This window comes from Solea senegalensis, linkage group LG8 (assembly GCF_019176455.1).
Source record: "Solea senegalensis isolate Sse05_10M linkage group LG8, IFAPA_SoseM_1, whole genome shotgun sequence".
In the NCBI taxonomy this organism is placed as follows: domain Eukaryota; kingdom Metazoa; phylum Chordata; class Actinopteri; order Pleuronectiformes; family Soleidae; genus Solea; species Solea senegalensis.
Window position 1 is genome coordinate 9,908,248 of NC_058028.1, and position 244,032 is coordinate 10,152,279.

General features: G+C 40.3%; 16 protein-coding genes and 1 long non-coding RNA gene across 37 annotated transcripts; 5 read left to right on the top strand and 12 right to left on the bottom strand.

The window, feature by feature from the left end:
• The first annotated feature begins 9,876 nt into the window (after window positions 1-9,876).
• On the top strand, window positions 9,877-14,566 carry ckmb (creatine kinase, muscle b). Its single transcript, XM_044032653.1, has 9 exons — window positions 9,877-9,959; window positions 11,157-11,269; window positions 11,513-11,609; window positions 11,779-11,933; window positions 12,347-12,479; window positions 12,573-12,744; window positions 13,106-13,229; window positions 13,341-13,530; window positions 14,011-14,566. The coding sequence occupies exons 2-9, from the start codon at window positions 11,177-11,179 to the stop codon at window positions 14,187-14,189; spliced, it is 1,143 nt and encodes a 380-aa protein (XP_043888588.1). The 5' UTR covers window positions 9,877-9,959; window positions 11,157-11,176; the 3' UTR covers window positions 14,190-14,566.
• A 143-nt stretch (window positions 14,567-14,709) lies between these two features.
• LOC122773747 (MAP/microtubule affinity-regulating kinase 4-like) lies at window positions 14,710-54,765 on the bottom strand. 11 transcript variants are annotated; one of them, XM_044032645.1, is made up of 19 exons: window positions 53,667-54,764; window positions 41,736-41,933; window positions 40,765-40,818; window positions 31,859-31,907; window positions 31,531-31,596; window positions 30,811-30,881; window positions 30,473-30,529; window positions 30,031-30,267; window positions 28,854-28,973; window positions 28,565-28,664; window positions 28,344-28,453; window positions 27,272-27,461; window positions 26,920-27,140; window positions 26,268-26,371; window positions 24,276-24,554; window positions 22,725-22,807; window positions 18,867-18,903; window positions 18,284-18,305; window positions 14,710-17,585 (listed from the first exon to the last, which is right to left on the bottom strand). In XM_044032645.1, exons 1-19 carry the CDS (start codon window positions 53,712-53,714, stop codon window positions 17,472-17,474), a joined length of 2,160 nt encoding a protein of 719 aa, XP_043888580.1. In that variant the 5' UTR covers window positions 53,715-54,764; the 3' UTR covers window positions 14,710-17,471. The 11 variants fall into 11 exon arrangements, with proteins under 11 accessions (XP_043888580.1, XP_043888576.1, XP_043888577.1 ...); XM_044032641.1 differs by having other exon boundaries at window positions 18,867-18,911; XM_044032642.1 differs by lacking the exon at window positions 18,284-18,305.
• A 2,679-nt stretch (window positions 54,766-57,444) lies between these two features.
• Window positions 57,445-60,910, top strand: si:dkey-182i3.11 (leucine-rich repeat-containing protein 15). Of its 2 annotated transcripts, none has more exons than XM_044032569.1 (3): window positions 57,445-57,646; window positions 57,849-58,070; window positions 58,467-60,910. In XM_044032569.1, the coding sequence occupies exons 2-3, from the start codon at window positions 57,855-57,857 to the stop codon at window positions 60,333-60,335; spliced, it is 2,085 nt and encodes a 694-aa protein (XP_043888504.1). In that variant the 5' UTR covers window positions 57,445-57,646; window positions 57,849-57,854; the 3' UTR covers window positions 60,336-60,910. The 2 variants fall into 2 exon arrangements, with proteins under 2 accessions (XP_043888504.1, XP_043888503.1); XM_044032568.1 differs by having other exon boundaries at window positions 57,446-57,646; window positions 57,831-58,070.
• Window positions 60,911-66,609, bottom strand: LOC122773703 (gastrula zinc finger protein XlCGF57.1-like). Of its 2 annotated transcripts, none has more exons than XM_044032570.1 (8): window positions 66,369-66,609; window positions 65,578-65,676; window positions 64,592-64,811; window positions 64,169-64,239; window positions 63,530-63,655; window positions 62,967-63,246; window positions 62,072-62,817; window positions 60,911-61,852 (listed from the first exon to the last, which is right to left on the bottom strand). In XM_044032570.1, exons 1-8 carry the CDS (start codon window positions 66,480-66,482, stop codon window positions 61,586-61,588), a joined length of 1,923 nt encoding a protein of 640 aa, XP_043888505.1. In that variant the 5' UTR covers window positions 66,483-66,609; the 3' UTR covers window positions 60,911-61,585. The 2 variants fall into 2 exon arrangements, with proteins under 2 accessions (XP_043888505.1, XP_043888506.1); XM_044032571.1 differs by lacking the exon at window positions 66,369-66,609 and adding an exon at window positions 65,881-65,939.
• Window positions 66,610-67,760: 1,151 nt separating this feature from the next.
• Window positions 67,761-71,249, bottom strand: LOC122773541 (oocyte zinc finger protein XlCOF6-like). Its single transcript, XM_044032302.1, has 4 exons — window positions 71,064-71,249; window positions 70,206-70,545; window positions 69,850-69,912; window positions 67,761-69,607 (listed from the first exon to the last, which is right to left on the bottom strand). The coding sequence occupies exons 1-4, from the start codon at window positions 71,247-71,249 to the stop codon at window positions 68,136-68,138; spliced, it is 2,061 nt and encodes a 686-aa protein (XP_043888237.1). The 3' UTR covers window positions 67,761-68,135.
• A 99-nt stretch (window positions 71,250-71,348) lies between these two features.
• Window positions 71,349-75,751, bottom strand: LOC122772960 (oocyte zinc finger protein XlCOF6-like). The gene is made up of 4 exons (XM_044031285.1): window positions 75,175-75,751; window positions 74,376-74,761; window positions 74,152-74,221; window positions 71,349-73,548 (listed from the first exon to the last, which is right to left on the bottom strand). Exons 1-4 carry the CDS (start codon window positions 75,578-75,580, stop codon window positions 71,930-71,932), a joined length of 2,481 nt encoding a protein of 826 aa, XP_043887220.1. The 5' UTR covers window positions 75,581-75,751; the 3' UTR covers window positions 71,349-71,929.
• Window positions 75,752-76,421: 670 nt separating this feature from the next.
• Window positions 76,422-134,685, bottom strand: LOC122773293 (spectrin beta chain, non-erythrocytic 4-like). Of its 5 annotated transcripts, none has more exons than XM_044031858.1 (44): window positions 134,595-134,685; window positions 132,747-133,130; window positions 124,240-124,398; window positions 123,869-124,020; window positions 123,336-123,509; window positions 119,463-119,554; window positions 119,237-119,317; window positions 118,972-119,087; window positions 118,717-118,829; window positions 118,191-118,378; window positions 116,993-117,110; window positions 116,759-116,917; window positions 116,320-116,622; window positions 115,901-116,051; window positions 115,157-115,293; window positions 114,540-114,689; window positions 113,227-113,595; window positions 112,900-113,114; window positions 112,664-112,801; window positions 111,118-111,358; window positions 110,823-110,981; window positions 110,309-110,439; window positions 109,988-110,213; window positions 109,438-109,640; window positions 108,301-108,391; window positions 103,781-103,927; window positions 93,262-93,525; window positions 90,845-91,069; window positions 90,504-90,593; window positions 89,959-90,237; window positions 89,262-89,392; window positions 88,968-89,172; window positions 88,620-88,865; window positions 88,146-88,280; window positions 87,329-87,573; window positions 86,783-86,921; window positions 86,541-86,625; window positions 86,246-86,442; window positions 85,084-86,096; window positions 84,885-84,945; window positions 84,447-84,703; window positions 80,520-80,687; window positions 79,985-80,027; window positions 76,422-79,847 (listed from the first exon to the last, which is right to left on the bottom strand). In XM_044031858.1, exons 3-44 carry the CDS (start codon window positions 124,382-124,384, stop codon window positions 79,512-79,514), a joined length of 8,118 nt encoding a protein of 2,705 aa, XP_043887793.1. In that variant the 5' UTR covers window positions 124,385-124,398; window positions 132,747-133,130; window positions 134,595-134,685; the 3' UTR covers window positions 76,422-79,511. The 5 variants fall into 5 exon arrangements, with proteins under 5 accessions (XP_043887793.1, XP_043887792.1, XP_043887797.1 ...); XM_044031857.1 differs by having other exon boundaries at window positions 80,520-80,690; XM_044031860.1 differs by lacking the exons at window positions 76,422-79,847; window positions 79,985-80,027 and having other exon boundaries at window positions 80,644-80,852.
• Window positions 134,686-134,742: 57 nt separating this feature from the next.
• blvrb (biliverdin reductase B) lies at window positions 134,743-140,091 on the top strand. Its single transcript, XM_044031867.1, is given in 6 exon segments — window positions 134,743-134,902; window positions 137,225-137,386; window positions 139,025-139,114; window positions 139,198-139,228; window positions 139,230-139,321; window positions 139,817-140,091. Coding segments are annotated over 6 exon segments (615 nt in total). The 5' UTR covers window positions 134,743-134,817; the 3' UTR covers window positions 139,972-140,091.
• Window positions 140,092-141,073: 982 nt separating this feature from the next.
• On the top strand, window positions 141,074-146,465 carry sertad3 (SERTA domain containing 3). Of its 3 annotated transcripts, XM_044031865.1 has the most exons (3): window positions 141,075-142,153; window positions 143,532-143,938; window positions 144,050-146,465. In XM_044031865.1, exons 2-3 carry the CDS (start codon window positions 143,539-143,541, stop codon window positions 144,598-144,600), a joined length of 951 nt encoding a protein of 316 aa, XP_043887800.1. In that variant the 5' UTR covers window positions 141,075-142,153; window positions 143,532-143,538; the 3' UTR covers window positions 144,601-146,465. The 3 variants fall into 3 exon arrangements, with proteins under 3 accessions (XP_043887798.1, XP_043887799.1, XP_043887800.1); XM_044031863.1 differs by having other exon boundaries at window positions 141,074-142,153; window positions 143,532-146,465; XM_044031864.1 differs by having other exon boundaries at window positions 141,074-141,326; window positions 143,532-146,465.
• A 1,599-nt stretch (window positions 146,466-148,064) lies between these two features.
• On the bottom strand, window positions 148,065-157,779 carry kcnk6 (potassium channel, subfamily K, member 6). Its single transcript, XM_044031866.1, has 3 exons — window positions 157,364-157,779; window positions 153,635-154,027; window positions 148,065-148,821 (listed from the first exon to the last, which is right to left on the bottom strand). Exons 1-3 carry the CDS (start codon window positions 157,677-157,679, stop codon window positions 148,580-148,582), a joined length of 951 nt encoding a protein of 316 aa, XP_043887801.1. The 5' UTR covers window positions 157,680-157,779; the 3' UTR covers window positions 148,065-148,579.
• Window positions 157,780-161,803: 4,024 nt separating this feature from the next.
• Window positions 161,804-176,799, bottom strand: si:ch211-14c7.2. The gene is made up of 6 exons (XM_044032680.1): window positions 176,437-176,799; window positions 172,977-175,863; window positions 168,655-168,854; window positions 166,711-166,832; window positions 165,064-165,178; window positions 161,804-164,327 (listed from the first exon to the last, which is right to left on the bottom strand). Exons 2-6 carry the CDS (start codon window positions 175,456-175,458, stop codon window positions 164,196-164,198), a joined length of 3,051 nt encoding a protein of 1,016 aa, XP_043888615.1. The 5' UTR covers window positions 175,459-175,863; window positions 176,437-176,799; the 3' UTR covers window positions 161,804-164,195.
• Window positions 176,800-184,434: 7,635 nt separating this feature from the next.
• LOC122773144 (tetratricopeptide repeat protein 12-like) lies at window positions 184,435-194,163 on the bottom strand. Of its 2 annotated transcripts, XM_044031556.1 has the most exons (12): window positions 193,976-194,163; window positions 192,985-193,139; window positions 192,749-192,770; window positions 190,829-190,906; window positions 190,628-190,749; window positions 189,997-190,056; window positions 189,419-189,490; window positions 189,014-189,074; window positions 188,502-188,690; window positions 185,778-185,847; window positions 184,944-185,032; window positions 184,435-184,592 (listed from the first exon to the last, which is right to left on the bottom strand). In XM_044031556.1, exons 1-12 carry the CDS (start codon window positions 194,025-194,027, stop codon window positions 184,444-184,446), a joined length of 1,119 nt encoding a protein of 372 aa, XP_043887491.1. In that variant the 5' UTR covers window positions 194,028-194,163; the 3' UTR covers window positions 184,435-184,443. The 2 variants fall into 2 exon arrangements, with proteins under 2 accessions (XP_043887491.1, XP_043887492.1); XM_044031557.1 differs by lacking the exons at window positions 184,435-184,592; window positions 184,944-185,032 and adding an exon at window positions 186,055-186,143 and having other exon boundaries at window positions 185,782-185,847.
• Window positions 194,164-199,975: 5,812 nt separating this feature from the next.
• si:dkey-103g5.4 lies at window positions 199,976-220,341 on the bottom strand. The gene is made up of 19 exons (XM_044031263.1): window positions 219,986-220,341; window positions 219,748-219,896; window positions 219,303-219,552; window positions 218,396-218,566; window positions 218,158-218,315; window positions 217,060-217,200; window positions 216,610-216,751; window positions 216,235-216,386; window positions 215,896-216,021; window positions 215,515-215,701; window positions 214,830-214,904; window positions 213,755-213,883; window positions 212,573-212,632; window positions 212,368-212,484; window positions 202,886-203,037; window positions 201,936-202,022; window positions 200,700-200,846; window positions 200,379-200,576; window positions 199,976-200,284 (listed from the first exon to the last, which is right to left on the bottom strand). Exons 1-19 carry the CDS (start codon window positions 220,188-220,190, stop codon window positions 200,168-200,170), a joined length of 2,763 nt encoding a protein of 920 aa, XP_043887198.1. The 5' UTR covers window positions 220,191-220,341; the 3' UTR covers window positions 199,976-200,167.
• Window positions 220,342-221,886: 1,545 nt separating this feature from the next.
• On the bottom strand, window positions 221,887-222,556 carry LOC122772948. The gene is made up of 3 exons (XR_006360841.1): window positions 222,474-222,556; window positions 222,074-222,204; window positions 221,887-221,992 (listed from the first exon to the last, which is right to left on the bottom strand). It is a non-coding gene; the product is annotated as an uncharacterized LOC122772948 (long non-coding RNA).
• Window positions 222,557-228,282: 5,726 nt separating this feature from the next.
• On the bottom strand, window positions 228,283-230,426 carry LOC122773542 (the record flags this gene model as incomplete). The annotated part of the gene is made up of 5 exons (XM_044032303.1): window positions 230,414-230,426; window positions 230,107-230,330; window positions 229,379-229,537; window positions 228,677-228,856; window positions 228,283-228,336 (listed from the first exon to the last, which is right to left on the bottom strand). Coding segments are annotated over exons 1-5 (630 nt in total), but the record flags the coding sequence as incomplete, so codon positions are not given.
• Window positions 230,427-233,066: 2,640 nt separating this feature from the next.
• Window positions 233,067-235,086, top strand: zgc:162608 (uncharacterized protein LOC100037332 homolog). Its single transcript, XM_044031541.1, has 4 exons — window positions 233,067-233,087; window positions 233,234-233,292; window positions 233,370-233,463; window positions 233,557-235,086. Exons 2-4 carry the CDS (start codon window positions 233,244-233,246, stop codon window positions 234,416-234,418), a joined length of 1,005 nt encoding a protein of 334 aa, XP_043887476.1. The 5' UTR covers window positions 233,067-233,087; window positions 233,234-233,243; the 3' UTR covers window positions 234,419-235,086.
• Window positions 234,575-239,369, bottom strand: LOC122773131 (zona pellucida-like domain-containing protein 1). 2 transcript variants are annotated; one of them, XM_044031539.1, is made up of 11 exons: window positions 239,351-239,369; window positions 238,950-239,060; window positions 238,565-238,791; window positions 238,192-238,382; window positions 237,976-238,048; window positions 237,040-237,137; window positions 236,827-236,910; window positions 236,546-236,717; window positions 235,196-235,295; window positions 235,083-235,106; window positions 234,575-234,978 (listed from the first exon to the last, which is right to left on the bottom strand). In XM_044031539.1, the coding sequence occupies exons 2-11, from the start codon at window positions 239,041-239,043 to the stop codon at window positions 234,890-234,892; spliced, it is 1,152 nt and encodes a 383-aa protein (XP_043887474.1). In that variant the 5' UTR covers window positions 239,044-239,060; window positions 239,351-239,369; the 3' UTR covers window positions 234,575-234,889. The 2 variants fall into 2 exon arrangements, with proteins under 2 accessions (XP_043887474.1, XP_043887475.1); XM_044031540.1 differs by lacking the exon at window positions 239,351-239,369 and having other exon boundaries at window positions 238,950-239,130.
• Window positions 239,370-244,032: the final 4,663 nt, after the last annotated feature.

The window sequence follows — 244,032 nt, forward strand, 5'->3', positions numbered from 1 at the left end:
ATAGACTACATGGGCGTGGGAAGTCGAAAATATAAGTATTAACCTTTTGGAGCAGACTGACTGTGCACCGCACATATAACAATTGACATCAAAGGATCGTAATATATGACATCGCTTTTTTAATGTTGACATCAAAGAAACATATTTGTCATTAAAAAAAGCAAACCTTACTAACATATAGAACAAACTAGAAGAGGTGAGAGGTGCAGTTATTTATGGAGTGGCACTGACAGCAAAGGCAGAAAACAAATTTACTCATATGACAAAAATGGCCTTCAAAGAGGTGGATCATGATGGATTTAAAGGGTTGGATTTTCAAGAACTTGCCTTAGACTGTTCGGATAATGAAAAACCCTTTCCAGAACCTTTCGCAATCATACCTGTGGATAACTACAAGGAAATTGTTAGACTGTTATTTATTCCCACTGAGGAGGACACAGAAAGTGATTGTGATACAGAGGTTTCAGAAGGAAAAATCAGGACATACAAGAAAGGTCAATACATCTCCATTAGCTCAGATGGTATGCTCATCTTCTGGTCTGACACCTTTGAGATTTCAAATACAATTGTATTACACAACCAAATTGATACACTTCCTTATTCGCACGACAAGAAGCTGTGTGTCAAAGATATGGTGTACATGAAAGAACTGAAACAGATGGCTATCGGCCTTGACAGGGAAGTGTTATTCTGTAAGTGCATCGAGGACCCTGATGAGTTTACACCCATTCATTCTTTAGTAGTAGAAGACAACAAAGTGACCGCGATGGACTACTGGTCCAATGGAAGTAAAGCAGTCTTTTCCTATGGTGATACGGGAGGTTATTTGTATGTGTTTGTCACGTATGTTATTCAGGTACACAGCCTCTTCCGCCCACAGATGTATGAGCAACCCCCCGGGCAGGAGTATCCAACTATTTATGTTTCAACCATGCTACAAAAGAGCTTTAGCAAATTTCTTTGTTTCAAAGTACCCATGTTTAATGACGAGTGCAGGCAGGTGGAATTCTTTCCAATGATTAACTCGTTTGCCGTTTGCAGTGCTTCACGCAAGATGATGGCCCTCATTAGCCTCCCTGCTTCACGCAGAATCAAACCTTCCAAAAAAATCTTTGAGAGCAAAGGAAATTATGAGTTTTTCAGGTGCTTTGAATACTGGCCTTTAGGATATCTATTGACTGGTGGCACTGATGGTGTGGTGCGGCTGTGGTTACCAAACAGAACCTTGTCCTGTGTCTATGAACTGACTGGACATGTCAAACCCATTACACACATTAAATACAATGTCAAGGACAAAATGTTCATCAGTTTATCCACTGACCTGAATGTGCGTGTGTGGTTTGAGGACTTGCTGTGTAGACAAAGCTTCATGGCTGATGGTATGGAACAAGCCCCAATCTCCAGTGTGTATTATAACATACTCAACAATGAGTTGGTGCTAGCTAACTCAAATATAGCTAAATGTCTTGGAAGAGGAACAGACTTTTGTAAAAGCCTGTTAAAAAAACATGCTGAGACAGCCTACCCACATGTCTTAGAACACTGCCTTCTTCAATTATATGTTGAGTGGCTTCAGGGTCTGCTCACCACAGGTTCTACTGAGTCACTGCAGGAACTGGATAGTGTAGCCAAGAAGGGGCCTGAACAACAAGGGACTACTTCCAAAATGAAACGTGTGATCAAGGTTCAGAGAAGAGATGCATTAAAGAGAAAGCAAGAAAAGGGCCAGCTCTCAGAAGATCAGACTGAATGTGAATCAGAATCACTTGAGACCTCAGAAACCACAGGTTGCACTCATTTTATTGATTATTGGTCCCTCGCTCCATACACGCTGGCATTGGTTAAAACAGTTAAGAAGAAGCCTAAACCAACTACAGAGAAAAACAAAGACTCATCCCATGTCAATACTTCAAGAACCCAGAGCACAGAGACATCCCAAACTTCAGACTCACTTATCAGAGAATCTGACCTTAAAGGAACAGCCCTTCTTGAATCAAAATCCCACCACCCTCAGGCCTCACATGAAGGTGATAGTGACCTTAAACAAAAATGTCAGTCAGCAGCACCATGTTTGAGATGGAGTAGAACCAAATATGGACCTGTGCTCAAAATTTACAAAAGACAGCCATTCAAGAACAATCTTCTCAAAGATCCACTTGACATCCTTCTTCAATTAAAACCACAAGCACCTGAGACTGAGCTCACCACAGGTTCTACTGAGTTAATAGAGTACTCCCTGACCATTCATAAATCGGATCATTCAGAAGAGAAAGAGTCTCAACAATCTTCAGAGGGTTTAGAATCCTCACCCTCTTCAGATGCACAATTGCCTGAGACCTCACAAATCGTAGTTGACAATGACCTTGAACAAACCACTCTGACAGCAGCACCATTGCTGAAATGGATTAGAACCAAATATGGCCTTGTACTCGAGAAACACGATAGAAAACCATCACAGAACAGCCTCCTCAAATATCGACTAGACACCCTTCTTCAACTAAAACCTGTGCCTGAGACCCTTGTCAAGGAGGAGCCTGATCAAACTTCAAAGCCAAGAGACTCACCAGTGACCTCAGAAACACACTCACACTCTCCCGAAGCCCTGCTGAGCAGAGCTTGTACTGAGTTTACAAAGGGCTCTCTGCACATTGGACCCGAGACAGTCTTTCCACCCGAAACACATCCATCTCAGAGTTCCCTACACAAGTATATCAGAGATATCACGGATCCTGAACAAAGCTCTTCTGCTGCAGGAGTTGATTTTGAGAGAGAAACTGAAACTGAAGAGCAGTCTGGACAAGCACACCCATCTGCAGCAAAAAAATCACTCAGAGACACTGACTCTCCTCGCTCAGCAGCACCACTGATGAAATGGACTAGAACCAAATATGGACCCGTGCTTGAGCTTCACGACAGAAAACCTGCACCGAGCAGTCAGGTCAAAGAGCCACCAGACACCCTCTTTCAATTAAAACCACATTTGCTTCAGACTCTGCTCACCAAAAGTCCTAAGTTTAGGATGAACTCCCTGTCCCCGCAGAAACTGGACAGTTCAGTCGAAAAGGGTTCTGAACAATCTTCAGAACACAGCTCACTCAGCTGAACTCTCCTCAGTCAGCAGCACCATTATTATTTGATTCTGACAAGAACCAATCAATCCTCTCAGCACAGATAATGCACATTATGACAGCATAGGCATGGTAAAACTGAACTGAAAGTAAAACGGCAGTGTTTCTCTGTGAGATCACAGTGGAATATTGCTGTTCCTCAATTAAATATAACTATATATGTATATATACATATACATCGCACATCCTATTAGCATTTCACTCTTTTGTGTTTTAGTTAATTTTTTTTCATCAAATATAAAAAATAAAATGCTGAAACACTGAAGATTACACCATTTATTGAAATGAAAACTTAACAATGGACTCATCTTTCTTTCTTTCTAAAGTTGACACACTAGGATGGAGCTGCATGTATCCATGTTTGTGTGTATGCGAGTGCATGTCAATTCCAAGATGTGAGTGCCGATGAGACTTCACACTGGCAAGGCAACTCTGCTGCAAGAAAACAACACACAGGCCATAGCAGGGACAGTTCAGGCTGGTGTAAGACTATGTGATTGTTTACATGCTTAATTATGACATGGATAAATATGCAAAAGAAAAAGAAGCTGCTGAGTTCAGGAGAACGAAGAGAAAACATTCCCCACCACATACTGTACAGGGAGAGTTTCGAACTTACACTGCCAACACCTCAAGCCTGTCAGAAAAGGCTTGGTTTACTCAATATTCATTTTTAGAACAAAATGCATTTGTCTAGAGCATCCTGACCAATTTCCCATATTGCACATTTCACATATTTTTGAGAGAAGAAATTTTGACAATTAAGTTCTTTCCAAAGTTGCAACAGCATGCATAGTCAAGTCGAATTTTATTTATATAGCCCAACATCACTAACACAATTTGCCTCAGGCCTTACAGTCTGCACAGACTCACATCTGTAAGGAAAAACTCCACAAAAACCCATGTACAGGGAAAAAATGGGAGAAACGTCAGGAAGAGCCACAGAGGAGGGATCTTCTCACAGGACGGACAGACGTCACATGTACAGAACAAGTTCAGCCGATTACAAACAAAACTTTACAAAATTTACAAAGAGAGGAAACATAAAATACACAATGGTTGCATAGGAACTACATTGGCATGTTATTATATTAACTTAGGTTATGAGTTCATATAATAACTTAGGTTATGAGTTAAACTCAACCCATATAGATCCAGTCATGTTTAAAAACCTCTGGTGTAATAAGGTGTGCGCTATACATTTAAAATGTACTCTTTACATTTATTTATGAAATATGAATTGAAACACGAATAGATGGAGGAATGGAGGGGAGGATAGACAGCTGACTATATGCAATTCAATAGGGAGAACTTGCACTGGAGACCCAGTTAGGTGGCACTAAAAATAGTATCACACTGGTCACCCCAAGGCCCTACAACCCCGGCTTGTCACTCACCCTATGACCCCCTCCTACTCACATGAGTTTCTCAAATAAATAAAGGCTTTCAACATTTTCTTCACTGGTGACACACAAAGAACACAAAAAAAAATGATGACCACTAAAAAAAAAAGTTTGTATGTCACATTTTTGTGTTTATGCATTCTTCTTGCTTGACAAAACCAAGATTTTGAGACATACAGTACAGTGCAAAAGTCTCAGGGCATCATCAAATGTGTTGTTTGTCCATTTCTGTCATTGTTGGCATTTGGATTGAAATGATGTGACTGAAAGATGGTCTGTGAGGTTTCAGTGAGTTTAACTCAACAACATGTGTATGTGATAGTCAAGCATGTTTGAATAAACCTGGTGTAACAGATCTTTTTGACATAAAATAGTAGGACAAACACAGGTTTTACCAGTAACATTAATTAGGGCTCCACTCCAGGTTTAACAGAGCCAGGGTCATGATATATTTCAAGTGTAAGGGTAGGTCACACTAAACACTTGACACTTTAACCTGTAGAAGTTTTTTTTTCTGAAAAATGTGTAATTTTAAAACTGCATACAAAAGTGATTGAGAAATAATTATACTGTATCGTCGTTATAACAAACCTTAGACTTTTGCACAATTCTGTACATATTCATTAAATAAACTGTCAGTACTTGGGGCCCACAGTCCCTGACCTCAACCACTTCTTACACATGTTCAGAATCACCAGCTGTTTCATCACAAATATATAGACTGTTGTGCATAACCACACTCAAAATGTCACATCTCATTGGCCCAAATGTTGTTACTCCTCTACATTTAGCCCTGCTCACTCCGTTCCAGCACTTTAACCATGCACACACGATGGAAGAGTCGTCTTACAAATATCTGTGTCTATTTCTGGGTTCCTCTAACTGTTAACATGCTGCAGTTCAAACATGAACTGTATGCTTCAAACAGGCTCGGTCAAATCTGCAGAGTTTAAAGAAAAAAAGAAACACCTCTCAAACACCGCCTCTCAAAATCCTTGATTTTAAGTATTGTGTCAATGTGACATTTTTTTGTTTTGTTTGTTTTTTGTTTTTAAACCAGCTCAGGTTTGAAACACTAAAGTTGAGACGTCAAGAGACAATGATGAATACAAATCAAAACAAAACACACATGAAACTCTGGTGAATATGTGCATCCTTTTCACATCACATCCTTTTTACTTTGAATACAGAAGTCACAGAGCAGAGAGAGGCTGTATAATGCAGATACACACAACATGAATGTGCATCATTGGCTAAGACTGCCAGTTGTTCCTGGCAACACCCATGTGTGAATGTGTGAATACATGTAACCTACAACTGCTCCCCCAGGCCTCTGCTGTGAATAAGAAACTGTTAAGAGAACAGGTGCCACTTGAAACAAAGCCTATAAAATAACTTGACTTGGAAAATGTGGTAATAAAATAGAGATACAGAAACAAACACACACTTACAAATGTTTATGCCACTTCTGACACACTCTATTTGGTTACAGCCAAGATGAAAGGAATTGGGCTTGGGTCCCATGAGCAAGGCACTCAATGGTCATTGTTCCCTGGGGCGCAGAAAAGTGCTGCCCACTGCCCCTGCACCCGGCTTGTGTGTTTACTACGGGTGTGTAAAAATGATGGGTTAAATGCAGAGGTCAAATTCACTATCACTAATGCAAAAATAACAAATTCTAATGTTTAGCTGCAGTAACAATACAATGTGAAAGAAAAACACAGGGCTGACATAATTAAATAATTTATAATCAGCTACTAAATTAATCGGCATGTTGATTGATCAGTTTGTGTGTTCACTGGTGAGAAGTTAACTATTCGTAACTTCTTGAATATATTCTGGTTTACTTGCTCCTCTACGACAGTAAACCGAGTTTCTTTGGTTTGTGAACAAAACAAGACATTTTAAGAAATTCACATACCTGGAGGTTTGAATCATATCCACTTTTATTTAAACAAGTACCACAATGTTGCATCACTGTTCAACAAAATGTATGAATTGTATAAACAACTGTGTGCCTGCACATCCAAACATGTTTGCACATGCACACTCCTACACTGCACCAACTCTGAGGTCTCATCCACAACTGTGAACAGCTCCCCTATCTGCATGTCATAATGCCAATTAAACATTTAAACTATCTGGATTATTTTTCCAGCAAATTTTGCCCATGAGATTTAAACAAGAATCATTATGAACATTTCACACAGTGTTCCGGGTTACATAACTGCCCTTGGTGCCAGTTTCCACAGGGCAGCTGCAGGGTTCCGGTGCTGTTTGGCTTTGTGTGTGCTGTGAGATTAGTGTGTGTGTGTGTGGGCTTGAGCACTGAGGGATTCAGTGACAGTCTAAACTGGGATTCTGGAACTGTGCCACAATGGCATTCAAGCTAAAGAACTAATGGTCTGAACGGGTAGAAGACACACACACAGCACATATCACACTTCAGTCAGTGTGACCTTTGAGTTTTCCACACCCCTTTTATGCATCATAGCAATTAACAGCTTAAGTACCTTATACCTGTGTTTGTGTTAATAATAATTTGACCTTTACGTCTGCGCCATTTAACTTTTTGTCTTACTTCTCAGTGATCGTTAACTTATTACGTTGGTTTACTAACCAATTATACATGGTCTCTACATTGACACTCTGTGGTTGGTCGTCATGGTAATGAGTGTGTTTATATGCACATAAGATCAAGCTCACAGTGGCTGGTCAACATAGAGGAAAAGTCATTTGGTCGTTCAGGTCTGTTAATGTCAGGCCATGGTAGTGAAACTGCAGCCCACATGTTGATTTAGAACATGTGTGTCAAACTCAAGGGCCGCGGGTCACATCCGGCCCGCCATACAATTGTGTTTGCCTTGCAAGATAATATGCTAAATCTTTATTGCACTTCTATTGACACACTAAGTCGTGGCACACATAAAGTTACCTGGGCCGTAAAATAAACAAACAAATTAAATGTGGAGTACAATAAATGATTGGATACACGTGACTACAGGCCTGTATGTATTGGAATATAGCAGAGAAAATCAGGTAAGACAGATGGAGATTGCATTACTATTATCCTGCTGATTTCATAATTAACACTCTACTACATTCATGTTATTCTGAGTGTGTATATGACTTTGAAACAGCCGTCCAGTGTTGATATTTAGCCTTTCTGGTGCTATTATGAGGGTAAATCAATTCATTTCACTTTATGAAAAATTTATCTTCACATCTTTCATTTCAAATTTGATCTCGCATTTGTTTCTTTGTTTCATCTACAAGTTTGCTTTTTACTCGACTTGGACACAGTTTTTAATTTCGGGCCCCACAGTAATTGAGTTTGACACTTCTGATTAAGAGTAAATGAAGTCAGGGCTCCTGAACATCACAGTCATCAGGCATGAAAGCTGAGAGAGTGATAACACGTAGACCTGTAGCACACCAGTGTGTGTGCAGTCTACTAGAGCACTTACTGTACATCTCATTCAATTAAATTTACATTGATTACATGGAGGACACTAATGGCCAGTTCATTTAGCATGTAGCTGGATTACTGGTTGTCTGAGAGGAAGACCACAGTTGATCAGTTTGGGGAACTGTGTCTTGGAGATGGTGGTATGTTGTACTGTGGCACCACAGGGGACTGTCCTGGCCCCTTTCCTGTTCACACCGTTCACACCATACACGTTGGGCTTTATGTACAAGTCTGAGTCATGCCACATCCAAAAATACTCAGATGATACAGTGATTGTGGCATGTATTAGGAATGGACAGAAAGGACAGTACAGGCAGTTGACGAGGGACTTCACTGAATGAAGCGACGGGAACTTCTTACTCCTGAATTCATCAAAAAACACAGAGATGCTGGTGGATTATCACAGGTCTCAACCAGTGAAAATCCATGACGTGGACATTAAGATGGTGCAGTAAATATCTCTGTGTTAGATTTGTTCAAGCATTATTGGGTATTTTACAAGGTTGTAATGTTTGAGAAAGCTTCACATATTGCTTTTCCTGTGTCTCAAGTCACAAGTTCTGTCATAAAGCAATAACATCGTTCTCTGTTTACACAAACACAAGCACTACCTGTCTTTGTTTGCCTTCTCCACCCAACTTTGAGTTTGACTTGAAGCATTTTTTCAATAATGTTCAAAGCACTTGTTAAAGGGGTTCAATCAAAGGGAACTAAAATAGTCAAGTACATTTGTGTCTTGGTGATCTTGATCTCAAGGTTAATTTAATAAAAAAAACAAAAAACTTTTCTCTGTTTACTTTTCAGTGTTTGCTGATGAACTTCTATGAAAAACTAGTGTATGTTTACACTTAATGAGGAGCTAAATAGTTAAATTGTATTCTGTTAATCCTTTAGTATCTTGTATAAATACAAAAAATATCAATTATATTTTGGAATATAATATGAATGGAAAAAAAGCAATTGTGAACTGTTATCAAACATGAAATGGGGATAAAACTGTCTTGTGTTCGAGGAAAACCTGGATTGTAAGTCAGATGGCTGCTCACGTCACCAAGAGTTCCACCCCACAGTTTCTACACTGTCACATGATGTGTGTGATTTAATATCTGTCTGCGGGTAGATTACATCTGAGATCTATCACGTTACCAATGGGGGTGGTGATGTTGGCACACAGTACAAGTTTGACTTTGACTGTAACTTTGAGCCCAGACAAGCTGTGCACCTACTAAGAGTTATAATTTTTGACACATACAAATAAAAATACGATAGAACTTAATGTTTTCCTGCATCTGATTTGTCAGATGTCAGACATTTGCACAAAACTGTCTCACTGTGTCATCTGACACCGTGACATGTAACACAACTCACACATGTAGGTATCTTCACTGAGAGGACAGATTCAATCTGTAATCCTGAACATTTACTATAATGCAGTGTAAGATAAAGTCATTAATTTAACAGCTGAATATGATGAAAGGCTCTATTACTGACTCACTGGGGAAGTGGACAAAAGAGAGAGGTGAGGTTTATGTGATACTGGAACAAAAATTTATGTTTTTTGTTTATTTGAAATTTGCATTAAATTCATTTTTACAATATAGAAGATAGTGGGCATATGTATTATATCTATGGTGTAATATTCATTTCCTGCATGCACCAAACGAGCAGGCAGAAGGTGAAGAGGTTGAACTGAGCAGCTGCAGCTGTTGCCTTGTCTCCTGTCTCATCTCTTGTCGAGTGTTGTGTGGCGTTGGTTTTTTCCTTTTAGAAACTCACGCAGGGACAGAAGTCCCTCTGCAACCAATCAAACGAGGGTCCCCCAAGTTCCGTCAGCCAATAGGGACAGGGTTTGTGGTATAAATACTAAAGTCCACCACCTGACAAAGTTGGGCAACCCCTACATTTGGTGGACAGGATCTGATCCCGGGATCTGTTACCTCTTTCTTTTCTCCTAAGCAGGTAAAAAGCCAAAAAAATCCTTCGGTCAGACTTTTTGATTATGGTGCATTCTTGACATACGTATGGACAAAAACATCCATGACAAAACCTCATGAACTAAAAAATTGCTCTAAGAAGGGGAAATTTTTTTTACCAAATATCTGTTATACAGAGTTCATCATAGCATTTTTGTCTTGGATTCCTCTAAAGCTTTGCACGTTTTTTTCCTTCATATGGAAACTACTTGAATCTACTTTGATCATTTTACCATCAGTGAACTCTGCATCTTGCTTTTTTTCTTTTGAAAGACCTGAAACTTGTTTCTTGGATGTGGGTCGCACCTGTCTGCTGTAGTAATGGGTAGTGTCAATGTCACTCAGCTGTTGCTGACGTTAGCAGGACAGGTTTGAGGTGTGTCTCTTGTGAATAGTTTAGAAGCACTTCATTTAGACATGAGACGTGTGGAGCCATCTGTTAGCCATGCAAGCATTGACCTTTCAGTGTACCACACATGTAAAGAATGATGGCTGCTGGTCGTAAATCTATTCTTGACCCCACAAATCTATTTTAGCTGACTGTGCAGCTACAGCTCTGTGGATTCCAGTTAGACATTTATCTTAAACTCATTTGACTGGATCATGAAGTCCTGAATGTATGTGTGTAAGATCATATGGAAAATTATTAAATAGAAAAATAAAATGTAATTAATTGAATATTATTGAAATAAAAGTAAGTCATGTAAATGCATGTTTTTCTTATATTTTCAGTCTTAAAAAACTTGATGAAAGGTTGTTTGCTTCTCATACAAAAGTAACCACACTACATTTAATATTGTCTAGAGCTTAAGAGAGAATAATTCACCATTATCTGCAAAAGACTGTAAAGTGGGGGCACTGTTACACTATTTATAAACTGTGCTGTGAAGGTGGGCTGGGGGTGGGGTTATGGCAGAGGGTCAGACAGAGATACATGTAGTGACAGCCAAAAGAAAGAAAGAAAGAAAGAAAGAAAGAAAGAAAATGAGGAAACAGTGTCTCCTCTTCACCAGAAGACTCATAGACAGACTCTTTGAAAAACTTGGTGAAATGCCAGATAAGACAAATGGTACACGTCATATGGCACTCAACAGATTACTATGTTGACATTTGATGAGATGTGAAAAATGTATTTTGTCCTCTAAATAACTCTACATGGTCTCTTTGTGTTGCCTCTTCTCAGACGGAGTAAGAATCGCAGCCATGGCAAAGAACTGTCATAACGACTACAAAATGAAGTTCACCCTGGACGAGGAGTTCCCCGACCTCTCCCTGCACAACAACCACATGTCCAAGGTATGAATCCTACTCAGATGTTGCCTATTCATTGCTGCACACATACCAAACCACAGGTGCCAGTGACATTTAGCAGTAGACATTATTATCATCCCTGCACTACATTTTACCTCAGCCAACTTTTTTGTTGACAAATTACAATAAAGCTCAGATCTGAGTGCTAAGATACACTGCGTTGTCATTCAGAAGTTTGGAGTCATGTGACTGTGAAAACACTGACCTGTACACTGTCATCTGCTCTAGGTGCTGACCAAGGACATCTATGGCAAGCTGAGGGGCAAATCCACCCCCAGTGGCTTTACCGTGGATGATGTCATCCAGACTGGTGTTGACAACCCTGGTAAGAACAAGAGAGTCAAAAGATTAGAGACAGCATGAGTTAGAGAGACTTCAAATAACTGAGTTATACACTGAGAAACACTACACTTACATCTATTTCAAGGCTACATTATGAGGTGGCATGTCAATCAAATGTAACCTTCTTCCGAATCTTCTCTCCTTTTTGCCAGGTCACCCCTTCATCATGACCGTGGGCTGCGTTGCTGGTGATGAGGAGTCCTATGAGTACTTCAAGGAGCTGCTGGACCCCATCATCTCCGACCGTCATGGTGGATACAAACCCACCGACAAGCACAAGACCGACCTGAACTTCGAGCACCTGAAGGTTAGGAGAGTACAAATGCATGATAGCGCTGTTTTAGAAGAACACTGGCACACTGGCCTGTTTACCCACATCACAAGTCTTCTATTGACAGAAGTAAGCGGGTTAAAAAACTCTAAACCAGAGTTTAAAACTATGGCTACATTACACACAATAATGAAGATGCTTTATTATTGTGTGTAATGTAGCCATTGTTTTGTGTTAGGGTTAGTATAAAATAAGGGCCTCTCCATCAGCCTGATTTTATGCACATTTTAGATTTGACCTGAACTTTTAATTTTGCTTATCGTAAACTAAACTGAATATTTGCTTAACAGCAAAGGATAGAAAAACACATAAATGGACACAGTCTTTTACTGAATTAGAGTTAAAATGTGCAATACACCTGGGATCACCTGTTTTTCATTCTCTTTCAGGGTGGTGATGACCTGGACCCCAACTATGTGTTGTCCAGCCGTGTCCGTACTGGCCGCAGCATCAAGGGATTCACCCTGCCCCCCCACAACAGCCGTGGCGAGCGCAGAGCCATTGAGAAGCTGTCCATTGAGGGTGATTATCTGACTAGTTTTTTTTACAAGTAGCACAAATGTAATGTACTATGCAAGTGTTGGAAGCTGACCTTCCTTTGGTCTTTCCTCTCAGCCTTGGCCAGCCTGGAGGGTGAGTTCAAGGGAAAGTACTACCCCCTGGATGGTATGACTGATGCTGAGCAGGAGCAGCTGATCGCTGACCACTTCCTGTTTGACAAGCCCGTGTCCCCCCTGCTGACCTGCGCTGGTATGGCCCGCGACTGGCCCGATGGCAGAGGCATCTGGTGAGGAGTACAGATACACATTGACAGTAAAATCTGATTTTGTGGTCCAAAAGTATGTAAACACATATGCACACATCATTTTGAAAAGAAAAAAACCACACACATAAAGGTAAAATGTTCCATCTGGCCTTTTAAGACTTTCAGTCTGCCATAGACATAACAGGAAAATCTAGATTATTCATGTTTTCCACCACCTGTCAAAATGTGTCATGACTACCACAGCTCCCTGCCCTTTAACCCACCCAACTGGGGAAAAGCATCCTGTTCATTTACTACTGTGCGGCTCAGTGGGTCATATCATTTACATCTCAAAGTTTATGTTTATTTGCTAATTATTTGTATACAACTTTGCCTCACCCAGGCACAACGACAACAAGAGCTTCCTGGTCTGGGTGAACGAGGAGGACCACCTGCGTGTCATCTCAATGCAGAAGGGAGGCAACATGAAGGAGGTCTTCAGACGCTTCTGCGTTGGCCTGCAGAAGGTAAAACATGGAAACACAAAATTCTACATGTGTCAACGCAAGTTTTCATTCTGTGACAGAACATTATTTTATTATTTATCATTTACATTTATTTCACCCTTTGGTGGACAGATTGAAGCGATCTTCAAGCAGCACGACCATGGTTTCATGTGGAACGAGCATTTGGGCTACATCCTGACCTGCCCCTCCAACTTGGGAACTGGTCTGCGTGGTGGTGTGCACGTCAAGCTTGCCAAGCTCAGCACACATGCCAAGTTCGAGGAGATCCTGACCAGGCTGCGTCTGCAGAAGCGTGGCACAGGTATCAGAAACAAGTCGATATCATGGATCAATCTCAGACTAATATTTTCAGAGAAGCTCTGAGAGATGTGGTGTTAGATTTTATGATATAAAGCAGATGGAAGTGAAGCATTATCTACAAACTCTGTCATTGAAATGTTTTACATTTTAGAAAAAATGTTTCCAGTCTAAAGACCAGATATAAACAGTGCAATCAAAATATCTCTCCAGTTATTCATAACACAAGGACATGTTTTTAAGATGAAAACAGGCAAAATATTAAGCCACTATAGTGAGAACTTGGATCAGCTTTTGTTACCAAGAAAGTTTCAAGAAAACACTATAACTTTTTTACAATGGAACATGTCTTACCCCCTGGTGTTAAGCTGAATCAATGTAGCAGGTCTGTCTCCAGAGATGATATTTACATTAAAGGATGTGAGTTATTTCTCCTCACACTGCCTGTCCTGACTCCGGATCTACTCTTCTCTTTCCCCTCTAGGTGGTGTGGACACAGCCTCCGTGGGTGGTGTGTTTGACATCTCCAATGCTGACCGTCTGGGCTCCTCTGAGGTGGAGCAGGTCCAGCTGGTGGTTGATGGTGTCAAGCTGATGGTTGAGATGGAGAAGAAGCTGGAGAAGGGAGAGTCCATTGATGACATGATCCCCGCCCAGAAGTAAAGTGGACAGACAACCAGTGACTGAATGACTGTCTGTGTTTATATTTTTATTTATACGTCATAAAAAAATGAACAGGTAGCCTTCAAACTGGCTACTTTCTGCTTATTTCTGTCAAGAAGACACTCCTCTTTTCTCTCCACTCCTTTCTTTCTTACTCACCTGTTGACCTCACTCATCTTTTCCTTTCCTGTTGTTTTTTTGACTCATCCTTCTGAGTTACTATCACTGTCATCATCTCTCACCCCATCTTCTTTGTAACATCCTGGGATCAATCCATGCATAGTCTGGTCGTGGCTATGTAGACACACCAAAATCATTTTTTTTTTGGTTGTAAACTATAACTGGACAATTAAAATCTGCCCCATGTAACAATCAAACCTCATTTCTCATGTTTTCTTTATGGGAAACAACAGTTTCTCTTCGTTTTGCAAACTTTCAATGGACACACAATTCAGCGATACACAATATCACTGTTGGGATACCACATTAAACACATATCTATAAAAGGTACACACATGAATTAAGAAAGAAGTTGAAAGTCTTTATTTTGAGTCACACATCACTTCCTTGGAGACATGCAGCATTGCAGGTCGATCATTTCTATCATTTCACCCCATAAGTTAAATTTTGTTGATAACAGCGACAGCTTCAAACACACTATACAAAGCAAGGCCTGAACTGTATCTAGAGACAGGTTCACAGAGTGAGGGCCCAGTTGTACACAAAAACTAGTCCTAATCACAGCTTCACATTTTCAGACAGTGGTGGTGGAAATCTCGCACGAGACAGATAAACGTGTATATCTTGCGGCCGTCACTGCTGCAACATTATTCTTTTAAATTCCCCACACTAGTGGTGCTGCATTCTTTGCAAACGCACGTTTTACTTGCTTGGTTTTCAAAGGTAATGACCTAAGTACAACAACCTAGTCAGTGTCAACGTAGCACTTGGTGGACACTTTTTTTTCACTCTTTTTTTTTTTTGCTTTTTTTGTTCTGTGCTGAACGGAAAATTATACTTTTTTTAGAAAAAAAACCAAAAAAAAAACCGGTAATAATTAAATTAAATTCCCAAATGTCACTCAAGGTTATATTCCTGTCACGAACAACTGCCTCACCACTGCACACCTTGCATACTTTTCAATAATACATGAGACAGAAGTCTGATTAACAGTCTTAAAACTCCTACAGTAATAATGGCATCCGATTGGTCAACAGTCATAAACCTATCATCAGTGCGGGTGAGGGTAAAAATCTACAGTTAATATATGCATATCAACAGTCGATCCTTTTTTACAACTTTGTGACATCAACAGAATTAAATGGTGCCTTTAATTGGAAACCATCAACTCAGCTGATTTTAACTTTTATTTAATGCTGTAGATTTGGTTTCTCTCTGGAGGGTGAACGATGCAAAGAGGCCATTATAGGCACATTCATGAAAATACAGGCATCCAGGGTCCGTTTTTAATTTAACTGGACACCTGGACTTTTAATGTGTGAAACAATGTGATTTTTAAAAATGTAATAAAAGAAAAATGCAGAACACTGCCACAATAGAACAATGTGATACAAACTAAAAAGCAAAAAAAAAAAAAAGAAGTGCAAAATGATTTTCAACATATTAGTAATATCAAAAATTAAAAAAAGCGCCATGTCAAATCTAAATCAAAGTTTTTCAAGTCTTAATTCTTGGCTTTAAATTTGTTTTGCACTTCACCTGAGGAAAGTGATGGCATTCAGACAGGCAAGGAGTGCAGGTACGCCACAGTGCTGCAATCAGAATTGTGAGAACATCAGAGAGAAGAAAATGTTTTACTTTTTGAAAATGAACCAAGTGGCCAACAATTTAAATCTTTATTTTCAAAGTGAATCAGTTTTTTTTTTGAAATGGCTTTGTTTTTTTTGTTTTAGTATTAGTGTTATAAATAACCATCACACCAGATAAAAATCTGTTATAAAAAAAAGCCATGCCATTTGACCAGTAATCACATGCACCAACTGCATTTGATGAGAAATTTAGATATTCAAACCTCAGTGGCAGAGAAAAATTACTTTTGATATGTGCTAAAAAATCTTTTTGTGATCAAGTTCAAATTATTGTTAATTTGAATAAACCATTCAAAAGGCAATTGTCTTATAATAATGGATCGTGATTGGCTGACAAAACTTGCATTTGAAATTTTGAAACTACTGAGTGAAGACTTTACTACGTAAAAAAGGTGGTGATTTGTTTGTGTACTTCCAGATAGAAATGCATGTAAAATTCACAGAGCTGAGACATTAGGTTGTAGTAATAATAATAATAATAATAATAATGATAAGACATTTTTTGTACTGTCTTGTTCAAAATATAGCAATGAACAAATCCTAGGACTAAGCTAGGCATAAATAATTGGGTTTTCACATTTTCTTTCATTTTGGGTTCTGCATCTTTTGGCAGCTCAAAGGCTAACCGGCAGAGAGGACATTTAACCCTCACTCATAAAATATGTGATGTCTGTTTCCAACAGATGTCAAACATCAGCCCAATTTAAGTATTAAAGAAAGAAAATAAACTTAATACACAAAATGAAAAAAGAATTAAATAGCAGCTCTTCAAAAAGGAATGATGACAAATGTGGTACAAGGAATAACAATGTCAAAAACAACAAATTTCAGTCTCCATCATTCTCAGCACCACCATCCTGATCATCGCCAATATGAAATCGAAGAATAGAAACAGACAGTTTGACTCCATGGGTTCATGTAATATGGAGGTGGGAACATGTTTAAGCAGGGGTTATAAGTGACTGACATCTCCAAGGTCAAGGGTCATGAAAAATCTGCCAATGGTTTTCTAAGAGTGTCTGTGCATCCGTTGTTTGGCTGCAATTGGTGGCATCAGAGGAAGAGGGTCTTTGGAGGAGGCGAGGCATCGCTAGCCTCATCAGATTAGGTGGAGCGGAGGGAGGAGGAGGAGGTAACAATGCTGTGTGATTCATTGTTCCTCCTCCTCCTCCTCCTTACTTTTTCATCAACGTTTCCTGACTGCCATTAATCCTGCCCCGCCTCCTGTCGCCCTCAGAGCTCCAGCTCCTTGGACACTTTGGTGGCAATATCTCTAAAGGCTAACGGTGCCCCCCACAGGCGCTTGAACCTCACACCGCTGCTCTGGCCCAGCCCGCTGGGCAGCTGGCAGACCTCGGCCTCAAAGGCCACCCGTGCCCCGGCTGCTCCATGAGTGCAGGACAGGAGGAAAGGCCCAGCAAGGTGGACCTGGCAGCCACAGCCCTGCGCCGCCTCACGCAGTGCTAGCACCACCTCGGCCGGGTCGCGGGCGCTCCGCACTCTCACATCCCATCCGCATCGGGGGGTCCGGGGCTCGGCCGCTTTCTGATGCCCAGATAGATGGCGACTGGATGAGGGGGGAAGGGAAGGAAGAGGCAAATAGGGAATGGAAAAAGTTGATTTGGATGATCATTTGTGATGTTTCCAAGATTAGATGAACAAAGGGGGATCATTTATATGTAGGAGCATGAATGAAGAGATTTAAGGACAAAAGAATTAATGTAAAGGTATTTGATTAAAATGGATGTGTGAAGAGACAAATATATGCAAGGTTATGTTTGGTTTGTATAGTTATAGTATATGAGTATGAGTGCGTAAATGATTAGAAGAAATGAAGAGGAAGAATATATCACACATCACTGGATTTTTACATATACATACCAATGTCCACATACATGTGATTATGTATTCTACTTGTCTATTGTCATACTACACAGTGTATTTACAAGGTCAAAAGGATTTGAACACCACCACAACACAACTGTTTATCTGCTGGGATTAATACTTTATGATGAAATATGTTCTATAAAATACCTCTCACTTTTGTAATGGGTAGTTTTTCTAACATAATCTGTTTGGGGAGGGGGGGTGTACACAACAACATAAGAATTATTACATACATATATATACATATATATATATCTATATCTATATATAGATATAGATATAGATATATATTTTAAGATAAGACATTACAGTATTGTCTACCACAGGGAGCAGTGACCAGCATCTACAGTCACAGCACCTAGTGTTACCCTGGTTTACCTGTGGACTGGAGAAGCTGAGGCTGAGAGAAAATACACAAGATGTTTAGTTACACACCGACGACCTCATACTAACCCTGAAATACTGTCATAAGATTACAATACATTATAGCTCCCCAAATGATGTTATCTACAGGCCATTGGCCTCACAAGGCTTGATGGATGAATTTGTTTATTTGTTGTATGTAGGTTAATGACTAAAAAGTGCTAAAGCTAATTAGTTCTTTGTGTATTTTTGCAGGTTTGCACCACGTGAGAGGGGAAAATGTAATTAAGTGTCCACATGTGAGTTGTATGCTTCAGGATCTGTGCCTGATAAGTATTCCGGTTCCTTCAGTGGCTCACAACGAACACTGAGACTCCATGAAGATGCCTGGACTGAAAACACTTCTTTATCTTTATAAATACATCATCATTTATACTTAAAGCGCATGTTGGCCAACATATACACAAACCCAAGTATTTCTGCTTCAATTGTTTTTGTCCAACTTTACAAAAAGCTGTTGACATATACATTTTTATATTCATCAAATTATTAAATTAGTGTGGTGGTCAAACTTCATAGGATGTAAATCATTACTCACCTTGTGACCGGAGATCTGCTGATTCGCTCAGGTTCGTCTGTGACCCTCAAGAAGGAGACAAACATGTGTGTGTTAGGAATCAACTGGCCAAGAATGTTCCCACACCAACCCCTCCCACCACACCCTCTTTTAATTCAACAGACATTTACATTAATGTAATCTAAATCTAAATCATAGATGGGTCCACCTACACTCATCACATTGGATGGACGCGAAACACAGAGTGAAAGCAAATCAACAAAACAAAAGAACACGGATCAACACATGTAAAAGGGAGTGATTCCAGAGCAAGTCTGGATAGACTTCATAAACAAATACAGTGTGTGTTGTTCATTCATGAGTCACACACACACACAAATGTATACAAAAAGACAACAAACAACACACAAAACAATCAGGACACAGCACAATGTCACAAGTGTAGTCTTTTACTGTACTTTTGCTGACAAATTTAAATTGTTAATTTCTCTGTTATTCTTTAACTTATTAACAATATCACACACAAACACAGTAAGTGGGCTCATGGCTGTTGTGGGGTGCTTTAAATGTAAAAGATAGTGGTTACATTTGAGGTTCATGATTGCACTTCCATTTCATGGTCACTAGGGGCTACTGTTGCCTTTTAATAAGTGTACCAAGGGCTTTGTTTCCACCAACCTGGCAACCTGATGTCTATTCCTGGAAGTGGAGGTGGCCTGGACAAGCTAGCAGTGACAGTTCATTGTGAAATTTTCTTTCTTTTTCCTGTAAATTAAACCTACTCCATCCATCACCACCCTGGCTCTGACACTGGAGCTGTTGCAGCACAGTGGCTTTAATTAGATCTAAATACATGTTAAGACTGAGTGACTCAGGTTTTTGACTGCATCACATTTCTAAAAGAGCAGGGAGAGATCACTGCTAATCCATGCTGAAATTCACTAAGATAAACATCAGCATTAATGTGTTAGTGCTATTCAGAAATATCTAGAGAGGAATTCCTGGTTCTGTTGGGAAACTTCTACTCTATTCTACTTGTAGACACCATTATATTGTTTAAAAAAACAAAACAAAAACAAAACTATGACACATAAAAACTGAGGGGAAAGTTTTTCCAAGGGCTCGTTAAATGAAGAGTTTTGAAGTGGATTGACTTAATTTGAGCCTCTGGCTGTCTATGAACTGCACATTATGTATGACAGTGTGGCATAAAGTCTGAAGTTTGAGAGCAGAGACAGGACAAGCTGTGACGAGCAGGAAGAAACAGAAGGAAAGAAGAGGAGGAGAAGAAGAACCAACAGACAGAAACAGGGTGAAAGACAGAGTGAAACAATAGCAGCATAACAAAACAATCGCTTTGTATCTTGAGGGAGAGCTGTGTAAGATCCTGGTCTAAGAGAAGGACAAATCCTGGTTACATAACTAATCCTGATTTAAAATGGCAGTGATGCTGGGTCAGTTAGTCAGGATGACTGGTGTAGTCTGAGGCGTTTCTTACAATCTTCTGTCTTTACTGAGGGCTCAGACATGCTGAGTGCCGAGTACTCTGAATGTCACAAGTTCAAGACTGTGGTGATGCAGATTCATATTGTTTAACACCTACACATAGTTCACTGAGACATGAGACCTTCCAAACTGAACTAGGCCTAGTTGTCAAGGGTGTTTTCCCAAAGTGACCTATGGTGTGCATCGACTGTTGTAACTTTAACTTTCTTTACTATTGATCATCATATTCCTGCTACTTTCACGCTGTGACACAATCTGACTCATTACTCATCAGTCAATATTTCCTATGAACAGAATATCTTTTACAGAGTTGGGAGTTTAACTGATAATGAAAAAACATTATCACTGCAACCTTCAAATGTACTTACAAAACAGTGAGAGAAGAACTATTTACTATTTTTTGCTGTCTTATGCAATCGAATCCTTCTTGAGCTATCAATTTCCTAACTTTTTCAGAAAGACATCTGGATACAGATCGTGGCTTCAAAGTAAAAGCTAATGTCACATGCCATGTACTTACACTACATTCTTTCATCATTTAATGGGGCCAATGCTGGCTTGAGAAACACATTCTCCTCTCTGAATTTGAAGGACTGATTTCAAAATCGACTTTTTTGTAGACTGTTGATATTTGGCCAAATAGGGAAAATAGTGGGAATATTTGCATTAAACATTATATAACAGTAGCAGTACTTTATTTTAACTGTGAGTTGTTTGTGCTCTCCCTCTCTTCTCTTCTTCACACAACCCCCACCCAACCCTTCCTGCTAGTCTTGGATCCTGTGCTCCCAGAGATCCCACAGTCCTTGTGCAGTGTCGCTGATGTGTTAACAGCATGGGCAAACATACGGTGATGATTACTTGACTCAGACTAGTACAGTTGAGCTGCAATAAATTCACATTCTCAAGGGAACAAACAAACACATTTTATCCTAAAAACTCACTGTGTGACTATGTGACTAATTTCTACAACACCTACATTAGCTAATAGGGAGCATTCCCATTATAGCCAAGACGTGCATTAATATCTGCTGCTGTACAATTGCGAAAAGATCTAAAATGGAGGAGGCGAGGCATCGCTAGAGATTGAGAGAAGCAGATAATGGTGCTATGCCCCCTACAACCTTTAATGAGAAGTAGAGCATGAAGCCCAGACACAAGCAGTGCAGACAGACAGATGGACAGACAGACAGACAGCTGATTAGAGACACGGTTGAGAGATAAAGCTGCTCTACAGGAAGAAACAAAGTGGAAATTCATTTGTAAATGAATTTGTAAACACAATCTGTGAGGTCTGACTTTGCGTAATAGATGTTTTATAGAGATGCTATCAATATCACAAAGAGGAGAAAGAAAACCTTGATTTGAAGACCGACTATTTTAACAGTAGCAGTTATTTGGTTCACTACAGACATTTTTATTTATTAATAGTTTCAAAATTCCACTGTGTAAAAAGTGATTTGCACGTCTACAAAAAGTAAGAAAATTGAATTATTTTGTATTACATTCAGCTTTGTTTAAGACATGGATTTGTGGGGGCATCATTTCAATAAGCATATGAAACATCACATTTATTTCAATCCACAGTTGGCTTCACTTCTGCCACAATCTAGTACTGTATTTATGATGGAGTTGGACTGTTGTGTTAAGTCTTCTCCAGCTAATCCCAGTCCAGGTTAATGTTTGGACTCTGTGCTGATCAACCCATATGTGAAAATGATGTCTCATGCTCCCTGAATCACACTTACACAATATGAGCATGATGCTTCCTGAAATATGCCTGAGAAATCCCTGGTCATTCAGAGTATCCAAGTTATCAGCTGACCAAATGAAGCAACCCAAGATCATAACACTGCCCCCTACAAGCTTGTACTGTAGGTACTAAGAGAAATATTAGATTATGTGGCGGCAATGTATATAGCAATAAATGATTGTGATGATATTAAATTATACATACTGCGATGGATCTTTCCCCCTCTCCTATTAATAAACAATATTAACAATATTTGAGCCCGAGTCTCTTCTAGATGGAAAAATGTTTTACTTTTTTAAGATAAACTACTGGAAAACACATTTTATGTGGAAAGTGTGGAGAAATAAAGGTTTTCCAATTCACAGTGGTTTCAGTACAGTTGCAGTTTTCCTGGAGCAAGATATCTGCAGGCTGTATTTAACTCAACCAGTGATTTAAATTTCTGCCTGTAGAGAAGCTTCACCTTAGATAAATGTTTGTATCACCAAACTCCAACGTTTAACAGACAGTGAGTGAGGAGTAGAGGGGATAACGGTGCACTGACAAGCAGGCAAGCAGGCAGGCAGACAGACAGACAGACAGACAGACACAGCCAGAAAACATGGGAAAGGAAGACTTACTAACTGTTTTTGTCCCCTGTGGGAGGGTGCAGCCCGACATGGACTTGTTTGAGCTCTGACGTTTAGTAGGGTCAAGATTGACCCTATAGGAGCACAGAGGAAGAAGAGAAGGAGATGAATAGAGGATGAGAGGAATGGTAAAATAACAGCAGAGAGTCAGAGACAATGAAAACAAATTTAAAAAAGCAAGTGAAGGGGTAAACATAACAGATAAGGGTCAGGAAGAAGCAAAGGTAGAGGAGGCAGATAAAATTGAACAGTGTACTGTAGTTCAGGAAAAGGGACAAAAATTGGCACATGACTGGCAAGGAAAAGCAAAACTTGTTATTGAATCAAACAATCAAACAAACAAAGAGGTAAAGCAACAATAAGCAGCCAAGAAGAACTGACTGTGAAAGACAGGCTTTAGGTCTCCTGACCAGCAGACCTGGGTCAAACAGGTTTTTATTAGTTTTCACCAAATTATACAATTGAGTCTTCATGACAGAAACAAAGTAGTACAGGTTACAGATGTGGATTAAAACTTCACAAAAGTTCAACTGCACAGATGTGATTGTTTTATTGAGACAGGACAGAAATTGACACAGCTTTGGAAATAAGCGGTCAGCAGCCAGCCATCACCACCCACTGAAGCTTTTGGTTTCCATTGCCAAAGGACCACTCAGGGCTCTATTTCAATGATATAGGTTTGTGTCTAAAACACACGGCACAAATGCGTTTAGGACATGGTCCAATACACTTTTGCTTGTTGGAAAAGAGACACATGTTTCAAAAGATTCGTACTTAGTCTCTTAATTACTCATGGGTTTGTTTTGGGCATAACGTTTATTAAACCAATCAGCGTGAGACCTCCCATTCTTTTTAGAAGCCAAGTTTGCACCTTAGCAGATTGCTGGAGGAAAGAAACCGATTAATTTCCCACACAGAGTCCTAAGGCCTCCATACATGGGGCTCCAAGTTCAACAATGCAAGATATCCAGCACCTCAGTGCAGACTGATTTCTAATAGCACATGTTGTCAGAAGAAGGTAGTGCAATGGAAATAAATCCTATAGCTGGTGGCAAATATGACAACAAAGAATTATGTCTAATAATAATGTCTAAATAATTAGACCCAGGTCTGAGATTCAGAAGGACAGAGTCTGATGGTTTCTGGAAAGCTTTATTATTAGAGAAGGTTGGTGTGTTAGTATTGTTAAGGAAGAGAAGGTGAGAAGCAGCACTGTTTGCTTAATGATCTTTGTGAACAGACTTATATTAGCAAAGGAGCTACATTGTCCAGTTAAAGGCCGGCTATAACTTGACAAAAATGTACAAGAACACAAACAACCCTTGAACACACTTGCACATTTCTGAATGAGCCACAAACCCACAAGTATAACTTTATCATCTGTTGTTTCTCAATTTTTATCAGTTATCTTCCATCCTCTTCATCATTCACCTCAATACGAAAAGCAAAAGGTATTTCTTTTTATGAAAATCTATCAGCTGAGGCGATATAGAAACGTTCCATTCTATCATTGCCTACTATTCTCCCAGCTTCTCCCCTTACCTGCGAGTCAACTTAGAGGTGATTTTGCTCAGCAGGTTGCTTGTGGCTCGGGTCCTGGCATGGGACAGTGGACTGGCATCATGGGATGGTGTGGGGGAAGCTGGAGGAGCATGGGAGGGAGGCCGGCGGTCCCTAATTTGCCCTCCATGGAAAGTGCTTCTTATTGTGGATCCCCTGGAGAGGCGGGACGTGGGTGTGGAGGATGAAGAGGAGGCCCCAGTGGCACCAGCAATGCTGTGGGTGGAGGGTGAGGCAGGGGGAAGGCGGTGGGATAAGGTACTAAAGGGAAGGAGGAGAAAAACAAAGGAAAGTTGTTCAGTTACTGTCAAAATAATTTTGATCAGACAATGCAAGAACTAAGCAGAAATCACAGAATAAAAATGTGCTGGGTGGAGTAACTTTACATTTTAGACTGTTCCAGTTTGTGTTACACTTTAGTTGCAGAAGGGGGGAAAGTTTTGTACATCAATACACACTTCTTCTGCTTCTGAGTTCAACAGAGTTCAGATTTAATAGGTTTGAAGACAGTGCTTTTCTAATAAATAATGCAACTTTAATATGCCCCTTAACTAATAAAAGGAAAAAGTATATTTACCACATGGCTAATGTAGAATGTATGTGTGTTAAGAATTGTGCCATTTGATTTTAAGATTACAAAGAAGAGTAAGACAAGTTAATAAGCACAGTGAACCACAGAGTGAAAGTGCAATAGTTGCTCCTCACATCACGATCACCAGTCTTTTCTTTCTAATCTTTGACAAACTAAGGTGAAATGCTCTCTCTTTCTCCACACTGAGCTCTTCCCATCTTTCTGCATGCCCTCCAACTTCTCATCCAGGTGTGATCTGTTCCTCCAGCACTTACGTTGTCGTTCCTCTGCATGCATGCATACAGACACACACCTCCATCCCTGACTTTCTGGCTGGTGGCCTCAGGCTGATTTTCATAATGCTCCAGATAACACCCACACACAGGGTTCAAGTGGGGCAGAACCATTACATGGGTTATGTTGCAGCACAGCTGTCGCAGAGCAAAATCATTTAATGTCAGTGTAAACTAGCTTCCTGCTGTTGTGCAACTAATAACCCCCCCAAACCTTCCAAACATTTTAGGCAAAAGCGCCTCCGCAGTACAGCGGTCGAAAACCGTTTGCCCTTCCGGGTCAAAAACCTAACAAGGACAGTGATAATTCCACCTATATACACCTGAGCTCCCCTTCTGTGAGCACAGCGACCCCACACACATTGAGTGAATTACACCAACCCTCATACCACAATCAAACACATTCGGCTCCTATACATAGCATGGATCAATGTAGTTAAATAAGTTTGTTCAATGCAAGAGAACCTGTACATTTCACATGATCATCAAATGGTTAACCATAGTAACACAGATAATCAGGTAATTAATGCTTGTAATGCTCTGACCACGACAAGCAAACAACCCTGTGTCATAACAACAGACAGTTGCTACTGGGTACAAGAACAACCACGCTCATACAAACATGAACCCACTCCTGCACAGTTTAAACCCTGTATCCTGTCTTGGGAAGATAAAATGTCTGAGTCACTCTCTGTGCAACAAAAGAGAGGGCAGGTGGAACCAGTCTTTATAAATCAACACCACATTATGAACTTATTAATACAAACTATATACTATGAATAAGAGAAGAAATGGGTTTGCACTGTGGTGTTTATATTATGGTTCAATAGTGGCCTTTCTGTTTGGATTGTGCATGTTCTCCACATGTGTTTGTGGATTTAGTGTGAGTTGATGTGGTATGTCCTTAATCATTGAATAAAGTGCATCTTGAGAAATTCAGCATACGTACAGAGCTGTGAGGACAATTGTGCCCTCAAAGCTCTGGCTCATAATAAGAATCACCATCACATCGGCCAAAACTATGCAAGATGTCCCACAACAGCATTGAGTGGGGATTTTTGTTATCATACATACAGTAAGACAATTGACAGACACATATGCGCATCTCACCTGTTTTCTTTGCCATTTTGCAGCAGTGGATGTCTATCAGTGCCGGATCGGTCTGTACAGACGTACGTGTTTCTTCGAGTCATGGCATTAGCAGGAATGTTATTCTGGAGAAAGAATTGTGCTAATGAATAAATTATGTCCTGAATATTTGACAAAGGTTCTGTTCTATCTTCATGTGGTGAATGATTGATGTTTACACTGTAACGTACACTCGATAGGTTAATCAGACCATCAGACAGTTTTTAATTCATGAAAGAAATTAATTTGACACAAACTGAAAACAAAAACGTTCCTGGCTTCACTGTTAGACCTCAAACAATCACAAGTTCCAATGCACAGAACATTTAAAGAGTTAATTTCAGGTTAATCTGACTTTGCGTTTTTAACTCTATAACTTCCATTAACTCTGACACGAATTACTGAACAACTACTGGAAGAATCAGTTATCATTTATTCATCTCATATAACATTTGTTTTATATTCAGCTCTTCTCTTATCTTTGGATGGTAACATTTGCAGGCTCTATACTATCTGTCAGTGTGGCCTCAGTGTGCTGTAATCTGAGGAAATGGGATTAGGAGGACTGTGAGGGTGTGTGCCATCTGTACATTGAATTGATAGGGGATTAAATGTACAGAATAGTTACACTTACTGTGGTTGAGTTAACTTCTTTGCGGCGGTCAGGTATCTCTGCCTTATTTGGGTTATGAGCGGAGCTAACCATGGGGCTAGAGGGGGTTGGGATGCTACGGGACCCAACGGTATTGGTGCTTGGTTTGCGGATTGACAATCGCTCTTCTTTGAGCCCTGCACCTTCACCTACACCACTAGGACTCCGTTTGGGGTACGTTGTCCCTGGAACAGCTGGACCACCTGAGAAGGAAGGAAGGAGATTTCTGTGACATGGCTTTTTGTCACCCTTTCAAGATTTTAGAATTAATCTAAACACTGTGACAAAACACACCAATTCTCACTGTGTCACTGATATCTGAAATTTGCCTTACAGAAGTCAGAATGTCGTCTCTGGCGATGGTATGTCGAGGCGCTGCGCTGTGCCTTATGACCAGTGGAGGAGGAAGGTGCAGCGGAAGAGGAAGAGGAAGTGGAGTGTTTGCTGGTACCATTGGTGATGGTGCTGGGCCGGACTCGAGCTAGACTCAGACTGCTGCCAGTCCGAGATTCACTGCCATCAGGCTGAGATCCAGACATACAGATAAAACAAATAGAAACAATATAAATGGATTAGTTTATCAAATCATACATTCACATTTGTAGATAAAAGTAGCAGCCAGGCAGTAAAAATACAGGGCAGAACTCATAAATCCTCACCTATGTACTTAATTTATGAAGGAGTGAAGAATAGACTAAGTATCTGCTTAAATATATGACAAAAAACAAATGAAAAATCAACATATCACAACCAGTCGAAGGCAGCTAATATATTCTCCTCCTTTTTCAGCTGTAAATTAATAAGAATCCCTGACAATGAACTCTTCAATATCTCTTCATATAGTCATAACTTTCCTTCCAAGAAAAGTCCCTCCAGGAATTTGCATATTAAACCAATTAGCCCAATCACCACAACTTTCCCGCAACTTTGACCAGTTTTCTGCAAGGCAAGTCATCATGACAGAGGCTGTTTCATCAGTCATCATTGATCAGCCTTTCTCAAATGGTGGGTCGGGACAAAAAGTGGGTCACAACATTGGACAATACAATGTTGCCTTCAGCTGCTCCTCTCTCCTCTTTTCAGACACAGTGAGCTGCAGGACAATCATCAAAGCCAGGGAGTTCACATTGATTTTATATTGTATGAGAAAAAAACCTCAACTTTCTTTGTTTAAATACACCACAACATGCACAGAACCTTTTTGAAAAAACTGCCACCAAATCAGGCATTTTTGGTCACAACAATCAGCCCAAAAAATCATGGAAAAACTGATTTAAGTACTGAGCTTACAGTATCTGGCCAAAATAACACCATCGAGTATGTAACCATGACATGCCATTTGCATAATTCACCTGATTACAAAGAGTCAAAAAACAAACCACCGAAAAGAAAGTTGCTTTATTCACCTCACTCTTGCGTCCCAGCAGAAGGTATGTGGCAGTGACCTCATTGTATTTCTGATTGACCAGAGAATCTCTGACCTCTTCTCTGGTGAAGCCCATTCCAACCATCACATCTGGAGCAAAAAAAATCATATCAGATAAGAAAATGGAATAGCTTTGGAAACTCGTTTCACTCAATATTATCACTGATTAAAAATGATCACTAGAAGGTTTGCATTTCTTACCAATGCGACTGGAATCATTCATGTCCTCTGCAGGCTCCGAGTGGGGCTTCAGATCATCGCCATCATAGCCGATATTTATCCACTTATCTTTCATAATTTGCTGGTGAAAAAAAAGGAGAGAAGCCTTGACAAATACAGTAAAGAAAAAAATAGTTTTTTCTTTGGGTAGAGGTAATGCAAGTGGATTTCTAGATTCAGTTGTTCACAGTTTGTGTACTTTTATACTATTACTCTACTGCATGTAACAAATCAGTACATGTTTGCGTTTTTTGTGAAGTTTCATGCTCACCTCCAGTGAGCAGCGCTTGGCAGGATTGAGAACCAGGAAGCGGCGAATAATTCCCTCACAGTCTGTGGACATGTAAAAAGGCACCCGATATTTTCCCCTCAAAACACGCTCCCGCAGCTCCTGAACACAACACACATTGATACACTGAGTTTCAACGAGAGGGACTCAGGCCTTGGCAATATTATTTAAATCATATGTGTGTGGGTGTGACCCCACCTATCGCCCTATGTCAGCTGAGATTGGCACGATAAGACCCTCATGAAGCTTATAACAGAAATGTATTTATATAAAATCATGGAATGATGATGTAGAGTCAACACAAAAAGTATATTTAAATTTAAAAACTGTTCTAAAGACTTTCTTTAAACTTAAAACACCGTTTCTCTCCTGTGAAGTATAAATTTGGCACAAAAAAAGGCATCTTGATGTTTTAAACATGTTAGTAAATATTTACAGAGAAACAGAAAAATACAAAAGAAAAAAAGGCACTATATGAATCAAAAGAAAAGAACAACTGACACAGATTGAAGTGGTGGGTGATGGATTAAAGATCAGACACGATGCTCTCTGTTCGGAGCGGTGAAAGAGAGAGGGAGGGGAGAGAGACACACACAGGGAGAGAGAGACAGAGAGAGAGAGACAGAGAGACACAGAAATACAACAAACACTGAAAGAGAGTTCACAAATGCACACAAGTCAGAGAGGGCAAGAGAGAAAACTCACATAGAGAGACAGAGGGAGAAACAGCGCATATGCGCGCTCACACACACACTTGTTTTAGCTTTTTAAAATTAAACATTCCGCCTAAAAGCCTGTCCTTAGCCATCGTTGCGCCGTAGACTGTCCTGTAACCAAGATGGTTTGGTTTGCCTGCACACGTGACCACGTCGCCACCGGAAGTACACAACCAATGTTAACTGAGTTCATTTTTTTTAAGGCCTTAAATTTATTCAATGAATCGCCAAAATTAACGTGTTAACGCCGATATATATATATATATATATATTCACTGAACTAATAGTGTTTAATAGAAGGAGAGAAAAGTTAGTTGATTGATTGATAACTTGATTTCCTTTCTATTCCCCAAAATGCATGGAAAATAATCAGGTTTATTTCTTTCTTCCTAACCCTTTCAGTAAGCTCACATGACTTTACACTAAAACATTATGTCACTCACCTTTAGGTTCTGTCCGTCAAAGGGCAATGACCCACTGACCAACGTGTACAGGATGACACCCAGGCTCCAGATGTCCACCTCTGGACCATCATACTTCTTACCCTGAAAGAGTTCTGGGGCAGCGTAGGGCGGGGAACCGCAGAAGGTGTCAAGTTTACTGCCTGCAGTGAACTCGTTACTAAAGCCAAAGTCAGCTATTTTAATGTTGGAGTCTGCATCTAGTAGCAAGTTTTCCGCCTGCAAGAGACATCAATAAGAAAACACATAAAATGCAAAGGAGGATTTAAACTGAACGTAGCTGGTGAAACTTCATTACAGTTCATCGTATGGTGGCAGAATTGATGTCCATTATCTTATTCCTTAAAATGTGAAAACTTAATGACTAAAAAGAAAGTTTATATGGACAATTTGTATTAATTCTATAATAATACTGTATAATCACCTTCAAGTCTCTGTGAACAATCTTCCTCTGATGACAGTAGTAAACCGCTGACACAATCTTAAAAAAAAAAAAACATTAGAAGAGAGAAATTGATTTTGAACCTACACTCATATATTTACAAATAGACAACGTTACAAATAAAAACGGACAATATTAATTTCTTGTTGTGTGATCACACATTTATTGTTTTAATTTGGTTTTAACCACGGTGGAAATTGAGTGCATGTCTGTGTTGGTTATCTTATAAATTTTATTTCATCTGACCAAATAAAATTCTTTGCTAAGCACTCATATAGTCAGATAGATGGATGGGCATATGGACAGGTGTGGGCTTTTACCTGTCTGAACTTAGCTCTGGCCTCTTTCTCCCTCATTCTGCCACGAGCCACGAGGTAGTCGAACACTTCGCCTTTAAAAAAAACAAACAACAAAAACAGTATAACATGGAAATTTCTTCTTAATCCAATGCTTCATACCTTCCGAACATTATTCTTCCATTTGTATGCATTCATGTTTGTTTCAATCTGGGCTGACACATGCTTTGAGGTTTCATCCATTACCATGGTAATCAAAATACTACATCAATATTCCTTTAATGTGTTTCTATGACTAATATTTATCCTTCACAAAAAAAGACACTAAATCTACAAGTTCTTTAAATCACCTGAAATCTATTATTAAGATGTATTGCACCTATAAAATTTTGTTGGGTAATAGTAGAAATACTGTTATGTGTATGTGCCCACCAGCCAAATGTTTGATGTCTTAAAAGGTAAAACAGGTTGAGGTTGAGCTGCTCAGAGCAGCATATCAGCTGGTGAGCTGCAGCCTCCTTATTAGGTATTGGAAGAAAGAGACTACACAACACACAGAGAGCAGCATAGAGGAAGAGATTAAAGGAGGAGTGAAAATGGTTTAGAGTTCATGGGAAACAGCCGAGTAATGTCAAAGAGCTGTTTGAATAGAAAGGCAGACAGAAAGGATGGATGGATGAGGTTTCACTACCATTTAAGTCTTATGTATGCAATACTGGTGAGGGTAATGTGAATGTTGCTGACCTCCACTGGCATACTCCATGATCAGGTACAGAGTCTTCTCCGTCTCAATCACCTCAAACAGCCGCACTGTAACATGTGGAGAGAGATATTAGCGCGCACACACACACACACACACACACACACACACACACACACACACACACACACACACACACACACACACACACACACACACACACACACACACACACACACACACACACACACACACACACACACACACACACACACACACACACACACACACACACACACACACACACACACACACACACACACACACACAACATCACACACACACAAAGTGATTGTTCCGGGTGACACTAACCTATGTTGGGGTGTTTGAGCGTTTTCATGATGCGTACCTCTCGAAACAACTGAAAAAAGAATAAGGCGTCAGGTTAGACTGCTATCAAGCCATCTTAAAATGACACATGGGTCTACACAGTACATTTCACAGAAAACTACTAAATAAAAATAAGTATATGCTAACTGTACTAAAGTAAAACACCACTATACTAAGAAACACAGAGAGAGTTGTGTAGCACTGATTCATTTTTATTTTTCTGGTGTGGCAGAATTATGCTTCTGTAACAATGCAATACACTGGTCTCATTTTAAAACAAAAAAAAAAGACTATGCTTAAGTACAGATTCTTTGTACTTCATCTTTTCTGTGTCTCATTCATTCATCAAATTAACTGTTCTTCAATTAATTCATACAGTGCACAGCTGGAATATGGACACATTACCCTTCATCCATGTCACGTAAACACACACACACACACACGTTCTCCATCACACTCATCTGTCGAACAACCTCTTGCCCACCCAAGGGAGTGTCTCATTGGCGCTAGGCTGAAAGGAGGCCCTCCCCTCCCCTGGGTGTGCACTCTCTTTTGCTCCCTTCTCTCCCCACCCATTCATCACTGAGTTGAACAGACTGCTGCCTCATCCTATTGCTCCGATGCCTATTTGCCAGTAAACTACATTTTAGCAGATTACAACAGCACAGATATGTGTGAAAACCAGAGAAAATCACTTGAATATGGATTCCAAATAGATACATGTAAATTTATTAAAGATTGTGGTTTGGCCACTTCTTTGCATACAGCCTCCAGAAAGTGTTAAACAAATTACAATCCTTATTTTTACCCTTCATTAGTTGTTATGGTTTGGTTCTTAGTAAAAAAAGTAAAAGTGAGCATGAGTCTGTGTCAGCAGGAACATTAAACAAAAATAGAAAGTTAGATAAACTAATTAGCTAACTAACTGGCAAGAAGAAGGACAAAGAAGAGATATGAAAAAGTGACGGTAAACAGGGTAAAAGACATGTAATAAGTATTGGGTATTTTTTAACTGTCAGTGTTGAGGTCATGTTTTGCTGTGTGAACCAGTGTAGCAATTTTCACTTGACTTTGGAATAAATTATTTACAAGTCAAGGATGACAAAAAAAGAGCAAAAGGACAACCAGAGAAAAGACAGCAAATACAAAAGAAGGAATGCACTGATGCCTTCATTCTTGTTGCCGACATTCAGCTTCCTTGGAAACACACTCCTCCCGTACCTATCTATGAGGTCTGGAGATTTGGGTCTGGTCGGTCTTTGGAGTTTGCAGTTCACATGTGATGAAAACAGCAGGACATTGTCAGGGTGAGATGCGTTTACAGCAGGTGGATCTCTGGAGGATCCAGGTGAGGGGGTGGTGGCTGGTTTGAGCATGCTTTCAAGTGGATCCTCCACAATATCAACTGCTACATTCTCACATGAGATCACTATGATATTAACATTAGAGGGGAGAATCTCTGAAGCAACTTCTGCGCAGTGTGCACATCTGCGTTCACACAGTTCCTCTGCACAATCTCTAGAAAGCCTCCAGAGTTTAGTCACTGTGTAAAAACAGTTTTATGATAACATTTACATATTGGTACAGTACAGTTTAAATCCCTCTGTATCTCAAGTAATAAACCAGTAATATTCTGGTTAATTATATAATTTAGAAACAGACATTTGATTATAATTTAGATTTGGCTGTGAAAACATTAGCATTACCACAAGTGTCTGCCTCATGAGTTTTCCTGCTGGCACTGCATCACAGACGGAGGTCACATGTCACTTTTGAATAATATGACAGTGAAAGTAATTCATCAACAATCATGTGCTCATGATGTCACAAGGTTCACAATCCAGCACATCTGATCTGCAGTTGGAGCAATCTATATATCCTCTAAACTATGTACCCAAACAAGCCTAGCGGAATGTCTGGAACGTCACGTGTCTACTCATCATTTACTGATATCATGTATGATCATGTAGACAAGGTTTATGGTGAGTAGAAGTTATGTCCATATTTGACAGCCTTCTTAACTATACACCGCACACAAAAATTTGATCCAATGTTGTTTTCTTAGAAGGAATATGTCACTTTCCCACAAGAATTTATTTTCATTTTCATTCATAGAGGGCTGAGTGTACCACATGTGTCAAGGAAGTAGCTTTCTTACAGTTAAGTAAAAACATTTCCACAATGACATAACTCAAAAAGTTGCCCAAGGCGGTGTATGTCTGACTGGGTGCGTGTTTTCATAAATGTCATAATAAACAGATTCCTGGTATGCAACTGACCCCGAGTTAAAACACAATTGTAGTTCACCTACGCAAGCACCCATCCTCCCACACAGACACAGACACACATTAATTCAACCACAGTATACAGACACTAACAGGTTTCGTGCTGAAAATGGTCTAATAAACCAAACATGGAAGAACTGATGTATAATTATGTGAGATGTTTTTTATTAATGGGTTTGCAATCGTCAGTTAAAATAATCCCATATTTCACCCTCTTTATAGGTCAAATTTGGGTTCTTTTAAATGTGCTCTATAAGTACTGTCAAGTCTGACTTCACTTATGATCAATTAATTAATTTAGATGTTATGTCATATGAATTCAGGTTCTGTGATAAAACAAATCATTTAAAGACTTCAGACACCATGGGCTGTTGAATTAATTACTTGAAAAAGGCAACTTGATTGGACAAAAAATAACTCATAAGCTGATTTGTATTAATGTTTATCAAAGAGACACAGCAGCAGTACATTGTAAATTAAAAAAAAAACCTAATATGGATTTATATAATCAAGATCAATATTGGAGAGGCATTCACACACAAGTGCCAAAGGGAATAATATTAGTTTTTATTCCTTTCTTTTACATTTACCTACTCATTGCTTTAAAAACAGGAAGTCACATCACATCAAGCACATATTGGCCCATTGGGAGCATGTGTAATTGAATTGCTCAGTGCATCAGCTGACGCCCTTTCACCTCTTTCTTTCTCTCCCCTATTCTGTCACTTTTGTACTCATTCACTGTTCTTACCCACTTTTTCCACCCTTTTCTGCATATGTGGCCCGCTAATTGATCAAATCAAGATATTGTCCACTGCAGGTCACTGGCCCAACATTACACAAAAATAAATAGTGGGTTGAATTTAAAAGCTGCAGAAAAGAGACATTTAAGAACCAGAAAACTCAGCAGCTGGCCAGGAAACTGTCGAGTCACTGGTATTGATCAACAGTCCAATCAATCTTCAGCTGATTGTAGAAATGATTATTGTGGTTGTGGTGTTCAGATCTATATCTAAATGGAACATTTGTCCTATGTGTGAACAGAATAACTTCACTCTCTGGACTTATGTTCAGTGGCTCTCAAATTACTTCTTATTTCTCTTACATGGCAATGGCCCCATGTCACATTGCCATGCCAACCCAGGTATTAATCCCAGGGCCTTAATCTCCTGCACCCCAGAGGGAAGGGGGAAGACATGGAACACCAAGTACATGGCCGGAGCTGTATATATACACACACACACATAACCAGACAGACAGATGGACACACCCAGAAAGACAGACAGACATATAGGCACAGGATTTCTCAGGTTTAGAAAATGCTTCTATTCTCAACTTTCAGGCAGCATGAATCAAAATATGAGTGTTTCTAGGAAGGTTTAACTCTGTAGGAGGGATCTGACTCTTTTTTTTTTAACATGGATTTACACAAAGACTTCACCAATTGTCATGTTGTGTTTTCTCCCACTTTGTGAGTGGTGTGTGGGTTTGATTCATGTGTCTGGCCTGCCAGTCTCTCGACCTTTGACCTCTCTATCCAGACCATATCCTCATTCACACATTCTGCGTACAGAAACAGACACAAAAGGAAAAATAGCACGAAGGCGACAAATATGTTGAGACTGAGAAATGAGAAAATGGTAATGCTAGCTCACATATTTAAAATCCTAGCCACTTCACATCACCACTGTACAACACAGTCTTGCACACTACAGTACTCAACACTACATGAACCACACTTCCACTTATCAGCTGCAGCCAATCACAAGACCAGAGAAATTCAAAAGACAAAAAAGGTAAAGAGAGAAAGACAAAGAACAGGAACATGAGAGGGATGAATGAATACACAGGCCTCTCTCTACTCTCACGTCAGAGTACCTCTTGTGAATAACCCTCTGTTCATGTGTATCGTGTACTCTATGAATGGGGCAGTCTAGATCTTAGTACATGCCGACAGTGGTTTAGATGAACCAATTTATCCTTCTTCAGTAAATCCATAAAAAGTATTCACTGCAAAACTGTTTTCCTGTGTTGTTCTACTTACAAGTCCTTGTGACCTTAACAGGCACCGTGCTCTGCATAATCACAGCCAACATAAAAACAAGAGATCAATATGTGTTGTACTGATAAAAGTTGGCTTTTCTAGGCTGTTTCAAGGTGAGAACTGTAAGGGTTATAGTGCAGCACTGTGACTTAGGCCTAAAAGTAGAACTCTGTAGCTCTTTCTGTGTCTTCATTGTGCTAACCCAGACTCAAAGTTCCATAGTGCCAATGTATTACATTACATTACATGTCATTTAGCAGACGCTTTTATCCAAAGCGACTTACAAGGCAATTGAGTACAACCTGCCGGGGATGGAGTTGAACTTGCGACCATGAAGTTTTTCGCACACAGGGTACCGGTCTTAACCACTGACCCACTCCATCCACAATGTAGGTGATGCAGACCCACTAAGACCTTTGACTTTAGATCTCTACATTATTTGATGTATTATATATAAAAAAAAAATAATAATACCTCATCACAAAATCTTGCCAGGCAAACATATCAGCAAGCATTCACTAAATAGCCCACTTCAGTGAGAGACCTTTGATGTGTGCATTTGGACAAAGATCAGAGCACGATCCACTTCAGCTCATGCTGATGCTTCTCTTTGGCAGTTAAAGGCAAACAGCAATGAACCTAACTGTCAGTGAGAGACTCTAATGAGTATCATTACTCAAGGCTTTGCCTCCAATCCTTTACTTGTCGCTGGGGAACATTCAAACAGACTTTTGACCCCAAATCCCCTTTTGTTGCCTGTTGCTGGGAGCACTGCCCCTCTATGTTATGCTAATACAACGACTACTAAAACATGAACAAATTTTCCAGACCCTCCATTGGCTTCATGTACAGCAGTAACTGGAGCCTGTCCATGCAATTAACTGAAACATGAATGAGGCTTGATTTTTTTTTTCTGAGCTTGATTAAATATGAAGACTTGTGTGCATACATAAAGTGCAGGTTAAACTAGAAACAGCAAGGGAGGGATAGAGACAGACTGAGACAGGGCATTGTCCTTCATCCTAATTTGCTTTTTTTGATTTTGTGGAAAAAAAAAACTTCTGCTCTCATTCTGTTCACCCTCTTGTCCCTTTATCGTTTTATTATTCCCTTTACATATGGGCTCATTCACAACAATTCATAGAATAATGTGATTATGCACAGACACCCACAAGGACAATAGCAATGCAGATAATGGCATTAGACAAGGTTTTAAGGTTATCTGCCCGATTCCACTCACACACACAGTTCTCTTCTGTTGTGGTATCTATCTTGTCTTTCTCAGGGTCCCTGCTCCTGTGCCAAGACCCCCATCACACCCCTCACTTCACCCCAACTTGGCCGACCCTTTTGTGTGCCTGTCTGGAATTCAGCTCCAGGCTGAGAGGCCTGGGTGAGGGGAAAAGACACACTTCATAGCATTAGATGGTGGCCCAAACACTGTCCTGCACACATGCACATGCACACACACTGGATGGCTGCCTACAAAATCCTTTTCTCAGAGTAACACCAGGCTTTGATGGGGCCCTGTATAGTCTGGTAGGATACCCAACAACACACACCACGGGGAAGAGAGTGCACAACAAGACCCTGCTTACTCCTGTTTGCTGCTGACTGATGAAAAAAAAAAGAGTAGAAAGTCCGATTTTTTTTTAAATGTTAAATGTTTTTTTGTAAATGTGAATAAAGTAACAGAACAAAGACCATTTTTTTCTGGTTTGTTTTTTAGACAATAGCAAGTTTTAACCTCTTAACAGAAGACATAATGAACTTTCACAATATAGAATGAAGACCAGTTCAGCTTGACTTCCATAAAAACAGTGGTATGATTTTTGTTCATGATTTGAAGTTATTATGTTATAGTGATGGATGTGAAATGTGTGGAGAGAGAGAGGATAGATGCATGTGAGACACACACATGCACACACACACACACACACACTTGTTCAAGGTCTTTTCTAGAGATACAAGAGATAAGCAAATGATGCTCTGAGAAAAAAGAGATGCTGTTCAGTGTAACCAGTGCCGTTTCCCACAATCACACAATGACACACACAACCATCCATCACCTCAGTTTCACCTCTGTTACACAGAATCAGTAGTTTATCAGGTGGTGATAACAGAAATGACACAATGTTTACTTTGCTGAATGAAGTTGACTTGAACTCAGATTGTTTTTAGTGGCTCTGGTTCTTCATAAAATGTGAGATATTATATCCAGGTAAAAGTCTGTAAAATGATACACAGCCTGTTAAATATGAACACATTCATTGTTTTTACACATCTACCGTCCTGAAAATAAAGTTTTAAGTTTATAATAGAATGGTTTTAAAAAGCTGATGCAATCGTTGAGTTCACACCAGAATCTTGAGCAGTGATCTCGTGCATTTCTTACAGCTCTGTAGTTGATACCCCTGCACCTAATTTAAAGTGTCTGCACACCTTCTACCATGTATGTTCTATGTATGTTTTGCCTTTGAAAATCATAAAACATATGTTTAAATGCTTCAAACACTCATTTGTATTCAACTAAATACCACAACTCTTCAGTATGAAGCGCGCACCCATCAGTCCTGCAAATATAAAGCTTTGTTTGTTTTTTTTAAATGGATGGAATCAGGGAAATAAAATGCTGAGGTGCTATAATACTTTGAAACAGGGACAGGATATGAATGTCTGATATTTGTGACAGTTGTGTGGTCACATAATGGAAATATACACTGCCTGGCCAAAAAAAAAGTTGCCACATCGTTGGACCGCCTTTAGCTTTGATTACGGCACTCATTCACTGTGGCATTGTTTCCATAAGTTACTGCAATGTCACAAGATTTATTTCCGTCCAGTGTTGCATTCATTTTTCACCAAGATCTTGTATTGATGATGGGAGAGTCGGGCCATTGAGCAAAGCCTTCTCCAGCACATCCCAAAGATTCTCAATGGGGTTAAGGTCTGGACTCTGTGGTGGCCAATCCATGTGTGAAAATGATGTCTCATGCTCTCTGAACCACTCTTTCACAATTTGAGCCTGATGAATCCTGGCATTGTCATCTTGGAATATGTCATCAGGGAAGAAGAAAATGCATTGATGGAATAATCTGGTCATTCATTATATTCAGGTAGTCAGCTGACCTCATTCTTTGGGCACATAATGTTGCTGAACCTAAACCTGACCAATGGCAGCAACCCCTTACCTATTTGCTCAGTTAAATCCTTTTTTTGGGCCAGGCAGTGTATCTGATCATGGACCACATAGTGAAGTGACACAGATATGATTGAAAATGTTTGTGTCCTCACAGCCCTGAAAAATCTGATTTGAGTCACATTAACCGAAAACATCTGATGAGTCACTTCAGCCTAAATGTAGCCATAGACAAAGAAACTGATCAAACATCCACTGTGTATTTTGTGCCATAAGAAGTGCAAGGCTCTCATGAAAAATGGGTGAGTGATTTGTTTCCAAAAAAGAGCCAAACCAACTGTGTCTCTTTTTTTCACTTGGTTTGTTTTGAGTTTGGGTCCATACGGTGGAGTAGTGGCTAACACTGTCGCCTTGCAGCAAAACAGCAGCGTTTACAACCTGATCTGACTGAAGGCCTTTCTGCATGAAGTTTGCACATGAGTTTACTTTGGGTACTCCGGTTCCCTCACACAGTCCAAAAACATGCAGAGGTTAATTGGACACAGAGTGTGACAGTGAATGGTTGTCGTCTCTGTATGTTGGCCCTGCAATGGACTGGTGCTACGTCAGCTGGGATTGGATCCAGCAGCCCCTGCGACCCTCACGTGGCAGACAATGAATTCATGTTATGGGTTTGGATTGAACAATGGCTGGCTGGCAAGTTGAGCCCAGTGTCATGATACAAACAATCAAACAGGAGTCCGCTTTAGTATTATAATATATATTATTAAGTCAATAAGTTACAGCTGTGGCTATACAGTGTAGTTCTATGCTGCATTGTTTATGCTGATGGCAAAAGCTGATAATTGTTAATAATCTGTGATATCAGTACAGTCAAATCCCAGCCTGGACTGGTTGGCTAACAGGATACTGTTAGTACTGATCAATAAGCTCTATTGAAAGTCCAGGTGTAGAGATTTAGACAGTCAACAAATACATATTAATGACAACATGCTAAATATTTGCAGACATCAACTTATTCAGATGTGATTAAACTAGACAAAGAAGGTCTTTTATCAAACAGCAGTGGGATAAAGTCTGACATCTTCAGCCTACTACTGAATTCCCTCTGCAGTGATGCAGTTTCCCCATTTTTATCCTGCAGCCAGTAACCACATCCAGATCAACAACTATAAAGTCAAAGTTCAGACTGCACCATGCATGCACCATAAAGATGTTATTGTGCTCAGTGACTGCTCCAGATGCAACACAACTGCAGACAAACACACTCAGGCTGATCATGCAGTTAAGGGTTTAATTAGATAAGAAGTGAAAAAAAAAGAGCACCTATTTTGTTGGTTTTATAATTAAAAGGTGAAAAGAGTGGGTGGTACATGTTTACTACACACAATGAAAACACATACAAAAACACATCACTCACCTTCTGTAGGCTTGTTGGGTTCAGTTGTGTTTTATCGATGATCTTTATTGCAACCTGAGGAGAAATGTTAAACGTAAAGTAAGTGACCAATAGATCAATAACAATCTTACAAAAAACTATTGATTCCTCACATATAGATAGTTTTTAATTCATCAAGATTTATCCCTGTGGTATTAATTTTACTGTACAATTGTTAACATTTTGGGGTTATTTTTGTAACTGTTTTTTGCTCCATAATTATTTTCTTAATGGCCTGACATGATATCCTTAGATGTCTTATATTATCCATCCAACAATCTAAAATCAAACCAACAAAATGCAGAACGTATCATCATAATGATTACGTCACTACTTCAATGTCTACACTGTATAATGACAGAGTAGCAAGTGCTGTGCAAGTTCAGTTTCTACTACTTTACCATGCTTAAAATTAAATTAGTTTTTGAACTAGTATTAATCAAAAGTTAAATAGGAAGAAAGTGGTAATTAAACTACCGTGTAGTGATGACTGTTTTACTGCATCACACTACCACTTTAAACCAGAAGTATTTTACTGTTTTCTGCTTCATGTGGGTGGAACCAACAGCTCTCACATGAGCGAGCCAGCGGCAGAACCATCAACCTTTTACTGAGCCTGATGGAGTTATGAGCTTGGATAATGTAGGTCATGGTTTTATGAGAAGAGAGACTATAATGTTTTAAAACGCACAGGAATTACACCAGACAATGTCTCTTCAAGGTGTCAAGGCTGTGAAACGAGACAGTACTGGCTGACTGTTAAAGTAAACAGAAGTCCACCAGTGGGTTGAGACAGAATTATATTCTACATCCCAAACCTGGAATTTGAAAAGCTGGGGTCTGCTTTGACTCATCACCTCATTATGCTTTGGCCTATTCCATTTTGACTGAGTGCAGTCTTGAGCAACTTTTGCAGGTAACCATCTTCACCTTTCAAGTTTCTTGGAACTCACCTCTATGCCAGTCAGTATGTGACGTGCCAGTTTGACCTTGGCGAAGTTGCCCTTGCCAATAGTTTTGAGCAGTCTGTAGTTTCCAATGTGTGGCTGCTCATCTGAACACAAGGCAATGGAGTTACGGCATCGGGCACCAAGTGAGCGGCTGGACCAGCCAGTACCCTTCTCTGAGCGGCTGGCCGACAGGGAGGCATGCTGTGAAGAGAGAAAGATGACTGGTCAGTATTACTTAACACTGTGCCTGTCATAGTCGATAAAAACTCAGTTTTGTAGCTGGTCTTCATACAAATGTATTCACATTTATTTCATGCTTTGCAAGTGCGGATGTGTTTTCTCTTATCGTAAATGACAGTAAATATATCAGACTGGTTAGACATAAGAAATAGTAAAGATGTCTCCAAGGATTTGAGTCTGAATCTGTAATAACCCAACAACACTTCTAAATAATTTACTCTAAAGACAAGCGCCTAAAACGTGAAAAGTGCATGGGAAAGCATGAGAATTATCATAATATTTGAATAATATATGATTTATTCAGGTAGAGAGGATATTATCCCACTATCAAGTTGGAATAGGGCATGTAAGACTGCTGAAATCAATTTCACAAAAATGACTTGATTACATAATCTGGTCAATTAATGGATGTGTATTTAAATTCAGATTTCATACTATATTGAGCAAAATATTATAATATATTTAATATTAATTAAATGATAGTGACTAAAATGATTTATTGATAAAGAGTGTTCATTGAGTCTGGGTGAGAACTGACCTGAACCTTTAGATCTCTGATTGATAGAGTGAGGTCTGATGTCTCACAGCATAAATGTCAAAATCTAATCCCTTCATCTTCACTGAGCACCAGGCAGAAAAAGAAATATCCAACAGACACAAACTAGCTTTATCTTTTCATCCATAAATAAAATGACACAAGGACCGACGAAGGAGACTCCTCTGCCTGCAGAGAGCAAGCTGCTGCTTTGGTGGAGAGATGTCATGACAAACTTGTGTTTCTATCAAATCAAAATCAATCAAATTTTATTTGTATGATGCAAAATCACAACAGTGAATATGAGAAATTAAGATTTATCGATTCTGAAAATAATCGTTAATTGAAGCCACGATTATGTTTCATTAAATTCCTGTCATTTTACCTCACACAGCCACATGAACACAGACCTGTACACCAGTATTTAGTGTAACCTGAGATGAACTAGCATTTTCTAATAGAACTAAGATAAGAATGTAAGCACAGAGAAAGATATCACCTGAAACCTGTCCAGTCATAGAATTCAGAAAAGGCCAATAGGTCAATGATGGGAAAGAATAAACACACAAAAACCACAGATGTATGACAGTGGGACAGATTTATCTTTCCATTTATCCAGCTTCTTCTTGCTTCAACCCAATAAACCAGTAAGTTAACAAACAACAAACAGCAACAGTGTTGCAGCTCTTTGTACAATGGTCCATATAGATTATTTGATTTTAAAACAGATGTATAAGCAAAACACGTAATAGGAAAGAAACTGCAACAGGATAAAAGGGAGAGAAAAGAGAAATAACTCACAGTGGTCTGTGAGAAACTGCACATTTCATCACATGCTAAAACAGTCCATGTAATGACAAATATCATGCGATGAGCCAAAGATATCAACTATTTCATAAGATAATCGCTTATTTGTTTTACAACTATCCCACAAATCCCTGCTAGACTATGTTCTTTAACCAACTGCACAAAGTCAGGTCAGACAGCACAGGGTTAGGGGAGTCTATAATCAATTCCTCAAGACAAACCCCAGACTTCTTCTTGCAACAAACATACTGCAAAAAGTCATGAAAATGAAACAAGAGAGCATCTGTTGTTACAACTTCACATCTGCTAAGACACAGTAACAATGCCTGTTACTGCATCTTCTCCTGCCTTTTATAACTTTATTTATACACAAGAAAGAAATCTGATTGGCATCCCGCGCATTCCTAGAATCCTCTGAGCATCAGTGCCAAAATTAACTTCGTTCTACTTACTTCCCTGGTCAAAAACGAGAGAAAATTCCATGTAGAAAGCGAAGCAAAATGTCAGACAGACAATGTTTTTGAGGATTTTAACCACTGGCTCCACCAAAATCACACCAAAATAGAACCTGAAAAACTAACCTCTTTCAAAGGTTTTAGGAGGAATAATTGAAGATTTTACAGAGGCCCTAAAAGGAATATGGTCACGTCAGAAAAGATAGATAGATGTTGCGTGTCCAATTTATCTCCTCACCAATTTTCACCATGTCCTCACCCTTCCCCCCATTTATTCCCCAGCTCATCTACCATCCCCCAGACAAATTAATTTGTCTCCCTTCGCTCCCTTTTCTCCTCTCTATTCCCCGACCTGTCCTCTCTTTTGTCTCATGCCACTATCGTTTTTTTCAGCAACCTCACATAAATTTAAGCTTCATGCTGTCTTCCTTCATCCCCCATCACGTTATAATCCCCCTCATTCTCCTTTCAAGGAGTGCAGTCCATCGATTTGTGCACTCCTTCTGATTACCACACAGTTTAATTCAAGAGGAGGCCCATGCAAGTGTGTGTGTGTGTGTGTGTGTGTGTGTGTGTGTGTGTGTGTGTGGGGTTGGCCAAAATGTGATGAGGGCTTTTGCTGGAAGATTGGGGAGGTCAAGGCATTTTGGTGAAAAGTGTGGGGTTGGAAGACCCCTCCCCACCATTACACATGTAGGGTGACATTTGGTATAGATGATAGATGGAAGGCTGGTGGATGGTTAAGTGCCTGCTTGTGTATGTGCAAGGAAGGGGATTGGGTTTGCACTCTTACTACGTAATTTGCACATTCAGCAAACAAGCTGCACCTTGTCCTTGTGAACTGAAAAAAATCTAATTTTCTGTCCGCACTGATGCCCTATACCTCTTATCTTGGCTAGCGGAGCTTATGGGGCAGACTGGAGAGCCAAGGATGTTACTGAGACTGAACAATGTTATTTTTTCAAAGAAGTACAACTGTCGTCTGAACTTCCATCCTTCTCAATCATTTGCCAATATTCACAATAATTTAATTTTTAGGTTGATATAATAATCCTGATCAATTTAAATTGTATTTTAAGAAAGCCAAGCTTCCTTAAAATAAGCCAATGTGAAAGATTTACTATCAAATCACTGTTTCTTTCAACTCTGTAAATGTTTGAAAAAAACTAACTTTGTCATCAGCAGCAGTAAAAACTGTCACTGTCATGTCTGCAGGGTGTTCATTAAGTGTAGGCAAAATAGAGACACAGGACAGACCGGTTATTTGACAAACAAGCTTACGGAGATCAGTTTAACCTTAAGTTTAAGGCTTTTTATATGACTTAATGTTCCTCAAAACATTAGACAGCACAAACAGGTATATAATGCTGGTTTATCTGCATCTTTTAATTACTTAATATTCATTTAGTGATATCACAGGGAGATCATGGAATAACTGTTAATGCTTACATCCTCCTTAAGATATAATATAGATAATAAGTATAAGCTAAAACATGTGGGGGGCACTATGGTGACATGCAAGTTTACATCTCTGGCATTCCATCAGCTTTTGTACAGTACAGCAGTTATCTTTCATCTGTGCTGTTCTGTGTGGGTGTAGAGCTGAATAAAATGCACACAAATGGATGAATGGAGACTCCAGACACTCTACTCTGAATATGAGCCTTATCTAAACTAACACAATTCCATTGTTTTTGTCTCACTAATGTGGATATTACTGCTTCCTTTGTTATTAAACTATTTATTAACTCTGTATGTGCTCATTGCCAATGGCTCTCGCAAAATACATATATGATCGTCTTCCTCTCTCTGTTATTAATGAGTTAAATGAAGCCAGAGGCGTGGCAAAAGGAGGGCAGATGACTGCTACGTCAAGACTCATGCTGTGACGAACACAAACATGTTTCCAAACAATGGCTCACACCCTGAAGGACATGTCAGTCCCCGACAGCCTGAATGTACTCTAGGTCTGAGAGTGTGCCTTAGTTGAGGGCTGTTAACTGAAGGCAGGATGTTTGATGTTGGTCCCCAGCAGAGGAATGGTGAAACTGTGAGCAATCCTCAACTTCTGCTAACGCACACACATACAGACCCACTATGTGTGCCCAGTTTCCTCTTCCTCTCTTGCTGCAGTGTGACTCTCGGCCTTGTGGTCTCAGTCTAGTTTGTTACTGGTCCTAAGCACACCAGCAGACACACATTGTCTCCATATCACAGATCACAACATAGAGATAACCCTCCTGAAAACAAAAAAATGGGTTAACCTGGTGGCTTCTTTGACTACACTACATATTAATATGTTACTATATAGAGTTCTACACACATCTGTAATACCCAAAAGTGCTTTTTTTATGAATAATCAAAACTCCTTTGGTTTGGCATATTGCTAGTTTATTGGTTTACAGTGGAACCACATTATCCACAGCTAAACAGAGACTTTTCTTTTGACATCCTCCTCCATCCAGCTACTCACCACAATCCTGCATATGTTGAATACAGCCAATACACATTTGAGATATGTGATTTTGGAAACCACACAAGAGAAATAAATTGTATCACACCCTTACATTGCAGGAGAATGTGACAAAAGCAGCAGGACATTGCATGAACATAACCCACGTCACTTCCTGTCCTGCTGACAGAAATGTCAATACGATGACAGCTGTGGTGTCACATGTTGCTCTGCTACACTCCACACGTTTCCTGTGAGGTCCCATGACGAACAGGGAGCTGCCAGAAAAACATGTACCGTGGCAGACAGATTGTCTGATACTGTGGAGTTGCTGAGGGATATATGTTACCTCTATTCTTTTTCTTGTTAAGAAGCACAAAGCAAGGGGAGAGTTGCTAGCTGGCTAGCTGGAAGAGTGCATTAAACAGATGAGAGTCACAATGAAATAAAATGTAAGTTGTAGTTAATTAACAGTGTGCAGTTACTAACAGAATTAGATTTCTTTGTTTAATTTCAGCTGTATTGGACAGGAGGAAGAGGGCAATGACATTTAGACCTGGTGCTGGATTCCTTTTGTTCAATTTCTTTTAAGGATGGAAATTAGCATGAGCTACATGTCTTCTTTTGTAATTATATGTAGTCATCTATTTTTGTAAAGATTTGTTTCCCTTTTAAATAAAATAACACCAGCTTTAGCTTTTCAGTGATTCAAATTCCTACCAATAACCATTAGAATGTGAGTCAGACCAGTTTTGCTGAAAGGCCACAGTGGCTCTTGTTTATTGATATATTTCCCCGGGGCATGCAGAATTGTGTTCTTATTGGAAGCTCAACCTTCACTCTTATGTGCCAAGTACAGTACCAGCAGCAATGATACATAAACATAACTCAATTTCTTGGGCTTCCTCTGCAAAGCATACTGACTCTAAAACACACAAACCTCCAGTTTATATAAATACATGGCAAATGCCAGGGTCAAGTTCAGTTCTTTTCCATGAGTTTTACTGACGGAGGTTTCTATCCTCAGCCTGTTGAGTGATTTTTTTAGAGCCTATTTAATAATTTAAGAAGCTGGAAACTTTAACTTACAGACAGTAAACACGATGTGGATGTTTCTGACTGCTGTTCAACATCCCAATTTAAAAAGTAACTAACAACATTGCTTTTTATGCGGCTGTTTTTACAACAATTATTCCTGTTGTTAAATAAGTAACCCTTCAAGCCACTTTTAAACTAAATGAGCATTTAGTAAAAAAGTAATAACACCATTACAAGGGGTTAATCTGCCCTGTGTTGTTTTTTTTCCTCTGTGTATGAATGGTGCCATCATGAATACACCACAAACAAAATGAGTTAGAGCATGTAGAAAACAACAACAGCTCCAGGGAGCTCAGTAATAATGTTACAGGGGTTACAATTATATCCCTTTAACCTTGGTCCCTCTTTCAATTGATTGTTCCGTTTTTTTTAATAGTGATATAAAAATGACAGTGCTGTCCCAAGTAGTAAAAAGAAAGGTTGCGAGGAATTGCGAGCGATATGACTCACAATATCAATAGGAATGGTAATATTTACATCATTATTCTCATTTTCATTCAAAAAACATATTTCAAAATTATTACTGTGTGATATTTGTAAATATATATATATATATGTGAGAAACAAAGATGTTCTCTTCAGTCTGTAGAATAAGATGTGTATAGATTAGAGAATTAATCTAAAATGATATTTTAACCAGTGTGGATGGTCTCTTTATGTGGCCCTGTGATGGACTGGCAAACTACGTCAGCTGAGATTGGCACAGCACCTCCGTGACCCTTATGTGGAGGATAAACATTTTGGCTTTAACTAATATTGTGCCCAAAAAAGTACTATATTCATCTATGTCTTACAAATCCACCAATACCAATCACAACTGAAGCCCATGAATAAAGCTTTGGAAGTGATTGTTGAAACCTGTTTTTACACTCAGCTTTAAGCAGATTTTTGACTACAGTGATGGATAATATTTAAATATTACTAAGAATATGAGCCTGAGGGCATGAAGCTGAAGGGGACAACCACCCAGCATCGTGGTTGAAAAGAGGCCTCCCTCCTCCAGTCTGATATTATCTGGCTTCAGTATGTAAAGTGTTACTGGATTCCTTAGTCTCAGCTCTGTATAAACATACACACGGACACACATGGAGACCTGCTACATTACTCAGCATATAATTCACCACTGGGCTGTGATCTTCAGACCTGTCTGAGGACAGGGCAGATTTATGCTGTTTGCATCAGCAACAGTGGAATAAAGCACTGAGTCACTCCTTGGCATTTGCGAAAGAATGATTCCCCTCCTTCCCCAAACTCTGTTACTACATGTTTAACATGCAAACATAAAAACACTTTCTTAGTTGTAAAACATTAAAAAAATTATCACAACAACCTATGCCTTAATGATAATGTCGTTGAGAAACATAACTACAATGTAGTCTAATAAAGCCAGACATTCACAGGTTGTATACATATGCTCACAGTGTAGACATTGTATCTAATAAATCTTATTTGAAGGTAAAAATCAATGTCCAAAATGTTGCCTCACTGCAGAGAAACTCTGTATAAGTGTGTAACATGTCTATTTACAGAATGTGTATTCATTTTATAGTTTACCTCATTTATGTATTCTATCTAAACTTTAACCGGTGGGTTGCTTTAAACCAATGTGTTCTTCAAATTCTCACAATTCTTTTTTTCTTTAACTTATCTTCCCAGACACCATCTCTGTATCCAAAAGCCTTGACTTAAATCCTCTCATTCACTGCAGACTATATGTTCCTTCTGTATCATTTCCCCAATGCACAGCCTTTGTTCTGCCAACTGTGTCACTTCAGTCTCACCCTAAAAAAACCTACTTCAAAAAGAGCCTACTATATTTACCTTCAATATCAACACTATTTTTAATGAAAGAATACATGATCTACTTGGTTAAAGTTCAAGTCTAGTCTAAAGATGTCCCTTTGTTAATGTAATTTAAATAACATAAAGAGGAATTATTGCTGAAGAAGACTTGAAACTATTAGACCACACTGTCAAAGAAAGTCGTGACACGTACTATTATCGCTATCATTACCCATTTAAATGAGCAAAACTGTGAGAAATGAAAATTATAGTATTTACAATAACATCACATGATCTGTGTATGTCTTGTTGCTGAGCTCCAGTCTGCAGCAGCTAATGGACAAAAACTGTGACCACTTTTTCTGATGTGATATTCCCAGTGGTTAACAAGAACATTGAGTGAGAGACAGATCACTAGTTGATACTGTCTTTGTTTCAGAAAGCCAAGAATTAAAGAGAGTGCACTGTAAGGAAACCAGCTTCATCTACAACAGTAAACAAAAACCCTAATGACACATGTAGATACCGTATGAATGTGTCCCCATTATCCAATCAAAGCAAAGGCTAAAAAAAAAAGGTGTGTAATTGAAAACACAATATGTAGCCAACAGACTACAAATGCAGAACTGTGTAGCTCAGACCCGAGAAAAGACAGGGACAGTAAGTTGACACCTGAGAGTGAGACATCAGAAGAGCACCATTACACAATGAACACAACTGGAGGACTGTGTGTTTGGACTGTTATCTAAGTGTCCTTTATGTTTGTTAGCTAGATCACTGTATTAAGTAAGTGTCTTTGAGATAATAAAGTTAATCTGCAGGGGGTGTGTGGGGGTCTGTGTTCAGCAATTAACAATGGGTCTGTGAATTCTTAGTCTTCACATGATAGCCTGATCTCCAGAAAATGTCATCTGGTGAACAAGTAAGGCATTGGGGAAAATCTGAATTAACAGCTTTAATTTGGAGTAAATACAGAACTAGTTAACATATAATGATAATAGTACTAATTCATTTTATCATCCTTAAGTAACTCAGATTTCACATTCTCCAAGTAAGAAGATGCCACACAGATTTAACAAGTGTGATGCCTGAAAAAACAATGCAGACGGGGGTGTTAGCAAATCCGACAAAATGCACTTAAACACTCTGCCAATGTCATGCTGTTGAGCAACTCATTTACTGAAAACTCAGCTAAATCTGTTAATCTTTTTTTCCCCCAACAATGCCCTGATTTATGTTCACTTGCATACTTTCACAGCAACCATGGTTTGCCCCTACTGCCCTGATATCGATCATCGTCAGACATGCCTTACTCATGGTCAGCTTTGATGGGAGCTGTGTTCTGAAAATGTCCCTGTATCTGGCCCTACGTCTCCAATCACGAGGAAACAAATGCTCATAAATAAAAATACATATTCAGTTACATATTCAGTTGGTTTAAGCTGCTTGACTGTACAATATGTATGTGAGCTATTTTACAGGTCATCTAACATGGCCCACCTGATTTCATACCAGTTGTGCACGGTTCCGTTGGCCCCCATGTAGACCCAAGGACTGAAAAAGATGCCTGTGAGTGTATCTAGGGAAAATGAATGCCATCAACTTCAGGGCAACATGTCAGGACAGCAAGCTTTTGAGTCTTGCTTGTCCATATCACACAAAAGCCTTGCTCTGCCCTCCAATGGCACAATGTAAGATATGTTGCCCTTTATATTAGTACACACAGCTGTACATGTACACACAAGCACTTACCCACACCTACTATATGACTTTCACTTCCCTCTCTCAAGCACAGATGAAAACCTCATGATTAGCCCCAAGCAAAATAGTGTCTATTCCCACAGCACAGAACAAACATACAGTGCATGTTAACTGTACTTGTGAGGACCTTCACCACCTCAATGCTAGCTCTAACTTAAACTGGGGTCTCCTATCTGTGGTCTAAAAATACTAGAACTAAAATACAAGAGCTAAACACAAACACTTGCAGATACACGTAGGATGTGTAAAGTAAAATTAAAGGACTTAAAGTAACGGGACAAAATGTGCTAAAAGCAACTAGGGTTCATCTGAGAAATGACAGGACTAAATAGACATGACACTAAGCTGGATGCTCAGAGGCTGATGGGAGACAGAGCTGGAGGGTAGCAAACATTGTCCTGCAGATCCTGGAGAACAAAATTGGCCAACATCCATTAAGCCACATTTCCTATCAACCACTTCTATTAACACCAATTTTGTCTTTTGTCTTCTTTGACATACCTCAAGCAATATCATCTATGCAAACCCGAAGGAAGAATATTCAACTGTAAAACCAACATGCATTAAATTTTACATTCAGTCCCAGGAAAAAAATCTGACAGCTGAAATTACAATGCTAATTATGTCTCAGAGTAAGGGCAAATCGTCTGCACCTCTTAATTGCACAGATCATCTGGCTTCTGCTACAAAACCACACAGAACAACATGAACACAAGCCATTATTCACCTGCCAAGGGGCTTTAACCTCGAGACAAGTTAACTTAGCAGAACGACTAAGAAGTAAAAGGAGTTGTTTTCACTGAAAAAAGGAGACAAGACTGAATAACTAACCAGAAACTGCTCATTTGGAGTGAATGAATTAAGGGAAGGTGGTGGTGGTGGTGGTGATGATGGGTTATATGGAGAAGCTTGGAAACACGTTGATTTGATAATTAATCTACTACATACACACATATATTTACATACACATATAATAAACCCCCATATATTATATTCAGTGAAGGCTGGAATAGATGATCTCACAGGAATGGTATCTTGATGTAATGACTTGGAAAAAGAAGGTGAGCAGAAAGCATTATGTTTCCTACAAGTGTTAACATGATTGTTGACTTACAGGATTTCAGTTATCCTACTGAAACTGGCACTCTCATTAGTTAATTGTACTGCTGTACAATTATTGTACTGTTGTTCAGAATGAAATCACCCCTGAAGTTATTTCTCCCAGTGATTATGTGATTGAAAAGGAAATAGGAAGATTATGTGGCTTCAATACTTCCAAGAAGGTTTCCTGCTGTTATGACTCAGTGTTTTAATCTAATTAAATGCTCTATCTGAAAAAGCTTTGTCATTCTCTGAAGTCCTATATTTGGGTGTGGCCACAAACTGTCCAAACCAACTACAAACTGGATTATTTTAAAAATATCCAAATACCTCATTGATTCTGCCATCTTCAAATGTGTCTCTGGGACCTGACAAGTTCAACAGGCAATAAACACCTAACTGTAACAATCCAGTGTGTGTGGGCTCAGTCAGAAAAATACCCGGACACATGACAGGTTGGTAAAGAGGGGTGCCAGTGTCTCTCTCATGACTACAATGTCATTCTCCCATAAGTGCCATTCAAATCTTCCACAACAGTCAGTAGCCAGAGCAGAAAATTATGTTTTATTCATGTCAGTCTTTAACCATTCAACAATTGATGTAGTAAAAAAGTTAAATGAGAACGCCTAAGAAACCAGCTAGCAGTAGTGACTGTAGTCAAGATTTAGCTGCTAGTAGTGGCCACAATCACTACGGTCATGAGATATTTTCATAATATCTGAGCAGCAGCCCCATGAGAATTGGTGAAGTGACATGCCCTTTAAATATCCTTTCAGGGAAGTACTCTGTATTTTGTTAGCTGCGGGCTGGTGGTGCCAAAGGAAGTAGCTCTTTGTTATAGCTTCAAATCTAGAAGGACTCTGTGATATTTCAGACTGCTGGCTTGGTGTAAGCTAGGTGCCCTTGAGACAAAGGTGGGGATTCCTTATACAGCTAGACTAGGGTTAGGACAACTATTTGCATAGCTTTACCAATATCTAAAAAAAAAGCAGATTAGTGTAAAAAAATCATGCAAAATCCAGCAAAAAAACTTAAATTCACAGTCCAATCTCCCCAAAACCCTGACACTGCCACATATAGAAAAACCTCAGCAGGACAAACGAGGCTAGCCTGACACAGCAGATTTCACAGCACTGAGATTGGACAGGTCAGACCGGGTGGAGTGAAGAGCTGGAAGTGAGGTGATGCAGCAGATATGGACTGGCAGAGGGATGGGTGCAGGCCTAGCTGGGTGTGGATAGGGTTGGGTGGCCTTGCGTCAGATGCATCAATTATTGATGGGGGGGTGGTAACATGCGCACTGACGGGTGCAGGAGGTGGAGGTGCAAGTCCGGAAAGATTTTATTGGGCAAGTCATTAACTGATTATATTTGCGTCTTGCGTGTATGTGTAATCAATAAAACACACACGACTCTGTACCCTGCCCTCCCCAACCTTCACCCCCATCTCCATCCTAGAATACAGTCCGTGACCAATTCCAACCCGTCCTGAATGAGCTGGGGGAGATTAGCGAGTCTGTCGCCTTTCTTGACTGCAGCTGCTCTTTGCACATGGGGCAGTTTAATCTCAGAGGTATTTGTATGTGTGCATAAATATATGACCTATGTGTACATGTATATGGGGTGGAAAATTACTTCAAAAGTACAACAAAACCGAATTGGAACCTGTCCCTGGAGGTGCCTGTGTTTTTGTTATCTACTTACATGGTCCGGTTTCCGCTCGTTTCCAGGCAGTGCCGTGCGTAAAGACATGTTCGTCCCTGAGTGGTCTCCGCCGTCCACGGGAAAAAAGGAGACAATAAGTGTGGCTGTGGGTTTGTGTTCACGCTGGGTAAAAAAAACACCCCACAGGTCCGCCTGGTTGTCACTCACACCAGGCTCTGTGTCAGAAAAAAAACAGCCTCGCTTCTCATACAACCCCCATTGTCATTGTCCGTGAAGGCAGCACGGATCACTAAAAGAGTGACCCTGCTTAAACTGATGCTTACAAACAAACGGCTGGGCTATAACCACCTCATGTCTGTCTGGGTTTGTTTGTACCAACCCAGTCTCACGGGAGGGGGAAAAAACACAGACTGAGACCCCACTGAAGCTTTTCACTTTCCACCAGATCCCCCACTGACGCTACCGTACCATGTCTATGGTCACTAGCTGCTACACAGTCAACAACAAAAAGTCACCGGTTTACTGTGAGCTGCATCGTCTTCTGGTGGAAAGGGCGAAGAAAACACGTCCACTCGGCACACTGGAGAGGGATAATCAAAGGGAAACACAGCCGTGGAGCTGGGGAAGAAAGGGGGAGTCTGTGTTTTCCTGTTCGCTCGTTAATATAATAATTACGGGTGGCAACGGTCAAACCGGAGGAGAAACCGTCCCGGAAACGAAACCAAGTACCATCTAAGAAAACACCCCGAACGCAGACAGATGCCCCGGGCCTTAGGGGAGCAAATGACGGCCAACAACAACTGTAGCATTAAAGAAAGCGGCGGATGTGCAGCCTCCTCCAAGCCAGTCCCCGACTGTTCCTCGGTTCAGTCCGCCCTCCTGTAAGTCCTCTCATTCGGTTTGACTGAATGAAAATTCCGCCAGCGTCAACGTGAAGACTTCCCTCGGGTCGGAAAGACCGTACTGTTTTCTGTTGAAGGAGGCGAAAGAAAACGGAAGTTCCCGTCACCACATCCACCTCATGAAAAACAGTGACAAGAGAAAGAGGGAGGAGAGGGACGTCAACAGGACGACGACGAAACCGGCTACTGCTACTGCTGCTGCCGCTGCCGCTGCTGTGTCGAGAGCGAGCTGCGCACACGTACGCGCGCACGCCCTCTCGCACGCGCGTCTTCTTCTCTGCGGTTTAACGGTAGCGTGTCTCCACGAGGATATACGACTGCCATCTTTTGGTGACAATTAATCACTGCAATGATACTCAAGAGTCAGTCTGCTCTTTTTTTTGACTAGTCTCTGAACTAATAATCTTGATATTATTATTTTTTTTTTACAAAACCATCCAAACGAATCCAAATGAAACATGGTCACAAGTTCAACTCCACCCGTGGCAGGTTATACTCAATTCCCTTGTAAGTCACTTTGAATAAAAGCATCTGCTAAAATTACATGGAATGGATTACTATTTGTTGTATTGTCATTTTCATGACATCACATAGAATGTGGTTTCTGTGATTTATTTACATTTGGATGCTTGGAAAGACCCAGTAAGAGAAAGTTTGCAGTTAGCAGATGTTATTTAAAACTGAGCTGAAAAAGTTATTAGTAACATTTGTAATGAAGTCCTGCAAATGTAATTTATGTGGTTTGGGCACTTTTGTGCATGACATTAAAAAAGAAAGATTCAATCATTCGAACCATTCATTTTATTAATAATAATATACAGATCTATATAATTATGTTACATTAAAAAATATTAAATCCACAATATTAAAGACACTCGAGGACAATTTACAAAGACAAAAATGGGTTAAGAGTGTCAATTTGAAGAGTAAATGCTACATCATTTGGTCTATATAAAGTTAATTGGGGTGGACAACTTTTTTCGAAATTCCAGTTTCATCAACACCTTTCTAAATGTGTTTCTTCAAGGCAGGAATAAATACAGCACAACAGTTGGGCTGGATTGTAATAGTTTCAACTCATGGGGGTACCTAATGAATTGGCAACTGAGGGTATATTTATTGCAGCTTTCATTGTAATTTGAAAGAACATGTCATCTCACGACTTAACATAACAATCAGAAAAAAATCTTACCTGGACTGATCTGGACCTGTTGGACCGAACCCAGGGCCTCATACTTCCTTCACACTCCTGCTCTTTGGTAATGATTGAGACCTTCTGTGACCCGAACCCTTGTAGAACAATGGAGTTATAGTGGATCAAGCGGATGAGCAGCAGACATACACTTTCATCATCATCTCTCAAAGAACAGAGGCAGAGACAAGAATTTACCAGGACAGCAGAGTTCTGCTGCTGCTGCTAAGAAATAATCAATCCTGGAAAGAACAGCAGCAGTCCATATTTCCATGGACTGCTGATTCTGTACTGAACACTGTGTTACAGAGAACACCAGCGTCATTAGCACCATTGCCCGGTCAGCTGTGTCTAAACCAATTAAAGGAAAAAAATACTAGATGTGGAATTGTCAATACATCTAATGGTCTATGGAAAAGAACGAGAGGGGTGGGAGTCTGCCTCTGTTGCTCTTTTGTGTGTGTGTGTGTGTGTGTGTGTGTGTGTGTGTGTGTGTGTGTGTGTGTGTGTGTGCGTGTCATCTAATGATTTGTGCTGCTCAGAGTACATCAGCAGGGACTGATCCAGCCACAACACTTAACAACACATATTTTATGTACTTTATGCATACAAGCACCTTCACTAACACACAATTATGCAGCAATTTTTTATTTTGACACATTTCATGATGAAAATTGCTTATTTAAATCATATTCCACTGTACTTTATAGTGTAGTTACATCCTCTTATCAAAATGACTCTGGTGTTTGTGTGTATAAGTATAAATATACAACAGTCTATTAAGTACTGAGGCTGGTAAGTGACTGGTATACAACCTGGCTCTCACATGAAAACCAAAATACAGACATGCTCATTTCCTTTTACAATGGACAGGAAGCCACTTGTGCTGAGTGTTGTCTTTGCCAGACTCTCACACTTCCTCTGCCGATGCCTTGAGCTATAATCTGGAGAGGATCACAGCCAGCCTGACCTACTGTTCAGCCCTGTGGCTGTTTTCAGCGAGCCATGCAGCAGACGTTCATGGTGTCAGGCAGCCCACAACCAGCTGAAAAATGCAAACACTGGCGTCATCAACAGAATTACAGTTGAAAGGAATCACACACCACAGAACGAGGAAAAAAATGTAGAAATGTAGAAAATTAGAAATCTTCATTTTCACTTATTAACTGTGAGTTGGACATGAAAATGGACTGTAAAGAGTGCAAGAACCTTGCTGTTTTTTTGTGAAAGGAAACTAGGAAAAAATGAAAATCTTTCTGTTTTTATCTGTCACAGAGTTGAAATGATGGGGATATCCAAAAAGTAGAGGAGACTGCCATCTATTGGTGCAGTAGTAGTAATAAGAAAGAATCTTGGTTGAATTTTAGTGTCATGGATTATACTGTAAATGTGCATAAATCTGATCCATGAGGATCAGCCTTCAGTAACTTTCCAGTCCTCAGGCACAAATATAATTCATGAAACCTTTGTATTAGAAAACTGTTTTTATCTTTATATTTTGTTGCTTCTCAAGGTCTTTAAAAGTGAATGTTGGTGCATCATTGACAGGTGTATCAATATTGTATCTTTAGACTTATTCTACAGGCTGCTGTATAATTAAAAAAAACATCTCTCATTAGGAAAGTAGGTACAAACTGCCACCAAATCTTGATTATTAGAATAAAGACATTGTTTGGCGATGACCATGCTGAATGTGCAGTGAGCAGATAACAGCGTTTGGTGTGACAGTAACTCTGATAAAGTCAGCAGTTGTGTGATGCTTCTGACAGACACATGAATCTGTTACCACATTAACCAAATGCACACCCGCTGCTCTGTCTAATGTTCTTCTAAGAAAAACCCCACCTTCCTCTGCAGCAGCATCCAGTGTGGAAACTCACTTTTCAGCAAAACCACCGTGCAACTTCACAGCCCACACATCAGTGGTAAGTTCTGATTTAAAACTAAATATTAGGGTTTGATAAAGCAATGATAACTCCTGAAAACATTTTAATGGATAGAGGTTGCAAAAAGTCTGAGGTTGCAAAAAGTCTGAATGTTCAAAAAGTCTGAATGCCGTCTTAAACACATAGAACAACACAGCACTATTCCTTTTTAACTGTGTTCTAGGTCTGTTTCCTGCTCTAGGCAGCCATGCTGGCAGCCTTAACGTTGGCCTCCGTGAGCCTCTTGGCCTGGGCATCAAACCTCTGCCCACCAAAATGTCATTGCCTGCACAACCTGACCTCCATTGCATGTCAGGAGAAAGGACTGTACCTGATGCCAAAGCTGCCAGAGGGGACAGAGGTGCTGTACATCTCATACAACAAGATACAGGAAATACCCCAACATGGACTGGAGAAGCTGCAGGTATGAACTAACTGAAAACGTTACATTGTCTGTGACACAAAAATTACCTTATAAAGGCAAGAAAGTCTCAAGTTCAATCTTCTATGTTCTCAAAAGAGAATTGTCTACAAAGAACCATACCATATCAAAGCTTTAGTCACTTCTTTCTCTTTACCCTAACTGAAAGTAAAAAAAGAAATAGTAGTGTTATTAGTTATTAGTATAGTATAGCTTTAAGTTTAAGCTCTACCAGAGCACAAACCACATTTGTGTCTGAAAGAAATACTTCCTTGACAAATACTGAAAATGTAACATATTTACAAATCAACTTTTCTCCCCCCTCTATGGTTTCTCTTTCTAAACCAGTAAACTCAAAAAATGATTCACAAGTTGATTCTTTACTCTGATATCCTGCAGGTTTTGGACCTGACTAGAAATCAGCTGAATGTCTTCCTGTCCCTCAATCCAGTCTGGCCCAACATGACAAAGCTGTCTAAGCTTTTTCTACGTGACAATGGCCTGAAGTCTCTACACTCTGGTCAGTTCCTAATGTGCACTGCTCTCACCATACTGGACCTGAGTGAGAACCTGCTCGAACATCTACCAGTCGGATTCCTCCATGGATTAACTAATCTGAAGAAACTGATTCTGAACTTTAATCTCATTCAAACGTTACAGGTTGGTGTGTTTGATGGAGCCCTCACTCTTTCTGACCTTCACGTCAGCCATAATAATATAACACAGATAGAGAGGGGGGTTTTTGAGAATGCCACTGCATTAAAAAAACTTGTTCTGTCACGTAACAGAATCAGAAGGTTGGATGAAAACAGTTTCAGGGGAGCGACTGTTCTCCAACAGCTTGACCTGAGTGGTAACCTGCTGATAACTATTCCAGCTGAGGCACTGCGTGATCTAAAAATACTCAAATCTCTGCATCTAAAGGTAAATAGCATTACCAACCTTGCAGAGGACTGCTTCAGTTCTCTAAAACTGCTGGTTGATCTGGACTTAAGAAACAACAAGCTGACCACAGTGTCTGAGGGGTCACTGAGAGGTCTGACTATGCTGCAAGTGCTGGACCTCAGCGTTAACCTCATAGACTCTCTTCCCTCAAAATTCTTTAATGACCTGACCAACCTTGAATCTCTTGATTTATACATGAACAGACTGACATCTCTTCCTCAGGACATATTCAGTAACATGTCCAACCTTCAGCAGCTGCATCTAGACAGTAATCAGATCTCTGCCCTCCCAGATGGTGTATTTGATTCACTCCCGAGACTCAAAGAGCTACAACTGTCGTACAACCGTATCGCGGAGCTCCACCCTGATCTGTTCACCGAGCTCAAGTCACTACAGAACCTGTACTTGGAGCACAATATACTGACACACCTTCCCAATGGACTTTTCCACAGGATGATGCAACTGGTAGAGATAGACCTCAATGACAACCACATCAGTTCTCTACATCCCTCAGTCTTCCATGGTTTGGTGAAAGTTAATTCACTGAGGCTCTCTCAAAACAATCTCTCCTATTTACACTCAGACCAGTTCAGAGACCTTATTAGTTTAAAAGAGTTAAAACTAAATGGAAACCACATCAGTAAACTTCCCACAAGCCTGCTCAAAAATTTAGCAAATCTTACAACACTGGATCTGACCAAAAACTGTCTCTCAGAGCTGTCTCCTGATGACTTTGTAGGGTTAACCCGACTTAAAGAGCTCCGGCTGAACTTCAATCAGCTGCAGGACATTCCCTTCAATACCTTCCATCTCCTCCGCAACCTCGGAAAGCTTCTACTAAAGAACAACAACCTGGCAACTTTACACTCTCATCTGTTTGCTAGGCTTTCAAAACTAACAGAACTAAACTTGGATGGAAACAAGCTGCATCACCTACAGTCTGACGTCTTCCAAGGACTTAAAAACCTGCACAAGCTGAGTTTGAAGTCCAACCAGCTTAGAGCAGTGGAGAGCAGGGCTTTGGAGCCTCTGAGAAAGCTTAATGTTGTCTGGCTGTCAGGTAATTTGTGGGACTGCACTTGTACTTGTATTCTCTACATCAGCTGCTGGGTCAACTTGCACATAGACAAGCTAGGAGATCAGCCTGTCTGCTACCTCTACTCCTCATCGCCACTTACTGAGGATACAAACTCTTCACAAGCAGCACAGCCTTCCTTATTGTTACAAGATTATTGCACGGCAAATGTTGCGAGCAGCTCAAAACCTTTGTTTCCTCTACAAATGCTTAGTCTGCTTATCATGTTCCTTATTGCTGTCAGATAATCATAACATCCTTTGAAGTGGTTCTACATCTCTGCAACCTATATTTCCTTTCTTTGCTCTGCTCTTGGTTTTTAAGTACAGTATATGCACCTAAATCTCTGTACCTTGTGTTAGTGTCAATAGATGATTTTCAAAGACTATGATAATCAGATTAGACTATATAGATTATTAATCAATGAATTGAGTTATGCTGAGGGTATTATGTTAAGACTGTGCATGTGTTCACATATACTGTTAAAACTGGCTCAGTGAATTTGTGGCCAGATTTAGTAGAGGTGTAAAATGATTGATAATGTAATGCAATGCAATGCCTTGCTCTCTTGCTGCCTCTCCTGGACATACCTAAAATATTGTTCCTTGTTCTAAATGTGTTTAAAAGGTTCATTAACTTCTAAAATTGTGGACTGCAAAAGACTGCAGCTGCTTTTTATATGCTTTGCATACAATTTCTTATTTATAGAGTGAGTTAAGCATTTGGTTTTGATACCATATTATTAGTCTGAAGGAAAAACTCTTAGGTCTCATCCTTCCTACAATGCATTATAAATGTCAATAAATAAGAAAACCAAACAAAATTAAAATTGCAGTGTTTATCCATTTCACTCACAGCCACAAAGCTGGTAAATACACACTTCACATTTTCACAGGAAAAGAAGAAACATCCTTGCTGCAAAATAACACTTAGCACTTACTTCTGTATCTTCTCAGTCAGAGCATCAGTTCTCACACAAGGCACCTTTTCCCCCAAATAAGTCACAGTTGTATTTCAGTGATTTAAAATCGAAAAAAATTGCAGGAGAAAAAAAACAAAACCATAACCAGTCTTACAATTTAAAAAAGTGGATTACAATCTCGAATCTGGAATGAAATTAAGACTATAATGGACTTTTAAGGCTAAAGTAGACTTTGTGAACGTTACCTCAGTAAACCAGATTATTGTATAATTGTATAAAAGTAATAGTAATGAAACTGTGTTGTTAACATTTAATCCATTTGTCACAATGTTCACTGGGCCAAAAACTCTTTAGAAAAAACAATCTCTCAGAAAGCATGAGGCTATTAGTGGTTATTCAGTTTAATTAACGGGGGAGTTTTCATTCTTCTTCTTTTTTTTTTTAATTCAGAGTGATGTCTGAATACCCACCACTTTCTCTACAAAGTCATTTCTTTCCAGTCACCCACTTATTTTTCCACAGTCACAAGGATGTGTCTGCCATCAGCTCTGCCACCAGGGATCACAGCTTTCTGCATTAGACGTAGAAACACTTGTGGTCCTTGAGGTTCCTCAGGTAGGCAAAACTCTTCCCACACTTGTCGCACATGAACTGTTTCTCCCCGGTGTGTATCTGCTGGTGGGCTTTCAGGCTGTTGCCCTGGTTGAAGCTGCGTCCACAAATGTCACAGCTGAACGGCTTCTCCCCCGTGTGGATACGCTGGTGTCTGTTCAGGTTGCCCGTGTTGCTGAAACATTTCCCACACGTGTCGCAGCTGAATGGTTTCTCTCCCGTGTGGACTACCTTTGGAGGAGATAGGATAGTCATTCATTGATTTAATTTAGTAGATGAAGTCACTCTGTTGCCATTTAAAAAAATTTGCTTGGTTGATGGAAATTATAAAGTAAAAAGGTGTCAATTTTAGTCAGTTTCCTATCTCTAACTAATAAAAACAGTTACCACATAATCAGGAAGTAGTTTATGATGTATCTGTGCCCAAATATTCAGTCAATGTAAACATACCTGATGTGATTTAAGGCTGCTGTGCTGTGTAAACATACGGCCACATATGTCGCAGGAAAATGGCCTCTCCCCACTGTGCGTCTTCAGGTGAATCTTCAGGTAACTTGACGACTTGAAACTCTTCCCACACAGCCCGCAGCTGTGAGGCCTGTCCACTGTGTGGTGCTGCTGGTGTGAGCGCAGTTCTGTGATGGAGCAGAGCTGTTGGCCACAGATCACACATGTGCATGGAATAGTTGCTGCGTGTGACTGGAGGTGTTTTCTGAGTGAGTCAACACAGGCCACCCCAGTTCCACATGCTACACAGGCCAGTGAATTCTCCCCTGAGTGTGAGGTCTTCTGGTGCATCTTCAAGGCACTCTTCTGGATGAAGCACTTGCCACAGGTCTCGCAGCTAAAGGGACGCTCACCGGTGTGTATACGCTGATGGCCCTTCAGAGTGTCAGCCTGGTTAAAGCTTTTGCCGCATGTCTCACATTTGAATGGCTTTTCGCCCGTGTGTATGCGTAGGTGGCGCTGCAGATTACCTGGTATTGTGAAGCTTTTGTTACAGTACTGGCAGTTGTGTGCCCGCTCTCCAGTGTGGACCATCTGATGTATTTTCAGGCCATGCGCTCGGTAGAAGCTCTTTCCGCACTGTTCACACCGAAACGGCCTGACCTCAGTGTGGAGGCGCTGGTGGTTCCTCAGCAGTTGCTTCAGAGTGAAACCCTTCCCACAAATGTCACAAGTGTGTGGTCTTTCCCCTGAATGTGGAGAATGTGATAGTATAGAGAGTAGAATTGTGATGAATCTTGCATCTGGCGGCTGAATGTTCACATCACACAACATGTGTTTCATCACAAGTTTTATCAAATGTGATATGATGTAAAGTCTGTCTGCTACATTATCTCACCTGTGTGGAGAAGCATATGTGCATTGAGGCTGCGCTGGAATGAAAAACCTCTGCCACACTGCGAACAATGGAAGGGCTTCTCAGCATTCACTCCATGGATGACCTGATGGGCTTTGAGCTGCAGCAGCTTACTAAAGGTTTTCCTGCAGTGTTTGCAGCTCAGAGGCTGCTGGTTTTGACTCTCTTTATTTGCTCGACCGCGGTGGAATTTGGGCTTTACAACACGTTTTGGTCTGGTGTTGTATCCTGGGGCACCATCATCTACATCTTCTGCCACTAACTAACAGAAAAAAAGACAACAACATTGTTTATTATTTTCATTTAACCCAGTATTTCTTAACTAAGGGGTAAAGAAAAGGGGTTGATGCATATTCCTTATTATGCTGGATAAAAGGCAGAAATCACATTTACAAAAGTGGCTTATTACATGCTTCACACAGACTTGCAATTTAAACCACTAATCAAAGTTATGAAAACACAGATAAAGTGTGTGAGTTAAACACATGACAGCAACTTAAAAATGATGAAAACATGAATGACAGAAATGGCACAAAAGAATCAACCTGATAGTCTGGGTCGTCGACATTGTCCTGGGTGGTTTCATCTCTGCACTGAATGGAATCAGCAGACGCCTGGTCAACGAACGCTTCCAAACCTTCTTCCTTAATTGTTACTAGTTGGACACTATCCTATGAGAGACATAATATTATACGATATGGACAAAGTTAATACAAACCATCATACTTAATAAAAAACAATCATAATTAAACACATATGGGCACATTTATTCAACATACTGTTTAACTTACAGTTGATTTTCAGGGTTCGGTTTAAGCCCCTGTGATTCCAAAACAATGGTAGTTTAAATGTTGATAAGAGAGTGGAGAATAGCGTTACATAAATATACTTACATACATTATATAGGACCAGATGTATACACCCATATTCAACAGTTTAACACGTATGAGTGGGTGCTTGGTTTCCACATACCTTTGGCAATATGGCTAACTAATTACACAAGAGATTTTATAACTTACAACCTTTTAATCCAATTGAATCCACCTGATCTGACTCTGTATCTGTTATTAAAGTAAAGTATACGTGTAAATGTAGTGGGAGTTAAAGAACCGGAAATGGGACAAAAATACATCACATTTCAGATTTGTTAAAGGATGGATCTGTGTGAAGCAGTGGACATTTACCTCGTAGGTTCTGCCTTTCCACAGATGAAGTATAGGGGACCTCTTCACTCCTGTATCACCTGTAGCCAAAGCTGTAAAAAAGAAAAATCATGAAGATATTTATTAGAACATTAGTCACAGCAGAGTACAAGACTGACAAAGAGCAAAAAGAGTGGAGATCTAAAGCACTTCACTCTTCAAATCTTTTTTTATTGTTTACTCCATCATTTCTTGCACATGTTGTCAGCCACAATTTCCTTAGATATACTGTATAATGTGTAAAAAGGAGAATTATTATATTTGCTTAACAAGGATGTTAAATCATTATGTTTTAGTTTGAACAAACTAAAAAATATAACTACTGCTCTTTACTTATTTTCAAATTTTGTTCCAACAAAAATGATAACATGTAGCCATAAGTTGAGAAAAATGACAAGTCATCACCTCTGCGACTCTTTCTCCCTGAGCGATGGCTGCTCTGGACGGTTTCTCCTTCTGTTCCACTAATCGAAGCCGTCCTACCATCGTTCTCTCCACTGCCCCCCTCTGTGAGCTCCTCTGCTCCCTTCTGACCTCTGCTGCCCTCCAACACCAGCATCAGCTCCGTCTCTGTCACTTCCAGCCTCCGCCTCAGGTCCTCAATCTCTGCCACACCCTGTGACACCTTCAGAGGAAAAAACAAACAGAAACCAATCAGTCAAGATAAATAGAGATGGTGTTTTGTTTGTATCTATACTGTTTAGAATTAGAATCAGAATCAGCTTTATTGGCCAAGAATGTGAACACATACAAGGAATTTGACTCCGGTCAAGCACACACACTGTACATGTAAGCGTAAAACATGAACATACCCAAACATAACATAACATAACATAACACAACATAACATAACATAACAGACATTCAACTGGAAAGAACAAGGACAACAAAGAACAATAATTGGTATATAAATCTGGTATATAAAATGAATAAATAAGGTGTCCAGAGGTCGTCTATTTTTAAATGTATATATTTAAGTGTACATATATACATATACACACACACATATATATATTACATAATTTACAGGGTAACAATATTGTACGTTTAACAACACACTTGGAAGATATGACAATAAATGCAGTGCATTTATATAAATAAAAGAGTTTTTTTCCCCAACATTGTTTGTACAATTACAGCGGTAGTCATCCCTTTAATTTGTTATAGTATATCAAACCTGTACTAAATAATTCATTACTGTTTTACTGATAACTTTCACATTTCTTTCAGACTTCATGTAACAAAATGTGAATTAAAAAGCAACTGACTGAGACATCCCATCACTCTTAGATAGACTGAAATACTGTAATCAGAGGAACTGATATCAATATTCTCAAAATGCTGCATCACGGTTTAATAGACAAACAGATCCCTACAGTTGAGAGACGTACCTCTAAATGCAGCAGAGAGGAACACTTGTGGAAAAGTTGGCAGATCTTCTCCACAGCTTCTCGTGCCAAAGACTTCATGAAGACACTAAACTGGATCACCTGATGTGGGAAATACATATATATGTATATATACTCCTGTTAGAGACATGTTACCAACCTGATAAATACAAAATACAGCCTGAAATCAGAAAACGGTGTCATATGATCAGGGAGAATAATAGACTCAGACTCAAATCATTTCCAACTTGAAATGTGAAAAACTTGTTTCATACAATGTAAAAGATTATTTACAATAGTTCTCACATATTTACTGTATTATCAGCTAACAACACCAAGGGCAATGCCCTGTCACAGCCGATAATCTCATTAAAAGATGTAAATATTACATCATTTTAAACAGAAAAAGTAGCTGACAGGTTGCAAACTGAAATTCTTCTAGACATACAGCAGATAGATAGGCTTGGGCCTGAGTCCAGCTCAAAATGGCGTCCAAATACGGATTCTACTCGGTTGTCGCGATGCCTCGATCAACCAGACTTTGGTGATTATGTTACTTTAATCATGATTTACGATCGACTCCTGATAATATCGCTGCGGTCAGTAACACACTGTGGACGCGCTGAAACGTGCGTTAAACAGCTCTAGCTAGCTTTTCTATTTCTATGATCAGCTGGTTGTCTACGAGGGAGCGTCAACACTGAGAGGACAAGCGACAAGACAATAACAACAATAAAAACAACAACAACAACATGGTTAACATGGCTAACATGGTTAACGGCATGTTAACGTACCTTTTCATCCGAGCAGTCGCGTGTGTTTTCAGCCGTTACTTTGCTCATTTCTGTGACAGTCGCATTAACCATTATCTCCACAATGGTGCCCACCTGAGTCTCCAAGTCTGACATGACGGATTAATGTGTCTACAAACAACCGCCGTTTCTCTATCACAGTCGATTTACAATTAAAATAATGCTGCACTGTTATCGTTGTTTGGCAAAACGTGCGATATTCACGCCTGACTCCACCTTCTACTTCCAGGTTGTGCTTTTCAAAATAAAAGCATGCACACTCTGCTTCTTCATTTCTGAGGTTTTACGGCGGTTGGCAATCAACGATTTGGTGCATTACCGCCACTATCTGGTATGGAGTGTGGATCGAAATGTTGATCTAACTGAACTATTACTTAAAAGCAAAAATAATAAAATAAATAATAATTATATATATCTATATATACTACAAAACACACACACACAAAAAAACTATATATGCATACATATACATACACCTATTCACACACACACACACACACACATCCATCCTCCCAATCAACTTTGTGGATTTAAGTAACTGGACTAATAACCCATGGTGTTTCTTGGAGTATAATCAGAAACACTGTTCTACTGTATATACTAGGGTATGTGATTGGAGTGGAGCTGAGGACTTTTGACCAGAGTGCGTAGACAATGACACAAATAACAAAATATTAATATTAATAATTAGTCACCTTATGTCTCTTTCCATCTTGAACTAAAGTAGTAGTGTGTGAAGTATTATGTGAGGAAGAGGAGGATGATGGGAGAGAAAATCATCTTATTGGGAATAAATCTGCCTCCTGTGAAAAGCCTGTAGCTGACTTTGCTCAGCCTATTGACACCACTGCATTTTGACATTGGCAATAAATATTTTCTCAGGTTGTACTATCACTTTATGCTCCACATAACTTTACTTTTATGATTACAAAAAAACATGGCTTCATTTGGTAAAGTTGGGACATTTCTATATTGTTTACTTTGTGTTTCATCATTTTGATTCAGCACATATGAAAGAACATTTACAAATAATTTACTCTTTCTGGCGAAATGTCATCATGATGCAAAACATCTGTCAACAGCTCAAAATGGCCTCAAGAGAAACTTATTACAGTGCAATAATGACAAAAAACAAAACAAAAATAAGGGTCCACTTGATGGAGTGATGGCTAGCTCCATTGCCTCAAAACATGAAGGTTTGGGTCTGCAACCCAAGCCCTACCAAGGGCATTTCTGTGAGGAGTTTGCTTATTTTCCTCATCTTCACATACATTATATCTGGTTAATTGGACACTCAACAGTGACTGCAGGTATGAATGTGAGAGTGAATAGTTGTTTGTCTCTGTGTTGGCCCTGTGATGGACTGGTGACCTTTCCAGGGTTTGACCCCGCCTTTTGCCCTGTGTCGGCTGGGATTGTGTCCAGCTCTCTGTGACCCTCATGTGGAGGTTAAAGCATAGACAATGAAGGAATGAATGAATATAATTTAAAGCAACCTTTAATTTATTGTCTGTATCTGCTGGTCTCATGACGACCTAGATTACATTTTCTTCAAGCAACAATTATCAGAAAATCCCATCTGACAAAACCAGAATCTTTTGTTACTGTGTATATGTTGACACATGTTTCATTTATTTTGGTTGTGAAACATGTTATGTTTCAGTTTAACATATACATATACATATATGTTTAACATATACATGTAAACAGAATAGCACTTCACTGGGGCACAACGTTAAGACTTACATTTCAGGTCGGTGTGAGTGTGTTCCCTAACATTTTCGGATACTTCTCAGCACAGTTATGTCTCTTGAGCAGCCTTGAATCTGAAAATCCAAGCCCACAGCTGCTACAGGAATAAGGTCTTTCTCCTGTGTGGACCTGCATGTGAAACTTCACATGGCCAAGCTGCCTGAACCTCCCTCCACAAACTCCACACTCGTATGGCTTCTCCCCAGTGTGAATCCGTAAATGTCTGCGGTAGTTTGAGTAGATCCTGAAGGTCTTGCCACACTGCTCACATGTATGTGGTCTCTCTCCCGAGTGCTGCAGTTTGTGGGATTTGAGAGCCTGATTGATGATAAACCTCTTCCCACATATGTCACAACTAAACGGCCGTTCTCCAGAGTGTATCCGCTGATGGTAGTCATATGTGGCTTTGTAGAAAAAAGACTTTCCACACGTGTGGCAGTTGTAGTGCGTCTGACCTGTGTGGATCAGCTCATGTCTTTTCAGTGAAGTCATAGTGTCAAAGCTCTTGTGACAGGTCTTGCAGGTAAATGGCGTCATGTCCACCGAGGTTCTGTCCTGTCGGTAGATAACTCTGCGGTTACCTCGCTCCTGACTTTGTCTCCTGATCACATGTCCATATTTTTCATTGTGAGTTGCTTTTTGGTGTTTCTGCAGCTGGCAGTTGTACAAAAAAGTCTTTCCACACAGATCACACATGAATGACTTTGAAGCACCGTGAAGAAGCATGTGTTTTTTCAGCTTGTTGTCCTGAATAAAACTCTCCCCACAGAGTTTACATTTGAAAGGTTTTTCACCGGTGTGAATACGGATGTGTCTCTTAAGGTTTTGCTGAAGGGTGAAACCTACTCCACATGTCTCGCATGTGAACATTTTACCTCTGTGTACCAACTGGTGCGACCTCAGGGATCTCCTCTTTGTAAATACCTTGTCACACTCTGTGCATTTGTAAGGATTTTCTCCAGTATGAATGCTTTTATGGCACTGCAGGGTGAATGCATACCTGAAACTTTCACCACACTCTGAACATTTGTGTGATTTATCATTGGTGTGGACGACCTGATGAGCCTGAAGGTTGCCTTTGGTTTTGAAGCCCTTCCCACAGGTGGAGCAGATAAACGGCCTTTTGTCTGTGTGAACAAGAAGATGAGACTTCAAGTTCTCTTTTGTTTTGAACATCCTCTCACAGATCTGGCACTGAAAGGAAACACATTTCTTCTCCTCATGGCGCAGCAGGTGGTGCTCCAAAGCTGCTGTATTTCTGAATTTTCTCGAACACTGGTTGCAGGCGAAAGGCCTCTGCTCTTTGTGAGTGTTCATGTGCTTCATCAGATGAAATTGCCGATTGAAGCTCTTGTTACAGACATAACATACAAACGCCCTCCGCTTCTTCTTGACATCTACTTCCTGTGTGTTTTGGCCGTCACTGGTTTTGGACGTCATGTTTACTGGAGTACAGTCGTCAGCAGTGTCTAGACATAAAAGCATAAAATAGAAGTTAACAACATGTCCACAGTAGCTGCATAAGGAGGAATGTTTTTTTGCTTTTACAATAAAAGCACAGGTTTTACACATAAAACCATTACTCTCATTCAAATTGTCTCTGTTAACTGAAGTTACTGTTAACTAATAATAAGTTGCCACATTTACCTTTATTCACATATGTGTACTACAGCCATTTTTTAATGTGGACAACACTTTATTAAAATTGCACCTTGACTATTTCCTGACGAGGCCTCAGCTTCAGAGTCCAGCTCCTTCATTGCGTCTCCACTTTCTGGACAAGAAATTAAAAGTAAAGAATACAAACAGTTACTTTACTCGTTGTTTAAATCAACTGAAGACACAAGTTAAAACATGGTATCATCATCAGTCCGAGCCTTTTTACATTTATAATGGTTTAACTGTTGTGAAACTTAAAATTGATTATGTTTCATAGTTTTATGTTTATTTAAATGAAAAGGGAGAACACCAATGAAAGAGGAGACACTGACGGTTTACTGAACTGTGTTGAACTTTTTTTCGTTTCACTAACCCAAACCCTTGTGATGTCATATAATGGAAACTTACCGCCATCTTGTCCTCCCTGCACTTGCACCTGAACAGGAGTAGGTGCTTTTATGATTTCCTCTGTCACATTATCCATTTGGTTTTTTATCTTTCCACATGGCTTCAAGTTGAAAATCAACCCACTTTCCTCAAACAGGACTGGGCAACCGTTCAGGACACTTTCTCTCCATAATCTGGCCTTTTCAAGGTTTTCAGTCATAATCTTCAATTCACTCTCCAGTTGTCCGACTTTGGTTTTTAGAGTCGTGTTTTCATTGTGCAGCACTAAGCACAGTTGGGAGAAAATGGCACTAATCTTTCTTGTAGCTTCACGTGCCAACATTTCCATGATGACTTCCGACTGTGAGGATGAAAAAAAGGTTGATGTTGTTATAAATATATACATTTAATACAGATCATCAGATCATGAGCCACAATGAAAAGACTCCACAGATTCACATTATTCAAACTCAACAAACCCACAACTGTAGATGTGTGATGCAAGAACCTTTTAATTTTAGATCAAATAACTATATAACACAAGCGGATTATTTCTATGACTGCAGCTACAGTAAATTAAGTGTTATGTACATAACTTTCTCAGCCAGTCCAAAACACGAAACGCTAATCATTTCAACATTTATCGAAAATAACTAAAATTTCAATGACGCAACATGTTCATCAGATGCTGTTAAAACAATTATATGATAAACTAACATACTAAAACGATTAATATTTAATTTTTAAATTTGAACCCCCAGATGTCAGATCTTTGTCACGTTAGCTAACAGACAACGTATGACGGCGCCATCTTTGTTTTTCTGCTTGATTTTACTCCCTCGGTCCAATCTTCTTCCAGAAAACGTCTCATTCACTCACCTTTCGTGTTGTGCGCGGGTCCTTCAAGATCTTTTCTTCGTTTGAATGCCCGACAACACGAACAACTGTTTTTAAGGCAGTCTCCAAGACGCATTTTGTCTCTAAATTAAAGTTTTCTGTCATTCTTCCTTCAAAAATCGCAGCTGACTCACCAGCGTTGACAAATGGCTGCAGATTGGCCGCCATCGGTTCAGTAAACGGAAGCAGTGCATCAGGCGAACATACCACTTTCAAAATAAGACTGAAAAATATTTCGTACATCGTGGAATGACGAAGGAAAACACATTTGTACTTTTGCATTTTTATTAACTCAAAAATAATTACACATTGATCCCATTCATTCAGCGAGGTCTCAGAAATTACCATAATAGTCAAGAAACCTTTTAAAGGAAGGGCAAAACAAACCCAACCTTTATTTTCATCAACCCAACCCAGCTGAAGCATTTATTTACAGCGAAATCTCATGTGTAACAGAGTGCAACTAAATGGCCACACAGTTCTATAAATGCAAACATTTGTTTTTGTTTAAAATAATGTTCCTAACAGTCAAGTCTCTAAAGCAAAAGGAAAAAAAGACAATTCAATGCCTTTAATAATGCAGTTAACTGCCATTTCTTTTGGTTCAAACAAACTTAATTAAATTCACTATTTTAATTTCTTATGTTTAATATGGTAATGACAATTGTGTTACCAGAGCCCTGTTTACATAAAATGAAAGTAAACAAGCAACAAAACAAGGACAACTACAAAGTACTTTCACTTTATCACTTGAAACTGGAAAAAATAGAAATGATGTCCTCTCAATAAGTTCATCTGTTCATTAAGTGACCTACACCAGGTCTCACCGCAGGTTATTAGGATGAAACTTAAGTTATTTGCGTACTGGTGGCCAACACACTGTGGCACGACCCATCACAGCTGTGTTTCTTCAGCTGCCTTGAATCAGAGAAGCCCTGACCACACTGCTGACACGTGTACAGCTTCTGTCCCGTGTGGATCTGCAGGTGGGACTTGAGTTGATTTGACTGGTGGAACCTCTTGTTACAGTGAAAACATTCAAATGGCTTCTCCCCCGTGTGGATCCGCAGGTGCCTGTAGTAGTTTCCGTCTGTTCTGAAGGCCTTGCCACACTGATCACACTTGTACGGTTTTTCACCAGTATGGATCCGCTCATGCTGCTTCAGACTACCAGTATGGAAAAATCTTTTTCCACAAACATCACAAACAAATGGCTTCTCCCCTGCGTGGCTTCTCTGATGATAGCCAAATGAGTATTTATTGTGGAAAGCCTTTCCACAAATGCCACAGTTGTACTCCTTCTGTTCATTGTGGCTTCGTTCATGAAGTTTGAGGGAATACGCGGCACTGAAACCCTTCAGACATATTTTGCAACTGAACGGTTTCACCAAAGACTTATTTCGCCGTTTAGACTGCATTAATCTTTGTGTGCACTCCGTCTCCTCATTCCCATCAACATGCACGTACCTCTGATGCATCTGCAGCCTGCAGTTGAAGAGGAAAGTCTTCCCACACAGATCACACATAAAAGGCTTTCTAGCACCATGGATAAGCATGTGTGACTTAAGCTTGGTGTTGTCGGAGAAGCTTTTGCCACAATCATTACAGGTGAACGGTTTCTCTCCTGTGTGAATGCGAATGTGCCTCTTGAGGTTGTTGTTCAGGTTGAATCTGGCCCCACAGATGTGACAGGTGAACGGTTTCTCTCCTGTATGGACTATACTGTGTCTCTTCAGAGCAGTGCCAGTCCTGTATGCCCTGTTGCACACCGTACATATGAAGGGGGTGACTCCTGTGTGTTTTCTCTTATGCACCGTCAGGGAGTGGGCGTATTTGAAAGACTCATCGCACATTGTGCATTTGTATTTTTTGGCATTTGTGTGAACCATCTGATGGAAGCGAAGAGTGTCTTTGCTCTTAAAATCTTTCCCACATTTGTCACAGGTGAACGGTCTCTCCTCCGAGTGCACAGCCATGTGACATCTCAGCTGGACTGAAGTCTTGCAAGTCTTGTCGCAAAGCTGGCACTTCAGTGGCTCCTTACTTTTCTCGTGGCGTAAGAGGTGGTTTTCCAGAGACTGTTTGATTCTGAATGTTTTCCCACATTGGTCGCAGACAAACGGCTTTGGTGGCTTCAGCCGCTGGTGACGCTTGAGATGATTCTGTAGTGACTGCTCTTTTCTGAATGTTCTTTTACAGCGAGGACAGGGGAAGGGCCTGGGGACTTTACTCGCCTCATGCCGCAAAATGTGATTCTCCAGTGACTTCTTCGTCAGGAAACTTCTGTCACACTGGTCACAAGGAAATGGCTTTGTGTGACTCTTCATGTGTTTGTTCAAGTCACCTTTCCAATGGAAACCAACATCACAATGCTCGCAGAAAAAACGCTCCTCCATCACCGAGTCTTTTTTTGTTAATTTTTCACCTGGCTTAATTTTCTTCTCTTCAGAGCTGTTTTCAGTGGAAACTGAGAATGGAAGGAGGATATTCAATTAAAATGTGTTTAACTTTGTATATCTACAGGGAATGCAAAGACAGAAACAAGTATCATCAAATTACTTAACCACCAGGACACCCAATAATGTTGAATGAACATTTGATGTAGGGCTGCAATACAGATTATTTTCATTATTGATTATTCTGTAGATAATTAATGGCTTTCCGACAGAATATTTTTTTTAAATCTGTTCGTCATCTCCAAATGTCTCGTTTTATCCACAAACTAAGGATATTCATCTCTTCTGAGTTCTGGCAAAGAAAACAGAAAATAGAGCTCCAGTAGCTGCCAGTGTAAAGCTGCAGGTCTGGAATAATGTCTGCTTTGCCCATTTTCTTTCACATGGAAAAACCACCCAGCAGCTTTATAAGGGTTGAATATATTCAGTCCGCCAAGTTCAGTAAAAGAGGCTGAAAAATTAAAGAATTTGTTTTCATTGAGAAAACACTCAATTAAATCAATTCAGGAATAAAAGAAGTTTCATAAATGAAATCCATGGACAAACTGGTGACCATGTCCTGTTGAGGTATACTGAGAGGTCAATAAAAGCTAGAGTGTGAAATCCAATCATACCATTTTGAACTTTATAAGTTGGTCTCCTCTTCCTCCTTGTTCTCCCCAAAGATGCCTCTTCCACCTGTTTCTGTGATACAAAAATTAACATTATTACACAATCTGAGTCCTAACAGTGACCATTTCCCCACGTTATACTGCATGTTATACAACCATGACACTAAACTAGACTAGGATTGTTCAATCTGAATGGCCATAATCTGAACAAAATTTTAATACCAGACCTTTTGCTCAGATAATGCAAGATCACTGGTGATACTGGAGTTTGGACTGGGGACATCTTGAGGTATAGACCCTGGCGAGGCTGCTGTTGTAAGGATGACTGGCTTTCCTGTTGTTTCACTCACATCCTGTGATGGTGCAGGGGACTGGGTCACAACTTGGTTGGTGCCCACGAAATGCACCGTAGGAGCAGAATCGACTCTGCCCACAAAAACCAGTGGCGTGACTGCAGGTTGACCAACAGTCACAGATTTAGCTGTGGAGCTGGGAACCATGAGCTCATTTTCTGCTGAAGCTGGCTGAGGGTTTGATGTGGATTCTGCCGCTTCATCCTGAGTGGCAGCAGGTTTTGGTGCAGCTTCTGTGGTGGCGAGAACCCAAGAGGATTCTTTACAGAAGGAAAGGAGGAAGACAAAAATGAGAACCAGTAAAAAGCAAAACCTCAAACGGAACAGCAAAGGCAGTAGTTATATCTTATATATTTCATTTTTTTTTTCAAATTTTTCTAGCATTTTGTTGACTGTAACTACATCATTTGACATGTTGTCAATGATCAGCTTTTGATGAGTTCACAAGGAGATAACCCGATAATGACAAAACCTTTGATTTCTAGTTTTCATAACGTCAAATCAATCATTACATTTTCAGTAGATATTTATTTGGATAGAGTAAATGGTCTATGGACAAGCTACTCCTTTAAATGGAATAAATTCCCATTTGCTCACCGTCTGAATGTGAATGACTGACCCTGTTTCATAATCCGATTACCATTGGAGCTTCATCATTTTGACTTATCCTCACCTATGAGTGAGTCGCTGTGTGTCGGTTCTTCCTCGGCCTTGTTGTCGCTTTGACCGATGCTCTTCAGCTCCTTCTCCAGCTTCTCCATGTCTCTGCCCAGCTGATCCACTCTGGCCTCCAGCTCCTGCTCCAGCTGCCCGGCTTTCCTCTGAAGCACATCTTCCAGCTGCTCCACTCTGGCCCGAAGAGTCTCGTTCTCCTCAAACAGCTCGGAGGAGAACTCCGTGAACACTCCGTGAATCTGAACTACCAGACACTTTTCTATCTCCTGGATTTCCCCGAGCTTCGCCTCGTCCCACTCCGTGTTTGGAACTTCTTTCGCCCATACATCTCTGAACACTGACATCGCCGCCTGGATGGCAACCTCCACGACAGACGCTACCTCGCTTCCGAACCGCGCCTCCATTTTTCGTCGAATCAAAAGTTTAGTCTACTATGTCATTCCGCTCGTAACGCATTTAGATTTAAAAAACGTAACTTGAGACCGAATCAATTGCGGTTTAAATGCAACAACAATATTCCCTTTTCCGTGTTGACCCAAAATGTACTTTCTTCTTAGACGGACAGTGCGTCTCTGAAAAACCTTCCGCGTCGTGCATCCGTTTCCGGCGTGACGTCAACATTTCACATTAAAAGCGCCAGGCATGGTGAATACGAAATATTCAATAGAATGTTTTAGTTGACATATGTTATAAACCAAAAACACCATCTTATTGTATCATAAGGAATAGTTGTAAATAATAAATATATAATAATATATAATAAAATAGAATCTTATGTGACAAATTTATTACCCAGAAACTTTACCATCAGCACTGACAGCAGTAGGTACTTTTTATTTGTTCAATATCTTTCATACATAAAAAAAACTGTGAAAAACTGAGTACGAACCAAGTATTTCAAAGAGGGAACCTTTACAAATGCTGATTTTATTTGGCAGGTCTGGGAGAAAAGGCACAGTATGTTCTTTAAAACCTAATTTATATGGTAATCTGTAGCTTTTTAAATGTAATTAAATGAACTGCTGCATGCAACTGTAATTATATATACATATATTATGTATGTATATATATGTATATATATATACATATATATATGTATATATATATATATATATATATATATATATATATATATATATATATATATATATATATATATATTTATACATATATAAAACCCCTACTGTTATCCAACAACATCCTGCAATGTCCAGCAAGGAAAGAAAAACACAGACTGCAGACACATTTTTGATAAATCAAAAGTTTTTTTTATTTGCCAGTTCATCTCGGCTGACAAACTGAGTTTGACGTGAACAGGACAGCAGACACACACAGATGAGCAGGGTACCTACCACCACCCAAACCAAGATGTTACCCAAGATACTTTTGGAATACCTGATTGTTTCTGCTGTCAGCAGCATAGTAATGGTTGCAACTACATACTTGACATTGACATATGTCATCTGTAAGCATATTAGCTGTACCCTGCACTTTCTGTCCTGTGCCTGTCGACGGCATCAAGGTGTGTCAGTTCATTAAGATGTTAGTCATAAAGACAGCAGAGGACTGTCCTGTGTCACTTTCATCTTCTTCAGATTTCACCTCTTTGAACTCTGACTGTTTGTTGTGTCCAACATGCATGTAAATGATTGCATTGATCTGGCTTTTACGCCTACTTTAGATGCATAAAAAGTGTTGAGACTAAAAGAATAAATAAAGTTACAAGTTCTCAAGACATGTTTTATGACAAACACAACCCAGTCTGACAGGTCAAGAGAGAATTTAAAATCCTGGTGTGAATTAAGAACTACTTCAAAATAAACAAATAAATAAAAAAAATCTAGAAGTTACAGATAATACTGTTAGCTCCTCACCTGAATATTTAGGTTTTCAAAAACAAAAACTTTACCCTGATAAACAGAGATTTCTAAAAAATAATAAAAAAACCAAATTTGGTTTAAAATAAAGCAACTTTATTGGTTGTATGAATATAATGGTAATTGACCAATTAATGCAAAACTAGTGGTCACCGTCGTCATTAATGATGTTTTCTAAAAGGAGTGCACAGGACATAACTTACAGAGCAGTAAAGATAAAAAAGACATGAATTTCAGTTGGACTTTAAACATTAAATCCATTATAACCAAAAATGAACACTACTCCCATACAGCTGATGGGCTATTGAAACCACATTTGTAATGACTGACTCAAGGATTTTAAATGCTATCTGACCTGGATGCTTCTTTTCTCTGCCCCTCAGCCTTGGGCTGATTTGAATAGCGAAATGGATGTTGACCGTTTCCTCCTCATTTGCCTGTGGTCTATGGCTTTGTGGTGATTTGACATGAAATGAACTGATGAGTGGATACAGAGTCAGTGGGTAGCAAAGACAAGCGTTTTTAGATGAGTGATTTCTCTCTAAGCAAAACATGCAATCTCACAACTTACAGACAGTTTAACCCTTTTTGATAAATATTTGGTCAGCGTGAAATCCTGGCTGTTACATGTGCATCACTTCATTCACTAATTAATTCATTTATTCAGGCATTCATTCCCTTCTAACGCTACACTGATGGGATGATGACCAAGACAGTTTCTCCATTCACGCTGTAGTGTGTGTGTGTGTGTGTGTGTGTATGTAGGTCTGTTATGAATTTAATTTCTCTGGAAGACTGACATGGCATCTGAGGGGACAAACATATTAACACAAAAAGCACACATAAGCACACACTAACATAAATAACCTGAGAGCTATGGAGACCCTGGGAGTGAAGAGCAGCAGTACACACGTATGTGCACACACAAAATCCACACACGCGCGCGCACAAACACGTTATCTTTTAATTCTGTATAAAAACGGATGCAACAGATGTAATTATTTCAGAGTAGATGAAGCCTGAGGCCTCACTCATTAAAAACATGCCAGGTGGAGATTTTGTGCTTATGACCAAAGCCAGCCATGAAAACCTGATCTTGATAATAAAATTTGTAGATCAAAATAAATTTCAGCAATGTTATTAAAGATATACACAGTGGCGAGATAGAGCCATTGACATTTTTCTTTTTTTAATATCAATTTAACAAAACTCAAACATCATTTTAATGAATGAGGCCCCTGGTAACCACAGGCTGTGTCTCTCTGACCACTCTGTGCATCTGTCTTTATTGTCTCTCTGAATCAGCCGCGTGGACGGCAGCGACTAAGCCCTCCTGTTGTCTTTATGTTGCAGGTCCAAACACCTGGTAACTTATCTGTCCTGCAGAAATGCTCACGAGAAAATCTTATATCCTAAATAAACTCTACATGAACAAAGGGAAGCTGATTCCATTTGCAGATCTCCAACTAAAGAACATTTTAGCAAATTTCAGTGGTGTGATCTTTTCTTATGAGCAGGATTTCAAGTGTTTTCTATTTCTATTCATGTCTCAAACACAAGGTGAAATTTCACTGTTTTCTCTTTTACACTCTTGTCCTCCACTGTCATCTCTTCATCAGCATTGTTGATTCATCCATGGTAGGTGTGGATGAATTGTGGTTATTGTTGTTTGCTTACAACACCAGTGTGAGTGAATTCTGTATTTTCTTCATGGACACACCTTGAGACAGATGAAACACAGTGAAGAGAAGACAGTTAACGGGAAAGGTTTCTCTCTGTTTGTTTGTCTGTATAACATTTTGGCATAATTTCATTATCTTTCCATTTCCGAGGAGTAGAAAACCTAGTGTCGGATGTCCCAGATTACAGACAGACAGATAGATAGATACAGTAGATAGAACAGACAGACGAGAAATACATACAGATAGAGCTCATCTCACAGAAAATAACAAACTGTCTGTCGAACAGTATGAGCTACGTTTTTAATCACACTATCAGTAACAGCCTTCAAGTTTACGTGATGCATGTCCAGCCTCTCTCTTAAATGAGCGCTGCTCGGGTTCAGCAGCACAAATCTATGCCCTCAGTGGTTCTCAGAAACGGCCACCAGAGGGCGTACAGTGACTCCGTGTGGTCTCACAGAGACACAGAAGAAAGAGAGGGAGAAAGATGTCTCCTGCTCCAAATTCATCCCGTCTGTCTTATGAGCGAGCCTGGGTCAGTCCCTCTGTCCAGTCACTCCCGATTCAACGCCTTTGGATAACTATGACCTGGATGAATGAGAATCTCCACACATATTCTGTCTTGTGTGCCACTTTCCATCCAAACACGACCTCTTCGTTGACAGTGTTGGAGGAAGAGAGAGGGAGGGGGGGGCGTTCACTACCAGTCTACAGCCCCGCCTCCCACATACACTTCAAGTTCATATGCTTCAATCCCGACCAATCAGGTGTGTGGCTCACTTCTTCTTACCAGACTTTTCTGAGCGCTTCATGTCCGACTTCCCGCCCCGATCTGACCTCTCTGACCTCTCGCCTCTCTCCCTCTCCTTTTCTCTCTCCTTCTCCTTATCTCTCTCCCTCTCTTTCTCCCTGTCTTTGTCTGCTCGCTCGATCCTGTCGCCCATGTCTGAGCGATCGCCTCCTCGCTCTGACCTGTTGTCCCCCTTGCTGCCGTCGGGGCGCGTACCCTCGTCAGTGGATGAGGTAGTTGGTTGGGGTAAACCCCATTTGGCAATCTCCTCGTGCTCCGTAATACTGGCGGTAATGTTGGACACCCATGCTTTGAGGTCATCCTGGAGGGAGAGAGGGGTGACACAGATCAGCTCACCTTTTATTTACACTTCATATTTGTGTAATATTAAGTCATATTAAGTGTAAGTGCTTGAGCTATGATGAGATGTGAACCAAAACAACACAGAATATGTCTCACCTCATCTTTAGCATGAAACAAAAACTCACTGCCGTCCTTTGTTCTGCGGTAAGAGAAGTGATCGGGTTAGAAGACAATTTTCAAAAAGTATTTACAGTTGAATCTGGGTCTCAACAATTTTAGTGCAGACAACACAGGCTGCAGTATCCCATCTTCAGTTGTGCCACCATTTCCCATGATGCCACCAACTATACATCTTTATTTCAAAATAAAAGCTTTGTGAAAAAGACCTGGAATGATATTTATGATTTCTTAATGGCTAAAGAAACATGAATTAGTTTCCTGTAAGTGATCGCTACATGCTAACCTCATCACTTTAAGCAAAGGGGAAACATAATCAGCCTTTAAAACTCAATAAAAACAATCCATACATATACAGTGCTCATGTAAAACATACTTAAACTGAAACATATAGATCACAACCCCATTTCTAATCAATATAAAACTACGAAAACCAAAAGTTAGGTTGGTTCTGGATAGATTCAAGAAATAACATTTGAAGAAATGTCTGCGTTAGAATGAAAAATCTCCTCACTTGAGCGTGAAGACGTTCTTCTTCTTTTTGTAGCCGTTGGTGACATCGCAGTGGCAGTGGGAGAGGCTGAGCAGTGGCTCGTTGTTGTAGGGTGTGTTGATGTTCTTGGCGTCCTTGTAGAAACCCATCTCGCCTTTGTTTAGCACGCAGTAAAGGTTGACCCATGACCTGCTGTGGTGTGGAGAAGCCAGAGGGGCAATGGGAGGAAGGGAAGAAGAGGGAGGGGGGGAAGGGGAGGAGTATGGGGAAGGTAGGGAGGTGGTGGTTGGGGGGAGATGCGAGGAGTCAGGCAGAGCTGCAGAGTTGCTCCTTTTAAGCTAACGCCTCACTCACCTGACCAGAGCAGACAGGTAGGTAGGCGGGATGAACCAGCGCCAAGAAAGGAGGAGGAAACACACTGCTGAACAAACACAAACCAACGCACTAACAGACGGATGGGGGGAGAGGAGGAGGGGGGAAGGACGAGTTTGGGTGTACACTGTGTGTGTGTGTGTGGTGGTGGGGGGGCTTATATAGGACTTACCTTGGAGGAGACGAGACGAGCCATCAGCAGCACCGAGGAGGACAGGGAAAAAAGGACAGAAGAGTTTGGTTAAATGGCATTTTGGTAACATGACATTTAAAGTGTGGTCATTCTTTTCCTGCTATGTGTGCACATGCACAAAGCATTCCGGTCAACAGCCTTTATAACCAGATAAAGGTATTATTCAGGGCACACTATACGTGTGCAGCTTCATATGCCATGTCAGATCCTGAAGTTTGTTGTTACAGTGTCTTTTTTTAATATATACTTTCACCAGTATTTCAAATATCAGCAAGCTTCCAATCACACACATTCAATCTCCACATTACAACCAGTGTGAAACCTTTATCCTCTTCTTAAGCATGTTTATTAATTCATTCACTGGGTCCTGTTTATAAGTCAGTCAGTCAGTCATCATCTACCGCTTTATCCTCCACCAGAGCGTCACGGGGGGTGCTGTGCCAATCTCAGCTACATCGGGCGATAGGCAGGTACACCCTGCACAGGTCGCCAGTCCATCACTGGGTCCTGTTTATAAGTAACGTTTAATAATTTATAACATTGTAGATGATTGTCCCTCTACAAAAGCAAAGTTTTCAATTTATGTCTAGACAAAAGTATTCAGTCTTTGTTGTGATAACCACACACTATCGTTCAGCAGGCTCATTCAGTATTGTATCACCTTGAGCGCTATATTCTATATTCCATTTTTATTTACGGTGAGGATTAGACGTTGTCAGTACTTGCTTCGTTGAACCAAACAGGAGAGCAACTGGGAAATAGTTTTAGGAGAAAACACTGCAAGGAGACAGTGACTGTGATGATATCACACAACTGAGTATAAATCAATCTTTACTTTGAAGCCTGCACTGGTTCTATTGCTAAAGTTCATTTATTGTTTAGTGACATTATCAAAACGTGTTAATGTTAGAGACTCTCCCAGGTTTAACCACAGCCTGACACACAGTGAACCGGACCACCACAGGAGCTGCAGTTGTTAAATCCCAATATAATATAATAAAACATAATAACTTCATCAGTGACATCTAATGGAGAGACTGCAACAAACAAGGGACCATCAAGGAACTACTGTGGCCTTTGGATATCAGAAATGATGTAAGTACTTTTTTTTCCACATTTACCTCACTTGTAGTCCTGAATAATACCAGAATAATAATGTGCACATAAACAAAATTGGTGTCTTGTTATGTTGCTACGTAACAGAGACAGGTTGAATCTCAGTGGCTCCTCACAGACTAACCTCTTTTTCTCACTAATGACTGGAGGAAATGTTCTGAGAGCCTGACCTGCAGATCTTCTCCTCCAGTCAAACTCAAGTCAAGGACAGTGAAGAGGAAGTCAGACGAGGAACTGTTTGGAGATTCACAGTCACAGTCACACACAGCTGATCAGCCATCCAGGATTCCGCTTTTACCTTGGCATGTACATAACAGGGCATGTACATGGGATATTCATCCACTGCCTTGAGTGGAGACATGCGTGGGATTCATCCTGAGCAGGAACAGGATGAGCTTTATAGCAGTGCGTGGTCAGTCCAGCCACTAGAGGGCAGTGCAGAGACTTTGCCATCTGTGTCTCTTGGAAGGAAGCAGGGCGGGCAGTCATCTGTGGAGGCCAGCATGTGTATGTGTGTGTGTATGTTTACTACTTGTATTTGTTACCTCTTTAGGACTTTTTGGCATAAAGACTGACTTTGTCAGCGCCAGCTGTTCTCATGGAGACCAAAATCTGGTCCTAATGTGGAAGAATTGTGAAACTTTTTTAAATACTGTTCACATACTCACCCATATTTATAAACATAGGCAGTTCAAATGAATGGAAATCAATAGATTCCTTAAATGGATAGTTGTGCAAGCATGTTTGTGTGTGTGTGTGCTTTCTCAGTCTTTCCTCCCACAGCTCTCATCAGCCAGCAGCTCAGTCTGCCATAGCCAGCCAGTCAAATCTGCTGTGTCTCACTCTGTGTTACATCGGGAGGCATCGTAAGCTTCATGCGTGTCATTTTCACATGCGGTGACGTTTCTAAGAGCTACTTTTTGAGTTCATGTAACATCACATCACAGATCACAGAAGACATATGACAATCTAATGTCGCCGCCTAATATGAGAATAACTCCTGCTGCCATTATCAATGCCTGTGTTTAGTTTCTGTGTAGACAAACTGACACAAAGCTAAGAAACTAAGGCAAGTATGATGTTCTACCACTGTCAACTTCACTGTTTTTTTTTAGGAAAAATATCTTGTGACTGAAGAGACAAATATCAAAAAAATACAGTATAATACAAAAAATACAGTGACATATTTGTTACTCATTCACTACCTAACTTTCCCACTGGATGTAAATCATTATCTGACTTAGTTACAATTGTCAAAAGCAGAAAGAAAGTAAAATGTGCTACAAGTTTCTAAGTATTCCGATTTGTTGGAAGCAAAATAATTCCTAGTTACAGTGAACTATGTAAACATCCAAACATCATTAAATTTAAACAGCTTAATGAATGCTTGATGCTTGGAAACAACAGAAACACACACACAGTTATGTCTCCAAAGAGGAACCAAGTGTCATGATCTGAGCTGGTGTCAGTCATGCATCTCTGTAAGCGGAGCGTGTTAGCCTTTTAGCTTAGCATGCTAAAGTCATGCTGCTGTCATTGTTTTTGAATCTGGAAATGGAGCAGAGGGAGGAAGAGGGATGTTGGTGTCACGAGTAACAGACGGCAGCAGGAACAGAGACATGTTCTGCAGCCAACATGAGTCCAACTGCTTGTTTTAGCCAGTTTACAATCAATCAACAGTTCAAACTATAGTGTGTGATTTCTAAATATATGCAAATTGTCCATTACATTCAAACCACTGTCAAATGAGTTCACATATTACTGATGAGGACTATCAGCCACACACTGCTCTGTTTCTCAGTGTAGTGGTGTTTAGATCTATGTGAAGACAAACAGAGGCAACAGCAACAGTGTGCTGGGAAAGTAAAACAGCTACAGGTTGGAGTACGACTGAAAACACATAGAAGTGCCCACAAAAGTGATGCTATTACTCAGAAAACACGGTCCTTCAGCAGTTTGATGAGAAAACACTTCTTGCCCCTGCCCAAACCTATGCTGCTACACAAAAACGCTCCCTCAGTCAGGTCTGATAGTATTGCTTGACAGAGACCATTTTCAGATGAAGGACGCATCTGAAAACACATCTTGAATTGTGATTAAACCCACCATTCCAGTTAGAAATAACCTTTCTTAAAAACCAGTCCTACAAGTACCACTTGACCATGCACAAGTCTGATTCTCATGACACCAGTGTCCATTCTCCTCCTCCATGACTCCTTTCACCTCCACTTCAGGTTGTGTTTATCATTATGACCCTGGACACCCACCTATTGGTGCTCTTCTTCAGACTCTCGATGTCCAGTTTGCGGAAAAGGAAGCCCTCGTGATGAGCGGTGTGCGATGGGGGCTGGGGGACTGCTGGGCTACTCTGAGCTGGAGCGGATCTGGACCGTCTCGTTGTCTCTCCCGCCTCTTTGGGTCGTGGTCGGCGCCGTGGTTTGGGTCTGTCCCGAGCTCGAGGCCGTTCGGGACGGGAAGACTTCTCTGGCACGCCGTTTGGGAGGCGGGGCACCTCGCCACGGGCCTGGAGTCAGACATGGGTAATGGAGTCAACATTAACTTAACAATAACTACAAGAAGAGTAGACTCTTAAGATTATGTTTTCTGAGATGACAACTTATGCATTGATGATGAGAGAAAATGAAAAAACTGTAAGTATTTCTAAACAATATCTGAATAAAATGTAAACCACATAAAAACTGGACCTGCGCTGCTTCTCTTTCTTGCAGCTGCTCTACAATTTCTGCCAGGGTGGATCTTTTTTCTCTGTGGAAACAAAAGCAAATTCAACAAACAAGTTGAATTAGAGCAAACAATATATTAGAAAATATAGAACATTCTGTTACAAGTGAACACAGGACAAGCCACACAGCTGTAAAGACCTCAGCACACACACAGTCTCACCCTCCTCCTGAGCGTCTGTCTGAATGCTCCTTCCCGGTGTCAATCTCACTGGACTCCTGTCTCTCTGGTCTGTGTCGGTCCCTCTCTCTCCTCCGACCCTCGTGGCCCCCGTGGTTCTCGTGCTCACTGGACGTTTGTCTCTCTAGTGTCCTTCTCTCCCGTCTCTCAGCCTGTTCCCTCCACACCTCCTGAGGCAGCTCGTCTCGTCGCGCCTGGATCAGCTGCTCACTGGACAGCTGCCGTTCTATCCTGTGGTCCCTGTGGTAGGTGTTTGTCTGAGGCTCAGCATGATCAATCCTGGATCCCCGGGGCCCTCTGGTGGGTTCGCTATGCAAACGCTCCCGACCCGGCTCCTGCAGCACCACCTCAGCCATCACCGCCACCTCTGCTTTCTCTTTCCCTATCTCTCCCATCATCATCTCTCTCTCCCTCCCTCTCTCCCTCACCTTCTCCAGTCGACTCGCAATGATCAGAGGTGTCACTATGTCATCCATGTGTTTGATTTTGGGTTGCCTTAGATACGGAGACACTTTTACCTCCACATCCTTTGCTGCCTGTACAGGCTGGAGGTGACTCACCGACTTGGATGCTTGGTCTCTCACCGTGCCAGCGCTTTCTCGCACCTGATTGGCTGAGACGAGCATGGCTGCCGTGGCTATTGAGGCGATTGAGGAGGGTGCGGGTTTAACTAGTCCTGCACCCACACCCACCACCCCAGCATGCTCCAGGCTTTGGCGATAGCTGGAGCCATTCATCACAGGAGTGTAATTAGCGACTGTTGATCCCAGCCGACGAACCACGGACGAAGGAGAGGGTGTGGGCGTGGCTGGCGAGGGTGAAGGAGGTGAGCTGGCTTCTGTCTGTTCATAGATAGTCTGTCTCATAACGGGGGAGATTTGGAGACGGGGGAGGGTGGATGAACTGGGTAAGGCATCTTGGGGGTCCAGGAAGACTTTGCGCCCCAGCAAAGGGGTTGGGGGCAGTTTACTCTGCTCTGCTTTCAACTTTTCCACCTGTAGAAAGCAGATGGCACCATGAGGGATTTTGACACATGTGGATGATTATTTAAAAAAACATCGTTCAGAGTACATCGCTCTAACACTGGTGGTACATGGAATGGTACATGGAATTTTCATATTAAATATAATGCTGGAAATATTACAGTAGTGAGTCGTCGCAGTGAGCTGAATCGCTCCTCCCAGGTAGCAGCTGCTTTGCGGAAGGCTTCGTGTCGACGAATTAGTTGCTCTACTTCGTCTACGCTGGTGCCCAGCTCTCTGCTGCTGATGAGTGGCTCCTGAGCAGTCAGCCACGCCTCTGCCACGGCTGCTTCCTGGGCGAACTGGTGAACCTCCAGCACTGAGGAGACACAAAAAAGAAAAATAAATAATTCTTAAACTACTTAAACTACGTGTTTGTCCATGTAAGTTTGTGTTTTGGAGTTTGTGTGAGCTCACATTGCTGTAGTACTTCCCAGTGCTTGTCCCACTTCTCAGACAGCTCATATTGCTTAGCAACCACCTTGTCCAGCTTCTCCTTGATCTGAGAATCAAAATCAATTCATCCATGCCATTAAAAAAATCAATAAAAAAACCTCTTGGCAGTTTGAACCACACGATTGTTTTGCAAATGTTCACTTTTTATTGTTTATTTTGAACCAGTTTCCTTTGACTTATTGTATAACTCATTTTCTCCTCACCTCTTCAGCTGCAGGGTTTCTGGCAGCCAGCAGGGTCTTTCCCATCTCGATACACTCAAGTGTGCTGCGGCTGCGAGCCTCCACTTCACTCTTCAGACTCTGGTGATAATTCATCAGCACCTCCACCGAGGACACATCCCTGCAGGAGACACATGAAAAACACACACACACTCAGTTCACAAAACCCAACGTGCTGCTTCGATTTAACATGAACCATAACAACTACCTTAGTGCAGCACAGTAAGCCACACCACTTTAGAATGGTGTTTTTACTGCAGTTTTAGAAACTGGCAGTTGTTCCTTGCATTTATAGATTGATGGTTGGTTTGGTGGAGTATTTAACGGCACTTGGCATCAATAATATTGGCATCCGTAATGTTGCATAGCTGTCGTCTTGTTTCTTCTTGATTCTTTTATAATAGTCATTTACTAATGCAAAATTAATACTGATAATGTTACAAGACTTATGCATTTATCCTGAGTAAACCCTACAATCACTGTAATTTAACCATGGAGTCAACACAGATCGTGTGTTGGAGAAAATACCTGGGCTTCTCTCCCGTCCCGATCTGACAGATGATTGAATCCATCCACATGAGCTGATCTCGGACCATGCCAAAGAACCTAAGCTTGTCCGTCTCTGTGGTGATTTGCACTCGACACTCCTCGCAGGACGTCAACAGCTCCTTCCAGCACTGCATCACTTCATGCTCACGGCATGCGATGGCTTCGGCCTTCTCGCCGGCATACACTGTCCTCAGCTGGGCTGCACTCTCCTGTAGCTGACGCACCTGGAAGTATGAGGGCAGCAGATTTTAAGGTAAAAAAGCAGAGCTGAACAAGGAAGAATCGGATATTAAAACATGGAAAAAGAAAGAGTTGTATTTTCCAAATGACGCAGATAACACAGCTGTCAGAGCAGCTGTGTTTAGCTGAGGCCAAGCGGCACAGGCTCTGTCACTGCGTTGATGCAGCAGCTGTGATTTTGCATCGCTCTTCAGGAAAATTCATCATTGTGTCTTTGCCCCAGGTGCATAACAAAGATTACACAAAGCACAAATTATATGCAACGTAAGAATATAGCATTTAAAGGCCACGAAAACAACAGTCATTATTGCTATTCATTGATTCAAAAATTATCACATGCACTTGATTGCTGTATGTGACTGTAATTCATCACGTGTAAAGAGAGCAGGGAGTTTGTGTGGTGTGTAAGTAAAAAAGGTGACAGAGGAAAAATAATAGCACTAGGAAAAGTCCCTATGACCATTAGAGTGATCATCACTGCGGGAAGTCCCGTGGCCACTGAATAATAAAAGCAGGTGATTTTGCTTGCTGTTTGCTCATGTGCATGTTGCTGTACCTGTGTGACCAGCAGCTGAATGTCTTGTTCAAAGCTGTTCAGGAGTCTCTGCAGGGTGCTGGTGTTGGCAGTGCTGCCCTGCCGAGCCCGAACTTCTGGCAGTCTTCGATGTTTGTCCTCAATCTGAGCCAAAACCTGATAAAAAGAATTTACTTCAGAATACACATCTGACTCTCACAACTCCAGTATCAAGATTTAGTCAAAATTGTAACAAACTTCACAAATGAATTTATACATACATCATAAGCAGGAAAAACAAACCCTTTGTATTGTGTACAGGCACACGTAACTAGAAATATGAAATGAGCACAAATAAAGTTGTCAGTCTGCCCCTGATACTTTAAACTACTTTAAAAGAACATGCACGGGAGAAAGCTACTTTAGGAAAAAGGAAAGTATTATAATTTCATTATAATTTTATAATTTCATGTCACTTTATCACTCCACTTGTGCTTTGTGTCACAGACACATTACCTCTCTGCAGTCAGAGAAAAACTTGTGCAGCTGGTGAGAGGCAGCCAGCATCTGCGTCCGGGTCTCCATGAGCTCCAGTAGGTCGGCCCAGGCCTCGTTCACTCCGTCCTTCCATTCTGCTATGGTGGCGGCCTCTGAGTGGCCGTAGTCGATGAGCTCGTCCACCATCTGGTTGATGGCCGTCACTCGCTCCTGCCCCACACTTCCAGTTTCTGACACAAACTCTGTGAACTTCTCCTGCAGGACCTGAATGAGCAGAGGGAATGTTTTCTTTGTAGTTTGTTATGTGAGTTGATATTTTGGTGAAATCATTGTTTATGTACATCCATCATCTGTTGACACACTTACTGTCACATGCTCAAAGTCTTGACCCAGTTCAGGAGAGCTGGCGACCACTTCCCTCTGAGCAATCCACTGCTCCAGCTCGTCCACCTCTCTGTTGAGCTGGTAGAGCCAGTACTGCTGCTCCAGGCGGCTCTTTCTTTCCTCCACCAGATCCTTCAGGGACACGTACAGACGGTCGATCTGTGACTGGCGCTTGCTGATTTGCTCACTGTGGAAACGAGCAGAGAAAGATAACCTACATCTCTGTTTTTACATTTTTCTGTGTATATATGTGTCTGTTTGTGTTTACACTCTCACAAGTCTGGATGTCCCATCTCCAGCAGCTGCCGGCACTGCTGTGATAACAGGCCGATGGTCTCTGCATAGTCTTCAATGGTCTGTTCTAAGACCAAGTGTTTCTTCAGGAGCTGCAGTGTGCTCGGCTCGTCCTGGTGGGAGGAGGAAACAACACAAGGAAGAGTTTTACTTACAACACATACACACACAGTGTAAATGCTCAGTCCTGCCTGTATGTAAAAGCAAAGACGAAAGAGTGAACAAAATGATGAAGGTCAAAGCTAGATATAAAAAACTACAACTGTAAATGCTTCAAAAAAAAAGTTCTGTCCACATCCTACATTCATTTACTTTAAGATATTTAAAACAGATAATTTAATTAACTTATAACTTGTTGTTAACATTAATAAAAGAAATACTTATGTTACCACAAAAAATGTTACAGAAACAAGTGAAAAGCAAGAATTATATTGAAGATTATTCAAAATCATGGAAGATGCAGGTGCCCCCTTGTGGCACTGTCATATATTCATATATTAATGATGTTCCCCATTTCCAGACAGAACACTGGAGGTCAATTTAATAAATGTTTGTCTTTTAATGTCTTGTGCATTCAAAGTCTCCTCGTGACTCAAAGGAAATTACTTTCTAATGATAACAGATAACATTCACTGATTTCTAACAGATAGTGAATAATTCATTTAGTTAAAATGCGCACCTTCCCCTTCTCCTCATTCATCATGTGCAGCTCCTGCTCACTCAGCCAGGCTTCCACTTCAGCTGTGTCAAAGTAGTACTGCTGGGCCTGGTACATGGCATCCAGAACCAGCTGCCTTCTCTCAGTCTCAGTCCAGAGCACAGCCCATAGCTGGGCCAGTTGGTTGTGGCCAGCCCTGACACAGTCAGCCTCGGGGCTGCGTATAGAGGCGATGATTCCTGCCCTCTCCAGGACGTCCTCAATCCTGCTCCTGTGGCCCTGCAGCTCCCTCTGCAGTGTCTGAGGCAAACGGGACATTTTAAAAGTAAATCACTGCACTTAAAATAAAACAGTGAAGCCTTATTCACTGTTGTATTACAGGAGTATGGTCAGTTCATCACGAGCTACAGTACATGAGAAGGTAAACTGAGACTTGAGGTCACAGAGGATTACCTGTTCATATTTTTGTGTCCTGAACACTGTGGGTTCAAGTTTGTTTTATAGTGGAGTATCAGAAGGGGAGGGAGACTTTATTGAGAGGCTCTGAGCCATTCTGGTTTCTTTACCTGATTCTTCTTCATGAGCTGCTGGACGGCCTGTAACGTGGAACCGTGCTCCTGAGACATGGCCATCGGGAGGCGCTCCTGAACCCACAACTACAACCACAACACAGTAGCAAACTGTTTGTAATCTATGAATACTGTGGATGTTTGGGCAGCACATACCTGTGCATTCATTAAATAAATATATGCATGTGAATGTTACTTTTTAAAAAATACAGTAAATACAGTACAGCCTGAAAAATAATTAAGAACACGGTTGTTACATGAAGGATTGTTTTTTGAATAACTTGTATATATGTATATGAGTGTATACTGTATATGTCAGTGAATGTCCTCCAACTCACAATCTCATCCTCCAGGTCTCGCCCAACTTGGTGGACTTCTTTAGATGCCAGCAGGATGCGCCGTCTTTCCTTCAGTGGCTCGATCAGACGCACCATCCTGGCCTCCACGGCTGCCTGACGCTCCGCGACCGTCTCTTTGACCTGTGTCTGCTGCGGTATGGATGACGACTGCACCTGCAGCTGCCCCACCTCCTTATACCACTCCTCCATCTGAACCTCCATGGTCTGAGGGGGGGGGGGAAGAGGAGGAGGAGGTGCATCGAGGAGGCGCAGAGCAAAAAGTTATCAAAACAGATGGAGGAAAGGAGGAAGTGTTAATTAGGAGAGAAAGAGGGAAGGAGATGGAGGGAGGTGAAAAGGTGGAGAGAATAAATTGGGTGGTGAATGATATTTATGTGATCATGGGAGAGAAGATATATATGGGAGAGACTGGGATGTAAAGTGTGGAACAGAAATGTGTAAATTAATATAATATTATATCACTTTATTTCTCCTTGTATGAGATTCAAGAGAAATTTTATGCCAGTTATTTTTTCAAAATGACGGAAAATGTTCAAGTATCAGACACTGACTTTATCGGTTTGGTGTATTCACAGAAAAAAAGGATGCCACAGTCATAATCCATTCATTAAATTAGTAAATAAATAAATGATTAAAGTACAAATTAAGTCAGAAATCTTCTATGATCTCCTGCGATCACTTTACTGAAAGTTCTTATAATAAAAGTTGGACATGAAAGCAAAGATTAGCCCAAAAACAACAAAAAGCAGCAAAAGAAGAGTGTAGTGAAGGTTACCGTACCCTTCATCAAGACGGATGCTGGGTAGTGCACTTTGGTTTGAAGTTAAGATGATGTGGAAAAGCAGTGCTAATGGCGGCCTGTTAAAGGAAGCTGTAAGCAGCATGCTGTGGGAGGAGAGTGAGAGATGTCTGGTGAAATGATGAGTTAATGAAAGGATGAACCTGCGTGTCAACCCAGCTCACACCTGCCTACTGTTCCAACTCCAAATCAGCATCGCTGCTCGACGGCAAGTGAAGTTACATCCCAACATCATGAGAACAGAGAGGGAACTTTTCTACCATGTGCTGGACGTGTATGAGTAGGTCAGGTGCAGTGGTGGTTGCTGTGGTCTTTGAAACAGGGGAAGCTCATTTCAGGCTCAGGTATTTATACAAGAATTCTGCAAATAAACAACTAGAACAAAGGAAATGTAAAAATTATGTAAAACAGAAATGTGTTTTTATTTACAGTGTATATGCTATTCAAAATGGACTATCACCATAGAGAATATGAAAATCACGTAAGACGATCTGTCATCCGTGATAAACAACGGATTCTGAACAAACTAGTGCACCAGAACTGAAATGAAAATACAACACAGTACATATTTGATGGCATCTTGCAATCGCCACTGGTCATGTATTCAAACACTTCTGTTTACTGTCTCTGTCAGCAGGTTTACACAAAAAGTGCAGAACTAGTTTGCTATCAAACTGATCTGCTTAAAGAGGCAAATCCAGGATTTAAGACTTTCAATAACACGGTGGTCAATTCTGTCTTCTGTCAGCTCCTTTAATTAAAATCCATGTTTAACAGCTCTAAATACAGACGGTGACACGAGTCTCTCAATCTCAGGGCTCTGACGGTCAACCTGGGAGAACACTTTATCCAATCAGGAGCCAAAACTCCACAAAGAGGCGTGTCTCTCTGCTCCAGAGGTTTAGCAGTTTGTCCGTGAAATACATGACATTACACAGAGGAGACGCTCTGTAAGTTATCTAAAAGTCAACAACACTAACAACAGCTTTAAATGAAACTCACATTTTACACAATTCAATACCTCAGTGCAACAACTAACATGCATCCAGTCAGGCACAGCGAGACCAGTCCTTTGTATCTGTGAAATGATGTTGGGATGAAACTTGAAAGAATGTGACTGGGTTGGCATGAAGGCCATTGGGGCAAATTAAAACGTAATGTTGGCATGAAAACAAAAAAGTTTGACTTCACTGAAATGAGATGAAAAAGCTTGACAAACAGTGAAAAAATGTTGTTTGCTGTGTGGTCATTGCAAGTGTAACGTCTTTCTGTGCAAAGAAAGAATGGCAGCTTTCACGATATAATTTATGGATAACACAAACATATTTGCCTAAGAATATGACCAAAAAGAACTCAAACTTGAACAAACCAAAAAAGGGCCAGAGCAATAAATTAAGAAGTAAGTAATCTGAAATCTGAACATGAACGAGTCTGCTTCTTATTGCTATTCTGTAAAATGATTTTACTTTGAGCTGTAAAATACGACATAGTTTTAAGACATCCTCCTAAAAAAGTGAAAAGAAAGTCTAATTATTATTTGTTTTAAATGGCTAAACCTAGAATAAGGTTTCACTATGTGTTTTTGAATCATATATACCTGTAGTTTTTTGAGCTGCTTGTTGACAGTGGTGAGGTCCTGTCCCTGGTCCACATAAACCAGTTGATCCTCCAGCTGACCCAGCCTCTGGTCCAGGCTTTCATAGCTCTGCACCAGCAGGTCAGCCTTGTTCGCCTCAAAGAGCTGGCGGGCCTTTGCCTGGGTGGTGCTCTCCAGATCCTGCCAGCATTCCCTGATCTCCTCCAGCTTCTTCCGGACGACAGGTCTGAGCTCCGGCTTCTCCTGGATCAGCTGTTGGCCCTCCTGGATGAACGGGACGAGGAAGGAAGTTGGTGGGAAACAGAGAGGGAGGTGAGACAGAGTGAAGACTTTTTCATTCAATAAGTAAGAACAAATTCAAACCATTTTCCTGAGCAACTCTATGGACAACTCTAAAGCAATGTCTTAAATAAGCAACTACATCTTCACACTGAAAATCTTTAATCTCATTGTTGTTGTTGCTGTAGTATTCAGTGTTTTTTACATGTTATACTGAAATGTAGAGCTGCAACAATTAAACATTTGACCTTTCACCTGGTCGGACAGTTGTTAGAAAATACTATATCAATGATTTCAACTTCTCAAAGAGAAAAATGCTCTGATTCTCTTCCTCTCTGCTGATCACACAAAACATCCCCTCAAGCTCTTGGACGGACATTTTATTAATGAAATAATTGGTCAATAAACTGTGGCTATCATAAGGACAGTCATCAATAACGACACATCTTTATCATCATCAACATAATCACAGCCAGTGTGAAAAACATGAAGGCGGCATAAATCTAACGATTTGCCACAAATATTCACTTGATCTTATGTTGGAATAATTATATGCACACACTGGAACTGGGTTAGGAGGCATGTGCATGCACGCGCACGTGTGTGTGTGTGTGTGTATTTTTGTGTGAAGAGATTAAACCTTGCTGTGTTAAAATGTCTCATAAATTACCTTTCACTCCCCTCCCCCTTCCCTCTCTCTATGTTCTATTTTACATATTTCTACCCCCGTTTGTACCCCTCTCTCTCACATGCACACACAATTCCTTATGTACACCTGCTCCTTTTCTGTTTTTTTCCCCTGATTTGGCCTCCCCCACAGGGAGATCCTTCCCCCATCCAATTGTAATTCGCATTGTGCAGTGTGTGTTAGTGCCATGCACATGTGTGTGTGTGTGTGTGTAACAGAAAGAAAGAGAGCTGCAGAAAAAAAGAAAACAAACAAAAAATGATAGAACCAACAATAAAAATGGGCTGATAGTTTTTTTAGGACACATCACAGATTACAGAGTAACTGATGACATTACAATGTTATTATTCATTCAGTGTCTGCAGTCAATAAAACAATAAATGAAGTAACTGATGGCTGTATATGGGAGAGTTGATAAACACGAGAATCGGAACACTTAAAGACTTAATGCTGCAGCGCAGAACTTTTAAATACAAATGAATGTCCATTACACTCAAGCCAGTTCCTAATGAGTTCACACATAATTAAACCTATCAACTATGGTATGTGACTCCCTCCATGTTTGTCAGAATAACAGTGTTTGACTCGTGTGTCACTCTGTGACATGTCCATGCTGCACACGGGAAGTGATGCGTGTTTGATGTCTCAAGGTGGAAGCATGACAGCAACATCAGTAAAGTAAGACGACTGAAAAAGTCAAGTAGCAGTAGATTCTGCTGCTACCATCAGCGGTTTGACTCAGTATGAATGCTAATTATAAGTGGGCAGCAGGGGGCGGGGTTTGATCATGTGGCGTCACTAGCAGTATTTTGTAATTACTCAGAATTTCTCAGAGGAACAACAGAGGTTTTACACTGAGACTTTAAACTAAGCAAAACTTAAACTCGTAATAACTAATATTAATAATATGTATTTAATACAAAGGTTGTGCAACACCTTAAACATTGATGCTACTGAGTCTACATCCCTGCTAGTGCTTTAATCTGAATACTAACATGTCAACATTTAAACTGACACGTCAGTGATTCCGGTTTCTCCTGAGGGACATTTGAACGTTACTCCCAAAGTCAAAATCATCCTGTGCAGGGAACTTACATGTGAATTTATTTGTTCATGGTTTAGACCGCTACACAATAAAGTCAACAAACGTTTAAGGGACTCACGTGTTAACAAATACACATTTACTAACTAGAAAAAGACAAACACAAATCTCCACAAAGGCTTCTCAGTTTCCCCCAGGGTTCCCACTTCAAAGTTAACAACTGTTAACCTCCACCTATAATAGTAATTTGATATATTCAATAGAGTTAGTCAGTAATAATTTAATTTAAAACTGTATTGTCATCAATTTATGTTATTGTGTGTTTGTATGCTGCCCAATGTACACTAAAAATAAAGAGATAAAAGTAATATTGGACAGAATTTAGTTCAGCCCATTGGTCCGACCCTCAACAATATTTTATGTTTCTCATGTGGCCCCTTGGGGAAAATAATTGCCCATCCCTGACCTACATACATAGAAGCTTTAATCAAAATCTGAACTTTAGGTTTTGCACTAAAGCACAGATCAAAACATCCCCCTCCTTGGCAGAGGTAATGATATTGAGACGTAATGATAATCAGAATCATGTAAAGTTTTTAAATGGAGTTTATGGCCTGTCTGATTTGACCCATTATTCTGACACATTTTTCTAAAAAAAATAAAAAAATAAAAATTCAGGCATGTGATAAATTCAGACTCTGCCAATGACAGTGAAGTCACTTTGAGCAGTCACTCATCTTGTGCAGAGGACAACATCCACCATCTGCCTGACTCTCAGGGTTATGATAAAATCTACAGACACAGAGAGCTGCCTGATGACTGGAAATAAGATGATAGTGATGCCATGAAAGGGTTTCCAGTCAAAGCCCACCCTCCACCACCTGCTGCCTCAGGAAATCTGCTAGTACCAGGCAAGGTGCAAACAAGGTGCAAATGTGAGCATTTTAACAGCATGAATGTTGTACACAAAAGTTCTAGATTGGCCAAAATCTCTAGTGTTAACGTCAATCCTTTGCATCACAAAGGAGGTGCTTCGTCATGTTCCATTTTCTTGCAAAATAAAAAACACCAAAGGCTCCAATTAGTGTGCTGAAGGTGTCAAGGAAAAAAAATAATAAACATATTTTTTTCCTCAGAGTCACATGAAATATCTTCTGTGAAGAGCGGCGGTTTGTTTGCAGTTGTCTCAGTGATGAGAGCTGCAGATGATGACAAGGGCTTTATAATGGACATCTCCAGGAGTAAATGTGGACACGTATATGCACAGGGAAAACGAGCCGTACTACACCACTCTCACTCCTGTGATTTCCTGTGTAGGTGTGTTACGTCAGCTTTCACTGTGTTGTGGTGTTTCTCTGGTCCTCTGCAGTGAATGAGTGGGCTGCATGGACTCAAGCAGCTTCACCCACAGGCTCAGAGCTGCTGCACACACTCAGTCTGCAGTCAAAGGAGGAGCAACCCAGTAAGAAACACGGCTTATACAAAGTTGTATAATGTCTCTTATCAGGACTTACTTGAGCTTGGACACAGATTATTCACAGGAAGGCTGAGTTTCAAACTGCACGCAATGTGTCTCAATATGTGAACGTCCTTATTAACAGTTAACATAAAACAACGCACTCTTCTCATCCTCAACCATCACTATTCAGCTTTATGGAGAATTTCAAATTATGGAGCTTGACTCATACCAGAGACAAAAATCATGACATCAGTATATATTTAAATTTACTTAAACATATAAATAGTCTTCAGAATGGATGAAATAAAACCTTTGAGCTAATAATAACAACAACAGCGTTATCAAAACTATGACTTCATTAAGTATTCTGGTGCATCTCAAATGTTTCAGGACATAACGTCTTCAGTTTGAATCCAGCTCTCCGTTGGAAATATGCTTATGTTAGCAAACATCACTTGTTTCCGATGCAGAGGTAAAGCACATGACGTCATTGAAAGGCGACCAGGATGAAACTGTTACCTTGAATATTATTGATTTCCATGGATTTAAGGAGCAATGAAAAAATTTTTTTACTAATGCAAGTACCACAAAATATGTCACTTTTTAGATATTTTACGGCAGGAATGTTACATATTATTTTGTTGAGTAATGGAAGTTGATTGAAAGAAGCCCACAGAGGGAGGACTGCTGACTGGACACTGGCAGTAACGGTGACAGATGGACCATCCTCACTCTGCTGTCTGCTCTGTTCATCACAACAGACATCTGCTCATGAGTGTCACTGTTGACACGCTGCTGGTCAGTGTCTGTCATGCTCAGACGACTGAGTCAATATTTACTCTGCATGTGAAAACTCGGCACACACGACCAAAGGGAGACACAAATCAGGTGGCGGCGTTCCTGTTTTTAATGAATGATTGTTGACGTGGTGCCATCTTTCAGTCAGTCTTTCCTGAGGGAAAACGTCTGCTGCTCAGGGAGCCACACAAACAACAGCAGGAACAAAGGCTTAAAAGACAACAAAAGGTGGCTCAAAATCCATGCTACATACTAACGTGTCCTTGAATTACTAAGAAACCTTTGTTGTCTTTTGCCACTGTAAAACAGATCCCTGTGTAGCAACAACATAGGTTTTGCCGGATTGTCACCTCTCAACAGTGGAAGAAAAACTAATGTCAAAATTATTATTTTAAATAAATAAATCAAGATCTCTGGGATTATCTGCTTTAATATTCATGCAGCATTGATACTAAAAATAATATGAGTTGACACCCAAAAATACAAGCAGCCCATGCTCAAGAGATAAGCACTTTATGTACACACAACCCTAAAACTACCAAAAAGCCCTTTAAAGAAGTGAGGGCCAGCCAAAATGTCCTCACTTTGCCAAAATGTCCTCACTCTGTATAGTTTATACGATTGTTGGCCCTCACAAAGCCACAAATACATCAACACACACAGACTTTCCAGAAGGTGCTGAGCTTGTGGTGGATATGATCACTGCAGTCTTATCTACCTACAAAGTGACCTCCTCTCTTCTGTGCTGCTGTAAGAGCATCCCTTTGTGGTAAAAAAGGGGCTGAACTGTTTTTTTTTTTATTATTCATTTGTTTACTTTCACAACCCTTAGAGAAAGCAGAGAATACGTTTAGTAGTGAGAAGTGAAACAAAGTGCACAAAGTAATGGGTTTAAGTTATTTAATTTTTTCAGAAATGTGTTTAATGGATTGCTGCGAGTCATATATTTTTTTTACTTTGGCTTTTTTAAGTGATAGAGACAGTAAAGGAAGGAAAGCTTGTAACCAGCATGAATCCTTGTAAGGGTCAAGGGTGGAATCCTGAGTGAAGTACCTAATCACCCACTACTCCCCAGGCGCAGATTTGCACTGCCCACTGCTCTGTGTGTGCACTCCCCACACAGAGCAGTGGGGTTGCTTTGGATAAAAGTGTCTGCCAAACCATTGAATGTAAATGATAGGACATGTAAAGGGGAGACAGGAAAAGTGGTGACCAGCTGTGAATGACTGGCTGAATTCAGGGACCTGATGGTAAATGATAGAAAAAAACTTTGTCTAAGTTTCAAAGTAGAAATAGGATCTTTATCTGTTCAGCTTTGTTTGTCTGGCTGTAAAGAAAGTCCAGACATCCTGCAGTGACGGCAGTTATCGATTAAACATTACATTACACATTCAGAACATTGCCAAACCTATACCTCATTAGATGTAGCCCTCTACAATACACTGCATTAACACCTTACACTGTGGGTTGAATCTCAATACTCAAAAGCAGCTTTCTTTGCCTCCATAGTCAGTGTCTCATATCACTTCCTGTTAAATCTCCACCGGCTTCCTGTTGCCTACAGTAGTTATAGGGGAGAGACCGACAAGAGGAGAGGGGGAGGAATGACCTTCAAGCAAGAGCTGTACGAAAAGAGGAGGGAAGACAAGGTGAAGGGAGAGGGGATTGGACAGTTGTTGCCTGGCAACCAGTGCAATCACAGGAAAAAGGAGACACGTTGTTCTAGCCTCTTTTTAACGTCACTACAACCTGACACAGCACATAAGAGGCCTCATAATCTTCTGCTGTGCCCGGGGTGTCCCATTTCACCAACACTCACCCACAGCTGAGGGAACAGAGTTTTATGAGCCACCGGAGTTTTTATGTACACAGAGTATTCATTTAACTTCCTGTTAAGACTTTTGAGATAATTCTTAAATAATTAAACATCAACCGGGGAGTACAACTAAGACCTAATACATCTGCCTGTGGATTGTTTTCTCAGTACTGTACTTCCCAGTGGCCCTCCAGTCCAGTTTGTTTTGTAGCATAAATAAAATTTGATAAATATTTCATTGTGAACTATATATCGTTCCGTGTCAACACTGACACTTTTATTTTGACATTCATGTATATATATTTATATATATATATATATATATATATATATATATGTCTCTCTCTCTCTCTCATATATATATATATATCAGGTATCTTTTGAAAAGTGTGGTTAAAAATATCAATTTTTAGTAAATTGTCTAACTTAACCAGCTGGATTATTTTCTATTCTATATATTTAATTTCTTGAAATGCAGTTAAAGTAGCTGAAGTATAACGCCAGCTTAATCCTCATGATAGCCTGACAGTAGCTGCACATTTTGGTAGCTCTGCAGTGTTTTCATCTCCTCAGGACTAAAGGAGGTCACTGATGAGGAAACGAGTGTGTGTGTGTGTGTGTTGGCACACTTAAAGCGACCGTCATATTAATGGTATAGGGTTTGCCAAAGTGGACTGGACAGTGAACTAGTAACTATTACCTGTAGCTATAAAGGACTATAGTGGATATTTAAGTTATTTAGTTCCCTCTAAAAAAGTTGAACTGTCCATTGTGCGGTTCTGTTCTTTAACAGAGAAACCCACAGAGATGGATGGTCCACAGTCACACTACCATAAAAACAGTCCTTCTGATACAAAGACACTGTAACAGAGACACAACTGCACCATGCAAAGCACAGAACAATGTGTCCAACACCAGTAGGCAGTTTGTGCAGATAACTATCAGTATGGTCATGATAAAATTCCAAATCCTATAAATGTCATCTAGCAAAGAAAATTCTAAGTTGCTAAGCAACGGCAACAGAGCAGGTTTGTGGGCTAAACATGGCTGCCACATATGATAACAGACGCTAAACAGTGTCTATCTGCCAACAGCTACGAGACCTGGTGAGACTCCAGACTGAGCTGGACACACACCAAATACACCAACTCTGACACATAATAACCTCTACTCTGCACCTATTTTGAAATATGTGTACAATGAACCAAAATGTCCCCAACTCCTTTCTGCAAGTCTCCTCATTGTCTCAAGTAAAAGACTGCTTGCATGTGGAGGACACCCACAAAAAGACACAAATATCTTTTTGGCACCTGTCTTTAAAATAATAATAAAAATATCATGGCATAAATAAGTATGCTTTGTGGGGGAAAAAGAAAATTTTCTGGATTCTAACAAACAACTAACATGTAATGCAATGCAATTGGTGAAATTAAACAAGCTGAGGTGGGTTAATAATTGAGTTTGCTATTAAACGTAAATTAATATTTTAGGGGAAATTTGTTTTTAATAAGAACTCATTTCTCTTTAACACCCACCACCCTTGGAGTTCTATTGTTCATCTTTAAAATGTAATTGTGCAAGCTTTTCATATGACCTTTCTATGTATGAGATTTTTAGGAATACAAAAAAAGTTAAATCTTATACCAATGTTTCAATCATTGGTATAGCCCTAAGTGTCAAGTCAACTATATAACATTCTGATATGTCAGTTTGAGGGTGTAAAAACTACAATGGACTCCTTTATACTTAAATGAAACAGCAGATTTAATAAATTATACTCGAGCACATTGTCAGAAACAGGCCAGTGCTTGAACATCAGATCTTACTGTGTTTTCTTAAAGTACATTGTGTGTTCAGACACCAACACGAATCGCAGTGTTGTGCCATGGCTCTGTTCACTCTGCTCCCACAGGGGAGTTCAGTTTCAGCCCTGCCCAGCACAACACTGCAGAGGACTGATCCATTATTATGCCACAGTCAAATGTAAACAAGTATAGAATCTTTTTGACTAAAACACACCACCAAAGATTTATTATAATAAATGTAGTTATATGTAGACAGAGGTACACTCAACACATCCGTCCATCGGCATCCGTGTGTCCTGTCGAACTGACGAAGACTCTTACTGTAAACTCTGCAAAAATCTAATGCCAACATGCATGCATATATGCAGATAGCGACACATATCATCTTGGGCCATCTGCGGTATCATAACACAAGCAAATGTCATTCAATTAGCGCCTTCGTTGCCAAACACACACACACTTCTGTGTGTAACAGAATCACAAATGAGTGATGAGATAGAGCGGCCTGAGGAAAATGTGTCACTATACAGCTCCACTGACCAGTAAAAATGCAACACGTCCAGATTCACGTCACAAGCAGCTAGTCAGACGTGTGAACACCACACACCAAAGTCGACCCGTTAAGACACAGAGATAACCCAATTACATGTGTGTTGATGAACGTCTGACCTGCCCTATAAATCACCTTGGTATGAAACCATTCTATCAGTGTGTAGAACAGTGGTGAAGTTAGAGCGACGCTCCACTCTCTATTTTAAACTCCTCTCCGATATATTATGTCCTTGCCACCGGCTTTGTTATGTTTCAGTTAAGTAGGTTTAACAGTGTGGCTTTAAAACAGAAGGACTATTATGTAAATCTAGCATTAATGAAAGGCCGTGTGAATATGATGATTGATGTCCGAGCTTTGTTTATGTCAGGGATGTTTGTCAGAAGAAAAACAGACAGACTAGGTTTTCCCCTCTCTTTAAAAATGGGAGGAGAGCTTCACACAGCTCTGCTTCTACGGGCAAACTGGATGCTTCAATTAAAGTCAGATGCTTAACATTCAGCAGGATTTGCCAGACACTTAATGTATCACCATAAAATATGTTTGTATAAGTGCACAACTGCTTTAAAATAGAATTATTTTTGTTTTTTGTAGGTTTACGACTGGTTCACACCAGATGTGTGGCGTGTGCGTCATTGCTTCCTGGCGTGACTGCTGCATCTCACTCTCATGTCAGTTCACACCACCAATATGTTTATGACTTCAGATTCTGATTAATCACAGAAAACCTCATGTAATATTTCATAAACAACTAATACATAAAACAAATTAGAATCTGAGCTTCACCTTCGAGCCCTTGTTACACTGAATGAGTTCAAAGCTATTATCCTTGTCTGCATGCGAGTGTTTTATGTACGCAAGTGTGAATGTATCTGTTGTTAATTGTTTTTAATGTCATTATGCTGCTGCCCTGTTGGCCAAGTCTCCCTTATATATATATTTATTTATTACAGCTGTTAATTAGTTTTTATGATATAATATTTATGTTTTTCCATGTATGTAGATTTAGTCTAGACACTAATACTACCGTGAAAGGTCAATATCATTATTAACAGATTTATGTGTGTTATGCATGAAAAATACGAGGCAACTTTAGGCAAAGGTCTCAATAGAGGCCGCCATCTTTGGCCATGTATCTACAGCAGCCTCAATGGACAAAACGTGTACTTTGTGCTTTGAATTGCAATTTAAATTAAATATAATGGCTCCACCCACATATACCAACGTATAAACAAATCAAGAGGAAGGACAAAATGGCAGGGAGACTAGAGAGTGGAAGGGACGTCCTGTCCTGATAGCTGAGGGGTGGTCAGTTCAACTTCATGCCAGAGTGGACCTTAATTGCCAGTCTCTCCCCTTCTCGTTCATCCTGTATTTTCTGTCTACATTTTACTTTCTCTGTCCAAAATAAAGGCCAAATGCCAAAGACAAAACATAAAACAAGTTTGTGCAAAAACGCTCATATGGGATCTTTAAAAATACAAATCTTAAACTACTTTACTGGCGTCAGTGTTTTCTCTCCCTGTCAGCAGAGTAGACTGGCAGGCATGTGCTGTACACGTCTGGATGATGCAATATAATATGCAAATGTACAGTACCGTTACATTTGTGCCACAACTTTATATCTATCTGAAGAGGTTTTTAAAGTGTATATTTAATTCTTCTAGTATAGGACAATGTTGGCAATTTAACTACAAGATATAATGAATGCTAATTCTGTGTTACAGATTGTATTCTGTACTTCTCTAAACACATAATAAACAAAGCTTCAAATATGCTAGATTATCTGCGTTAGATCAGATCATAGAATCATATATATAAAAAAACCTTAAAGTTTAAAAACGTTTATTATATTAATATTTTTTACAAAATGCCTACAATGCCATATATGTGTTTAGTACCTCAGTGGCACAGATAACAACTCCAAAGCTGAAACACACAACAACACAAACCACAGAGGCATCATTTTGTTCTGATCCACTCAGCACCAGAATGACCCAGGAAATATCAACTTAGACTTGAAAAACAAACAGCAAAATGATATAAACCATGTAGGGCGATGTTTTTTTTTAATCCCCTCACCTTTTCAATTTTGTCCAGCCATTCCTTGTTCTGGGCCAACTCCGCCATGAAGGCCTGATGCTTCAGCCATTTCTTATGAAGCTTCTGGGTCTCGTCTCGGCTGCTATCTCTCGCCATTAGCATCTTCTCACACACCCAGTCCCCCAGCTGTGTGACACACAGGGAGAGAATGAAAGAGAGAGAGAGAGAGGGTAAGATGTCAATATGGGACGAGTATAAATAATATAAATACCTTTTGGAGTTTTAGAAACTGATTTCTAATTTTTCATCACACACAAATGCTGAAATGTTTTCCATTAAAACCAATGTCATTCAATATATATATAAGATAAGCACTAGCAAAAAGTCTAAAGGATATGAAGCTGCATCTTGATGACGTAAATGAATAAAAAAAAAAAAAAATTGCATTAAGCTGAGGACTACTGTGGCTTGATTCTCTTCTCTTGCAGTGAGATGCAGAAACTGGAGTGATGCTTCAATCACATGACTGTTTTATTGACATCCTGTTTCCATTGCACTTTTTATTTGTATTTATTTTATTTAAATGTGTTTCCATTCAGGTTTTTTACACCCAACCGTTGAAACACACAAGCAACAATCATAGTGGGAAATGCGAGGTCAAACACACACAGGCATGAATATTTCACGATGCACAGCAGGCACATGTAGGCAGACACACGTGTACCAACAAGCATGGCGGCAGGAATTCACATGTACACACAACAGACCCCAGTGTCCACAGCAACAGCAACAGCACGCACCCACACACACACACACACACACCTCCACTCTCAGAGTAAAACCCTGCACACACACACACAGTCTGTGTGAGACCACGGCAAAAACACTTGCATTAACAGCATCACTGACATATCCAGGTCAGCATCAGCCCCTTTCTTCTCCATCCTCACACCTGCATGTGACACAACCACCTGCACCTCCATTACCACTAACCGGTCTCCACTAACCCTCTAACCGTGCAGTGAATAACTTGTTTACCGGCCGTGTTTAACAGGAACAGCCCACAGGATTTTGGCAGCTGCAGGCAGCCGTTGGAATCCGCATCCTCGCTGTTCTGCCGTCACACACGTGCAAAGATGCTCCTCACCGCAGAGCCAGATGAAGACAGAGAGAGCATGGACAGGGATGAAAGGAAGGAGTGGTGCCTGCTGAAGCGAGCGAGGAACTCAAAAAGGTGCGCTGGGAGGAAAACGCCAGCCATGAGGGTAAATAACAACAACAGTGAACGCTAAAGAGACAGAATGGAGACTTCAAAATAAGGCTGCTCTGCTATCTCTCCTCACTGTATGCTCACCCAGCAGAGAGAGAGAGCGAAAGAGGAGGGGCAGGAGCCGATCAGTGACGAGCGAGAGGGCAAGATTGAGAATGAATGACAGACGGAGGGGAAGAAAAAAAAATCCTCTTTCCCAAAACAATAAAATGGCAGGAAGCCGAGGCGATGCACGGGTGCTCCTCCCCTGCCTAAAACCTTCAGCGAGCAGGCGAGTGAGTGAGCGGGCTGGTTGGAGGAGAACTGGAGTGGAGGAGGAGGAGGGAAGAGGGAGGAGCAAAAGAGTGGGATTTAGATTTTGTGGGGGAGATGGAGGGGGGGATGCAGGTGGCGCCTCCAGGCTCACCGGTCATGGCTAATGATGCTGAGCTGGAGGAGGTGGAGGTGGGGGTGCACTTGAGCTTTAAATGGAGGGGAAGGATGGACAAGTGTGAGGGTAAGGTAAGAACAGTGCAAAGCTTTTTGTAGACTAAAACAAGCTGGTGTCCACTAACAGCCAAGCTCACGACTTCTCTGTAGCTGCTTTTGTTTTATTCTCTTCCTCCCACACTTAACACACCACCCCCATCCCTCCACCACCGCTCTCTTCATCTCTGCAGCAGTCCCAGGCAGCTGTACACTCAGTCTCCAGCATGCCTGACGCAGCTGCAGTGGTGAAGAGGAAAGAGAGGAGAGAGAGGAGAGAGAGGGAGGAAGTGGAGGTTTGGAGAGAGGAGAAGAGAATGGGGGTTGTTGATAGAGAGATGAGAGGGACATGGATGGACAGAGCAGTGATTTAACGTGAATGATGTATTTGCAGTTTGATAAATTTACTGCTCTTTTCTTTAAAGGAGCAGAACTGGATTTTTTGGACCGACGCCCCCTCTGTGTCAACTCCACCACAAACTATCACACAGTAAACATGACACACACGCGCACACACACACACATCCAAAAATAAAAAGACAGCGAGCGCACATGCACACACAAGGTTTTTACCAACACACACTTGCACACCTGCACACACACACACACACACACACAGAGGTCTCATGACTACAAAGGTCAAAGTAGGTCACAGCCTGATGCCCCCTTTGAGACTGTAAATGAATTCAATGAGGGAAGAGAAGGAGAGAGGAATTGTGTGTGTTTAGTAGGCTGTGTGGCCCAATTGTTGGAAAAAAAGCAAACCTATCATTGTGAGGACATTTAGTCTGGTCCACACAAGTTTAACAGGCTTTTTGAGGATTAAGACCTGGTTTTAGGGTTAGAATTTGATTATGGTTAGGGTTAGGCACTTAGTTGTGATGATGTGTGTGTGTGTGTACCTGGTATAACCTATGTTGTGGGGACCTAAGTCTATTTACACTGTCACATTACAGGGACTAAATGACTACATTTTAAAATGAAGACACGTTTTAAAGTCAGGATTAGGAGTAGACCAGTAGTGTCCTCTGAAGTCATGGAAACCTGTGTGTGTGTGCATGCGCACATGTGTTGGGGGAGACAAACAGACTAAATGAGAATGAATGGGTGATGGGGAGCAGGGGAAGGAGGAGGAAATGGGGGAGTATGTGTGACGAAAGAGGGAGAAAAGGGAACAGAGGAGAAGAAGGAGGGGAAAAGAGGCCAAGCACAGAGGAAGAAGGATTTATAGACTTGTAATCATCATCATCACTTCAACAAATTGCTCAACACCACTTTTTCATATCTAATACCAACATCAGTCCGATACAGTCGTTTAACATCCTTTCAACTACCAAACTCTGAGCTGATACCATTTATACCTGGAAATATCCGGCCGTTTCCAAAACATGATGCTCCAACTGAGTAACAAATATTCTAGATGACACAAAAGCCCACAACGTGACTCAGTTAAAACTGAAGTGGAGAATTGTGCTGCAACAATAGAATTCCTCAGTGGACTGCCAAGACCAATAAGTGAGAAAATGATTCCAAAAACATAACGTTTATGTGTTTCAACAGATAATTGTCACCAGAACATTTACAGTATTGCAATGTGAGAAGCCGTCCTGTGTGCTGAATGAGGACATGCTACATACAGTATATATTAATTACTCACACCTACAGTCATTTTAGAGTGTTCAATTTGCCTAATCCTAAAATCTGCATCTTTTTGGACTGTGGGAGCAACCCATGAAGAAAAGATCGAATAAAATAAGCGGTATGATTATTATTTTATGTACAAAACACAACAAAATGTGTGCATGTCAGTGTAAATGTGTCGGTGAGTGGACAGAATACGACTGTGAAAAGCAGGAAACACGAGGTATAAGGCTGGACTGAAGAGAAGAACACACCCTGCCTGCTGAGAGCTCAGGTTCCAACATACTGACACAGCGTCATCCATCCATTGTAGAACACACACACACACACACACACACACACAGACAGTCTCTCACACACTGATGTACAGTTAGATACACTCTTCCACTTCTGAATTAGTGATGAGGTGCTGCGCTGCTGAATTATTCAGGAGCCAAAGAGAGAAAGTTGCTGAAACTAAACCAGAAAGAAGCCTGTGACTCTGCACGGTGAGAGAGCAAAACCTGAAGGCAGCACCGGTGAGGTGGTCAACAACACAAGTACACACTAAAGAGGACGCGTGCGGACCGTGTCAATGACAGCTTAGAACAAAAACAAAAATATGTCCTTTAAGTATCTATAAGTTATCTAAGATATCTGCTCATCAATGAGGGTGTCATCACAGAATCCTCAATAATCAAAGTATCCTCAAATATCCTGCAAAAACAATATTAAAAAATGTAAAAAATATTAAGAGATTAAACTGCAAAATAATATAACATCCATACCAGAAACCAAAAAAAAAACACCAACCCGTTGAGGGTTCAAGTCAAAATCACCCAGAAAATCAAAGACTGTGAAAATTAAATATTCCCTTATGAAGAAAAGAATAAACTGTCATCTAATTACAAAAGACCTGACACCACAAGGGGAAACACCAGTTGCACCTTCTCTTAAAATGAGACAATGTCAACAACTTGCCACAACTAATTGCAAGGATTTGGCTGAAAATTGCTAATCCAACTATAACGATGGTGTCTAAAACAAATGTAGTTCTCCTGTGCTGCCACTAGAGGACACGTGGGAAGATAAAACAAACAATGAGGCTTCCATGCTCTGCTTTTCCCTGTGAAAAATCAGATTACATTCATGTCCTGATGAGATGATCTGAAGTCTGTACATTTAAAACAAAGTGGTCTCTTACCTCATGACAGTCTTGGAGAAACCTCTGAAGTTCCCACTGGTCATTCAGTTTCTCCAGCCACTGCTGGGCCAGCTCTCTGTTCTGGTTTCCCCTGAGACAAGGTACGACAGAAAAGGTCACTTCTTGTAACTTGTAAAAATAACACAGCATATATAACATATTTAAACTTTCTTTTCCAGCTGCACAAGTATCTGACAATAAAACCTGCTTACAAACAATCACTGCCAGCCAGCAACAACATCAACAACAACTACACATGAGTGATTAAATAAAGAAGTCAGCTGTGTAGCAGAGTTTATTCCACAGCAGCAGCCAGAGAGGCCACATGCATTTGCATTAGTATCTTCAACTCTGAAGCATTATGTCTTTATTCAACAGAGTTCAATTCATTTATTTGTGTTAAAATAACACCATTACTTTTATCAGGAAAAATATAATGTTTGATTTGATACAACATTGGATTAAATTTTAACAGGTAAATATTAACCATTATATAAAATGTTCTATTTATGTATTTCCTGGTTATTCAGACATGTGGACAGTATCTCTGGTATCATTACGAAAAAGAAACATGATTAATTTAATGAATGTGGAATAATTTGTTACCACAATATGACACTTAAAAACACTGCATGTGTGTCCATGGGAGAGAAATGATTGTCCACTGAGTTAATTCATGTAAATCAAATCTAAAGACCATATGGATCATCTATTGTTGGACACAAACACATAAAACCCCAACCCCCAATCAACACACACACACACCCTCGGCTATCACACAGATTTCATGGTCAGAATTTAGTTTCTTTTTGTGACTCCCTATTCTTTAGATTTGCTGCAATTCCTCTTTTATTGTATTGTCATGCTATCACACTGTGTGAGCTATGTGCTTTATATTTTAAATCTAAATTGTCACTGTGACAAACATGTTGGAGTTCTATATATATATATATATATATATATATATATATATATATATATGTATATATATATGTATATGTGTATATATATATATATACATATACATACATACATACATACATACATACATACACATAGAAATATATCTAAATGATTTATCATGACGTAAAACTGATCTACGTCTACTTCAGAGTCAGTTCAGCTTGTATTCGGTACCTGGTGGCGAGGGTGTCGATGCGTTCCCTGATGCGATCAGAGTAGATGTTGCTCTGACTGATCAGACTCTCTCCTGCCTCGATCACAGCTTTGATCCGGTGCAGGTTCAGCTCCATGGTGGTTGTGAAGTCCTTGTGTTTCTTTATGGCGGCTTCGACTGTTTCCACTGTGGTGGGCAGCTCCACGTGAGCGAGGGCCGATTCCTGCAAGAGGAATTTACTCAAAATCTTAAAGACATAAAGCGGATGTGACTGTGAAATTGTGACTAGAAGCCGTTTCACAAATAAATATTTAACTGGTCAAATCCAAAGTAATCAGATTAAATCAATAATGACTAATTGTTAGAAGAGCCTTTGTTGCAATGAATCGTTAATATTGTTTTGTATTTGTTTCTAATTTGCCCTCTGGATAAAGAGAAATTAAATTACAGCGGTGCAGAAACAGCAGGAGGAGGCAGATGAAGATCTATGGCCAACCAAAAACAATCACAGAGTAACCAGAAAACACATTAATACAAGTTTTGCTGGCTTTAATGGTATCTTTATCTCACCTGGTTATTGAGGAAAGACTCTGCCTGTTTCACGTCTCGCATGAACAGATGGAAAATGTGAGCTTGGACCAGAACTTCTCTCCTGCTCTCCCACATCTCCAGCAGTTTATTCCAGCCGACATCGAGCTTCTGGAGCCACTGCTGCAGCGCGGCCTGAGGGAGAGGAGCCTCCTCAGACTCCAGCAGCTCGTTCATGGCCTGCAGACGCTCGTAGTCCTCTTCATACCTGCACATACAATGACAGAGACCACGTCTATAATCTGATATGTTGTTTTTTTTAAAGAGCAAGAATAAGGCTTTTATTGTCCTGCAGCAACCCACCTTCCTATCTCCTCCTTGAGGGCAGCGTGTTTGTTGATGAGTCTCTCGGCCTCCTCCAGGTCATTGGGCAGCTGTTCTGATGCAGCAGCCGTCTGCGTCTGGACCAACCAGGTGAGGAACGAGTCCAGGTCCTGACGGAGACAGAATATTTGCTTTTCAATCCTGTCTACTGTTCGTCTACGCTGCATACATTTGTTGAAAGTTTAAAATCTGTTTGTGGAGTAAACTATGTAACACCTTTTAAAAGGTCCAGTGTGTAAAAATGTGTGACATCTAATGGTGAGACTGGAGATTGTAACCACCTGAAAACTCACACATCCATTTCTTAAGTGCATCAAGAAATTACACATACTGGCCTTCATATACTAGAGAGGATGTAAACAATTTCACAAGTCTCCCACTCTCTATGCCCATGGTTCTCAAACTGTGGTACGCAGGCTTCCTCTGGTGGTAAATCTTGGAGGAACACATGTGAAGTCAGAAACAGGATAATAAAGATAAGAATTTTGAGTACCTGTATGAAGCTTTGCAGTCTGCTTGCCACCATCAGCGAGTCCTCACATCCCTGCAGGGTGTGTTTAAGCTCCTCCCACTCTACACTGATGCCATCAAATGGCACCAGAATCTCTATGGCTCGACCTGAGTGAACCGTGGCAAGATGTTCTGCCTCCTCCTACATCACCAGAAAAAAATAAAAATAAATAAAACCACAATAAATCCAGACTTTTATTCTGCAGTCTGCTTTTTTATACTTGCTGCTTTTGGTTGTAACAGGAGAAATGTGAGAATATTTTCTAATATCTCTGAACCTGCAGATGCAGAAGTTTGGGCTCCAGGACAGACAGGGCTCCCTCCATGGTGGAAAGGCGTCTCTGCAGAGCCATGACTCCTCCCAGGTCACTGCCCACATACTGCGTGGCGTCGATGGCTTTTCTCTTGTCCTGTATCTGGGACTTGATCTCGGCACATTCAAGCAGGTAGTTCTGCAGGCGTAACATTGAGTTCATCTGATCTTTCTTTTCCTCAACCAGCTCCACAATGCTGTTCCACCTGGTGTGGTGTGAGGAGACACATGAAGACAGAGCCACAATCAAAGTGTCATTTGAGGAAGATGAAGCAAAACAAGTGTGGAAAGTGAACAGTGAACACAGTTGATGTACACCGACAGTAGAGCCTTTATAGAGTAAGTAAGAGGTTTACTCTTGAAGGGAGACACAGCGTCATAACTAAAAGACATGTTAACATCACTGTTATGATGACCCGATTTGAAGTGCACTGATTTATCTTAGATAGTTGATTCTCTCATCACTGCGGCGGTTTCAGTCCAGGCCTCGTCTGCCTACCATATCATACAATATGTTCTCCTGAGTCTGCTCCAGACCAGCAGGTCTCCATACACACACACACAGATCCTTGTGACTGTAGTGAGGTAATGGTTGAGACACTGAGAGGCAGACAGAATGCTCAGCAGGCAGGATGGCAAACAGCTCGATGACACTGACCTCAGAGCTGTAAAACACGGCCAGTGACTTCACCAGTTCAGGTGTGAATGAGTGATGAGCTCACTACTTCACAAACATTACATATACTGTACACTGTGTAGGGTGTAGACCCAAACTGAACCCAGCACAATTGGTTTTTAATGCATTCATCTATGAAATTATTCAACCTCTGAATTGAACAATTGTCATTCTATATTTGAGTTTAAACTTTTGGGTCTAACCATGTTACACAATAAAAAAGCAACCAGATCATTCCTAGAAAGATATTTCAAAAGGCAGGAAATGTAAATAAAAAGATAAAATGACTGAGCTACAAACATAATGTCTCATAAAATACAAATATTAAGGCAAATATGGCAAACATTTGCACAGGATTTACATATCTAATAATAATCATAATTTAGATGGTATTTCATTGGTAATATGTAATCAACAAAAAACACAAAAAACACAAACAACACTTGAGAAGAGAAGAGTGTTGATTTTGTGTGTTTGTTTTTAATTTTGGGACAAATGCCCTGGGCTGGACCTGTCTTGAATGAGGCCGCCAGCACAGATGGTCGCACTGAGACCAACTCTTCATGCCAATTTCATATGATTCACGATTCCTGCCTTGTGTGAACACTGTTGACAGACGTACCAGAGGTCAGTGAACGTGTCAGAGATGGTTTAAAACATGTTCTTGGTCAGATGTTAAAATTGATTATTGGTGTTTACAAATGACCTATGTAGTAAAAATATAAACTTAGATGCAGGGGCTTTTCTGACTCATTGTTGGACATAAAGCTGCCGTGATTGTTAATACCAAGGCATTTGTAGTGTTAAAATTCTGGAGGCAGTTTTATTACAGTACCTGGAGTTGAGATGGTCCTGACAACCTCTGACCTCTGTAGATGATGGGTGACCTCCATCCAAGAGCTGCTGAACTATCTGATTAACATCTAGGATTCTTCCCATCAGGCTGTTCATTTCTTGGTCCAGACTCTCAAACCTGAATGAGGGAGCAGTGATGCAGACGGCCAGTCAGCGCTATGCCACTCCTCAGCTATGATTTAAAGAAAAAAAAATAATAGTTGTTCTTGTCCTCACCTGTGGGCCACCACCTCCACGTCCTCCAGTCTCTCAGGGATCTCCATCTTATCTAGCCACTGCTCCTTCTCATCAATCCACAGCTCGCAGGCGTTGACCTCACTGAACATGTGGTAGACAGCAAGGGCATCGTGAAGCCACTGCTGTCTGAGCACCGCGACCTCAATCACCTCGGTGTACAACTGCTCCACCTCTCCCATCCGAACCTGCACCTCCTGCAGCGGAGAGAGGAGAGTAACAATGTGTAGGGACAAAGACGGAACAGAGCGAAAGACAAAGAAGGAAAAAAGCATTTCATACTGAATAAAGAGTTTGACTTCTACCCACCTCCTGTTCACGGTACTGCAGAGGCAGCGTCACCATGTGTTTGCGCAGTGTAACAACATGCACGCGATGCTTGTCGATGGCTTCACTGACCCCTCTGTGTTTCTTCAGCAGTGACTGAGTAGAGTATTCGTCGTGTCCAAAGTCTTCGCTGGAGACCAGTCGGTAAGCATCCTGCAGCCAGGCCACCAAGTCGTCTGTCTCCGTGGAGAACTGAAAAAAGTTGAGTGCCTCCTGCAGGTGACCGAGACGCTGCGCTGCCTGGTCCTCCAGCTTCTTCCACTCACTCTTCACCTCCATGATGCGCTCCTGGATCCCCGCAGTGCCAAAGCTCTTCTCACTCAGGATCTGCTTTCCTCTCTTCATGGTGTTCTGGAGAGGTGAGGCAGGATGGAGGGATAAAATATTACGCTAAACCTAGTGCAGCAAAGTGGAGGATCACTAACCAGCAGTTTAACTTCTGTTATTTGCACCAACAGAGATGGGAAGGGTACTAAAATATTCTACTCGTGTAATTGTACTATTACTTTTATAAAAATGCACTTAAATGTCAGTCAGTCATCATCTAACCGCTTTATCCTCCACCAGAGGGTCGCGGGGGGTGCTGTGCCAATCTCAGCTACATAGGGCGATAGGCAGGGTACACCCTGGACAGTTCGCCAGTCCATCGCAGGGCCACACACAACTAGAGACAAACAACCATTCACTCTCACACTCACTACTATGGTCAATTTAGAGTGTCCAATTTACCTAATCCCCACATTGCATGTTTTTGGACTGTGGGAGGAAGCCGGAGAACCCGGAGAGAACCCACGCACACACGGGGAGAACATGCAAACTCCATGCAGAAAGGCCCTTGTTCCAACCGGGGCTCGAACCCGGGTCTTCTCGCTGCAAGGCGAGAGTGCTAACCACTACAGCACCGTGTGACCCCAAATGTACCATTATTAAAATCATTCAGGGTGGAATAAACTGTGAATTCTATTGACCTTCACAACTCAAAATGAGACAACTTTCCTTAAATGCCACAAAGTAGACCAAATTGATGCCAAACAAAACAGAAGTGATTTAAATGTAGCAAAGATTATGACTTTAATACTTCAAACAAAACATGCATAAGTCAAATGAGTGATTTTGTACAAACAGCAGCTAGAAAACCTATGTATCAACAAACTTGTTGCTATGACTGAACATATTCTATTAATGTTAAAGCATCTGTTTACTGACGTACATGAATTTCAGAACAGAAACTCCAGGTACTGCAGATATTCCAAATGATGATACACACAGACACACACACACATGCATGCACACACCTGCAGCAGTGACCGGTGAGCCAGCAGTTCTCCAGCCAGAGTCTTGTGTTTTTGCAGTAGCCTCAGCACACTGCTCAGGTCCTTCCCATAACCCTGAGCTCCCAGGATCGAACTCTTCTCTCTGATCCAGACCTCAGACTCCTCCAGCTCCTGAAAATGCACATCAAATGTTGGCTTTACAGACCCCAACCTATCTAATAACCTTATTAACACATTTAAAAGTATTAATTAAATGAACCGGATAAATACAGTATGTCACAGATATTCACACAGTCTCAAACAGTGTCAATATAGAGGAAATGTTTTTTTAAAGACATTACAAAGAGAAATGTATATTTACTTTCACGTGTAGTGTATACTGATATTAATTACTTTGCTATGTACCTTTTAAATAAACATGAAATACAAAAACAATTAAGAGAGACGTTAAAACGCAGCATACTCTCGTCTTATCTGGTCTGTGTTTCATTTTAAGAAATTATCGTATGCTTTCCTTCCACTTCAGATAAAAAAAGTACAATAATAGGAGCAGGTCTCTACAGCAGTTAGAATGATCCATTACTCAGTGCAGGTGGAGTCTAATGACCTTTTGACTGGCTAGAAATATTGAACGTTACCTGAAAAAAGGCCCACAGCTGTCTGGACTCCTCCAGCTCAGCACGCCTTTTAACTGCCAGTTGTTTCAGCTCCTCCAGACAGGAAGAGACGTGGTTGACACGGTTACAGATCACCTGGGGGTCACACGGTTGGTAACCTGGGGGCAACAAACGTTATGGTTATGAGCAGAAGAAAGAAAGAAAAAAAGAGATAGCACGTTTAGTGCTTAATACATGACAGTACAAATCTCCTAAAGATAACTTGTACTAATACTAACACTAACTGTAAGTGCAGTGTTTTAAATTTATTCCACAAGTATCTGTTGTCAAGTTGACAACAGATACAACCAAATAGTTTAAAGGTCAATTGTGCAAAATTGAGCTAATTTGAGCTAGTTTAATAAGTGTGTTTGTATAAGTGTGTTGGCTTGGTTTCATAGCTATAGAATAAGCCTTTAATAAGTACTTGTTTGCTTTAAGGGGGCCGCCATTTTCAGCCACCACGTTTCTACTGCCGCCTGATGTTTAAAGTGAGCTAACAATGCAAACAAAGAAAATCTCTGCCCACATAAACCCTACTACCCTACTACACAAACCAGCACAGAAGGAGGAAAGAGCAGAGAGAATCGTGAAAGAGTATTTACATCCTTTCTAGTTTCCTCTGGAGTCCTCTGTTTGTTACGATCTGCCGTCTCGCCACTAGATGTCATTAATTCTTACGCACTGGACCTTCAACAATGACATACAGAGTGTGAACATGTGTACCCTCTATAGTGGTGAATTTGAGTGCAGCAGTGTTGAGTGTCTCCACCCTCTCAGCCTGTACAGTAATATCTGCTTCTTGCAGGCTGTGTTTCTGCAGCAGGTCATCCACCTCCAGAAGATGTTTCCCAAAGTCCTTTGACAGCAGCTGGACCTAAGGGGGGACACAGAAGAGGAAAGAAGACAACAGTTAAATCTTTCCTCATTTACTCATTTCATTTCCACTATATTACTCTACTTCCTCCCTCTTTCCTTTCTAACTTGTTGCTTTTCTAGAACACTATTTATCCATTTTTCATTTTCAGACCAAGCAGGCTCCTCACTCTTTCTCCACGTTCTTCTGTCTCCACTCTTTCTTACATCTCTATTCACAATTGATTTCACAGCTGGAGTAGCTGTCCCTCTCACACACCCTTCAATACCTGTGTGTCCTCCATCCAGTCAATCATGTAAACCATGTCTTGAAAGGTCTTTTGCAGGGCCAGGTTCTTCTCCAGACGGGTCCTCCTCCCTGCCACCAGCTCCTTCAGCAGGCCCCACTGACCCAGGATGTTCTCCTTTCGTGCCAAGATTCGGCGAATGTCATAATATCCTTCCTTCTCCATCTCTGCTGCAAGTTCTACCACCACTGCAATCCGGTCTTCATACGAGGCAATGTCAGCCTCAATGGCCTCGTGTTTCTTCATTGCTGCCTCGACTGCTGGGAGGTCGTAGCCAAAATTGTCCTTCAGATAGAGACGAGGATAAAGAGAAAATGGAAATAAAGAGTTAGCAATACAAGTGGAGAGCGATAAAAGAATTAAGGATTATTGAGTTTTGGTGCAGTCTTGTACAAACCCACCCCACTCCTCAGATCCATACCTGTGATACGAGTCTCTGATTCTCATTAAGCCAGGCTTGTCTCATGGTGGTTTTGTGATCAAAGCGCTGAGCCAGCAACTCCAGCTTCTCTTGACGAATCAGCTCCTTGCGCAGTGCCACGCCCCTCTCATGCTCCGCCTTCTCCAGCCTCTCCCACGCCTTAGGTTTGACAAAAATTTGGTGATTAAACAATCAGGTGAGAACTTCTGGAGCTAAGTTTGACCACAGACTGACCTTGTTAATGTCTGAAATTAGCTTCCCATCGTGAGGCACATAGGGTTTCTGGTTGTTGGCTCTGAGTTTGCTTTGGATGGTGAAGAGAAGGACCTCGAGATTCCCCTTCTCCTGAAACCTGAGCAAGAAAAAACACTTTATTGAAGCATGATGTTCCACAACATGACTTATTCTCTTTCCATATTCCCATCTTAGAACACGGAAGTCAAAAGAAAAGATCCAAGCAGCTGCCATTAAGTTGCTGGAGTTGATTCAGTGTATTGATGAAGGACACAATGCTGCTTGATGACTCTGGGTAAAGGAGGATTTCTCTGCTCACTCTGCTGACCTGCTGTGAGTTTCTCTGTAATTAATCACTCTGTGAGGTACAAACACCTGGGTGTGTTTCACCTCTATACGGTGACATTTTCTGTGCAAAGAGAAATGTAGACATTCAGGACCTTTGATACAGAGTATCAGCAAGTGATGTGAATTATATTTTGAACACAGGAATTTGAATTTCATTGATCATTGTGATTTTCCACAAATATTTTCATTTGAAAAAATATTTTGTCATTTGCTCATGAGCACAGTACTGTGTGTGTGTGTGTGCTTTATGCATTTTTCTGGACATAACACTGATCTACCAAAACCTGGTCCTGCGCACAATATGTTGTGTGCATTGTGTTTTCATTTTGATTAAATCAAGTAAACTGTTGGCTGTAAGTCTGAGACATAAACATTTGACTCATTCAAAGTGAGTCAACTCGACATTAAGCCAAAATGTGTATGTAGCGGTGTGTGTGTGTGTGTGTGTGAATGTGTATCATTATTGCTGCTGCTATGTGGCGTCATAGTACTGCACCGTTTGTAACACTGATCCTGATGATGCTGGACAAAAAGCTCAAGGCTCAGTGGTTCTGCCTTTCATGGCTGTGTGAAAACACAACACAACACATGATCTACTTCCACTCTTCCTACTTCGGTCCTTAAAAGACTTGATTTTCTTAATCATCACTACAATTATGTCACTACTAATCATCACTACAATTGTGTAGTGACTTCATACCAAAAGTATGAAGTCATGCTAATGTCGAGCATGAGGTATTAGTAAAATAAATGGACTTCAAATGGGTTATAGATGATGCGTGTAGGCAAACTGGTTTGTTTGTGCTTTACAGAATTACAGAAAAAAAAGTCATGATATTACAAATCATACTTGATTGGTTTTTCTATGGTGCAGTAAGTGGTGAAGGCCTGCAGCTGCTGCTGGACTCCAGTCAGTGAGTTGGCAAACTTCTGGTTGCTGATGACCGCGATGGTCTTTTCAATCCAGTCCAGCAGGTCTGATGCCAGAGCCTCGTAGCGGTTGATGATCTTTTCCGACTCAACACAGTTTTCAAGTACCTGAAGAAGATTGAAACAGGAAGAAAGTAAAAAAGACAGAAAGACACGATCACACTTGTGGTTTAGCTTGAGAAGAATGCCGGTCAACTATTAAAAATCAAGGATGTTTTAAACACAAATATCTTTTCAACCACACATGGCAGAATCTCAATGCATGACAGACATGCTGAAGTTCAAACCGAGCATAACACTGGGGAAGAACAGAGAATTTTCTGAAGAAGAGAAATATCCAGTGAGCAGCGGCTCAATGAGAGAAAAGATCTTGTTGATGCCAAACATCAGAGATTTATTTAGGTGTCCCGTGTATCTAATAATGTGACGATGAGCACAGGTATTACCTTCCCAATCCTCTTGCCCTCCACAATAAGAGCTTTCATTTTGGAGAAGTAGTGGTAGTAGGAGACCACATAAGTGATGATGGACTTTTCATCTGGGTTTTCTGTATTCACGTCTGTAGCAGAGGAAGGTGAAGGAGTACAAATCTGCTCAATTTAAGATGAAACCACATTTGAAATTTGGTGAATTCAATACCAAGTGCTTCCATGCCACTCCATGGATAATTCTGAGTGTACTGTGGACTGTAATGTTCTCACCCTCAGGGTCCAGGAGTTTGGTAAGACCCAGGTTCTGCTCAGCGATATTAAAGGCTTGCTGGAGGTTATGTGTTGCATTGGACCTTGTCAGCTTGTGGAACTCAATCAGGTCTGGCCTGGAGAGCACAAGATGAAGGAAATTGGATGGTATAACAATATAATAAAATATCTAGACATTGAAAACCTCACTATATCAACATCTGTTCCTTTCATCATGTGAAACTTCCCAGTTTGAATCATTAGCGGTGTTAAAAATGCTGCTCACCTGTGTCTGTGTATGAGGGCGTTGAAGGCCAGGCCATCTCTCCAGCAGGTGGTGAAGTTCTGAATGTTGACTTCAGGATACCTGGACCATGAACACAGTTTTCATGTAAACCAAGAACAACCATCATCCTAACAAAACAATTTATAAGCACATTATACCATATAAATGAACCTGAATGAACAGTCCTGCTGTTTTTATGTACTATACGTATAACCACACAGCTCACCCAGCGGTCTTCATCTGGCACCAGAGTAGCAGGGCATCCTTGGCAGAGCGAGTTTCTCTGTTGTCCTCTGTCTCTATTTTGATCACCTGGATCTGAAGAGGAACAAAACAAAGCAACAATTTCACACTGGTGAAGAAAAACAAACCTTTTATCACCTCATTTACTCTTGAGGAACATACACACCACACACTCACAGTTCATTTACCATCAGAGACTCCGACCAAATCACTTCCCACTCACTATATGACACAGTACAATAGTATACATTGTCAACACCAGTGTGTAAAGTGGGAAAGAATAAGTGCCAGTACTCCCCTTATCCATAGGAGGTGTGTACATCAGTATTATTAAACAGTAAAATATCAATATTTTCAGGAAATAAAAGAATCCAAAAGGTATTAGTGATTTCAAATGTTTGGATTGGTCTATAATAAAACATTTTAACATTTCATACATAACATAAATCCATTATTCATTTTAATTTAGTCTCCTGTTATTATGCTGTGCTCCTGGACACAAATGTGGCACGAAGTCAGTGAACATTTGGTGAAAATGTGACACTTCCAATTTGTTCTTGCTTAACAATAAAAATAAAAATTCTTAACACTAGAAACAAACACTAGATGCTCATTGGCACAGGTGAACGTCACATCGTGCACCCTGAGAAATTAATATCCTCCGTACGCAAATAAAAGTGCTGGTTCTCATAATATAATAATAATAATTTAGTGACAAAATTTACTCAGAAGTTCCCACAGTGGAAGAGATGTGATACAACTATGGGACAACTGCTAACCCCACCCCACAAAGCAATACCTTCTAGCATAGTATTTCAACTTTCAGTGAGTGTTGAGTGTCCACAGTTTTGATTTACCTCTCACAACGGAGCAAACTATAGTGTATAACAAAGTTGAGAAGCAGAAAAGCGAATGGGGGAGATGTTTGGGAGCTTGATGGACAAAGTCTGGAGGCTGGTAAGTAAAAGCTATGTGTGTACGACTCCCATACTGAGCAAGAGTCAACTTATAAGTATAATGATATATGATATATGATATTATAATGATATAATAATGAATGTGTTGACAGTAACAATGTGACATTTAAATCCTGCCCATAAAAGCTCTGTTCATCAGCTTCTGAGGAGTTTCTTAAACTCAGTAAAGAATATTTACAGGAGTAGCAGCAGCAGAAACCAGACCAAAAACAGCAAGAAGATAATGATGGAGAGGTCAAACCAGTTGAGAGCAAGGATGAAAGTCTGCCCTGACAGTGAAACATTAAAACAAACATGCACAGAAAAAATAATTAATGGAAACAGACAAGAGTAATAAGTGCTGAGGATTTTAGTCGGGAGTCATTACAGCGACTGATGATGTCTGACAGTGACGGCCATTCAGCCAATCACATCACAGTGACATGATCGTAGGTAATTGGCAAACTGGCACCCACTAATCAACACTGAACACACACGTTCAACATTCATGACTTAAGGGGACATTGCATTGACTTACATTCATTTTCTGGAGACTTACTCTAACCATAACCACAATTACTACTGGCCTAATCCTAACCCTGACCCTAACCTTACCCTAACCCTAACCTCAACCTAACCTTAAAACATATCTTCACCTTAAAATGTAGTTATTTACTAGACTAGACAAGATTTTTTTTCCCATAAGAAAGAAAAATCCCTATAATGTCACTATAAACAGATTTAGGTCCCCACAACATAAGGAATACCAGATTATGTACAAGGTATTCACACACAAAATCCTTTATATGTAAATAACAATATACAGCTAAAAATATCTGGTTATGATAAAGGTATTGACCCTCAATTTATTCATGCGAAATAAATTATATGTATATGTACCTATATATGTGTATATATATATGTATATATATATATATATATATATATATATATATATACATATAGAAAACATATATGTATATAAATGACACATTTACTGCTATAAAGAATGAAAATGCATATAGGAAATCTTTAACATGTATTAACAAAATGCCAATATTTATTAGCTGGATATCTAAAAAAACAAGCAGTGTCTAATGCTTGATAATATAATTGTGCCATTTATCATAGAGATGATTAACATGCTGATGCTTCACATGCAGCGTGTCACACTATGATACTGTAAAACAAACATGACACAGTCTAAAATATAAAACAGTAAAAGTCAATGTGAAGTCAATGAAAATAAAACTTCTCTCTCTCTCTCTCTCTCTCTCTCGCTCCCTCCCTCTCTCTCTCTCCCTCTCCCTCTTTCTCTCTCTGCCAGTGTGCGGCCACTGCAGTACTTTGGTCATACCTGCTGACTGGACAAAGCAAAGTCTCTCTTTCACCACAGACTGAGGGAGGATTGGAAGCAAACAAAAGAGGTGAAAATGACACCAGACAAAGTTCAGGGGGGGAAAAAAGCCACTTGAGCAACACAAACCTACGTGGTCTTGCTCACACTGTTTGACCAGTTTAAGAAAAGCTTTCACTTGTCAGAGACAAACAAAAATTGACTGTTAAAGTGTGAGACAGAGATAAACTTATTCCCATGACTGAGTGATTACTGACAGATTTGTTTCATTTATTTTTATACAAGCTATCACAACTAGTTTGAAAACATAACCTTGTGTTTGTTTGCAGTGCTGATGATTATGGAGAATAATTAAGGCCTTAATTTTGGACTGACCTTTCGAGGTTTTACTTCTTCATACACTGCATTGACTTCCATTTAGTTGGACTGCCAAAATAAAATATTATCCTTAACCAGTTCCTCAATAATGAGGTTCTTGCTCATTAGGACCAGGTTTTGGTCTCCATGAGGTTTACTGGTTGTGACATAGTCAGTGATTATGCCAGAAAAGATCTTAAAGAGGTAACAAATACAAGTAAAATCACAAACACGCTCCTGTCTCTTGCACTGCTCTCCTTTCTGAAAACTTGCTAAATGTGAGAGGCAATGGACTGGAGTCTCTGTGGACTCTCTGTGGAGCGTCACAGTGGGACGACAGCCAAGCTCATAGATAATGTTGGTAGAGGTAGCAGGCAGCTAACACTCCTGCAGCCTGAACCTGAAATCTGACCTGAAGTCTTTGTCATTTATGTTCTGTGTGTCCACGGTGATCATTTCACCACACGCAGAACCTTGAGAGCAGTAAACCACATTGCACAAACATTCACTCGTGCCTCACTAGTCTGGCCTGCAGAGGGTCACTTGACAAATTACGAGCCAATTCTGCTAGGAGTGCTTAATAAACGTGCTTTGTGGTAGGTGGCCAGCACAAGCAGGACAATATTAAGTCCCATGAGACAGCCACCAGGCTACCATGCACCGTGACTCTTACAGACAGCTTTGAATATTGCTAAACAAGCATTTTGTGCCATGGCCACACTGTAGCACTGAAGCGTAATAGAGAGAAGCCCTGGGCTGCAGCTGCCGCTGCTGCTGGACTTACATTACATGGCAGCAAATGAGCATATATAACTGCTGCTATCTATCTGTAGATATATAGATGGATAGATGGATAGATGGATAGATAGATAGATAGATAGATAGATAGATAGATAGATAGATAGATAGATAGATAGAGGTGAGTATGTCCTTGTTGAAGAGCAGACTGGAAGGCGACCGTCGTCTCAGAGACCTCATTGACTTTCAGTCACTCCATGTCAAACACAGCTGTCACTGTCTCACACTGATGATGCTGCAGCTGCAGATAAAAAAAAACTTGGCAGCTCATTCTAAATGACGCTGCTGATGATGACAGGATTACGTTGCTGTTACCAAGGCAACCCCCATTGTTGATAAAATACATACAGTACAATCAGTGTTATATACAGTGTGGGTTTGTGTTTACCTGGAAGCGTAGGATGATGGTCCAGATAAGGCCCAGAGTGAGGCGGTGGTTTCCATCCACAATGTCGTGGGAACCAACGTTTTCCAGGTGAACACGCTGCTCTTTAAGGAACTGCAAGGCTTTGTCAACATTTTCCAGACAGTGGATTCGCATACGACCACGGGTCGGCCTCGGCTGGTTCAACAGAGAGGGACAACTTATCACAATATAATTTTAGTACTTTACTGCACACAGTATCATCAAACATACAGTATGACAGATTTTAATGCAGTAAAAATACCTTTTACACACATATGCAGCCATTGGGTTGGATCGATTCATTTGTCAATTATTTCCTCGATTAATCAAGTATTTGTTTGGTCCATAGAATGTCAGAAACCAAACCAAAATAATGAATAGATATTCACATTAATTAATTTAGTAATCGATTATTATATTGTTTTTCCTTTTCTTTATTTGTTTAAAGTTTTTGCAAGCTGACAAGTGATTTTGTGTGTGTGTGTGTGTGTGTGTGTGTGTGTGTGTGTTCCCACCAGCAGCTCTCCACTGAGGACCTCCAGCAGTCTGGTGAGCATGTATCCATCTCTGAGGTCGTTGTAGAGGTCAGATATGCGACAGGAAACTCTGGACAGATGTGAGTTTACCCACTTGGTAAAAGTCTTCTTCTGCACCGCATCTCGTTCATCTGAGAGAAATAAATGAATCAGGTTGATATCACATGAAAGCCAACGGCAAAGATCATTTAAAATCTGATGTTATCTTAACCAGCAACAGCTCACACTGGCATTTAATCAACCTGTGTTTACTGCTCTAAACTGTGAGATTCAATTAGATAAGATCTATATTGTGATCTGTTTACATGTAAGGTTGTTACAGTACATGTTGGTGAGTGATGACCTCTGACCTGCCAACGCCTTAATGCGGGAGCATTCAAACAGCTTGGAGCTGGAACACTCCTTCTCCCAGAACCCAGAGCCAATCGGTCGGTTGTTGTTGTTAAGCTGGCGCTGGGCTTCTGCGTTGTCCAGGTCTGGGGAAGCATTAGCCATCGCGCCCCGGTGCCCTGAAATATACACATAAATGTATCGTCATGCACAGGCAGACACAGAAACACAGTCAATTACTCACATTTAGGGCTGCAACAAATGATTATTTTCACAACTGATTAATCTGTTGATAAACGTCTTGATTAATGGAGTACTTGTTTGTCAGAAAACTTGTTTTAATTATTGAAAAAACATGCACACCGATTAATTGATTACCAAAATAGTTGACGATTCATTTAGTAATTGATTCATTGAATAATCGTTGCAGCATGTCTTTCAAGGCCTTCTTTGCATTGTACGTACACACTCACAATAATAATATTCATCATTCATGCATAAAATAAGAGCAAACAATATGAATAATATGAGTCACAGCTAAATATATATATATATACATATATACACATATATACCGTATATAAAAACATCCGAGGAACAGTTAATGAATGATGTAGCACCTGCCTTTGGAATCGGAGCATTTTTCATCAGACAAGCCTGAAATAAAACCTCTGTGATGATTCAAAGATCTAAGAGTAGATCTCCCGTCTCCTTCACTGACAGCTGAAAACCAGGCAATAAAAATAACTTCTAAACCTCATAGAGTACAGGGTAAGAGTTGGAAATGTGCAAACGTGAAAAAGTTGGATGCCTCTACTCTAATGTTTTAGCTTCAAATGAAAGCTAAAACTGATAAATTGAAAAAGGGCTAAGAGATTTTAGTAAAAAAAACAAAGGATGGATTCACAGAACATCAGGGGTCCCATTTTAAATAAGGCAATTATTTAATTGCTTTTAGGCTGTTTGGTCATGTAATGTTTAAGTGACAAACCCTTACTTCTAAAAGCTTATAACTTCTTTTTTTTGATACTTAAGTATGGTAAATGCCATATACTTTAAGACTATAACTTAATATTATAAAAAGTGATTTCAACTTCTACCAAATTCATTTTCTGTAAGATACTTGTACTTTTACTCAAGTATCCCTTTTAGGTATGAGACTGATCAAGGGTTATATGATCATGTTTGTCTTTTTGTGAGCAGAATAAGTCAAAACAAATTTAAATAAAATAAATAAAAATGTCTGTGCGTGTAAGCTAGGATCAGATTTTGAGCGTTCACCTTGTGAGATAGAGTTTTTGTTTTTGTTAATGATTGTAATCATTATTAAAAAAAAAACAAAAAAAAAAAACATGTTATAGTACATTACGTTTGTGTTGCCGGACTGTACAAAATCAGGATCAAAATCCATAATTGGAATCATGGAAACCAGAGTGAAGATGTGCACTTTTTACTCTATATAAATACAGTATATTAACACTGTTCTTTCATACACAAACCGTCATGGGTGTTTCGGTATTGATTTCACATACAACTCACTGCAGCTGAAATAAAAACTAATCAGAGGGAAATATTAACTTCCATGGTCAGATATTTGTTGGCTCAAACCCATTCACGAGTGTTGACTTCTCTCTGCACCACAGGAGCCCCTGTCCTTGAAACGCCTCGAAAGATAACATAGAATGAAAAATGTCCTTTTCCGGCTTTCCCTCTCAAACCCCCTCAGTCCTTAGTCCCTTCCCCCATCTCTCCCACATCCCTACATCTCTCTCTCACACACACACACACACACACACACACACACACACAGAAATATTAGCTCAATCAAATCTAATTAATGAAAATTGGATCAAAGGATTTCTGTGATCATCAGGTTTTTGGGTTTGATTGAGTAATTAAGATTTCAAATAAAAGATTCAAAGTGATGCTGGGTGAGTGAGTGAGTGAGTGAGTGAGTGAGGCTGCTGCTGTGAAAGGTTTAGAGGTTTTTGCCTCAACCTTTCAGCAGTAAATCTCTTTGTCTTCTCCTCATCACACCCCTTCTCTGGACCCCCGCACTCCTTCCCTCCCTCTCCACCACAACAAAACACAAGCTCACCGCTGCCACTAAACCGAACCCACTGGAAAACAACATAGCTATATTGAGTAAATGTCAGTGTGTCCTGTAAGACAGAGAGAGGAGGGGTAGTTGTGCACATGCACTTAGAGCTGTTACCCCTGGAGAGAAAAACAGTGAAACATTACAGGGCTTTTTTTCTGTGTGATGATGAGGCAGATGGAGGACTGCGGCACAACCCAACAGAAGTGAAAACTACAATAAATCTGTCGTATCTGAATGAATACGATGGAAACAACAGTTTGTTTGCAGCTATATAAAACATGTAAACAAACCAGATCTGCACAGAAAAAACAGTGTAATTTAAGCATTTCAGTTCAGTACCTGTCAAAGTATTGTAACGAATGAATTCATCTACTTGTTATTTTCTGGATTTGTCACTAAAACCAACCAAAACACCAACTGTTTGCTTCAAAAACGACTCAAACTGTTCATCATTAATTGGAATAGTACTAGACTGATACTACAAGACAGGAGGTCATCAGAAGTTGTGACACAAGAGATGGAGAAAGAAACTGATATTTTTTCACCATAACAGTCTCTGCTGTTCGACAGACTGTAGAATGAATATATTAAAAGACAAACTCATAGTAGAGACCTACAGTATATGAGCAGACTGTGTAAGAACCGACTGTACTGTATGTTATCAGAGTTACATGTGATCATGTAACGTCAACATTAACATCAAAACTCATCACTGGTTTAGAGAAGAGAGTCATGTCAGTCCAAATACTCTGTGTGTGTGCGTTATGTCTTCTGTCTTTCCATGATCCTCGCCTAACCTCAACCACCTGGTGTCTTTCAGTCAGTCTCACAGCCTGGAGGGTGTGTGTGTGTGTGTGTGTGTGTGTGTGTGTATCTGGTATTCCTTATGTTGTGGGGATCTAAATCTGTTCACCCAATCACAATATGAGGACTTGCCTTCCTTATGGGGACAAAAATAATGTCCCAATAACGTAAATTGCTACATTTTAAGGTGAAGACAAGTTTTAAAGTTAGGCTGAGGTCAGGGTTACTTAGGTTAAGGTCAGGGGTCAGGGTTAGGATTAGGCCAGTAGCCATTATTAGAGTAAATCTCCTCTCCAGAAAATGAATTTAAATCAATACAATGTCCTCTGAAGTGTGTGTGTGTGTGTGTATGAGAGAGAGAGATTGCAAACATAGTATTGACTCGGGGGCTGACTGATTTCGCAACAGCTGAGTCTCATTATTAGAATAAAGGTGGCAAAACTCAGACACACATAATGCATTCCATAACCCTTTACCCTAACCTTAACCAGCCTAACCCTAACCCTAAAACCAAGTCTTAACCCTCAAAAAGCCCTTTTAAAGACAGAATTTGAGAAACAGCCAAAATGTCCTTACTCCCTATGGTTTATATGTTTTTGGTCTTAAATATAAACAAATAAACTGAAAAAAAGGGAAAAAACATGCATCAATGTCACTCTTTACTTGGTTCAACGAGGCTTTGAAATGCAGCTTCTTTACAACGGCTTCAAACATAATGTGCTGAGTAATGCTGATGCCTTCACAGCAGCCAGGATGTGAAGCTGGTCAGTAATCAACACCTAAAACCACAGAACTGCACCAACGTAAAAGTGATGGGAATAAATCTGCTGCTCAGTGCTGTGACTCATACACAAGTTTTTTTTTGAATATAGATCATTTTTACAGATGTAATTTTTCATGTGTCTGCAGCTTTTAAACAGTAAACCTGGTGCAGAACAGTGGATTAAACACATGATCTGGACAAATGTGGATTCTGGATCCTGTTGTTTCAAGTAAAAAATAAAAGAATCCTGGTTCGAGATTCAGTCTGGTTCTAAAGGATTGTCCTTTTTTAAACTCCACAAGAGTTCACATGTTCACATGTCAGTCCAGGACACAGACACTGTCGACTGCTCCAGCCCTCAAGGATCAAACAGTCACACAGCAGCAGCCTCTCTGATCTCAACATGGAGCTCCAACAAACAGACTAAAACACTCTTACATGTGCGTGTGTGTGTCACCTCTTGAACAACCTACGGTATGTTCACTGCATATATCAGGTAGTGGTACACTGCTGTCAAACACCAGCCATTTAACCTTAACCTTTCTACTCAGGGAAAGAGGGAAATAACCAAGAATACACCACTGACATGACACCTTTCCTTCACTGACTGAACCCAACATCTAAACTTTGGTTTAGTGGAGGCACTAATACTGCTATAAAGGAAAGTTTTCCTGTAGTTGTATAGATGGTTGAAAGATGTATGAACAGATACAATTGCCTTAAATATCTTTCCATCACAGGTACTTTCTGTAAAGGCTCTTGATTAACAGGAACAAGGATCAATAAAGTTGGATAAGCCACACTAAACAGTTCAGACTGGAGTCTTTGGAACGGTGACTTCACACTGAGCAGCTTTGTGCTGTGGCAGAGGGAAGTAGATTAGATATATTAATATTTCAAACCATGAAATTACACAAAAGCCTAATTTTCCTCATGTGTCCCTCACTATGAAAAAAAGCAGATGAGTTTTCATTCAAGGGAACAGTCGAAGTGAAGATTCTATAGCTTTTTGTTTGTTTGTAGGGGTGGGAATCACGATACGATACGCAGTCACATGGTCCACGATTATAATAATCATATAATATAATATCATGATACAATGATAATCAATATATTGTAATACAATCATATAGTGATACGTCACGATATGTGTTTCACTGAAGAAAACAAAACGTCTGTGAAAAGTTAAAAGTGTAGCATGATTTCTCAAGAGAACAAAGTGCATAAAATGTAGCATGAATGAAGCATCTCTTAACGTAACTTTTGCCGTCATTATCCCACTGTAAGCTGACTCTTTTTCAGCCAGGTAACTTCTGCCTAAGTTTCCCTCATTCATTTGAGCAGCACCACCGCTACTGAGGTAGTGACGACCGGCGAGTGAAACTGGCACAGACTTTTTACTTTACTTATAATTTATTCATTTAAATATCGATATTTGTCCTGGCATATCGAGTATTGTATTGCACGAGGAAGGAAGACGTCATATTGCCAAATTGATATTTTGATCCACCTCTAATAGATTGATTGACAGACAGACAGCAATCATCATCAACATCAGTGCCTTTGGCTTGCTTTGCAACAAATCCCTGCAGTCATAACATGCTGACTCCAAAAATACCCAAGACTGGATTGATCTTACAAGGATGAAAGCAGACACACACACACACAGAATCTTTCACTGACGTCACACAGTGCGCACTTTATACATTGCACTGAGAGTCTCTTCCACTCACTTCACCTCAACATCTGTAAGCAAGAGCAGCAGCCGACGCCCAGTTCTGAGTTGGCAAGACCACGAGACTTAATCATAAAAGTCACCTATAGTGGACCAAAGAAACAACAGAACAGCAGCAGCAGAGCACTTCAGAGAGCGTCAGTGTCCAGCAGAGGCTCCTGTCATCCACACAAGACAAGGACCACAACAAGAGAACGTCTCAGAGAGCTGTACTATGTTGTTAACATTTGCTATGCCACTATCTTCCATTACATTCAAACACTGCCACTTTACACAGCATTCGCTACAGTATACTATTCAGCAAAATAAAAGTAACTTTGATTATAGTTAACAATTAGCATTAGGGCCAACATTTACTTTGTAATATTTATTTATTTTACACAATGAAGACAATGTATATGTACATGTGCTGCGACAAGAGTATGAAGGAAAGTATGTTCATTTAACTACAGAAGAGATTAAATGCCCTCTGCATTTGAACGCAGGGAAAAAATGTATGTATGTTGGTACTGGCATCGGTTATCGGCCCAAGCACCCCTGATTTTCCAGCATATTGAATATCGGCAAAAACGCAACATCGTGCATCCCTAGTCAGTACTGAAGTATCAATAGGCATCTGAACAAGAGGTGCCACTGTTGGCATTTATGTTTCTCTGAATAGAACTTTGCTTAAGAAGAGGGAATCAGAAAATGGTAAGACAGTTGGGTTTGCTAGCATTCTTTTTCCAGCAAATTATTCCCTAGTATGGGAAACAAGCGCTTGAAAGTTTGGGCTCTCTTTTGGGCAGAAAAACCACAACTTGTATCATACAGTATGTAGGAATGTTTCTGCTGTTGCTAGCGTTCCTCAGTGCAGCCTCTTAGTGCTAACACTGATAGAAGGTAATACTCGTTATGTTTAAATGTGTAGCTACTTACTTAGACACATCACTTTTTCAGATTTACTGTATGCGCTTATGAATCCCAGAACAATCAAGCAGCAGTTAGTGAGGATAGTGAGCTAAGAAATGCTCTGTATTTATTAGGGGTGGGTGAAAATATTTGGATAAGCGGTCCTTGCCAGTTTCACTCATCAGGCATCGCTACTTCATGTCTCCTCACGGTGGCGCTGCTAAAAATAATGAATGAAACATAGGTGGAAGTTACCTGGCCGAAGTAGAGCTAGTTTACAGCGTTAAGAGATGCTCCATCTACATTCAATACATAAGCGTGATTGTGATATTATTGGTATGTATTGTGTATCGTGAGGTACCCTGTGATTCCCACCCCTACTATTTATATAGCGCTCTTCTAGTCTTGATGACCACTGAAATCTGCTTTACACTACAGTTTATTTCCATTTTTTCCATTCAACCATTCACTTACACGTTCATACGGTGCGTCTATGTGCGGTAAATCTTTCAAAACCCATTCACATGCTGCTGGCACAGCCGTCAGAGGTGACACTGGATAAAACATCCTCGCACAGGGACACAACGTCAGCAACGCCAGCCTTTAGTTACCAATGCACGTAAAATATCCTAAAAATAATTATGACTCTCACCCGAGGATTCACGTACAGCTGACACCATGAGGGGAAGCCGAAGTGAAATAATCTCCTGTCATGATTATACTGACCAAGATTCTATAATTACAGTTGTTGAAACATTTGACAAAGTGATGTAACGTTACAAAAACATGTCCCTTAAGAATGAAAGACTGTAATATATTAATGTAAAACCCCTTTAAAACTAGAATTGTTAGGTTTTTTTTATTTTGTAACCTATAAAAAGAAACCTTTTATATTAAGTTTAGGCTTAACTTTTTTGCAACGTCTGCCATTTTATACCATCATGTTTTCACAGGACAAACCTGCCAGAGCGTGTTTTGTTTGCACTTTTGAATTTAAATGTGGAAGCTCACAAAGCACATGAAGAGGAGCTGCTCTGCCCAAAACAATCCTACAACATAAACCAACGATAAAAGCTGAAACACGTATTGACCATAGTATGGCCACCATAGTTCCCTGACACACATGGAAAAAACGAGGTGGTGAGTGTAGGAGTCTCACCTTTAGATGTCACCAATTCTTACAAAATCGACCCTTAAAGATATAATGTGTAACATTTCTTCATTAAAATATCTAAAACAACAAGATTAATGTTCTATATTTTGTGTAGTTTACTTACATGAGCCACTTTACCGTCTGCTATTATGCCATTTTTTGTAATACTAATTAACCAGTGTCTTGTCTTTTCACATTTCATGTTATTGAGTGTTTGTCACTAGTGCATCACGAGTACTCATTGCTGTTTACTGTTGTTCTGCCTCCAAAGTGCTCACATTTTATGGAGAGGGTTTCAGTAGCAGAACAACAATTCCCATGAATCTACGCTGCTTCACAGCATCATCAATCTAGGCATTTTTGTTATTACTGGCAGAAATTACATACTGTGAGTTTAAATCAGATCATTCTAAATCATGAGGTCCTTTAATGATGCAGACTGCTCCTTGTAGCACTAGGACTGCATGCAGACGAGCTACACTGAATTTCCAAGTCACTCTATCACATGTCTACATATGTTAAGTGTTTTTGTTTTTTATTGCAGTGGGTAATAAAATCATGTCTCATCCCTAAGGTCAAATACTGGGACCACAGACACTATAACTTCCTGCAGGATTACATAGTCTACACTGTACAGCATTACAGCAAAGACCTACAGGAAACTCCAGTGGCTAAATTCACTGGGGCAAATGCAGCCAGACCTTTAAAATGACGCAAAAATAAACATACAGTTGTGATTTGAAGTTATCGTTCATAGTCTAAAGTGAGGTGGTGCAGAGTGAAGCCCACAGCTTGTGCACTAGGCCACTATTTTGCATCTTACCCCGTTTATCCTTTCAAATTATGTCAACAAGCTGCGGCAGGAAGCGTAAATACTGTGAAACACATGAAGCAGCAGCGCGTCCCTCCACAGGCTCACTGCGGTAACCTGCACCCAAATGCAGGCCGGCGTCTGTGTGTGTGTGCACAAAATAACACCATGCACCTCCACTCCGTGCTCTCTCACAAGGAATGACTAAAGAAAAGGACATTCCACTGTGAAAGGACGCGTCCTGTCTGTCCTCAGAGTCTCTGCCTTACCTCCGGCTTCGCTGTCCGCGTCCTCAGGTCAGATGTGTCCTCCTCTAACGCCGAAGACCCCTGCCGGGCTGGATCTGTGAGGACAGCGGTTTATCAATGGACGCCCCTGGATCGTCCCTCGATTATGGGTAGAGGAAGCGGTTTGTCTGGACAGAAAGAGTCCGCAGACTGTGCACCGTGGGGACACGATGCCGTGCGTGGCGCATGAAAAAGGGGGCGCTGCGTGCCTGCAGCGGTCACCGCCGGCCGGGCTGAGGATCTGAGCCGGTGGAAGGTGGCGATGAGGATGATGATGATCCACAGTGGTTCCCGTTTCCACCTGACACTGCCTCCCCTTCCCCCGCCTCCTCCTCCTCCTCCTCCTCCTGCTCTCCGCTGGTGATGCTGGAGAGAAATATCAGCATCAGTGCGGCGAGAGAGAGAGGAGGGGTAGAGAGGGAGGGAGGGAGGGAGGGAAGGAAGGGGGGGGGGATACAAATAAGGAGGAAGAAAGAAAGAAAGAAAGAAAGAAAGAAAGAAAGAAAGCAAAACCGAAGGAGGAGGGGGGAGATAGTGTTCACTATTTATTTAACAGACTACAGACAAAAATAGTAAAAATATTAATAAAATATTGTTTTGTTTTGTAGGAAAAAGAAAGAAAAAAGGCTTGAATACTTGTCAGAACTTATAAAGAAAAAAGTTAAATTGAATACCGTAGGAACATGTCACGTCAAGTCAGTGATTATCAAAGTGTGAGTCAAAAGGTCATTAAATATCAATAAGTGTTTTAAAATGTTCAGTTAGATTTTAAGACATACCTATGAGGAATAAAACAAAGCCTTGGCATTTAAATAATGTGTTATTTTTCTTTTATCTGACCTAGTATAGTAGGTAATTGTGACACGATACTGTGTAAATTAGTGTCAGCCCGTCAGTATACAGGCCTAACATTTCCTTAGGTCGTGTCCTCACCAAAACTCTTAATTTTGGCAATGTCTCTGTCTAAAATGTTAGGTGTTTCATAATGTACCAGTTCATATATACCAAAAAATATTGTTAAATGTAAAGTCACATCTGTAAAGCTACAAAATAATACTAACTAAATGCAATAAATGCATTTCAACTTCATCTCCATTTACATTTATTATGTACACCAGCCTGCCTGTATAGCTTTAATTCTACTGCATTTAAGTGCAAGTAGGTTGCATGTTTGAAATCAGACATATTTATTTATTAATTTATTTATTCAAATGTGGGGTACATTTTTAGGTTTGGCTGGAAACGACAAAAAGGTTGTATGTACAAACTATATGATGGACACATTTGCTTATGTTGAACTGAGTGGCCATGGTTTGTGATCTTTAAAACATGGGGGCCCACATGTAAAAACCAAAAGTTAAATCAGCCAATTTCATGTCATAAGAGACTTCATCAGGAACAATGAGTAGATGGATCTGTTCCAGTGTCAAGGGCTATGATTTCAGTGGAAAGAAATGATTATATAAATGCACTTGAGTCTGATTTAAGGAGAGCTGCCTCGTCTCTGTGTGTGTGATGATTCAAGTTCAATAATACGTTTTAAACAATGCAAAGCTGAGTTCCAAAACTAAAATAACAACAGCTACTGTATGTGTATGACCATGGCTAAACATTTATAATTACTGGAAGCATAAAAGCCTGAATACAACAGAAATACAAAATAAAACAACTCAAATACTGAGTACATGTACAGTACTTTTCATTAAAATGTCAAACGTTCGATATTTGTCACTGTTGTTTTTCTACTTCTGAGCTTCTTCGTCCACTGGAAAAGAACAAAGAGGATTTGACTGAGGTGTAATGTGATATTAAAACGACCATTAAACTCACTTTACTGCAGTGACTGTCTTCAGATTAACAGGGATCCTTTAATTCTCGCCGCAGCAGGAGGAGGAAGGGGAGGAGTCTGAGTTGCTCTTCCGCTCTGTCATGGGAAGGAGGCGTTTCTCTCTTCACGCAGAAATGTTGTTGAGCTTTTAACTGAAAGTAGCCATCGATTCCGAGCACAGTTTGGTTTCACTGACAAGTCGTTGTCACTGTCCTGTCTCTCAGAATGTCGGAGTCCGTCAAAAATGTCGCGATATTTGGATCAACGGGAATGACCGGGCTCGCAACGCTGCCTCAAGCCGTGTCTGCAGGTAAGGAATGAGGACAGAGCACAGGTACATACACAGGTGTACACGACACAAGATACATGTTACATATGTGAGTACATATGTTACAACGGAGAGAGAACGTGTTACATAGACCGTTACGTCAGGTTAGAATAGTCAATGTCTTATTAAGATTTGAAAGTCAATAATTCATACACAGTACAGGTAAACGATAAATAAAGACGCCTGTTGTCTGCTGAAACGGTTAATATATTACTAAATTCACCGTCAACTATTTTGATCATCGATTCGACCTGTTTCAGTGTTGTTGTTTTAAAAAATAATAATTAAATCAAGTTTTCTGTGTTTTCAGCTTCTTAAATGTGAATATATTCATGTTTCTTTGCTCCATATAACACTTCTAAATCTTCAAAACGTTGATCATGAGATGAAAATAATAGTTAGTCTCAGCACTTAAATCAATAAAGGAAAGTTTGTTCTAATTGTTATAAAGTACAGCTTAAGCACATAATAGTATATGGTTGAATGTTATATTATATATGTGTAACATTTGTACATTGTAAAGTACTTTACATATTCAGTGGGAGTTTGAAGATGAGAGTTAAAGAAGTGGTTCAATTGGACTTGCCTGTTACATCAGGTTTAGAAAAGTAAATGTTTAAATTATCAATAAGATAAAATAAGGTTGCTCTTCATAATAGATTTACATTAGGTAAAAAATAAATAAATAAATAAATAAATAAATAAATAAATAAATAAATAAATAAAAGGTTTAGGCACCCAGATTTAGAGCTGGATAATTGTCTTGATTGTGCCCATTGTTTTAAAACACATGTAATAACCTTGTGTTTTTTCAAATTACTCAGTTTATTCATAGTGTTTGGTGTCAACTTCAACATTTCCTTGTATGTTGTGTGTGTGTCATCTTTAAAGCATATTATCACCATAAATATTACCAATACTAGGTCAAAACTATGGTGAAGGGATTTTGACGATATGAGCCAATGTGACTTTAATTGTTTTCAAAGACTGTAGCAAATTGAATATTATGAGAAGCGTCTTCTTAAATGTAAGATATTGTTGAATTTATAGATGAATTGGCATAAGTAAACATAAAAATCAAACCTAAGCACACACACACACAAATTACATACAAAGTCATGAGATTCATTTGATGTAGCTGCATTTTCATTTCCTTTCCTCCCACTTACTATGAGGTATAAAGAAAATGCTGAGTCATGTTGGACGTTACAGATTGTGCAGAGTCACAACAGGCTGGGACACAGAAAGCTGTTAGAGGAAGATGTCTCTATCTGGCCTGTTCAGTGAAGGTGGGGTCACCTTCTCCTTCATGGCGGGTGAAGTTATTACAAAGCTTCTGGAAAAGTCTGAACTGAAATCATTTTGTGCTACAGTTCAGGCAGTAGTTATGCTGCACTGCACAGCCCCATGGTCAGACTCAGCTGTGTGTGTGAAAAAAACCCCAAACATTTTTTAAATATTAAAGAGATCTAGATATATTTAAATATCTTAACAGTGTTTATCTGGTGTTTTTTTTGTAGCGGATGATTGCACAGTCTGCAAGGTTCAGTATCACCACGCTGAGTGCTTCACTTTGAATAAGAAAGCGTCCCTCCAATATTTTTTTTTTTAAAAGAGAGTGACACTTATTAATGCAGTTTATTATTCATGTTACATTTGTATCATTAATAGACAAGCACAGGTAAATTCTGCTAAGGGCCCCATAACGGCGTGTGCCGGCACTGCTGCACTGTAACCAGTCAGGTGAAAGTGACAGTTTCAGACACAGTACTGTGTCACCAACTCTGGTTCCTGCTGTATTTGTTTATTAAACACGAAGGAAATAGTTGCGTTTCATTCATCACCAACCAACCAACAAACAAACAAACCAAACACCGGCTATACTGAGTTAATTTGTAGGTATTTTTTAACCTATTTATCTATTGACTATTTAACTAAACCATTTCACTGAATAACTATCTGATAACTCAATTATTGGAAGCTGCATTTGTCTGTTACCTGAAGGCCACCTGGGAAAGTACTGTTGCAGTACACAGTTTCACCACTGGATATCACTAGATCATACAAGCTGAAGTTTTTAAAGGTCATTCCAAGGGTCCAACCAGGCTCTCATTTGCATAACCTTGATGAAAACATCATCATGCAAGATATGAATTAGAAATCCTGCAGAGTTTGTAATATCACCACAGTGTCAATGGAACATACAAATGGCCTGAGGTTGTAGAATATGAAATGTAATGCAAATGCTATGTTCGTGTGACACGTTTGTGTTGACCTGTTAAAATTCCACGTGTCTTCCTCCAGGATACAATGTGACGGTACTAGTGCGGGACCCAGCCAGGCTGCCTGCTGACCACAAGGCGTCCAGAGTGGTGGTGGGAGATGTGCTGAATAAAGAGGATGTGAAGAAGACCATGGAGGGCCAGGATGCTGCCATTATCATCCTGGGGACACGCAACAACCTGAGTAAGGCTCCACCTACAACAAACAAACAATCACTCAAACAAACAAACATTATAGGAGAAGAAAACATTGTCCAAGTCATGTTTTTTTCAAGTGACAATCGAACATGATGGCACTCATGAGAATCTGAGCTCCTGTTTTGAAGCTTCCAGAATCAGGAATTAACTAGTGCTATGTTGTTTTACAAACGGAAGTTCAAAGGCGTCACCTGCTGCAACAGGCACCTGTTTTCCTCTAAATGGAAACATAATTTACCGACATAACATCATGTGCTATTGGAGAAGACGCGAAATTAGTGATGGAGACCATTAACTCGCCAGGAAATTGTTTAATGATGTTATAAATCAAGCATAGTTCTTTTTTGCAAACAGTGGAGCTGCCTCCCTCCAGTGGTCATTTAATTATTAACATATTCTTATTTTTGGTTGACTTCAAGAGGAACCACATCCATTTTTATATTTACAACATTTTAAACATTTATTTATTTAAAAAAAAAAAAAAAAACATTTACCACTAATCTAATAGCAGTATTAGTTGCATCTCACATTTTTCTGTTGAGCTTAGCATAAATTCACTGTTCTCAAGGAGGACTGCAGGTTTATAATTGTGTAAATAATGTGAAATATGGGGATCAAGAAGAAGAAATGAAAGAGAAGTAGGAGACAGTAATCAACAAATGCCAACTGCTGTAAGACAGTAAAGCAGAAATATAAAATATTCACTAGAGTAAGACATAAGACACACAGCATACAGTTTATACTCAATATGCAATATTGTTGGATAAGTTTGACATAATCTTAATCATGACCAAGGACAATAACCCAAATAAATGGTTCAGAAATAAAACAAACCTTAATTAAACTTTTTTTTTTTTTTAAACAAAATTGCACTTGTATGCATTTTTGTGAGCTCTTATGTCTCTATGTTTTTGTTTTCCTGAATTAATTTAAATTTTTATCCCTTTTAACACTGCCAAGGGACTATAGGCAGAAATTATCTTCTTGATACAACCTGGCATATTTACATTTTAATGTTTATAAATATGCATTGTCCTTCAATAAATAAATGAAAGAAAAAAATTACTGTATTCAAATGTCCCTTCTTTTCCCGTTTGAAATATTCAGAAATTCATCTTTCAATTGCATAAAACTGAACACATTTAAGATTTTTAACTTACACATTCAAAACATGTTTTCATGTATGTACTTGTACACAGTGAAGTGAGTGTACAGCGCCATCCTGTGGAAATACTGTACTTGAGTGAAGTGTTAAAGCAGAGGTCTCAAACTCTTTTTTGTTTTATATAATTATTTTGCACCATAAATATATATTGTTTTATTATTTACTATGCATCATTCCATGTTAAAACAAACCCACTTTCACTCATTTTGAATTAATTGGGAAAAATCCTCTTGGACTATTGTCATATGATTTTTAGCATAATCACCCTGTCATACAGAGTATTAGGGCCATATTGAGAATAAAGTCATAGTTTTTTGAGAAAAAAGTTGTAATAGTGTGCCCCCTCCTGACCAGTTTATCTTCTCATTGGCCCCCCAAGTCATTTGAGTTTGAGAGCCCTGTGTTAGAGTCTCACAGCTTCAGTAAAAGTTGTTTCTTTTTCTGATGCGCCTTCATCAGGCCCGACCACCATGATGTCTGAAGGCACCAAGAACATTGTGGAGGCCATGAGGGCGCGCGGGATCCGCAAAGTGGTCGGCTGCATGTCAGGTAGGAGTCACTGCTGACAGCTGAGAGGAAAAAGTTATTAATTAATTACTTACTCGGTTGCCCTTCATCTTCCTCACATCCAGCCTTCCTGCTGTGGGATCGTGCCAAGGTCCCTGGTTCCAGTGACGGAGGACCACGACAGGATGTATACGGTGCTGAAGACGTGCGGTCTGGACTACGTGGCCGTCATGCCTCCTCACATTGGTGGTCAGTAGGAAGTAGAATCTCAGCAGCAAAAGTGGAAGGAATCATACATTTTAGGTTCCAAGCACTATTTTATGATCCATTTATACTAAGTGTATTATAAAACAAATGGTTTTAGTAACTATGATAACACTGAATTGAGATTTCTCTGCATGAATCTGCAGTTCTAGTGTTGTTCAATGAAGTGTCCTTGGTGGGGATAAGCCAGTACGATACTTAGATACTCCAAATATAGTCCAAAGTCATTCTTGCCAGAATAAAGCAAGTCAAGTCAAGTCCCTGCTTTAAATCAAGCAGTGCATTTGTATGTAACTGTTACAGGTCCGAAGGGACCATTGGCCCTCGGGCCAGATTCAATCAAATCTGGCCCTTGTTAAAAAAAAAAAGTTTGGACACCCCTGCATTAATATATAAGACAAATGAATACAATATTTGTAATTATATTCAAAAGAAGTAAGAAAATAATAATATTAAATGTGTCATGTTATTTCTCTCCAGGTGACCTTCCTCTGACGGAGAGTTACACGGTGACAGAAAACATGCTGACAGGAAAAGCCATCTCTAAACATGACCTGGGACACTTCTTTGTCAAGTGTCTGTCCACTTCAGAGTGGGACGGCAAGACTGTGGGAGTGTGTGGAGAGTATAAATGAAGAATGCACACCTCTTCTTCTTGTCATTTCTTTGTTTTCCACATTATGTGTGTACGCTGAGAGATGAATGAAGGATGTTTTTGTCCCTTTTTTTTTTAAATAAACATCATTTGGACTGAGCATCTATTGTATGTGTTTTTGTCTCACGAAGTTCACTTTGTATCATCTTTGATCCAAAGGAAATATTTCAAATCTACTGCCAATCTGTGGATGTGCTTTAGCTGTGGAGCTGTGTAAATAAGTGTCTTCACATGACTTCATAGAACTGTGGTGTTATGTCATGTGACATACACCACAGCTGTTGCTGTTTTGATCTACAGCAGCCTTTTATTTCATAGCAGTTAAAAATAAAAAATACTTTTTGTTAGAACAGTTGTGGTAAAGTGTCATGTGAATGTGCACGGCCTAATGTACAACTGTACTACTGCAGTAGGAACAAAACACAGAGAACAACCAAGGGAATAAACCAAACCTTTTTATAGAGGACATTAACAGAATAGATGCAAAGTTAACATGTTTTTTTCCAACACTCTGGAATTACAATATGTCCTCTTTAGCTACAAGACAGCACTACAGTTATGTAGGTAGTTTGTCAGAAGGCCTTACACATAATTTATTTATAACACAAAACAAAACCAAGTGGTGCCATATAATGTAGTCACCATATTTACTTTTTACAGTAACAGGGATCTCCATATCTACCCATATTATGGTTTTGAATTAAGTGATTTTTTGGGACAAGCATCAGAAAAAAGAAAGAGAGACCATTGCCACTAAAGTACAGCTAAAGTGAACTAATTCTGCGTCACTTTGGCATTTAAAATTTAAAAAGGGAATCACCTTCAGTTTCGCCATGACAACACGTCTCTCTACAGTCAGATGAGAAGCACGTGTGGGTAACATGTCAAGGAAGCCAAGCAGAGGTAGCACTACACCGGAAACACTGCCTTAAAAAATAAAAGCTGGACTAACTATTTAACCCTAATACTGATACCAATAGTAATTAATTTTGCCATTGTTAATAACTGTCATGGGTCAATTGTTATTCAATTAATCAGATGAATATTACAGGACACATGGTGTAATTTTGAAAGTGTGCCGGGAGGAAGTTGCTTTATGGTAACTTGTTTTTTTTTTGTTTTGTCCTCTGTTGTAAGGAGGAGCCAAAGGTTTTGTAATTTATTTCAATTTAGCTCACTTTTTGACTTTATACCTTATTCGTGGGGTGTTGAGTCGAGTGTTGGTTGGAATTTATGGAAATTTAAACCGAAATAGGAAAGTAAAAACTTGACCGTTTACGGCAGCGAGAGACACAGTTGCGTTCAAGGACCCTGCCTGACGACGGAAGCTTTCAGGTAAATCTGTTTTTCTGAAATCTGAAATATAAAGCTGTGGAGTCTTATGTCTATGAATTAAATCGCATGGACTTGGACACGTGTAGGATGCAAACTTTATGATTGTGTTTTTTTTAATCGATAATCGTATCTCGTAGCCTACATTTTAAAACATAGTTTCGATTACTGAGTAGTTCCCGCTCATTAGTTCTCACATCAACTTTTACCTTAACTGTATGAAAAGGGATAAAACATGTTGAATGGGAGCCCCAGCCATGTCAATATAACATCTGCGTTTGTGTTTTAGTTTTTACTCACGTCGTCGTATTTGTTGCAGACAATCGTGTTCCTCTGCTTTCCGTCGTCGTTGATGTCATCGTTTAGGAATTACTGCTATGCATATTACACAATAACACACATTTCAGTGTGAGTATTAATCAATAAAATGAGAGTGCGTTAATGTAATGCTCAACTAACTTAGTTATCACGGTGTTTTGTACACGTGCAGTGCATTTAACGTATATTTAAAACGTGTATGTATTGGAATGCAGCGCGGTTACACTCCACTTCCCAAAATGCCTTTCGGCACGTCCAGCCCCCAACTGCAAACGTTTTGGTGTTCGACTCAAATCACAGGCGGGAGAAGAACGATTCAGTCGGTGAGCTGGACTGAGCTGCGTTTATTAAAACTTTTAAACCCTGAAAATATCAATTTTGACTTAACTCTGAACGAGTTACAATCGTGACACGCTGATTTGTTTTTCCTCTGGACCGAAGAAGAAGCGGGAATCTGATTTTCGAGTAGCAGCGGTGTCTGTGTGGACCAGAGACGGGAAGTGATTCAACAGGTCTGTTCGTTTAAAGATACCGTTAAACGTTTTATCGGTTTAAAGTTTACGTGTTTCTTGTCTTTTTAAAAAGATAAAATCGAGCCATTTAATGCGACGCAACACACACACTTACCGTTACTTTAGGTTAACTTGCGTTGAAACATTTTTGCCTTTTCTTAAGATTCTTGTTTTCCCTCCTACACGACGAAACTATCATAACGACCCCCAACATACTGTGACTCAGTTCACTGAAAAGCCTCCTCCATACTGAATGTTAACAACCATAATTATCAACACGGTTATTTCTATGTACGAGTTTTTCCACTCGTATGTTTATCACAAAACGAATTAGATTAGTGTTCTTTTTTTTACTAATTTATTAACTAATAACGCACCGTAGACAAATCTGAATAATATGGCCTATCACGATAAAAAAAATGCTCGACTCGATGCTGATCATTTTCGCATGAAACGTCATGTAAAAGTCTAATTTTCGCTCCAGTCATTTGTAGTTTTAAATAAATATCGGTTGCCTTTGAAAAAAATAGTTTTATCCAAATACATTTTCTATTGAATTATTGTGCAGTCTTAACTGTATCTCAACTACTATGATATTCCACTAGAATGGCCGGTTAGTTTTCGTTAATGTAACATTTAAACATATTTACTGAATTAACGTTACCTTTTTGTTTTGCAGTCTTTTTTTATAGCATAGCTATTTTTATCAAAAAGTCAGCCTGAAGTGATGTTAAAGGATTGTACTGTCTTAATATAGAATCTGAGTAATGATCAAAAAGAGACAGTTATTTGTTATTTTAGTGAACAAAAGCACCCATTTGTGGGGAATCAATCATTCATATAGCTTCTTGAGTGAATTACGTCATTGGAATGTAGGATATTTAAACTCCACTACCCAGAATGCCTTTCAGCACACCCAGTCTTCATCTGTATAACAGCGCAGAAAAAACATTTTAATCAAAAAGTTTTTGACGAAAAGCTAAGTATTTTTGATAGACTAGTTCACGTATTAAGTTTATTAATTTTAAAAATGTAATGTGAATAAATATGCTGCAGGTTATACACCAAACACAAATTTGAGAGAACAATCAAGAGTGTTGTTCAATAAAAGTTTAAGTAAAGTAATTTTGTGTATCGTTTGTTATTAAACATCAAACGTTATCAGAGGGGGAGAAAAACTAGCCAAAAAATCTGCACCATATGTGGGCAATCGGCTGCCCTGATTTTGACCTTAGAATAAAACTAAAACCATTTTGTGTATGACATATGAAACCCTACTTTCCTTCACGGGTGACAAAACTGATCAAAATATTTTACATTAGGTGATGTAGAGCTTTACATGTGGTTTTTTTTTAACAGTTAATCTTTTGTTTTGCAGTTTAAAGATGATCATGAAGGGGCAGAAGCGTAAATTCCCACCCGAGGACGTGGAGGTTTCAGACAGGAGCAGCTCGACCTGGGAGAGCCAACGACAGTTTGTGTTCTCAGTCTCTCTGAACAAGTACCAACATGGCCAGGAGCTTCCTGAACCCAGCCTGCGGAGGTCTGTGCTGATAGCAAACACACTGCGGCAGATCAACCTGCAGGCCTGTAGATCTGTGTGTGTAGATGGGCCAATCCCACCCTGCAGCTCTTTATCTGCACTTCAGGAGAATGAGCAGGAGAGTCGTTGGAACAAAGTTGTTCCTGCTAAACATCACTCTGCAGAAGGAGTGATTAACAGTGACTCAGCACTTACCACCTGCCCTGTGGATTCCTCGCATCACCCCTCCAATTCTGCTACAAGTAGGTATCCAGCAAGCTGCCAGTTGAATACATGCGGTGTTCCCCTGTCTGTTGGTGAGGAAGATGAGGATTGGGGATCCATGTCCACTGATACTGATTTCTCCCTTTCAGCTGCCATTTCTTCCATTCTCACTGCACTGGACTCAAATATTGACTGGAGCCCACAGGCAGCTCAGCGGATGCCTCTACGATCCCTGGAGAATCTGCAGAGGCCTTCTGAAGGAAATGCAGCATGGGCTAAACAGGGGGTCAGGGGATATGGGGGGAGCTGGGAGCAACAGGAAGAGTGCAGAGCACGAGAAAGCAACATGGATGCAATGAGGTCCAGCTATCTCAGTGACCTCACTGTGGAAGATCTGTTCCAGGATATAGACACATCCCTGTTAGAAAGGGACATGGGCGTGCTTGGGCTTAGAGGCAATGGGGGTGGATACTCAGGTGGGGATGATCTCCCCCGTTACCTGCTGCCTTTCTCTCCGTCCTCGCACCCTTTGTCCTTCTCTCTTAACCAGAATCTAAAGTGCCTGCCTTCATTCTCCTCATTCAGCCCACTGTCACCCTCAGTTTCACCTTCTCTCTCCTCACCACCATCTGTTTTCTTTTCTGGCCAGAATCAAGGACTTGAGCTGGAGCATCTGATGGAGATCCTGGTGGAGTCCTAATTGCCTCATCTTCATTGTTATGTGAGAAAACCACTTAAACAGGAAGCAACCTGAATTCCTTTCACCAACTTGGTGGAAGTAAACATAATTCTTAGGGCAAAAGGCAGGACTGTCAAACATGTCGATTATTCTTTGTGTTTTTTATATACATATGTTGCTCGAGAAAAGAGTATTGTAGGTTTTAGAAAGTAGTAAGAATACCCTGGGGTTGTAGAACGTAAATGCTGCACAGCTGTGATGCATCTGCCAGCTCTTACTGTATCATGAAATACAAAAAGAAACATTTTTGTGTTTCTGAAAAAAATGCAGGCCAAGTGAGGGAGAAAGCTAGGCGTGAAAAAGTTTTTTTCTCTTTAATACTGAGCAATCAGTCACTCAATGAAGAACTGCTGAAATGAATGTTATTACAGTTCTCACTGTGACTCGGCTGTTTGGATTTATTGAAAGGCAGTGCCAGTTCCCTATATTTTGCCCCCCAACTGTAAGTGAATCTTGCATTCACACTGAACATCCAGAGTTATTTGTGGTAAAAGAAAAGCTGAAGCCAGTCATGGACCGGTGTTTGATCCAGTTTATTTGACTTTGGCTGAGGACAAATCTTGTGACACACGTGTATTGTTAATGTTCTGAGAGAATGTGATGTGGCTGGTGTCAGATGGAGAATGGTAGAAACACTAATGTTCGAGGTCAGATCTTCTGTGAAGAAATTCTTTAACGTCATTTATCAGTGAGTCTCAATAAGGAGCACAATATCAGACACAGAGATTAGGTCAAGGTTTTAAAACAGAAGGAAAAAAGGGGTTGGGTCTCTGAAATCATTGATTTCAAGATATTTGACCAGGAGAAGAAATTTAGAAAATCTGTATTTTCTACATTTAGCATAAGATTTTTTTTTTCTTTAAAATGATGTACATACTTCTTGAAGGTTATTTCAGTGAACAGTTGAAGTTGCAGTAAGGTTACATTTAACCTATCTATTCCTGTAGCAGTTAAAGTTGATTAGTGGGAGGAAAAAGCACAATTTTAAAATTCTGTTCGACGGGATGTTATGCGAGTGTTTCTTTGTTTAGATGGGTACAGTGCAGCTGTTTGAAGCGCAGAAAACACATTGGTTCTGTTATTGGCTCCATGCACAGTGCAGCCCCGAAAGAGTCGCTTTTATTTTTAGAGATGCTTTTATTCAAAGAGCCTTTACAGTACTGCGATTGTATACAACATATCACAAGTGTAAATGTGACTGTCCAGAACATCCAACCAGCCTGTTGGTGTGCGTCTCACAGTATTTTAAATTACAACCACTACACAGCAGGTCCCATTATGCAGATGTAGTACTGATCAGCACCACTAGGTGTCATCTTTTGTTTGGTTTACATCTGAATATTGCACTTTTGTTATTAATAATATGCATTTTATGTGTCGAGTCATGTGAGCATGTGGTTTATGTATTTATTTAAAAGTCACATTACATGTATGATTTGGTTAAATTGTCCCTTATAGACCCATAAAATGGGTTTCTGTTAATGCATATTGTTTAAAAGAAAGGTGTTTTACTGTAATTCTAGTTCTAGATGTTGATCCATCTTTTAAACCAACACTGCTATAGCACATAATGCATGTTAGACTTTTGTACAATTAAATCCTGTTTTATGGATCAGAGTTGCTTACTATGCAAAGGTCCTTTATAAACAGCAGGGATTCAGTTTCAAATAATTCATGTTTTGTTGAAGAGGAGTTGATTTCTACCATATTTAACAGTTCAGTAGTGTTATATTATTCTGTCATGGCAGTATTTTACTTTTATTTTCCATACAAATATTGTAAAGATGTTTACCTTTGCTGTTTTTTTAATAAATCACAAACATGAAGTTACGTGACTCAGTTTTGTTTCTTTTAATTACAGAGGACTGAAGAGTGAAAATTATTATAAAATAAGTAGTTTGGGAGCAGCACATTAGGTCCATTTTATTTTGTTACCTTAAAGAAAAGCTATGGTGGTAGTCTAAGAAACACAGTGAGAAGCCTGAACAGGCTTTAAATTCTCCTGTCAGTTGAGACCTTACAGAAAAAGCTTTTTATACTCAACATGCCAACAAGTCGACATAGATTTTACATGAAGGGATCTTTTCACTGTCATTGTGGGCACACAGAACAATGTTATTGTTCCAAGACATGGGGAAAATAAGATCAATACTGTATCTTTGTAATTGGAGACGTTACACTGAAACTACATTTTGAACACATTTTCTGGGACACCAAGTTTTCTTCATTTAAAACTCAGCCAAAAGATTGGTGTTTGGTTAATTGGAGATTCAAAATTGACTGTAAACTCATTTCCATTATTCTCATTTCACAATGTCTGAAGATTATCAGTCATCTTCAGTAGTTAGCTGTAGCCACCTTCTTCAGTTCTGACCAACTGGTGGAACTATCCAGATATTTATCCACTGTAGGCTAAACAGCCTCATGAGAGAAAATGTGGGCAAATGGTAAAGGTCTGTATTTGCACAGCACTTTTCAAGTCCTGATGACCACTTCAAGTTCTTAACACCACAGTGTTACCACTCACAAAATTACACAGCACATCTACAGTATATGACATCTGTCAAACTCCTCCTCCAGGCTGCCAGCTCAGCCACCAAGAGCAACATCAGCATGCAGACCAGAACAGTTGTTGATCGAACCTCAAACTTAAACCTCCACACAAAATGGCCGGGTTACACAGCATCACTGTGTGCAGGGTCCAGGTTTTTCAGGGTTTCAAAGTCTCTAAAAAGATGACAAATATGAGGGCGTAACAAAAGGTTTTTCTTTTTTCCACATTTAATTCACAACTTTTCAATATGAATACATTTTAATGCTAAGCTACGACAACATACACGGCAAAGCCAAACTTGCGTTACAGTATCAGGATAAAATTAGCCCCCATTCCCTGCAACCAATGTGAACATTAAAGTGCACTTCAAGTGTTCTTCTGATGGATTCAATCCATCCAATCCAAGTAACAAGCAACAATTGGTGTTAAATGTGACAAAGATCAGGTCTCCATTCATAACAAGACACCCTTTCCCCCCAAACCATCCTTTTCAGTGTTTTCTCCACTTCAGTCCTATCTACCCTTTAACCCTATTTACAATCAACCTTTGCTCTGGAGATGCAGCAGCATGTAGCACTACACACAAACGGGACACCAGGGCAGCATCACAAAGGAGGACAGCCCTGTGCTCTTTGACACCTGACGAAGACACCTAAAAGTTAACATTGGAAACATAAAGGTAATTATAACAAACATCTAGCAGATCTGGTCCTCACTGTTTGAAATACTCAGTGTTGGTCAAATGTTCTATATTTATTTGAGCTATTTGCATCCAGTGATTTGTCAGCAGGTGTTTAGTCAATAATGTGCAAATGTGACATACAAAGAATCAACTGAAGATGGCACTGGTGCACAAATAACTATTTGTATAAAATTTAAATAACAGGTGCGTCCACAGACACATGAAGATACTATTGTTAATCCTGAACTAGCAGCACCCCCACACACGCACACACACACACACACACACACACACACACATCACAACATTGTGATACACAAATCAAAAGTGTTCTGAAAAAAACCCAAAAATGTATCAAAAGCTTTGGAACGAGCCGTTCATGCGTGATCCTGAGACTGAACACACCACAGTTACACAGTGTGAAGCAGGAAAAGGGCTTTTCTGTGCCTTCTGGTCCACATGAGTTACCATTGTCTGCATCAAATAGTCGTTTATGTGCGGGAAGTGATAATAGTGACCAGTCACTTAACTATTTTCTCATAAAAGCTAAATTTCAAAACTCTCATCGTTGTAAATATTGCTCACTTCTAAAGGTGTTTTTTCCACTTGGGAAGACAAATAAGGGAGAAGGAAAAAAAATGTAGACGAGAATTGAGATTCAGCTCGCCGTCAGAGGTAGAGCCCCAGTTCGTTTCCTCCACAGTTCAGCCTTTGTTGATGGTGTTGTACGAAGGCTGCGATCCCGGCTCCAGGGGTTTACTGGCAGCTTTGTCTGACGGGTAGGACGACTCTTCTTCAAGCTTGTTGTCCACAATGGGCTCCCTGTCCTCGTCAGTCTCCTCACAGTGTGGCAGCTGCAGGAAGGTGGTCAGGCCGTGCAGGTCGGCCATTTTGTGGAAGGTGTGCAGCAGGAGGAACATCATCATCAGACCCACAAACAGGTAGACTAAAGGGAGGGAGCACAGAGAGAGGAGGCGTCATTTAATCATCAACAGGAGTATCATCTATTTTTGCAAAGGGAAGTCATTACCTGAAGCTGTCTTTCACATTTTCTGATATAACAGGCAACTCAGAAGGTTCGGACAGAAATGCAAGCGAGAGCCTGATTCCACTTAAAAAGGACTAATCACAGAAATGTTATATATGATTGTACCGGGATCATGACTGGTATTAGTCAACCTGTACAAAAGACTTTTAACTTTTATATTCTGTTGTGTGACTTTTGTACCATCTCTGCTGCTCTGTCTTGACCAGGACTCCCTGGAAGAAGAGACCCTTCCTGGCTAAATAAATAATAATAAAAAATATTAATGTGGACGAGCAGCTGACACTTTTCACCGTACACACCCTTTGACTCCGAGTAGCACAGTTATGGTTGGTTTGGTATTAGATACAGTAGCACAGACACACACCGTCTACCGACAGACAAAGAAACTACATCAATCCATAAAGCCCTGACACAAGTTCATCATCGGTTTTTAAGGTGAGGTCTCCTCCAGTCATGACTGCGTACAAAGAGTAAACCAAACTCTAAAGAAGTCTGACACGCACTGGACAGAAAAGTGTTGCAGCAGACACAGAGTGGCCAAGAGGTAAAAATAAAATCCACTCAACATTTGTCGGTTTTTTCAGATTCATAAGTTTGTCTTGAAGCTATGGCCTTTTCCTCGTCACATAATATAGAACAAAGTGCCCCACATAACCACAGAGTTCAGAGCCTGGACAAAAAGTCCTTCACTGTAAAAGTAGGCCAACTATTGAGGGGGAAACGGTGTCGGATTACAAAGACCCTGAACTGCACTGTTACTGTGGGAGGTTTTCAGTGAGAGGTTGACTTAAAGACAGACAATCACTATTAAATCTGCTTTAATTAATCACAGAACTCCAGAGAAACAGCCAGAGAAACAGCCAGTCAACTTTTAATCTTTAATAAATGTTACACTCCGTTACTGCTGCCAACAAGGAGGAGGTTTTCTGTGCCATCTGTTTGATCTACTAATCCGATTTTCTATGACATTTGTTGTCGGGGTTGAGGCTTGATCCACAGAACAAACAAAACTTTTTAAAAGGGCTGGATACAAGAATTATTTTACTTACTTATGAATGACGAGATGACATTTTTGTGTATGATACAATTCCAGTATCCCTAAAAATAATTTCTGCCGATGCACTATATGTCGGGCTTAGCCTGACGTCACTTGCTTGACTACAGTTGGTTCAAAACACCACTGCTTGGCTTTTAGGTATGAAAAAACCAGAGCATAATTTTAGTGGCACTGAATCCCAGTTTATTTGTTCTTAAATGTCTTCATGGTCTTGCCCCACAGTATAGTGATGACCAAGCATTTTCTGTGGAATCCCATCTTCTTTTAAAACACATTTTTTCTCTTTGGCTTTTAACTCAGTTTGAGATGTTGGCTTTATCGTCTTCAAAGTGCTTTATAAATAAAGTTGGACTGGATTGGATTTACCCCCTAGCCATTAGTCATTTCAATAACAAAATGTTCCAACTGTGTGCCACACATTTGTGGCCACACTCACATCCTTGTCGTTTATAGCAGAGATCTCTCTTTACAGCATGTTGCCTGCGTTTAGTGAGGTATTGACATCATAACTAGGTTTTATGTAATCCGTATCAGATTACACTTCTTTCTTTTTCCGAAAACCAATCCAGACACTTTGGCTGGTGTTGGCCTGATACAGAGTATCACACCAGCTTTGTGTCACAGCACCTCAGCAGGCGAAACCACTATGGATTTACAAAGTCAGGCTGCGAGAACAACAGCCCACACTCTGGTCAGGTAACTAATCCTCCTCACAACCTACAGCAGTAGCTAATCTGACTCAAGCAACATCATTATTATATAATACAGGCTGTTCAGAGAGGAAACAACACAAATATCATGTGTGAACCACTGAGCCTCCTTCTGCACCCAAGTCCAGGATTTATAGAGAAAGGACAAGGAAGGAATCATGTCCACCGGGACCTGGTGCCTCCAATCTTTACATCAAACATGAAATCCTCCTAATAAGTCACTATAGGTTTATCAGGGAAAGAATGATCCCATTTGACCTGGGAATGAATTCCAAAACACACACATTCCCACTGATCCCTTTAAATCTAGGTTTTAACAGGTTTTAGTTCACGACAGCGCTCCCCAATCTTGACAAGAGAGGGGGAAAAACAGCCTGGCTATTTACAGACAAAAACATCATTTCATAACAGAGAAAAACAGCAAAACAGAAACAGAGAAACAAGAGCACAACTATGAAAACAACTTCTGTCATGTGACAGCAAACTGGATCCAAACACAGACAAAGAATCCTCGGGGTCCAATGGAAGGTTTTAACCAAGAGGCACATTTATCATCAACATCTAACTCAAATGGACGAGAATAGTGTCGGCACTGATAGATGCTCACTGTGTTGACACACATCTGATATTTGTTATGATGTTTTCTTCCAAATCTAAGTCACATTTACATCCGTTTATTTTACAACCTTTACTAGCAATTCAAAGTAATTTAAAACATTCTAAAGTGGACACAAGCAAATGACCCTTAATCAGTGTGGTAGGCAACATATTTATGTGCTTATTGATCAATTTGCAACTAATCTGGCCACATTAACCAATCACACCTCAGTTCACAGACAGAAGGTGTCTCCAGTTGACTGTCCTACAAAACAGTCTAAAACAGAGATGTATAATATACATAATAAAACGTGTTGATATGAGTGGAGCCTTTCAGAGACGGTGAGATCACCCTGGGTCATACGTCGTGTCACTAGTGTTTCCATTAGTCGGTCTTCACAGTCTTCATTTTGGTGGACGGGGCTTGGGCCGGAACCCCAAAACACAAGTATTTAACAGCCTCAGGATGAGTCTCAACAAGTGATCTTGTCTACTGCAGCTTTAATATCATGAATCACTGAGCGGAAAATGACTCAGGAGATTTTATGACAAAATAAAATCATCAGCCTCTAATACGGGTAATAACTGACTGATCCTGCTGTGCCACAGGTACCAGATGTTACTGAACCAAACAGCCACTGGAGTATGTGCTCTCTAATTTAAGCCACGGTCTATGATATCTATGCAGTGAACTTAACCCTCATATGACCATCATGATATTCAGGCAGCCTGGATTTATTTAGATTTTACGGCTGTAGAATTGTCAAAAATGTTCAATGACTGAGTGTTTCTGCCCCTTTTTACAAGATCACTATCACTTTCAATATTTGGCAGTTATTCAACCATTTAGAAATATGGTACTGAGAAGCTGGCGACAAGATTCACGGGCTGGTGAATCTTGTCTTTGATTCAACGGTCGGTCCGTGGAAGTCCTGAGGGCTACCGTAATGACAAAGTATACGGGCGCAATGATCCATTTTTCTGCTTTCCGGTATCCATCCATCTTCTACTGCTTTATATGAGGGTCGTGGGAGGTGCTGTGCCAATGTCAGCTGACATAGGGCGAAAGGCGGGGTCACAGCCTGGACAGGTCGCCAGTCCATAGTTTTGACAGGATGGTAACAGAAGGGTTGAAGTGTGTTCCCTGTGTCATGAAGCAGCTGAAAATGTGTCTGCATGAGTATAAGAGGAAAAGAAACAGATGTGGCTACTTAAACAGCAAACCTATTGAAATCAATTTGCTGATGTGGTGAAGTAATAATTAATGTATGTTTTTTTATCTCACAGTCGGACAGTGTTTTTAACCACTTTTTCGGATTTTACAATATAATCTGGAATATATCGAATCCAGTGATTTTGACCAGTGTGGGACCAGTACTGACTGATGCTGATTCCCATCCCTACTTCAAAAACAAATCTCCATGAAATACCACATACATCTCCATGGACATTATCACGTCTGTGTCATGACACACAAGAACAAACTTCAATTTCAGCCTGTTACCAGATGAAGTCAGCGAGCAGAAAACCAGGGCAGGGGCAGGGGCAGCAGCGCGAGGTGCTACATGTCACATTTGGAGGTGAGAAAGCAAACGGCATGTACAGCAGCAAAGGTCAGACTCTCTCAACCTGTAAGCATGACAGAACATCATCCCGGAGATGCCAGTGTTTAATACTTAGAAATCAGTTCTCGTAGAGCTCCCAAGCAGACATGTGCCACTGAAAACAATAAGAGACTGTAAAGTATTCTCACATATGCTGCAAAGAAGAATATTGTATTGCAGGTCAACAAAGAGGCTTAAAGGCTGGCAGAAAATAGAGAGAGACATTACATGTACACGTGTGCTGCTTTGGGATCCCTGTGTTAAATATGTGGATCCTGGTACAGTATATCACGCCTCAAGGATTTTCTTGGTTACATTTACTGTATAGAGCTTCAGACGTCACATGACTCTGGTTCTTTACACCGACATAGTGGCGGGAAAAGGTTCTGCAGAAATGAGCGCCGCCAGTGTACTGTCCCTTTCCAATTTTTATTGAATATAGATGTGAAAGTGCAAAACACACTTTCAATAAAACAGATAAATGACAAAAGGTTTTGGCAGTTGAAAAATTGTGTCATTATTTGTATTCAGAATCATCAGTGCAAGTTTAAAAGCAGCATAGGCTGCAGAAAATCTACATTAAATGTGTTCATTTTCAAAATTCATCAGTGTCAGGCATGTTTTACTCCCAAATATCAGTAAACAATAAAAAAAAAACTAGGGTAAAACTGGCTGCACTAATGTTGGGTGACAGATCAAACTATCATCTGATCTACTAAGGATATGATAAGAGCAGCACTTACCCATGACAGAGACCTGATACAGCGGCCTGTACTGCTGCCCTGGCTGCGTCCCTGGAACAAAGTCGCCGAGTCCAATGGTGCACAGCGAGATGAAACAAAAGTACACGCCATCCAAAAACGACCAGGACACCTCCAAAAGGCTGAAAATTGCTGCTGGTGCCAGTAAGAAGCACAGCACCACCATGAGCAGCAGCAGCAGGAAGTGAACAGCAGTGGCCGACCGCGGCTCCATCCCAGAGCGCTGCAGGAGGCCAACTGGAGCGAGGACCAACGGGTACATGAGCCTTTGGACGCAGGCAGTGAGCACCAGCATTGTGAAGGGGACTCCCAACAGGGCGTAGACAATGGAGAAGGCCTTCCCAGTGTCCGACAGAGGAGTGGTGTGGCCATAACCTGGAGAGACAGCGAGAGGACACATGGAAATTGTGATTCACTGGACACTTGCCAAGACAAAATTATATAATTCCCTTGACAGACAACTCAACAAAAACATCTCCTTAATTCTGCCTGTAAGCAATTCCTGAGGACGTTCAGCCTGAAAGGCAAAACTAAGGACACATCTGCAATTACTTAAATGCTGTCAAAAAATCTGTCAGTGTTTTTTGTGCATCAACCAGAAAGCCAGCATTATTACAAGAGTTTGTTTCCTGGTATTTCACTTTCACAGGTACAGCAAACTCACGACACCTGTCCAACTGCCTGTTAAAGTCAATACAGTGCCTTTAGGCATGTAGACATTCTCAAGGCGACCTGCTGAAGTTCAAACCAAAAATCAGAACGGAAAAGAAAGGTGATGGTGCCAGACAACTGGAGTATTTTTAGAAACTTGTTCAGTCTGAGAGAAAATGTCTTGTTGTCGCTGGAGGTCAGATGATAATAACCAGACAGGTCATTTAAGTAACCACTCCTGATAATCAAGTTATGCAGAAGAATATCTCTGGGCTACAACAATAGTATATGTCTGTTTATTATCTTAGAAATGCATTAAATACATTAAACCCAAACACACAAGGGCATCAAAAGAAAGCTTTTGTATAATTAAACATCTCCTGAATTCTGCATAGTCAACTTCTGCTCTGCTTCGTGCACACATTTCTATTTCCTCAGTCTGTGTCCATGGGAGTCTCTGGATGACATCAGCATATGTGACTGTTTCAACAGTTATTTGCTTAGATATCATCGCAGCTCGCAATTAAAGCCTCTGTGAGGCTTCACCATGTGATGGAACTGTGATCATACACCGAGTACAATGAGTAGCTGAGACGTGGGCTATAAACCCCAACATATTCACATTGATGTTAAAAAAAAAACCCTTTTCAAACTGTTTAATCTGTGATCAAAACAGTTCTTTCAGACCTTGCTGGGACTGAGGTTTATTTATTTATTTATTTGTTTATTTTGGTCATGTCATAATCGAAAAGGGAAAGTGGGAGAAGCAAAAGCTTATCTAGTCCCGCCCCCATTACCCACAGAATACATATTTTCATCGTACAAAGGTTGACTCTGTGGCTGTGATAACTTTTTACCTGATATAAAACGCATTAAAAGTACCAATAACTAAGTGCTTTTCAGATGTTCACTGAAATCCAGACATTCTGCAGAGTTTATCCATAGACGTGTGAGAACACAAATGTCTGCAGAAGTAGGACTGAATCCATTTCTAATTAAAATTACAATCTGAAACAATAATACTAATAATACTAATAATAATAATAATAATAATAATAATAATAATTCAGAAATCACACAGGCTGCAATTAATTGTATTTTTTCTTAGGCCACCATTAGATTTGTTGTTTTAGCAATGATATCGTGACCATACAGTGTCATTCTTTCTGAAGCACTGGAACAATCGGAACACATGGACTAACACATGAAACACAGAACATATGGAAGACACAATTGATTAACCTCCATGTGAAGCATGTATAGAGCTGAAAGACCAACACACCCAACGATGCCAGTGTACACTACTGATGATGTGGCCTGTGCACGATTGTCCTGAAACTACACCCAGACTGAATCATCTGCTCATCACCTACCACACCAAATATCACATAAATGTTCTCCACCCACTGACACAAAGGACACTTAACTACTCGTCGTGTGTACTTTACGATACTTCCCTTTACGAGCAAAAGAAGTCAGTGGTGTTTGAGTGTTTCGTAGGGAAGAAGACGACAATGTTTTAACTTTTCTTCACATTACCATAATCCTCATCCAAAACATTCAAATGGTCACAGACTTCACCTCACATTCAGATAATTACATGAGAAAATGACACACATGAGTCAATGAAAGTGTAAATAGTACACCACAGAAAGACCAAGTGTGACTCTGCAGTATGTAAAGTACTTCCTCCCACACGCTTAAAGAAAACAGCATACAGCAATAACATCGTGGAACGTTTCCATGTACATTTAAACATTTAAAACTATCACAAATAATAGGAGCCTCTTGAACCTGAGGGGTATTTATTCCGATTTAATCTGTGTAAAGTGTATATACACACACACACTTGCTCCAGTTATTTTTGTTGTCATTATTCTCAGATCAGAAACGATGTAACTCGTTTGCCGCCAAGCAAAACTATCAGACCTGACTGAGGGAGCGTCTGTGTGTATACAGGGGCAGCGCAGGGTCGGAAGGGGACAACAAGCATTAATCCCGGCAAACTACCGACTGATACGCTTCATGGCCGCTTCTTTGCGTCATCAGTCGTTCTCCAGTGATGCAGGAATGTCGCAGGTGGACGCGACACTTAAACACCACTTTACTGAGAAACACAGAGTCGTGTGGAGCTGAATCACAAAACTCATGTGACAATGGTCTGAATGTAACACACACATTTGTTCATATTTTAAAGTTATGCACAACACTTTTAACTTAACCTTTGCGGGCCTTAGACCAAACAATTTAAAAGTTGCACAAAAGTTGCGGTGCATTCACCTCATCTCCATCTACAAGTGAAAAAAGGTGGACCTTTCACTAAGTCAGAGTTTGTTTCAATTCTTCTTGACATTACAATAACAAACTTATTTGATATTAGCACAAGTCTTTGGGTCACCAATAAATGAGCTTTAACCAAACAAAGTGAAGCACTTGGCTGAGAAACCAGGCAGCAGTGAAATAGGAGAACAAGAATATTGTAGAACACACACATACAGATATGTATTCTGTAATGTTATTGAAGACCCTGCAGGATCCACAGTTCATATAAAGTCACTTTCCTGCTTTGTGGTGCAATTCATTTACATTCATACATTTTTAACTAACTGCTACACTTTGAAGTGCAATTTGTAAACTTTATTGTCTAATTGTGTTGCTTCTTTGGTAAATGTGCTGTGTAGGTTGAGCTCGAACATTCTACCACTGAAAGTGTGAGCCTGTAGTTTATCAAAAGTGCTCGAAAAGTCTTCTGATTTATGAGGAGCATTAATTATACTTTGACTGAATAAACTTGTTTTGTTGTTTCTAAAATAACTGAAAATGCACAGCTGCAACTTTCACCATCACCCCACGACACGTGGTCAAATACTAGAACTAAATATTTCCATCATTAAATGTGTGCGGTGTTTTCTCTCCATCCATACACAGCAACAATAAACGGGTTCATGTTTATGTTTGTGGCTGCTGTCGCTTTACACTGGGACTTCAACCGGTCTTCAAAAGTCAGTGCGTCGTGCATAAATGACCCAAACATTCCTTTGCGCTTTGGCCTGAACTCACCCACGGTGGTGACCAGAGTGTTGGCGAAGAACATGGACGATGCCAGGTCCCAGTTGGACGTGGCGGAGGAGTTTCTGAGGACGGAGACGCCGTACTTGTTGGCCGCCAGGACTTGGACCAGAAAGCGCTCGAGGGACGCGGGGTTGACGCAGCTCAAGTTCAGAAACTCCTGCTTCAGCGTCTCCATGTCATGTCGCAGCTTGTCCTCCACCGGCCGCTCGATGCTCGAGAAAACCAGCGCGCCGAACAACAGGTAGATGACATAGAAAAGCACGAAGCCCGTAAGCAGCAGCCACGACCTGCCCGCGGAATGCATGTCTCCTTCTCACTAGTGGACAAACATGAGTGGAGCAGCCGCGTAGAGACTCCCTACACTGCGTCCACGGTCACACACTACTTCTTTCTTTCTTTCTTTCTTTCTTCTGTGGAAGTAATGATGTGATGTGGGCAGTCCTAATTGAACTTCAACGCCTCCTTATCCCCGCATCCTCCTCCCACAGCAGCAGCAGACGAGGACGAGGAGGAGAGGAAAGGAAAGGAGGAGAGAGCAACATCCTGTTCCTGGATCCTGTAGAAGCCCTCGAGTGCAAAGTTGGCTTAGGAAAATGTCTCTCAAAGAGCCACTTTTAAAAGTTGTTTTAAAGTTAAGTTTATATGTATCATATCCAGTCCACTCCTGTTTGCCAGATCTAGACATGAGCACATGTCGGCCAAAAACAGTAACAATTATAGACCACAATTGATTTAGATTTTGGCCCAGGTCTCACTCACATTCAGTATCCTTACGTGACCTTATCTACTCAAACTTTTTACACCTTCTTTGGAGTCTGTTAGTTAAAAATATACTGTATGTCATCAGTAAAATACCTTTTATTTATCTCATCCATCCATCCATCCATCCATCTTTTACCACTTTATCCTCCACATGAGGGTCGCGGGGGACACTGGTGCCAATCTCAGCTGACATAAAGTGAAAGGTGGGTTACACCCTGGACAAGTCACCAGTCCATCACAGGGACACACATGTGAGAGGACCCGGAGGAGACATACGGGGAGAACATGCAACCTCCACACAGAAAGGCCCTGACTGGGACGTGAACCAGCAACCTTTTCGCTGTGAGGTAACAGTGGTAGTCACATGCCCCACTGTGTGGCCCGTGTGGCACGCAATGTTTTGAGTGTTGAACATGTGTTTGAAGATGCACATACACGTTTCCTGTTTCCTGTTGAGATATACTGTAAGACAGTGAAAGAGTATGCCAAACACAAATGTGCAAAGTTAACCACATCCTCTGATGCATGTAAGGTCAAAGGGCGTAGTGCCGTATATAAAGAAGACTGGTGGGCTGGTTAGAAGAAGAAAGATAAAAACACTCAGAATGAGTCACTGTGATGTGATTGCAGCCCATCATCTCCTTTAGCTATGGCAACATTTTTGATGAGGTTTGAAACCAAACTTTTAATTTAACCCTAACCCTAACCCCAATATTTTCATTCAATCTGCACAAAAAACAAATAAAGATGGCAAGTTGTTCTTCAGAGGAATTACACTATAAGTTGACCAGCAAATACTTTAAACATTAGCTTTTGATCTCATTTAACCCTTAAAAAGATAGTTCTACTGTCATAAAAAACATTATGATTTTTTTTAATCAAAAATACAAAAGCTTTCTTTACCATTCTTTACCATATATGCAAATATATGGATTTTTTTAGGCAATATTAATTTTGATCCATTTTTATTTTTTTGCAAAGTCTTTGTTGTAAATAAATTGCACCACCTGAGTCTCTCAGACACAAAAAAATGCTTGATTAACTTCCCAATCTGAGACAAGCTTGACAAAAGCCGGCATGTTTCAGATGCAGCTCAAGTTCCTGAATGTGTGACAGAGATGTATCAGGCTCAACGCTCTCACTCCTCTCATTACTCTCTACTGCTGGTGAAAGTCACGTCACCACTGTCTTGTTCGTGGTGTTTATTTAAAAAAGCGCTCTGACTCATGTCGTGTCAACAGTGAGGTCAGAGCAGTCCGCTGCCCACAAGCTTGTTTTCTGTCTCTCAGTACAAAGCTCTGTTATCACACGGTGGCAGGCAGCTGCTCTGACTCAGCTAAATAAAGAACTTAACTCTCTCTGGACCACAGAGCTGCTGACAGATCCTCTTCATTTTTTATCAGAATGAAAACCAGCTGACCGATGTCTTTAACCACAAACAGGATGAATTTTCCTCCTACAGTAAATCCCTGAGCCTCTATCCAGTGATCTGTGTGTGTTGCTGTATCAGTGACATCACGGACACCTCAGTACCTCCTCCACCTCAAATATGATGTTGGATTGAGGAACCAGCTGAAGCTTCTGGGATCTGTGTGTTACTGTTCAGATGATGAAGGGTTAGGGTTAGGGTTTGTCTACCAGCTAAAACATCACAACTGTGACCATCAGCTCAGCTGTTACTTTTATTAGTTATTGGTATTTCTTTCTTTAGTACCTCATATTATGCACGGGCCATGTTTAGGGCCTCAGTACCTTTTAAATATAAACGTTATAAAAAAAAAAGAACAGTGCATTTTTTCTTTCATTTTCTTTTTGTTGTTCACAATAAACGGATGTTGACATTTGACACTGAAATCTGCAGACATACTGTGTCTGTCTGTGTGTACGTGTCTTTAGTAGGCTGTGTGTCCAACTGTCAAACAATCCTTTGTGAGGACATTTTGACTGGTCCACACAACTTCAAAGGGCTTTTTGAGGATTAAGACCTGGTTTTAGGGTTAGAGTTAGGTTTAGGTTAGGGGTAGGCACTCAGTTATGATGGTTAAGGTTAGGGTAAGGGGCTAGCGAATGTAATATATCTATGAGTGTTCACACAAATAATGCAAAAACAGCACACTGCAGGTTTGTGTTGCAGGAAAAAAAACTGAAGAGGAGGATATAGAAAAGCCACTACAGGATATTTGAATAAAGATTAGCAGCAGTAAATTGAGAGCAGAGAAGAACATCACATCACATCACTGCCTCTCCCTCTCTAACCAAACAAAAACACACTGTCTACGCAGCTGCCGTCATGCTTCATTTTATCATCAAGTAATAAAGAAATGGCCATAAAATGTAGTAACCTCCCTATTCTTCTATTTCCATGGTGTCTGTCCAAGAAACTTTAGAGCAAGAAGAAGATGAATGTGAGAAACAAATGACCAATAATAAAAAAGAGCCATAACTATTGAATAAGATACGCCTCAGTTTCTCCAGCAGGTTAAACTGGGAATCATAGATTATTCTTTGTGGAGCTAAATTAAATCAGAATTTTTGACTTATCCAGTATAGACAAACACACTTGTGACACTGTCATCAGCAAATTCTTTCTTTAGAACTTTAAATTCTTTTCTGCAGAACTTTTATACTTAACGTTCACCTTCTAATTCTCATTCTAATCTGTGTTTGGAGGAAAGATCACCACACATGTGATGTTTGCTTTGAGAGTGCTGATGGAGAAGTATGGAGGAGACACTGTATCAAGAAAGAGTGGCAGAGAAGTATGTGAGGCTGGGATTACATCAAGGATCAGCTCTGAGCCCTGTCTTGTTTGCAATGGCGGTGGACAGGTTGATAGATGAGGTCAGACAGGAGTCTCCATGAACTATGTTGTTGGCAAATGTAATCTGTGTAATCTGTAGTGAGAGTAGAGGACAGGTGGAAGAGGTGAGGTCTGCACTGGAGACAAGAGGAAATAAGGACAGCAGGAGGAAGACAGAACACCTGTGTGTGATTGACAGTGAGACAGGTGGAAAGTGGATGAGTTTAAATACCTGGGGTCAACCATCCACAGCAATGGACAGTGAGGTGAAGAAGAGAGTGGGTGGAGATGAGTGTGAACGAAAAGGTCTGAGACCTGCTATGATGTACGGCATAGCGACACTGGCACTGTCTAAAAGATAGGTTAGGGTAAGGTGGAGCTGAAGATGCTGAGATGTTCGTTGGAAGTGACCAGGATGGACTGGATTAGAAATGAGCATTTTTGAGGGTCAGCTCAGGTTGAACGATTTGGAAATAAAGTAAGAGCTGCTGGGCAGGAAGAAAAGAGGAAAACCACAGAAAAGATTCATGGATGTGGTAAAGGAGGTCATGTAACAGAAAAGGACACAGAAGATAGGACAAGATGGAGGCAGATGAAGCTTTCTAATATGCAACCAGCAAAAACATGAAACATGATCATTTATTCATTGGTCATTACTGGTGGTTTTTAGAGGAGAAAGACATTCTGAATGATAAAAAAGAGCTAAAAGGACTGTTTTTTGCTTCATGTCATATAATCTGTCTGTCAAGTGACTGTGCTGAGCTGTTAAATGTGATTATTATTTAACAAAGAGTAATTTAACAAACAACTCATATCCTGCAGAGGTTTCATCTAATGATATTTAAATCAAATTGAGGTAGCAGTCGTCACGCAGTATCATTTTTATTACATCAGTTACCAAGGCAACAGGTCCTCCTTTAATTCCCCATTTTAACAGATCAGAAAATATTCGTCTGTCTCGTTGTCAGAAATGTCTACAGATGGCGCACACGCACACACAATCATAACAATTGACAAATGAAACACAAGTAAGACAAAACAAACGCTCTGAGGTGAAAACACACAAGTCCAACTGAAAACTGAGCAGCGTGTCACTGACGTGAACAATACTATGAAAAATAAATTCAAATTTGGCCCAAAATGTGACCTTCACAGCAAAACTATGTGGCATCACATAGACATGGCGGCGGGTCAGGAAGACGACAACAAAACAAACAAAATCAGAAAGAAAACATCACATGCTGGAGTTTTTGTGTGCTTGAGTTCACGTCAGTGCAGTTAGTGACCTTAGTAAACATTAACAGCGTCACTGGTTCCTGTTGGCACTAACTGGAAGACAAGCTTTGTTGTTTAAGTTTCATTTCTGTCATTGGCTTATTTCATTTAATTTTATCATATGTAACTATAGCACAGTAAAAGCAAATTCTTCACTTTGATGTGTTCACCCATCGTCAGTAACTTTGTCTGCCACGTGAAAAAATACTGTACATTTTCTTCTTTTCTTTTATTTCTGTTGTTCATAACAGAGGGATGATGAACTTTGACACTGAAATATGCAGACATACTGTGTGTGTGTGTGAAGAGGAGGATTCAGAAAATCTGCTACAGAATATTTGAATAAAGATTAGCAGCAGTTCCAAAGATCACCATGAGAATGAGAATCCCATCACTGCCTCTCCCTCCCTCTCCAACCAAAACAAATACAGCGGCTTCATATCCTGTATCACATCATATCATCTGCCTTCATGCTTCATGTTAGCAGTGAATAACAAAACAAAATTGGCCAAAAATCAAATGCCTCAAATATAGGGCAAATTATTTCTTTATTTCATTTTTAACAAAGTGTATAAAATGCAGTAAATTCCCACTCTCTGCAATTTCCACGGCAACCGTTCTACAAACATTCTACAACACGTCATCTCATTTGCTGCATTTAATACTTTTGGTGAATAAGAATAAGATTAACGTGTGAGAATAAAACAACAACAACATACATCCACAAACAAGTGAATCCAACTTAGCAGGAGCCAGAACTACTGAAGCGAGTTAACCAGCGTGCTAACCATTCAAAATCATCTTGAGCACAGAAACGATGAGGTGATTATTTCTTTAAATTAGCCTACGTTGATTTAATCTTGCTTCACTATTGGCCAAAAGTTTGAGGACAACTCAGTTTCTCCGGCTGTTTTTATACTTAATTTATGATCGTAATAAAAAAAAACAGTGAAAAAAAGATTATTCTTTGTGGAGCTAAATTAAATCTGAATTTTTCACTAATCCAAACACACTTTGTTCTTATGCTGCTGCAGAATTGTAATACTTGTTGTTTACTTTGCTTTTTACCTTGTCTTTCATTCTAATCTCAAAGCAGCTTCCTGGTGTTTACATGTGGAGACTGTGATGCTCCTCATCATGTGAAAGTGCTGCTTGGAAAGTGTTCGCTCATTATTCTGCAGCAGCAGAACAAAAGCCTGACCAACCGTCTTTGTTCGGTGTTACTTCCTGAAGTTCAGACTTTTCATTTTTCAACACTGTGCATTCAACAACACGTAAACAGTAACTACCAGGTTTAACACTTGTGAAGCCACGACAGCAGTCTGTCCTCTGTGGTCCTGGTCATGTCAAACTGTCTCCACCTTCTCCTGTGGATGAAGCAGACAATGTTACATCCCTGTGTAAAAATGCTATGATATTGTTCTTAATCGATAACAAAAATGTAAATAAACAACTAACACAGGGAGTCAGGATTAAAGCTGGGAAACTATGTTTTTACTCTAATCACTGGTGCTGCTATAATATAATAACAAAAAACAACAACTGGGTAATGGTCATGTTCTTAAACTTTTGCTCAGTTTTTCTTTCTAAAAATCTAATCTAATATTATAACAGAAGGAAACATCAGGACGGACTGGGCTCCTCCTCCAACATGGTGGCGAGTGCGTTGTGACCACAGGTGCAGCAGGATCTACTCAATGACAGCCTGCTGGTACTAAGGTCAATAGTTAAAATCAACACAGGTGAAGAACAAGGTGGTGCACATGTAATGAAATCACTCCACCATTCAAGATGGAGAACAGGAACTGGAGGCGTCAGCGTTGCTCTGCTCGTGTCTTCAGTGGCTGAGGCTTTAATGACCAGATGATGCACAAAGGTCAAATAGGGTTTGAGCATGTTTCACACGTCATTAATCCAGAGAAATCTGTCGTCCGACACAGTCCTGCAATTTTTTCAAACTGTGTTTGCTCACGCATCACAAAGTTACTCCATGACGTTTCTGTTGTGGTCGTACGACAGCCGTCGCTTAGCAGCGGCATTCTGAGCGTGACGATTGGCTGAGGGGAGGCCGGGAGACAGGCGCAGGCTGGCCGTCCAGGGAGCGGCTCTGCTTTCCTGAAAAGTAAAAACACAGTGAAATGTCATACAACAGACGATTAATGTCTGATCAAAAAAGAAAATACAAAAATGTTCTTTACTTTCAATTATTTCCATGTAGCTTTTGTGCTTGGACTGTTGTTCAAAGTATTTAATATCCATCAACTAATCAGACATTTAAAAATATTCTTCCATTTGTTTATTAGGTTTTAATTTAATTTAATTTAATTTAATTTAATTTAATTTAATTTAATTTAATTTAATTTGATTTGATTTAATTTAATTATTTTTTTCTCAAATAAATATAATATAATATCATATAAGTATTATAAAATACCATATATAATATAATAATGATTTATTATATATTTTATAATAAATAAATGCATAATCCACGGACCCTCACTTCTCATCTCTTCACATATTTTGTGGCAAATTCATGAAACATTATTTATGTATTATTCTTTTTAAAAGTAAGTTTAAAAGGAGCATTTCATCACCAGTGTATCATGATTTAAAGGGAAAAGCCTTACATTAATCGGATTTTATGTTTCGACACATTAAAGGTGCAGTGTGTAAATGACACAGTTGCATGTTGCAGCTGAACATCCCTCACCTCACCTCGCCTAGGCCTGCATCTACAAATTCAATTTAACAACCTCCAACTGTCACAGATGGAGAGTGAACATGAGGAAATCATGTGCCTAGAATGACAGTGAACATTAGGATTTTCACATTGTCACTCCTCACTCACAGTGTGCGGCTGCTCCAGGTGTAACGTCGTCAGCAGCAGGTCACGTGACACGCCATTGGCTCTCTTGAATCTCTGGCCAATCATTTTGTTCAGGTCATGGAAACTGTCCAACAGCCTGTGAGGTCACACACAGCAACACAAAGGAAACCATGATTAGCTGCACATTCTGTGGGAAAGTTTGTTTATATGTTCTTTTCCCCTGAAATACACACAATGGTGTTTACAAATAGCAATAAACATCATTTACAGAGAAATGTTTTAAAGTTGAATCAAATGTCGACTCTTCAGTGAACCGTGAAATAGAGAAAACCACACACACACACAGATCATCAGCCACAACATTCAAGTCACTAAATTCATCAAACTGCTCCAATTTAAATGTGTAGTTTAATTCAAACATTCAGTAAGAGTGAAAACACTGGTGAACCAACCAATCCCTTTTAACCACACTGTGCAGACACTGTCTTTCCCCAGCATGCAGTTCACCCCCTTAACCACTTGGTGGCCACAATAATACTGTATATACTAAAAAAAAACTACCTAAGCTCTTCCTACTTCTGATAATTCAGTTAAAACAGTGCCGATGTACATGCCGTTAAAAAAAATGTAAACTAACATACTTATAATATTAATAATGACTTACTGCTGTTATCCATGATCATTTTTGCATGAATGTTTCATTTGAGCAGATTTGTCAAAGCAAAAATCCTTCATTCATTAAAAATATTAACACACCAGTATGTGTCTATTTCTTTTAACTATGTTTGTACTGAATGTAAAGCATAATTGTTCCATGACCTATTAATTGACATACACCCAGGAAATAACCTTCTCATAAAAAAAACCCCCTCAGCTTCTACAGGTTAAAGTAGAGGTCTCAAATTTGTGGCCCTCCAATTGATTTCATGCGGCCCAAAACTTAATATGAAGTTATAATGTACTTTTTCTGTATGTTTTTTTTTCTGTTAGGATTCATTTTGCGTCATAAATAAATCTTTATTGTAAACTCTACACTGTCCCAAAGCAACACAAACACTTTTATTTTGAAATCGTGTAAAATCTCATCAAATAAAATCTCATTGCTTTATCATGATGGAAAAATCATGACACCACTTTAAGCTCATATTGCTCACCCACACTGAACAGATGCTTTCTCCCAAAAAGGTTTGACTGGTTTTTAACTTGACTGCCCCCTACTGTCCAGACTAGATGCTCAGTGGCTCCCAGGTCATTTATATTTGAGAGCCCTGCATGGTACAGGTGAAGAATAGTGGAAATTCCCACTATGCTGACAAGGAAGTTCTCGTATTAGTGACTTTAAATCGGTGGAGCCATTTAAAGTCACAAAAATGGATTTTCTTGACAGAATATGAAGAATAAATAAGTAGGCAGAAGGTCTGATCCATTTTAGGACAAACTGTACTTTGTTGGCAATGAGTAAATCTCATCCCATCACACAGTCTTCTCTTCATTCAGCTCTTCATTGACCTAGAGCTAAATAAAAGTAGATCATGTTTTCCATGGATTACAAATTGCAGGAATGTGTAAACACATGGAGAAAAAAACCTGCAGCAAATCCATCAGTGTGGAGCAAATCAAAACGTTTTGGTTTCATAAAAGCACACACACAGTGGACTGGTCACATACCCCTGGTCTTGGTTGGTTCTGCCTCTGAGGAGCTGGGTCAGAGTGGGAACAGTGTCAAGGTCACAGCGGTCACTTGAGGACGAGCCGGGCAGCGAGGGGAAGGACTCGGCAAAGACAGACTCCTGCAGGAGACACAGACAGAGAGAGATCTCCATGGTTACTACAACACAACAGACCAGAATTCAGGGTTCCCACGCATTCATTTTCAAAGCTTTCCCATAACTTTTCTACAATATTTTACCAAACTTACTTAGGTGAACAAGACCTATCACAGGCTTTGTAGCAAAAATGTAACATCTTATATTTGTAAGCCGAACATAATGAAAAACTCAACTCAAAACTAACTTTTACAATGTTACATGTACAATGTGTACAATGTTCCATGTCAAAACAAGCACTTTTACTTTGAAAGTCTGTGAAATATCATCATGAATAGCTTTATGGTGATATCATGATGGAATATTGTGTTGCTCATATTGACCACTTTTTTCTCTAAACTGGCCCCCTCTTGACCAGACTAGACGCTCATTGACCCCCAGGTCACTCGAGTGTGACACCCCTGACCTATTCTCGTCTTGGCGACTTAACTACCAGTATTCGCAGTGGATGTAAACACACATAAATGTGCATTTTTCAACATATACATCTGGTATTATGTTGCATGTGTTCTAATGTTTAGGGTTTATGTTTCATCCCTATTCCCTCATGAGTCGGTGGTTGTTATATTACAGATCTACAGGCAAAGAAAAACAACTCATTAAAAAGCCAAAAGAGTCAGTGAAGCAGCGAGCAGAGCTACATTTGCATCTGCATCTCTTCCCCGTGTTTCATGTCCACTGGGAGCCTCGTCCTGCAGCACAGAAAAGTGCTGACAGCTCACACTGAGATTCATGTAAGTAAGGCATGAGACACTTGGACAAAATTTTAAGTCTGAAAACACTCACAAGGCTGTGCCTCGTTAAACTGTGGGTCCATTGATTAAAAGTCCGTGAATCAATGAAACAAATGGTCAGATTAACACAAACATAAAACAACCGTAAATAAAAATGTACGTAGTGTTCCAGCAGCAAAACTAACTCTAGTCTGTCGAGATTCACAGTCGCACGTGCAACCAGGCTCCAGTCAGATGGCATCAGGTGTCAATCACACTGCTGTCCACTCATATGTGCCGTGTTTTATCATCAATTTAAAACTTGACATGATGTTAAATTGAAGAAGACCTGAAACGAGTGTTTGAGACGAGTTCTTTTTGCAACTAGAGTAGGCGCCCCCTGGTGGCTAACTGCTCCAGTCAACCCTCCTGGGCTTCACATTTCAAACTGTCTACTTTTATATACATAGTCTATGGTAGCAGGTGTACTAATCAGCAGTTACTGATGTTCAGCTTAATGGTTTTAACAAAGATGATTTTTTTGAGATTCCACTTCACCTTTGGATTTAGTGTAGCATATTCCTCAGTTAGCATAGAGTGGTGTGTACTTTACCTAGAATACATCTGAAGAAAGCTATATTTGTTTAGTGGTTATCTGTTTGTTGAAGAAGTCTATTCTAGTCGCTGATCCAGCTGTTGCATTTGCATCTCTCTCTCTCGCTCTAGTTACATTTTTAAAGAAACCTATTAGTGACATAGCATCTCTGTTCGCAAAGATGATATAGGAAACTGCAGGAGGATACATGACCTAGGAAACATGGGTTTTTCAGTCTCTACAGATCAATCCTTTCACTTGCTTGACTCATAATGTCTGAAAATAGTGAATGTTAATGTTAAAAAGCCCTAAATATCACAGGTTAATATTTCAGGAGTTCTTAGTCTCCAATGAGGACACTGGGTCGTCACCAAAGAGAGGAGTTATAACACACTAATATTTACGACAGAGAATTTGTCAGTGGATTCTGATTGTTCATGGATACGTCTGAGCAGCACAGAGACATTTCTAACCGTACCACGCTCTGATTGGCTGAGAGGCCGTCTCTCCTGTCTTTCACCGCACTGCGGGGCCACCACTGTCCCACAACGTCTCCACCTTCATCTGAAGACTCCTGGGGAAAAGCGGTCCAAGCGTCGTCTGATTGGTGGAACGAGCTGTCCGTCCAGCCTGGTGTCCAGAGGGTTGACTCAGCAGTGGGTATGTGGTTTCCCAGACCTGTTTACAGACAGAGACACAGACACAGACAGAGACAGTCAGAATACTGTTGTCTGATGAACAGTAAATGATATCTGTCATTTTCACAGCTGATGACATGGATAAACTAATATCCAGCACTGTGGTTGATTTGTGACTGAGCCAGAGAGACAGATCAAAATTAAAGACATGAACTCCAGAACACTGCAGGACATTGTCTTGGGAAAATGTCCAGAGGATCCAGGCCAGGAGGGTTGGCGTGTGGCTCGAGCATGCAGGAACACGTTCAGTTATTATCCAGAGATTATATTAAGGAGCTGACAGGAGAATCTCCATAAAAAGATATTAGGAACATTTGCATTCACACAAACGGCTCCTCCTCCTTTTTCCTGCCACTGAAACTTAACTAATTCATTACAAGGATGGATAAAGCATTGGTTTCCTGACATGAAACTGACTTTTTTTGTTTCATTTGCTGAAAGCTTGTTAAAAACTACAGTACATGGACACAGGTATTTGGACACACCTGTTATTTAATTCAGGTGTTTCAATCAGGCTTTGGACTTGGCCTCTTATCTCTAATGAAGGACAATCTTAACACTTCATCATAACGAGACATTTTGGACAATGCCTATGTTTCCAACTTTGTGGCAACAGATTGAGGAAGACCCGTTTCTATTCCAACATGAACAAAGCAAGGACTATACTGTATAGACATGGTTTGACTTGGAGTTTGGTGTGGAAGAACTTGAGTGACCCACACAGAACCCTGACCTCAACCCTATCCAGCACCTTTGGGACAAACTGAGAACAGAGATTGTGAGCCAGGCCTTATCATCCAACATCAGTGCCTGACCTCATACATAGAAAAAATACTTTAACATCTTGAGTAAAGTCTTCCAAGAAGAGTGGGAGCTGTTAGAGCTGCAAAAGAAGTTCCACCTTCTTTTTGAAAGTGCTGTATTTGAATACGTCATTACAGTCTCTGTTGGTGTAATGGTCAGGCGTCCCAATACATGCAGACAATAGACTGTACCATTCACCATGATGTAAGTTTTTTTTTAAATAATTAAATACAACACTTATATTTTATCAGAGTGAACGAGCTAAAGAACACACCAGAGAAAGGGAAACAAAGAGACTATTGTTATTTTTGTCAAAACATGAACAAGTGAATTATTTATCATAATCACCAAGTCCTGCCTTGTCAAGATAGAGGATTCAGCAGCCACCACAGACAGTCTAGAAATCACAGACTACTTGAAATAATTTTGCTGATATCAGATACACCAAATATGTGCTTCCTCCTCTCTTAACCCCGCTCTGAATAATTAATACCTGCATAGCACGAGAGGGAGAGATCAGTTAGGATACCAGGTCAGGACAACTTCAATGTTACTTCCACTGGAACACTATTAAGTGGAGATTTGAAGAAAAAGTCAACAAACAACAAAAAAGTCAAAAGTGAAGAAAGTCAACAAACAACGTCAGGATTGATTTATACTTTGCACAAATAAACTATATTCCTATGGAGACTCAAGGCCCACAGTCAGCATGAATTATTAATTCAATATTTCTTATACTGTGGTACGTGTACCACCAGTGGTACGCAAGCTTCGTCTGACTTTGTTCGACCTATTTACACCACTGTATTTTAACGACTCTTAATATCATCCCCGCACACTTTAAAAATATAATTTGCAGATTCACTATAACTAAACAATACTTCGTGCTACACGGTCACATTAATGTCACTTTGACAAACATGAACGCAGAGATTATATTTCACGTCATGAAAACAGTGTCAGGACACCATGATGAACAATAAACCTGTGTAGACGGAGAGCAGTTATTTCTGTCTGTGATGACATACAGTGTTTGTGATGCTCACGACGCTGAAAAACGACATTTAATAATAGTTTCCAATTCAAACCATCGGTCGCAATGAAAAACTATGACATGTGCTTAGTGTGAGAGAGACACCATAACACACTCGGCTGAACACTACACTCACATTTCCATTTCCTGTGACAGTTTCTTCGCCATCTAAGAAAAACGTAGCAAGACAAAAGTGATGCACCAGTGACTCAGTACATCACCTCCTGACAGTTTTTATTACAGAAATACACAAACAGTGCAACGACCATTTACATAAGACTTCACTGCACTGATGTCAGGTGTAGATAAACGAAGATGATGTAAATAATGAGTAAACCTCAGCTAAGCCTCTTTCACCCTGCAGTGGAAACTGCACTTAGGTGATTAACTAAAAGGAGCGCAATGAGGGAACATAAGGACCGATTAACATCGGCTGTGAGGAAACTACAACTAAGCACACAGGGTCAAAGAAGCCAAACATTTATGTGCCAGTGAGGCGACTCAATAACATCAGATTCTCTGTGAATGAGTCCGATGTCGCTATCACCATGATTTTATCTGATAATCTGTTTTGAAGCGTCGCACAGTGACTGATGGGATCCAAAATAAAACAAAGTCACATTGTTGCTATTTATTTGAGACATTCTAGAGTTATTATAGTTCTCAACAGTTTGATTTTATAATTTGGTTGGTTTGGTTGATGTTAGCTGGTGTTTTCTAATGAAAGGTTGTTAAAAAACATAGATGGTAAATAAATACATAATGGACGACAGCCTCAGGGTCGGGAAAGCAAAGCCATGTATTCTCTTGAATTAGCATCAGGAGGCGACTATGTTAGATTTGAAACTATGTTTTTAAGAAGTTACATGTCAAACCATTTTCCTTTTGTTTTATATCTATTTAAAATGATATGTACAATTCCTATCAGTGACAGGTCTCTCTTGAAAACGAGACCCTGTGTCTCGATGGGATAACCTGTATAGATGAAGGTGAACTAAAAAGTGCAATATCTCATATTTGCAATCCTTTACAATGTTTGCAAATTCTGGTTACTGACTTTTTTATCATCTGAATATTTAACATTTTTCCTTATTGTACATTCATAGATGTTAAACTATATGCTTTATTTATTGCCTTTACTTCTATCGTTGTTGCTGTAACACCATATGTCCCCATCGTGGGACAATCTTAACTAAAATAGATTTTCGTGTGGTGAATATAAAACTCTCTATAACACTCTCTCACTCACTTCTGAATCAATCCTAAAAATAGTCAAGCCAATCACGTCCATTTATCTAAAGTAGGTTGTGTTTGAGGGGACAGGTGACAGAGGTGAGTCCAGTAAAAGTGCAACAGATGCATTTACTGTATGTTAATAACCAAGATGGCCAACCTCCTGCAGTGACCTGATTTGAAATCTGGCTTGCGATCCTTTGCTGTGTGTCCGTTCTCCTCTTTTACCCAAATCTGTCCCATCTCATAAGGTCTAAAAAAGAGGTTTGGATCACATGCAGGCTGTCTGTTCTGGGACATTAAATGAAAAAATTAAAAATGAACAGGGAGGCCACGCGGTTGGTGTAGAGGTTAGCACTTTTGTCTTTGCATGTTCTCCCTGTGTGTGCGCGAGGGTTTTCTCCAGGTTCTCCAGTTTCCTTACACAGTCCAAAAACATGCAGATTTGGGGATTATCTTAATTGGATACTCTAAATTGACTTTAGGTGTGAGAGTGAGAGTGGATGGTGGTTTGTCTCTTTGTGGCCCTGTGATGGACTGGTGACCTGTCCAGTGTTTAACCCGCTTTTCGCCCTATGTCAGCTGGGATTGGCATCAGCTGTATCGTCCATACAATTATCTGTCATATACTGTAAAGTCAACCTAAATTGTAGTAAATGGGCTAAACCAGTGGCTTAGGCCTTTAACACCAGTGCATGTAGACACATTCCTGACACTGTACAAAAGGTTCAAACGTTCTAATACTTTGTGTGTGGTTGTTACGTCAGCACAACACAGAAGGTGCTGATGCCTTGAAATAATGTACGTGCATTTCTGACATATTTCAAAGGCTCTGCTTGGCTTGGCGCCTCTGATGCCTTGTCAGCTTTACCCAAAGCTCTTCGTCACATGTCGACTTAGAACTTAGTGAAACTGCAAAGCGAGAGGAAAAACTATAAGATAAGGAGAGAAAGTGATATAGAGAGACAGAGAGGGGGAAGCTTGGCAGACATAGAAAAAGAGAAAGATAAAAGTACAAACCACAACACTCACCAACACTCTCTTTGATCCCACAAGGCACTGAGGCAGACATGCTGATCCCCTCGCTCCACAACGGCTCTTCCTCCGCCTGCATGAACACTCCAAACTCATCTTCCCCCTCCTCTTCCTCCTCCTCCTTCCGTATGTCTTCTGTGGCCAGGGTGGAACCCCTGTCCTCCTCACAGAGCTCCTCAGGCTCTCTCCCGTACCTCCCGCTCCCTTCCTGACCTCCGTCTTCTGCTGTCGCTCTGAGCTCCACCCCCTCCTCCACCTCCTCCTGCACACAGGTTGCCATGGATCCCAGAGAGGGGTCAGGATTAACCAGAGAGAGTGCATGAGAGGTGATGGGATTGGCACAGGCAACATAAGAGGTGTTAGCGCTCATCTCTCCATTTTCTTCTCTGTGGGCAACATTTGTTTCCCCACAGGTGTCGTCTTCTTCATCATCTTCCTCACTTCCTCCCTGTGGCCTCCCTTTGTCCTCAGATGAACAGCTCTCTTTTTCATAATTGTCCTCCAGTATGACACCAACACTTGTCTCGCTGTCATGGCGGTTAACACTGGCACTGTCCAGCTCTCTGCAGGTGTGCTCCCTCCTGCGGACCTCCTCAGCTTCACTGCCACTCGTCTCCTCTTTATTCTCCTGCTCCTCGTGTCTCAACTGAGACTCAGTCATCACAGAACTGTTTTCAGTTGTGGTCCCACTGATGGAGGGATCTGTGTGTCTGAGAGGAGAAGGGGGAGCTTCTCTTTCCTCCAACTGTCTGTTGTTTTCCTCATTTTGAAAGTAAATCTGAGCTTCACTGCTGTCCTCCTCAGCCACACAGTTTGGTTCGAGAGGATCAAGTCTGACAACACCCATGATGGCAGGGTCTGACTCCTCTGGAGGACGCCCCTCTCGGTCGGTCTCTTTTTCTCCTTTAATCAAACCAGCCGCATGGTCAGCAGAGTGGATGCTGCCCTCTGCAGGAGTAGAGGACCCAGAAGAGACTGCAGTACTTATGGAGGCAAGACAAGGGGACAGAGAGACATCCTCACATTTGGACACATTTGAGAATTTAGAAAGACTCTCATTCACGCTCCTCTCTTCACCCACCACTCTCTCCATCTCTTTCTGTGACTCTACATCAGAAAATCTGTTTACATTAGCCAGTATTTCCTCAGAGGGGTTTTCAGTTGATGCCCTGTCACTAAAATCTCTGTGATGTCTTGATGTAAAGCTGTCAGTCAACTGTCCAGAGTGGACATGAATGAAGTCATCGTTTCTGATGTGTACTTTCATAACTTCAGAGTTTGTATCCTGCTCTCTTTCTGAGATGTCTTCAACGCCGTCAGAGGTTTGTATCTTCAGTTCCTCGTTGCTGTTGACGTTCTCTTCACCATCACAGCCACTGAGGGACTGTGGGTGAAGGCAGTTAGATTCTAGGTCAGGTTTTGATTCAGCCAAAACAGAATTAGAAGACTCTAACTCACACAAGCCTCCTTCCTCCTCATCCTCCTCTTCCGCATTCTTTTGCTTCTCCTTCCTCATTCCTTTCCCATCACTGTTGTGTCCGCTTGGGAAACCTGCTTTCAGATTTTCACCTCCCTCACCTTCATCCTCCTTTCTCTGTGCTCTCCTTCCACACTGAGCATAGGTTTTAGAAGAAACACTGTAGAAGCTTCTGGGACTTCTGCATACTGCCTCCTTCTCTTGCCTGCCTCTCCTGCCGTCCTGCTGCAGGCTGTCCAGGCCTCCTTTGTCCTGCTCTTCCTGCCTTTCTCCTGCAGGACCCTCCCTGCTCCTCTGCCGCCTCTCTTTGCTCACGCTCGCTTTCTCACGGCCAGCTACATTGCCAGACTTCCTCCACCTCCGGCCTGATCGCACTCTTACCCGGTTTGCTCCAGGCTGCACCATCAGATTTGGCCTATTGTCTTTCCTCCCGACAGGATTGTCTCTACCTCCTGTCTTCCCTCTCAGCCATCCTCCAACACCACTGGACACTGCACCAGTAATCGCCCGAGAACCAGGCTTGGCTGTCGAGTACAAGCAGTTTCCTTTCTCAGTCCGGAGGAAGAGGCACTGAGTCTGTGTCTTCCCGCTGCCCTCTGAGGTCTTCAAAGAGGCAACTGTTACCAAAGCTCCAATACCAGCCTGCCGGGCATCCAGCCCCAAGGGAAGTCCATACCCCATGCGATTCCACTCCCCACTCAGGTACACATCTGCAGGCCTGGGACACGACGTTGAACTCCCTTGGCCTGCAGGTGGGGCTGTGGGGGCCTGCACTCCTCCCAGAACACCACCGGCCTTGCAGCGGTTCTTAGAGCACAAAGCCCAAGCTCGGAGGCCCCGGATTAGCGGCAGGTCTCCGAGGCCTAGCTCCAGGCGACTGGGGAAAGGCAGAGAGGGTCTGGAGCACTTCTGGAGCATCTCCCGGGTGGAGCCCGACATATTCAGACAGGGGTAGTTGTTGTTATTATTCTGCTGGAGCATGATGCTTGTTGTTGGCCTCATCTATGTTTTATCAGTTTGTGCTCACTTATCCTTCAGTCTGTAAGGTCAAGTTGAAATCTCATCTGTGAGAGGAATTACTGCCACTATCAGGAATCTATTCTTGATCTAGAGCGTGACAATGCAAAGGTAGAAAGATCAAAGTTGAGAAGAAATCCAGTGGGCATGATGATGATGAAACAGCTGAAATCCTCTGATGAATTTCTCAGTGATTCATTCTGACAAAAGGAGAACATTCAAAGCAGACAGAGCACAAGCGATGAGACTCTCAGACTCTCAGACTCTCTGAGACTGAGTTTTTTTTTGCCAAAAAATTGTTGTTTTCATGAAGCTAGAGTTGTCCTTATCTTTGAGTCACCCGATGAAGAGAAGAAACATCCACATCAGACTCATCTGCCACAAAGCGACCTGCAGGGGAGTGGGACGAAACAAAACAAGAACATTAGAGAGTCTGAAAAATGTGAAGCAGTTTGAAATGATTACAATTGTGAGAACCATGGCAGGAGATAAAACAGTTCAGGCATTTTCAAGCAGATCTGATTAACCATGAAAAAGTGATTCAGTATAATTGTAATCACTAGATTTACATCTCTCCTGTTTGTGGTGGTGGGTGTCTGTCAAAGTCTGCTCCCACGGAAACAGGCCTTCTTTTATTGTAAAACGTGTATTCACTCCATGTCTGTCGTGGTGCCAATTAAGATTTGCTGTTGCATCAAACAGACACATGAAATGGATTTTAGATGAAACACTGGAGGTCATAAACCACCACAAGAACCTCCTCCTGCCCACACAGCACACAGGATTTAACTCCAAGTGACTCAGTAAGATATAAGGTTTGGGTCACGCAGATCTCACTTAGCCCACTCTTGCTGTAGCTGTGATGAAGCAGACCCATGTCCAACCACACACACACTCTGCACCAGCAAAACCAATATCCCCAGCCAACATGAGCACAGGAAAAAGCCCCTCACGCTTCCTGACCTCATTTGATTCAGAGAGTCTCCGCTTCAGGTTTGGATTAAGTGTCCTTCACTTCACGTCCCTCCGCTTCCACACTGTTTACAGACGAAGCCCATGAAACCCTCCCTGGAGCTGGAGCATCCTTCAGTCGGCCTGCATCACAGCGGTGCAGCGGGGCTCAGCAGTTAAATCCTTCTGTCCCAACGTCTCAGTCAGAGCCGAACACAGCGGTGGACGTTCGCTCTGTCTCCCTCTCTTCACTCGCTCGGTCAGTGCGCATCATATCATCCGCCGCGGCGGAGGCATCGTCGCATCTTACCGCAGTAGCCTCCGGTGCGTTCAGCGAGCACGATGACGGAGAGCTCATTAGACTTGCAGCCCACTCACCTGTAGGAGGGGCGATGCGTGCCACACAGCGGCAGGGAGAGGTGGGGCCAGCGGAAGTGTATGAGGGGTTGTTGGTGCCACAACAATCTTATTACATTTTTGAATTTATGGCAGTAGAATTGTCAAAAAATGTCCAAGATAACCTTCTTTTTTCAACCATTTAGGAACTACGGTACTGTGAAGCTGACATCACAAACTCGTGACGCACTGTGAATCTTGTCTGTGGGGCTACTGTAATGACAAGTATATGGGCACAAAGCTCTATTTTTCTGCATAGGACAAAATGTGGGGTACACGCTGGACAGGTGTCAGTCCATAGTTTTTGAATTTACTAGATATCACAACGGTCTAGGAGGTATGGTAGTGAGAAGTACGCATGCCAAGTCAGATAACGCATGTTTTCAGGATTTTTAAGTCTTTTTAACTGATCTACAGCTTTGTAGTTCGATCATTCGCATGATGTCCAGAGCTCGTAGACATCAGGTTTTAGGTTTATCTTTAATCCACCTTTTTAAACGGTACTGTATGAAGCTGTCTTGTTTTACTCCTGCCTCCTGCTCTGTTGTGACAGAGCATCACTGTGTGCAGCGCAGGAATGTCATCACAGACACACACAAACTGCCACACTGACAAACACTTTTATTTTGAGTCCATTCTTCTCTAAATGAACACAGCATATACGTTAATCAAGAAAAAGCCTCAGTTTTTCACATTTAGATGTGATTTTCTCAGGAAATTTTGCATTTATTTACATATTAAAAACTCTTACATTATTTTTTTTAGAGTGTATGAGTGGCTGCCTACATGTGAGGATCCTGAGGTCACGTCTGTTTCTGTGCATTTTATTATTCATGCAGTGGTTGGATGGGGGGTTGGGGATGGATGTGTAAATGTGCTGCTGTTGCTGGTGCAGCTGCTGGTGGAGGCTGTTTGTGATCTTATGTTGTTGTAAATGAGCGTAAAACCTGTAGAAAATACAGGATATGTCTTTTGTTGTTGTTTGGTAAAAAAACAAAAAAAACATCATATGCAGAACATGTAACATGTAATATGATTAATCAACACTGATTTAACTCACATACGTTTGTTTAAAACAAAGCAAATACATAAAATGAAGTCCTTTATAGTCTTTTGACAGTGGTTTCACTGCTACACTTTCAAATACAGAATTAGGGCCAAAACTATTAGTCGATTAATCGATTAATTTTTAATTTCCTGGTTTCTTTGCTCCATTTGACAAAGAAATCATTAAAACGGAATCTTTTCTGGACAAAAACAGGACATTTTAAGACATTTCAAAACAGGACGTCAACATTTTTCAACATTTTCTGACATCACGTCGACCGAATGATTCCTCGATTAGTCGAGAAAATTATGAAGATAATGGTAAATTACAGACCTATTTAGAGTGTATGAAGGCTGAAACTGGATATTTAGTTTACACACAGGGCAGAAACGAGCAGATGTTCAGTTTTAAGGACTTTCTGCTGAATTATTAATGTTTTTTTTGTTTGTTTTTTAAATACACACATATTCATTTATCTGCCTTTTTGTGCTTTGGTGTCCAAACAAATAGACTTTATATGACAGGACGAGATATGGTCTAAGAGTCAGGTATCTGTGATGACTTTAAATACTGTTGCATTGGTAATCATCATATTGATTATATTGAATAAACGTGTGAAATAAACAAAAAATACATGGAATCAACTAAATTCTATGTAAAAGGTCACTTAATAATAATAACACAGCTTAAATTTGAAGCCCTAATTATTTATTTTACATCTTTGAGATGCAGAAATATCTCAAAATTCAAGGATTTTGATTCATATCGATATAGAATGATGTAAAAAAGTAAGTATATCATGATAAGATTTTTCTGTGCACTTCTCAGTCTGAATGCATTTGTTGACTCAAAGAAGGAGTGAATTCAAGCTGAGATGAGGTAAATGAACTTTCCTCATAAGGCAGGTAACATGGCAGCGTAGCTATACATTATTATTATTGTTTATGGTGACATTCTTGCTCTGGAAATGGAAACGGATGATGTTTATAAAATCCTGCAGTGATTGATGGGGGTGTTGTATAAAGGGGTGGTGGTTTGTGTGATGTTGTGTTGGTGAAACACGCAGAACACACAGGAAGTGTCTTTTGTTGTTGTTGATAGTAATAACAATAATAATAATAATAACAATAATAATATAACGGGTGTCTGATATTAACCCAAACAGAAGTGGTCGAGCGCGGTCAACAACAAAAAAAAGCTAAATTTGACGCTTGCAGCGCTGCTCTCTTTGCATCGCCACCTAAATTGGATGAGAAGAATTAATTCATTAGAAAAAGGAGGGGGGGGAGTTGTAGTGATGGGGGGTGCAGGCGAAAAAGAGAAAAAGAAAAAAAGAATTCCAATAACTGAGCGTGTTCGTCTCTGAGCTGCGAGCAGCCGTGAGCCTGCAGCTCTGGAGGCCCCCGAATCTCAATCAGCTCTGCCTCGCCTCGCTTTCCTCAAACACCACCATCCTCACCCCCACATCCCCCATCCCCTACCTCCTCTCACTCTCCACCACCCCTCCCTCCCTCTCCTCTCCTCTGTCTCATTCCCTGCCTGACGCCAATATTCCCCTTGCTCCCCTACTCCACCGCCTTCCTCATCCTCCTCTTCCTCTCCCCTGCACCCTATACCCTCACACACACACACACACACACATGCACACCAGCATCCTTCATCCCTAGAGAAATCATCCCCAGCCTCCCAACCCGCCTCTTTGCCTCCCTCTGCCTCTCTCTCTCACACTCTCTCCTCTGCCTGTTCCTTTTCTTTTGTTTGTCTCTTGCTCCCTCTCCTCTCTCTCTCTCTCTCTCTCTCTCTCTCTCTCTCTCTCTCTCTCTCTCTCTCTCTCTCGCTCGCTTTGAAAAAGTCTGATTCAAATTTACTTTATTGGCATCAGCACATTTAACCAATTATTCTACTTTATTACAACAGGGCTCTCTCTCTCTCTACATATATATACGTATATATATATATATATATATATATATATATATATATATATATATATATATATATACATATGTGTATATATACATATATATATATAGTATATATATGTATATATAAGAGCAGTTTGTGCCTTTGTTTTTTTTCCGCAGTAATAACAACATGGTGTCATTTGCTGAGATTCAGCAACGACTCAAAAGACATTTAAAAAAAGAAAAAGAGAGAAAAGTCGCACTCTCTCTCAGTCGCACTCTCTCTCAGTTTAGTTGCTCTGACTGAAAAAATATCAGTTTCACGTCCAAACTTATAGTACGATGATAACGAGGTTGTTAAATCTTTAAATCTTTGCTGTAAACTTTAGAGAAATCACTTTTGTATCTTTTCTTTCAGCACTGACCAGACAAACATCACAGAAAACATGAATTTGAAAGTTACCAAAGCTAATTTGGACATTATATGACGGGGGAACAGTTTGACTGCGACACCAGTTATTTTCCATATGGTTCCAACAACAATGATGCAGATTAAATTAAAAGTCAGTGCAGCAGCAGCAACTGTAAGGAATCCTTTATTTCACCAGGATTTCACTGTGAAAAAATAAATAAACACGTGGCTGTAACTTATTTATTTAACTTGTGGTTAAATGGAGATGATATCTGTCTCAGCAGCAGCTGCTCAGGTGGATCATCTGTTTCCCTCGTCATGTCAAACCTAATTAAAACATTATTATCACGACCGAGAGGAGAAAAATAAGAGGCACTAACTAGAAGAAATACAAATAATGCTGAAATAGACTGAACTGATCCTTTAAAAAAGCACACTGTGTGAGATTATAAGAAGATATAAATGGACCGATGTGGGTTTATTTGTTTGTGTGTGTGATATTTTTGGTTTTTATTCATTTCATTTAATAATAAATTAACAATTTATAAATTAAATTAACAAATAAATTAAATTAACTTAAATAAACACCAGTTTTTAGCTCCAATCTACATTTAGTGCACTTAAAATAACAATGTATGAACTAAATATTACAAGTTTGTCAAGTAAAATGTGAAAAGTTAAGTTTTCCTGCGTCTGAAAATTCATAAACTTACACTTTTACATAACATTTGGAAGTCATAGTTGGAGAACATCTGGTGTTATATGAGAAACAATCTTAATAAGTTTTGTTTTAGAAAACCTGTAAAGTAAAAGCAACATTAACAGTAGAGACAAGAAGAAGTGAACAATCTGCTGTCAACTAGTGGTCGGAGGCTTAACTACAGCTCGAAACTATCGTCCCTGTCGATACAGAGTTTCACGCCGTGGTGACATTATTGCAGTATTTTAAGCGCGTTCATATTTACTTACACCCCTAATTGGCCGAGGCAGAGTTTAAAATATTTAATTAGGCTCCCTCTGGAGAAGAGAAGACATTTATTTTAAAAATAACCGCAGCAGTAATTATGAAAACCTCTCCAGGAACTCTGTGCACCAGCTAAAAACAGCCTCCACGACTGTCATCCTCTCTCTCTCTCTGTCCCTCTCTCGCTCGCCCATATTTCTCATTACTCAGGTGCGACACTCTAACAAAGTGGGCGGAGTTTTGCAGGCTGTCTGTAAAAAGTGTGTGTGTGTGTGTGTGTGTGGGGGGGCAACATGTGAGGGTTCGCGGGCGCGTAGGTGTTGACAAGGTGACACAGGGTTGCCAATTTGACCAGAAACCCCCCTCATGCTCCTTGTTTCCCACTACCCAGCATGCCTTGCTGTGTCTCCTGACCAGTGTGTGTGTGTGTGTGTGTGTTGGCGCTCAGGGCCTGGCCCTTGTTACCGGTGCCCAGTTGTGCAAGCTGAGAGTGGAGCAGAGAGCAAAAGGCGACGCGAGTTAGTGACATGGTGATCGCCGCTGCAGTGCCAGTCAATTTAATTCCCTGGGTGGTGGATTTTCTTTTTTTTCTCTTTTTTTTATTCTTTTCACAGAGAAATTTACCGGTGGACGTGTGTTTGTTATCAGCAGACGTGTGTTTGTTCTGGGCCTTGCTTGAGCTTCTGTAGTGTCTTCATATTTCACAGATGTGAGATTTGAGTTGTCTCTCTGTGGGACGACATGTCTTATAAATAATATCTGGATAATTCAGGCTGTGTCCCAGAGATACATATACTGCATGTCCATGCTATGTCAAAGCTGTTTATGTACTGTTATTTAAAATTAGACAAATATTCAAATATTCCTGTATTAGATTAGATTAGATTAGATTAGATTCGATTCGGGGAAATCCAAGCAACAACAAAAATGAAGAAATGACAAAACAGTACAGCTGAATGATTTTGAATAAACATCCTATTGCTATAATTTTTACTGAAACTGTGATATAATTTGCAATATTAGGTGTTTTTTTAAAAAAAAGACATTTAAAATTAATCTGTGTTTGCAGATGGATTGTATAGGTCAGGACAATATGTAATAAAATTTAAAAAATGGTATATGAATACACTTTTGGGCTTGAATTAACCATCGTGTTGAGATTTTATTGACTTTTTCCATGAAGTGTTCAGCCCTGCGAAACAGAAATACAATAAGCATTGAACTAGGATAAATGTAAAAGTATAAAAACAAAACAAGAGCAATATAGACAAACAGAAGAATTAGCATTACAACAAAATACAGGACAGGATTTATGAAGTATATGAGAGAGTATTTACACGATACGCCGATCTCACTTCTGCTGATATTCAGCAGACTTTATCGCTAATGCGTTAGCATTTAAGCTAGCTGACTTTATTGTTAACATTTAAGCTAGCGGACTTTATAGCTAATACGTTAGCAGTTAAGCTAGTGGACTTTATTGTTAATGCATTAGCATTTAAGCTAGCTGACTTCATAAAAAATGTTGACCAAACCTAAAATAATGATGTTTGTTTTTGTCCACAAACCAAAATGAATTCAGTTTCAGTGATTTCTTTGTAACATGGAGCAAAGAAACCAGACAATCTGGAAAATCTTGTTTTTGTTGAAAAAAACACTCAAAATAGTTCAAAATTGTTGCATCCCTACCAGCTTTACCCACATAGTAACTTTTCCAGTGTTAAAGTAACAGTAAGAGAGCTAAAAACCATGTATATTTTGATTTATCTTCAAATGAGTTACACTACTACACTATAACACACTTATTCCACAGCTTATTGAGTCGTGGCATCACCATAACACGGCAAAATAAACTGCATATTTGAGATAATTATGGGTTTGTGACAGAAATTGCAGCAAAAAAATAGTCAAAAATGTTCTTTTATGCACAAATTTACTCTTTTTTATGCGTTAAATTGGGTCATAAATGTTTATCATCTATAAAAAGTGAGTTGGGGAAACACTGGTGTACCTGACATCTGTACAACAATATAACACACGTGACTTATTTACACTGCTCAATAACCATAAACAGTGTTGTTAACGTGTGTGTGATTGTGTGGAGTCACAGTATCGTCGCTGCACGTCAGCACATCGCTGATATAATTGAGGACATTTTAGTCGACTTTGAGCCAATTTATATTCACCAGAGGCGGCCGTCGATGTTCTTCATAATCGATCTAATGACCTTCAGCTACTTCTGCCGTGAAGAGATTGTCATGTCAGAGTTACAGTATTGAATAGCATCTCTGCAGCGGGGACGCTGTTATTCTTTCTCGCTCTTCGGAGCCCGGAGATCCCCTGATCTCAGGCCCCGATGTGTGGAAGATTTATGACCCTGCTCTTAAATCAATGAGGACTCTCTGTGAGGGGCCCTGTACCATTTAATGGAGCACTTTTCTGTTTTTTTTTTTGATTCCACGGGATATTCCTGCTCTTTAGTTTTCATAAGGGAACATGATTTTTTAGCCAAAACAGAAGACAGACTGTGAACGCACCGTGCCACTAAGACTCATTCCTGCACGTTTATGGCAATTAAAATCATTCTAAAAACACTAAAACGACCAGGGGGCGGGGTCATTCTGACCCTAACTTTACAATAAATGTCATAGTAGTGTGTGGAAGTTACATGTGATGCACAAACCGACCTGATTACCCCGTCATTTAGTGTTGGTGTTGTTTTAACCCCTGAAGTTAGTTTCATGTTCATATTTTCTCCTGACTGTTCTGGTACTTTAGACAACCTTCATAAATGTCTATGAAAGACTTTGATACTGACATTTCAAGTTATTAATGAACTCATATGTTTTAAGTTTTTTAAAGAAAACTGCATTTATTTTGAGTTACAAATTATTGTTATTATTAATATTATTTCATGTATTTAGAAGTTGTACTTACAGAAGAGTATTAGGGCATGTAAAAAAAAAAATAAAACAGCATGAATTCTGAGATTAAAGAACATCATATCTGCTGCAGCTTACATTCACATTCATCAGACACACAGATAATGAGAACTCATTGGGCCACTATGCATCATTTGTAATGGTTTCATAATGCGGGATAATGTGTAAAACACTGTCCTTGAGATAATAGTAAATAATTAGACAACCACTTCTGTCTATATTATGCATCTATTTCCACTCCTGCTGTATTACTAGATTTGTACAAGTACAGACAGTTTGTTCCAACTAAGTTATTGCTCTTATTGTGCAGTTGCATTTGAGGACAACACAATAAATATCTTACCTGCGCACATTCAGACTTTCAATGGCCAAACATCTCCCATGTGGCATACGCTGAGTAATGCTAAACATTCTTTCCGTACTGCAACTTGCTCAGATGCAACCAAATGAACAACGGCCTGTCTGGCAACTGGGCACCTCAGTAGCATCTTCTGGTTTTCACCTGAAAGGAAAGAGCTGAGTTATCTGGATAAGTGTTTCCAATGTTGTAAACCCAGTCGAATAAACAGTGACTTGGCAAAGATATACTCTGTTGTTCATATGATGTTAAATACACACATTGTGAACGGCTGTGTAAATAACAGTAAACACAGATTGCCGGCTGCACAAAGCTTATGTGACTCAAAGACAAATAAAAGGCATGAAACAGGATGAGGCTAATATATCACACAGTCAAGCAAGTACACTATGCCATAATAAAGTACTTATTATATTCCCCGCTGTATCAATGAGAGCCAAAGGTTACACAGACGAAGAGAGAAAATGAAGTGGAGCTCAACGCTGGTCTACATACCATTTCCATGACAGATATTCCTCCATAATTTCAGAACAGAGACACATAACTGTTGGCTGTTTATGTCCTTTGTTTTCTGCAACAGGCAACTGTAGGGGAAATAATGATCTTTAAGCATTTGCCCTTTAATTAACATTACAAATCAAACTGTAATATTGCTATAATAACTGGAACATAAAAAGTACATTACACAAACCTATGCCTGAAATAATCCAAAGAAGCGAAATGAAAATTACAGAAAACAGAATATAACACACGAACACTGATAAAGAAACGATATATGATTTTTAAACTAATTTCTTTTATATTTTGTACTTTTTTGGAGACTTTACAGAAGGTTTAATTAAAAGGAGGATATACCGTGACACAGTGGCACTGGTTCTCTTTCCTACATGGCCCAAATATTTCAGTTGGTTCTGCAGGCTCACAGCAAAATGCTTTTTTTCCTTGAGTTCAGACTCTACTTTCTTTGCACATTATGTCCTAACCTGAATAATGACATTGCTAACAACGGACAGACACGGAACCTGACGATGTGGCAAGTTAATAATAGCCTTAGTGATCTGACGTGAGGGAGTCATAATTGGTATCTGTAGGAAACAGCCGCTCTTTCAGGACAAACACAGAGCCTTTGCTTATTCCGGGGCTCATCTAAATCTCCAGTGAGTTCATCCTTTCCTCGCTAGGCTATCACACAAATAAGCAGACAGAGAGGGGGCAGAGAATGAGCTCTTTAGTTTAGGCCATCATTGTTTCTGTACACCCCTGTCTCTAGGTCCATCTGTCAAAGCTCCTCTGAGAACTGACATCTATCTCTCCCTCTGGTCTCCTTACCTCCTCACTGTGTCATTGCTGCTGATGATAGTAAAGCCATTGTTCAGTCTGAAAAGGGTCTGCCCTGTACCTGTTAAAAGAGAAGAGTAGTAAGACAACCGGAAACTATATATCATCATCAGGTAGCCTTAAGGTTTTAGAGAAGCACAACATTTTTCTCTCTCTATTAGTTTAGCTTGGCTTGTTTACGGTCAAAAGTAGGAGAGCGGAGAATGAATAAAATATGTTGAGAGTTCTACTGATAATGGGAACGTAGAGCAGGGTAGTGAGATCATACTTGTAGGGGTGAAAGTTTGTAATGTCAGCCCTGCTGGGATCCTTTGGCTTGTAAGTTATGTAAGCTTTGCCCTTTCCAGCTGAATGGCACTGTGAAAGAGACATTATATCACCAGTACACTTTTATTCATCTAAAGGAAAAAGCAGCAATGAATAAAAATAATCTTTTTATTTTGCAAAGGGCAGTCAGTGCAGCAAACATGGTATACTACAAATAGTGGACCATAAAACAAAAGCAGAGGTATCAAATTCACAATGATGCAAGTTAATATTCGGTTCGCCAATCTCTCATCTGTGTGCAGAGACGTAATGGAACATATAAAAACGACTTTACTACAACTGCTTTGCGGCGAAAATGGGGCAAAAATAAATAGTGCTGAAAGGGCAATTGACCTTGATACACTGTTCTGTTAAGCTGTTTTGGAAAAAGCTGCTGCTTCTGCCTCGCGACAATAGCTAAAAATGAGTTACATTAGCAGCATGGAGTTTTTCAAAGTCATTTGTTGGGTCAAAAACATTCACAGAAATATCAGCAACTAACAAAGGTGGGGTGAACAGACTGGTGGAGAGCAGGTGCTGCTTGTGTTTAATGCCCTCCCTTCATATGGTAGAAGAATTGGTAAACAGACATCAGTTACCTTTACCAACAATCGAATGCCAGAAGCTAAAGCAATTACATATGATTTATATTTTGCAACTATTTTCATTATGTTCCCCATTAATGTTGTACTATGTAATTTTAATGTACTACTAAGTTTGAGGTGCTCTTTTGTACTTGATCACAGATGTTGGGGTGAAACAATTCTAAAACAGAGACCAGAAAAGTCCACAGTCGTGTGTCACAACACCTGATGGTGGAACCACAAAACCCCAACATGAATCTACTGCCACCAATACAGGTGCAGTCTGTAAATCACAGTTATGAGTCTAGTTAGCTTAGTGTGGACACACTATATAGTTTTTAAATATTACACATAAATTGTTATTGTATTTCTTCAACTTTATGTTTCATGAGACTTTTTTGACCTACTCATGCCAACAGTAAACACTGAGTAAACTAATATAACTAAATATCACCAATCAATCATTAATCAGTAACTAATATAACTACTCTAACTGAAATAACACTGAGATCGCAGATTCCTCAAGCAACAACTGAAAAGCCCATAAAGAGCTGCAAAGTGATGCCATGGTGGCTCCATTTCTACTGGACAGTTGGGTTAACTTTGTGTCTTTGTGATCTTTTGAGAGTATTTGTTGTTTTTCGGCATCATGTTGACAGCTGAACAAGTATCGAAAATGGTTAGCGTGACCGAAATGTACCGAAAGTTACCGATGCTGCGCAGTGCTCATTGTGCGTTCCTGTGCTTTGGAGGGGAGTCTGAAGAAAGGGGCTTGGACTTTTGAATTTAAAATGTAGCTGCTCTAACTGTTTTTCCAAGATGTTTACAGTCCCCATAATAACACAATTACAATTCAGTGTCTGCCTCGGTTGCTGCAATTTAGATTCATATACTGCATTGCACTTTTGCCTTTTGCACACTTGTGTGTGTGTACTATTATACAGTCACATCATTCTCAAACTATTGGATATAAAGTAATCTCTAATCTCCCATCAGCAGAGATGAAAACCTTTTTTACTCCACCATAGACCAAATTAATTCTGTGGGAAACACTGGTTATAATATTCCATCTGCAAAGTGGATGCTCAGGTAGCACAATTTGACAGGAATAAGTACAGGTATAAGCCTGAAGCATTGGAACGGACACCTGCTATCGCAGATGTTTGATTTAATTGCACCCATGACAGGTTCGGAAAGCTTAATAGAGTTGTGTTATCGTCCCGCTCTAACTACTTGCTCTTCACACCAAATGGAGCTGATGCTATTTCCCCAGCTTCAAGCTTAGTATTACCCTTTCTTTTTTTTTTTTAATAAAACAAATCATGGTTTATAACAACATTACTTGGGTGATGGCACAACTGTCAGCACTGGCTTAGAATAGCCCACTCATCATTTTAGCAACCAAATTATATGAGCAATTACAGGCCTTGGGAATGTCTAATTCTGCTAATTGAAATACCGTGAAACAGTTAAATCTCTGCAGGTTTCACTCCCCATGATGCACTGTGACGAAGCACACTAATTACATTTGGCTCTGTATGTTATTTTGTAGCGTTACATACAGTAATGAATCCTCTCTACAGTTCCAGTCTCAACAATCTCCATGCTTTTAGTAAAAATAATGCTTGGACCACGGTTATTATACAGACAGAAACAAAGGATGTCTTTCAACCACAATTCTCCTGTTGGTTGATCTCTTGCACCTATTTGAGCCCAAAAAAATGGAAATTGGTGATCTAGAGAAACCTGTTATTGAATAAAGAGTGACAGGAAGAGATTAGAGGAGAAAGGTAATTGTGTGAAATCCATCCCAGAGGACACTCACAGTCAATAACTGTTTCCAGCAGAATCTGTAATCCTCCACAGTAAAACAGAGGGATCTGACCAGGCCTTGACAGCTTCTCGAGCAGTTGAGGCACTGCTGTGCCCTTCCCCTCTCCCTTGTCAAACTCTTGCTTTGCATTCATCTCCTGAGTCTCTCTCTTCTCCTCCAAATCTACCCGGGTCAGGTATTCTGTATCAACAACACAAAGGTAATATACAAGAAGAAGATAAAAAAAACCTGTAACTGATTTTGACAGAAATGTATTCCAGAACAGTAACTAAAAGTGTAGTGAAAGTCTCCTGACATGACCCTGGCTGAGCCACCTTCAGTATGTAGAGAAATATGTTCAATAATTGTTTAGGTATTTTCGGCAAAAAAGACGAGAGTAGTTACTCTCGTCTTTTTTTGTAGACAAAAAAAAAAACATTTTACATGATACATGGCCATAGTTACAGTGATATACACACTTGTACATCAAAGATTTCTAAACCAAACTGTTGTTCTTCTTTTACCTTTCATCATTGTCTCTCTTCCAGGTTCAATTTCCACTATCTTTTCAAAGCAATGTCTTGACTGCAAAAAAAGGAAAGAGAAAAAATTGGTTTGTCTCACTGAAAATCAATATGATCCTCATCCGTCCAAAAGCCAACAATATCTCACCTGTGTTGTATAGTATATAAGAAAATATCATTTACAGTACAGATGAAACAAGGTTCAAGACAAACCTACACAGATTGTACACAGGATTGCTAAGAGACTGGGGCTGCTTATATGCAACACACTGTAATAACGTCATAATTATAATTACCAGTGTTCTATATGCCCGCCATACAACTTCTTTAATCCCTGCTATAATGAGATGAGAATCCAAGTGTAGTCATGCATGACAGTAATGTGTAAATAAAATACTGGCTCACCTCATTATATTCCCTCAGTTCCAGATGTGCTTTGCCCATGTGCAAGTAAGCCTTTGTGCACCTCTCATTGCACTGGTGGAGAGAAAGTGATCATGGGGGGTGTTATTAGTTGATTAGTTAATCAGCAGCTCATCTCTGTATGGCGACTGAACTTAACCGTGCTGATAACGCTAGCAGAATAGGAAAAAAGCTTTGAATGTGTGATAGTGAAATGATTACATTATGATTTAAAATAGCGGCTTTATAATCACAATTTAATGCTGAAGTGACCTTGTGGGAAAAAAAACCCTGTAAATTAAGAGACACTGTTCAATTTTATACCTGAATGTTTTCATCACACTTTCCTCCACCGACTATGTATCCTGTGTCTATTACCACATTTGTGAGTTCACTTCAGGACAAAACACAATCCACTGTTTACTCATTCAACCCAGTCTAACACACACACACACACACACACACACACACATATGGTGCATCTCCGCTGAGCTCCCAGGTTCACAGAGAACTGCACTTATGATGACAATGAAAAATGAGGGAGTAACTGAGTGACCCACATGTTCCCAGCACAACCTCACCTTCAGGGCCCGCTCACAGTCACCGATGGCCTCCTTGTACTTCCCTAGCTTGATGTAGGCCTAATTAGATCAATACATTAAACAGCAAGTGGTTACAAGGCATCAAAACCAGAAATAATTATATACACAATTATAGCAGACAGAAATGACATTAAAATGATCTAAACATGGCATTTTTCAGGGCCCATTTCGACTTCTTTGAATCCAGCTATTTCTGTAACATCCTGAGTAGTCTTGTGTTCTGTTTCCTGTTTTGTTTTTTTAAATAATTGCCATTGCCTCTGGTTGCAGTGTCTGCTTCCTGTAAAGTTTCCCTTCTCTGTGATAACCTGCCCCGCCCTGATGTGTTTCACCTGTTTATCATTATCACTCCACCTGTGTATTTAGTCTGCGTGTTTCCTGTGTCTGTTGCCAGTCCGTCTTGTCTGCCGACCAGTAAGTGTCCTTGGCTGGATCAAGAACTAACTGAGATCGGTTACTCGTAGACCTCTTTTCTGTATCTTTTGTTGCCTTGTGCTTTTTTGGAAACCTGTTTTATTCAAGTCCAGTAAAAGGTGTTTTTCTGTTCAAACTGAGACTGGTGTGGAGTCGTGCTTTTGAGTCCACATGCAGTGTTAGTTCAGCCTGATACCTGTGCTCTGTTGGTGTACAGTTGCAGCATGTCCCGTAATTCAGCCATGCCGTCGCTGTAATACTTCACAGCCGTTTCGTAGTCCTCTTGGGCGTAAGCTTCATTCCCCTTGCCTTTGAGAGCTGTAGTGAGTCGAACAGAACCACATTTAGAATGATATGAGATAAAGCAGTTGTGCTACATCTTTGTTGAATCACTTACCGAGTGCCTTTTTTTCTTTAGCGACCCGCCGTAGTCTCCTGTCTTCAGCATCATTCTCTATCATTTTCATGAAACTAGCTAAGAAAAAAAGAAACTTGTCAGCATTGGGAAAAAGAGGATTTTTAAAGATAGGCTAAATCTGACCATCAATTTATTTCTGAAAGTCTGGGGTGTGATAACTGTAGAGATCTCCACAGGGCACTGACTGTGTGTTGTTGCTAAAATGTTCTCCAAAAGACAGCTATTTCTTGGATGCCAATTGGCAGTAGTTTAAAAATCCATCTCCTCAGCCTCTAGGACCTAATTTATTTTTCTTACTCACTATGATGTACTCAATGTTAGTATTTCCACATGCCTTTTGTAAGTATGAAAGGTTCTCATCAACAACTTTGCTTTTATTGTTGACCTAACTTCATAAAAAAAAATAAAAAAATTAAAAGAAGTATTGGAAAGTTCTATTTTATGAAAAACCACATTGTCTACGGTGTGCTTGGGCAAGTTGCATGTGTATAAAATTAAATGCATGATAAATACCACTTTTTAAGATTTCCAAAGAGACCAAAGAGAGAGTAAAATAGTACTCCTATAGAGCTGGCTCTTCTTTGTGGGGGCTGCTGCCACATTATCCAAAGTGTCCAAGTCTATCTATGTTGTACCTTGGTGTTCTGAGCAGTCAATACCTCATGCCACCTAATGGCTAAGCATTGGGAGAGAAGCATTCATATCCTCTAATCCACATTGATAAGCTCTTCCACTGCAACAAAGTGGTGGTTTAATAACCGGTTGAAAAATTCACTTCATACTTTTTCTCAACCAAATAAACTGGCAAGTGGCAGACAGCAAAAGACACATCCGGGTCACTTTAATGCCAAGGACGCGTCTTTTGGTGCATGTCTCTTCCTCCTGTGGCGCACCATGACTCATCGACCTGTCAAACAGGCACGGTTGATTAAAAAACTCATTGTTGTATGTGCAGTAAACTTCAGAGTAGAGACATAAAAATGGGCCCCCGAATGCTATTAGAGACTGCACTCTAAAATGATGCAGTGTCGCACAGGAATGACCCTCCTTGCCTTTAACAAAATCAGGTGTAAGTTATTGTCATTGCACTGGTCAAAATGACTAGAGTGACATAAGTCAGGACAGGCTGCTTAGTCACACACTCGGTGAAGTGAGTGAAAAGCCTTCTCATTCACAATCCTGTGTGTGTGTGTGTGTGGATGTACACTACAGAACTACTACAGAATCACAGAAAAATACAGATCACAAAAAAAATTACTTACAATTACTTATACAAAGATAGAGGAATATTTTGTCTGGAGATAAGTGTATTTTCTTGTTTTGAATTGATTTGAAGGTTTTTTTTTATAAATCCCACGCTGACAGGTAACATAAGTAGCTGGGATAGAGCAGCCTTCATCTTTTCGGTCTATTTCTTTTGTGCAGAATGCTGCTATGAGAATCTGTGTTTTAATACTAACTAATTAACAAACATGCTGAACATTCTGTTGACATGCACAATGAGAAGATATAGAGCTACAGCCATGCTACTGTCAATATCTCTCGAGACTACGAACAATCTATGTCCATATGGGCGTTTCACCTCCGTGTCGGCTATAATCTGTGTCCACAAACACAACTGGAAAGGTTTATAAGGTGACTACTCAAGTACAGCTGTCAGTGTAAACAGGAAGATTCTTTCCTCTTCGGGTTCCTTATCTACTAATTACAAAACGACAACATTGAAAAGTAAGGGCAAGGATTTCTGCAATGAGGTGAAAGATGAAGTTTTTCACTCACTACTGACACAACTTTCAAAGCTAAACAGTGTGTTGTCAAATGTCTCAGGTTTCAAAGGCGTTTCAAAACGTTTCAATTCATGGCAGGAGACTACAGACATTTATTTTCATGATTGCTCACCTGGACATTCACTCTGTGGACTCTGTAAAACAAGGGTGAGAAAAGCTATTAGAACAACGTTAAGGAAAAAGTCTCTTCCAAGTCACATTGTCCTTTTTACAGGTCAAGAGAGGGCAAAGTAGACAGCTAGAGGAGAAGTCACCAGTTGTTACTGGTTACTGTATACAAAGGAGGCACAGAGGCTGAAAAAGAGTGAGACAGAGTGTGTGTGTGTGTGTGTGTGTGGATGTCTTTACAGAAGAAGGCTGGAGTGGAGGCCGTATGTTGATTGTAGTCTTGTTAACTTGAGTTCTGCTGGATTTATCCAAGGCAGCAATGTAGCAATCAGCTTCCTCCATTGCTTTTTGCCTGATTTCAACATCAGAGGAGTTCAAATCCTTCACCAGCCCACCTGAAAGGATATGGTGACCTTCAATACAATACAATACACGCAGTGATTGTATACTCCGTGCGTCAACATATAGGGCTGTAAATATACATGAATTTTTACTACTATTTGACATGCTGCTTTCATTTGCCTGGACTTGTTGGGATCAGACAACCGACAAAGTTGATCGAAAGACGCGTTTATCTCACACATGAATCACTTTGGTTCTTGACCAGTTCTCATGGCAGGCCCAATGCATATGCCCAACACGAGATTGGGATTTACCTGTGGGGGCTACAGGCAAGTTCCAGATCAGTGTAACATTAGGTGTTCTGTGTAGCAGCTATGACACTACGTGGTGTCATTTTCTTTCATGCACAGGTGTCATTCACTACTGTGCTGCAACAGCAGCGCGGGAGAGTGACAACCCCATACTCCACCACTTGCAGTAGTTATGGCTCATATTATGGGCTACTTGAGCTACTTTCTTGTTAGAAATGTCCCCAAATGAGGCTGTGCTATTATTGACACAGTATTGACACAACATTTACAGTAGAGGTTTTTTTTTGTTTTTGTTTTTTTAAATACAGTATTTTATTTTGACATATACATTTATGTACATTTTAATGTATTTTTGCTCATGCATGGAATATATATAGTAAACAAGTCCATTAAACCAGACTCCTTCCTCAACTTTACATATATATCTTATATACATATAGATAGATATAGATATATTTGTTTGTTTGTTTCAACATCATTGGGCTGTCTGAATTTCAGTGAGCTGGAGAATCTATCTGGAGCTCACTCACACGCCTGTTTAGCCTTAGCAAGCTAAGGTTAACAACTGAAATACTCACTTATTTCGTCAACATTCTTCAAAAAACTCTCGAACTCGTCATGTTTGTCCATCTCTAGAGGCTGCTTTTATTAACTCCACTTTGTTCCAGCTGCTTCTTCTTTGGAGCTCGTTGTCGTCTGTTTATTTGTTGCCTGATGTTTGTGTGGCGTTCTTATTCGTAAGTATCGACACTGGGTCACCGTGGTAACGAGAAGCGAGACCAGGCAACTGCCTGTAATGGATGATGCAATCCAGAGGGGGGCGGTAATGCAACATTGTCCAAAGAAGAAAGTTTAGCTGAGGCACTTATGCAACATCTTGGGAAAGTAACTGCAGTAATTAAACACCACTACTCGGTTTAGTTAGTTTAGTCGGGTTAGTTAGTGAGTTACTAACTTGCCTAAACTGACTATACCGACTTAAAATAAACCATTACAAACTGCCATAAAACATAAACGAAGACGATGGCAACTTAAACCTGCCACTTCTAAAGCTGAGAATGCACAATGTGTTTGTTTGTTTTTTAATTATCATTATCCTCTTTCCATTGAATTGAATCCTTTATAAAAGCCAGGTAATACAATAACTGCGTGTGATTCCACACATCCACACAGATCTAAAATTATTCTTGATTACTTATGTTTACTGCCAGTCTTTGAGCCCAATTGGGCATTATTATTTGTCCAAGGTCTCTTCTTAAATGTTTGGCAAAAGCAAGGGCAGACAATTTGTAAATCTACATTAGAAGTGTGACAATGAATCTCTGTTTCATTGCAATACAAATTTAAAAAATGAATGAAAATCCAGTAAATAAACAAGCTGAGAGATTTCACTGGCTGATTCAATGGCCTGTATCTACACAACTGTGTTCTCAGTAAACACCTTTAAAAGCAGCATTGCACTCTGGGGATTGGGTTGTCCATGTCTTGCCTCATTCACAAACCTTTCTTCTTCTTTTTTTTATGAATGACTGTGAATAGTTTAATGGCCACCATTTCTTCATCAGACTGTGAAGTGCTTTCTTGTGCCTTCCCTGCACATGCACTCTGTACAGCAGTGCAGACAAGGTAAATATCTTACATTACACACAGATACTCAGCACTTCAGTGAGCCTGCTTTTAGTGTGCCGCATTGCATGACAGCACTTTTATGTCTTCTTTTACCTCAGTAATGGTTCAACACTGCCTCCCTGTGGTCTGGTAAGCAAAAGTCATGTGACACACATTCTACACATTCCATAACAGTGGGGGAGGGAGTAATAGGTGATAGGATTTCTTATGGGAATACAAATTATTTATATGTATTGAGTTGAGTTGAGCAAGAATGCATTATTTACATCATATAATTTCATACTGTACATGTATATATACTAGGTCTGTCTCGGGTGGATGACAAAGGGTTATTTCACATTTCAGGCATTTGATTTTTCAGCCTTTTAACAAAATAACTCATAGTATTGTTCAGATATGAGCAGAGACATATCTTGGTGAAGTATTTTAATCAAACATCACCCAAATTTAAAATGTTTCCATGCTGTTGTGAATCGTAGGTTTGAACATTTTTGTATCTTACACAATTTTTATCCCTTTTCTCGTACTGTTTTAAATTTTAAATGACACGTATTGATGTAACTGTCTCCTGCAGTTTTATTTCTGACTTTAAAAGAAAAAAATGCACGTTCTCTGAAGCACACAGCTGGAAAATCGCTTTCTTTACACATACTGAACCTAATGAAGTGTCCCAAAAAAAGAATGGGGCCACTGACCTTCTCATTCCAGAGCCACAGCTACATCCTAGTCAGCGTCGACCACAGACAATGAGATTGTTTATCCTTGCACATCACATGCTCATTCATTCTTCACTTTGATCTTGTTGAACTATTTAGTCATTTTGAATGTTTTGTTGAATAAAACACAGCTGTCGTGTGTGTTTTTCAAAGTCTACTAAAAGCAGCCTGGAAAGTTTTCCACTAACAAGACCTCAGCAGTGAGTGGGATTCAGGATTATGATTAGCCTTTGTACACCAAATTAAACTCCAGATGACAAAAATGCAACTTGTTGATGTTACATGTACTAGCGTTAATAAAATTAGCTCTCAACTTTGAGCTGGCCTGTAGAGCCTATAAATCAAAATAATTACCAAATGTCATAATTTTTTATTTTAACCATGCCTCTACTTCCTCTTCTCTGCCCACACTCACTCACTCAGTATGTCACAGGCCACCCCAGACAATAAAATACCCTAACCTTAACCCAAGCCCCCCTCCCCCCAGAAGATCTGATTCCAACCTGGTTCATCTCCTTCTTGTGTGCAAGCCTCTGGGCAACCAGCTGTGACCCACACAGTGAAAGTAGTCTGAGGAGACCACTGAGGCTCTGATGGACTGCTTTGAGTCTACTGCGTGGGAAGAACTCTTTGAGGGACATGGGGAGGACATCGACAGTCTCTCACACACACACAACAAGGCAATCAGAGATGATAGACTTCACCCCATTACCCTAACCCAAGCCTCTGGCGGCCTCTGTTGTTATCATCATTTGTCATATTGGCAAATGCAAGTGTGGAAGCACAAACAAACAGACAGACACACAGAGCCACCATAAACAATACTAAGTAATATCGGACTACATTAACTTTTGTGTAGAGAGCATTGTGCCCACCAGGACAGTACAGTGTTTCTCTGACAACAAACAAAGGAGAGCCTGACAAAAGGCTCTCCTTAAGGAGAAAAAGAGAGCTTTTAGGTCAGGAAACAAGGAAGAGCTAAAGACTGTACAGAGGGAGCTGAGGAGAAAGATCAGGGAGGGAAAGGACAACTACAGGAGAAAGATCAGCTGCAGCAGAATGATGTCAGTGGAATCTGGAGAGGCCTGAAAACCATCTCTGCGGGACAAAGCTCTTTCTCACCTGGAGAAGTCTGGGAGCATTGTGAGGATCATGTTTTTTGATTTCTCCAGTGCTTTCAACACCATACAGCCGGCAATTTTGAAGGACAAGCTGGAGCATGCAGGAGTGATGTCCTGGATTGTGGATTATTTGACCGATCGACCCCAGTATGTGAGGACTCAGGATTGTGTATCTGACATGGCTGTCTGCAGTACAGGGGCCCCACAGGGAACGGTTCTGGCTCCGTTCCTCTTCACCCTGTATGCAGACTTCTCAGAGAACTCCTTAAGACCTTCTATGACTCAGTAGTGGCATCAGCCATCTTTTTTGTAGTGGTCTGCTGGGGCAGTAATATCACAGCTGTGGAAGGGAAGAGGCTGGACAGACTGATTAAAAAAGCCAGCTCTGTCCTTGGATCACTCATTGACCCAGTGGAGGTGGTGGGAGAGAGGAGAATGACTTCTAAGCTTTCATCTCTGATGGACAATCTCTCCCACCCCCTGCAGGACACCATCACAGCATTGGGAGCTGCCCAGTGCCTTCAGTAACAGACTCGAACATCCTAAATGTGTGAAGTACAATATACAGTACTTATATAATATCCCATGTTCAAGCTTTGTTTATAATATAAATATCTAGCTCATACTGTGTATATTCTGCAAACTGTCTATAATGTACATTCTACATTCTATTTAATCTCTTTTAAAGTCATCGTTGCTGCTGTAACGATGTAAATTTCCCCACTGCGTGACAAATAAAGGACTATCTTATCTTATCTTATCTTATCTTGAAGGAGCACTGGATGGAGTTGTTTCAGTGGCGTTTGGCAGACGGGATTGGCCAGAATCCAGCGTCTGCCACAGACGATGACATGCAGTGGCAGCACAGTGCTGTCCTTGATTAAATGCTCTCCTCTTTATCTGCCATTGCACAATTAATCCACTCGTCGTTTCCAGCCGTTCGTCTGAGGTTATCTCAGAAGTTGAACTCCACTTCAAGACTGCACTGCAAGCCAAATACTACTGTAACTTTGGGGTTTCCAAACTTTTTATGCCAACACATTAAACATTACACTGTGTGAGTTGATAACACTAAAAGCAATTGGAGTTGTTGTCCTGATGTTGAGTCCTGATACTGTACAATTGATCGGTGTTCATTCTCTCATTAATTACTGACGTCTTATTTCGGCTAAAGCAGAGGTGTCAGACTTGCGGTCCGTGGGCCACATGCGGTCCCCCAATCAATCATGTTATAATGAAAACATGGCCAGTGACCTTTTTGATTTTAACAGATGTATTTTGCATCATAAATATGTTATTATTGTGAAGTAAACATCATTCCGTATCAGAACAAGAACATTTACTATTTTCTGTTACTATTTTCCGATATTCTGTTCATCATCAAATATCATCATGAATATCTTTCCCCTCTTGAGCAGACATGCTCATTGGCCCCCGGGTCATTTGAGTTTCACACCCCTGGGCTAAAGTAATCCAGAAACAAATTAGTTAGTTCATTTGATGAATGAGAAAAAGATGCCAAGGTGCTTTTCTTAACAATGATAGAAAGTGCTTCAGGGAAATAAGCAGGAGAGCAGCAATGTAAAACGGCAAGTTCATTTATTAGCTGAACTAAAGTCTCAAGTCAATTCATTACAGAAAATCCTGAAAATTATAAGTAAACAAGATACAGCAAATCCTTTGCTCCTTTTGTTGCTAAGATGGGGATCGCAAAATCCCCATTTGGGAATGAAATTGATTCAATTGAAATTGTTATTGATTTTAAAACTACTGGAGTGGAAAATATGAAAAGCAGAGGGTACTGTTGGAATCATACTGGAATACTCCAAAGAACCAGGTGAATGACTGTGAGACACTGTATGATTTCAGCAAAATGATTGAGAAGCATTAACTCACTTTATAAATTTTTTTGAACTGAAAGTAAAACACAAGGACATCGTGGACAAATCTTTCCAAAACTGTAAAATTATCAATTTGAGTAATAAGAAATCTGTTTGAATTTTAAAAAAGACAGCAAAAAAAAGGTGGGGACAACTTGTGTTTTCCACTCAACAGCCGACACTACTTTTAGTCCTACAACCCCTTAAACCACACCCATCAGTGATAAAAGGATGGGGGGTTGCTACACTCAACAGCCAAACTATCCAGACACTTAACACGACAGCACAACTTCTGTCCTCTTCCAACAAGACATAGAGAAAAAATGGAAGGAGGCCAGACCCAATCTGTTGCTCCATCCTACCTTGCATGGTCCATCTTTAATACCATATGCTGTTGTTTGCCTCTTGGGATTGCAGCTATTGTTTGTTCCTGCAAGGTAAGTCAATTTGCCTCAATGTAATACTTTTTTTCTCCTGTTGTTTGCTTTTTATTTACTTGAAAAAGTATTTTACTATGTTGTAATGTGGATTTGATATAGAATGGAATGTTAATTATTGCTTTTTTTTGTACATGTAAGGCACAAAATGCAAATGCTGCTGGAGAATCAGCTATAGCTCAGGATGCATCAAGGACAGCCAAAATCCTAAATGTTGTCGGGCTTGTCTGTGGAATCATTTTGACGATCATCATCATTGCCCTCAGAGCCGCTCAGCACTGAACCGTCACACTCACGGTGATGTTCCATGCCATCAGAGGAATCTCGGGAAGGCTTTTGTAGTAAATCCCTTCCCCCATGCAGAGGGGAAAAGAGAAAACACATTTCTCTTTACACTCACAGACTCTTTACACTGATTGCTTGTGGTGTTAAAAGACAGAAAATGTGTTGTTGTTTTTTTTATAAGGTGAATGATGTCGAGTTTGTGATGACATTTTTACTTTTGGCAAAATAAAAAATGACTGACCACTGATGCATGATTTTTGTGATCAATGACTCGACTCATGTCTGAAATATCAAAAGGTTCACTGTAAAGAAAAGCCGAAAGAATAAAAGTGAAAAACAAAAAAAGGAGAAGAATAGTTGACACGCTAAACAAACAACTGCTTGGTATGCCAGTGACTAAAATTAGGGCTGCAAACCAGGACAGTGGATCAGATTACTGATCACATTTTTGGAGGCTTGAAATTGCACACAATTTAAGAAATATGCAAAAAAGACATTAGAATACTGGTCTATGCAGAATTGCGCTACTATATTTATACATACTTTAAAATGAATGCTACATAGATATTTAAGATATTTACACAACAACAATCAGCCCACAACACAACAATCTTTGTTTGAGCAGTGTGTTGCTGATCGTCTTTCTATTAAAGGGCAAAATGTCGTGGAAAAACAAGAGGTTTTTCTTTGTTGATCTTGTATTTATGCAATGTGGTCTTGATTATTCTCCGTGGCCTCAGAGCTCTTCTCTCTCAAAAGTCCTTCAAGATGGGAGAGGAGAGAGATTTCGCTGTGTTGACTCTGAAGTTCCTCCACTTCCTGCTCAAAACATAACATACACACAAAGAAACAGACAGTTTGTTTTTTATCCATCAGTAAACCATGCACACACGAAGAACTATTCTGCTCTTACGCCTTCAGAAAGCACTCCTCTGCTTGATTTGTGAAGCTTGTAAGGCACGGAGGCAGCATGTACATCTGACACACCTCCATGTTTGTCCCCAGAAGGGGCCTCTGGGTCTTGAAAACACACACGTAAATTGGCTTCCTGTCCTGTGGAGCACATGCCGATTCTGGAATGAAACAGCTCTCCCAAGCATGCCTGCAGTACCTTAGAATCAACAACAACACGAGGATCAATTTGATACAATAAGTAATGAAATTACATTATATTAACAACAAAAATGCTGAATCGTTAGAAAATGGATTCAGTCACAGAGTGGCTTGTCTGTACCTTGAAGAAAAGCCTCTGGAAGGCAGGACTAGAGTCAGAGCTCATGTCCCTCATTTTCACATGGGACAGACAGTGGAGCAGCAGCAGAGAGAAACCTCCCACTGACTGGAGCCTCTGGCGACGAACGAACAGCATCTCCTCTGCCTCCTGCCAACAGAGCAGCCATTCACAGGCAACACAGAGTTAGTTATGAGGCACGCAAAGATATATTGATGTGTAATTCATTGAGGAAAATTATGCAGGATGTGATATTGTATAACACATACCGTGCACTGTGATATTTTGAAGGAAATTAAACAAATATGGTATATTTATAGTTTGATTATATTCTCCCCTCATTCCTTTGTTGTTGTTTTACTACTTAGGGGTCTTAAATTGTAGATATTAATTAATTTATTCTATTCTATTTATTTATCGAACCTTGGACATGGAAAAACTATATCAACACATGGTTGCTTTTTTTATTTGATCCCCTTTAAATGCATAAATGCATTCTAGATGGAAGCAGGAGTAAGTGGTGCACAGTATAAGAATTGTCTCTAAACGAACATCTGACAGCAAACGGCAGACACAAGCTTTATAACGCTAGGCTCAGGAAGGAGACATGAGGCTTTGGAAATGCTTCATGTTTTAGTTTCTGACCACTGTCCCATGTAGACACAGAGGAGTGAGCAGAAAAAGAATCCTTTGTGTCCAAATACCAGCAGGCTTTGAGAGGATTTTTCAATTAAACCTTTTACTGGCCAAAGCTGCCCACTGAATTGCCCCTTGTAATTCCCCTGTGACCCTCTCCGCGTTCATGAGGGCTCCTAAAAGATGTAAACAGCAGCTGGGTGCAGCATGTTGTGGTGTATCCTGAGCTTGACCAGATTTGTTAAGTCACTAGATGGGTCTTCTCAGTTATTCTGCTGCATTTTATACTATCCCTGTTTTGTTTTGTTCTTCTGTTACTTATTTAACTATTTTACTCTTTATTATCTATCGTTGTCACATAAACACACTGAAAGTCCTGCACCTACAGTCACATGTGACATTTACGAGTTCACACAGTGCTGATGAAACCAGCTCAACACAACTGGACCTAGATTCATCCTTTAAATGCTTACAATGCATGTTATTGTATGTCATAATAACATAGTTATAGTCTAATAGTCGCTTTTCATCACTCAAAGTACAGGCATAAAACACAATGAACATTAAGAATTACATTTTTACAGACAAGGGTTACAAGATTACCTGATAAAAGAAGGAATTTTTGAAGGCGTTGTTCAAATAGTTGTTCTTTGGGAGACTTGCGGCTATCTGAATTGAAATGGCTGGAGTCTGAAAAGAAAACAACAATCTTAAGCTTTTTTTAAACCTAATCTTATTACAAATGATAATATATGTATATGTATATGTACATATATATATATATATATATATATATGTATATATATACACATATATATGTATATATATATATATATATATATATATATATATGTGGAGTTGTTGTAGGATGGGGGTAATGTGGTGGAATGGGGAGAGTTCTGGTGATGATGCGGGCAGCTGAATTCTGGACCAGCTGAAGTTTATGCAGGGATAAGTGAGGGAGACCAGAGAGGAGAGAGTTGCAGTAATCGATGTGGGAGGTGACGAGGCTGGGTAATGTAATTGATGTGGGATTGGAATGATAGTGTACGGTCGAAGATGACACCCAGACTCTTAACCTGAGGGGAGGGGGAAACTGAGGAGCTGTCAATGGAAGATAAATAAAGATAAAAGTTGGGGTTTTTTTTAGATGTGAACTTTAGCCCATGATAATTAAGTGTTTATCAAATGTTTGTTCCTGCCTGATAACTCTACACAATAAATTATATAATAACAGACAACTTAGAGTCAGTTCTCCCGGTTCTCTGGTTTCCTCCCACAGTCAAAAAACATGCAGATTTGGGGATTAGGCAAATCGGACTATTGACCACAGGTGTGAGTGTAAGAGTGAATGATTGTTTGTCTCTATGTGGTACACTGGCAACCTGTCCAGGCGTATACCGCCCTATGTCAGCTGTGATTGGCACCAGCGCCCCCTTCTCATGTGGAGGATAAAGCAGTAGAAGATCAGTGAGTGAGTGAGTGAGCTTTGAGTCAGGCTACTGTTAGGCAAATAGGAAATAAATAAGAAATACAAGTAAATTGTCACTGACCAGTTTTAGATTACACAATGTTTGCATCAGAAAGAGTCCATGGTGATAGACGAGGAACTCCCTGGGGTTGAGGACTGATGGATCTAACGGAATCAGCTCTCCCTCACATTCCCACTGAGCATCAAGGATATCCACAAAACTGTTGTCTCTGTCTGAAAAAAACAAATGCACAATAAATAACAGGAACTGCAGGACAATTATGGTCTAAGGGTGAGGTCATAAGGTGCGTTTTAGTTGTAGTCTGACTTTCCTAGTTTCCTAGTTTTAATAGGAATGCTGCCTCAAGTCAGATTTCCAACTCAGAAAGTTGAAACAACCTCAACCGCACTTCTGTCTCGTTTCACATTAAGACACATTTATTTATTTTTATCTGTGCACATGTTGCTACACTGTTGTAGAGCAATGCCTCCTTAAATTTGTGTGAACACGTGAAAAAACAAATACCTCTAAATAATTATTTCTCTTTGTTTGTGGAAAAGCATTGGCGTGTGTCTTACACATCACATCAACATAGGCTACTACATATCAGCACACACAAACACAAGTTGTTTCCAGATTGTAAACACAGTGCCTCATCTGCTGAAGTTATTAAATATGGTCATGAATAGTCCTTAAAAAGAGGAAATGGTGTGGGATGTATGATGGGTGTTGGCACAAAGCTCGACATGGCTCTTTTAGTCCTGAAGTTAAGTAATCTCTATATCCTGCCTGGTGGAAAATTACTGTAACTGAATCCATCTGTGTTCCGTTTTTCATGGTCTTCTATAGCACATTTCAGTTTCAGACACCTTTTATGCTTAGTATGCTTTTTTTTTTATTTCCTAAGCACATTTTTGCTTGTAATTGTATGACGAGTGTTAGGGCCACAGAGAAAAAAAAATCCCAGACTTCGAGAATAAAGTTGTAAATTTATGAGAATAGAAGCCACGATTTCCTCCAAGTCCGCCTGGTTCTTTCTGCGTTTTCTTGTTCTCCTCCTCTAAACCACAGGTTAGAATATTGCGACTTTATTCTCATAAATTTACAACTTTATTCTTGTAAATTTACAACTTTAATCTTGTTAATTTACAATTTTAATCTCATAAATATACGACTTTATTCTCGAAGTCTGGGAATTTTTGTTTTATCAATGTGGCCCTCACGGTGGGGTAGTGGTTAGCACTCTCGCCTTGCAGCGAGAAGACCCGGGTTCGAGCCCCAGTTGGAACAAGGGCCTTTCTGCATGGAGTTTGCATGTTCTCCCCGTGTGTGCGTGGGTTCTCTCTGGGTTCTCCGGCTTCCTCCCACAGTCCAAAAACATGCAATGTGGGGATTAGGTGAATTGGACACTCTAAATTGACCATAGGAGTGAGTGTGAGAGTGAATGGTTGTTTGTCTCTATGTGTGTGGCCCTGCGATGGACTGGCGAACTGTCCAGGGTGTACCCCGCCTATCGCCCGATGTAGCTGAGATTGGCACAGCACCCCCCGCGACCCTCTGGTGGAGGATAAAGTGGTTAGATGATGACTGACAATGTGGCCCTAATACTCCGTTGCATAATTGCCCTTCTGAAGTTGTAGTGTCTTTGATGACTGTGTCGTCAAGAGTATGCTATCTCTGGATTGTAGCTCCTGCAGTCATTTGTATATAGTGTGGAAAAAAACAGCAAGATTACAGAGCCTTGTGGTGCACTTGTAGAGATTGCCTAGGATCAGCTGAAACGTCAATAGACACACATTCTCTGGTTTCTCCCTATCGGGAATAAGAGGACCAACAGTATCAGATGCAGGTTGACATCAGCCTTTATCCCATTAGATTGGGCTGCACAAAAAACACCAGTCTAATTAATGCCTTAGGCTTCTGAAAATGGGAATAAGCTCCATGGGGTCAACATACTTTCCATTATCAAGGACGTGAAGACCACAGGCCTGCATTTCTATTCATACTAAAACCAGGGTCTGTGTCAGTCTAGCAATTCCATGCATGCACATTCAGCATGTACAGTTGGTCCATAGGATCAATGCACACTCAGCCTCAAGGACTGCTCACATTAGTACCATATCTGTGGAACATGGAAAGTATGACCCGACCTAATGTAGTGAGAAGTTAGTTTCGTCATGACAGACCTACACAAACCTCCTGAAGTGGCTGATGATCCATTCAAAAGGTGGGCTAAGCATTTTTGAAGAATGATTGGATTGGCTGGAACCCACTAGGGATTCACCCAAAATCATGTTACAGACCGCGTCAAAAGCAATATTCTCAAACAAAAAGCTATCAATGGCATAAAACCAGTTTAGGAGTCATTATTAGAAGACTCCTAAACTGGTGTCTTTTAGACACCCTCTGAATCACGAAGTGATTCAGAGGGGCGGTAACGTATTGTGTCACTTCCTGTGCTTCCACTGGTGTTCCGCTGTGTGTCTCCTGCGCTCTCTGGAGTTTTATATCTACTGGAACTATCGTTTCACTGAACAAACACTCGTTTTATTACTAATACTAGTACTAAGACTAATACTTTCACCCGCTACTTTTTCGTAAACTCTATCGTTTACGTAGATCACATACGGTGTTTCTTTCTAGCTAACTTTGCTAGCGTAAAGTTAGCTTAGCAGCGATGGCTTCTCTCTCTCCCTCTCCTTCTCCTGCTCTGTCCTGTGTTGTGTGCCACATGTTTAGTTACTCCTCTGCCTCCTTTAGTGATAAAAGTACTTGTAAAAAATGTAGCTTGCTGGCTAGGGTGGAGGCGAGGCTTAGTGAAGTAGAAACCCGGCTCCGCACCATAGAAGCTAAATCAGTTAGCCAGTCCCCTCTAGTCGGTGCGGACCACATAGCATTAGCTCCCCCAGCAGCTCCCGTGCAGCCGGGAGACAAACAGGGCAGCTGGGTGACTGTCCGCAGTAAGAGGCGTAGTGTTAAGCCTAAGAGTCCTGTCCACCACCAACCTGTTCACACCTCAAACAAGTTTTCCCCTCTCAGCACCACACAGACTGAGAAACCAACTCTGGTAATTGGTGACTCCATCCTGAGGAACGTGAAAATAGCGACGCCAGCGACCACAGTCAGGTGTTTTCCCGGGGCCAGAGCGGGCGACATAGAGTCTTATCTGAAACTGCTGGCTACAGATAATCGTAAATTCAGTAAAGTTATTATTCACGTCGGCAGTAATGACACCCGATTACGCCAATCGGAGGTCACCAAAGTTAATGTTAAATCTGTGTGTAGGTATGCACAATCTATGTCTGACAGCGTAATCTTCTCTGGTCCTTTGCCCAATGTAACCAGTGATGACATGTATAGCCGCATGTCGTCATTCAATCGCTGGCTGTCGAGGTGGTGTCCAGAAAACAACATTGGGTTTTTAGATAACTGGCAAAACTTCTGGGGGAAACCTGGTCTCATGAGGAGAGACGGCGTCCATCCCACTTTGGATGGAGCAGCTCTCTTATCTAGCAGCTTAGGGCATTTTATTAGAAACCCATGACAATCCAGAGTTGAGACCAGGACACAGAGTTGCAGTCTTTCATGCTTCTCTGTGCTTCTTTTCGAGCAGTCACCTATTAAAAACCCCATAGAGACTGTGTCTGTCCCTCGACCTACTAAAGTAAAAACTAAAGTAAATAAAGTAAATAAACCAATAACAAACAGAAGAGGAGTTAGACATTCTAACTTAATAAAGATTAATACCAACAATAAAATAGAGTCAAATAATACCACTTTCAAATGTGGACTATTAAATATAAGGTCTCTCTCCTCAAAATCTGTTTTAATAAATGATCTTATCTCCGACAATTGTATTGATTTATTCTGTGTAACTGAAACTTGGTTACATGAAGACGATTACGTCAGTCTAAATGAATCAACTCCACCCACTCATGCTAATACCCATATTCCTAGAAGCTCAGGCCGAGGAGGAGGAGTAGCAGCCATTTTTAATACTAGATTATTAATCAATCCCAAGCCCAAACCAGGATATTCATCGTTCGAAAGCCTTATTCTTAATCTATCTTATCCTAGTTGTAAATCACAGAAACCAATTATAATAGTCACAGTTTATCGTCCACCTGCACCTTATTCAGAGTTTCTATCAGAGTTCTCTGAGTTCTTATCTGAGTTGGTGCTTAAAACAGATCAAATCATAATTGTAGGGGATTTCAACATCCATGTAGATGTTGACCGTGATAGTCTTAGCTGCGCATTTAACTCGCTGTTGGAATCAATAGGTTTTATTCAACACGTTAATAAACCAACTCATTGCCTTAATCACACCCTCGACCTTGTTTTAACTTATGGTATTGATATTGATAACTTAAACATAGTTCCTCAAAACCCTCTCCTTACTGATCATTATTTACTCACATTTAATTGTTCAATAATGAACTACAATAACATAAATAAGAAATACAGCTACAGCCGGTGCCTGTCTGATAATAATATTAATACATTCAAAGAGACAGTGCAACCTTTATTTAACTCGGTGCCATATGTCAGTACATCTGAAGGTACCTTTTGTGATTTTACTCCCGCCCTCATAGATAACCTTGTTGATAGTACAGCAGCCTCACTGCGTACTACATTAGATTGTGTTGCCCCTCTGAAAAAGAAAGTGGTGAATCAGATGAGACGAGCACCATGGTTTAACTCCAATACTCGTGCTCTTAAACAGACGTTACGTAGATTAGAAAGAAAATGGCGTTCCAGTAACCTAGAGGAACTTCATATAGCCTGGAAAGATGGTTTTGTAGCTTACAAAAAAGCCCTACACAAAGCTAGAGTTGCCTATTATTCTTCTCTAATTGAAGAAAATAAGAATAATCATAGATTTCTTTTCAGCACTGTAGCCAGGCTGACACAGAGCCACAGCTCCACTGAACCATCTATTCCTTTAACACTGAGCAGTGATGACTTTATGAACCTTTTTTGTGAATAAAATAACATCAATTAGAGAAAAAATTGATCATTTCCTCCCTCATATTGGGACTGACTCACCTTCTAGCACAAAAGCTTTAGAAGCACCAGGTGCACAGTTAGACAGTTTCTCCCCTATAGATCTCCCTGAGTTAACATCGTTAGTTTCATCATCTAAGCCATCAACCTGTCAGTTAGATCCTATCCCCACCAAACTGTTTAAAGATGTGTTTCCTTTAATTAACAACTCTATATTAACTCAAATTAATCTATCCTTATTAACTGGATATGTGCCCCAAACGTTTAAAGTAGCAGTTATTAAACCCCTTCTAAAAAAAGCGACCCTTGACCCAGATATTTTAGCTAATTACCGACCGATATCTAATCTTCCCTTTGTCTCTAAAATCTTAGAAAAGGCTGTTGCCAATCAATTATGTGAATATCTGCGCATTAATGGCCTGTTTGAAGATTTTCAGTCAGGTTTTAGATTAAACCATAGCACAGAAACGGCACTAGTTAAAGTTAGTAATGATCTTCTCTTGGCGTCAGATAATGGTCTAGTTTCTTTACTTGTCCTGTTAGATCTTAGTGCTGCATTTGACACCATTGATCATGATATTCTACTGCAGAGATTGGAGCAGACTCTTGGTATCACAGGTGCTGCCCTCTGCTGGTTTAAATCATACTTATCTGATAGATTCCAGTTTGTTCACGTTAATGATAAAGCCTCATTACAAACACAAGTTAATTGTGGAGTTCCACAAGGCTCAGTGCTTGGGCCTATACTTTTTACCTTATATATGCTTCCTCTAGGGAACATTATTAGAAAGCATAACATACACTTTCATTGTTATGCAGATGACACACAGCTATATCTATCGATGAGGCCGGATGAAATAAATCAGGTTGTTCAACTCCAGGAATGTCTCAGAGACATTAAGTCCTGGATGACCTGTAACTTTCTACTTTTAAACTCAGATAAAACTGAGGTCATTATACTCGGCCCTAAACACCTCAGAGAAAAACTTTCTGCCCACATTGTCACTTTAGATGACATCACCCTGGCTTCCAGTTCCACTGTGAGGAACCTTGGAGTTACTTTTGACCAGGAAATGTCATTTGATTCACACATAAAACTAATTTCCAGAACAGCCTTCTTCCACCTGCGGAACATTATGAAAATTAGAAACATTCTGTCTTTACAGGATGCTGAAAAACTAGTTCATGCTTTTGTTACATCTAGATTAGATTACTGTAACTCCTTATTAGCAGGATGTTCTAACAAGTCTGTTAGAATCCTTCAGTTAATTCAAAATGCTGCAGCACGAGTTCTGACAGGAACTAGAAAGAGAGACCACATAACTCCAGTGTTAGCTTCTCTACACTGGCTCCCCATACAGTTTAGAATTAAATTTAAAATCCTCCTCCTCACGTACAAAGCACTTAATGGTCAGGCCCCTTCATACCTGAAAGACCTAGTCTTACCCTATCATCCTAATAGACCACTTAGGTCACAAAATACAGGTTTACTTGTGGTTCCCAGAGTCTGTAAGAGTAGAATGGGAGGCAGAGCCTTTAGCTACCAGGCTCCTCTCCTGTGGAACCAGCTTCCAATGATAGTTCGGGAGGCGGACACTCTCTCTGTATTTAAAGTTAAACTTAAAACTTTCCTTTTTGATAAAGCTTATAGTTAGAGCTGGTTCAGGGAAACCTAAACCATCTCTTAGTTATGCTGCTATAGAACTAAACTGCTGGGGGATTTTCCGGTGGTACACGCACATTCACTCTCTCACACTCAGCATTTGATTATGACTTTTTATATGTCATTAACCTTGTCTCTTTCTCTCCCTAGTTTGTGTCTTTCCTTCCTTCCCTCTCTCTCTCTCTGTATTCTCATCATGCAGGTTGCAGGATCAAGATCCAGTTTCCGAGGCTACGCTCATCGTCACCATTATTATTATTTTGTAAATTAAAAAGTCGATATCAGTAACTGTATAAATTTGTAACCTGATACAGTTGTTGTGTATCTGCTGCTGGTCTCCCTCTCTCTCTTCTGTCTCTCCCTCATCTCCCTCTTGTCCTTTCTCTCCCCCCATTTTCTGTCCCCCACCTCTCCACTATCCCCCATTTTTCCTTTCACCCCAACCGGTCGAGGCAGATGACCGCACATCTCTGAGCCTGGTTCTGTCAGAGATTTCTTCCTGTTAAGAGGGAGTTTTTTCTCTCCACTGATGCCTAGTGCTTGCTCATTGTGTGAACTGTTGGGGGTCTCTGCTCTCTTTGATGTTGTCTATGTACAGTGCCTTGAGATAATGTATGTTATGATTTGGCGCTATACAAATAAAATTGAATTGAATTGAATAATGGTTCCATGTGACGACTCACTAGTGCACGCTGCAATATTCACTGTGAAGAAAATGAAGACAATTATCAATTTTCACAGGATCTCCAAGCAACAGCTCCAGAAGTTACAAACCAGCCTGCACATGGGTTTATCATTAATAATACTAATACTCATAATAATAGTCTCTGTCATAAATGTATCAAATCCATTCTTCTCAGTTTCAGTCATGAAAGTAAGCCACTATTATTTGACGATGACATTATCCCACAATTGGCACGGTCACACATGGATTCTGTCCCCTGAGAGTTGATGTTGTGAGAGTCCAGGTGTATTTCACATCACATTGTAAGACAATCTGCAAGGCTTATGTCTGCCAGCTGGTTCTATGTCACTGCAGTATATTGAGTCAGTATGTGTCAGCTGAGGCAGCCACTCCCACACCTATAAATGTCCAGCCCTTCATCACGAGCTCTCGCTCACCTGGTCCTGACACCTTGAACACGAATCCACACTTTAACAAATGATATACTTACTTCACCCTCCTGCAGTGTTGTTGAAATATTCATCCATTGTGTCCCACACAGTGTTGGTCATTACCTCAGAGCCAAGAAACAGATGATGAGTTTGACATAGTGGATTCCAAATTACCCAGAAAGCGGCTCCCTCTCAACCATGGTCCATGGTGAGACTGTGACAAATTGACTCATGAAGCAGACAAAATTGCAAAAAGAGCACTTATGTTTGCCAGGAGACTTGCACAGCAAGACCTGATTTGACTGACTCTAGACTGATTGTTGTTAATGATTTTGGTGAACTTCACCTGGCCCTTTTGCTCATCACGTTCTAGTTTCAGTGCTGTGGAATGTCAGTCGCCTGCCTGAATCTATTGTGAATGTGAAAATGTGAAGCTTATTCACCACAAAGGATGCTGCAGCAGGTGCTGCTGGTAACTGCTTCTGACTTTCACATCCTGTTCACAGAAATGCTGTTAGAGCTGGTGTTCAGTCTGAGCACATCATCTGTTCTGATTTTTGCATCGCACATGCAGTAAATTCTGCTAGGGCAATAAATGTTCCTCATCAGTGACATCCCACACCAAATAAACCCATTAAGCATCTGATGATAGACTTTTTTGAACCGACTTCCGAAGAAGATGGAAATAATTACTGCTTGGTGATTACATTTTCAGTAAGTGGTTTGTAAGTAAGTTTTTCCCACCACTAAACAGGATGCGCATGATTTTATTTGGGTTCCTGTTCATGTTAGTAGGTTACTGAAGTGCGGTGAGCACTGCGTCTTTTATTAACTTCTTTTATTAAATGTGTTAACCAAAGTTTAACATATTTTATTATCATATATTATATTATAAATATTAAAAGTATATAAAGGTCAGTGTCACCATTATAAAAGTCATGAAGTCTGTTTTTTGCCACAGCCCAGCCACATAATTTCAATGGCTGAATCCTACGTATATATCTATAAGCTCACTCCTTCAGGGAATTTGGAAATTCAGACAATGAAAATACCTGGTGGTATTGGCCAGCAATCAGGCACATCAGCAACACAAATGCCTATGTGCCTTTTTTGTGTAATGAATAACCATGGTGGTTATTTCAGGCTCTTGAACATGTTCCAGTGTCACTTGGAGATGTGTTCACCAGCAATACTTTATTTCCTGTCCTAGATTGGATTGAGCCTTACTGCTTTGAAGACTTTTTTTTATTATTCCATTATAATTATATTTCTATTATTTTAAAGCAATTGCAATTTATACAAACATAATTCTTCTCCTTCTTTAGGAGTCACCACAGCAGATCGCATGCTCAGTGATCCACATATGTAGGCCAGATGCCCTCATGAGCAAATGGGATTGGGTACTTTGCTCAGAGGTATCCTAGCCCTCAACCCTGTCAGGATTCAAACCAGCAACCCTCCGGTTAAAAGCCAAGTTCCCTATCTTATACAAACATACTTATGGGTAATGTAATCAATTTCTGCTGATAAATCATCCCAAATGCTGTGTGACAAACACACATCACACTGACAGCATCACAGTTTTATAACTATTTGACAACTAATCATTTTAGTGTTAGAGGGGGTGGGACACCTGAGTTTGATTGGATAGAGATGTAAGCGGGGTATGTTTCATTATTAAAACCTTTGGCAAGCAGCTTGGACAGGGACAGCTACTGGTAGCTCACAAGCTACTTGTTGGAGACCCCTGCACTAGAGCTTCAAAACTCTGACCTACCATTGATCCCTCCTCTAAGAATCCCTGCCCCACATGCTGAGCCCTGTAGCTGTTGATCCACCTTCTTCAGCAGCTGGAACAGAGGTGAGAGCCCCAGCAGCTTGGTCCACTCCTCCTCTGGGGGCCGAGAACAACATGGATGATGAATTAAAATGGTGTTTGCACTTTGCTGCATGGTCTGTGGTGTTTTACGTCATAGTGTTACCTGGAACTGCAGGGACAGAGATGTGTGAAGGCTGCGCAGAGTTTTTTGTAGGTTGGCTCTCTGTGAGAAAATCAACATTAGAATGAATGATTGTCATTTTAACATCAAGGGAACTGTGTTGTATCATTGGAAATGCTCTGACTCATCTCGTTGAGAGGGGGAAATCCATTCTCTTTTCTAGATGAAGTAGACTTTTGCTCATTTTGGCACAATTACTCCCTCGCCTTGTTTACAACATTAATAAGCTTTAGAGTAAAAGCAACAAGTTTAGAAAAAGACAATTTACTCTATTTACGGATCATCTCGTTCAGCAACTGGCTGTAGCTTCTAAGGGACGCTAAGATATGCAACTAAAGTTTAAAACAGACACTACAATCCAAACATTTCGGAGAACATTGCAGTTTAATGGAGTTGGAATTCAATTCCATTTATTGCCAATTAAATTAAATTTAAAAGATCTATATAACTATATATATAACTCTTAAATTTGATTTGGAGAACCTTGGTATCTGTCATCCCTCGTCTGCCTCTAGCATGCAATCAGCTCACCTGTGGTGGGAGCACACCTGCTTCCAATCCACTCATCAGCTCAGCCTTTATATTTCCTGTTCCTGCAGTCACTCGCTGCCAGATCCTAACAGTCAACTCTGTGATAACATCACAGCTCTCCTGAGAACATAGTTTATTCTAAAGTCTGCTCGCTGCTTTCATTTTTCACTAACTTCTGTGTCCAGAGCTCTCTCTCCCATGTGCAAGCTGCGGATGTTTATCCTCACCACTGTTAGGAACTGATTTCAACTATTTCCCTCATGTTGGTTAACCCAAGCCTGCCTGCTCTTGGGTCCTAACATGACAAGTAAAAGTGTCACCAAATATTTGATAAAATTGCACTGGAAAATACAATCAAAACATATTAACCTGCTTCTGTAGCACTTTGTGTGCCTTACAAATAAAGTTAATAGTTATTTTACCTGGGAAAAAATCAGTTAAAGAAATGTTAGTGTCCTGGTGCACAGCATTGGGCGTGGGAATAATTGTGTTTTCTTTAACTGGAAGTTATTTCCAGATTTTAGTTAAGATAAGTCATTAAGTCAGTATGAATACAAACCATACAGGGCACAACACAGGACAACATGGGGTAAAAGAAGTCTCAGAACTGTAGTTTCTGCTCAGCCACCTCACCCTGGGAATGGATGCCAGAAGACGCAGTCTGTCTTTGTGAGTTGCGTGTCTGTGCTGAGCTGGCCTGCAGACCATTGTCGAGGGATTGAGCCAAATTGACGGGCTCCCTCAAAGACTGGGTGGAGATTCCTTTAGAAACACAAGAACTCATTAACAGCCAGAGAGCAAACCAACACATATGAAAGACTTCAAAGTAGCTTCTCAAGAACTCTTCACAAGACACAAGGCGGAAAACTTTGATGTGTTTCGCTTTAGAGAGCAAGATTTGACAGAGATATGAACCATTAATGTTTTTTTCAAATGTACCCTAGTGGACTCTGCTCCTGCCAGAAACTGTAACTTTGCATATATGATCCAAATATTATATATAATATAGAAAACGTACATATAGGTCGTATGCAGGAATTATGACCTATATTTACGTTTTCAAAACATGCGCCCCTAGCGGTTATAAATATAACAGCAACCACTTCCGCCTTAGACGCTGTATCTCGTGGCTTCGCCGCTGTCGGCACCGGCAGTCGGCTCAGTAGCGCGAGCGCTGCGCCGGAGCGCGGTCGACTATGGTTCGGTCATTTACTCTACCACCTTTTTAATTTTTACTACCTAACCCTGTCTTTTTTGCCCTAACCCTACCCTCAGTAACATCTGTGCATATTCGAGTTGGAAAATACTACCTTTACGTCGCATTCAGGGGTTTGAAAAAAACGACCCACAGTCACGTTTTCAGAAAACGACCTATATGTACGTTTTCAGGGGTTGAAAAAACGACCTATATGTACGTTTCAGTTGGAGGACAGGTTGATAATATAATGTATAAGGCAACATTTTTGCCATAATTGTAATGACTCTCACCTCCTATCTTTCTAATCACTATTGAAAAAACACAATGAGAAAAAGAACAAGAACTTGGAGTTATAAATAAGTTTTTCTTTACTTGTTGAGAAAACTCAGGTCCTCGAAAATACAATGTCTTTATTCCCAAACATTTGCCTTTTCTGATGTATTTCGACAAGCAACCTACTTCTCCACACACATGTTATCACAAGGCTTAAGCAGCTTGGAAAATGCATACCTTTCACCACAGGCACAGATGCTGTCCAGACTCTAGAGGCTATCTCCAGTCCATAGGCCTGTTTTGTTGATAAACCTGAAATAGTTCAGATATCAGCCTTAACAAACAAACAAGCCTGGCAGTAGTCTGTGTATTTTTGAATTGTCGTGAAATCATGTGGAAAGGAAAAAAGAGAAAGTCACATACAAATTGATTCCACTGGAAAGTGGTGTCTGTTCACACACAGCCCCATTCAATGGAACTAATTTTTCTCTAACAAAGAGCTTCATTGTTTGTCAAAAGGTTTTTGAAAAATGCATAAATGAGCCTCAGTGTGACATGAAGACCCTTTATTACAATGGATTTCATTTGTCCCACTGTACTTTCTGTGCTGCTGCTATAAATAAGAACCAATGAACCACATGGCACAGGGTTTTACAAATTGACGTGGTGTTATATTTCTGCAAATTGATGTGCATAAAAGTATTTTAGCCTTAAACCTAGGAATGTACAGGCTATAGCAGGAGACAGGACTGGGAAATGTGGTTGATAGTAGAGCAATTTCAAAGATACCTTTTAAACTCACGGATGACAATAACACAGAAAAGCAAATCTGCAAAATAGTGTCATTATTCAATGAGAAACTGTGCTTCTCCACAACAATTCTGTGTGTATATGTATTATTGTGCTGCTACTGATTCGGTACCTGAAATGTGCCGATTGCTAGTGTTAGTAGAAAAACTAGCACAGTGTTTTTCATCCAGAAGTTGATTCAATCTTTCCAGCAGAGGCAGAGCCTTGTGTTGAAGCAAACCGGAGACCTTTGTCTGCCTTTGCCCACAGCACTTGATCAGACCATAGTCTTTGTACCAAAAGTTCCCACACAGCACGGCCTACACAAATGAGAGGAAATATGTGGTACACAATAGCACGGGGGATAGATTATGTCTATCACTTTTATGATATTTTGCATTTTAGAGTTTAGGATTAGACAAACCAGGGTTGGCGGTAAAACGAAACACATACATGACTTTATATTAATGATGATCAAGTGTCATTTATTGAGTGTGTTTGTCTGGGTTTAGACCTGAGCAGTGTCGGCACGGAGCTGAGAAAGGTGTCTGACAAAGTGCAAAGCAATGAGTGCAGCCTCCAATTCTGACTGTATGGAACAGCACTGCTCCCACAACTCTCTCTGCCTCACCTCTCTGTCCTAGAGGACAAATAGAACAAATAAAGAGGGTTTTGTAAGTTGTCGTTTGTTTTGTTTGGGTAATTGAACATCATCATCACATTGTGCAGCTCAGAGCCATTCAAGTTAAACTACTGGACCTCACAGGATACCAAGTGCATCATGAGGCACCAACATTTGCCACAGCTGTCCTGATAGTGAAGTTGACTCATGCCACAAAACCAGTATTCTGACCACAGCATGAAGAGTTGTATCCCAGTCCCCTCCGTGTGTTGTCCAATTTTCTTGGTCTTGCTGAAGCTGCTCCATCCACACGTCGACCTTATCAAGGCCTGACAAAAGCTCTGAATGCCAAACATTCTCCTGAGCCCACTCCTCTTCATCACCTGTACATACAGACGGAGAAGTACAAAGACATGGTGCCAAGCCAAGTAAAGTATTGGACAATTTGGACAAGTTATGTTAATTACTATAAAACTGAAGGATGCGATATAAGGCGCTGGCAGGGAGCACCTTTTTGTTTGGAAAGCATTAAATACAACCCCAGTGCAGGTCATGACTGCAATTTCCTTCATTTTCTTCAACCTGCCAGATTGGCAGCCAATTTACCTTGTGTAAGGATGTGAAAAACATGCTGAGGCAGGATCAGAGCCAAGTGCCAGTGCTGAGCAGCTCTCCTCTGAGCCTCGGACTGCGATGAATCGTGCAGCTCCACAGATGCTTCCCTCAGCTGTCTCCCTGACCACTGGACCTGCTTTGCACATTTACACTTGAAAATCGCATGCACAGGTTTGCATACTGCCACAAAGGATATCTACAAACACAATATCAATTTAAAGAGTAAATGTAGTGTACAAAAACCCAGACACCCTACTGCTTACTTGCAGTGCATGGCAGAATATGAAAAGCTTTCCTTGAATTATTTCTCTATGCCCTTTGCCTCCACACTCACACATCCACTTAATCATTTCCACATGCTCAAAGGACTCCAGCCCACCACCCCAATACTCAGGGTATATAAAATATTTACAGCCAAATCAGCAAACCCCACCTGCTGACCTGAGAAGAATTAATGTTGGTGATTCTGAAGAGATGTTGGGAAAAAGCTGAGTCCAGTTCAGAGAGAATATCTTTCTCACGCTGCCTCTGATGTTGCCAGTAAGTATTTCTCACACAAACCTGTCTCTGCAGCGCCTCTACCTGGCAGCAACAAAAGGAAGTACATCAGATTCACTGATTTCAGTGAGAAAAGCTGAACATTAGACCAGAAAGCCTGGAATACGTCTTTATCAGGCATGGTCTCATTAAAAACATGGTCTCATTAAAGCTGCAGCACGTCATTTTTAGAACTATAAATAAATGTCATTCAAGCATTGGCATATATACATATCTATATATACACACACATATATATATATATATATATATATATATATATATATATAATATATATATTAATATAAGCCCATCAGCTCCATGCAACTGTCTCTGTCACATTGAGACAGGAAGTGATTACATAAACATCAAGACTGACAGGCGAGGCAGACAAAAGCATAACAGCAACTAAGTGCTAGTAAAGTAAGACAACTACAACAGGTTGGAGTTGGGCTCAAAAGGCCACAAAGTGATTATGAAAAGTAGATTCTACTGCTAAAAATCCTGGACATTCAATACAATCAGTTTGGCAAGTCTTGCAACTGGGTAGCAGAGCACTGAGGGTGGTGTGAGATCTGCATACCTATATGCATTCATCATGAAGAGGTTCTGGTAGTGTGTTAGTAATGTTGTGGGGGGAAAAAATTGTCTTAAGATGTCTGAGGATATAAAAGATTGAGTATCAAATGGATTGTTGAAGCGCCTCAGAGGCGGGTCAAAATGGCCCTGGGGCACATCGTGTTTATAGCCAGTTGTTACGTCATTAGCTTATCTGAGAAGCCTGGAGAAGGAGAAATGTGGCCTAGGGCCTTGAAGCAACAGGAAGATTATCAAACAGGGAGTACATCCGTTTTGTGTGAATGTTTAAACCAAGCTATGCAAGCATACAGTATATGGTGAAACAAGCAGCATAAGGAGTGTAAGTGTTATTTTCCATTACAGTAATAACTCAGAATTTCTGGAGCTTTAAAGATGTGGCATCTCTATAGGTTACTGCCCCACCTGCACACTATCCGTCTGATCCACCACTGTTAGCCAGTAGGAAGCTGAAACGGGCAAGATGTTTTTTCTGGTGACATCCAGCCTGGCTCCAACCACTGGGGCCAATACACCGGTTACTGGGTCCACAGTCTGAGATCCATATCGGATCGCCACTAGCCCTGGAAAGTTTCACAGCAAACAACTTCAATAGAATTTTACTAATGGAAACAATGGAAGGTCAAACGTCCTTTTATTTCACCTTTCCCATTTGGGTCCTCCATGGTGCCTGCCAAGGGTACTGTAATCCCAGAGACAATGTCAGTCTGACATCCCAGCACAGGCACACTAAGACCAGATCCCATGGGGTCAGGGTACTCCACTCCTAGCAGAGCTGGCACACACACATCAGAGTCTGACAGAGGCATCTCTCCTAGATTGAACAACAAAAGAAGCAAGCTGGTTGGGTTCAATTATCTATATACAAAACTCAGAATAAGATTCAGAGAACATACACCACTATATATACTGCAAAGCACACACAAACACACACACACAACTACAAAAGAATGGTAACACATTGTAAATAACATTCACATTTGTGAACACAAATCACAAACACAAGAGATCACCCAGTCTGATCTTCAGCCAGCCATCTCTCCCTCTCTCTCTGACTGAATATTGATATTATCTTGTTATAACTAAATAGGTTAAGGGCACTTAATTTCACACTAGATTCTTGTTGTTCCTAAAGTCTTGGTGAAGATTAGATGCAGAAAATATGCTCTATTCAAGTTGGCTCCAAGACAAAATTATTGTGTTCATTCTTTGCCAGGATGGTCTGTCAGAGCCTGGAGCCGAGAGCAACAGTATGTTAAGGTCATTAGACAGATGACTATACATATCAGCCCTGGTAAACTGCTCATCATAATCTGAGGTGGCATCTGGCCATACTTATGTCTGATGATGCCTCTTTTCTCCTCCTCTCTTCTAACTCCCCAACAACACTATGGTGTTGTTTTTAATACCTGGATATTTTTGGACTCATTGCTACAATAAGTTGCAGCAAATGTAAGATAAGTAAACAACACGGAGGAGCCAAATGGCTGTTGTGCCTGCAAGATACTCACTCCTCATAGCCATTCATCCTCTGACTATCATTTGCTCACCAAGAGTTCCTCCATGCTGCTGAAGTTCCACAGCCCAGTCCAGCAGAATCTCCAGCTTGGTCTGTAGCTGGAGTTGACAGTGCAGGCTCCTTCCCCAGGCCTGCTGAAGCTCCTTGGTGGCAGCCAGAAGATGATCATGCTGACCACTCCCTCTCTCACTGCTCGGATGAGGCTGCAAAGCTGAATCTGAACCCCACTCCTCATTAAGTGGCTTCAGGAGATCCAATATTTTAAACATTGTTGCCAGAACCTGCTTGAGAAAATTTGATATTTTTCACTTCATTTTTCTTCTCCATATTGACTCAATGGGATTTTTATTTACTCATTTATTTATTTCTAGTAGAGATTCCTGGATATAATGACAGTACAAACATCATTCTGTGTTTGAATATGCCCTGCTTCTTTCTAATTGTAACCAAAGTAATGTTTACATGTAATCAAGCACCTTGCTGTCTAGTAAAGCCTGGTATCCTCCTGTATTAGGCACCAGTTGTCCTGCCCTCATGCTGGCTCCTCTTACCCTCACCATGCAACCACTCAGAGGATCAATGAAGGATTCAGCCAGCAGGACTCCACCCACTGGCAGCACAGCTCCTACACGGTCATGAAGAGCAAGGTTAACTCATTGCAAGTAAAAGAAACCCACATACAGACTGGACTGAGATCTCACCAGCAGCACTGACCTGTTACTGGATCCAAACTGACGCCAACTGTGAGCACAATGTTCCCTGTCCTGGGGTCCAGCATGGGGTAACCAATCTGTATAGGCTGAGGCAGGCGGGTGACAGGGCAGACATGCACTCCTCCCAGTGGGTAGACAAGTCCGGTCTCAGGATGGATAGTCACAGCCAGAATGGGTACTGGGACCCCCGTGTCTGGGTCTGCCATGGGAGCTCCAAGCTGCAGTCTCTGACCAGGTTTGAGGCCTCTGAGGCGAGCACTGGACAGAGGCTGGTCTGAGTGGCCAGAGGTTGGATAAGAAATAAAAGGAAGAAGAGGACTGTCCCACTTTCTGTTGTCACCTGGGTTAAAAAATGGCACACATGAAGAATGGCAAACTGAAGATTTGATTCAAGTTACTTTTACACTGTCACGTGTCATCAAGCTGAGCATTTTATCTGTTAAAGTATGCCGTTTAGACTCCATAACATAATGCCGCACTTTGTGCTCAGTACAAACTGAGCACAAGGTTTGTGTGCACCTTGACATCGGAGACCTGAAACACTTCAAATTAAACTGTATTAGAATTAGAAATACTATCATATTTTGAAATAGGAAATGAAAATGTTTTGTAGAAATACACGTTCTGTGAAACTGCACTGTGGGTCAATTTGTAACAATGATGTGGTCTTCTGTAGCTGTAAGTTGTCAGTAAAATTCAGATCACTTCTCCTTCATACTTGCATTTCCTTATTTCCATTATTTCCAGCTAATTTTTAACAAATAAATCAACCCTATGCAGTTATAGTAAGAATAGCGACCAAATGCAAATGCAATTAGTGATCTGTTGTAGCTTTTCACAGTTCTATAGTCTCCATCATACATATTCACATGCTGAAACTGCTCACAGATATTACCTGTACAAGAGCTGGTTGTAAACACCAAGGTCGAGCTTGCTGGATCATAGGCCACATTGCCAGCAATGGGCATAACTCGGCCAGTCTGCGGATGCAGGAAGAAATCGGTTGGCACTGCTGTGGTGTGGCAGCTGCTCAGCAACATATGGGCATGAGCATTTGGTTTGATAAGGCCTGTGACTGGATCACAATGAAGTGCCCGGCAGACACGCAGGGACCCATCAGGACCTGCAGTGTGGCAGAAGGAGAACAGGTCTGTGAGCATTATCCAAGCTGTTTTGGATTACAGCTGGACCACACACTGTGCATGCAGTGTTCTGTGCTGATTTTGTCACTTAGTAGAGCACTGTAAGTGAAGAAGCATGAATCAAGCAAGAGATAACATTGGTGGGATAGCTATGAATGTTCATAATTCATTTTGTGAAATATTGTTGTTGGAGAGAAGAATTATAATGTAAAATAAGTGACTTCAGTTGAATTTTCATTTCAGCTGTCCATTACATTTAGATCTAATGTCACTTTCAAATGAGGTTTATTTGATTTTATAGTAAGCATACATCACAGGCTGTGAGACTGGACAAACTATATGACTTAATTGAATGACTTAATATGACTTAATTGAAAAAAAACTTGAGTAGCTGGAGTATCTGTATATTTTAAGATTAAATTATAAAAGTTAGAACTTTGTATATTATACAATGCCTCACACAACTGAAATACATTTGTTGACAAAAATTCAACTAACTACCAAACAGTATACTATTATTGTCCATGTATTAAACCATTTCTTTTCATTCTTTATATTAACAACACACATAATTTGTTTCCTATTTCCACTTCAATGACAAGACATGATTGTTATTGCAGTGCATCATTTTAACAACAGGTGGTGTTGTTTCCCTAAGATTAAAAGTCAGCACTCATGACTGATTTTACTCAGAGGTGATGGACTCACCAAAGATGTGCTCTTTGGTCAGCACAGTTCCAGAGTCTGGGCAAAGAAGCTTGGCTCCTGTTCCCTCACCCAATAATTCCCAGGCGCCCTGACGCTGACACGCTCCTGATAGAAGCTCTCCCATCTCATCCACCAGGGATGTTATCCTCTGTAACACACTGAAGGTAGAAAACATCAGTATGTTAGAGGATTTATGTTGTGCTGACATTTTTAAAAAAATCTATAAATGAAAGCTTTACTTTTGCTGGTGTGCTTCACAAAATGACTGGTTGGTGTTATAAATCCTGGACAGTAATCTGTTGCACTCTCTGAGATGAGCCGTAAACACACCGTGGACTCTCTGCTGGGCTCGTTGCTCTTCCCTCAGAACCTAAAGAAAAACATTCCTGATTTTACATACTAACATAACTAAAAAAAAGTTGCTGTCAAAGACAAGTCACTTCTTAAGTAGAATTAGAAATTATGTTCCTATAGTAGCTCATTGTAATTGTAAGAACTTACTGACTTTATTGAGCTTATAAAACAGTGGCAAAAGAAAATCATAATTTCAGGCATACTGTTGCAGACCAAAAATAATAATTTTGTTTCAAATGTTTTACATGAGACATTGCTGGGTGTATAGATGGGAAAAATGTAAACCTGTAGCTGACTTTCCAGCAGAGTTCTTAATTTTGAGGCCAGAGTCTTTCGTCGCACCACCTCCCTCTCCACCTCCCTCTGGATCCTCTCACAGCCCTCCCCCATTGTCTCCTGTGTGAGCAGGCGTGGGTGGAGTGGCTGCAGTTTCCCGAGCACTCCCTGGTATAAGTCCTTTACCTTGATGCACACAAGACATGTACAGTACATGAAATGTCTACCACCCAAACATCACAAACGGGTATTAATCAAACCACACATCTCACTCCACCCTATGCGGCTAGCACACCCTTAACCAACTGATGAGACTTACATGTTTTTGGGATAACACAGCTAAATGTCCCATCTCCTTTTACATCTTTATCACCTCAGTTACCTGTCCTGAGGGCTGTAACAACAGCCAAAGTCAACAATTTGATGATACACACAGGAAGAGCCGTGCAACTAAAAACAGATGCACTCAAATGATGACATCCAATCTTTGTCAAAAGACTTGAACATTGTGAATGGGATAACAATAAAGACGAGATAAACTAAAAAAAAGAAGAAGAAGAAAGGGAAACATAAGAAGTAATATTGGATCAATGGATATAGAGAGCCACCTTCAAACATTGGCACTCAGACCTTGCATGAGGCCACTGGGACAAAAATAACAGAACAAGGCTAAATAAGAAGATAATGCAAGTTATATTTGTAGATTTACATTGATTTTTACCGTGACATCAAAGCTATGTGGACATAACTCATAAAAGAACATATACAGGCATACAATACATGGACATATATAGAAAACTGGCTGGATATTAAAGGATAAAGGATATTAACTATACATACAATTATCCCCCGCGTCCTCCAACTGCATTAATGTATTTATAAAAATGACTTTGTATAAAGTACCAAAAAGGATACTTGAGTAAAAGTACAAATATCTTACCAGAAAATGACTTTGGTAGAAGTAGAAGTCACTTTTTTTTACAGTATTGATTGAGTAAAAGTCTTAAAGTATATGCCATTCACTGTACTTAATTTTCTGATATAAAATGTACTTAAGAGTTGAGTGACAGTAGCTCAGTGGTAGAGTAAGTTGTCTTTCACCTGGAAGGTTGTGGGTTTGATTCCCAGCTCTGCTAGGCTATGTGTGTTCTTGGGTAAGACACTTCACCCATGTTGCTCCTGACAGCATATGAATGTTAGATGTGTTAGATGTGCGTGAATGGTGTGGCCATCAATACTAGAAAAGTATGAATACATATTCTTATCAACTTCTTTGGATTTTATATGGTAGTCACGAGTAAAAGTACACAATTTATTTAGGAAATGTAATGGAGTAAAAGTTGAAAAAAAACTGGTGCAAAAATGCTACCGATATATGAATTATGAACTTAACTGCAGTATCAAGTATTTGTTCATTGCGATGATAGAGGACATTCATTTTGTGTGTCTCAGGGAAAATAAATATTCAGAGTTTGAGAGACGAAAGTGACAAAGTCATATTCTCAACACGTTTGTGTTTAATGTTGGAGCTGCTGACCTCAGAAGTGAGGTGTCCCAGTTGTGTGGTGACAGACAGGCTCTGTTTGAGCAGCAGGCTGTAGAAGGTGTTGCTGCTGAATGCCTCCAGATCCACCTGGTGCTCATAATCCCAGAACTCCTCTAAAGGGTCACCACAGACTGAAGAGGGAGACATCATAAGAATATACAACACATTTTAAGTCATTTTATCAAGGACAATAGCTAGCAAGAGCTAAGACAAACTCCACCAAGCTATGTTAATGCTAAATGTGAAATTATCGGATTCATTACTGGGGGGGGCTTCAGGTGATCTCAGCCAATCACGGTCGATACAGTACTTTGAAAAGTTGGAGCTAGCTATACGTTTTAGCTAGTTTAAACTAGCTAGTGTCTAGCTAGTTTTACTTTCTAGCTAGTGATTGTACAGCCGGAAAATGGATATACGCGCCTTTGTTTGTTTTTTTAAAAAGCAAAATATAAATTGCCGGGTACAGCTGTGACCCAGAACTGTAAATGTCGCCACTGTGGAGATACAGCCTAGAGATACGCTCACCTGCACCCCGAGGAGGAGGAGGGATGCTGCTGCTACTGCGAGCTGCAGGAACCCGACATATAATGGTGAGTGGTTTTAACATTTAATTTTTTTAACTACCGATATCTGTAACGCCATTCTTAATGACGTCACAGATATCTGCAGGTCAGTATTTACTAGTCAAAATGACGTCAAAGATAGCTGCAGTTCTGTTTTAACGAGATAAAATGACGTCACAGATGGCTGCAGTTCTGTTTTAACGAGATAAAATGACGTCACAGATGGCTGCAGTTCAATTTTTACTTGCCAGAATGACGTCACTTTTGCCATTCATGTGTATGGGGTTTGTCTACCTACAATCTATAATGTCATTATGACTAGTCACAAAGTTCGAGATATCTACAATTTCAGTCTGTCTATCTAAAGTTAATTCAAGATATCTAAAAACTAGTAAAAAAAAGAGTGAGTTTACAGCGGGATAATGACTTTAAGCACTTTGTTCTCGGTGTTGTGAATATAAAGAAAATTCCTGCACTTATAACTTTTTGTTAAGGTCTATATATACTCCGCTCTCCATCTCTCTCTCCCAGGGCTGCACGAAAAGAATGATGTCATTATTTTTCTTGCAGCTTGTTCTTGACACATCTGGAATAGAACTGTATTATTGTGTGGTGTCTGACAACTATTGTGTGATTAGCCAGAAAGGAGTTCTGCACTTGAGTTTCGCGTGAAGTATGAAATGTCCTGACCAGAACTAACTTTGTTCTTGTTCTTGCCACCCCAAGAACAAGAACACATTTATTTTTTCTTGCAGAGTATGTGCAGACAGCGTTCGTGATGTATCACTATATGTTTGTTGTGAGTGTGTGTGAGCACAGCTGGTCCCTTTTAAATTCGAGATGGACTGATAGACTGCGTGATGAAATCTGTCTTATTATTTGTTTTCACAAATTCAGCCTGCTTGTTTTAAGTGGTTGTTTGTATTCAAAACTATGGGTGTGCTGAATTATACAGATGGAAAGAAGATGTTAGGGAAGAGAGAGAGAGTGACGTTTTTCAGCTTTTATCATGTCACTCTTCCCCTGTTTATTAATACTGGTAATAATTGCAATTAAACTGCTTTATGGTGACGGTTTGTGAAGGTATGTAACCATAAAGCAGTATGATCGTCGGTCATAAGCCGTATTCTCACTCAGTGCCTATGCTTTTGGAGTGGATTTGATGATAATGCATGCACATAAGCTTCAGAAAACAATGCCGTTAAGATCATGTTTGTAACATTTAGGAGGGTTTATTGGCTGAAACTGAATATACTAGCCACATATTACATAATAGATGTCACTAAATCTTACTATTGACTCCAAGGTCTTGTTTCTCGAATCCTTTCACTGGCAGGTGTTGTGCTTTAGTTGGCAAGTGTTGTGCTTTTGTTTCAAAACCATGTGTCTTTTCAAGACCATTATACAAATATATTATAAATGATTACTAAAAAAAAACTTTACTTTGTTATTTTTGTCATTTGAAATAATTTCCCTTGTCAAGTGTATTCCTTTTTACTGTTACTCACTGCACATGGTATGAAGTCAATGACAGGAGCTTTTTCAAGTGCAATTGGATGGGTGGGTGGGTGCAATGCCCAAGGGTCAGCTGTCAGTGTTATATAAAGGGTTTTCAGAGACAAACCATGTGTGCGTGTGTCTCTGTGCAGTGTTTGTGTGTGTCAATAATGTAAATTGTGTAACTGTTGGCCTTTAGGATTTCTAAAAACGGTGGTCATGTGATTGTGTGTCATATCTGTGGTTACAGCGACAGTAACGCACCTGCTTGAATGGAGTCTTGTGTCATTCTGATTTGCTGGCTACGGTGAGTCTTCCTAAGTGAGATCACCCTTGAACCTTTTGATGAGTAGTCATCCATGCGGTAGGCCAACTGCAATAAGCGATACCGTGCTCTGATTGGCTTCTTCTCTGGCCATCCATATTCACGAAACAGTATCTAGATGTGGGATATATTTATGATTTACCTGTTGAATTTAACAGATATTGGTAGTGCATATTCATGTAACATCACTAACCAGGGCTGTGACGCATAAACACAGGATGACCACAGCTCCGAATAGCAATCCTCCGGTCACCATCCAATCTGGGCGAAGTAACAGGTTGCTTCTCCTACGGATTCCCACCCTAGTCACATGGCGAGGGATGGTGGGGAAGAAGGGGCCAGGCTCATAACACTGGGCCCCTGCAGGCATCACCCGTACATACTGAGTAAGAAGAACACATTGAAGTCAATGTGATCTATTCATTGCATGTGTATGTATTTGATTAGGATCTAATTGTTTAAACAACCATAAAAGTTGGCAGCTTTACTATCTGCATTTGAGGCAAAATCCTCTGTCCTTAAACCCTCAGTTCTTGAAACATCTCCCCTTAAAACTGTTTTACAGGGAATTAATGCAGAATAAAACAAAACAATGGGGGAGTGAAAATATGGCCTTTCACATTTCATAAGGAGGTTCTTCAAAGCACTGTATTTAATGATGTAATTTTGTGAGGAATGTTAGATGAAGTTGAACTGACACTGCATACACTACACATTTAAGCCTTAAATGTTTTTTTTTGTTATTTGAAATGTAGTTACCAAGCGTTTGTGCTGATTGCTGCTCAGAGTAAAGACATGCACACCAGGCTGATTAAAGACCATGGAGAAGAAGCTGGGTGGGGTCCAAGACAAAGTCATCTCCTCTTTAAGCTGTCTAAATGCACCCCAGTCAAAGTCACTGTTAGTGTTGTACAGGCTGTCTCTGAAAGACAAGACAATATAGGGATTGAGGTCAAGTGTCCAGCAAGTTTTATAGAAGACAAATGGATCATGCGCTTGACTTACAGATCATACTGAGGATAGTGACGTGTGTCGACGGTAAACAGTAGAACATCACCCAGATGGAGACATGCGGTTGGGTTCAGAATTCTAGTGACACTCCTCGATTCCTTTTTAATGTCATTCTTGTTTCCTCTCATCCTGCTAGAATTAATTTCCATACCAACATGACTGATATTTTCCACTAAGGTGAACTCCAGCAGAAACCCAGAATCTTCCTCTAAAAATCAACAGCAATTGATCTTCAGAACTATCACCATTGTCATTATTTGTCATGATTTAAAGGTCCAGTGTTCAACATATATGTGAGTTTATTTGCAGAAATTGTATATAGTATATAAGTGTAAAATCACTAAGTAATTGATTTTCCTCGCCTTACAGTAAGCCTCTTATTTGTACTGTAGGCAAAAAGGAGTTGCTTTACAGAGGCCAGCGTTTTGCAGTGTCATTTTTTGTGCAAGAAAAACAATGACGTTCTTCCTGGTATGCAGAGGCCAATGTAGTTCCCTGAACTTGGGAAAGGGAGGGGGGGCTACTCTGTAGTCTCACCATTAGATGTCAATGATTGTCACACAGTGGACCTTAAATAATGGCAAAATACTGAGATATTACAAACCAGCTGAGCTATGGGATTCCCGCCATGTGGTGACAGGAAAAAGTTTCTGAAGTTCCTTTGGGAGGCCGCTCAAGAGGCCAAGGAAGCCCTTGTCTTCAAAAAGACGGGAACAAGAGAGAAAGTATGAAGGCACAAAGAAATGTGTTGCCCAACAGATAAGCAATTCTGTTTTTGTTTGTGCGTATGACTGCATGTCTCTCTCCACCTGTTGTCAAAACAATGTAGACGGGATGTGAGACTTTGTGGTGGCTGTTGCACTCCAGATTCCCCTGGGAGTCCCACTGTTTAAAAGCTGTCTCCAGCAAGCTGCCAGAGACGCCTGACACCTGCACACACAATAACACTGTTTACCATTTATAGGTCACAACAACACAAGAGACGCTTGCATCAATCTTTCACTACTGGTGCCATAAAGACATAATTGTGCATCAGGTAGCTTGGCATATACTATTCTTTGTGCTTATCCTCAGACACTTGGAAATGTAGTGTAGATTTGTGTTAGAGGTAAACTTGGATGGATAAGAACCTCATGTCCAATGGCTATGTCAATTTTTATTGACCCCAATTACAAGTTTATGCGTGTGCTTTTCGTTTCTGCATTTTTTTCCTTTTAAGGGATGAGTATGAAGAGTTGTCCTTTGTGAATCTGAATCTGCCTTTGCTCACCTTACTGTCAAAGCTCCACACCAGTTCCATATCTCCCCTGGCCTGGCATTGGAGCTGCAGCTCTGCAGCCGACCTGTTCCTGCACAGACTGCCACATGCAGCTCTTCCAGGAGGCTCTCTACAGACACACAGACCCAGCTCTCTATCATAGCCCTGGTAGTCTTCTGCAGATTGGCACACCTGCAGCAAATTAACCAGTGTAAATCTAATATCAGCAAAGAGCTTCAAAAGTCAAATTGTTTATAAAATAAAAACCCAAAAACAATCCAGCAGTGGTTATTTCTCTCTACTTGGATGGGATTTGTAGAAAAAGTGGTAGAAACCCAACTTATGCTGAGTCTGTGTTACTAGGTGAAGGGGCATTTGTACCAAAGGTTAATATGAAGGAGAAAAATAAACAATGCATCCGCAGACCTTGCTAAAAGGCCAACACAAACACAAGAGTATGTTTATAGTTAATATTAAGTGGAGCTATCCCTAGAAGCCCATACATGATAAGCTCATGACAAGTTCATGTAGGGAAAGGGCAAAGACATCTGGGTTGTGCTCATTTCCCCTGACATCTGCAAACAGACTTCAGAGTTTACGACTTTAACCTTAAAGCAGGAAGTTTTCCGTTAATTGCTATTTTGTGACAGTACCACTCCTCTTTAGTGTGTACTGCATAGTGTGGACTTGGGAATAGGACGTGAACGTGCTGACCTGTCTGCAGTGTAGTGACCACTGATGTTTGTCCAGACAGTCTCCATGCTGTGTACGTGTTTGTCCGTCTCTGCAGACTTCATACCGTTTGTGTACACAAACATCTCCATTGTTGGCAGGTTGGTAGCCAATGGTACATTGACACCATCCATTACTGATCTGCAGAAAAGGCAACAAGGTCCAGACACTCATGATTGCTATGTTGTGGTTTGATAAGGTACCTAATATGCTGAATCACTGACTCTAAACACATCTCCCTTCTGTCCTTCCTTCTATTATCCCTCCTTAGCAGCCCTTTACAATAAGGGACACAAAAAAGAAATTAGGCATGAGTCATTACTTAATCATTAACTAATGATTACCTACTTATATTGGATACCTTTTTTGTGAACATTATTGTAAATCTCTGATAAAAACAAAATCTCATTCTCCTGACTATGAGTTGATGAGTAGAAGACTCTAAGCTTGTGCAGCCTCGAAAACAAGACCCTGCTGTGAGGTAACTTAATCTAGAGCGCTTTCACCATGAAGAGATTGTTTAGGCTAATGTTACTGACAGTGAAGAGGCTCTTATGACTATATCCGTTTGCTCACTGTGTCCTAAGATTCAAGGATGACACACACACAAAACACCATTGGTTTGAAAAAGAAAAAAGTTATTCTTTTGGATCATATATACACACATGGAGCATATAGAAGCGACTATATGTCATGTGATAAACCGTCACCTGAAAACTCTGTCCCTCTCCTGGGCAGATGCATGTGTCCTGTCCTGGGAGAGGCTGCTGAGCCATGGGACCACAGAAGTAGGGGGAAGACAAACCTGGTCTGGGACAGTAGTGGTGGGGAGGACACTTCAGACAGTTGTCAATGGACAAAGCATCCGTAGCTGGTCCATAGGTCCCCTTAGGACAAGAAAATGGACTGATGCTCCCCACTGGGCAGTAGAAACCTAAGAAGAACAATGGAGGACATTCTGGTGGTGGTGTAGTGTCTCAAAGGGGTATTTTAGGATTTCTGGGACCCATAGCTTACGGCATACCAACATAATTACAATAAATGGTACAATCATTGCATGGATTGTGCAGTGGTAACAGTAGGTTACTGCACCAATCAAGTCAACCCGAGGGTTATTGATGTGCTTTGTTCTGTATACTGTTCTGTGAGATGATCACATTGAAATGCATGGAACCATATTTCAGTTTTGACTGCAGCTAATTTTGTGATGTTGAAACCCAATGCCACCAAACTTGTTTGGGCAACTTTGCAAGGAGATGATGGACAGCTATTTGATTTCTTTGAATGCAAACCATTCTTATGGCATCTATCTTGTACAAATGTCAGTGCGCTTTATGCGCCATTGGTGTTAGTAATGTACAGGAGTTTTTGTCCAAATGCTTACTGGAAGCATTTTGGATTCTTAATTAAACACATGGTTAATCCTTGTGAAAGCATGCTGTCCTTTGAAAACAACATTTGATAATAATCATAAGAATACAAACCTATAATAGTCAAAGCAGGGGGATATGTATTATTTTTATTATAAATTCCACAGCATGCAGTGAATATGGCTTACCTTGCTGGCAGGAAAGCTTTTCCTGGTCATGTTGACTGAAGTTTTTTGTATGTGCCAGAGTTAGCAGCGCAGTTGAAAACAGCCACCTTAATAACCATCTGCATGTCCTTTGCATGGTAATTTTGTCCACCAGATTCAGCACAGGGCAGGCCAGACTACCCAGACTCGAGGAGAAAATTTTAATCCTTCACCCTGGGTCTGTAAATAGCCTCTTGGTGGCCTGTCTTGCTTTTGTCATAGCCAAAAATATATAGTTACTGTAGGGAACCTGCTATCTTCATAAACATCTTCTGTGTGCTGGGGTTCCACATGCATAACTTGATCTGCCTGTTGGTAGACTGAGCTGAAAGGCAAGTTGCAGGCTTGTTGGTCTGCACAATTTTCAATGTGTTGCTGAATGATTTATAAAGCCAATGAGCTTAGGTGACAGTGACAGGGACTGGGACTGCTTGCTGATGGAAAGCAGCAGTGAAAACAGAGAGAGGCCACCTGATGCTGCCAGATCGCATTACTGCATTTCTTTTTCTCAATCCTAGCATGAAACTGATTAATGATTTGGCTCCCAATGTACATCATCACACATCTTTGCTTGAACTTTGTGCCTCACAGAAACTGTTGAACTCACACCACAGACATCTGCTCAGGTACTTCCTGTGTTTAAATAGCTTTCAACTTCACCTGTGAATGAATCAATTTCAACAAAACACACAGTGAACATAGTTACTGTGCTATTAGATTTTTTTAATTAGATTCTGTTGTTTGTTTTGTGTTTACTTACTAGTTACTACTACTTACTAGGTATTGGTCTTTCGTCTCCATGGTAAGTAAATGACTATGGTCAAGGATTGTGTAGCTAGCATTGATTGTTTTGTAAGCTTTTGGTAGATAGCTGAGATTATTCCCCCACTGCAAAGTGGAATGAAACAGATTTAACATACAATGATGTTAAGTGCATGTAGCATTTAATAATGCAGTCAAGCACAAAGCAGTGTGCCATTCTGTGTTTTCTATAGTAACCAACTCACTCTCAACTCTTCCTATATTGAAATAAATGTTGGACTTTGAATCACTGGAATAACCTACATATTTCATCTCGGTAGCCATGAACTCTGATCCTCTAGTGACGATTTGTAACTTACCTAACTAAAGAGGATTCAACTTTCCCCCACATATCCATGTCACTGGTGGGAAAACACTCCATGTTACATTTGCAATTGGCAAAAAAGGATTATTAGATAGACAGGAAATACAACCTTTGTGCAACTGATTATGAAATGAGGAAAGCAAAAACACCTCACATTGCTCTGACATAAGCATGTGCTTCAGTAATCTACTGACAACTGTTAATTCTTATTTTTAATTTTTAAGAGGAAACACAAAGTGCAGTTTATTGGCAATGTTTATCCAGGCTGTTGCGAGCTGTTCTGTCCTGACATGGAGCACAAACAATCCAAGATGCCAAGTTTGCCGCATCCAAAAAACAAAACAAAAAACAATGATGGTTAATGCTCAATGAGTTGTACCCGAACTGGATACATAGACGTCTTGCACAATTGAACATATCCATAGCAGCGAGCGCGAAAGGACCCCTTCATATCTTGCATAATGCTTAAAAAGCCAAAAAAACAGGCACAGTTGATCAAACAAGTGACCCCAATCTAAACTGACCCATTATGTAATTCTGGTTCCTGGCAAAGTGACATCAAAACCAAAAGCGACTGTGGGCTCACAATCTTGAACTTGATGAATCTTTGGGGTCGCTCCAGGAAACTTATAGTGGACTTTTAGCTTTAGATTGCAAATATGTTATTTTTATTGGCAGTGGTGCTGTGTCGTTATGATGTTATTCTTATTGTTTCACACAAGTCATAATGGTATAGTCTCATTTCAAGACTTTATTTCAAAATGTCAATATTTCCATATTGACATTTCATACAGTCAATAATAACATAATGTTACGTTTTTATCTTCGACTCTGCGCGAGTGTACGAGAGAGAGAGTTGTTCTGTCATCCCTGTGACCTTCCACGTGTTGAATGTTGACACAGGCAGAGTTTGGGCAGCCACTCTGATAACAAGGACCTTTATAAGTCAGAAGAGGGGAGTAGTCAGTCTGCAGATCCTTGCTCCTCAGGTAAAGGCCAGCCACTCTTTTACATATTGATATTCTTTTCCTCTATCTTCAGCTAAGACGCACATCTATGTAAAGTAAAAATTCACATATTTCATGTAATTTGTTCATTCAAGTGAGGTATTTTTCTCTCACCTGTTCCTCCACAGAGAAACAAATATGCATCTGAAAGTTGTGATCTTCGCCCTGTCATTCTTGACAGTTTCAGGTATCAATTAGTCATTGAATGTTGTGAAATAACTTTATTTTTAAGTGTTTTCTAAATGTCTAATCCTTATTCCATAGCATACCCATTCCACCTTAACCCCAGGGGAGCAATCTGGATTGATTCAAAGTCCAACCATGCTCATGACAAGACAGTCCTCTCAAAGGATGTTGAGTAAGTCAAACCAAAGACTAGAAATAAATTCTTCTCACAGTTTGAATTGTCTCACACTTTATAATGGACATCTGTCTGCCTGTCTTTGCAAAGCAATTTCTACAAGCATCACCTTGACAGCAGCAGCCTTTACAACCAAGGAGATGATGACAACAAAAACCCAATGGCAGAGGAAATGCAGCAAAAACTCAGCGTGCAGTCTGAGTATCTGCGTACCCGTCTGCACCAAGAGCTGGCCGAGCTGCGGGAGAGGCTGTCCCCGTCTTCTACCCACCTCAGCTCCACCCTGGCAAGCATGAGGGAACGCTTGGCCCCTCTCACCCAGCAGCTCCAGAGCTCACTCAGCAGCAACACCCAAGATCTGTGTGGCCAGTTGAGCCACTATCTGCACAGCCTGGAGACAGCAGATGCCCAGGCAGAGACCAGAGCGGCTCAAAACCAGGAAGCTTTCCACTGGATGACAAATGCACTGGAGCACGGCAGCTCCAAGATGGCCGACATCATCAACGACTTCCACACTAAAACAGTCGGGGTGCTTGAACATTTGACAGAAGTCGGAACGAGTGAGGAAGAGGCAGCCAAGTCAGAGCTCTGGCCGCTAATGAGCTCCAGGTTAGGACAGGAGGTGAGTTCACTCAGAGAGGAGACACAGAACAGGGTGGGAGCTCTGAAAGCAGAACTTGATGCTCTACAAGGAAATGTGGTCCCTGTAAAGGCCGAAGTGACAGCCAGTGTGGAGCAGTTCTGCCAAAATTCAGCCTTGCAAAGCCAGTGGTTTCAGGTTCAGATGGAAAAGCTGTTTCAGGGGCTGGAGGAGGAGATGAATGTTCAAAGATCCTCCAGATTGTCTCCTCCTTCTTCTTCTTCCTCACCCATACAGCCTACTGGCTCTCTACAGGAGGAATTCTCAATTAAACTGTCTGCTCTGCTCCAGGACATTCTGCACTCGGTGTAGTGACACTGATTTGTGTCTTGTTTTTGACACTGTACCAGCTAAGTAAGGAGCATGTAAATATTTATGAATGTATAGATTTGATTGATGAATGTCAGAATATGTTTTTCTGTACCATGTGAAATTGATTCTGTATTTAGCCACTCCTTTAAAACAAGCTTGCATTTAAAGTTTATTTAGAATCTGTACAAAACATATATATCATTGTTCAATCTTGCTGAAAGAAATTGTACAACTCTCTGTACAAAGACACCTCTAAAATTGTAGATTTGTATGCAGGCTCACAGATACCACAGTATTTACTGAGTTTTCATAATCACCCTACAAGCACGTCTGGTGATCACTGACAAAATGATGCCATTATCAGATTTTCTGAGCTATGAAGTGACTGAAGACAGTAGAGACAGAGACAGTTGACCAGGACCATCAGTCAGTCAAAGAGATGAGGTCATCCTCCCGTCCAATAAAACTTCTTCAGGATGAACCAGCTGCCCAGAACCAGCAAGACAGAAGTAGCCAGACTGTCACACTTGCATCACTCTTTCCGGATGTGATGCCATTACCTGACATCGACAAGGGGAGAGTAAAGCAGATAAACAAGAACTCCCAGTTCTGAAATGTATATCTGAATGTTTGTATTTGGATTTTGTAAATAAAAAGCACTCACTGTAGCCATCTGTGTAAGACATGTCTTCGGTGAGGGAAGATAAGAGAGTAATCACAATGGTTCATTATGGTCACTGTTGGAAAAGTTTTCAATGTATTTCGAACAACTCATACCTTCTTGAGCTGTGTAAATAGGTCCGACTGAAACAGTGGCTGATTCCTTGCTTTCTTCTCCGAAAGGGGTCAAAGATCTTTTCTTCCTGGTGTTACAGGCCTGAAAAAGAACAAACTGTCAGGTTCAGGTTTATGTACGTAGCTATAGCGTTCCGGCATAAGCTTTATGTTTAATTTGTGACCTTTTGTTAGACATTTAAAGCACACACAAACGCTTCTGTGTCAGGTTTGCTCAGCTTTTCTCAGATTCTTTGGGGGATGATTGAAAACAAGCGTTACAAACTAACCTTAACCCTAACCTGTTAATGCCTAACCACCCACCCCCAAACTGTCAACTCACCCAACACACACGCACCACAGTGGTTTCTAGAAACACAGTTTTAAGTAACTCCCCGGACAAACAGCTATTTTCCATGAAATATAGCACGGCAGTCAACAGTGACGTTTACAAAAGATAAAGATATTCTGCACAGCAGTAAATGGTAATAATACAAATAAATATGGTAAATGGTAAAATAAACAACACACTATTACATTACTGATCATTTAAATGTGAGACCTGTCTGACTTCCATACACTCTCTCTTTCTTTTTTCTGTAGTAACTGTTATTATTTGTATCATTATTTTTCTTTTGTGGTTGTCCGGTGCCCCTCCAGTAGGCGACCGCCTATATGGCCTATGCCTAGAGTCGGCGCTGGCTAACTAACCCTAACCTTAACCTAACCATAATGCAAATCAGCCCTTAACTTAACCAGTTCTTTAGAAATGTGGTTCTGCCTCATTAGAACCAGGTTTTGGTCTCCGTGAGGACTACTTGTCCTGACAAGGTCAGTGTTTATGCCATAAAAGAGCAAAGTAAACACACACAAACAAATAAGCCAGGTGACGACTACAGACCACAACACCTCAGGCTGGAATTTGCCCAAATGACCTTTGTTGCTGCTATCGACGGCTTTATCTACAAAAGTTACAGAATCAGACTGAATTAGTCCCAGTCTTTTCTTGTGGCTTTGAAATGTGACAAATGCTCAACAGAAAATCTCCGACAGTCGGCTACGGCTGTAAAACAGGTTAACACTGTGTCAGAGTTGTATTATATCTGTCAGGAGAAATACTGTGATGGGGTGCCAGAGTTACTTCACCACCATGTTTTTTTTGTTTTTTTAGGGGTGGAGTGGCTCACTGGTTAAGACCGGTACTCTGTGTGCAAAAGACATCATGGTCGCAAGTTCAACTCCACCCCTGGCTGATTGTACTCAATTCCCTTGTAAGTCGCTTTGGATAAAAGCATCTGCTCATATTTTATTTTCTCCTGTACAGCCCTGTTGTATTTTGTTGACTCGACTCACAGCCAACAGGTCTTGACATTTGCTGGGCTCGCAGAGTCTCAGTATGCAGTGCAGATAGAGGCTGGACTTTGCCTGGTCACGGTGCTGTACAAAGCGGAAGGCCTCAAAGTTGAACCGCGAGAATTTGAAAACGCCGTTGCTCGTCACCTGTGTCCTTGGGTCCACTGAACAGCTGGTGGAGCACAGAGTCATTTGGTATGAATTTTAAAAAAAAAAGACATTTGAAAGATGTGCGTTTTTCTTTAATGTAGCGGGCGCCCCGACTGTGTTTGTTTCCATACCCAGCAAAGAAGTTGTGCTGCTCAGTCTGCGACAGGTTGTATGGAGTGGGAGTACTAAAGCAGTGATCCAGCAGTACGTGGAAACTGAAAACACAACAGTGGGCCAATGACTTCCTGCTTGTTTACAGCTATACTCACTTATGCATCAATATTTGTTTTACTGATTGACACATGTACGAGGCACAACCCCTCGTCCAAATGGGCTTCACTTACTTCCCAGTGAGGTTGATAGCTCTGACTTCCACATAGATGATAGTCCGTAGATCAAGTCCTGTTGAAGGTATAACCAATGGGTGGATGTAGTCGGAGTCCTAGGACCAAAAATGCATTTATTTAATTAAGTTTTGCTTATTCCATTATCGGAAAAGGAGCAGAGAGAAGAAAATCTTATTTTACCTGCCCCCTACTCGCCCATAAAACATAAACATAGGTGGTCTGTCAGTCCCTGTCAGTTATTTTAAAATGTATTTAAAAGGAACAATGTACAGCAACGCAAAACATATAGTATTATATAGAAGCACATCGTAAATGTATTCCCATTAAAAAATATATTCAAATCAAGTCAATTAGACTATACCGTGAGGGAAAGTGAGAGAGTGTGAGTTTTTCCCTCTCCACACAAATACAATTCATCTGGAGCTGCAAAACCTATTTGACCGATAACATGAAGGTAACATCATGCATAAAGTTTAAAGTATAAAAATAATAACTAGAGTCTGTTGCATTTGTGAAATGTAAGATCTACAAAAAAAACTGTTGACAAAGGAAAAGTGACCCACTTTAAAAATAAATAAAATAATGACCTGCTGGCATAAGTATGTGGATCTTGGCTTTCCATTATTTCAAACAGGTTTGTTGAGTTTGGGGAGGTTTTTAAACATCGCATTTGGCGTAGACATAGGATGTGACGCATATTTTTAGTTGAGGAAATATTGAAACACTTTTATTTATCGCCTTGATCTAAACTTAAAAAAATAAAATACAATACAATACAATACAAAACAAATACAATCATTCTTTTTTATTTTGAAGCTATAGGGAGCCACTGCAGTGGGACTGAAGAGTTGCAGACCCCTGGTATAACACAATCATGAACAGAATAACGAGACATAGCTCTTCAGTTAGTAGGGTTGAATGCATTGTACTTACGTTGAAAATGGACATTTTTAGTGAGTCAATGAAGGTTCCATTGTTTTCACTGGTAGCCACCGAGACTGAAGAGCTAAAAATCCATGGAATGGGTAGAGAGGAGGGGAAAAAACATACTCCTTATATGTATGTGTCCACAGTTCAAACCCCAAAGGACACCTTTTTTTTTTATTCTGCCTCAATAATTACACAAACAATGGAGTCCACGCTACTCACGCGGCAACCTTTGTGTTGTTCATCAGGTACTCCAGCTGGTAGCGGCAGGAGAAGTGATAGTAAAGGTCTGTGGAGTAGCTGATGATCCCCTGGTCTGATTTGGGTGTGTCAATGTACCCTGTGATTATAACTGACTGGACACTAAGGAAATTGCTGAAGGGTCCTGTGGGATCTGGAGCCTCGTCCACAATCTGTGTGACACAGCAAAAGACACATCTTTTAATGGTTTCTCATAATACAGCATTATTAGTAAAGCACTTTTTGCTTTACAAAGTGCTCTAAATCCATTTTGATTGGACACTGTTGGTGTAGTTTTCTCATCTCATCTCATCTCATCTCATCTCTCAACATCATAAACCAGGAAGCCTCTGACCTGAAGAGACTGACGACAGGGGTTATCCTGACTGTGGTTAACAGGAAGCTGGTAACGGATGACTGGAGGGCTCACACCAGTGTCCGCAGCACCGTGGCAGTCCAAATTGTTGTGGGCCCCGTTCAGGGCCAGTTCTGTTGCGTTAAAGCCCGCCCACTGAGCCGTGCACAGGTTGATCTCCAGGGTGATCGTAGAGACGCCACAGTCGACGGTCATGTCCGAGTTGACTATGAACAGAGGGAGATGGTGAAACAAAGGAGGTTTTTCAGGTTTCATTATTCCATTGGATGCAGAAGGAAAATGAAACATACAGTGATCTCTGATAAGAAGGAAGAAGTCAGACTGTTTTTTGTTATAAACATTCAATTAAAGTAAGTTAACTTACGTGGAGTCCTGTTATAATCAGAGGAGCAGTTATAAAGACACAGAGCAGGCTGAAGGAGCACAACCAGCAGAGGGAGACAAAGATAAAGACCCATGCTGTCTGTTTGAAGTCCTGGATTCAAATATTGAGAAAAAGGAACAATATAGATCAGAGAGAAAAAACCCCACAATAAAATACCTTTGTTAAGACATTTTGATAAAAAATAAATATGCCAGAGAAAATTAAGATTAAAAATGACAGAAAGTGCATTTTTTTCATAATAATAATAATAATTTTCTGTACCAAATTGCATATGCAGATGTTGTTTTAGCTGGAATGATTACAATTTTGAACTCGTTTGCTCATAATCCCTAAATTGAATGAATGAGATGAATGAAGATTCGACCTGAGGAGATTCTTACCTTAGTGGAAGCTGAGCAGGTGTTTGTCACAGATGTAGTCACGCAATGTGACTTTTATAGTGTTCGACAACCTCAAGACACCTAAAACCGTAGGTGGGACACTCAAATAGCTATCCCTGTAGCTAATTATAGACACCTATGCACACACACACACACTCAATGTCTCCACGTTTCTTCCGTGACTTCTCCTGGCAGGGTTTACTGTCAAGCGATGAAGTTCTCAGCCGATCTTTGTTGATTTCACTTGCATGACAAACCTCTCCTCTGTTGTCTCAGGATATTGTTACATTGGACGATGTCTACATAGCTAAGGGCCATAACCGTTGCCACTTAAATCAGAAGCTCCCATTGTGCCTGAGAAATAATGAAAGGGAGCATCCGTATTTTTCTCAAAGTACCTGTGGTGGGAGAGGACATGTTGTCACATTATCCATGCTCTTTAATCCTCACCTGCATCCAGGGAGTTTTCCTCCCAGGAAGCAACCTGTTTGGAAGCATTTCATTTGCCATTATTTTGACTCTTGTCTCATTTTCCACTTTTTTCTTTCATCCCTTATGGCTGCAGAGTCAGAGATAATTCCATGTTGCACAAGGCTCTGACTGGACATGATGCTCATCGATTCTAATGTATTTATTTATTATTTAGCAATTTTCATGAAACCACTTTTTAATTTGGCTGAAGTCTTTAAACAATCACTACAACTGAAAAAAACAACACAAACTGCAAAATTTTTGAACGTCACATATACAATTCACACAGAAAGTAAAACGATGATGTTGTCACCATCATCTTACTTAAAGTACACAAGAAAGGCTCATTCTAACGCGACACAAACCAAAAACAGTACTCATTTTATAGAGAATGTTCAAACATACGTATGTAACTTACCTATATATATACATATATATATACAACACGTCAGTAAATGAGCACTTCGATAGACTGGGGCTTCTGGATGTTTCTCCGGTTTCCTCCCACAGTCCAAAAACATGCAGATTTGGGGATTAGACTTGAAATTGACCATTGTTGTGAATGTGAGAGTGAATGGTTGTTTGTCTCTATGTGTCCCTGTGATGGACGGCTGATTGGCACCAGCACCATCAGCGACCCTCATGTGGAGGATAAAGCGGAAGAAGATGGATGGAAGTCAGTAAATGTATTGTTCAGTGTCTTTTCAGTCACGTTTAAGGCATAATCCTGAAGTTACTGTTTTGATCATAGGGAGTTCGATAGATGAGACGTCCGGGATTATTACCACAGTCTGGTGCAGTGATGATTTAATCGCATCATTCGAACGCTTCCATTCAGCGAGTGTAACAATGGCTTCTGTCATACAATCACATTAGAAAACAATGGAAACAAGGCCCAGGGGATGACACAGATTTAGCTTCGGAGGAAAGAAGATACACTGGGAAGTTTGTACAGAGACAGTACATGGACAGTAAAGCAGACCGTTAGCTAATGAGCCCTCTGGGTGTAAATATCAACTGTGTAGTGACTGTGACACGTTTTTCTATTCAACCTATGAGGACATGTACAATGTGCACGTGTCCGGTATTAAATGGCCAAATAAATGTCCTCTTTTTGTTTTTTATTCTATATATTTTTGCCTTGCTTTGCATTGCCTATGAGTTGGCCTGACAATTTTAGGGAAGACTTTACGTTCTTCTTTTAAAGCAGTATGCATCCATAATGTTGCACCGTTCCCTTTTCCTTTCCTTTCCTTTCCTTTCCTTTCCTTTTCTTTCCCTTCCGTTCCTTTCCTTTCCTTTCTCAAGCCTGTTTTGATTATTTCATCTTGATTGGCATATCAACCTCATGGTGTCCTCCCACACAAACTCGTGCACTTTTCTTTAATGTCAGTTGAGACAAATTGAAAATACAATGTATTTTATAAACTTGACATTTGTGTTCTTAAAGTGAGCTCTTGTTAAATCTGCAGTACATTTAAAGGGACAATGCTTCCCTCTGAGTTGGCACCGAATACCTGTTTGTATGTACGTTATTATTTATGTTCCATTACTTGTGTTGTTCACTCGTTCATACCTGCTGGGTGGGAAGGTTTTCTGAGTGGTTTAGTGTCATCTGCTGGACAAACAGAGACAGTTGTCTCTCTGTCTAATAGACTCGTGATTCACTAGTGATGAAAAGTGCAAACAAAGACAAACAACTTCCTTCTCAGTGAATACGCAGCACAGTGAGAGCCATAATGTGATTCCCATTAACTTTAAACACAGTCAACACAATGAGATTTAATGCCTCGTAAAATCTGGAATAAACTAAGAAACAAAAACAAAATAATGTAGTCGTTTTGTCGTTGTTTTTGTCCGTGCACCCTCAGCCACACTGGTGAGATTATATGCCACTGAAAGAACATTTTAAAGATACGTATATATCAGATTCAAATGTAACTCTACAAGATGATTTGGCATACACCCTTTGCGCCTGTTCACTTACAACAACGACACCGATGGTATTAGAAAAGTCCTCCATCCACATCACACAGTCACACCTCTTCACGTGTCGTCACATGACAGACTATAATCAAATAAAAAAAAACAGTCATCCAGAGGCCCCAGTCTAACAAACATGCTTGTGTTGTTAGTAGAGACAAACAAGAGTAAACAGCAGAGCGTCTGCAGAGACAGCAGCTCGTGACTGTCTGTCCTCTCCTCTCCCAGCTGTCCACACAGCAGCCAGTCTCATTTATGTTTGATGGCTGTCAGTACTGTACAATCATAGAGAGAGGAAGACAAGATAAACTGGGAGAGGGCGATGAACCGCAGGCTGCCGTGACACCGAATCTAAGAATGATGATTTATTATATGATTATATGATTTCTTTGTTTTCAACACGGACGCCAAACTTTTTCCTGGAAGTGCAGATGGGCTGATGTAAAAAAGAAAATCATATGATTCACATTACTGTGAATTACTGTGTGCCCTCAGTATTCATTATTTTGCACAGATCAGATCTATTGTAGCCACGACAAATCCACAGCCTCATATCCTGAGCTTTGTCCTGTCCCATTTCTATCTTAGTGCAGTACAGTGCTAGACTTATAAACTTCACTCGGACAAATGCAGTCATTATTCAACTTTGCCTCTTTAAAATGAAACAAGTAAGATTTAAATTCAAACGTGGTTGCACCAAAATTAAAGAGTCCCGGATGCAAACAGCCAGTGCTAAAGACATTATTTTCTAAGGCAACAACGACAACAAACTGTGTTTTTATAAAAGCCACAACTGAAGCCTGACAGTGTGTCAGACTTGACTCTCTGGTGTTTGGCTGGATTAGCTTTAGTGTAAAAGGATTTATTTTGGTTGCAAGGCAACATGAGGCGACTTCATCGTCCCTCACAGAGGAGGGCACGGAAAAACAAATGAGACAACGAAAACAAAGTAGTGCATTACAGACACAGGGAAAGTAACAAATCATTAAAACCAAGACATTAAAGTTGCATCTATATGACGACAAATTGGTGAATGTTACATATGTTAGTTTTCTTTCTTTTTTTTGAGCCAAAAGTAATTTCAGTTGCGTAATTTGTTGAGCTGCTCCAGACTCATGCAGTCATTCATACTCTGGAAATCAGGCTGCAGAGCGTGGAAACAAACCACAAGTCATGAGCAGGAAGTTTGGTTTCAAGAAAAAAAAAATCTTTTCCCTTTCCCCTGGTGTTTTCCTGCTCCAGACACAGCAGTGAAGTTAGTTTTAGGTTGGATATTACATCCATTTAGGGACCATCAATAAATTTTACTAAGTTTAACCACACATTGCAAGCTGAAGCCTAATTGCGATGGATTTTGGTGTTTTAAAATTCTTTATAATTTTGAAAAATCATATTTTTTCAATAGCTGTCATGATGTCATGTCACCCAGTGACTCAAAACCAAGACAAATAAACCTCAGACATACAGTATGTAATAATAATAATAACAATAATCTTTTTATTTTATATGAATATCTGTCTTCAAATGCCTTATAATTATATCACTGTCTGATACAAACAGGACACACCAATTTATGTATTGAATTAGTGTTAAAATTAAAACAAATTCACGATCCTTTAGTGACATGTACTGTATATTTAACAACCAACACTAAACCAGCACTGAATAAGTTAAACATGTTTAAAGTAATAGATAGTGAAAGATAAATCATATGTAAGGAAAAAACAAGTAAAGTAGTCTAAAATATAGAGTAAAGTAAAATATAATACAATAAAAGTCAATATAACTCTAGCTCTGTGAGTTACATGATATTCCAGCCTCCTCCATATTAAAGCGATTTGATTATGAAGAGTTTAAAACCAAACCAAAAAAAAGCAAGAACACGCAAAGTTGAGGAAGACGTTTTTTAACATAGATTTTCATATTCATTTAGATATTCATTAGATTCACTCTCAGGTTGATTTTGACCTCACTGTCCACCTTGTCCAACCTTGGACAAAGTGGTTAAGTGTTTTTTTTGTGTTTTTTTTTTTTTTTTGCAAATTGTGCTTGCAGTGTCTGTATTTGTAAACATCACTGTTGACTACCGTATATTGAGTTTTATTTCTTGTTTATTAATGCTTTAGTCTCATTGTAAATAACTCTTATACATACTTCACTTTTCCATAGAAAACTAGAGGAGACAGTGGACGGAGAAGACAGGAGTCTCTAAGTAAAACTGACCCAGA

Coding starts and splice junctions, on each gene's coding strand:
- sertad3 (XM_044031863.1), top strand. CDS start 143,539: ATGATCATGAAGGGGCAGAAGCGTAAATTCCCACCCGAGGACGTGGAG.
- LOC122773703 (XM_044032570.1), bottom strand. CDS start 66,482: ATGTCAGACTTGGAGACTCAGGTGGGCACCATTGTGGAGATAATGGTT. Junction 64,240..64,591: donor AGGGAGAAAGAGTCGCAGAG/GTGATGACTTGT, acceptor TCTTTTTTACAG/CTTTGGCTACAGGTGATACA. Junction 62,818..62,966: donor ACATATGCTTCTCCACACAG/GTGAGATAATGT, acceptor CTCCACATTCAG/GGGAAAGACCACACACTTGT.
- zgc:162608 (XM_044031541.1), top strand. CDS start 233,244: ATGCATCTGAAAGTTGTGATCTTCGCCCTGTCATTCTTGACAGTTTCA. Junction 233,293..233,369: donor GTCATTCTTGACAGTTTCAG/GTATCAATTAGT, acceptor CTTATTCCATAG/CATACCCATTCCACCTTAAC. Junction 233,464..233,556: donor GTCCTCTCAAAGGATGTTGA/GTAAGTCAAACC, acceptor GTCTTTGCAAAG/CAATTTCTACAAGCATCACC.
- LOC122773131 (XM_044031539.1), bottom strand. CDS start 239,043: ATGGGTCTTTATCTTTGTCTCCCTCTGCTGGTTGTGCTCCTTCAGCCT. Junction 238,792..238,949: donor TGATTATAACAGGACTCCAC/GTAAGTTAACTT, acceptor CTCTGTTCATAG/TCAACTCGGACATGACCGTC. Junction 238,049..238,191: donor AACAACACAAAGGTTGCCGC/GTGAGTAGCGTG, acceptor ATGGATTTTTAG/CTCTTCAGTCTCGGTGGCTA.
- ckmb (XM_044032653.1), top strand. CDS start 11,177: ATGGCAAAGAACTGTCATAACGACTACAAAATGAAGTTCACCCTGGAC. Junction 12,480..12,572: donor TGAGAAGCTGTCCATTGAGG/GTGATTATCTGA, acceptor CTTTCCTCTCAG/CCTTGGCCAGCCTGGAGGGT. Junction 13,531..14,010: donor TCTGCAGAAGCGTGGCACAG/GTATCAGAAACA, acceptor TTTCCCCTCTAG/GTGGTGTGGACACAGCCTCC.
- LOC122772960 (XM_044031285.1), bottom strand. CDS start 75,580: ATGGAGGCGCGGTTCGGAAGCGAGGTAGCGTCTGTCGTGGAGGTTGCC. Junction 74,762..75,174: donor ACACAGCGACTCACTCATAG/GTGAGGATAAGT, acceptor CCTTCTGTAAAG/AATCCTCTTGGGTTCTCGCC. Junction 73,549..74,151: donor AACTTATAAAGTTCAAAATG/GTATGATTGGAT, acceptor TTCCATTCTCAG/TTTCCACTGAAAACAGCTCT.
- LOC122773747 (XM_044032641.1), bottom strand. CDS start 53,714: ATGTCTTTACGCACGGCACTGCCTGGAAACGAGCGGAAACCGGACCAT. Junction 30,268..30,472: donor TTGTTCACAGAGACTTGAAG/GTGATTATACAG, acceptor TGTCTCTTGCAG/GCGGAAAACTTGCTACTAGA. Junction 18,306..18,866: donor AGCAGATCTCCGGTCACAAG/GTGAGTAATGAT, acceptor ATTTTCTCTCAG/CCTCAGCTTCTCCAGTCCAC.
- kcnk6 (XM_044031866.1), bottom strand. CDS start 157,679: ATGCATTCCGCGGGCAGGTCGTGGCTGCTGCTTACGGGCTTCGTGCTT. Junction 154,028..157,363: donor CACTCTGGTCACCACCGTGG/GTGAGTTCAGGC, acceptor CTGTCTCTCCAG/GTTATGGCCACACCACTCCT. Junction 148,822..153,634: donor GTATCAGGTCTCTGTCATGG/GTAAGTGCTGCT, acceptor CCCTCCCTTTAG/TCTACCTGTTTGTGGGTCTG.
- LOC122773293 (XM_044031857.1), bottom strand. CDS start 124,384: ATGGCTAATGCTTCCCCAGACCTGGACAACGCAGAAGCCCAGCGCCAG. Junction 88,866..88,967: donor AAGACTTTGAGCATGTGACA/GTAAGTGTGTCA, acceptor CTGCTCATTCAG/GTCCTGCAGGAGAAGTTCAC. Junction 87,574..88,145: donor TTCAGCTGCTGGTCACACAG/GTACAGCAACAT, acceptor TCATACTTCCAG/GTGCGTCAGCTACAGGAGAG.
- LOC122773144 (XM_044031556.1), bottom strand. CDS start 194,027: ATGGACAAACATGACGAGTTCGAGAGTTTTTTGAAGAATGTTGACGAA. Junction 192,771..192,984: donor CTCCACTCCAGCCTTCTTCT/GTAAAGACATCC, acceptor CTTGTTTTACAG/AGTCCACAGAGTGAATGTCC. Junction 189,075..189,418: donor AACTGAGGGAATATAATGAG/GTGAGCCAGTAT, acceptor CTTTTTTTGCAG/TCAAGACATTGCTTTGAAAA.
- si:dkey-182i3.11 (XM_044032569.1), top strand. CDS start 57,855: ATGCTGGCAGCCTTAACGTTGGCCTCCGTGAGCCTCTTGGCCTGGGCA. Junction 58,071..58,466: donor ATGGACTGGAGAAGCTGCAG/GTATGAACTAAC, acceptor GATATCCTGCAG/GTTTTGGACCTGACTAGAAA.
- LOC122773541 (XM_044032302.1), bottom strand. CDS start 71,249: ATGGCGGCCAATCTGCAGCCATTTGTCAACGCTGGTGAGTCAGCTGCG. Junction 69,913..70,205: donor GCAGGGAGGACAAGATGGCG/GTAAGTTTCCAT, acceptor TTTCTTGTCCAG/AAAGTGGAGACGCAATGAAG. Junction 69,608..69,849: donor CTCGTCAGGAAATAGTCAAG/GTGCAATTTTAA, acceptor TTTTATGTCTAG/ACACTGCTGACGACTGTACT.
- si:dkey-103g5.4 (XM_044031263.1), bottom strand. CDS start 220,190: ATGGCAGACCCAGACACGGGGGTCCCAGTACCCATTCTGGCTGTGACT. Junction 218,316..218,395: donor GGAGGACCCAAATGGGAAAG/GTGAAATAAAAG, acceptor GAAACTTTCCAG/GGCTAGTGGCGATCCGATAT. Junction 200,577..200,699: donor TCCAGAGGCTTTTCTTCAAG/GTACAGACAAGC, acceptor GTTGATTCTAAG/GTACTGCAGGCATGCTTGGG.
- si:ch211-14c7.2 (XM_044032680.1), bottom strand. CDS start 175,458: ATGAGGCCAACAACAAGCATCATGCTCCAGCAGAATAATAACAACAAC. Junction 168,855..172,976: donor TGGGATCAAAGAGAGTGTTG/GTGAGTGTTGTG, acceptor GTCTGTAAACAG/GTCTGGGAAACCACATACCC. Junction 166,833..168,654: donor TCTCAGCCAATCAGAGCGTG/GTACGGTTAGAA, acceptor TGTCTCCTGCAG/GAGTCTGTCTTTGCCGAGTC.